The sequence below is a fragment of the Miniopterus natalensis genome, chromosome 1, assembly GCF_054644295.1.
Source record: "Miniopterus natalensis isolate mMinNat1 chromosome 1, mMinNat1.hap1, whole genome shotgun sequence".
NCBI lineage: Eukaryota > Metazoa > Chordata > Mammalia > Chiroptera > Miniopteridae > Miniopterus > Miniopterus natalensis.
In genome coordinates, this window is record NC_142081.1 from 87,064,777 (window position 1) to 87,353,134 (window position 288,358).

Sequence of the window (288,358 nt, forward strand, 5' to 3'; positions counted from 1 at the left end):
GGTCTCTTTGGGTCCTTCTTGTTTGGAACCCTCTGTGCTTCCTGAACTTGTGTGGCTTTCTCCTTTGCCAGCCTAGGGAAGTTTTCTATAATTATTTCTTCCACCAAGTTCTCTATCTCCTGCTCTCTTTCCCCCCCCTCTGGGACTCCTATAATGCGAATGTTGTTTCGCTTCATGTTTTCCCAAAGTCCCCTTAGACTGTCCTCATGCTTTTTAATTGTTTTTACTTTTTGCTGCTCTGATTGTGTGATTTTCTCTACTTTGTCTTCTAAGTCACTTATTCTATCCTCTGCTTCATTGAGCCTGCTTTTAATTCCTTCCAGTGCATTCTTGATATCAGATACAGCATTCTTTATCTCTGTCTGAGTTGTATTTATGGTATGTATCTCTTTTTTCATGTTTTCACTAAGGTGCTCGATCTTATCATCTAGAGTCTTCTTAAGTTCCTTGAACATCTTCATCATCAATACTCTGAACTCTGTTTCTGATAACTTGCTCAACTCCATCTCATCAATGTCTTTTTCTGGCGATGTTTCCTCTTCTTTAATTTGGGGATTGTTGCTTTTCATTTCTTAATGTTGTTAGATCAGCAGTTTCTTAATTTTGTGTAGTCCTATGTATCAATTATTATATATGATTTATGTTCTACTTATCCATCATGTTTGTGCTTTTTAAAAGTCATTCCCTACCCTCAAAGCATTAAGGTATTTTCCTATGATTTATTCCATAAGTTTATTGGTTTTACCTTTTACATTTTTTTTATTGTTTAAAATATTTGCCGTTTACATTTAGAGATGCAGTTCACCTAGAACTGATTTTCAACATGATTTCTTTTTCTTTTTTCTTCAGTATTGCATCTTTAACTTAGAAGACCATCCTTTCTCATTGCACATCAGTATCCTTTTTGTCAAAAACCAAATAACTGTATATTTCAGTCCCTGTGTTATTATTTTTCATTTCTTAGTTTGTCTCTCCTTGCGCAAATGGCACACTGACTTTATTATTATAATTCTCTAATTAGTTTTTATGTGATAGTATAAGTTCTTCAAATTAACCTTTCATCAAAATTATCTTTGCTATTTCTAGACATTTTACTTCCATATAAATTTTCACATCAGCTTGTTATTTTCCACCAAAAATGTCTGCTGAAATTTTTACTGAGGTTGTATTTACTCTATAGATTAACTTGAGGAGACTTGATATCTTAATAACATTAGCCTTCTAATCTATGACCATGGTATACATATCCATTTTTTTAGGTAGCTTTAATCTATTTTTTATTTTGATATTTTGTAATTTTCTGCATAGGATTTTTGCACATTTTTGGTTGGATTCATTTCTATTTAATATTTTTGATCCACTTATACAGCTATAATATTTTCATTTTATAACTTGTCAGTATATAGAAATAAAAAAGATTTTTGTCTTGATAGTTTATCTAGTGTCCTAAGTTAAATGATAAATACTTATAGTTTATAAATTATTTTGCATATTCAACATATAATGATAGTTTTATTTCTTCCTTTCTAAACATTCTACTTTATTCTTGCCTTGTTGCACTGGCTAGGATTTCTATTACATTGTTAAATAGAAATGGTGACATTAGGCATCTTTGTCTCATTTCTGATAAAAGGAAGAAAACTTTTAATATACCAAAATGAAGTATGATGTTTGCTCTAAGTTTTTTATAAATATATGTTCATCCAATTAAGGAACTTTTCTTCTATATCTACTTTGCTGAATTGTTTTCTTTTTAATCATCATTGGGGTTTGAATTATCAAATGTTGTTCTGCACCTATTGACATTTTTTTTTCTTTTTTTCAGTTAATATGGTGAATTGTATTTAAAAAATTTTTTTTATGATGTTAACCTTGTATTCCTGGAATAAATCCAAATTTTTGTGATATATGTTTGTTTTTGTTTTTATAAATTGCTGAATTTAATTTGCTAATATTTTGTTTTGTATCATGCACCTATGTTCATGAGAAAAATTGGCCTGTAACTCTCTTTCTTTGTAATGTTCTTGACAGACTTTCATATCAAGACGATGCTATGGACTCATAAAGTGAACTGGGAAGTAGTCTCCCTTTTTCTAATCTTGGGAAGAGCTTTTCTAAGAGTGATGTTATATCTTCCTTGAGGTTTGGAAAAGTTTACAAATGAAATAATCTGGACTTGGAGATTTCTTAGTGGAAAGGTATTTAATTACAGATTTAAGTTTTAAATAGATATTCAGATTTTCCATTTTTCCTTTGGTATCAGTTGTGATAAAATATATTATTATAGGTATTTGTCCATTTCGTAAATTTTGTAAATTTTTTGCCTAAATGTATTTTCAATATCTTTTATGTGATCTGTATTTACAACCTTTTTTTTTTTATTCCTGATATTGGTTATGGGAGCTCTTTTTTTCTTTTTGTCTTCAGAGAACTAACAATCTTTCAGAGAATACAATTTCAGCTTTGTTCATTTTTCTCTATTGTATTTATGCTCCGTTTTATTAATTTCTGCTCTTGTTATTACTTTCTTCCACCTACATTCTTGAATTTTTTTTTGCTGAGAGTTTTTTTTTTCCTTATTTGCTAGGAGGTTTTTTTTCCCCCTAATTTTTTGAGGTAACTAGTGAGATCACTAGTCTTTAAACTTTCTTATTTTTAAACATACAGATTTGATGGTTATGCATTTTTCTCTAAGCACAGCATTAGTGGCATTCAACATATTTTGATATGCCATGCTCTTATTTTTATTTAGTGCAAAGTATCATTTAGTTCCATCAGGACTGCTTTTTTGACCTAAGGTTTATGTATTTATTATTATTATTATTTGCAAACTGTTATCTTTTTTTCATTAAAATTTTTTAATATTGGCGTAATTGCAGGTGTCCTCCTTTTCCCCACCCTTTGCCCACCTCCACTCACCCCTCTTCTCCCCCTCTGTTGGCCTTCACCAAACTATCATCCATGTCCCTGGGCTATGCATACACATTCTTTAGCTAATCCCTTCACCTTCTTTATCCAGTCACCCCCACCCACCTCCCCTCAGGCACCGGCCAGTCTGTTCCATGTATCCACACTTCTGATTCATTTTGTTTGTCATTTTAGTAGATTCCATGAGATCATATGGTATTTGTCTTTCTCTGGCTGGCTTATTTCACTTAGCAAATTACTCTTCAGGTCCATCCATGCTGTTGCAAGGGGTGAAAGTTCCTTTTATTTTTACAGCCACATAGTATTCCATTGTGTAAATGTACCATAGCTATTTTATCCACTCATCTGCTGATGGGCACTTGAGCCGTTTCCAGATCTTGTCTATTGTAAATAATGCTGCTATAAACATAGGGATGCATATATTCTTTCTGATTGGTGTTTCAGGATTCTTAGGATATATTCCTGGAAGTGGGATTGCTGGGTCAATTCCATTTTTAATTTTTGAGAAAACTCCATACTGTTTTCCACAGTGGCTTCACCAGTCTGCATTCCCACCAACAATGCACAAGGGTTCCCTTTTCTCCATAGCCTCAACCAGCACTTGTTTGTTGATTTACTGATGGTAGCCATTCTAACAGGTGTGAGGTGATATTTCATTGCACTTTTAACTTGCATCTCTCTGATGATTAGTGATCTTAAGCAATTTTTCATATGTCTGTTGCCCATCTGTATGTCAAGAACAGGCATATAGACCAATGGAACACAATAGAGTGCCCAGACATCAACCCATGCCATTATGGTCAATATTTGACAAAGGAGGCAAGAGCATAAATTGGAATAAACACAGTCTCTTCAATAAATTGTGTTGGGAAAATTGGACAGGTAGATATAAAAAAAATGAGACTAGACTATCAACTGACACTATACACAAGAATAAACTCAGAATGGATGAAAGATTTAAATGTAAGTCAAAAAACAATAAAAATTCTAGAAGAAAACATAGGGAGTAAAACCTCAGACATCTCTCACAGTAATATTTTTGCCGATATGTCTTTGAGGGCAAGGGAAACTCAGGAAAAGGTAAACAAATGGGACTACATCAAACTAAAAAGCTTCTGGGCAGCAAAAGAAACCAACAACACAGTGAAAAGACAGTGCATTGTATGGGAGAACATATTTGCCAATGATACATCTGATAAGGGGTCAATTTCCAAAATATATAAAGTACTTATACAACTCAACACCAGGAAGACAGACAATGTGATTTAAAAATGGGTAAAGGATCTGAATAGACACTTCTCCAAAGTTTATTTTTAAATGAATTGTTGAGCTTATAAATATTTGAGGATTCTCTAATAGTTATTTTTGTTTGTTTTATTTCTAGTTTAATTCCACTGTGTAAGAGAACACGATTTCAATTTTTTGAAATTTGTTGATGCTTCTTTTATGGCCTAACAAATGACCAATTTTGGTAACATTTAGCAAATATGACCTGAGGCAGGAAAAAACTTCTATTATTGTTAATTGCACTGTTAACTAGATTAATTTTGTTAAACATGTTGTTCATACTTCTGAATCCTCCCTTTAGTTGTTTATAAGTAATTTTAAAGTACATCTATGTACAGATTAATTTACATTATATTTTTCAGTTTTTGAATTTTCGTTTGTTCTATTTTTTAGATTTAGTACTCTGGTTAAATCCTCCATTGTGATTTCAATGTTTTTCTAACACAATAATCTCCATTACTATATACATATAGTATATACTAATTTCAAATTTCTTTTAGAAAGCATATATATGTGTACATATATATATAAATTTTATCCTCACCGGAGGATATTTTTTCCATTGGTTTTCAGAGAAAGTGGAAGAGAGATAGAAATAAATATCGATGTCAGAGACACACATTGATTGGCTGCCTCCCACAAGCACCCCGACTGGGGCCAGGGTGGAGCCTGCAACCCAGGTACATGCCCTTTACTGGAATCAAACCAGAGACCCTTCAGTCCACAGGCCGACGCTCTAACCACTGAACAAAACCAGCCAAGGCATCCATTACTATATTTTTAAGTACACGTCTAACAATTTTAATATCTGAGTTATGTATGGGTTCTGTGTTTTGGTATGCCTTATATTTTATTTAGTGATAGACATTGTGACTAAAAGATTCTAGGGCTTTGGATGGTATTGTTTTTCTCCAGAGGCTTTCCCTTGTGCTCTGTGAGGCATCTAGATAATGGGATCAGATGAGTTCAATTCAATCAGCAACTAAATTGTTCAAAGTGAAGTTATAATCTTTACAAGGCTTGGTTTGCCTACAGGTTTGGAGTAGCCTCCAAGCATTCCCAAGTGAAAGCCTGGGTGTTTATTAGAGCCTTCTCCCCTTTTGGAAGATTATGAAATCCAACTATTGTTTCCCAGGCTCCATGAGACTGAAAAATTCCACTGTTTCAGTTGTTGCCACTTAGTTTCCTAGACTTTGCCTTGCACAGTTTAAGATTCATTGAATGTTTCACAGAAAACAAACTCATGCCAAATGTTGAGCTTTACTCAATATCGCTTTCCTCTGGGATATTGGTCCTTCGAGTTCTGGCCACTTCAGTGGGAGCATTAATCAGCTCTATGGCTTGCAAAGAAAATCCAAAACTTATAGAATGATTTTCCATTCATTAATGCTTTTCCTGTTCCATCACTACAAAGTTCTCCAAACTCAAGGTCCTTTTAATTTAATATCACAAGTTCTAGAACGTAGTTGGTTTAGTTTTTTTTTAGAAAGCTTATTTAGTAGACACTTATATTTTAACCATTATAAATCTCATTGGACTACCTATTGTCAGGGAAACTTTAACTTGGATTTAAAATCACTTTTCTAAATTGTTTTCTTTTTTATTATTTATGGCCAATTTTCTCCCTATTAATCCCCTCTCAGTTACAGGGTTTTACAGGTGCTTGGTCATAAAATTGGAAATGAAAGACTTGGAGTAGCTTTAGATTTTCCTAAAGTCAATTATTTCATGATTGTCATGCGATTTAAACTTATCTTGGAACAAATGTCTTTTTAAATCAAGCTTTAATAACCCTGGGAGAGGGGGGAGGGATGCTGGGGGAATGTTACCATTTTGGCAATCCCTTTGTGTGGATTAAAAACTCAAATCAAACTTTAGAAGTCAATCAGAGGCTGTGACTTTCCACTGGGATAACTGATTACATTTGTTTAAAATTTTAATATATAGAAGATTCAGAATTTTTAAAAAATCTAAAAATTCTGAAATGTAGCCCAGCAGGGAAGAAACACAAGAATCTGAGCTAAGATTTTTTAAACCTTCAAGATAAATATTTTAAAGTTTATTTTAAAGCTCCTTTTTTAAAATGTAAAAATTCCATCGACACTTTCTTTTAATTACTTTCAGTGTATTATTTATCAACTGATAAGTGATGAGCTGTTTTGTTCTGTGTCTTATCATATAAAGTTGTTTTAGAGAGAAATTTAATAAAATCAAATGTGTCTGAGAAACAGATGAATCCATTATATCGAAGGTGAATTCATGTCTTTATTTTCAAATAGATAATTTAAACCAATCATGACACCATGAAAATTAATATTTGTTTTCCCTCAATATTGGCACACAAAGTAGTATTCTCAGGTACAATTTCCAGTTACAATAACATGAATATATATTGATGTAGCCTATTATCTCAGCAATAATGCATATTAAAAGGAGATTATTTATTACCAGTAAAGTGTTTCTCCAGGGCTTAATTTAGATCTCCTGAAATAACAAAATCTCAGTGTTGAAAGTGATCCTCTGTATAGTTATTATTTAGGGAAAAGATTATTGCTCTCCAGCAGTTTGAGATACTAATTGAACAGTTCTTAGATATGAAGGAATATGGTATAATACATAGACCTTGAAGGCTGATATGAATGAACACATGCAGTGTTCTTGGAATGATTGGGAGGTTTTAGCTCAGAAGTTGCAGAGGTCATTTCTCTCATGCTCAGTCATATGCCCAGGACTTTTGGGTATCCTGCTACTTTAGAAGCTTCCACCCATGCCACAGGCTTCCACATGCAGATAGAAATGTTGGGTAGGGATGGGTTAATCCATCTAACTGTACTCGTTCATGATCAGGGAGCAAACATCAGGTCTGGGTGGATGGAACTATGATGGGGTTATGTTGCAAAACTTGGCGGAACCAATGGGTTAAAGCAGGCTGATTTAGAAGATTTCAGCACTGTGCAGGTTAAATCTACTTTAGACTTCACAAGCAACAGAAGAGTTTGATTCCTGCAAGTTCTTGTGACAGCAAGACAAGCTTCTGGTCCTGAAAATGCAGAGGCACAGAGGAGCTCAGGTATGCAGGAGTAAGATAAGGATGCAGGTCTCAAACTTCTGAGTCACAGATTCAGCCTGATCAAAAAGCAGACAGTGATAACCCACTTACCAGATTCAGGAGTGCAATATCACAATGGGCATTAGAGCAAGGCTGACTTGATGCTAAACCCCCAAATGTATCCCTAAAGGCTTCCTACACTCTCCCTGACCAGAAATGGAATTGATCATAGAGCCTGGGGCGGGGAGGGGGCTGAATCTCTAGTAATCACTCAGGTGTCCCAGCTGTGGGACAGTAGGACTCTAAGAGAAAGAAATTGCTTGGTCACTGCATCCATCTTTACTCTAAGGACTTTTTTCTGTAGATTTCTTTCTTTCTTTCCAGGATTCTTAATTTTTGAGATTTCTCAAGGTCTGGAGGGAGTTTTTGCCTTGATTATCAGGTATCATTCTTGTGACACCTAATAGATGCTCAACAGAGTTAGAGCAGGGGTCATGTATCCCCCTTCCTGGAATGGCTGCAGTTGTGCCTAGGTCTTACAGGTGGCCCAGAACCCTGGGTTTTTCCCTCTGAGCTTCCTTTGAATCTGCTGACTGAGGACTGAATAATGACTGGAAGTGTCCATGACTGAACTACAATCTTCATGCTTCCAAACACTAAAATAAATTTCCTTAATGGAACTGCTGGCTAGGGAAAAACACATCTATAGAATTCTTACTTATACTTCTACCCAAATATTTTTTTCTGATTCCAAACTCTAGGCTTTCAGTAGATTGCTTAATTATTTGGAAAGGTGCTGAGCCAGCAGGTGGCCTTGCTCAGCCCAGATCTAGACACATAGCAGCTGAGTGATACCTGGGTCCTATGCAAGTCTATGTCTTAGTAAATCAGCCCCTCAGGACTACTCACACAGCTACACATTTTTATTCAGCCCTCTTAGTCCAGAGTATCAAGATGGTGACTTGGAAAGAAAAGGTACAGATACGCTAGGAGAGCCTGGGACCTGGCAAGTAGGCACACACAACACAGAGAAACACGTTCTTGTGGACATGTGAGGATGAGCTGAAAAGGTTCAGCTGCAAGTGAAGAGAAATCCAGCAAAAATCAGGTTTGATATTCAGATTATAGACCCAAATAGTAGGCAGTTAGGAGGAGCACAGTGTAGGGAGAAAAGAATGGTCTTCAGGTTTTTGCAAACCCTAAATGAATTCTAAAGCTTCCATTGACCATCCACTAATTCATCTATTCAACATTTTCTACAACCTTCTATGTGCTCCAGTGCTGTACTAGACATGTGCCATGCCTAAATACTGTCAGCAAAGTATGGTTTTCTATGCAGGAGTCAGAATATGATGAAATAAGGAAATTATTATCTGTTATGTATTTACAATGTGCCAGGCACTTTCATATTGAGGAATTAACCTTCAAAACAATCCTGTAGATGTTATTATGCCCAATTCTGAAGAATGGCAAAGAAAGCACATTTCATAAAAGTAGGATAAAGAGGGATAAAGCCAGAGTGAAGATGATCATCCATGGGACCTATATGAGGTACAACCTGAGTCTCTGCTTACTTACCTGTAAAACAGATGATCCCTATCTTGGAGGACAGTTGTAAGGAGGAAATTGCATTAAATGGCAAATATGAAAGTCAATAACCCAGGGTTTAACACCTGGCAAGTATTCTGAAGTGTGTCTTCTACATTGCCATCAGAAATCTTACAAGAGGCATATGGCTGAGAGGCTGACAGGACAAGATGGGGCCTGGACAGGATAATATACAATCCCTGTACTGAGAAAAACTGATGTGGATCATTCTGGCCACAGCTAACATGCCTCAGAAATCCCAGGCTCAGCCACCAATCCTGAGGGGCCTGGAAAACAAAGTCAGGAGTGAGTAGAAAGCAGGAGATTAGTCATTAGCACAAAGCAAAAGCCCAGTCACTGGAACTGAGGCACCAGGCTAGGGAAGGACTGGTCAGATGACAAGGGCATTGCTGCACTTGAGCAGGGCCTGTAGCATCAGCCCTGCCAAGAGGAAAGTCATTGTGAAAATTCATACCCCTGTATTCCCATCTCCAGGAGTTATGACTCTCAGTTCTTCCTTCGACCACTCAGCAACTGCTCAGCTGTCTGCCTGTCTCCAGCCTTGTTTCCCAGATCCCATGGACTGACCCTCTGTCTCTGGCACTCCCTTCTCCCAGCTGATGCTAGCTAGGTTCATGGTAAGCTCACTCAAAGCTGAGTCATCCAAAGTTGAGGACCCCTTGAACTGCTCCATGAGTCACCAGACCTATGGAAGGCTGAGCCTGCCAGTGGGAGAAGTGGCTCCAGATGGGGAAGGAAGTGACTGCAGACATAGATAGCAGCAGGCACTTCCTTCAGGGATACTCTACCCATGCCTAGAGGACATGGTTGGTATCCATCTCCATCTCCATCTCCATCTCTCTGTATCTCTCACACATACATGCACACACACTATCTTCTCAAGTCATGGATATGATATTATGGTATCTAGCCATACTGCTCCATAGGAAGATCTCTTCTTGCCCTTGGCTTCTGCATACTATGTTTTCTTCGTATGAATGAATGAAGATGACTCCAGCCTAGAGTTTAAAAATAAAAGTTCCTCACCAGGCCAGGCATAGCTCAATGCTTGAGCATCAACCTAGGATCCAGGAGATCACAGTTTGATTCCCAATCAGGGCACATGCCCTGGTTGCGGGCTCGCAGCCAATCAATGATGACTCTCTCATCATTGATGTTTCAACTCTCTCTCCCCCTCTTCCTTCCTCTCTCTGAAATCAATAAAGATATATTTAAAAAATAAATAAATAAAACTTTCTCTGACTCCTATTCACTAATTGTACCATAAGTCAAGAGTAGGGAAGAGAGTTTGTTTTGTGTCTACCTAATTCATGCAATAGGGTCTGGATTCCATTACAGAATCATCACATTTCTCTCGGTTTGAACTCCTACCCAGAATCTACTCTAGGAAATTTGCTTCCTTGAACACCCACCAAGTTCCCACTAATTTTCTACTTGAACCTATGTCCACAAAGTATCATTAGAAAATGTTTTTAGATATGGAATCAGAAAGGATATGAGAGCAGAGAAGGGTGTGTGTCAATATTTGAGTGGTAGACCCAGAACAGAAATTATGAAAAAGTTATGAAGAATTCCCATCTTTCTTTAGAACACCATTTGCCATACCTCTGAATTCAAATTCTTCCACTTGATCAGGGCTTAGATTAAAACCCTTCCCTGATCATTATTAATAATTTCTTCCTTTTCAGAAGTCCCTTAGTCTTTATATTTTTGTCTTATCAAGCTTATTACTTTGTACAGGGGTGGATCCAGGTTCAATAAGGCCTGAATTTTAAACACTTAAGGGGGACCTCTTTAGGAAAAATAAGGGGAAGTGATTAGTACAAAATTACATATGAAGATGAATGTTTATTTAGAATAAGGAAATCACAACAAAATAAAATTTTTAACAATTTAATGAATACAACAAGCATTACAAAATCTAGAAAAATAACATTTTCATTAAGTAACTACTTGTTGGAATTACTTAATTGTAATATTTTCTATAGAGAAAATGGAAAGATAATTCAGTCTTTACTCTGTAATATTTGGTCACAATTGTTTTATTGTTGATAACTGAAATAAATAAAACATACATCTTTACATATACAAATACTCTTTGTCATACCGCCACCAGATTGTCCCTAGATACCTACACATTCTGTGTTTTTATGCAATTACCAATGATAAGAAAAAAATGTATGGTGTATGTATAATTGTATAACTATTTATGCTGTGTTATTGAGAATATTCCTGACTTCAGATAGTTCTGTTTTGACCAGGCACTGCCAAGAATCAAACCCTCTGTTTACAGTTTTTCATGTCTGATTAGAAGAATTTTCCTCAGACTAGCTTTTGGCTCCACGCACTTCAAACTTTGTGTTCCCTCCAGTAGCCACCTGCTTCCTGTGCTGAGTGCCACAGGGCATGTTTCTGCCATGATAAAGCCTCTGTTCTATACCCTTATGCCATGAACATCCAATGAGTTAGCATAGGGGGTCATGAGACATTTCTAGAAATCACTCCTATACTTGTGCAGCTGGTAATAAGTTTATTCTAAAATGAAGTATTTGTGAGTCCCATAAATATATTTAATAAACTCATCTGTGTTCTCAATATAACTTGTTTTGCTACATCTCAAAAATATCCTTAGCCATGCCAACAGGTAGGAAGTAAGAGAGGAAAGAGACAGTTTAACTAACTGCAGGTTTTTATAAAATCTCACTTTTGCAAATTTTACAAAAATGTATGACCACATAAGTAAGTATGTTCATAGAGTCTCTCCCAACCTAGAAGTGGTCCCCGGAAGTGAGGGGCACTAACACTTGAGCTTCAATCACTTCATGCTAAATCTGCTTCTGCTTTCACTTTGTATTATAATAATTTATGCCCTTATCTAATAGTGCCTTCTATATTTGAGAGCACTTTCACATTTCCAGTTCCTGATACAGTTCTTTTCACACAGAAGAAACTCACTGAATTTTGTTGCATTAACTAAGTAATTCATATACACTAATGGGCAAGTTAGTGTAACCTGATCTCTCTCACAACACAGTTGAGTGTGCAGAGGAATTCCAGGATGCCCAACTAGAGGTTGGGCCTTCTCCTTAGAGAGGGCACCAGTCAGTAGCTTTAGTCTTGAGTTTCTCTGGAACTTAGGTCTTCTTTTCTTCCCCTGGTCTCAACGAGGTCAGACTTTTCTGGGTGAGGATTTCTGTAAGGATCATAATTTATTAATTTAAATAATAAACACGTCACTATAATTTAAAATAATGTTTACACTAAGATATTGCTTAATTAAATTATGACACATCTATAAAATGGAATAGCATGTTAATATGCATGAGATAGAGCTATGACTTTGAAATGGAAAAACATCCAGGGTATATCATTAAGTGGGGAAAAAATGCTCCACTCCAAAATCATTACCAGTTTAAGCCTTTCCAATAGCATTTTGTCCTCCCACCTTGCCTGCTCAGATAACCCCACTACCACTCCCTTTCTGCAATCTCAACTGAACTTTCGGCCCACTGACTTCTCCACTTTCTCCCAATCTTTTGCAACTTCCCTCATATCCATCTTGAAATCCATGACCCATTATTTCAACTATTCTCTTGCCAATATTCTAAGCTCCCTGACGCTTGTACCTTTGTCCCCATTTTTTCAATTGTAGCAAAAAATAAATAAAACTCACCATCTTATCTATTTTTAAATGTACAATTCAATAGCATTAAGTACATTCGTGACATTGTGCAGCCATTACCACCATCCATCTCCAAAACTCTTTTCATCTTGCAAAACTGAAACTCTGAACCCATTAAACACTAACTTTCCATTTCACCCTCCTGCTTGTGCCTGGCAATCACTAGTTTACTTTCCATGTTTATGATGGTGAGTACTCTAGGTATTTTGTGTAAGTATAATCATATACTATTTGTCTTTTTGTGACTGGCTTATTACATTTAGCACAGTTTCCCCCCCCCAGTTATCTTGGAGTTTAAACTATGCAAAAAAGGTTATAATGTTTTCATGCCGTACATATTTGGTTTTTTAAAATACAATTGTGACAAATAATCGAAAGAATTAAGAAATGCTGCACTTGTGATCCATACAAAGCACCAACATTTTGGGTTGTATGTAAGTTAAAGAAATGCCTCAAACACTTTAAAAAATACTGTAGTAGCTAATACAAAGAGGCATGCCTTAGGTGGGAATAGGGATGCAGTTTAGAAAATTAAAAAATCACCCTGAAACTACTCAATTTCTTCAAAAATCACTGAGCAACAAAAGTAATATTGAACTTCCATACTGACAGTAAAGTTCTTCCACAATGTAGCATGTGTCGGAATTGCCTTCTTTTTTAAGACTCAATAACAATCTATGATGTGTATATATCACACTTTGCTTATCTGGACACTTGTGTTGCTTCCATGTGTCATCTAGAATTTCTATTTTCTTTTTTTCCAATATCTATCTATCATCTATCTATCATCTATCTATCTATCTATCTATCTATCTATCTATCTATCTATCTATCTATCTATCTATCATCTATCTATCTATCATCTATCTATCTATCATCTATCTATCATCATCTATCTATCATCTATCATCTATCTATCTATCTATCATCTATCTATCTATCTATCTATCTATCTATCTATCTATCTATCTATCATCTATCTATCATCTATCATCTATCTATCTATCTATCATCTATCTATCTATCTATCTATCTATCTATCTATCTATCTATCTATCATCTATCTATCATCTATCTATCTATCTATCTATCTATCTATCTATCTATCTATCATCTATCATCTATCTATCTATCTATCTATCTATCTATCTATCTATCTATCTATCTATCATCTATCTATCTATCTATCTATCTAGCTAGCTAGCTAGCTAGCTAGCTACCTCTCTAGCTATCTAGCTATCTAGCTATCTAGCTATCTAGCTATCTATCACCTATCATCTATCTATCATCTATCTATCTATCTATCTATCTATCTATCATCTATCTATCTATCTATCTATCTATCTATCTATCTATCTATCTATCTATCATCTATCATCTATCTATCATCATCTATCATCTATCATCATCATCTATCATCTCCATTTAGTTCATACATTGTTTTCTTGACCTTCTCCTTTAGTTCTTTGAACATCTTTAATACAGTTGTTTTAAATCTTTGTCTAGTAAGTCTACCATCTGGTGTTTCTCTGGGACTTTTTTTTTTTTTAATTTTTTTCTTTGAATGATGATACTTTCCTGTTTCTTTGTATGCCTTGTGATTTGTTGTTTAAAACTTGACATTTGAATCTAATGATGTGGTAACTCTGGAAATCAGTTTCTCTCCATAGCCGAGGGGGATCTCACATCTTTTTTGAATCTGCACCTTTTTCTGGGTATGTGTGGTAACTTTCTAAGTGTCCCCATATATTCACAGTCACAGTTGATTTTGAATAATGTCAGGCTCCCAAAGGAGGAAAAAGAGAAAAATAAAATGGGAGGAGGCACTGGCTCTCTAAATGCCCTGAAAATCACTTCAGCCAAAGAGGAAGGGGCTTGCTACAATGGCTTCCTGGTCTCTTTGTTTGCACCTCTGTGATCAGAAGCAGCAAGTAGCAACCAGAACACAGATCCCCAATGTTGATCACCCTGACTCCTGAAAGCTTCTCAAGCTGCTCAAGCTGCTCTAGGATCTCGAGCATATCGGCTTCCCAGGGAGGGCAGGATGTGGGGGGCAGAGAGGTGGAGCAAGGGTAGCTGATACCATGCTATGTGCTAAAATTGATTGAATTTAACCACAATTTACTGTCCAAGCCTTCCCCTGGAAGTTGCTAGATTCCAGAGTTCCAAAATACTTATATTGAACAGATTCTGCCAGTGCAGTTGTCTAGGTAGGGGGACATATTCCTGGTGCTTCCTACTCTGCCATCTTCCCAGAATCCTCTCTGTGCCTTTCCTTTTAATTACTTGGCAAAACTTCAATTTTGGACCAATTCAGTTGCTTCTCTTCTACTTGCTTGCAATCTGGCAGTTGAATCTCACTACAGAAAATCATTTTACTGGATAGATCACTAATCAACTGAAACCTACACAATTCCAACCACTCTTTCTCAAAAAAGTTGTATACACTTCATTTTATTCTTACTCCTTTTTCCATTTAAAATTTTTTTATTTATTATTTTTTAGAGAGAGGGAGAGAGGGAAAAAGAGAAATATTGATTTGTTGTTCCACTTATTTATGCATTCATAGGCTGATTCTTGTATGTGACCTGACCAGCGATCAAAACCCACAACTTTGGCTTCTCAGGATGATGCTCTAACCAACTGAATACCTGGTTAGGCACTTTTTTTCTTTCCTTTTAAAAAATATAAAATATTTTAAACACTCTCTAGAATATAAGTTCTATGAGGCTAAAGATTTTGTTGTTGTTTTTTGTTCAGTGCTCTATCAATAGTTCTTTCTTCTTTAAAGCAACTTAAAAAATTTTTTTTTTATTGTTAAAAGTATTACAGATGTCACCTTTTATTCCCCCATTGACCCCCTCCACCCCACACTCGCCTTAACCTCACTATTGTCTGTGTCCAAATGTTATGCATATATGCATATAAGTTCTTTGGTTAATCTCTTCCCGCCCCTCCCCCCTTCCCTCTTAGATTCACATCCCTAGTTCTTAACACAGCGTGGCACATGCTAGATATTAATTTTGAATAAATAGGCATAGAGAAGTACATAAATTAAAACAGAAAACACTTATATGCTGTATCAAATTTGGACACATTACCATATTTGCTCTGCATTTTTCTTTTAAGAAATTAAATACTGCAGATAAAGTGGGAGCCCCCTATGTAAGCTTCCTGGATCCTATTCACCTCACTCCATCACTAACATAATTTTGTCGGTAATTTGGTGTTTATCTTTCTCATGGAAGTTTTTGTGCTCTACTACATATTTACCCCATAATAATGTATAGGATTGTTTTGAAGTATTATAAACTTTATATAAATAACACTATATTCTACATAATCATCCTACATTTTTTTCCTTCTACATTGTTTTTCAGATTAATCCATGTTCATACCTGTGGTTCCAGTTTAAGTTGTATAATGTTCATTTTTGCTTGCTTGTATCACGATTTGCTTATCCATTTTCCTATTGATGAAAATTCAAGTGACTTTAAGATTAATAGCACTGCTATAATGAACATTCCTGTACAAATGTGCTATGTGACAGTGTCAAAAGTTCCTCTACGAAGGACCTGCATCTAGGGCTGGAATGCTGGGACGTTAAATTAACAGAGTTTGATCTCCACTAGACATTGTCAAATTATTCTCCAAATATTTTGTACAAATTAACATTTCCAACAAAAATATTTAAAAGTTCTCCTTGCTCCACATCCAAGTCACCATTTGGTATTGTCAGGCTGTAAATATTTTTCTAATCTCATGATATGAAATGGCAACTTATTTTTTATTTTGCATTTCTCTGATTACTAGTAAAAGTTGAACAGTTTTTCATTTTTTGTTGGTCATTAGGCAATCCTTTTCTCTAAATTGCCATCTCATATAACTTTGCCTATTTTTAAAAAATGAAGACTTTATTTTTTAGAGTAGTTTAATGTTCATAGCAAAATTGAAGGGAAGGTACAAAGGTTTCTCATATACCACACATTCATTATTAACACCCTACCCCCAGTAAAACTGGTACATTTGTTACAATTGATGAGCCTACACCAATCCTACATTATCATCCAACATCCATAGTTTCCATTATGGTTCACATTTGGTGTTGTATATTCTATGGGTTCGGACAAATGTGTAACAACATGTATCTATCACTAGTCTAAAAATCCTCTGTGCTCCACTTACTCATCTTTCCCTCTCCCCACCAAAGAAAACCCTTTGCCAATTTTTTTTTATTGAACTATTTCTTTCTCTTTCTCTCTTTAATTTTAGACAATCATTATATACTATGAAAACCCCTTGTCAGCTATATGTATTATAAATATTTTCTTTCAGTATGTTTTACCTTAACTTTATTTATAATAACTTTTATAAAGGGGTTTAATATTTTATTTTATTTTATTTATTATTTTTTAAAATATATCTTTATTGATTTCAGAGAGAGGAAGGGAGAGGGACAGAGAGGGATAGAAACATCAATGATGAGCGAGTCACTGATCGGTTGCGAGCCTGCAACTCGGGCATGTGCCCTGACCGGGAATCGAACCTGGATCGCCTGGATCCTAGGTCGACGCTCAACCGCTGAGCCATGCCCGGCCGGGCAAAGGGGTTTAATATTTTAAAGGAGTCAAATTTATCAATTCTTTCCGATTGCTTTTGTATATGTTTAAGAACTCATCTCCTTCAGGTCTTAAGGACATTCTTTTATGCTATCTTCTAAATTTTTTAAAAGCTGCTCTACAAATTTAGTTTTTAATCCAGTCTGGAAAATGAGGTAAGAATTACATTTTATCTTTTTTCATACAGATAACTAATTTTTCCACCACCATTTTAATACCCCACTGATCAGTAATGCAACTCCTGACAAATATTAAGTTTCCCTGTATTCATGGAACTGAGCTCTGTATTCTATCCACTGGATACCTTGTCTATATCTGTGCCCAAATCACACTGTATTAACTATTATAATTTTATAAAAAGTACTGTTCTCTTCCCCACCTTGTTCTTCTTTAAAGGTATTTTGGCTATTCTGTCCTTTACCATATGAATGTTAAGGGCTCTTGTCAAGTTCTATATAAAACTCTGATGATATTTTAAATGGAATGAGATTTTAAATTGAATTTATAAATTAACTTGGAGACAATCACCATCTTTATTATAGTGAGTCTTACAATTCCCAAACATGAGTGTTATTCAGGACTTCTCCATTTACTTGAGACTTCTATTACTTCATTATTGAATGCTTTATTTTTTTCTAATTATCTTGCACATCTTTTTTTTTAGAAAGTTTTTTTGTTTTGTTTTAAATATATCTTTACTGATTTCAGAGAGAGGAAAGGAGAGGGAGACAGAGAGATAGAAACATCAATGGTGAGAGAGACATTGGTCAAGCCCACAACCCGGGCATGTGCCCTGACCAGTAATTGAACCCCGATCGCCTGGATCCTAGGTCGATGCTCAACAGCTGAGCCACGCCCGGCCGGGCATATCTTGCACATCTTTGTTGGATTTATCCTTAGATAAACTATAGATTTTGTAGTCACTGCACAAACTATTTTTTATATTGCTTTTCTAATGGATTATTAGAAATGTTATAGATTATGCTGAGCTCATATCCAAAAATCTAGACTCAACTTTCAAATTAGTTTTAGATTTTTATATTGGTTCATTACTGGAAATACTGTAACTTCTTAGGTTATTAAATATGCCTTTTGTCTTTTTTTCCAATTCTTGTACTTTTATGTTTTTATCCATCTATTAAATTGCCTAGAACCTCTAGTACATTGTTGAATAGAAGTGGTGACATGAAATACATTTAATTTTGTCCCTGACTTTAATGAGAATGCCTCTAAGGCAGGGGTGGGGAACATCTGGCCCAAGGGCAGTATATGGCGTGAGAAATCATTTGGTCTGGCCCTGCCAAGGCAACAGCAGGTCAGACTCAAAATTCAATCAACCTAGGAGCTTTTTTCATAGCTAATTTTTAAGTTGACAATTTTATATGGCCGGTAAATGATGTTATAAATATTCAAATGGCCCTTGGCAGAAAAAAGGTTCCTCATCCCTGCTCCAAAGTCTCATCAATAAAAACATTACTTAGATTTTGAGTATTAGGTAAAGAACCTTCTCTTGTATTCCTAGTTGGCTAAGGTGTTTCAAAATCATGACAGATGTTGATATTTTAATCAAATGATTTTTCTGGAATTACTGAAATAATCATAAAAATTTTCTTAATCTCTTAATGTAGTATATTATATCAAAATATTTTGGAATCCCTTCTAAAACCATCCTTCCATTCCTGAGATGAACCCAACCTGAACATAAACACTGCTGAATTTGATTTGCTATTTTATTTAGAATGTTTTGCCTCTGTGCTCGTAAAATGAGTCTATAGTTTTCTTATATTTTCCCTGGTCTCAAGAGTACACTAGGTTTAAAATTGAGCTTGTGGCTTTTTCCCTTGTCCAATTCCCTGAAATAATGTGTATAAATTGGAGATTATCTGTACCTTAAAGATACACTCAGCTGTAAAATCATCAGTACGTGGTGTCTTCTTCATGGGGAAGAAAGTCCTTTCTGACTACTGCTTTAGTTCATCAATGTATTAGGCTAATTATGCTGTCCAAGTTTTTATTCAGTTAATTTTTGTGATTTTTTAAATATAATTTTTATCTAAATATTTAAATTTTGGACATAAATTTGTTCACAGTAATCATTTATGGTTTAAAAACTATGTGTGCAGGAAGCCCCTTATTTCAATGCTAATAATATAAATCTGTGCCTTTTTTCTTTCTTGAGTCCTCTCATAATTTTTTAAGTTTTTTTCAAGTTATTAGTTTTCGGTTCTGTTTATCTCCTCTACTGTTCCTTTATTTTTTACTTAATTAATTCCTAGTTTTGAAATTATTTCTTTTATTTTACATTTCTTTAATTCATTTTATATTCTTTTTCTAGCTTCTTAATCCAATCACTAGTTTATTTTTAATATACTTTTTCTTAATAAAGGTGTTTCATGCTACAAATTCACCTCTATGCACCAGAACTGTAGCTGATTATGTATTATGTGTTTAGTGCTAAATGTAATCTCTGCTGTGATCTCTTCTTCAACCTTCCTATATTATTTAAGGTTCCAGCTTTATTTTCCAACAATGACGCAAACCCTTGCCTCCAGGTCTGCCAGCTACCTTTCTTTTGGTTAACATATCCATTGTTGTATCTTTCCCCACCCTTTATTATACACCTTTTATGTTTTTTAGACTCTTTTCTGGTAAGAACTGTATAGCTGGCCTAAAAAAATCCAATCTGAATATTTTTGTCTGTTAGAAGTTCAGACCAGAGTATTGACCAACTACTCTACTCTCATAGGCCAAATCTGACCTGAAATTTGTTTTTGTATGGCTTGCATGATAAGAATGGTTTTCAAGTTTTTCAAGGAAAAATGCAGAAACTGTATGTGGCTCACAACACCTAAAATGTTTATCTGATCCTTTAGAGAAAAAAGCTGGCAACTCCTGGTTTAATCCACTTGTGGTTTTTGTGATTATTGATATGTTACAAACATATCAATAATCACAAATTATTGTACTTTTATTGTTAGCATTTGTACTTTTAAATTATTGTTAACATTTGTACTTTTAATTTCCTATTATTTCATTTACAAATTTCTCCTTTTCTGTCTTCTATTGGATTAATAAGGTTTTTGATCCTCTTGTTTTGTCTTTCCACTTGTTTGGAAGCTATAGATTATATTCTTTTGATGATTACCACAGTATATTTTTTTAAGCAAAGTCTAAAGTTGTTCAGAGTTTTAACCTCCTCCCACTGAATACTTCCTATAATTTAGAGCTTCAGCATTATTTTTTATAACACCAAAAACTTTTCTAATAGTCAGTAGCTGATATACCATCTTTTAATTTCTATCAACATCTGTGCTCACTGTTATTGTGTATTCCACACTTTTCCTCTGGGTTCATTTTTTAAAAGTTTACCCTAAATCTTTCTAATTATGAAAACATCTATTTATGCATTTTAATAGTTTTTCTGAGGATAAAATTCTAGACCAAGAATTAATTTCTCTCAGGTCATGAAGACAATACTGTTTTCTCCCATCCACTGTAATAATGACAAGTCTGCTGTCAGTCTTGAGTGCTCCTTTGTATGGAATCTGCCTTCCATCTCTGATAGCCTTTAATATTTTTCTCTTTATTCTTGATATTCTTCAGTTTCTCTATGTTGTACACTTATTTTTATTCATCCTACTTGTGACTAGTGTACGTTTAATCTGAGGACTCATGCTACCCTACAATTCTAGGAAATCTCAGCTCCTCTTTCTTCAAATACTATTCTTCCATTCTCCTTGTTTGTCACTCTTACTAGGCATATATTGGGGAACTTGTGCCACTCCCTATTAAAATCCCTACTACTGGCACAACGTTGTGCTAATATTTCTCCATCATTCTAAATAAAAATTAAGATAAGTATAAATGCTGAAGTGCTTAACTATTATTCTATTAGAGCAAATCCTAGGTCAAAACTATATTGAGGCACATTAATTAAACCAGGAGCATTTAAATGATAAGATTACTGCAAAATCCCACTTATTACACCGTAGGACTAAAAATAAAATCATACATAGATTTTAATAAACTAAAAATCATAAAAATTTTTGAAATCTGAAATATATGTGAAAATAACATTACTATCCAAGACTATGATTTCAAACTAGTTATGAGAATTCCCTACTTTTTGAATCCTGAAGTCATTAAAAAGGGATCAATCCAGCAAAAGGATATATAACCCTAATAAACATATATGCACCCAATACAGAAGCACATAAATTTATAAAAACACTTCTAGAGGACTTTAAGGAAGAAATTGACAGAAAAACAGTCACACTCAGGTACTTTAACACCCCACTGACTTCACTGGATAGGTCTTCCAGACAGAAAAATCAACAAGGAAACAGTGACCTTAAATGACACACAAGATCAGATGGATTTAATCTACATTTACAGAACATTCAACCCCAAAGCTGAAGAATATATTCTTCTCGAGTGCACATGGTACGTTCCCAAAGATAGGCCACATGTTAGGACACAAAATAAGTCTCTATAAGTTCGAGAAGATTGAAATCATATCAAGCATCTTCTCGGATCACAGTGGCTTGAAATTAGAAATCAACTACAATAAAAAAACTAAAGACATTTAAACACCTGGAGACTGAAAAGTGTGTTTTTAAACAATGAATGGGTTACCAAAGAGGTTAAGAAAGAAATAAAAAACTTCCTGGAAACAAATGGAAATGAACACACAACTCCAAATCTATGGGACACGATGAAAGCAGTCCTGAGAAGTTCATAGCACTATAAGCCTACCTCAAAAAAACAGGAAAAACTTCTAATAGACTCTTTAACCCTACAACTTAAAAATTTAGAAAGAGAACAACAAGAAAAGTCCAGAGTAAGTAGAAGAAAAGAAATAATAAAGATCAGAACAGAAATAAATGACATAGAGACTAAAAAAACAATATGAAAGATCAATGAAAACAAGAGCTGTTCTCTGAAAAGATAAACAAGATTGATGAACCTTTTTTAGCCAGACTCATCAAGAAACAAAGAGAGAGGACCCAAATAAACAAAATTAGAGACTAAAGAGGTGAAATAACAATTAAACCAACAGAAATACAAAGGATTGTAAGGCAATACTATGAACAACTATATGACAGGAAGCTGGACAACCTGGATGAAATGGATAAATTCCTAGAGAAATACAAACTTTCAAAACTCAATCAGGAAAATCCAGAAAGTCCAAATACGCCATTAACTGCTGATTAAGTTGAAGCAGTAATCAAAGGGTTCCCAGCAGACAAAAGCCCTGGCCCGGATGGCTTCACAGGGGAGTTTTACTAAACATTCAAAGAAGAATTAACGCCTATCATCCTAAAACTATTTCAAAAAATCCAAGAGGAAAAAATACTTCCAATCTCTTTTTACGAAGCCAGCTTTAAGCCTAATTCCAAAACCAGATAAAGACACTACAAAGAAAGACAATTACAGGTCAAAATCCCTGATAAACATAGATGCTAAAATCCTCAACAAAATATTAGCAAATTGGACCCAGAAATATATTAAAAAGATCATACACCATGACGAAGTGGGATTTATTCCAGGGATGCAAGGCTGGTACAATATTTGCAAATCAATAAATGTGATACATCACATAAAAAAACTGAAAGATTAAAATCACATGATCATATCAATAGAGGCAGAAAAAAGCATTTGATAAAATCCAACACCCATAAAAGCTCTCAGCAAAGTGGAAATAGAGGGATCATACCTCAATATAATAAAGGCCATATATGACAAACCTACAGCAACATCATACTCCATGGGCAAAAACTAAAACCATTTCCTCTAAGAACAGGAACAAGACAGGGGTATCCACTTTCACCACTCTTATTCAACATAATACTGGAAGTCCTAGCCTCAGCGATCAGACAAGAAAAAAGAATAAAAGGCATTTAAACTGGAAAGGAGGAAACAAAACTGTCATTATTTGCAGATGACATGATATAGGACATAGAGAATACTAAAGACTCCACCAAAAAACTACTAGATTTAATAAATGAATTCAGCAAGGTAGCAGGATACAAAATTAACACCCAGAAATCCATGGCATTTTCATACACAAATAATAAACTCTAGGAAACAGAAACTAAAAAAACAATCCCATTTACCACTGCAACTAAAAAAATTAGATACTTAGGAATAAACTTAACCAAAGATGTAAAAGACCTTCACTCGGAAAACTACAGGACACTGGAAAAAGAAATAGAGGAAGATACAAACAAATGAAAAAATATACCATGTTCATGGGTTGGAGGAATTAACCATTAAAATGTTCATACTACCCAAAGCAATCTATAAATTCAATGCAATCTCTATTAAAATATCAACAGCATATTTCACAGATCTAGAACAAACACTTCAAAAATTTATATAGAACCAAAAAACACCTCGAACAGCCATGGCAATCCTGAGAAAGAAGAACAAAGTTGAAGGGATCACAATACCAGATATCAAGTTTTATTACAAAGCTACTGTAATCAAAACAGCCTGGTACTGGCACAAGAACAGACATATTGGTCAGTGGAACAGAGAAGATAACCCAGAAATTGACCCATTCCATTATGGTCAATTAATATTTGATAAAGGAGGCCAGAATATACAATGGAGTAAAGACAGTCTTTTCTGTAAGTGGTGCTGGAAAAATTGGACAGGTACATGCAAAAAAATGAAGCTAGACCACCAACTCACACCATACACAAAAGTAAATTCAAAATGGATAAAAGACTTAAATGTAAGACATGAAACCATAAAAATCCTAGAGGAAAACATAGGCAGTAAAATCTTAGGCCTCTCTCATAGCAATATGTTTGCTAATACATCTCCTAGGGAAAGAGAAACTAAGGAGAAAATAAACAAATGGGACTGCATCAAAATAAAAAGTTTCTGCACAGCAAAAGAAACCATCAACAAAATGAATAGAAAAGGGAGCCTACTGTATGGGAAAACATATTTGCCAAGGACACATCAGATAAAGGGTTAATATCCAAAATATATAAGGAACTTATACAACTTAACAAAAGGAAGACAAACAATCCAATTAAAAAATGGGCAAAGAACCTAAATAGAAAGTCCTCCAAAGAGGACATACAAATGGCTAAGAGACATATGAAAAAACGCTCAATGTTGCTAATCATCAGAGAGATGCAAATTAAAACTACAATGAGGTATCACTTCACACCTGTCAGAATGGCTACCATCAACAAGTCAACAAACTACAAGTGCTGGTGAGGGTGTGGAGAAAAGTGTACCCTAGAACACTGCTGGTGAGTATGCAGACTGGTGCAGTCACTATAGAAAACATTATGGAGTTTCCTCAAAAGATTAAAAATTGACCTGCCATTTGACCCAGTGGTCCCACTTCCAGGAATATATCCTAAGGAACCCCAAACACCAATCACAAAGAACTTATGCACTTCTATGTTTATAGAAGCACAATTTACAATAGCTAAGACTTGGAAACAGCCCAAGTGCCCATCAGTAGATGGGTGGATAAAAAAGCTGTGGCACATTTATACCATGGAATACTATATAGCTATAAAGAGGAAGGACCTTTTAGCCTTTGGCACAGCATGGAGGGAACTAGAAAGTATTATGCTAAGTGAGATAAGCCAGTCAGAGAAAGACAAGTACCACATGATCTCACTTATATGTGGAATATAATAAACAAAATAAACTGATGAACAAAGTGGATCCAGAGACACACAAGCATGGAACAAACTGAGGGGTGTCAGAGAGAAGACGGGGAGAGGTGTGTGGATGAGGAGAGATTAATCAGGGAACTTGTAGGTTTATGGGCATAGCCCATGGATATGGACATTGGTGTGGGGAGGGCCTGGGGGTGGGATGGATGTAGGCTGGAGAGGATCAGTGGGGTTAAAAAGGGGACATCTGTAATGGTCTCAACAATAAAGATAAGGAAACATTAAAAAAAAAAAGAACAACTGTGGTAGTTATAATCAACTCAGTTGAACAAATAAAAAAATATTGTATAAAAAAGCAACAAAAAACTTGACACATACAGTACAGCAGCATGGGCATATATCATTCTATTGTGTATATACATGTATATTACAATCCTACAGTAAAATGTCACCCTCCAGTAGCCCTTATTTGCTTAAGTTTTCAACGATTATCTCATAACAATTTTCTACACAACAATTATCACTATCTGATATATCGTTTGTCTTTTTCCTCTAAAATATCAACTCCAGCCCAGCCGGGCATGGCTCAGCGGTTGAGTGTTGACCTAGGATCCAGGTGATCAGGGTTTGATTCCTGGTCAGGGCACATGCCCGGGTTGCGGGCTAGGCAGCTGATCAATGACTCTCTCATCACTGATGTTTCTCTCTCTCTCTCCCTCTCCTTTCCTCTCTTTGAAATCAATAAAGGTATATTTAAAAAAAAAAAAAAAGTCAACTCCATGAAATTGGAGGTTTAGTCTTTTTTGGTCATTACTGTATCACTGTAACATTGTCTTGCATATAGTACTTAAATATTCACAGTGTGAGCTCACATATTTTCATATGTTCCAGATCTTAATTTGAGTTAAAATAAACAAGACACTTCAATAAAAATATGCCAAATAGGAGCATTGTAGGTCTGATGTGGGTCCAGATGGATAATAGAGATTGAGGAGTGGAGTGTGTTACTAAAGATGGTAACAATGCTACCAGTTAGAGGATGCAAACAGTGCATTTGTTGTGGTCACAGATTTGATTAATTGCAGAAAGATAGAGTAAGAAAGCTAGCCAAAAGGTTGAGAGTTATTAACATATTCAGGATTAAGTCTGGATGCTTAGCTAGAAGCATATGAAAAATCTGGTAGATTGCTACTCTAATGGAACCACAGTACATAGGGTACATCCTTCGACAGATCCCAATTACATCCAAACTCCTTAGTATGGGAAAGTCCTTCATGTTCTGGTCTCTACAGTGAGCCTCTCTATAATCCTTGATTGTTCTACTCCCTCCTCCATCCATCGTGAGCTAGTCATACTTTTCTGAACTAGATCTTATTTCTCACAGGCTTTGGCCTGTTCCTTTTCTCCTGCATGGGCTATTGCTTCCCCTTAAGTCTCCTGCCTCTCTTACTTTTCCTTCAGGTCTTTTCCTAAACCTGAGCACTCATGGGAAGTGTTTTCTCCTCCCCTAGATCAGGTAGAACACTTTTCTGATGTATCCCCATCCTATCCCTGTCTAGTATATATCATACAGTTTTAAAATTGCCACTTTAAAATAAATTATTATTGAAAGTATTACAGATGTTCCTCTTTTTCCCCTATTGATCCCCTCCACCCAGTATCCACCCCAGGCCCCACATCCCCAGGCCACACTATTGTCTGTGTCCATAGGTTATGTATACATGCATATAAGTTCTTTGATTAATCTCTCCCCCACTGCCCACTCCTGCCTTCCCTCTGAAACTTGTTAGGCTGCTATATGGTTCTCTGTCTCTATCTGTTTTGTCCATCTGTTTACTTTGTTCATCAGATTCCAGATATGAGTGAGATCATGTGATATTTTAATTTCTCTGAATGACTTATTTCACTTAGCAAAATGCTCTCTAGGTCCATCCATACTGTCCCAAAGGGTAAGAGATCCTTCTTTCTTAGAGCTGCATAGTATTCCATGATGTAAATGTACCACAGCTTTTTTATCCACTCATCTACTGATGGGCACTTCGACTGTTTCCAGATCTTAGCTATTGTAAATTATGCTGCTATGAACATGGGGATGCATAGATTCTTTATAATTGATGTTTCTGGTTTCTTAGGATATATTCCTAGAAGTGGGATCACTGAATCAAATGGAAGATCCATTTATAATTTCTTGAGGAAACTCCATACTGTTTTCCATTAGTGGCTGCACCAGTCAGCAGTGTACCAGGGTTCTCTTTTCTCCACATCCTCACCAGCACTTGTCATTTGATGATTTGTTGATGGTAGCCATTCAGACAGGTGTGAGATGATATCTCATTGTTGTTTTAATTTGCATCTCTCTGATGATTAAGTGACTTTGAACATTTTTTCATATATTTCTTGGCCATCTCTATTTCTACTTTGGAGGAGTGTCTATTTAGGTCCTTTGCCCATTTTTAAATTAGATTGTCTTCTTTTTGTTAAGTTGTATGAGTTCCTTACATATTTTGGATATTAACCCTTTATCAGATGTATCATTGGCAAATATGTTCTCCCACAGAGTGGGCTCCCTTTTCATTTTGTTGATGGTGTCTTTCGCTATGCAGAAGCTTTTTATTTTGATGTAGTCCCACTTGTTTATTTTCTCCTTTGTTTCTCTTGCCCAAAGAGATGTATCGGCAAACATATTGCTATGAAAGATGTCTGAGATATTGCTGCCTACGTTTTCTTCTAGGATTTTTATGGTTTCACATCTTACATTTAAGTCTTTTATCCATTTCGAGTTTATTTTTGTGTATGGTATGAGTTGGTGTTCTAGCTTCATTTTTTTGCATGTAACTGTCGAATTTTTCCAACACCATTTATTGAAGAGACTGTCTTTATTCCATTGTATGCTCTTGCCTCCTTTGTCAAATATTAATTGAGCATAAAGGCTTAGTTTGATTTCTGGGTACTCTGCTCTGTTCCATTGATCCATATGCCTGTTTTTGTGCCAGTACCAGGCTGTTTTGATTTCAGAGAATTTGTAGTATAACTTGACATTTGGTATTGTGATTCCCCCAACTTTGTACTTCTTTCTCAAGATTGCCATGGTTATTTGGGGTCTTTTTTGGTTCCATGTAAATTTTTGGAGTGTTTATTCTAGATCTGTGACATATGCCATTGGTATTTTAATAGGGATTGCATTGAATTTATAGATTGCTTTGGGTAGTATGTATATTTTAATGGTTATTTCTTCCAGTCCATGAACTCAGTATATTCTTTCACTTGTTTATATTGTCCTCTATTTCTTTTTTCAGTGTCCTGTAGTTTTCTGGGTACAGGTCTTTTAACACCTTGGTTAAGTGTATTTCTAAGTATCCTAATTTTTTTGTTGCAATGGTAAATGGGATTTTTTAGTTTCCCTTTTGTGAGTTAACTATTGGTGTATAAAAATACCATCAACTTCTGGGTGGTAATTTTGTATTCCGCTACATTGCCAAATTCATTTATTAAATCTAGTAGTTTTTTGGTGGTCTTTAGGGTTTTCTATGTATAATAGCATGCCATCTGCAAAGAAGGATAGTTTTACTTCCTCTTTTCCAAGTTGAATGCTTTCACTGTTTCTTCTTGTCTCACTGCTGTGGATTGGACTTCCAGTACTATGTTGAATAAGAGCGGTGACAATTGGACATCTGTCTTTTTCCTTACCTGTTCTTAGGAGAAATTGTTTTAGCTTTTGTCCATTGGGTATGTTGACTGTAGGTTTGTCATATATGGCCTTTATTATGTTGAGGTATGATCCCTCTATTACCACTTTGCTGAGAGTTTTAATCAAAAGTGGGTGTTGGCCGTAGCAGGTTTGGATCAGTGGTTAGAGTATCAGCCTCCTGACTGAAGGGCCCCAAGTGTGATTCCGGCCAAGGGCATCTACCTCCATTGCAGGCTCGATCCCTGGCCCTGGTTGGGGTATGTGCCCGAGGCAACCAATTGATGTCTCTCTTTCACATCGATGTTTCTCTCTCTCTACCTTCTAGTCTCTTTAAAAAGCAATGGAAAAAATATCATTGGTGAGAATTAAAAAGAAGCGGTGTTGGATTTTGTCAAATACCTTTTCTGAATCTATCGATATTATTATGTGATTTTTGTCTTTCAGTTTGTTTATGTGATGTATAACAATTATCGACTTGTGACTATTATACTAGTCTTGCATCCCTGGAATAAATCCCACTTGGTCATGGTGTATGATCTTTTTAATATATTGCTAGATCCAATTTGCTAATATTTTGTAAAGGATTTTAGCATCTATATTCATCAGGGATATTGGCCTGTGATTCTCCTTCTTTGTAGTGTCTTTACCTGCTTTTGGAATTAGGCTTAATGCTGGCCTCGTAAAAAGAGTTTGAAGTGTTCCTTCTTCTCAGAGTTTTTGGAATAATTTGAGGAGGGAAGATGTTAGTTCTCCTTTGACTGTTTGGTAAAACTCCCCTGTGAAGACATCTGGGCCAGGGCTCCTGTGTGCTGGGAGCCTTTTGATTACTGCTTCAACTTCATCAGCAGGTATTGGCCTATTCAGGTATTCTGACTCTTCCTGATTGAGTTTTGGAAGGTTGTATTTTTGTAGGAATTTGTCCATTTCATCCAGGTTGTCCAGCTTGATGGCATATAGTTGTCCGTAGTATTTTCTTAAAGTCCTTTGTATTTATGTAGTGTCAGTCGTTACTTCCTCTCTCATTTCTGACTGTTTATCTGGGCCCTCTGTTTCTTGACAAATCTGGCTAAAGGTTCATCAATCTTGTTTATCTTTTCAAAGAATCCGCTCCTGGTTTCACTGATCTTTTGTAGTGTGTGTTTTTTTAGTCTCTATGTCATTTATTTCCACTCTGATCTTTACTATTTCCTTCCTTCTACTTACTCTGGGCTTTTCATATTCTTTCTAAGTCTTCATGATGAAGAGTTAGATAGTTTATTAGAAGTTTTTGGTTTCTGAGGTAGGCATGTAGTGCTATGAACATCCCTTTCAGGACTGCTTTCATTGTATCCCATAGATTTGGGGTTGTTGTGTGTTCATTTTCTTTTTGTTTCCAAGAATTTTTTATTTTTTCCTTGATCTCTTTGGTAACACATTCATTGTTTAATAACATGATAGTTAGCCTCTATGTGTATGAATGTTTTTCAGTTTTTTATTGTAGTTGATTTCTAATTTCATGTCATTGTGATCCAAGAAGATGCTTGATAAGATTACAATATTCTTGAACTTGCAGAGACTTGTTTTGTGTTCTAACATGTGGTCTACCTTTCAGAATGTCCAATGTGTACTCGTGAAGAATATATCTTCTGCCACTTTGGGATGTAAATGTCAATTATTTCCATCTGATTTAGTGTGTCATTTAGGATCCTTGTGTCCTTGTTGATTTTTTTGTCTATCTGGTCTATCCAGTGATGTCAGTGGGATGTTAAATTTTCCTACTATAATTGTATTGCTGTCAATCTCTCCCTTAAAGTCCTCCAGAAGTTTTTTTATATATTTGGATGTCCTATATTGGGTGCATATATATTCTCCAGGGTTATATCCCCTTGTTGGATCAACCCCTTAGTATTATGTAGTGACTTTCAATGTCTCTTGTTATGGCTTTCATTTTGAAGTCTATTTTGTCAGATATGAGTATTGCTACCCCAGTTTGTTTGTTTCATTTTCATTTGCATGGAAAAATTTTTCAAGCACTTCACTTTCATCCTGTGTGAGTCCTTTGTTCTGAGGATATTCTTCTGTAGACAGCATATATATGGGTCATGTTTTCTTATCCACTCAGCTACCCTATGTCTTTTGATTGGAGCATTTAAGCCATTTACATTAAAGGTTATTATTGATAGGTACTTATTTATTGCCATTCTTCCTTTACGTCTGTGTTACTCTCGGTCTCTATATTTCTTCTTCATCTTAAACCAGCCCCTTTAGCATGTCTTGCAGTGCTGGTTTGGTAGTAATGAACTCCTTTAGCCTTTTTTTGTCTGCAAAGCTCTTTATTTCACCTTCAGTTTTGAATGATAGCCTTGCTGGATAGAGTAGTCTTGGATTCATTCCCTTTTCATTACTTTGAATACTTCATGCCACTCCCTTCTGGCCTGAAGTGTTTCCACTGAGTAATCAGCTGTCAGTCTAATGGGAGTTCCCTTGTAGGTAACTTTCTCTCTGCTTTTAATATTCTTTATCTTTAATGTCTGCCATTTTACTTAGAATGTGTCTAGGTGTGGGTCTTTTAGGGTCCATTTTGATTGGGACTCTCTGTGTTTCCTGAATTCAGTGACTTTTTCCTTCACCAGGTTATGGAAGTTTCCTATCGTTACTTCTTCAAACAAGTTCTCTAATAATGGCTTAGATTCCTCTCCTTTGGCACCCCTATGATGCGGATGTTGTTACATTTCAAGTTGTCCCAAAGATCCCATAAACTCTCCTGCTTTTAAATTATGTTTTTCTAATTGCTGCTCTGATTGGGTGGTGTGTTTTTTTCTACTTCGTCTTCTAATTTGCTGATTTGGTCAGCTTCTTCTAATCTACTGTTGATTCCCTTCAGTGTATTCATTATTTCAGCTATGTCATTCTTCATTTCCAATTGATTCTTATTCAAGCTTATGAAGTTCTCATTAAGTTGCTTGTAATTCTCACTAAGTTGTTTGAGTATCCTTATAACCATTATTTTGAACTATATACCTGATAAATTGCTTGCCTCCATTTCATTTAGTTATTTTTCTGGTGATTTCTGCTTTTCTTTCATTTGGGTGTTGTTTCTTTGCCTTGCCATTTTATTGTTCAGGCTGTCCAGGGGTACCAGGTCAAGGCTGCAGGGCATGAACAGGGCCTTGTTTCCAGTAGTCCTGGGGCACTGGGTCAGGCAACCAGGTCCTGATGGCAGGCCTGTGTGTCTGGGAGGTGTTGGGTCATGATGGCAGGACCAGGTGCACCACGTAAAGGCTGTAGGCCAGGTAGGCAAGCAGGCAGGTTGCACTGTGTCAAGGAATCAGGGAGTTAGGAAGGCAGGCAGGCAGGCTGTGAATGCTCAGTCAGGGAGGTAGGCAAGGCCAGCAGGCAGGTCTTGCACCATGTCCAGGAGGTACAGCAGGCAGGCCAGCAGGCCATTTGGTGCCAGTCAAGGAGGCAGGCAGGCAGGCTGGCTGGCTGTGCAACCCCTTCAAGGAGGCAAGCAGGCATGGAGGCAGGCAGATGGGCCTTGTGTCCGCATCAAGGAGGTAGGCAGGCAGGCTGGCCATGTGTGCCGGATCAATGAAGGGTGCTTTTGTCTGGGGGCACTAGTTCAGGCATGCAGAGTCACCACATCAGGCCAGTTAGGGTAGGGTTGGGTCTTCACCTGCAGGGTCCGTGCCCCCATCCATGACCTCAGGGTGCTGGGTTGGGGCTTGAAATTGCCACTTTTCATGGTCATCTCCCCAACCAAGCAGTATGATCCTCAAAAACAGTCTCGGTTATGTTCACAGATGTATCCCAGCACCTAGCACAACAGCTGACACATAGGGGATATTCAGTAAATGGTTATTGAATAAATGATGAGTAAACAAGTGACAGACGAATGAATGTGAATAGATCCAAGAAGGCAGCTGAGTCATAGGCTGCCTAAAGAGGCATGATTATTCAGTTGGTTAAATTTCCAACCCACAGGGAAGGGTATGTGTTTGATTCAGGAGTTAGGGGAGACCAGAAGGTCTTGGTATCATGGCTTAGTTCTGTTAAGCAATGCTCAGACAAAGGCAGGTTAAGACTATGCCAGGGTAAAACCATCAAGTAGTTGGTCTATGGAAAGTCCAGCTTTCCCTTTCTGATGCTTTCACCAACCCCTGCTGTGGCAGTCCCTTGTTTAATTTGACTCGAGACAACAAATCCTCTCCTACTTTTTCTCCTTTCTACAATACCAGCTCTCTAGACATCTTATATGTGAAATCTTAGGCACTAACTGGTGATAAAGGAGTTATAGATATTTAACTGCAGGGTGTTCTCAGAAACTCTGGCATTATAGCCCACAAGAAGCTACTCACTCTGCAACCAGTTAGATGGTTGTGGGATTCATCAATCATTAAGTGGAGAACCAGAGAGCCTCCTAGGAGGACACACCAGCCTGAGAAAGTCACCGAGGTGTTAAAGAAGTAGTACCTGCTCTAATTTCAATAGGTTGGATCCACTCTTTTAATAAAGCTCAAATCATATGTATACATTTCCCACTAACTGGAATCTATTATTTCTCTTTTGAGCCAGATGGTCTCTGGGCCTTTTTTCCTACAGTGAAAGGGAAACCTTGAAATTATATCTTTTCAATCCTACATCCTCAGAAATCTATATTGATACTTTAATAAAGGGACTCATTTATCCTCGAAGAACCTCTCTGTGAAAAAGTATGTTTGAGTATACTAATGCACTTGTAATAAATATATACAGCTGTACAACAGAGTAAGAGTCTGGTAGCCTGTTATTTACAGTAATTGTAGACTGTGAGTGGACATTTTAAGGAGAAGCTTACAAGTTAGTTATATTTTCTGGTAGTAATTACCTCCCACAAGCATGACTCATGTCAGCAGTTTAAATGAGAGTTGGGTGTCCCAAAATCAATAGTCTCATAAATAAATCTCTGACAAATGCATAAGTGTTTAAATATTTCTCCCAATCTCAAAGACAGCTTTAAATGTGAGACTTTATGCATTAAAACATCTTTGGGATAAAGTAAAAACAAAAAAGCAAAAACAAAGATCATGGAAATCTCTATACACTGGGGGAAGTCACCGTCTCCTGGGAAGACAGACTCCAGCAACTGGAGTGTTAAGTGTGTTCTCTTCAATCAAGGAGGGAAGGCTGCTATTTGCTCTAATGCAGCCCATTTGTTTTGTTTTTTAAATAACACTCATAGGGCAGACTTTTATGGTAACAGAGCAGTATTAATACTCTTGGGTGGGACTGCCTAGGAGTCCTGTAACAGAACATACAACTGAAAAAATGTGACTGTGTCAGCTAGGAATGCTGAAGAAAGAAAAATCCATGCCAGAAAGAGACACTCATTTTTTTTGGAATGCTCACTCAAAGACATTGTGTATCTCAATGAGCTCTGGCCTTTCAATCAGTGGAACATTTTTTTGACATAAAAAGAACCCATTGAAAGTATTAACAAAAATTTAGATGCTGACATCATCCACTCACTAGATTCATATTTTGTGAGTCCTAAAGTTTTATTTGTGTCTGGTTAAAAATGGAAGCATATTAGAAGTCTCTGTTCTCTTCTCATTATATCCATGTATTATATTATATAAATCACCTACCTAAGTTTAAGGGTAAAATCTATAGTTAGAATTCTAATATCTGTATTTAAAATACATACAGTTCTCTATTCCTGTTCAAAATAGCCATTAGTAGCAATTTATCACTGAATCCTATAGAATGTTCAGTGTCAAAAAAGAAATGCTTCTATTGAAAATTCTTTCTCAGTATTTTTCTGAATTTGATATCTATTTTGCTCCTAGTTATTTCCATATCTTCAGCTGCTGCCATTGCATTCCCATCTTTTGAAAGGATCCAGAGGAATACAGGGTTCCTCTGTGGCTAAGGGGAAAAATGCCTGCCAAGCATGTTGAAGTTCTGGTGAAGGTCACTAACTACTACAAAATGGACGAAGTGCAGTAAATAAGAATGTTGGTGAACACAGAAAAATAGCCAATGGCAATGGCATTTTGTGGAGAAATGTGATATTATATAATAACACTAGTACATCTAGACATCGAGGAACATAGTGAAATGCCTCCAAAGGGCATCCAGCAATTCTGTGGTTAGACAAGGACCAATTCAAAGTTTAGTGTCCCAAAATAATCATGACAAAAGCTGATACGGGTTGCATATATTAGAACCCCTGTGTACAGCTCAGAGTCACAGGCTAGAAACTTTCCACCTGGCTCTCATTAAAAATCTTTTGAACAAGAGGGGAACCAGGCCCACACAGTCTATTCTCTTGAATGCAAAATGATCACCTATAACCAACTTTCAGAGTCACAACTTGTCAAAAGATGGGGCAAACTCCCTCCACATATCCACTGAAGGTGCCTACAATGCCCGGGATATTATTTCTGGCCCAGGAAAAGCGTACGTTAAAGAAGGTGGAGAAGAGACAGAGGGGTAGTTTGGAGGAGGTCTGGACATGCCATTCACAAACCTTTTTTTTTTTTTTTTTTTAACAAGAGTAACTTATAGCTAAGGAAGGAGCTCTGAAGAACCTTAATAAGCACCCTGAAGAAGAAAAGGTGCCTGAAGCAGATTAGAAATAACTGGGGCTAGGCTATAGGATGCTAACTGACCCTCCAATCTCCAGGTTTTATGCCAGGAAATGAGAGAGGTCCCTTTTCCAAAGGTGGTAGCAAATCCTTTTGACTTTAAAAATAGAACCAATTTGCCTGTCTTTCCTCTTTAACTAAGGCAGGCTACTACACAGACATGTTAACCAGCTGGCAGCATTTCTTCATTAAGTTGATAGTTCCCTCCCTCTGTGCTTTATAATCTAGCTTTTTGTTACTTTGATACTAGTGGAAGCAAATTAAAAAGAAAAGAAAAACACAGCTTCAGGAATAAATGGGAGAGCTCTCTTTTACAAATATTGCTATGTTCCAGAATAGAAAACTGGGTAACTTATTCCAAAGTTATATCCTCTCGGGATCTCTTCCAGTTCATTTCACCAACTGTCCTGTGCTGTCTTTGCCTGGCTCTGTCCAGGGCTTGTTATACCCGGGCATGACCACCATGGGACCTGCTGGGTGCCACTGAGTCACATTCAAGCCTGAAGTGTGTGGAATGGACTCCCAGTGGGGTGAAACTTTAACCAATGACACAGGAGGTCCATTGGGCAAAATCTTCCCCTTTCCTCCCCTGGACTGACTGGCTTGAAACGCTGTTTATACATCTCAGAGGACAGTAGTGTGGGATCAAACAAGCAGTTGCACAGAGCAGCAGAGAGCTAGGTAACACCTTGTATTGGCTTTCTCTCCGTCCTTGCTTCACTACCCTTGTCCCTCAGAGTGCTTCCTGGGGTTGCACTCCCTAATAAGCTTAAGTCCTTTGTCTTGGTTTTTACTTTTCCTGAGAAGTTGGGGTAAAACACACTTTTCTAGGAAAAATATTCTGTAGTTCCCTTGGAAGAATAAGCCATCACAAATAGTGTTTAATTCTTTTATGAGCATAAAACATGATAAAGAACTAGCCTAATCAAACATTAACACATTATAAATGGCAATGAATAAATTAGTGTATGTTTCATGCAAAGAAAACTAGGCAGAAAATTCAGTTAAACAAAATAATTCAGAATTAGATGCATACCGTGTGTCTGGCACCATACTATGCCCTGTACACGAATTATCTCAATCCTCACAACAACAGCCCGGTTTAGTAGATAGTATCATTTACATCATAATTTTCTAAATTAAACAACCTAAAGCCTAGAAACTTCTCCAGACTCACCCAACTAGTATGTTGCAGAAACAGAATTTGAGCTTTTTGATAATGGGAAAAATAATAGAAAAATATTTAGTAATATTTATTTTAAAAATAAGTATATAAATTATATATACAATCTACAGATGATAAAATGTTAAAATGCATAGAAAAAAAATTAGAAGAAAATAAATAGGTGTTTCCAGATTGAAACTGAGGACAACTTTTTTCTATTTCTCTATAACTTTTTGTACTGTGGCAGAAACCATGCTACATGTTCACTAATCATTTCACTCTTGCTCTGGGTACACAAGAAGGCAACATTTTCAAACACCCTTTCATGTACGGTGGGTCATATGACTCATTCTGGCCATTGGAATATGCGCAATAGTGGGTATGCCACTTCTAGACCTGGCCCTGGCTGACAACAGAGGATCTAGCAGATGACTCCAACATCCCAAAGGGCTCCAAGGCCCCAGACGGCAGTAGAGTCTCTAGATTAGGGATAGGGGACATCTGGGCTGCAGACCGTATACAGCCAGCAAAATTATTTGGTCTGGCCCTGCCAAGGCAATGACAGGGGGGACTCGACATTCAATAAATCTAGGAACTTTTTTCATAGCTAATTTTTAAGTTGATAATTTTGTATGGTCTGTGAGTGATGTTATAAATATCCAAATGGCCCTCCCATGGCAGAAAAAAGGTTCCCCACTCCTGCTCTAGATGAAAGAAAGTAGATCCCTAGTTGCTGCTAGAAGAAGAGCAACCAATAGGTAGGACCATGACATAAGTGAGAAATAAATATTTTGCGTTTATTTTTCAGTGAACCTACTGAGCTTCAGAATTGTTTGTATAACTGTCATTTTAATTATCTTAACAAATATATGTACTTTTCATGTTTTAAAAAAATTAATTCAAACACAATAAAGCTATGTTAGATTTTTGGCTCAACAATTCGAAATTTAGCCAGTGATTTTTTTTCTTAACTCCCTTGAAATTCTATGATCCTCATTCAAGGCATTAATAACAATGGCAGCAATAGCAACAACAATAAAAACTCACTCACTTCAGGTGTAGGTCTTTATGAATTTTGGTATTGTATATAGTCGTGTTACTATGATCAAGATCTAGAACATTTTCATTACCCCAAAAAGTTTCTTTGTGCCATTTTGTGATGATCACCTCCCCAGAACCCTTCCCCAGGCAACCACTAACCTGCTACACTATATTTTGCCTTTCCCAAAGTTTCATAAATATGGAATGACACAATAAGTAATCTTTTGTGATCAACTTCTTTTGCTTAACCTAATGGTTTTGAGATTCATCCATGTTGTTGCACATATCAATATTTTGATCTCTTCAATTGCTGAGTTCCCCATCTTGTCAGTACGGAGTTGTATACCCACTGACCAGTTAGAGGCTACATTCCCCAGGTGTGGCTGCAAAATTAAATTCACTCCAATGAGGTGGGCAGAAATAAAATATGCAAATTCGGAGTTACCTTCTTAACAGCAAGTTATACTGATTTTCTTCTTCGTGATGGCTGGAAAATGTGATGACTACAGCAATCATGGAAGCCACAAGTTTAGGGTGGCAGAACACCCCATTGCCCTGGATATACTCATCTATGGATTGCTACAGGGGAAATTAACACATATCTATCTTATTAGAGCCTCTGAGTTTTGGATCTCTTTGTTACAGCAGCTAAGTAATTAGCCTAACAAATGAACTCCCCAGGAAGCAGGGGTTATTTTTTATTAATTTTTGTAACCTCACCATGACTTAGCTTAGTGGTTTACACTGAATAAACTTTCAGTAGCTATTTACTGGGATGAATACTGAGTAAATGGATGGATGAATTCCATCTGTGTGCAATATAAGCCCTCAAAGAAATATTTTAAAACTTAAAATCCCATGTAATATTAATTTTTTTAATGATATCAAATGAAATATGTTCTGCCAGATTTGGCCTTGATACATCAGAATATGCCTGAAATTAAAGTTGGTAATGTAAAAAACACAGAAAATGGAATTGATACTGTTGTAATAACCTGGTTATTAATTAACATGAAAGGAGTAAAGGGAAGGCCAGATAATATAGGCAGGCCATTTGTGCTAGGAAGCTGCAGTTTAACATTCTCCAGGTCTGTTCCCCACAGATGGCTGGGGAAAGGGACTGGATAATAGATGCATGCCCAGTAAGGTCCGGGTGATGTGGAAAAGTGCTCGTCTATCGGTTACACCTGGAGCAGATCATTGGTCAGAATAGGCATGGCAAATGCAAAGGTGTGAAATCTGAGATACATAAGCTCCTGAACAAAGAGAGTTTCTTCTCTTGGCCCTCTTATCCTCCTGGCTCTCATTGCAGGGGGGATGCTTCCCTGCATTCACCCCCATGGCCCACAGCCATATGGACCCCACATACAATGGACTAATGGATTACAACTAGCCTGATGCTCTGCTGGACTCAACTCCATCATGGAACAAAAACTGTGGACACTGGCTTTGCTTTTAGCTCTGCTGAATCCCCAGCTGCAGATTTTCTAGGACTAGTTTAAGGGAAATGGGACTTTTGAAACCAAAGGATATAGCTCTATGCAAATAAAAATCACTCATTCTCCTGTGTGAGTCTTAGAAAATTCCTTTTCTCAAGATATCATAAGAACCCCACTGTCGCTATCAACAGAGAAATTCCAACCATGCAATTCTCCAATAACAGAATGACTCTTAGAGAAAACACTTATACAATAATGCTTTATTTTTTCAGTTTTTAAAGTACTGTATTATATACAGATTAATCATTTAAAGTAATTTTACATCCAAATTTATATTTTTTCCTTTCCAAGAAAAGTTACAACTTCCAAATCAGATTAAACACTGCTATAACAATTAACTGGAAATACGTGTTTCATAAAAGGCAACCACGATGAATCAAAGAGCTTGATCCCCCACTGAAACAAACCTGATTCCATGCTAACAAAATCTGGTCAAAACAATTCGTAAATATGTCCTACATTCATTGGAAAAATTAGCTGTATGAAAAATATAATTACTTTAAAAATGTAATACCACTCAATAGCAATAGAACAAGTATTCAGATTAAATAATGGGCAGAGAAACGGAATAGATGTTTTTCGAAAGAAGATATACAAATGGCCAACAGATACCTGAAAAGCAGCTCAACATCCCTAATCATCAGGGAAATGCAAATCAAAACCACAGTGAGATACCACCTCACACCTGTCAGGAGGGCTATTATCAAAAGAAAAGTAATGTGTTGACAAGGATGCAGAGGAAAGGGAAGCCTGTGTACTGTTGGTGGTATTGTAAACTGGTGCAGCCACTATGGGGAACAGTACGGAAGTTCCTCAGAAAGTTAAAAATAAAACTATAATATAATCCATTTATTCCACTTCTGGGTGTTTATCCAAAGAAAATGAATACATTAATAATAATAGCCAAAATATGAAAACAACCTAAGTGTCCACTGATGGATAAACAACAACAAAAAAGTGATATATGTGTAAAATGGAGTACTACTCACTCATGAAAAAGAATGAAATCTCACCATTTGAGACAGCATGGATGGACCTAGAGAGTATTTTGCTAAGTGAAATAAGTCAGATAGAAACACAAATATTGTATGATCTCACTTACATGTGTAATCCCCCCACCCCCAAACATCAAGCTCCTAGATACAGAGGACAGATTGGTGATTGCAAGAGGTGGAGGAGTGGGGGTTGGGCAAAGTGGGTGAAAGAGTACAGAGTTCCATTTGTAAAATCAATCAACCAATCAAGAAATGTAATGTACAAGCATGGTGACTATAGTTAATAATATTGTACTGCACATCTGAAAGTTCCTAGGAGACTCAATCTTAAAAGTTTTCATCCCAAGAAAAAAATCTCTATGTAAGGTGATAGATGATAGACTTATTGTGGTGATAATTTAGCAATATATACAAATATCAAATAATTACACCTAAAACTAATATATGTTTATCAATTTTACCTTAATAAAAAATAAATGTGTCAACAAACGTTTTTTAACTCATTGTCTAGTCATTGCAATTAAACACCTAGGTCAGATATTTTTATATGGTAAAAAAAAATCAACAGATATTTTACTAATATAATTTTTAAAAGGTTGTGTTGCTTATTCATAGCTAAACTAACTCTACTTTGATGTCAGTTCTGATGTTAATGCTTTAGTGAAAAGCCTTTTATATGCAAAACCAAAGAAATATAGAGTCTAGATGTCAATATGCAAAAATTGAATTCCAGGGCTTACGCTATTGTGAAGTGTCAATTTCTTGTTTATGCCAGAAGAGCTAAGCATTTGCCAGAGCATGTATCAGGAAATGCTACAAAGGGGTCCCACCACCCCTCACCCCACTCAACTCTAAGGGTACAGTTATTTTTTAAGGTCAAACTAATCCTTAGCAACTATAATTGTGTATTCTTACTACCAATTTATTTATTAAAGTTAAGTATTTGTAGAGTAGATTCTAATTCTAAAGAAATATTTTTGATCTTCACAAGTCAATCTCTTTTCTCAATGAGTGTTGTTTTAAATATAAAGATTCACTAGCATCCTTTTAGTTTAATAAACTATAAATGGTATTCCTGAATTGTATTCACATTGATATGTGATGTCCACTTTTCATTCTTTCATTTAGGATAATAAAAAATCACTTAAAGTCGTTTACATAGCTGGCATGTAAATTTAAAGTAGCTATCCATCACTAAAATATTATATAAAATTATTAAAATGGCATTTTATTGTACTTAAAATAGTTGGTCTAATGTGAATTTCAAGTACAAAGTGAGTTAAATACATTCCCCAGATAATTTCTCCCCCAACGCCTTAACAAACTGTTATTTGCAGAAAAATTTCAACAAATAATGATAATTTGCCCTAGAATTAAAACAAGAATGATTATTTGAAATTTAGAATTTAAAATGGAAATTTCTTTTTATCCCTCCTGTTTACCTTTGGGATTGCATTTTTCCTAGTATTATATTTTCCTGTGAGGGACTCAGCAGCCAGTTTTCCTGAATTTGGGTCACAGAGACTTACAAAACTATTGTGTAATTTAATAAATTATAGTAAAAAGATCTCCCTCTATTTGCCGTTAATTCTACTTACCCCTTTGATGGGAAAGAGGAAGACGAGTAATGGTTGGAAGGGATGGGAATAATGAAGATATGCCAGGAAGGGAGATATAAGGTCAAGATGAAAACATCATCTTCCGTACTCCAGCTGGCTGAGAGGGACAAATTGTCCCGGGGGTACTACACACCACCTGGAACTGACAAAAGGGATTAAGGATGATGATGGGTGGCTGCTGGCTCTCAGACTGTCATCTGTGTATCTTTGTAAAACCAGATGCTTTCTTGGATCTACCAGATTAATTCCAGACCCAAAAAGCAAAAGAATCATAGAACAGAGTCATAGAATGTGAGAAGTGAAAAAAACTACAGATATTACAGCTGTAATATGCTGAGGCCAGATATTTCACATGACTTGCCTGGATCTCACAGAGAGCAAGTGGCTGAGATGGGAATCTGAGTGTTATGACCCGAGTCTATGTCCTTACATCGTGCACAACGTTCATAATATGGTCCCACCTCAGAACCTGTCTTCCTTCTGCATTCAGGCCAAGAGCAGCAGGGCCAGTGGCTCCGGAGGTGACGATGAGACATAATCACTGCATGCTTTGCTCCCTGGCTCAGCCTTCTGAGAAAGGTTGTTTTGGACTTTTAAGCATTTACCTCCCCTTCTCCAAATCTCCTGCCTCCTTGCTTCCTTATTGTCCCTCATTTGGCAAGCAAGGGGATGGGACAGAGAAATCTTGGGGTCTATGAAAAGATGATGTGCAGAAATTACTGTCACCTAGGCATATTATAAAAACTGTGATAACAAAGTAAAAATAATAAATCTAGGGCCTCCCGCGGACTCTTCCGCAAATGGGCTCCGTGGCCTAGCGCTCCTGTTCCCTCCACCCGTGATAGTGCGCTGAGGCCCACGGGGGGTGGCTGCCGAGGTTTCCACCAGTCCGCAAGCAAGAGCATGGCAGCCAGCCCCTTCAGTGGCTTGCTCGTGGCCACCCACGACTACTACCAGAGCCGCCTGGGTTCCACTTCCAGTAACAGCTCCTGTGGAAGTGCTGAGTACCCTGGGCAAGCCATCCCCTACCACCCTGGTCTCCCCAAGGCCCACCGGGGTCACTGGTGGGCAAGCTTCTTTTTTGGGAAGTCCACTCTCCCATTCATGGCCACAGTGTTGTAGTCCCCAGATCACTCAGAATCTCCCCAGGCCTCCAGCACCATGATCACCTGTGACCTGGCTTGGGAAGCCACAAGGAAGCAGCCTGGCGGCCAGCCCGGCAAAGCCATCGCCAGGTCCCCATCCTGAGCGGCCACCACCAGCCACCAGACTTCTAGAGGCGCTAGGCTCTTTTGAGCCTCTCCCCCTCTATCTCCTTCCCCCCTCCTTACCCCACTCCGTCGACTAGGCAGGCTGCAGCAAGCAGAAGCAATGGGTTCTTTTATATCAAAACAGCAAAACACCAAAAAGGAAGTTGAGAGAGCCCTGCTCTTTACTACCCAAGCCACACTCAAACCTGCCTGACACCATGTAACCTTGTGCCTTGCACCAAGTAGAAAATAAATGACAAGCAGTCAGCAAAAATTAAAAAAATAAAAATAATAATAATAATAAATCTAGTGGCATTTCACTCAGATATTTCCTCCAGTTAGGACAGTAAATTCTCAAACCACCGCCATGACAGATACTCATAAACATGGTACTGCAGGAGTCCACTCCCCACCCCCCCAATTGTTACTGCAGTAGTGATGTCTTTGACACCTGCACTGGCCTTACTACCAACAGATCTTTCCACATTTATCAGTTTCAAATCATGAAATGTGTATTTTTATTAATAAACATACATGGTTTATTTTGCTTATGTTTTCCTTGTTCAAGGGGATGTATCCAAAAAGATATTACTCAGACTGATGTAAAATAGTTTATATCTTATGTTTTCTTCTAGGAGTTTTATGATTTCAGGCTTTGTATTTAAGCTTTTAACATATTTTGAGTTTATTTTTGTAAATGGCATAAGAAAGTGGTCCAGTTTAATCTTTTTGCATGTATCTGTCCCTTTTCCCAGCACCACTTGTTGAAGAGAATGTCATTACTCCATTGTATATTTTTACCTCCTTTATCCTAGATTAGCTGACTATAAAAGTGAGGGTTTATTGCTGAGCTCTCTATTCTGTTCCATTGATCTATGTGTCTGTTTTTTTGTTCCAGTACCATGCTGTTTGGATTATTACAGCCCTATAGTATAGTTTGAGATCAGGGAACCTGATACCTCCAACTTTGTTCTTCTTTCTCAAGACTGCTTTTGCTATTTGAGGTCTTCTGTGGTTCCATATAAATTTTAGGATTATTTGTTCTAGTTCTGAGAAGAAGAACATTGGTGTTTTGATAAGAATTGCATTGACTCTGAAAATTGCTTTGGGTAGTATGGTCATTTTAACAATATTAATCCATCCAATTCATGAGCACCGTACATCCTTCCATTTTTTCATGTCCCCCTTCAACTTCTTTCTTAAACATCCTATATTGAGTACAGGTCTCTCACCTTCTTGGTTAAGTTTATTTCGAGGTATTTTATTCTTTCTGATGCAATTGTAAATGGGATGGTTTTCTTCATTTCTTCTTCTCATTGTTCATTATTAGTGTATAGGAAGGTGACACATTTACGTATACTAATTTTGTATCCTGCTGCTTTACTGAATTATTTTACTGTCAGGTGTCAAATAGCATCAAACTTCCCAATAACATGGAAAAGTAGATGGCAATGGAGAAATGTTTTAAAAGTTTGAGGCAAAATTATTTTCAACCTAAAACATTACACCCAGACAGATTACCAATTATTTCTGATATTCAAAGGCTCAAAAATTTTACCTCCTATTTATATTCTTTATCAGGAAACTACTAGAGAATCTGCTCCACGAAAAAGAGGAAGTAAATGAAGAAAAAGGAAGACTTGAGATACAGGAAATAGAGGATTTAGGTAGGAGACTAAGAAAATTCCCAAGAGTTAATGAAAGAATGCTCCAGAATGACAGCTGTGCTTGGATAGCAAGTCCATATTTGAGCAAGAAGATTGAGAGCCATGAGAGAGAAATCTTGAGAGAGAGGAATATGGAGCTGTTTGATTTGCTGTGTTTAGCTTTTGGGAAAGTTATTTTTTAGTTGTTTGATAGATATGCTATAGCATTCAAATATATGTATATATATGATGGATGCACAAATAAAATAATAAACAAGGCAATTATTAATTCTAGAAAGAATAGAAAGTTGTACAACAGAGGAAACAAAGCATACCAGCTGAATGAGCGCAAATAGAAATTTCACTCTATTTGGAAGACGGGAGGAGGGTAGATGGGGTGGGGTAAAACAACTTTAGCCTCATCTACCATAATATCAAGTTGACATTGTCTAGAATTCATAAACCAATAAACTGTATTATAAATATATTACTATGTGAAGAAGCAAATAAATTTAATTTGGCTGCTGCTGAGTCATCAGTTTGGGGGTGAAGAGGAATAGGGAGGTGTGACTTTTAGAGTTTTCTATGGACATGTAATTGACATGTAACATTGTATTAGTTCCAGGTGTATAGACTTTCAGGTTTTTAATTTCAAAATACTTAAATATGCTCATGTACTACCTTATAAATATAAATATAAATAATGGATTTTTAAAAGGCTCATCTCAGGTAGGCAGTTCATCAGATGCTACTAACTTTAAGAAGCTGCTTCTAGAATTATACTAAGTGATTCCAACCTGATGGTTAAAGATTACAATTTGCTCTTTAAAAAAATCCTCAGTTTAGGAAGTTAATTCTAATGCATCAAAAAGATAAAAAAGCAGAAAAATTAAGGATAAGAGATATTCAATAAAAGAAGAAAAGTAAAGAGGGAAAAGTGAAAGAAGAGCATATCAGTTAGGAAAAAAAAATGGAAAAAGATTTAAAGCTCAAGAACTGTGAAAAGTTTCAAATATTCAGTAGAAACTGGCAAAGAAGACAAACTCACAGAGACCTATCTTATCATCCACACACACAAACACAAAGCAATTGAAGGACAAGACTTTATGTAGGCAAATAAAGCAGTTTTTAAATAACTAGCAATTGATTTGAAACTAGTTACTAAAATTTTAAAATATTTTTTTGTTTTGTTTTTTGTTTTGTTTAGAAAAGAGACCCATGAAAATATATACCTAAAAGAGGAATTACAACAAACATTTCCAAAGATGCTAAAAGTTCTTTCTAGGTGTCATGGGGATTCCCATGCTCGGGAATAGGCTTCTTTGGGACAGAGGGGGCATAGGGCAAATGAAGATCTGAGAAAAAAGCTACTCAGAAAGATTCTTTTCCCCCATCATTGGAAACTGGTTTTAACTCTGAATTAATACTCCTTTCCATCTTCTATACTTCAATAACTATTTGCACTACATACATTTCCAAATGTTCTGAGTTTCTGATATTTAAAGCTTCATTTCCATTATGCAATGCATTGTTAGATTTGAAAGCTTGTGCAGCACTAAAGACACGGTAGGACACAGGTAAATCACTGTAAAGTGGAAGTTGCCATTCTGATGCCAACATCATTTATGGTACCAGACTTGAAGACCTTTAATCAGTGAGAAAAAAGAAAATTGCATTATCTTTTTTATAAGACAAGTGTAGGCACTCACTGCTTATTCCACAATTCATACAGTAATTTATTTTTTAATAATTTCTAATTATATTCATAAGAATTCTAGGAATATAGGTAGCCCTGGTCTGGAGTGTTCTTTTTTCCCATAAGTTCTGGGTAAGGGTTACAGTTTCTGTTCTCTAAGAGGAAGAACAAGGCTAGAGTCTTTTTTAGAGTTCCCACCAATTCCCACATCCAGCTTTTATGTTTGCTCTTCACCCACTGACCAGTTGGCTCAGAAAAGCTATCTCTGCCAACAGCCTACTGGGGCCTAATTATTTCAAAAGTTACTATATAAATTAATTCATTTTAATTTAATATGATTAAAAGTAAATATGAATATGAAAAGTATATAAAAATATATTTCCTTTAGATACACACCCACATACACATACTCTGGAATACATTAGAATATCCCTGATTACAAGATAAGAAGTTTGAATTAAATTTTGTGAATTTAGTTTAGGATGTTATCGATAAGGCTGAATTATGACTAAATCCCAGGCTGTGTTCTTGCTGGGAACTAGTTCTTACTAAAATAGCCAATGATCCTCATGTACATAGAGGATGTTCAGGCAATTCAGTTAATTTTATTTTCTCCCCATGGGAATACCTCCCTAATAAAATGATAGAAAAAGTACAGTTATGTCACAAATATCCATTGAGAACCTTCTTCTGGGTGCTGTGGATTTAGTAGTAGACTAAAGCATACAGAAAGTCCCACTCTCATGAAACCTACATTGGGAGGAAGACACCAAGGGAAGGAAAGACAATGTAAAACTGGATTTCTTTTTATAGACATGTGCTTGTGTGCCAATTTTGTAAGATGTTTTTCATAAAATACGAGAAATTTATACAGATATTTGCTATGTAAAATATTTCTGGATTTGGAAAACTTCAGGTTGGACACTGGTTAATTTATGTGGTTAAAATTTCATCAGTGTATAATGAAATTTAGTTATTCAGCAACTCAACTATACTATAGATTTGGTTATGGAGCAAACTCGTGCAGTGCTTAGATTTTACTTCATATACCATGAGAGCCTACACATAAAGAAGTGTTATATCCCAATTCCTATATCATAACATAGTTCTCTACTTAGATGTAGCAAAATCTCTATTTCTGTAATTTTTAAAAATTTGATTTCAATGCTAATGTCTGCAATTAATGAACTATAGTAATTACCCACATAATGACATTACAGTCAATGAACCACATATACGATGGTGTTATACCACATAGCCTAGGTGTGTAACAGTCCATACCATCTTAGGTTTGTGTAAGTGTATTCTGTGATGTTTGCGCATCAGAGAAACTGCCTAATGACGCATTCCTGAAAATGTATCCCCATCATTAAGTGGTGTATCACTGAACTATCAGTCTTAGGAGGAGTCATATGTATTACATAAGAATTCTCTACTTATTCCCAAAGAGCAGCAGCGGCAACAATAACAAAAGAACAATAAACTCAGAGCCTTGGCAATTATTCAGATTTTAAAAAGGGGGATAGAGTGGTGGGAAAGGATGGGCAAAGAATCACTCCATTATTCTAGTTGGCTTATACACAGAATTACTACTCTATTTCCCCTTGCTAGATGCCATAGCCAGCATGGGACAGTGCCCAGCATGGCAACTTCAGGAATTGAGGTTCCTTATAAGTTCCTAATTAACTGAGGATGAAGACAGTTAATGGAATACGGTTAGGCTGTTTCCCTTTTGTTTTTAAACAAGGCAGAGAATAGAAGGAATCACATTTCACTATAATAAAAAACCAGTGTGAGGGACTTCAAAGATGGCTGCACTCTAACAAGAAGCTGAGTGCCCTTGGTCCCTGGCACAGACAAGATTTACAGCTAAAATACTGCACAGCCAGCTTATAAAAATAAGAGAAATGTCGCTAATTGGACATATTTTTATTAAGGAGCACTGAAGAAATATCATAGAGAATGCACTTGTACAACAGCTCACATGACGTGGTAGTGGCTGAGCTTCACAGTTAGCCAGCCTGAGGGGACAGTCCTCCCATGAATGGGACAACAATATAGACCCAATCACAAAAGGAAAACCCAAAGAACCCACAAAAGGGACACGCTTAGAGCATACAAATCAGAAGTACGAGGAAAACACACCTCTGGGTCCCACAGGACATTCACTACAAAAGCCCACCCCACAAGACTGGGAGACAGCAAATATACCTAGTACATAGACAGAAACACAGAGACAACTAATATGGGGAGACAAAGAAACAATCCCCCAAACTAAAGAAAAGGAAAAATTGCCAGAAAAACATCTTGAGTAGATGGAGGTAAGCAAGTTATCAGAAATAGAGTTCAGAGTAATGATTATAAAGATGCTCAAGGAAATAAGTGAGAACCACAGGACACTTAATGGGAACTTCCAGAAACTTAGTGGGAAATACAAAGAATTTAGTGAAAGCTACATCAGCATGAAAAGATGTAGATATTCTAAGAATCAGGCAGAAATGAAGAATACTTCATCTGACATAAGGAGTACACTGGAAGAAATTAAAAGCAGGCTTAATGAAGCAAAGGACTGAATAAGTGAATGAGACGATAAGGTAGAAAAAACCCACTCAATCAGAACAGCAAATAGAAAAGGTACTTAAAAAGCATGAGGACAATTTAAGGGAACTTTGGGACAGCATGAAATGAAACAACATCCACATCATAGGGGTATGTAGTGGAAGGAAAGTGAGCAAAGGATAGAGAACCTGTTGGAATAAATAATGACAGAAAAATTTTCTAACCTAGTGAAGGAGAAATCCACACAAATTCTAGAAGCACGGAGAGTATCAAACAAGAGGAACCCAAAAAGACCCACTCCAAGACACATCATAATTAAGACAAAGAGAGACTATTAAGGGCCACAAGAGAGAGAGAACTAGTGACCAACAAGGGGGCCCTCATAAGGCTGTCAGCGGATTTATCAACAGAAAAACTTCAGGCCAGAGGTATTAACATGAAGTTTTCAAAGTAATGAAAAGCAAGAACCTGCAACCAACACTGCTCTATCCACCAAGACTATTACTTAAAACTGAAGTTGAAGTAAAGTTTCCCAGAGAAAAGAAAACTAAAGGAGTTCAGTACCAACAAACTAGCATTACAAGAAATGCCAAAAGAACTGCTTTAAGATGAAGAAATATAGGGAGAAAGGTACAAAGGCACAAAGGGAAAAAATGGCGTAAATAAGTGCTATATTTTGGATCTTAACCCCTTATCAGATGTATCATTGGCAATTATGTTCTCCCATACGGTGGGCTCCCTTTTCGAATTATGGACAGTTTCTTTCCCTGTGCAGAAGCTTTTTATTTTGATCCAATCCCATATGTTTATTTTCTCTTTTGTTTCCCATGCCCCATGAGATGTATCGGCAAACATATTGCTACAAGAGATGTCTGAGATGTTGCTGCCTATTCTTTTAGGATTTTTATGGTTTCACGTCTTACATTTCAGTCTTTTATCTACTTTTGAGTTTATTTTTGTGTATAGTGTAAGTTGGTGGTCTGGTTTCATTTTTTTGCATCTACCTGTCCAATTTTCCCGATAGTATTTATTGAAGAGACTGTTTTCAGTCCATTGTATGCTCTTGCCTCCTTTGGCAAATATGGAGTGTAATGGCTTGGGTTGATTTCTGGGTTTTCAGTTCTGTTCCAATGATGTATATGCCTGTTTTTGTGCCAGTACTAGGTTCTTCAGATTACAGTGACTTTGGATCAATCAAACAAATTGATTATTGGTATTATGATTCTTCCAATTTTGTTCTTCTTTCTCAAGTTGGCTGCAGCTATTCAGGATCTGTTTTGGTTCCATATAAATTTTTGGGTTATTTATTCTAGATCTGTGAAATATGCCATTTTAATAGGGATTGCATTAAATCTATAGATTGTTATGGGTAATAAAGGTATTTTAATGATGTTAATTCTTCCAACACATGAGCATGGTATATTCTTCCACCTGTTTATATATTCCTCCATCTCTTTTGTCAATGTCCTGTACTTTTCCAAGTACAGGTCTTATAACTCCTTGGTTAAGTTTATTCCTAAGTATCTTAATTTTTTTTGAAATAGTAAATGGAATTGTTTTATTAGTTTCTCTTTTTGGGAGTTCATTATTGGTGTATAAAAATGGCACTTATTTCTGGGTATTAATTTTGTATACTGCTACATTGCCAAATTCATTGCAGTTTTTTGGTGGAATCTTTAAGATTTTCTCTGTACAATATCATGTCATCTGAAAATAATACAAGCTTTAACTCCTCCTTTCCAATTTGGATGCATTTTTTGTTTTCTTGTCTGACCACTGTGTCTTGGACTTTCAGTACTATGTTGTGTAAGAGTGTTGATAGCAGACACCCCTATCTTGTTCCTGTTCTTAGTAGAAGTGCTTTTAGTTTTTGCCCATTGAGAATGATGTTGGCTGTAGTTTGGTCTCACGTGGACTTTATTATGTTGAGGTACGACCCCTCTATTCCCACTTTGCTGACAGTTTTTATCAAAAATGGGTGATGGACTTTGTTGAATGCCTTTTCTGCATCAGTTGATACGATCATGTGACTTTCGTCTTTCAGTTTGTTTATGTGATGTATCACATTTATTGATTTGTGAATGTTGTACCAGTCTTGCATCCCTGGAAAAAATCCCACTTGGTCATGATGTATGATCTTTTTAATATATTGCTGGATCTGATTTGCTAATATTTTGTTGAGGATTTTAGCATCTGTGTTCATTCATGAAAGCTACTAGACTGTAATTCTCTGTCTTTGTAGTGTCTTATCTGGTTTTGGAATTAGGGTAATGGTGGCCTCATAAAAATAGCTTGGAAGTGCTACTTCCTCTTGGATTTCCTGAAATAGTTTGAAGAGGATAGGTGTTAGTTCTTCTTTGAATGCTTGCTAGAATTTCCATGAAGCCATTCGGACCAGGGTTTTTATTTGCTGGGAGTTTTTCTATTACTGAGTCAATTGCATCAGTTGTTATTGGCCCATTAAGGTTCTCGGATTCTTTCCCATTCAAATTTTCAAAATTGTATTTTCTTAGGAATTTTCCCATTTCATCCACTTTGTCCAGCTTGTTGGCATACCGTGGTTCATAGCATTTTCTTACAATCCTTTGTATTTCTATGGTGTCAATAGATACTTTACCTCTTTCAGTTCTGATTTTGTGTCCTCTCATTTTGTTTCTTGATGAGTCTGGCCAAAGGCTCATCAATCTTATTTATCTTTTAAAAGACCAGTTCTTGGTTTCATTAATCTTTTGTTTTCTCAGGCTCTGTGTCATTTATTTCCACTCTGATCTTTACTATTTCCTTCCTTGTACTTGCTCTGAACTTTTCTTGGTGTTCTCTAAGTCTTCACTTAGTTGTAGGGTTAGATAGCTTATTAGAAGTTTCTCTTGTTTTTTCAGTTAGGCCTGTAGTGCTATGAACTTCCCTCTCAGGAGTACTTTCACTGTGACCCATAGATTTTGGTATGATATGTGTTCATTTTCTTTTGTTTCCAAGAAGTTTTTGATTTCTTCCTTGATCTCATTGGTAACCTATTCATTATTTCATAACACGCTATTTAGCCTCCATGTGTTTGTTTTTTAGTGTTTTTACTGTAGTTGATTTCTAATTTCATGCCATTGTGATCTGAGAGTATGCATGAAATGATTTTATTTTTCTTGAATTTGTAGAGACATGTTTTGTATCCAAACATGCGGTCTATCTTTGAGGATGTCCAATGTGCACTTGCAAAGAATGCATATTCTGCTGCTTTGGGGTTAAATGGTCTGTAAATATAAATTAAATCTATCTTAGTGTGTCATTTAGGGCCACTGTTTCCTTGCTGAGTTTTTGTCTAGAAGATCTATCCAGTAAACTCAGTGGGGTGTTAGAATCCTCTACTATGAATGTATTGCTGTTGGTCTCTTCCTTAAAATCATTCAGAAGTTTTTATATATTTAGGTACCCCTATATTGGGTGCATATATGTTTACTAGAGTTTTATCCTCTTTTGGATTGATTCCTTTAGTATTATGTAGTGACCTTTATTGTCTCTTGTCGTGGCTTTCAGTTTGGAGACTATTTTGTCAGATAGGAGTATTGCTATCCCAGCTTTTTTTTCATTCCCATTTGCATGGAAAATTTTTTTCAATCCCTCCACTCTCTTCCAGTGTGAGTCTTTTGTTTTGAGGTGAGTCTCTTGTAGACAGCATATATTTGTATCATGTTTTCTTATCCATTCAGCCACCCTATGTCTTTTTACTGGGGTATTTAATCCACTTACATTTAAGGTTATTTATGATAGGTAATTATATATTTCCATTTTGTTTCTTTAACACTATGTTTCTCTCTCTATTTCTACTTCTTATTACCACAGTCCCTTTAACATTTCTTGTAATCCTGATTTGGTATAAACCCATTTAGCCTTTTTTTGTTGTGGAAGTTCTTTATTTCACCATCTATTTTGAGTAACAGCCTTGTTGGATAGAGTGTTCTTGGTTTTAGATCCTTGTTTTGCTTTACCTTGAATACTTCATGTCATTCCCTTATGGCCTGTAGAGTTTCTGTTGAGAAATCAGCTGACATCCTATGGGAGCTCCATTATAGGTAACAGATTGCTTTTCTCTTGCTAACTTTTGGATTCTTTGTCTCAAATTTTTGGCATTTTCATCATGATGTGTCTGGATGTGGGGGTTCTATGGGTTCTTCTTGCTTGGGACTCTGTGCCTCCTGAACTTCTGTGACTTTTCCTACACCAGGTTAGGGAAGTTCTCATCCATTATTTCTTCAAACAAGTTCTCTATCCTTTGGCTACTTTCTTCTCCTTCTGGTACTCCTATGATGTTAATATTGTTACATTTCATATTGTACCACAGTTCCCTTAAACTGTTCTCCTGTTTTTTAATTGTTTTTTTCTTTTTGGATCTCTGATTGAGTGATGTTTTTTCAACTTTGTCTTCTAATTTGCTGATCCAATCCTCACCTTCCACTCGTCTGTTTATTCTTTCCAATATATTCTTTATTTTTGCTATGTCATTCTAAATTTCCTTCATAGTTTCCATATCATTTTTCATGCTGTTGAGCAGTCTTACAATCTGTATTCTGAACTCTATATCTGATAGATTGCTTATCTCCATTTCTCTTAGCTCTTCTTCTGAGGCAGTATCTTGTTCTTTTATCTGGGGCTTGTTTTTTGTCTCCCCATTTTGGCTGCATATTTAGCCTTGTTTCTATGTATTACATAAGCCTGCTAGGACTCCCAGTCTTTTTGGAGGGGCTCTGGGGAAGGCCAATATCAGATGCTGTTTGAGACTGGCCTTGTGCACCCTGTCAGGAGCTATTATGAATCTACAGTCTGTAGTTCCTTCTGTTGGGGCCAGGTATGTTTGGACAGGACAGATGCAGACCAAAGTCTGCTTTGCCAAGGCCTGGCTCCAGCAGTAGATCAGGCAGACTCAAGGTATCCCATGAACACCCTTTGCCTGCAAGCTGATTAATCTGAGTCTCTTAATGAGCCTCAGGCTGCAGACCACAGCAAAGGCGTAAACTCCTTTGGTGCAGGGAGAGGTTTTGCAATGGGAGGGGCTACTGTTCCCCTCCAACACAGTCTAAGCAAAAGCTGCCTGGATGGCCAAGGTGTGCCTGAGAAAGAAGTCCTCTGCAGTATGGGGGAAAGAATCAGTACAGGAATCCAGATGGTTGCCCTCTAAGGTCTACCCTCAGAGCCAGCATCCCTGGATTCTTCTGGCACAGGTCTAGTCTATGCTGCCTTCCCTCTGCTGGGGCCCAAGATGAGTGACTGCAGATGAAATTTTGTAAATTAGCCTGTAAGAGGATGCCTGCATTTCTAGGGGTGTCTATTTGGCAGACAGAATTCTCAGCTAATTTTCACAGCCAGATGTTATGTGGTCACATTTCTAAGTGCTGTTGCTCTGGGCTGGGGAGTCCAGCTTGGGGTTTAGACCCCAGAGTTTTCAGTGGGAACCCCCCACAGCTGAGATATCTCCCCAGAACTTCAGCTGCTGCCTCTAGGAGCCCAGCCAGCCCCCTCATGCCTAGGCACTTCCCACCAGTCTCTATGGGTTCTCCATGTTAGGTATTTGGTTAAGCGATTTCTCTCGTTATTCTTCAGTAGATTACTCAGGATGTTTTTTCTATATTTTATTTCTAATTCCAGTTTGAATAGGGGAGAGTGTCAGTGTAGCTTCAACTTAATCTACCACCATCTTGGAATCAGCAATACTTATTTCTGACAAAATAAACTTCAAAATAAAGACCATAACAAGAGACAAAAATGTCACTACATAATACTAAAGGGATTGATCCAACAGGAGGATATAACTCTTATGAACATACATACAAGCAATATAGGAGCACAAACATATACACAAAAAAGTTATTGAGTTATCTTAAGGGGGAGATCGACAGGAATACAATCATAATGAGGGGACTTTAACACCCCACTATCATCATTGGATAGATCATCCAGACAAAAAATCAAGAAGGAAAAAGAGACCTTAAATTACACACTAGATCTAATGGATTTAACTGACATTTACAAAACATTTCATCCTAAAGCAGCAGAATATACATTCTTCTCAAGTGCACATGGAACATTCTGAAAAACAGACCACATGTTATGGTGCAAAACAAATCTCTACTAGTTCAAGAAGGTGAAATCATATCAAGCATCTTCTCAGATCACAATGGCTGAAACTGGAAATCAACAACTATTTAAAAAAACCCTAAATATTCAAACACATGGAGGCTAAACAGAATGTTATTAAACACTGAATGAGTTAGCAATGAGATCAAGGAAGGAATAAAAAACTTGGAAACAAATGAAAATGAACACACAACAACCCAAAATCTATGGGACACAGCAAAAGCAGTCCTGAGAGTAAAGTTCATAGCATTAAAAGCATACCTCAAGAAACAAGGAAAAGCTCTTATAATCTATCTAACACTACAACTAAAAGAACTGGAAAGAGAACAGCAAGAAAAGCCAAGAGTAAGTAGAAGGAAGGCTATAATAAAGATCAGAGCAGAAATAAGTGACATAGAGACTAAAAAACAATACAAAAGATCCATGAAACCAAGAGCTGGTTCTTTGAAAAGATAAATAAGATTGATGGACCTTTAGCCAGACACACCAAGAAACACAGAGAGAGTACCAAAATAAGTAAAATCCGAAATGAAAGAGGGGATATAAAAACTGACACCAAAGAAATACAAAGAGTCACGAGAAAATACTACAAGCATCGATGTGCCAAAAAACTGGACAACTGGGTGAAATGAACAAATTCCTAGAAACCTACAATCTTCCAAAACTCAATCAGGAAGAATCAGAAAACCTGAATAGGCCAATAACAACTAATAAAATTGAAGCAGTAATAAAAAAAACTCCCAGCAAATAAAAGGCCAGGACAAGATGTATTTACAGGGAAGTTTTACCAAACATTCATAGAAGAATCAACAGCTATTCTCCTCAAACTATTCCAGAAAATTCAAGAGGAAGGAAGAATTCCAAGCTCTTTTTATGAGGCCAGCATTACCCTAATTCTGAAACCAAATAAAGACACTAAAAAGATATAAAATTACAGACCAATATCTCTGATGACCTCAGGTGCTATAGTCCTCAATAAAATATTGGCAAATTTGATCCAGCAATACATTACAAAGATCATATACCATGACCAAGTGGAATTTATTCCAGGGATGCAAGGCTGGTATAATATTTGCAAATCAATAAATGTGATACATCACATAAACAAAATGAAGGACAAAAATCATATGAGCATATCAATTGATGCAGAAAAAGATTCAACAAAATCCAAGACACGTTTCTGATAAAAATTCACGGCAGAGTGGGAATAGAGGGCTTACACCTCAATATAATAAAGACCACATATGACAAATCTACAATCAACATCCTACTCGCTGGGCAAAAACTATAACCATTTCCCTTAAAAACAGGAACAAGTCAGGGTTGTCCTCTTTCACCACTATTATTCAACACAGTATTGGAAGTCCTTCTTACAGCTATCAGACAAGAAGAAAAAAAAAAAGGTATCCAAATTGGAAAGGAGGAAGTAAAGCTGTCAGTAGTTGCAGATAACATGATATTGTACTTAGGAAACCCTGAAGACTCCACCAAAGTACTACTAGATTTTAAAAATGAATTTGACAAGGTAGTAGGACACAAAATTAATATCCAAAAATTGGGGGCATTTTTATACACCAATAATGAACTCTCAGAAAGAGAAACTTCAAAAACAATACTACTTACCATTGCAACTAAAAAAGTAATATATTTAGGAATAAACTTAACCAAGGATGTAAAAGACCTGTACTCAAAAAACTACGGGACACTGAAAAAAGAAACAGGGGAAGATACGAATAAGTGGAAGAATATGCCATGTTCATGGATTACAGGAATTAGCATCATTAAAATATCGATACTACCCAAAGCAATACACAGTTTCAATGCAATTCGTATTAAAATACCAACAGCATATTTCACAGAACTAGAACAAATATTCTAAAAATGTATATGGAACCAAAAAAGACCCCGAATAGCCACAGCAATCTTGAGAAGGAAGAAGAGAGTTGGGGGGATCATTATACCATGTATCAAACTATACTACAAAGTCATTGTAATCAAAACAGCCTGTTACTGGTACAACAACAGGCATATAGGTCAATGGAACAGGACAGAGACCCCAGATATTGACCCATACTATTATGGTCAACTGACATTTGACAAAGGAGGCAAGAGCATACAATAGAGTGAAGACAATTCAATAAATGGGTTTGAAAAACTGGACTGGTACATACAAGAAAAATGAAACTAGGCCACCAATTTACTCTGTACAGAAGAATAAATTCAAAATGGATAAAAGGCTTAAATATGTAAGTGGAGAGACCATAAAAATCCTAGAAGAACACACAGGCAGTAAAACTCACAGACCTATCATGTGGTGTAATTTTTTACCAATACATCTCCTAGGGCAAGAGAAACAAAGGAACAAGAAACAAATAGGACTACATCAAACTAAAAAGCTTCTAGACAGCAAAATAAGTCATCCTCAAAATGTAAAGGGACCGCATGTAATGGGAGTACATATTCATCAAGGATACATCTGATCAGGGGTTAATTTCCAAAATATACAAAGAACTCATACAACTCAAGAAGATACAACTCAGGAAAATAACAATCCAATTGAAAAATGGGCAAAGGACCTGAATAGTTACGTCTCCAAAGAGGGCATACAGATGGCTAACAGACTTATGAGAAAATGCTCAACATCACTAATCATCAGAGAAATGCAAATTAAAATGACAGTGATGTACCATCTCACACCTGTCAGAATGGCTACCATCAACAAATCAACAAACAAGTGTTGGCAAAGGATGTTGAGAAAAGGGAACCCTAGTACACTGCTGGTGGGAATGCAGACTGGTGTAGCAGCCACTATGGAAAACGGTATGGAGTTTCCTCAAAAAATTAAAAATGAAACTTCCATTTGACCCAGTGGTCCACTTCTAGGAATATATCATAAGAATCCAGAAATACCAATGAGAAAGATTTATGCACCCCCATGTTCATAGCAGTGCAATTTACAATAGCTAAGATCTGGAGACAGCCCAAGTGCCCATCAGTAGAGTGGATAAAAAAGCTGTGGTACATTCTGTGGTACCACAGAATACTACACAGCTGTAAAAAAGAAAGATCTCTAACCATTTGGGACAGGGTGGAGGGACCTGGAGAATATTATGCTAAGTGAAATAAGCCTGTCAGAGGAAGACAGATATCACATGATCACACTTATATGTGGAATCTAAAGAACAAAATTAATTGATAAATTAATTGAAATAAATTAACAAGACAGGACCACAGACATGGAAGTAGGAAACAAACTGACAGATCTCAGAGGAAAGGCGGGAAGGAGGGCAGAAAGAGATTAACTAAAGAACTTATAAGCATATATGAATAGCCCACGGCACTGACAATAGACAGGTGGAGGTGTGGGGTGGGGTGGAAGATGGTTGGTGGAGAGTAAGGGGGGTGAAATGGGGGACATCTGTAATACTCTAACAATAAAATAAAATAAAATTATAAAATAAAAATAAAATAAAATAAATAAAATAAAATATAAAATAAAAAAATAAAATGAAATAAATAAAATAAAATATAAAATAAAATAAAGTAATAAAATGAAACAAATAAAATAAAATAATAAATAAAATATAAAATAAAATAAAATAAATGAAATAAATAAAATAAAATATTGACAAAGAAGAAGAAAAAAGACTAGTGAGAAAGTCAGTGTGAATCAGAATCTCCAGGAGGGCATGTGAAAGCAGATTGTTGGGCCCTCAGCATTTCAAATGCAGTAGGTCCAGGATGGGGCCTGAGAATTTGCATTTCTTACAAGTTCCAAGTGATACTGTTGCTGATTGTCTAGGGATCATACTTTAACAACCACTTGGGTGAGATATACAAAAAAGCTGCCAAAAATGGAGGTGGTATGGTCTAAATGATCTCCTTTATCTTCGTGTCCCTCTTCTTGAGTACAAATATAACCTGCAAATATGAAGGTATATCACTACCACAATTAACTTAATAAACTGAGTAATGATGAAAGATTATCCCAGTGGGTCTTACTTAATCAGGTGAGCCCTTATAGAAAGGTGAGGAGTCAGAGAAACATGCTCTAGCTGGCCAGGAAGAAAACCCTGTTGTGAATTGCCTATGGGGGCCATGTGTCACTGATATTTAGTTATACAAATATTTATTAACTGACTCGTATTTATAAGACCCTAGTGGGTCCTGATGTGGATTTTTAAAAAATCACAGTTCTGTTCCTCAACGGGCTTTCTAACAAAAGGGACAATACAAAAACACTATTTTTCTTCAAGGAAGATTATAATAAAAGTCCTAGGAGATACCTTTTATATGTTTTCTTCCTGTCTGATGGCTGTGGCAAGGACTTTCAGTACTGTGTTGAATAAGAGTGGTGAAAGCAGACAAACTTGTCTTGCTCCTGTTTTAAGGGAAATGATTTTAGTTTTTGACCATTGAGTATGATGTTGGCTGTAGGTTTGTTGTATGTGGCCTTTATTATGTTGAGGTATTTTCCCTTCATTCCCACTTTGCTGCGTTTTCATAAAAAATGGATCTTAGATTTTGTCAAATGCTTTTACTGCATCTATTGACACGGTCATATGATCTTTGTCCTTCATTTTGCTTATGTGATGTATCACATTTATTGATTTGGAAATATTAGATGAGCCTTGCATCCCTGGAATAAATCCTACTTTGTCGTGGTATATGATCTTTTTAATGTACTGCTGGATCTGGTTTGCTAGTATTTTTTGAGGATTTTAGCATCTAGGTTCATTGGGGATATTGGCCTGTAATTTTCTTTCTTTGTAGTGTCTTTATCTGGTTTTGGGATTAGGATGATGCTGGCCTCATAAAAAGAACTCAGGAGTATTCCCTTCTTTTCAATTTTCTGGAATAGTTTGAGTAGAATAAGTGTTAATCCTTCTTTGAATGTTTGGTCAAACTCGCCTGTAAATCCATCTGGTCGAGGACTTTTGTTTGCTGGGAGTGTTTTTGTTACTGCTTAAATTTTGTTAGTTGTAATCAGCCTATTCATGTTTTCTGATTCTTCCTGATTCAGCTTTGGAAGTCTGTATGCTTCTAGGAATTTGTTCTTTTCACCCAAGTTGTCCAGTTTGTTGACATATAGCTGCTCATAATATTTTCTTATGACCCTTTCTATTTCTGTTGGATCAGTTGTTTTATTGCCTCTTTCATTTCTGATTTTGTTTATTTGGGTCCTCTCTCTGTTTCTTGGTGGGTCTGGCAAGGAAGTAAAACTGTCATTATTTGCAGATGACATGATGTTGTACATAGAAAACCGTAAAGACTCCACCAAAGTAATACTAGATTTGATAAATGATTTCGGCAAGGTAGCTGGATACAAAATTAATATCCGGAAATCGACATCATTTTTATACACCAACAATGAAGTCTCAGAAAGAGAAACTAAAAAATAATACCATTTACCATTGCAGCTAAAAAAATAAGATACCTAGGAATAAACTTAACGAAGGATGTAAAAGACCTGTACTCAGAAAGGACACTGAAAAAAGAAATAGAGGAAGATATAAACAAGTGGAAAAATATGCCATGTTCATGGATTGGAAGAATTAACATCATTAAAATGTCCACACTACCCAAAGCAACCTATAGATTCAATGCAATTCTTATTAAAATATCAACAGCATATTTCACAGAACTAGAACAAATGTTCCAAAAATTTAAATGGAACCAAAAAAGACCCTCAATAGCTGCAGCCATCTTGAGAAAAAAGAACAGAGTGGGAGGGATCACTTTACCGGATATCAAACTATACTACAAACCCAATGTAATTAAAACAGCCTCGTATTGGTACAACAGCAGACATATAGATCAATGAAACAGAACAGAGACCCCAGAAATCGACCCATGCCATTATGGTCAATTAATATTTGACAAAAGAAGCAAGAGAATACAATGGAGTAAACACAGTCTCTTCACTAGATGGTGCTGGGAAAATTGGACAGGTACATGCAAAAAAATGAAACGAGATCACCAACTTACACCATACACAAGAATAAATTCAAAATGGATAAGACTTCAATGTAAGTTGCAAAGCCATAAAAATCCTGGAAGAAAACATAAGTAGTAAAGTAACAGACATCACAAGTAGTGGAATTTTCACTGATATAGCTCCTAGGGCAAGAGAAACAAAAGAAAAAATAAACATGGGACTACATCAAACTAAAAAGCTTCTTCACAGCAAAAGAAATCATTCCCCAAATACAAAGGAACCCCATGCTATAAGAGAACATATTTGCCAAGGAAGTACTTGATAACGGGCTAATTTCCCAAGTGTACAAAGAATTCATATAACTCAGCCTGAGGAAGATAAACAATCCAATTAAAAAATGGGCAAAGGACCTGAATAGACACTTCCTCTAAGAGGACATACAGATAGCCAAGAGACATATGAAAAAATGCTCCAGATCACTAATCAGCAGAGAGATGCAAATTAAAACCACAATGAGGTATCACTATATGATCTGATGATTGGACTCAGCAGACAAGGATTTATAAATAATTATGACTAACATGTTCGATGAAATAGAAGTACAACAGTACACTGAAGTACTGAAAAAGGCATGAATTGAAATTAAGAACTCAACATATGGTTTGAACAATAGATTACATACAAAGGATTAATTAAACCCAAAGACAGGTCAGTGTAAAACATCAATACTGAAGAACAGAGTAATACTTGAGTGGGAGATACAAAAATGAATATGAAATACATGTGGGGCATAGTGAAAAGGTCCAACAAACATGTAACTGGATCCTCAGGAGGAGTGAGAAGAGAGAATGAAACTGAAGCAATATTTAAAGAGATAAAGCTGACAAATTCAAAAGAAAAAAAAGACATCAAAATATGTATGAGTGAGCTCTGTAAACCCCAAGAAGGAAAAATACAAAGAAGGATAAATAAATATTCCTGCATACCAAAATAAAAAAGAAAAAAAAAAAATCATAAAAGCAGCCAGAAAAAATTTTGGTTGGTTGGTAACTTCCGAACAGAAATTATGCAAACCAAAACCCAGTTATGATATTCTGAAAGATTGTAACTGCCTATCTAGAATTGTATCCCCAAAAATTCATTTAAAAATGACAGTGATATAAAGACTTTTCAGGTAAACAAAAATTGACATTGAGATGATTTGTTGCCAGTAGACCAGCAGTTTACATAATACATAAGGGAGGAAAAAATAGAAAACAGGTGAATCAAATAAAAAAAAAATAGGAAGATGATAGATTCAAACTCAATAGTGTCACCAATTACAATAAATGTTAAGTGTACCAAATATTTCATGTAAAAGTCTAAGGTTGTCAGACTAGGCAAAAAGAAAGCAAAATTACAAAAGATACATTTTAAATATAAAGACACAGGTTGAAAGTAAAAGTATGGAAGAAGATAGCTGCTTTAGTTACACTAATATCAGATGAATAGACTTAAAGACAAGAAGTATTATTGGAGAAAAAGAGGGACTTTTCATGATGAAACAGTCAATTTTCCAGGAAATATAAGAGCTCTTAATCTGTATGAACTCAAAGAAAGATATTTAAAATATATAAAGCAGATATTAATAGCACTTAAAAAGGAATGGTCCAAATCATCATCATGGGGAGAAATTTTAATACACTCATCATCTAAGTAGCTGACAGAACAAGCAAGCTAAATCTAAGAAAGACTACAGATAATCCAAACAACACAATTAACAATTCACATTCTTTTTAAATGTATATGGAATATTTACCAACTCAACCATATTCTGCATCATATAAAATGTCTCAACAAATTTTAAAAATTGAAATCATTTAGTGTGTGTTTTGACCATAATTGAATTCAGCTAGAAGTGAATATTAATGCCAACTCTCTTCAAACTAACAATAAAAATACACTATGAAGTGATTAATGGGAAAAAGATCATTTAAAAGGAAACAGAAACTATTTTGAATTTAATTATAATAAAGAAATAGCATGTCAAACTCATGGAATGCAGCTAAATCCTTACTTAGTGAGAAACTATGTCCTCAAATGCACTGATGAGAAAAGAAAACATGCTAAAAAGGAGAATTTTAATTTCAGTCTCAAGAAGCTATAAAAAGAAAAGCATATCAAGCTTAAGAAAAGTAAAACAATGGAAATAAAACAAGAGTATAAATCAATTAAATAAAACTGATGAAAACCTATCAAGACAAATCATGGAAAAAAAGAACATACACAAATTACAACATTAGGAATAAAAAATGGACATCACCACAGAGCTTACAGGCATAAAGACTATACTATCAAACTAATCTAAACAACTTTATGCCATGGAATTTGGTAGTTTGGATGCAATAAACAAATTATTTAAAAATATAACTTACTAAAGCTGAAAAAAGAAAAATACAAAATCTGAATAGTTATATTTATGTGTCTATATGTATGTATCTATATATATATATGAATTATATAAATTATTGAAGACCTTCCCATGAAGACAACTTGAAACCCAGATGGCTTCATTGGTGAAGTCTTTCAAAGATTGTAAGGAGGAAATATCACTAATAAACAAATTCTTCTAGAGAACAGAAAAAGAGGGAGCAAACCACAACTCTTTTATGAGACCACAATAATCTTGATTCCAAAATCTGACAAGAACAGTACTAGAAAATTACAAACCAATCTCTCTTTTAAGCATAGTTTACCTCATTAACAGAAAAATGGTATGGTCATTTCAAAAGATACAGGAAAAACATCTGATAATATTTAGTAGTAAGACTCAGATACCAATCCCAAATGAGCATTCCCACTGGAAGATGGTCAAGATCATCACAGTGCCAACTACTAGAAGTAGGGCCCCACAGACCTCAGTCACAGCAACTTTCATGGGCTTGATTAATTTTATCTACTTTTGAATTTTTCATAAATAAAAAAACAATGGTTAGTTCATTTTTATTGTTTGAATGGACATTTTATAATGTTATTTACATATATGATGCTATAAACATTCTTGTACATGTCTTTTGGGGCATGTACACATAATGTATGCATTTCTACTAAGGAATGGGATTACTGGGTCATAAGGTAAAAATCTGCTCAGTTTTAGTAGATAATATAAAATCATCTTCTAAATTACCAGTACCAATTTACAATCCTACCAGCAATATGGGAGTTTCTATTGTCCCACATCATCCTCACATAATACTGTCAGGCTTTTCTCTTTTAGCTATTCTGGTGGATTTGAAGTGGTATTTCTTTGTGGTTTTAATTTCAGTTCCCCTGGAAAGTAATATTGTCATCTCTTCCTGTCTTTATGAGCCATTTGGATACCCTCTTTTGAGAAGTGCCTTTTCAAATCCTGGCTACTTCTCTTTTTATCTATTTTTTTTCTTATTGATCTGTACAAGTTCTTCACATATTCTGGATATGAGCTCTTTTTTGGTTATAGAGGTTGCAAATACTGTCTTTTACTCTGTGGCTTTCATTTCTACTCTCTTAATGATTTGAGTGGAAGAAGTTCTTAATTTTAATATAAACTAATTTATTGTTTTCTATTTAGATAGTGCTCTTTGTCTTCTGTTTAAAAAATCTTTGCTTATCTTAGTGCTCTGAAGATAATCCTTTTATTTTCTGTAAGATTTAATGTTTAACATTTTGTATTTATATCTACAACCTGCTTGTAATAAAATTTTATGTATGGTATGAAGGCTTCAGTTTAATCTTTTACCATATTAGTAAATGGATAGCCAACTGACTCATACCATTTATTGGAAAGATGTCACCTGTCAAAAAACAAGAGTCCACATATATATATGAATCAGATTTGAAATATCTTTTCTGGTCCATTGGTCTTTTTCTCAATCTTTTTGCCAATTCATGTTATTAATTACTTTGATTTATAATAAATCATGATATTTGATAGATAAATTTCTTCATACTTTTTCTTTAAGACTCTGCTATTCTTGGCCCTTTACATTTCTATATAAATTTTAGAATCAGCTTATAAGTTTTCATAAAACCTGCTAGAATTTTTACTGGGTTTGTTTGAATATATTCACTATATAAACTCATTGAATTTTGAGAGAACTAACATCTTTAAAATACCAAGTTTTTCCAAGATAACATATTTATTAAGGTCTCCTATGATTTTGATAATGTTTATGGTTTTCTGTGTAGAAGTGTACATCTTTTATTAAGCTTATTCCTAGGTTATTTGATGCATTTAAAAACTATCCTATATAGTATCTTAATTTTTTCCTACCTATAGCTGGTATAGAGAAATACTATTGATTTTTGTATATTGATTGTGGGCTCAGTCTTATTGCTAATGCTCCTATTAATTCTAAAAATTTACCTGAAGATTCCTTTTTATTTTCTTTGTCCCAATCATATAATCTGGGAACAATGAACTTTATTTTTTACTTTCCAATCCTTATATGTTTCTTGTCTCTTTTTAAAAAATATGTTTTATTGATTTTACAGAGAGGACAGGAGAGGGAGAGGGAGAGAGGAAAACCTCAATGAGAGAGAAACATCAATCAGCTGCTTCCTGCAGGCTCCACACTGGGGATCAAGCCAGAAGCCAGGCATGTGCCCTGATGGGAATGGAACTGGTGACATCCTGGTTCATGGGATGCTCAACCAACTGAGCCACGCTGGCTGGGCCCTTGTCTTTTACTTGCTTATTGCTCTGTCTAGGACCTTCATTACACTATTGATTGAACATGTTCATACTGGGCACCATTATCTCACCCAGATCTTAGTGAGAAGATTTTCATCATTTCACCATTAAATACAATGTTTGATATGTTTTTTATAGGTACTTTTTGTTGGATTAAGTAAATTTCCTTGTATTCTGACTTTCTTAAGAGTATTTTTTAAATCATGAATAAATGTATCAAATGTCTTTTCTGCATCTAGTAAGATACCTTATAGTTTTTCTTCTTTAATCTGTTAATATGATAAACTCATTAACTGATATTATAATGTTCAGTAAGACTTGCATTCCCAGATGCACCTTATAGTTCATTTTGCAAAATAACCTGTGTCTTTTCCAGTTTCTCTCTCTCCTTTTCTGTCTCTGTTTCTGTCAGTTTCTCTTATTCACCACTGCACCCCCCTAACATGGGACCTGACACCCATGAGTTCATTGTAGATGCTAGCACTTATGTAAACATGTGTTGACAATATCTAGATGCTTTTGGTTTTATTAGACAGTCTGTATATATCCTATATCACAGAACTCTGTTAGATCTTTTTCATTTTAGTCTCACAATTGTGTCAGATTTTAGGAAATATCCCAGCAAAATGAAGTAATATGTTTAGAATCCATCTTAATAAGGACATTAAAAATTAGTATATGACTTAGGACCAATGTTTCTATGACAGTATTCTTATTAGGTTTTCTGGAGAGTCTCTGTTAAATTATTTAGAATTAGGGACAGGCTTTGGAATTTGAGATCTTGGTTCCAACCCCTGCTCTAAGACAGGAACATGCATGGCATGTTCAAGGAACATGCAGGAGGCTGATGTGGCCAGATTAGAGTAAAGGGTGAGGGCTGTAGGAGGTAAGATTGGAGAGGTGGGTGTGGGCAGATCATGTAGAATTTGAAGATCACTGTAAAGATTTTGGATTTAATTTATTGAAAGGAGAATCCATTGGAGGGTTTGAGCAAAGACCATGATCTGACTTGTGTTTAAGTTGAGGTTTAACAAAAAGGGGCATCAAGATTAACTCCAAAGTTTTGGCCTGAGCCTTTAGAAGGGTGGAATTACCATTGTGTGAAATAAGAGATTGCGATTGTAGAAGGAGCAGGTTTGGGGAGAGGGGTTAATAAGAAGCTCAGTTTGGGGCAGTTTAAATTTGTAATGTCTATTAGCCATCCAAATGGAGAGGCCAAATAAGGGTGGAGTTTACAGATTAGGTCCAGGCTAGAGATATTTATTTGAGAGCCACTGGCATGAAAATGAGAATTTAAGCCATTGAAAATGGATAAGAGCACTCAGGGAAGGCATGTAGACAGAGGAGGAAAGACATCCATTGACTGGCCCCTGCCACTCCATATTTAGAGATTGGGGAGAGGAGGATGAACAAGTAAGAGAAAGTGAAAAGGAGTAATAGGGAAATGTAATAGGGAAACCAGGCAAGTAATGGTGTCCTAAAGGCCAAGTGCAGGGAGTATTTCAAGGAGGACAGAGGATCAACTATGGGGATTTGCTATCGCAAGGCATATGAGGACTGTGAACTAACATTGGACCTAACAATGTACTGTATTACTGAAGAGAATATCAATGCAGAAGAAGGGAGGTAATTTTAGTTCTTGTGTTAATAGTTTTGGGGATTCAGTATACAAGCAGAGAGGCTCAGTTTGCCTTATTGCCAGGTAAGAAGTAAACCAAAATAAAATCTAAAAATGTGAAAGTAGTAAGCCACCTGAGCAATAAGGAAGAATATCCTAATAAGCCTATAAAAATCCAAAAGGAGGTTGTCTCTTTACCTGGGGAGTTACTTCAGTCTTTAGAGATACTCCATAAGTAATGTAATACTTTTAACCTGGGAGTGGGATAGGGCACTCCTGTTAGATAATGTTAAATTTCATCTCATTATTTGCTATACAATTAAACTTGCTTGCCAATCCCTTAGTAGAATGCACATCTCTCTACATACTCACAAATCCCTCTAAGAATATTTTTGAACTTTAGATTTAAAATATTTTTATTGTCAGTTTCATAAAACAAATTGTGATAGGTCATTCTTTTGCCAGCTTAATGGCCAAGTTGGAAAGAGAGATCCAAAGCAAAGCCTACGGCAGTTAATGTTCAAGACACTAATATAAAGTAAAATGCTAAAATGTTTAGCAATTCTACTTCAGTAATAATATGAGTTCATTGAGACTGGAACATTTCACATATCTGAATTCTAAAAATTTGGCTTGATCTGCCTCTTACATTTAAGTCTTTTATCCATTGTGAGTTTATTTTGTATATGGTGTAAGTTGGTGGTCTAGTTTCATTTTTTTGCATGTACCTGTCCAATTTTTCCAACACCATTTATTGAAGAGACTACCTTTACTCCATTGTAGGTTCTTGCCTCCTTTGTTGAATATTAATTGAGCGTAATGGTTTGGTTCGATTTCTGGGGTCTCTGTTCTGTTCCATTGGCTTATATGTCTGTTTTTCTGTCACTACCAGGCTGTTTTGATTACAGTGGCTTTGCAGTATAACTTGATATCTGGTATTGTGATCCCTCTAACTTTTTTGGTTCCATATAAACTTTTAAAGTATTTGTTCTAGATCTGTGAAATATGGCCTTGGTATTTTAATAGAGATTGCATTAAATTTATAGATTGCTTTGGTAGTATGGTAATTTTAATGATGTTAATTCTTCCAATCCATAAACAGTATACTCTTCCACTTGTTTATATCTTCCTCTACCTCTTTTTGGAACATCCTGTAGTCATCTGAGTACAGGTCTTTTACCTCCTTAAGTTTATTCCTAACACCATACACAAAAATAAACTAAAAATGGATAAAAGACTTAAATGTAAGATGGGAAACCATAAAAATCCTAGAAGAAAACGTAGGCAGCAAAATCTCAGACATCTCTAGTAGCAATGTGTTTGCCGATACATGTCCCACGGCAAGAGAAACAAAGGAAAAAACAAACAAACGGGACTACATCAAAATAAAAGGCTCTGCACAGCAAAATAAACCAGGGATCCTACTGTATGAGAGAACATATTTGCCAAGTATACATCTGGGTAAAGGGTTAATATCCAAAATATATAATAAGGAACTCATACACTTAACAAAAGGAAGACAAAAAACCCAATTAAAAAATGAGCAAAGGACCTAAATAGATACTTCTCCAAAGCGGACATACAGATGGCCAAGAGACATATGAAAACATGCTCAAAGTCACTAATCATCAGAGAGCGGCAAATTAAAACAACAATGAGATATCACCTGATGCCTGTCAGAAAGGCAACCATCAACAAATCAACAAAGAACAAATGCTGGCAAGGATGTGGAGAAAAGGGCACCTAGTACACTGCTGGTGGGAATGCAGACTGGTGCAGCCACTATGGAAAGTAGTATGGAGTTTCCTCAAAAAATTAAAAATGGAACTGCCATTTGACCCAGTGATCCCACTTCTAGGAATATATCCTAAGAAACCCAAAACGCTAATCAGAACTTATTATATGTTATATTATATGTTTATAGCAGTACGATTTATAATAGCTAAGATCTGGAAATAGCCCAAGTACCCATCAGTAGATGAGTGGATTAAAAAGCTGTGGTACATTTATACCATGGAATATTATGCAGCTGTAAAAAAAAAAAATGATTTCTTACCTTTTGGGACAGCATGGATCGAACTAGGGAGTATTATACTAAGCAAAATAAGCCAGTCAGAGAAAGACAAGTTATCACATGATCTCACTCATGTGTGGAATATAATGAACAAAATAAACTGATGAACAAAATAGATCCAGAGACACAGAAGCATGGACAGGACTAAGAAATCTCAGTGGGAAGGCGGGGGTTGGGGAGTGGGTGGGAAGAGCTTAATCAAAGAATTTATATGCATAAATGCATAACCCATGGACACAGACAATAGTATGGGGAAGTCCGGGGGTGGGGTGGCTGCAAGGTTGAGGGGATCAATGGTGGAGGGAAAGGGGGAACATCTGTAATACTTTCAAGAATAAAGATACATTTTTTAAAATTTTGGCTTGATTCATAAGTTACATGCAAAGTAGGAAAAAACTGACTTTGAAATAATTTTTACAGAATCCAGTTTGAGATTTTTTTCAATGTTAAAAAAATAATGAATTATTAAGAATTTACTGTACAAGAGATATTGTTTCACTTTTTAAAAATGAGTTTGTATTTTAAGTGAGCATAATGTTAAAAATCAGCCAACTCAAATTCCTGTACATACTTGGTTGCTTCCTTTATCGAAAGACTACAACAGTTCTCTTCCTACCTTCCTGAGATGAAAAGTAAGGGTGAAATAAGGTGAGCTGAGCTGCTGGCCGGGGCAGAGAAGCTGGAACAATGAAGTGAGAGGAAATATGCTTAGTCATTACATTATATGCACTTACCTAGACTATAGAATATCCAGATCTGGTAAGCTATACTAAATACTTTTCCGGTTTTCACAACAAAATAAAGTCACTTTAACATAAATAACTTAGATGTTTGTTTTTTAAAGGACAGTGTAGTAGTCTTCACGTCCACCCCATACACTGTGGCCTCCATCCCCACCCCTACTAGGGTAGTAATCTTAGTAAAATAACCTCTCTGAGCCTCAGTTTCCATAGAATCTTCCTGACATCATAATGCTATTTTTGAGGATCAAGTGAGACTTTAAGTGGTATACAGCCCAAAGCTTTTTGAATTATTATCATCATTATTATGGTTTGATAATACATTAGTATCCTAATTCTAATATGTTTCAAGGGTTCTGAAAAAGAGGCAGAAGTTTATCTATCTATGTGGACTTCAGTGTCATTGATAATTTAATTGGATAAAATTAAAAGAGGTAATCAAAAGGTACATGAAGCCAAAGTTCACTAGCTTATCCCTAAATTAGTAAATCCCTTCATATTCCTCACACCCCTGTGCAAACAGATGAGCTGTACGTATTCATTTGTGGCAAAGAAATTATCCCTATTTTCTTAAACATAACAAACATACAATTATGTTATCATTAACACTGATGGAAACTGTAAATGTTTTCACTAAAACTGCACATGCATTCAATTATTTTGTTTTAAAACAGCAGTGAAATAGTATTTCACAAAATGAAAAACAAAAGTAAGGTAAGTAAAGAGAACAGGTGTTAGGGATTCAATTAATGGGAGACATCACAGATTTTGTTTATTATAGCATTCATAAAAAAACATACATATGAGAATTTCACAACTTACTTTCTGCTATGGCAACTGCTTTGAACAAAACAAGAATTGCCATGTAGTTAAATTCAAACCACCATTTACTGGACACATCTTATGTGCCTAGCTCCACCAACTTCTTCCTCAATATACTAGCATGCCCTTTCGGAGAACATGTTACAGAGTCCTGGAATTTTGTTTTGTAATTTAGAGTAGGAAACTATGATATCTTTGCATCTTCAACCACTCTTACTCTGTTCTATTTTACATAGCATTTAATACTCTTCTAACATATAACTTGCTTCTCCATATTATTTATCTCTTATTATGTATGTCATTCCACTAGAATGTAAGTTCTGCTAGGCAGGGATCTTTGTCCGTCTGGTTCCTTGATGTATCCCAATAATTTAGAACAGTGCTTGGCAAATAAGAGCAGATCAATAAATATTTGTCAAATAAGTGAGTAAGTGAATTCTTCTGTGTCCCTCTTTAGAAAGATTAGGCACTCTCTCTTGGTTCCACAGGAAGTTTATAAAGTTAAATAACATGTTTTTGACATCTTTGGCTTACTATTGATCTGTTTCATCTTACTTAGGTACATGTCTCTGTCCAGTTTTCTACAAAAAGTCCAGCAATGTTTTCTGTAATGACCTTACCATAATGACCTTCCCTACTACTGAAAGAACAATAATTGTCTTAAACCAATATTTGGCTACATCTTGAAATTCCTTAAATAATTCTCTATTTTACTATGATTTCTTTTGTTCTAAGATCTTTGTTAATGACTAGGATGACTTTTATTACTCTGTATCTTTTTTTTTTTTTTTTTTTTTGAAAGAGAGAGAGGCATTGATGTAAGAGAAACATCAATCATACCCGTTGGGATTGGGGATCAAACCCACAACCTAGGTATGTGCCCTAACAGGGAATTGAGCCTGCCACCTTCTGGTGTATGGGACGATGCTCCAACCAACTGAGCCACACTAGCGAGGACAACTAGGATGACTTTTGAAAGGTATTCTTTCTCTGTGGACATTTATGATAATTCGTTATTCTGTATATCTATTTTACATTCTTTCTAGCTTTTTTCTTGGATAGTGTAACTAGGCCATTATCTTTTTTTATCACTATCATAATTTTCCTCAGATATCCAGTTAATTATTTTTCTCATTTTACTCTTTAAATTTTTCAACCACTGTATCTTATGTGTATGACTGCATCTGTGTAAAACTTTACAACTTTTTTGGTGGGCAACTGGGATTTCTTCCTACCCTGCAGTCACTTGTTTTTGAATATAGTTAGTTTGAAAAACTAGGTTACCATGACGTTGTAATACATCTTTTTGAGATCCTGACCTGCTGCTTAAATTTCCTTTTAACAATTTCATCTTGTGACATCTTAAAATTTCCTTCCCCCATTTCTATTACCACCTTATTTTTTTCCTATCGGCTAATTTAAAATGTGCATATTGAAGGCACAATACTTTGAGTTCTACATATTTTGTATCTGTTTGACAACTTATTTTGGTCCAAAAAGAACTACTATAGTTATATCCTATTAGTTTCATATATTATATTAACATAATAAATTATGTTTCAAAATAACTCTTTTCTTACATTTGTGGGTTATGCTAGAAATAACGTAACATTAGATTTTCTCCAAACTCTTAGTTTTGCCCACTTGAGGTGTTCTCTCTAGAAGACACATCTTGACCTTTTCTGTCTTCATTACTCCAAAGATATACTGTCATGTATCCTCACACTCCTTGACAATCTAATCTAGATCCTTTTATAGTCCAAAGCTAAAAAATACTAATTCAGAACTCAAGTTGTTTTGGATGGTGGATACCTATCAACTCTTTACTGATATTGTCTTTTAATCTCATGTTAAAGACATTTGTGTCAAAAAGCAATGTTTTCTCCCTTGGCTCTCAGAACTCAGGTATACAAATACCATATGTAATGGTACTAAGATGTGAGGGCTAACTCCTTGGATCATATATAAAGGGCTATCATTTTTTCAACTTTTTTGCTTCCTGTCAGGTTAAAGTTCAAGTTATTAAGTACTCATACAAATTGTGATCTCCTTCCATATCAGCTTCTAATCAGGATAGTATTTATTTACCACAGAAGATATTAAAATGTACTTTCTTTCAAGATATGCTCATTACTGTAATAAGAGTTATTATTAGCCAAGTTCTCTATCATAAAAGAGTTTATAATAGAGCATGAGAGATAGGACACTGAACAAATGATTATGAAATAAAGATGATAAAATCTGGGGTTGGGTGGTTAGAAACTAGGGGAATCAATGAAGAATAAAGGGGCAGATAGGGAGGAACTGGAGTGAGGAGAAAAAGGATCTTTTGAAACATGGGAGTAGGAGAGAATATTTTGTGTTTATGGAACTGCTCAACTATAGAAAAGGGACTATAGAAAGAATTATGTCATTCAAAATTTTGTACATTATGAGAAAATTTATAGAAATATTGAACATGTAACAAAATATTCAGTAAAATATTTCTGTTCATAATTCTTTTCCTGAATATTAACATTTTCTTTATGCTTTAGAATTTTGTCCTGCCACAGCCCTGGATATGATTTTATGTTTATCGAATGAGTCAATTAGTACTTAAACACAGGAGTTGTAGTGATGATCCTGGTTTGAGAGTCCCAGTCTAGACTATATATGAACTGTGTGACTGCAACTTCTCTAAATGTTTCTACACATGAGATGGAAATCATAGCTATTTGTGCTATAATGAAGCTCAAGTAAAACCATGTGATAGTAAATTATAAGGCTCAAACAATGGTGCATTCTCTATTAAAAATGGAAAGTGTGCATTAACATACATAGGATAGTTCTGTCCTTCCTTTTACTTCTTTTTTATTTTAGAATCTAAACACAAGGGACACATGATTCACCATTTTATTGTGGAAAGAAGCTTTCATTCTTTATCTGGAACATGGCAGCAATCATTCTCTAGTTAGATCTAAATGACTGAATTGCAAGGTCAATTGTATTGGTGACTGACTCATTTTCCCTCACCTCCAGGACCCTTTTCCCAAGATCAAGCAATTTTCCTGTGAAATGAACTGTATCTGCTATCAAGTGGCCTGAAAATTAAGAGGTCCAAAGCACCTTCCAAGTCCTCATTTTCTATTTGGTCTCATGATGTCCTTTGCTGCTACATCACTGATCTACATTTTCCAAGGCTATAGAAGGCTATGCAAAAATAAATAGAACTGCAACACAATTTTATATCTGGGGGGCCTTCAATCAATTTTGAATTATTCAGGGGATAGTTTTCTAGCTAATGGGTTGTCAAATTTTTTGCATCAAATGCTTCTGTCTGGTTGATAGCCTTTTGGTCAGTTCAGTGCTGACTAGCAATTGGAAGAGGAGCAGATGCAACCAAGAACATACTTTAAAACCAACATCAACCAACAAAAGTGGATTTATGACCATAACATATCCAAAGTCTGGAGAAAGTGAGTTCAAGAGAAGACATATAAAAGGCATCCTTACAGTTGACTGATTATTTCTTAAGAGCAAGCAAAAATTTATACTCACAAAAATTCTAAATACTATTAGGCATTTAAAATATCCAGTGGCAAGCTTAATCAGAATCTAAATGAACCAAAAACTGCTCTTTCACTGATAAGGGAATTTTAAATAAATAAACACACACATATATGTTTTTTGCAATACTGGGCATGAAAGAACTTAAACAGATCTCAAGATCCAGAGCTGGAATGATTATTGGTTTAATCCAGTATGGAATTTATTACATATTTATATATGTTCCTCATTAGTCCATTTAATTGTTTTCCATGTACATAGTCTAAAACTTTGAGCAATTCATGTTTTCAATCAGCGTGAATAAGCTAAAAATTTTCAAAAATTTTTAATCATGGTGAGACAAAAATCTCACTTATTTCTAGTGCATATACAGGGTAGGGCAAAAGTAGATTTACAGTTGTTCATACAGAAAATAACACAAAAATAAATAATACAAGAATAAAATCTGTTTCGAGTACTCACAACTGTAAACCTACTTATGTCCCACTCTGCATGTAAGGTAATCTGAAGGACAGATTAGAATCTGAATAGGGAGTATATCAGTTTTTATGCATTAGGCTGGGGTAAGCATAATAGTGGAAAAAATAGCAAGTATTAAAGAACATATTGGAGATTCTTTTTTGTATTCATTCACTCATCATAATTTTGAGGGCCTGCCATGTACGAAGGCAGTACAAGGACATTGAAAAACCACTACAAGAATGCATAAGCAGAAACAATTTTACTAATATTGTAAACATTGGAAATATTATGTTTTATACTACTTAAGTTTTAACAACAGTATGACACTACTTGTCAATATAATCTGGGAAGGCTGTTCTACATCTGGATAGCTTCATTTGGATAGCCACATCTTTTATCTATATTGCTTTTCCTTGCTGAGTTATTCCTTTATAAATGATTATTCGAGAAAAAAGGTTATCTTAATGTTGTTTTCACTTTTTCTTTTTTGTCACAGAATACTAGCATTTTGCATAATGTGGATTCTCCTGACTTTTAAAAAAACCCTTTCATGGATTACAACTGCTTTCAATATAAGGTCCAAATTCTAAGCATCTTCATATGATTAGGTGCCTACTTCCCTACCTCTGCAGCCTCTAGATTTTAGATCAATTAGGGCAGGGGCCTTCATTCCACAAATAGTTATTGAATAATTACTATATAATAAACTCTGACAAATGTCTAAGTATTTACCAGATTTTGCACATACACACATTAGAACATGAATATATACTTGGTCAATGAATGACATTTACATCACATTTAAACTTTAGTGTTGTAATTAATGGAAGTATATAATTCTTGGTTAATAATAAATATGGTGAAAATACATTTTATTTCTATATGTGTAGTACTCAGGGACCGGACAGGAAATAGATGGCACACTCAAAGGGTAAATTGAGAGTCTGATGAAGAGACTATTTACAGATTTGTATGTAAGTGTTAAGGTAACCAATAAGAGGATAAAGTACCCAAGGACTCACAACAGGAGAAAACCACTACCATTCCTAGGCCTGAATGGAAGGAGGGATGGAAGAAGCGGTTTCTAAAACTTGCCAAGGCTGTAGCCAGGGGACAGGGTTGTCTGACTGGAGTCATGGCCTTAGGTAGAGAAATGAAGTTACTGCCAAAAGCCAGATAAGCAGGAGGGAGTATAGGGGAAGGTGAAATACATATCCTGACCTCTCTCTCTTTCCTTCCTCTGATCATTTGGCAATGCCTCCAAATTGGCTGAAACCAAATAGAAACCAGAGGTTAAAGGAGCCTGGGTGATGTGGTCCAAGAAATCGACCTCCCAGAGCATGGAAAGGCAGAGAATGGACTTTGAAGGAAAGAGAATAACCAGCATACTATGAAAAAGCAAAGCATTTTAAAGAGTTAGAACAACTCAAAAAGCCCAAACAAAAAGAAAAAAGGAATTGGTCCAAACGGAGCTGTGTCAGACCTGGGACAAAGAAAGATGAAGGAAGAGAATGATTAAACAGTAAAACAGTAGAGAGAGGCACAGTGTGTGATCTATTTATGTAAGTAGGATAGAGAGAGCAAAGAAATTTTTAAAAAGACAGAGAGGGGGCAAGAAAAGTATATAATTCTTAGTTAATAATATGGTGAAGGGTCTGGCCAGGGATCTTAAAGTGGATATATTTGAACACAGGGTATATCCTTTTTAGTTGTTGCTGGTAAAGCATAAATTTATTAAAATCCATTTATATAGTGTTTTACAAACAAAAATGTGCGGAGTCCTCAACATTCAGGCAATGAACTCTATTCTCAGAAGTGTTTTGTGAGAAGACCAAATTCTTTGCTCTTCCTCAAAAAGATACTTTTGTTTACACTCTTGAAAATGATACATGACACAAGAGCAATCTTTTGAGATCCCCAAACCTCTGCAGAGAGTGAAAAAAACCTTCTCCAGAATGCAAAGACTTGTCAGAGAGATGTAGTGTAAGAGATACGTTAAATTGTGGCCATTTCAGAGGAGTGTAAGCACACCTGGCTGATGGCCATGAGAAGAGCTTGAGGGCGCAGCTGGGCAGCCCCTGGCTGCAGAGTGTAGCCTCCAGAGCCTCTTCCTCCTCCTCCTCCTCCTCCTCCTCTTCTGAAGTGGCCATCGTTCCTGGAGGTTTAGGCTCTGGGAAGGTGTCAGTCACTTCCCTAGGTTCTTTGTCCAAGGCCCCTGCTGTAATTTCAAACACAATTTTGTCAATTTCCATTTCTGCTGCTTCTTTCATTTACTGGTCATCCATGTTTTTAAGGGTCCTCTAATATCTCTTTGGACAGCCTTCATCTCTTTGGACAGCTCCTGCATAGTGGCCCGGGTTTCTGGGATTTTCACAAGACTCTGCATGGCCTTCATCACTTCTGTGCTTTTCTGCAGGGAACCAGCCACTCACAAAACTGCCAACTGGTTCTTCATCCCCATGAGCACAAAGTTCATGTGAGCTCTGGATGAACAGAGCTTGCTTACAGCCTTCCTTGACCTAACCGTCTCCTTGGCCAGGACCAGAGAGAGGTCTTTCTGACCCTTCTTGGCAGCATCTTTCACAGATCATTTCACTTTTTCTTCTTCTATTTGAATATCTCTTATTTGCCTGTCAACCACTCTCATTTCCTGTCTTATCTTCAATGACCACACATTGACCAGCTCTTTGGGCGGCTTCTCCTGGGTTTTTCCAAATAGTCCTGTGGCTTACTGAACTTGTCTTGCCCCTTCAGGTTTTTTGTTCCCTGCACTCAGGCAGGTCACAGGCAGCTGCCTGGGTGGGGCCAGTGAGAGAAATGCAGGGTATGTCTTGCTACCAACTCTTTATGTGAGTTTAGCACAATGGTGGGACATCTAAAAACTGTTATTCACTGAAATATATATACATACATATATGTGTGTGTGTGTGTGTGTGTATTGTTAATCCTCACCAGAGGATATTTTTTCCATTGATTTTTAGAGAGAGTGGGAGGAATGGAGGGAGGGGGAGGGGAAAAAGGGAGGGAGGGAGAGAGAGCACGAGAAACATGGATGTGAAAGAGACACATCAACTGGATTGACCCTGCAAACCCAGGCACCCCATGTACCTGTCCTCAACCAAGAGTCAAACCCGAGATACTTCGTGCAAGGGCCATAATCTAATCACTGAGCCACACTGGCCAAGGCCACTGAAAATATTTTAAATACATATACTCCGAGGACTGAATATTTGAGGAATACAGAAGGCCAGAACTGTAGGTCAAAGAAACAGACATACTCTGTGAAAGAACCAGTCAGTTGCTAAAAGAAGTTAAAATGCCACAGAAAAGAAATACATGGAGACAAAAGGGGGGGAAAACAGTAGAAATCATACATCAGACCTCTGATATTATAACTCAAAATTCACTCAAATACAAAACATGCATGTTGCTCTCTCAAGTACAAATTACCTACCTATAGCTGTTAAGAAAAATGCTATTCATGTTCATATGTGATATCAATATTAGGAACTATAAACCTATCTTCTGTGGAAGTAGCCTTTGAAAGCAATCTGTTTTATTGTGATTTTATGGAAAAAAATTAGTTTTACTTTTCGGATGTTCATTAACATCCTTCAAACAAACCTCTCTGTTTATACTTACGTTTCTCTACATTAGACATGTTCCTGAAATATTGTACCCAAAATAAGAAGCTCCATTTCATTGACATATTAAAAATAGAAGCCTTGTTCTACAAAAAGGAAAATACCATTTTGTGGTACAATAAATAAAACTGCATGAAGGTCTGGGGAAAACATTTGTCCCTATTATTCCCTCCTGGGATGCTTCATTTGTAGGTCCTAAAGAAAACTGTCAATTCTGCATCACCCTGTAGTCGTGTTTCCATCCTGACTCAGTCACTGTAGAATTTGCTGAAACTGCAGGCAGTGAAATGAGCATTGCTCTGTCTTGTCTCACTGTGAACCACATATCCAGAGTCACTACTGAGCCAAGGACTGAGAAGAAACTTTAGGAAATTCTACATTCTGTACTTTGATAGATAACAGGTTTCAAATGTATTTTTTCTCTTCAAACCTCTAAATATTAAAATCACAGTAATAGAATTAATTTAATTAATGTAATTAATATTTTATCCTTCCATGAAAATAATCAACTTTTTATTCTGATAAAGATTGTAGAAATTATGTTATACTTCTCAAATGGATTCAGGAACTTAGGTACATGGAAATCATAAGCTCCATGTGGAACACCATGAGATACCTATATTTTAAATTTAAAATGATTTTATGTCAAATTTTATCCTCACTTACACATGAATCTTACATGCAAAATAAAAAGTAGGTGCAAAGGGTTCATGAAAAAATTATAAAAAAGAACTCAATATTGAAAATATTTTACCCATTTCTATTTTTTCCTGTAAATTTAGAAATTTTCAACAGAATACCCCTCCTTCAGTATATATTCCCAGTGCTCACTAGAAGCAGTGTGTTAACATTTTGTTGACATTAAAAATAGCATATATTGAATATCTATTGTATAATGGAACTACAATTATTAAAAACCAACAATACAGAATACATGTTAAACTCTTGTTAGTATCCCCATCATGTTTGATTTAATTAAACCTAAATTTTAGTAAATGTATTCCTTTTCTAAACTTATTCTAAAGATTTTTCCAATTCTTTGATTATATTTAAGAGTTAAGAACCATCACATATGCATCAGGTTTAAAGCAGTAATTTATTCTAAGATTTACTTTTGCCTGTTTTCTTCCCAGTCTAGATTTGAATAATTTTGGGAACATTTACAGTAAATAAAATTCATTAATAAAATATTCTGTTTATAATATACATAATTATTACAGAATTTTACAAAATTAAAATTTTGTATTAGAAGAGTTAGGATATCAATATTTCCTGTGCATATTTTAAAAATATGAGTGAGAAGAGTTAATCATTTGGGGACAATGATTGTGGAGCATCTAAAATCAAGAGCAATTGTTTCAAAATAAATCAGGGTATAAATGACAGTAAATGGCTTTTACATCCAGGATTTCAACTGCTCCTAAGAACTAATGTGATGAAGGTAGATAATACTTTATAGCCAAGAACAGATTCAGAGAAGGTCAACAATATTTATTTAAGAAATATTTACTTACTGAGCATCTACTATGTGACTAGGTATCCTGCTAGGTGCCAAGGGCATAGATGTGAACAAGCAGGAAAAAAAAAAAAAAAAAGGTATCTTTCCACATGGAGTTAAATACATCTGGCCCAAGCTAACTAACCAGGAAGCACTAAAGGAAGAAAATGACTTAATCTGTCCTTTCACTTTGTCTCTTATTTCAAGGTGAGGATGAACAATGAAGAAAACTTAGGAGGGAGGTACAGGACAGGCACTTCTTAAAGAGCAAAAGGCATGTGCGATATTTCCTAAGTTTAAGAATAATTAAAATGTGTGCCAGAGTTAGAAATTATTTTTTTCCCCTTTTGGAAATTAGGAATTAGGGTAACTAGAAAATTTATGTGTGTTTGGGTGGGGGGAGCTGTTGACAAAGGATAAAGTCTATAATCTGATTCAGGCGGCAAATGAAGAACATTACACACTCTTAAAAGGGTAGGAAACTTACCATTTGAACCAAGCAAAGCATGGACTTGGTTCTGGTTCTGACACACGTAAGTTCAGTTAACAAGGTGTTGAAGAAAGCGAGAACTGTCTGTACTTAAAATGATTGTTAGTAATAATAATTCTAGTTTTCTCATTGAGGGTGAGAGTAGATATAGACACATAATGCATAGCAAAGCATATTTATAGTCATATTTCACACACCAATAAATAATGCATTCATTTCTCAAAATGCCAAAGTAAATGTGGGAGAGAAAATTTTCATCTATATTCAGGATTAAACTTTCTAATTTTAAATTACAAGACTTCAGCTGTAAATTTATTTCAGTTGAAAGGTTTGAAGGGATTATTAATGAATCTTCTAAAATTCTGGAGGGCGTTTAAAAGATTATTTTAACATAATAAAGAATCCTGCCATAGGTATGACAAAAATTACAGGCATAATTTGTTGAGCACCTACTGTGTGACAGCACTGTACTGGGTGACTATGTTATTTCTAATAATCTACATGTCATGTTTCAGTTTTCTCAATTTCTCTAGCAATAATTCTTATATTGTTAATTTACAACTATGTTATTTGAAATACAGCTCAGCTCATTTATTCCATAAAGTTGGTCCCAAAGACATTTCCTCATTGGAAAGGGAAGTGGGGGAGGGGAAAATTAAATCCTTCTGACAACTTAAGAGGACTTCCTTGGTATTTGTGGTGTATTTATATGGCCTTTCAGAAACTTCCCAAACTTGTACAGAGTCAGGGACTTGAGATAAAATCAGCAATCTGTCTTAGAGACCACATTTGTCAGTTGTGCTTCTTGCCTTAAGGACCTATACAGCAATAACTGCCGATTTAGGTGGTAAATCATGGCCTGCTTACACACTCTGAATCTTGATGCCAATGAACTCAAACTCCTGGGACTACTCTAAGGGAAAAGCTGGGAGGAGCTCAGAGAGGAGGTCAGCTGGGCGGGGCAGGCCGAGGTGACAGCAGGTGAGCCCGCAGCGGATGAGGAAGTGAGACAGGGACAGTGTGGGTATTACTCATTCCGCTTTTCCGCCGAGTTGCCTTTCAAGCGGAACTTCTCGCCTCTCTTTCGATCCAGCGTTAGTTCTATCTAATTGAAGTCACTTCCCATCCCTGTTCGCTGGGGGGAAAACCATGCGTCAGTGTAAGGGAAGAGAATCGGGACGGCAGGGTCAGGTAGCCTCTCATGACGCCGCGTCTCCCGGTCGTCAGAGGCCGAGCTTCTCAAATCAGCCCCTGGCTGTTCCTCAAACCTGCCCTTCCCCTAATCCTGGGAACTCCCCGGGGAGCCCCAAGCACGACCTGCTTCGGGGCCCCAGGGGCACCAAGCGGAAGAACGCTGCGTGGGAGCGGAGCTCAACCTTAAGGAACAGGGAGGACAAGTTGCTCAGGTTACTTTGAGGGCACAGGGTCCCAAGGAGAATTAGCCAGACCCAGAAGTTAGGAGCCGCGGCGGGTGTGGTCAGTTCACACGCAGAAAGCCACGGAGCCTCCTACTTTACCTTTCTCACTCCCACAGCCTGTCGCCCTTCGGACCACATTCCCACATTTACTAATGTCCCCTTCCCCAATCCCAGGACACCTGAGGGAAACTTTTCCCTAGCCCCTCAATTCATTCTCAGCGGTTTCCACGGCGGCCGCAAACCATCCTCACCCTAGCAACAAAGTTCCGGCCGTAGAGCGAGCGGCTCTAGGTGTAAGGAAGGTGATGTCGTAAAGCCTCGAGTGTCGTAAACCAGGTGCGGTGGGGGGGAGGGGTGGAGGCGGAGGGGTGGGGGGGAAGGGGGAAGGGGGAGGGAGGGGGAGGAGGTGACTCGAGCATTTAGACTCAAGCGAGAGGATCATGGCGGATGGCCCCAGGTGTAAGCGCAGAAAGCAGGCGAACCCGCGGCGCAATAACGGTGAGTGGCGGAGAGGACCGGGGAGCGACGGAGTCAGGGGGAGTCGGGCAGCCGGGGCGCCCCGAGGGTAAGGGGGGCGATCTGGGCTGGGGGCGGCCGGGGCAGGGACGGGCAAAGTGGAGTGGGAAAGTAGAAAGTAGTGCTCTCTGCCCCCCTCAGCTGCCGGAGCCGCGCCGCGGCCGCTCGCTCTCCCTGAACCGTTATGTCTCTTACCTGGTCTCTCTCCGCCTAGCGGCTCCTGCCGCCTCTGCCGCCTCCCTGGACCGTTAGCCGCCGCCTCCGCATCCCCGGCTCTGGGCGGGTGGCCGGGACGCGGCGGTCACTTTTCTGGTCTCGGGTGGAGCGGCTGTTGCTTCTTTTCGCACTTTTCCCCACTCTTCTGCTTCTCGCGCCTTCCCGCTCCCCCTCCTTCTCAGCCCCCTGCGCTGTATTTTCCCTCAGCGTCGAGGCTCCCTGGAGCTGGGAACTAACTTGTGCCGGCCCAGAATGTGCAAACTGGCTTCCGCGCGCCGCGGCCCGGGCCCGCACTGTAGCTCGGGGCTCGGAGGCTCCGGCCGGGCGGCGGCGGGACGCGGCAGCCCGGCTGCGTGTCGTCCGTACGCGCGTGTGCGCGGGCGCCGGCGGGGCGCGCCGCGGGCGGACCGGGCTGGGCCGGCGGCGGTAAAGTTATGATCGGCCGGCGCGCTCGCTTAGTGGGGATTAGCGGCGGAGGCGCGGGTCCCTAAACGCCCCTCCTCTCCAGCCCCGCGGCCACAGCGAGCCCCGCGGCCACAGAGAGCCCCGAGAGTGAGGTCCACGTCCTGTGGGGCGCTGGTGGGGCATCGGGCGACTCGGGCAGCAGCAGGCGCCTACTTGCTGCTGGGGCGATATGTGGATGGCCGCAAGCCGGGCAGCGGGTGTGTTTGTAGAGTTGTTACCTGGTTAGAGACGGGGAAGCACCACAGACAGAGCTCCCTCCCCGGGGAAGACTCTTTTTTCCGCGCTGGAATGGGGCAGTGTGCGTACGCGTCTGTTTTTCTCTTTCGGTTTTTGGGGAAGTTGTTACCTGGGCCAGACGCTCGGAGCGCTGAAGCCGGATAATGGAGCTTGGATGGCGCTCACAATCTCGGGTGGAAGGGGGTGGGGGAGGGGGCAGGCGGACCGACGGACGCGTGGGTCGGCTGCTCGCGCTGCCGCTGCAGTGTTTATTGATTTGTGCTAATGTGCTGGGGAAATACACTCGGTCTGGCGAGAGAGTTTAAAATAAATCAATCAGAGTGAGAGAGCGAGACCCGAACATGTGGTTGTTGCACAGTCGCCTTTTCTAGGTTGGAGAGACGTTGTAAGTTGATTTTATTTCTGCTTATTTCAGGGGCGATTCTGTGCTTTCTCTCCCTCCTGTTCAGCAGCGAAATGTCTGCTGATTGTTATTGTCTGGACAGTTCCTGTGGCGAGAGGGGCGATAGTTGTCCGCCCGGGGGCGGCGTGAGCGCGTGCAAAGGCCCCCGCCCGCCAGCCGGGTACCTGTTTGTATAATAATGGGCGGCAACGGCCCTGCTGCCTGCTGCGGCCCAGGCTATATAAGGAATTACACGTACATTTCGGACCGAGGGGCTCCTCTGGGTTCCTGCGTTATTTTTAAAATGAGTTTTTAAGAATAGGGAAATAAATGCGCCTATATTGGGATCCCTGTATCTTCCAAAAAATGAGGAAATATGTGTTTAAGTAAAAACTCTGTCGCGCTTCCCTCGCCCCACCCCCGCGCCTGGGCTCCCTTTCTCCCTCCCCGCTCCGATGCGAAACGCGAGGTTTTGTAACCTTTCCAGGCAATTTTAGATTTTGTGTGGGATTTCCTGTCTAAGAGCAGATACGAAGATTTTAAGCCGTTCCAAGACGTTTCCTTACAATTGTAAACATATTTTTAACATATTTGAGCCGACATTAAAGTCATCGATTTCATGAATTATTTTAGTTATTCAAATAAACATTTTTAAAGCGTCTATCAGTTATGATTAATATTTGGTATCTTCATTATGGAGAGAGGACTTGTTACAGCAAGGAGTGGAACATAGGCTATTGCAATTTTAATTTCCTGTTTTAGCGTCAAATCGTGTGTGTTCTATATTGAACTGTTGCTGCTGTTGCTGATGTGGCTTTATGAAAGGTAAGTTGGTTCCTAAAGGGCTGTTCGCTTTTTACCTTATGTAAAATGTTCATCGCCATAGAAAGGGGCTTTTCTTGTTGCTGACGACATGTGTATGACATGTGAGACTGAACCACCCAGCGTCTGTGCAGCTGCTGTAAACATGTTTACCTGAACAGGAAAGAATGGATTTTTCTCCTAAAGATTCTGTGATATGAATATGACACCCGTAAGGCATATCAACAGATGACTTAAGGGGGAAAAGCTATCCTGAAAGGCACTTGAAATCAGCAGGAAAAAAGAGGTTCTCGTCGCTGCAGCAAATGGCAACTTGTGCAGGTAGAAAAAAGATGGTGTTTAGTTTTCTCCTGCATGTATGTTAGCCCCCTCCGGTCTGCTACTTTCATTCTCAAGGGAGAGATTTATTTACCATGCTTGCTGTCAGTGTTTTTACTTTGTGTTTAATATTAGAAAAACAGATTTGGGGCTGTTTAGCACAAAATATCTTGTCTGCAGTATGCATTACTCTGAGAAAACAAAAGGTGTTTAAGATAGCACTGTACTACTATAAGTATCTTCCATTTTCTTCACTTTTGGCTCTGTCTTTGTATTTCTTTTTGTTCTTAAATATGTCTCATCCATTGCTGATAATTACCACCATGCTATTTGGTTAAGCCTTAAAATTTGCAAATTAAAAATGAAGTTATATGTCATTGTGTGGTGAAACCTCAGGGTAGGTGCTGGTTATTTCTTAGCAACGCAATCCTATTTAAGTTGCAATTGTTTATTGGAGAGAATTGCTTGGAAAAATGTGAACTCTTAAATCTTTTTAAATGAAGAAATAAATGCTGTATCTAGTGGCAGGTAGTCATAGAGATACTTTATGCTGTTATTTATATATAATTTTTTTATTTATTTTAAAATAAGGCATGCATATTTAACTGATGATGAGCTTCCAGTAAAATATTTTAATTTCCTTTCTAGAATATATCTTCAGAGTAGGATATTAATGGGAGAATCAAATAATGTAACCTGATGGGGTAAACCAATTAAGCAAGGTGTGGCCAAAGCATCAAATCTTATGTAGTAACTTTATGGTAATGATGTTAGTCATCTATAAACGAGTGAGATTAGAATTGCTTAAATCCATTTTTATCATTTATAATGTAGTGCTTTGTTGTATTTTAAAAATCTGTCTTCTCATTTTCTATTTCTATTCTCTGTGTGGTTTTCTTATATATTTATTTATTTTTGGAAAAATGTACTCTAGCTACTAATGACCACATGCTGATAGATTCACTTTAGATGGAATTGCAGGTACCTATCTTTCTGTCATTTGCACCACTTGCTGTCTTTGGAAACCACCAGTAGAGGATGCTAACAAAAATGATTATTGGTGTAGTAGTACCATAAGTCTTGTTTATCTCCTGTTGATTGGGACCTCTATGTTGATAGGGACCTTTTGTGTAATTCTGAGTCTGTTATTTCAAACCAGCCCTGAGTAAATTAGGCATAAGCCTGTTTCTAGTCTGCTAAGACTAGAAAGGGGTAGAAATGTTTTAAGTTGAACAATTTTATAAATTTGAGCTTTTTAAAATTTGAAATTGAGATTGCTATCAATTTAGTTTTATTTTAGACCAGTCATATTACTGCTTTAAAAAAGTATCCTATGTTGTTAGGTTTGGAGAAAAACATGTAGTGATAGGCCCATATTTATTTTGCATACTTACTATATTTTTAACCTCCTTTTTTATTCATAGTAAGAGCCCTGAAAAAAAGATATTTTTAGACGTTAAAAGATATTAATGGTAAATATGGTAAGAAAAAGTGCAGTTGATTGATGGATAATACTTTATAATTACTTGCCCATAACTTACGTATACTTAAAGAATGCATGGATTGGCAGACAGAACTACTAACGAAGGCCTTAAGTAGCAGTCACTGAGATGTTAGTGATTTTTAGATTATATCTTTTCCTTTCCCTTTTATTAATCAAAATTAGGTAATGTATAAATTTTAAATTTACCAATTGTAAATTAAGAAATATAAGTTTGTTTAGAGGATTTAAATGCAATGGAAAAGTCTCTATTATTTGTTAATTATTGTATTAAAAGGATTCTTTAAAACAAACTATGTAAATTGATATACTTTTACATATAAATAATTGCACAAGACTTAATGAATTTAGTTATGTCTTTTTGGTTTGTGTCCTTAAATATAGTTTTACATTTCCTGACAGATATTTCTTGAATTTGGTGGTCTCCTAATTCCTAGAGCTCAGTAGTGACTAGGTGTGATTCACTTACTTTTTTTTAATGAACGGAGGAACTTGACCAGTAAAGCCATGACATACATAATTGTAGCACGGAGCAAAATTTAAAGTATCTTACAAATTGAAAGGATCAATCATTGTTAATATGACCCTGATATAAAAGCATATGAAATATTTGGTTAGTACTTTATTTTCTTTCTCTAGTATCCAGTATTTTGGAAATGCCATACCTATGTTTACAATTTTAGTCACTTTGAAGTATGTGGAGAGAAAGTTATATCAAATTGGGAATATTTTAAAAATATTAGCATAATTATTTCTCATAATTGTGTTTTTTTTACCCTTTTTTGCTTTCCCCTGTATAAATCACTTCTAAGCATGTGATTAGAGCCAGATGTAAACACAGATGCAATATCATGTGGAATTATGTTGTTAGCTACTTTAAACTACCTGTATTGAATTGCAGTAAAGAAGAAAAATCATACAGATGTTGGAAGAAGTTATGCATTAGAGTGCAGAAGTACAATGAGAGGTTAGAGGACTTGATGGAATTGTAGAAATAGTATTTATGATTGAAAAGGTTTCTTAATCTTTGTGATTGGATCACTAATTTATGGGGAAATACATGTTCATTTCTAATAGAGATATAAACTAAAATAAAAGTTCAGTGTTGAGAGAAAAAAAATTTGAATTTTGAAATAGAAAAGTGCCCTGATGGGGAAATACAATAAAATGACTGTAAATATTTTTAAAGGTTACATGTTATACATACTACCTGCTAAAATAATCACCAAACTGCTAAAAGTAGAAAATAAATGCATATACATATAGTAGAAAAAGTTTTGTAGTAATCCAAGTTAAAAGTAAATGTGATCTATTATACAGGGGTTGCTATAAGACATTATCTTTCCTTTGGATGGGACAATATTTTGAGAATTGTATTTCTAAAAGGGAGTATTCTTAGGACATAAATGTCCTAAATTTTTTCAGTATGGTATGAGCATGTCTACATTTTAACCTTGATGGGAGGTGGGTTATGCTCTGGTTAGCTTAAGAAACTGAGTTGCTTGAAAATATGGCAATATACAATACTACTTAAATAACAAAATACTCTCTGATAAGTAATATTTGCCTTAAGGTTATTTGCAGAGGAAAATTAATATTTTGGAGTATATCGTTTAGGTGTTGATAAATTGTAAGATTCTAAAAGGGAAGAGCAAAAAAAAAAAAAGCCAACTTCCAAGTTTATACTTGTATTATAGCTATGAAACATTAGCTCTTGATTTTTCATCCTCTAAGAAGTTATTTTTCTCTCATTTCTTCAGTCATCTTCCTGTTGTTTAATGCATGTCCTCTATATTCATAGGGATGACGTTTATCTGTCCATATGCATATTTGGCCTCTTAATCAACTTTATATATTTACTGAAGCTTGATATGTGGAGTTTCAGGTATAAACTATAGCTCTTGGTAGAAGACCTTATAGTATGACAACCTGGGAAAACCTTCATCATCTCTTTTGCAGTAACAAATACATCTGTCCTAGAATTATTAGTAACAGATGTTTTGTGACCTCTTAATTCCCACTCCCCTCCTTCCATATCTTCCTCCAGCCATGTTTAATATTAAATGTGAATGGAAGATAAATATGGGAATGATGTCAGTTTCTTATGTTTATTGTTTTATTCTAAGAATATTGGAAGTCCTCTATTTTCTTTTTTAAAAACTTTTAATTTCAAATTTTTAGATATTTAAAATATTCTAATTTCAGCTTTTTAGGTATTTTAAGTACTTTAAGTTTTGTTTTTGTAAATCATAATACCACTGTTCTTAGATATTTCATTACCATTCATGTGCACTAACCTACAATATATTCTAATTTCCCTTATTCTTAAGGTTTTTATATTTGTTTAATCCACAGTTCTAATTGAATGTTTGGTTTTTTGTTAAATGCCAAGTGTGACTAGTTTGCTAATTTAAAAAATTATCATTGTCTTGGAATACTACATCTTTTAATACAGAAGGGACCTTTAGAGATTATTTTTATCTGAAAACGATAGCGATAAGCTGAAATTTACCACCTTCAAGCAGAAACTAGGCAAGACACTTTAACATGTGTTTTGAGAAGGGGCAATAGCGACATGTAAAATCTTTTAAGGAGTAGATTGTCTGAATCTGGGCTCAAGTTAACCAACTGACTCTGATTCTTGAAACGGTTGTGAAAATCACTGTATCTCTTTAATGTTTTCACCTTTCCACCGTAAAAACTAAGTTGCTATTCACTCCTATTGCTACTTAATTTTTCTAAATCTCTTAATATGCTGCTTTTTTTTTTTTAACTTTTGGGAGTGGGTGCAGGGAGGGAATAGTTGGAGAACAGAGAATATAATTTCATATGAATAAATATGAAACAGAAAATAAATGAAATAATCTTGGAGGTAGAGAATTTGGGAGAATCATCTAAATCCATTTTTGCAGATAAGCAGATTCAAAGAGGTAAAAGGACTTTGCCAAATTCCTATTACTAGTTAGCCTGGGCTAGGTTACAGCTTTTCAGATTCATAGCTCAGTAATCCTTTTGTTAGACCATTTGGATCATACTTATCTGATGGTGACAACCAAGAACTAGATGCCATGAATTTGCAAATTTATCATAGTTAAAACCAAAATGTATTCTGCAGAATGGTCAATGATCTCAAAATAAGGGGTTTTAATCCATTTGCATAAATCTATAAGTGTTGATGTGACTATACCACTTAAACATTTCAGATGAAGAGAGTTAGTTTAGTATTACTTAGAAACATATTCTCAGTTTGGGATTTTAATTTTTTCTTTTCATTTCCAATTTGAACTCCTGTTCACACTATACTTGCCCAACCCTCACTTGTACCCAATCTAATGTGTTTTTATATGTGTACTTGTCTCTATCCTTGTAAAATTATGTAGTTGTGTAGCATCTACATAACTGCTATTTTGCTTTGTGTTTTACTTTCTTCACTCAGCACGTTTGAGACCTGTTCATGTTGCTGTATGTACATGGGAGTTCATTGCTTCTAATTGTACAGTATTTCATGGTTTGCATCCAGCAAAAATTACCTATCAGTTCCCCTAATGATGGATGCCCAGGTTGACTCCACCTTTTGGATACAAATAATTCTGTAATAATGCCTACATATTGCTAAAAGCTGTGGAAGAATTCCTCTGGGGACATATATATACAGGCATGGTATTGCTGAGTTATAGCTTAGTCTCATATTTAATATCACTAAGTTTTGCTAGATTATTTCTAAGAATGGCTACACCAATTTTTACCCTTACCAACAATGTATAAAAATCTCTATTTTCTCACAGTTTTGCAAGTTTGGGGTATTGCACAACATCCTCCATTTTGCTAATTTGACAGTTGTTAAATAGAATCTCATGGTTGCTTTCATGTTTCTCTGTTTGCCAGGGAGGTTGATCATTTCTTCAAAGCCTTGCTAGCCATTTGGGTTTCCCTTTTCATGTCTTGCTTAGCTATATCCTTTGCCCTTCTTTTTAGCTGTGTTTCTGCTTCATGTTGATTTCCCAGAGTGCCTTGTGGATTTGAGAGAGTAATTCCCTGGTGATTTTAGAACGGCAGCCTGGCCGGGCGTGGCTCAGCGGTTGAGCATGGACCTGGGATCCAGGCAATCAGGGTTCGATTCCCGGTTGGGGCACATGCCCAGGTTGAGGGCTTGATCAATGACTCTCTCATCATTGATGTTTCTCTCTCTCTCTCTCCTTCCCTCTCTCTGAAATCAATAAAGATATATTTTTTAAAAAAAAGCAAATATTTTCCCAGTGTGTCATTCATCTGTTGACTTGACTATGGTACAGGAATCCTTAATTGTGAGTATTTAAATATATCAAACTTTTGACTTTTGGGTAGTAAGAAGACCTTCCTAATCCATAAATTGCAAAGATATTCTTCTAATAGTTTTGTAGTTTTACCCTTTATATTTGGTCTTTAATACATCTTGGGTTCACATTTTGAATATAGCATTTCTTGCTTAAGAGAAGCAAACATGGTGGTTAAGAGTTTGGGTTGATCCTGTAATTTACTAGCTGAGTCACTTTGGACAAGTTACTTAGTCTCCCAATGCTTGGATTTCCCCATATATAAAATGGGGATGATAATCTCAGAGTTAAGATTGTTAAATGAGACATATGAAGCACTGTGCCTAGTTGATGTTTTAAGCATTCAATAAATGTTTGTTTAAAATTTTACTTATAAAATTAAATTTGTTTTAAATACATTTTACATCAATTGACACTTAATTTCTTATCATCTTTTTTAATATTAACTCTTATTTAACTGCCATCTAAAAGGATGTTGTAAAATTTGTTCATTGTTTCTGTAGCTTTGACCTTAAATTGCTTAGTTGTTTTAGCCCAAGGGAAAAGGCTGTTTTTATTTTTATTTATTTTTTATTTTTTTAAAAAAATTTTTATATCTTTATTGATTTCAGAGAGAGGAAGGGAGAGGGAGAGAGACAGACAGAAACATCAATGATGAGTCATTGATTGAGCCCACAACCCAGGCATGTGCCCTGACCAGTAATCGAACCCTGATCGCCTGGATCCTAGGTCGACGCTCAACCTCTGAGCCATGCCCAGCTGGGCGAAAAGGCTGTTTTTAAAATCAGTAATAGAATAGTAATATACACTGAAGCTTCATCTTTTTTTTTTTAACTTTTTATAATTTTTATTTTTGTTTAAAGTATTACAGATGTCCCTTTTTCTCCCCAATGACCCGTTCCCCCCTGTTCCTTCCCCCTCCCCAGTCACTCTCCCCACCATTGTTCGTGTCCTTGGGTTGTGCATATATGCATATAAATTCTTTGGTTACTCTCTCCCCCTCCACCCCCTTGCTCCCCTCCATCCCTCTGACATTTTGAAGCTTCATCTTAATGCTGTTTATGATATGTCTTTTAGCTTGAGGAAGGCTGCCTTGGACTCTTTCTTTTTTAATGTTTCTATTGATTTTAGAGAGATAAGATAAGAAGGGAAAGGGGGAGAGAGAGAAACATTGATCAGTTGCCTCCCATACACATCCTGACCCAGACCAGGGATCAAACTCGTAACCTGGGTATGTGTCCTGACTGGGAATCAAACCAGTAACCTTTTGGTGTACAGAGCAATGTTCAACCAGGTGAGCCACACTGGCCAGAGCGCCTTTGACTCTTTTTAGGGGCATTATATTGAGAGACCTCACCACATTACTTTTATGTATAGTATTGACAAGGACTTCAAGGATAATGTCCTAGTGTTATTCTGTTGTATAAAGCAAATAACTCAAGCCCAAGGAAGCTAAACTTCATATTCTGTATTTGAATAACCTAAGGAGTGTAGAGTCCATGGCTTCTCATACACTCATTTGGTTTGGAATATATTTAAGACCATGGTTGTCTTACTGTGTTCTTGTGGTAAAGATTAGGGCAATCCTAAGGCAAAAGTTAAAGTTGTACCCTGTTTGGTGTGTGTGTGTTTTAATAAACTTTATTGAGGTAATATTTATATACACCATTATGGATGTACATTTTGATAAGTTTTGCCATACACTTGTGTAATCACCACCACAATCAAGATATAGGACATTTCCATCATTCTCCAAACCTCCCTCAGTCAATCCTTTCCACCTCTGGCCCAAGCAGCTAATCTGCTTTTGACTACTAGAGATTGGATTTACTATTTCCAGGGTTTTATATAAACAGAATCATAAAGTAGATACTCTTTTGTCTGCTTTCTTTTTGCACAGCATAATGTTTTTGAGATTCATCCATATTATTGCATAAATTAGGACATTCCTTTTGTATCACTGAGTAGTATTCCATTGCATGAATATATCATGATTTGTTTGTCCATTCACCTGCAATGGACTTACTACTTGGGTATCTGGTTCTTTGCTATAGAATAAAGTTTTTATGAGCAGTCACATACAGATTTTTGTATTGATATATGCTTTCATTTCATTTAGATAAATACCCAGTAGTAGTACTATTGAGTCATAATAAGCGTATGCTTAATGTGTAAGAAACTGCCAAATTGGTTTCTAAAGTGCTTATAACATTTCATGTTTCTACCCGTAATGTATGAAAGTTCTAGTTGCTCTAATCCTTATAAACATTTGTCCATATTTTTAATTTTAGCTATTCCAGATGGTGTGTGGTTGTATTCTTTTGTTTTTAATTTAGATTTTATTGATTCTAATGATGTTTGAGTATCTTTGGTGTACTTATAGGCCATTTGTATATTTTCTTTTGTAAAATGTCTGTTGCAATTGTGTCCATTTTTAATTGGGTTGCTTATCTTTTTATTGAATTACAAGAGTTCTTTATATATTATGGATTCAAATTCTTTTTTGGATATAGATATTTAAAATATTTTCTTCTTTCTGTGACTTGTCTTCTAATTTTCTTAATGGTATCTTTGAAGTGCAAAAGTTTTAAATTTTGATGAAGTCCAACTTACAATTTTATTCTTTTAGGCTTTGCTATTTTTGTGTTCTAAGAAATCATTGCCCACACCAAGAAAATGTATTTCTATTTTTTTTTAAAGAGCTGTATAGCTGTAACAGTTAGTTCTATGATCCATTTTTGGTTAATTTTTATCTATACTCTCTTTTGATCTTCATCTACAAGCCTGCCTGAGGTAGCCTTGAGGATTTGCAAAAACTTGTGCTTACTCATCAAAATTCAATATGAGAATTTCTATTTGAGTTTTTAAAAAAATATTTTTCAGGACCTAATTACAAACCAAAGCTCAAGATTGTAGATGAACACAAACCCTACTTTCCTGGTTTTATACTTTTAAAAAATTGAGAGCAATTGCATTGTTCTTAGTGTTTTCAAAATTTTTCACATCCTTGACACATTTTTAATTCATGGAGACATACTTCATTAAGGCTAAAGTTTCAGAGAAAGATGCCCAAAAGGAGTGGCCATAGTTAAGCAGAATGTGAATGTTATCTTCATGGTCTCTTATTTCCTCCATGGTTTTAATTAGTTGAGCAATTTACCAATTCTTTTTCACATTCCATAGCTTTTATCTTTACATGGGGAATTTCTTTAAACCTACCACTTTTTTTAGTTCATTAAGGAACATAATTATATTCTTTTGGTTAATGAAAATTTCTTTAACTATTTCTAAGTTTCTTGCATAAGGATTCCACCCTACTGTTCAGCTGAAACTGCAGTACAAAGGTCTCCAGCTACCTCCAAGCCCTATGAACCTTTCTCAATCTTACTTTATTTAACTTCCTTGTATTTGATATTGTTGACTCTGCTGGAAGGTTTTGCTTCCTTAGCTTCCATATTATTACTCTTATTTTCTCATCTCTTCCTGTTCTTCTCTCTTTGAGCTTCCTCCTTGGTATTTACCAAGGGGTGCTTTTCTTCTCATAGGATGCGCCCTAACCCTAACCCAACCCAACCCTCTTAGTTTTAGCTATTACCTGTATGCAGATGTTTTCAAAATCTCAATCTGTTTTCCAGAACTAGACTGAGCTCCAACTACAGTTGTCTGTGCAACTTCTCTATCTATATGTCTGTCCTGCAGGATTCTCAAACTTCACATGTCCAAAGTGGAACTAATTTCTTTGCTCTCCCACTTGGTCTTGCTTTCCTTCTGCATTCACTGTCTTATTAGTGCCACCATCAATGATTTACCCTCCCAAGTTAAAACTGAAGGTTAACTTTAATCACCAAATCTGTCATTTCTACCTTCTGAATATCTCTCAAATCAGTCTTTCCCTCTTCATTTCTATTTCTGTTGCTTTAGGATCCTCCTTTTCACACAAACTGTTATACTAGACTATTGTTTCTCCCTAGTCTTCTCTATCATGTAGACTGCTGCCAAAATTATCTTTGTAAAAAAAGAAAAATATAATTTAATTCTCCAAATTAAATCCATTTTCTGGTTCTTTATTAACTCACTGGACAAAACTAAGATCTTTAGCATGACACACAGGCTCTGATTATGATCTTGCCCCTGCTGCTACTCCCATTATCTCTGACCACCTCCCACCTACTACCCATAGATTCCTGTATCTACAAGCTTTTTTCCTCCATGCCTTTTGAGTATATTTGTGTTCCCTATACCTGAAATATACTTCCTTTTTCACTACTACATATTTCCCAGCATGTTTTGAAAGATGAACAGGAATTCATCTTAGGTATGTCTTCTTCCTAAATGCTTTCTCTAATCTCTTTTCCATTTGCCCTAGAAAGTTCTCTTCTGTTATACCTGTGAATCTGTCTTTGATGGTTACGTTATTGTACTTATTCTAGTGTGTTATGGTTTGTTCATTTGTCATTTTCCCCAGCTGATTATGGTTTCCTTTAGAATGGAAACTCTCTTACTCATTCTGGCTTGCCATTAGGTGATAGTCACTGTAGTAATAGCATGGCACATGTCTCACCTATTACACTTAATATTACTGTATGCCAGGTACTTCTCTAAGTGCTTTACATTTATTAGCTCATTTGATTCTCACAATAATCCTATTATTATTTTTAAGTACTTTTTACACTTGAGGAAACAGACGAAGAGAGATTAAGTAATATACACAGGGTCACACAGCTAATAAGCAGTAGAACAGGGTTTGAATCTATTTAGTCTGGCTTGTCTTTACTTTTAGCCAGTGCCCTTTATTGCTTCTCAGTGCCCCTGGCACTTCGTCAGCATTCAGTGCTTATTGAATAAATGATTAAAATTTTTACTTCCCTGATTCCCCGTCCCAAAGATAACTTGAAAGACTTAGTAAGACATGGCTAGGCTTCATTTGCTTGTATTTTATGAATATTGAAAAGCATATACATCTCAGTTGGTTATATATTATTTTTATTTGTAAGTTAAGAGTTTTTTCCAGTTCTTCTTAGGTGGGAGATTTTTTAATTTAAATTAAAATGTTACTATTTTTAACTTTTTTTTTCCCATAAAAGGTAACTATGCACCAAATAAAGCTACTTCTACCTTGGCATTAGTTATTATTCTGCCAGTTACCTTGTCATAAATGCTTGATCTTGTTGATTTTTAGCTATGCACTTGACTCCTCATTTTGTTATGACCAAAGAAAAATGTTTTGTTGCTTTGAAGTTGAGTACAGATACATTTGTTTACTTACATTTGTCTTTTTCATGACACACACACACACACACACACACACAGTTACTGGACTAATTCCCATGCAGTTCTTGTTTTTAAAATAGTATTTTTTCTCTCTGACTTTTCTATTTTTATCACCTATTCCCATTCCTTGAAAATTCATTATAACTGTGTCCTATTTTTGTTTTTAAAGCTCTTGCTTTTTTATACTCCATTTAACTCTATGCCTGGCTTGAACATTCTAGATATTAATGCATAATTCCTTCTGGTCTGGTGTCCTTAGGTGCATTTATAGAACTGGGAAATACAAGTCTTACATTCTAATATTAAATCTACCATTAATTGGCCTATGAAATTGGGGAAAGAATTCAGTTTATTTGGGCCTACATCTGTTCATCTGTCGCATGAATAGGATGGATTACTGTGTGCTAGGCAGTGAGACTCTGAAGATGAAAGATGTAGTATCTTGCCCTAGAGAGCTTAGAGTGTAGCAGAAAAGAAAAATATGAAAACAAACCTTTAGAATATAGCTTGGGTAACCTAAGTGATATTCTATTCCACATACATAAGAGGATGAACAAGTCTTAAAGGATGTGTGTGGCTTATCTTAGTAAAATGTGGAAAATAACTTTCCAGACAGTGGAATAGTATGTGCAAAAGCACGAGACACACACAAACATTGTGAGACATGCAAATCCCGTTTGTCTGAACTCTGTAGGAGTGATGGAGGAATGGCTAGAGGTGAGGCTGGAGAATTAGGTAGGAAGCAAGCAAAGAAAAAATGTTTTATATTGCCATCATAGGATTTTATCTTGGAAGTGGTGGAAAATTGCCAAAGATCTTAGAACAGGGAGTGACATAATTATATTTATATAATTCTTATATATTGAATATTAAATGGTTAAAAATTCAAGATTATACCACTTGCTTTACTAAAAGTAGGAAAAGCTATAAAAGTAAAAGCTGATTTGTCCTGTATTCCTGAGTTTTTGCTTATAGGTACTATAATGCTAATAGATACACATAGTATTTGCTCTAAAATGGTACTACCACCACCACCACTGTCACCACTATCGCTTGTACCATCATAATCAGTATCAACATAAAAGGCTTACTTTACCAGAGGCAGAAGTGGCCCTGATTAGAATTGGTTGCTGAAATCTATGTACCAAGTTGACTCTGCACTTCTAAGCTCTTAAGTCTTGTGAGGAATTGTGTATTTTTATTTCTTCTTTCCAAATCAGTAAGTCACAACCCATACAAAAGTGTTGTGGACTTAATAGTCTTAAAGAATAAGATGGTTTTACTGCCATTAATTATGGTTCTCCAAAGGTGTAAAATCCTGTGTTTACTATTACTAAGTAGTTTTCTAGCTTTCTTCTGGCACTTAGTGATGTGCAGAGCTCTGTTATATGTACTTTGATATCAGTTTTCTACTACAGATATTTTATAAAATACAAGTTAGATGATCCTTGCAATTCTTTTGGATGGCATGATTCAGTACCTACTTGCCTATGATAAATGAGGCTAATGAATGAACTGGCTGTTTTATTGTCTACATTGAAATAACTGGGCATTTAAAAACTTGCAGATTACAAATAAAATAAAACTTTACTTATCTGAATGTTTTCTTATTGACTTAAAAAATTCAAGCTTCTTTGGGTAGTTACACTATATGCTGCAAGATAGATGAAAGCCAGTGCCTTTTCTTTTACACCAAGTGCTGAGGAAATACACTTTGCCATGTTTCAACTACTAAGTTAATAATTCTTATGAAAAAAAATAGTCTTATTTATACATCAGATTTCTAAATATTCCTCGTGTGACTTAATTTATACTTTAATTAAGGGTTTTGTGCTCTCTATATTATGTACTGTATGTTTTTATCAAAACTTTAAAACTTAACCTTATTTTACTAGTAATTCATTTATACCTTGTCCTACTTTATTTAAATGCTTAATTTGCCTTATATATCATGTGTGGTAGTAGTAAAAATTGTTATAAAATGCTATATGATGTTAACTTGCCATGTCAAGGTGATTTTTTTGGTGGAGAGCATCCCCCTGGGTTTTTTTTTTTTCACAGATGTCCCCTTTTTCCCCTGTTGACCCCTTCCACCCGGCACCCACTTCTGGCCCCAGGCCTCCATACTATTGTCCTGTTTTTTTCATAATAGATGGGTATGGAGTTTTATTATACCAACTTCACAAATAGTTTAGGGCAGTAAAGGCAGACTTTGACAGTCTATTATTTGGCAATATATTAAGCATGTGGGTAGGGAAGCAAGTTGTTAGCTATTTTAAGGTTTCATAGTCACACTAACCCCTATCTTGTTTATGTTCATCTGAGTTGTGCAGGGCCTGGAGATTGCCACCTGTCCCAGTGTATTTGGTTAAGACAGCAGTCAGGTAGCAGTAGTGGTCACACTTCCACATTATATTCTCTGAGTTTCTGATCACCATAGTCTCACAGGTTAAGTGAGTGGTTGCAGATGGAATGTCTGAGATGTAAGAAAGATAAAGAACACAGGGAATGTAAATATGGTTTTAGACAAACACTAGATAAAACTTGGGAAGAGGGTAAAATTATTGATTAGCTTTGATAAGTTATATATTTATGTTAAAAATTTTGAAATAAGGAATAAAAATCTAGAAATAACGTGTATATCTTTCAAACTACTTGAGAAGGAAATAGAATGAGAAAAAAACCTCAATCTGAAAAAGACAAAAAAGGAAGAAAAACAGAAAAGATAAGTAAATACCACAATAAGATAGTAATAAATGCAAATGTTAGTAATTACAGTGTGTAGAAATTGACAAAATGCTCTAATTAACAGAAACTGTCAAATTGGATAAAGAACAAAATCTAGTTATAAGAAGCATACCTTTAAAAGGGATATAGAAATTTTGAAAATAAAAAGGATAAGAAATTATATGCCTGACAATACTTACTGAAGAAAAGTTGTGTTGTGTGGCTATAGTAATATCATGTAAAGCTGCCTTTGGGGGGGAAAAAACTATCCCAGAGAGTGAGGGTCACTAAATAATGATAAAAGGATAAAAGCGATGATAATTTTATATTTGTATATATCTGATAATATACTTTCAAAATATATTACATAAAAATAAATAGGACCGCAGAAGAAATAAGCAAATCCATCAGCATCGTAAGTTATGTAAAATAATCTCTCTTAATAAATGTTGGAATAAGCAGAGAAAAATCAACAAAAATATAGGCTATTTTAATATGGAGTATTTACAAGCTTGCTGTAATGGACATTTATGGAACAGTGCATCTCAGAATTCTTTTTAAAAATTAAAAAAAATTTTAAGCACACAAGGAACATTTACAAAAAATTATAACATTCTGGTCAAATACAGCTGGTTTTAAAAAATTTCAGTGGATTGGGATTATACTGCATTCTCTGTTTACAATGCCATCAGCTATGTAAGTAACATAATTTCTTTGTATGTCTAGAAATTAAGATGTATTACTTACAAATAACTTATGAGTCAAAGAAACCTATAAGGAATATCAGAAAATATTTATAATTTAATGGTAATAAAATACTATATGTCATAATTTGTGTGATATAGCTTAAGTGATACTTTATGGAAACTTACAGATTTTAATGCTTTCATTATAGGAATAAATGCTGAAAATAACTGCATTCTTAAGAATTAGAAGAAGAATAAAAGAGTACTCCCCAATTAAATTTAAAAGAAAATAAATACAGCTTGGCTGGTGTTGCTCAGTGGTTGAGTATTGACCTATGATCCAGGAGATCTTGGTTCGATTTCTGGTCAGGTCTCATGCCCGGCTTATGGGCTCGATCCCCCGTAGGGTGCGTGCAGGAGGCTGCCGATCAGTGACTCTCATCATTGATGTTTCTCTCTCTCTCCCTCTCCCTTTCTCTCTCTGAAGTAAGTAAAGATATATTTTAAGGAGGAAATAAATATAAATAATGAAATAGAAAACAAAAGTAAATCAGAGGAAGGAGTGTAGCTAAAAATAAATTATATGAAAAGACTAACAATTGAAAACTGCTGGCAAGATTAATCAAGGGAAAGAGATCACAAAGTAGTATCGAATGAAAAAGGGGATGTTACTCTACATGTTCCAAAATTATCATCTTCAAGTTAATATAATTGAAAGCTTAGATAAAATAGGCAACTTCTTAGAAAAATATAGTTCACATTGGCTTAGAAAGGAATAGAAACTTGAATCATCTTAAAATGTAAAGGAAAAATGTTCTCACAAAGAAAAATACCAGCTCCATTCAGGTTCTACATAACAGACAGGTGATAATAGCAAAATCCTCATTAAGGAAACTTGATCTATAATGGCACTGGGGACAGGACGATTCTTTCAGTAATTGGGGTTGTTGGTTAATTAAATGGAAAAAACTGTCTTGGACTACTACCTCTTATCATTTAGAGAAATCTATTGGGCTGGAGTATTGATCTAAATCTATAAGTAAGGTAAGGGTATAGTTAAGGTTAAACTATAACACTTTCTAAAGATAACAGTAGAATATTTTCATGACTTTCAGTAAATGTGATATAAATGTATAAAATCGAGCAAAAGATTGGTATATACAACTACATCAAAGTTAATTTCTTTCACCAACAGATACCATAAAGAAAGCAGGGATTCGTATTTAGCACACACAAAGTTCTGTCACACAGTGAAGAGAATACATGAGTAAGGATCAACTCAAGCTAAGGAAGTCAGTTTTGGATATTTTGAGTCTGAGATAGTAGTGAAATGACCAATGGAGAGGTGTAACAAGGCAGTTGACTTTTCGAATCTGATGCTGTCGCATGTAACTGGGGGGGCTCTGGGCTGGAAAATCAGTATGTGAAAGGTAATTGGAACCATGGGACCATATAGGGAGCCTATGTGGGCTGAGGAGAAAATAAGAGGGTGGAAGACAGGATATTGGGAAGCATCAGTTTTTCAGAGTTAAGCAGAGAAAAAGAAGCCCCACAAGGGAGAGAAGGAGCTAGCCAAGAGCAAATGAAATAATCACTGAGCTGACCTGTGCATTCAACTGAGACTAGAAACTACACATTTTTTAATGAAACAAATTGTTATATGTAGTTGTGATTTCCTTAGATGCCTTCTGTAGCCAAAATGAGTGGTGGAGATTAGAATGTAGCATTAATCTAAGATTTATTATGAGTTTAGGGAAACTAATGTGTTGAAGTTAGAGCAGTTTAAATGATTTTGCATATTATATGCTGTGCATGAATATATATATATACATATATATATATATTTAATTCTCACCACAGAAGATTCTATAATGAGGGCAGGGAGGTATGTTTTGTCTGATGTAGTCTCAGTGCCTAACATAGAATAGGCTCAAATAATTCAATAAATTAGTGAATATGAAGTACATATTTCCATTTTACAGATGTAGAAACTGGTCAAGGAAAGGTTAAGTAACCTATGCTATTTAGTGGCAGAGCTAGTAAGAAAGGAAGTGAGCCTAGGAGAGGGAGCTGGTAGAAAATCGGGGCATTTTAGGACTGGAGATCTCCATGAGGTGAAGTAGAAATGAAAGATACAGAAGAGGAAGAAGTATGGTCAGAGAATAAAATGTTGGAGTTTACAATTTTTTGAGATGGAGTTGTTCTGGATGATGACAAAGGGTTAGGACTTAGGGATGGAGTGGAGCAGAGAATGTTTATGTTGAAGCTCTGTGGGCACCTGTGTAGATAATGAGAGATTCTAAGGTTATTATAGAAGTTTGGGTAGAGAGGAAGACTTTATAATACAGACCTCAGTAAACAAGGAGCTATTATATGGAGGTACATAGATAATGAAATCAATGAATGTCATTATCTTTCTTTGAGTTCCAACTTGAATTTATTGAATTTGGGGGTTTTTAATTGAATTTATTGGGGTGACTGGTTAATAAAACCATACAGGTTTCAAGTGTACAACTCTATAACATATCATCTACCTATTTTAACACAGGTTAAGGTTAAGGTTAGATCTAGTTTGCTGAAAAGACAGGAATAGACTAGGTTTGCTGAATGGTTTATTTTTCCTCCTGAATGTGGCAAATCTTATTGGAAACCTTAAAAAATACTTGGAATATAAATTCAGAAGTTTTAAGTTTTGCCTGATGTTCCAGCCATATTTAACATATGAATTCTAAATGTTACATTTTTTTTTCCTGCAAAAAACTCCACTACACTTTTTTTGTATAATAATAGAGCACAATTTTTATTTGTGTTTGTAACAGCATTGCTCACCTCTCATTTGGTTGCTGTTTGAGTACACACCGCAAGGATATTACAAACAAATTGCGGTTGCTCTTCTGAATCTTCAGCTACCTCCCAGCCCCAGCCCCAACAGGTTGACATTTGTTTCCAGTTCCCTAGCTGACCTTTTATCCTCCCCCTCTCCCAAGTCTCTTTGAATGCTTTTGTTTCAAGAAGCTCTTGAGAACTTTCTACATTACATTGTGGCACAGAAAAAAAGTAAAATTCATTTTAGCACTAAATTATAGTTAACATTTTACGTTGAGTGTTTTGATAACCTCAGTAGTCAATCCTCTTTCATTTTTAAAGGTATTTCTTGTGCGTTGAAAGGCTCTAATTTCTTTTCATATATTTTGATAGTGTTGTAATTTCTGTCCTGAGTATTTCCCTTCAGAAAAAATAAAATTCAGTAATTATAGTATTGTGTTAAACCTAAAATTTCATTATTCATTATCTTTATTTAAAGCATTATAGAATTTTTCATTTTGTGGTTGTATAGTTATGCCCACTTGTTCATTGTGTGTGTGTGTGTTTTCCACAAAGGAGTGTTAGCCTATGAATAGCTCTTAGGAAATTCAAGGTAATCAAATATGTTATAAAATGTGTTTGTATAATGAAAAGGTTGGAGGAGGTGTCTTTTAGAGAAGATATACTCTGCCCACTTTAGATCTTAGTAAGGAGCAGCTGAAATACTGCTAAATGACCTTTGACATAGAATCCATGAAGGCCCCTCCTTTCTTTTAATCCTAACCAGAGGATATTTTTTCCATAGCTTTTTCAGAGAGAGTGGAAGGGGGAGAGAGAGAAACACGTCGATTGGTTCCCTCCCGCACGTGCCTGACCAGGGCTGGAGATGGAGCCTGCAACTGAGGTAAGGGCCCCTGGCTGGAATTGAACTTGGAACCTTTATTTAGCAGGCCAACACTCTAACCACCCGAGTAGGGCTTTCACCTCCTTCTTTGTAAACCTAAATGCTTGTTTGTCAAATCAGTTGTGTGTTTAGATCTTTTTATTGAATGTGCCTTGAGGAGAACAAAACTTGGGGTCAACCAGGAATATTGTTCTACTACAGAGTTTTGTTGGGGAATGGGGTACAGTTCTTTCTGAGAAGAAATTGCAAGCTGAGTGCAGGTGGACTTGCTGTCTTCTCCATACTTTTCCTAGCAGCCTCACTGGGTCCTGATGATTTCCATACATTAAAAGAAAGCAGACTATACAGGTTGCTTGTAGGTATTTGTGGTTGCAACTTGATCCAAGCATCTCTGTTATATAATAAGCACATTAACTGACAAATCAAGGCACTGTATTCAAAATCATCTCACTTTTCCTTTATCAATAAACTAGATTAGATTGTTTCACAGTAGTTAATATCATAGAAGTTTTTCATGTATTCAAGTATATGTATAGTGTATATTAAATTGTTTGTGCCCAGCTGGGTGACTCAGTTGGTTGAGCATCATCCCATCCACCAAAAGAAAAAAAAAGTGGTGGGTTCAATTCCTGAACCAGGTCAGGGCCCATATCTAGGCTGAGAGTTCAGTCCCTGGTCAGAGTGGGTATGGGAGGCAACCCATCAATGTTTTCCTCTCTCTCTGTATTTTTTCTCTCTTTTTCCCTTCCTCTCTCTCTAAATCAGCAAAAATATCCTCTGGTAATGATTTTTAAAACTTAAATTATTTATGTTTTTCTGTGTTAATTTTTGTAAATATGGTAATTTTGCCAATTTGTCAGTTCTTAAGTATAAAATACTTAAATATAAACTACTTTAAGAAGTATTTAATATTTACTGTTTTAACTTTACACTGATGAAAATTGAAAATTCTTGATTTTATTTCTGTAAACCTTCTGATTTAGGTTCTGATAATCTGTTTGAAAATCAGGATTATGTTTAGGCTCATGTGACTTTTAGTAGCAGAAACTGCTATGTCCCTATTGATTAGAAGCTGCAAATAGTCATTAATTGTTAAACTATAAAAATGTTGTAGGGGATCATATGACAGAGTAACTACTTACCTTTACAGTTTGTTTACTGTACCTCATACACGGCTTTAGAAGATTACCTCCTTTTAGACGAGGATTGTGGGAAATTTCTTGTTAACTTGGACATTTCAACTTACCTATTTAGGGTTATTTTGAACATACTGAACTGGAGTCATGGAATAGTTAAGAACTTTATTTTTTCTTGTTTTGCTGAATCAGTAGTTTAGTGATTAAAACTTATGCTCTTAACAGATTTAATAAATACATTAATTTGACACATATATTAATAAAAAGCATTACATAGAGGAGATGTTCAATAATTTGATATAGGAGAACATAGAAAATAGAAATATTTAAAGATTTGTCTAGATGATAAGATATGACTAGAAGAAAGTATATGTTTTCTACCAGAAGAACCTTTTTTGATTTTAACAATTTTGGTAGAGTGAAGGGAATTTGGGAGGTGGTTAAGCCCAGATTAACCACTAACATGCTAAATATCCACGCCCATAGGTATTTCACTAAACCACTTATGTTTTTGGCATTATTGTTGACTAGTCTTTTCATTATAGGGCTTTGAAATCATTCTTTTACCCATAGCTCTTTTTAGCTGAAAATTAAAGCATATGTTGTGATAGATGAAAACAGATTTTTGTATTATGTTATATAATAATTTTTTAAAGCTGTTTAAAATATAAATATTAATTTTACATTTTAGAGTTGTTTTAGTGATAGGAAGGTAGATTGGTAACCTAAAATTACATTTTCCTCTTAGTTTGTCATATCCTTTAGCTAATATAGGGTGTCCCCCCAAAAATGTATACACATTTTGGATGATTATAAAGTCATTATTTATTAACATTCAGTTAATTTTCAAGATTTAAAAGAATCTACAGAAAGGAATACTTTTTTTTGTCAATGCCTGTTTTCAAACTGATGACCGTTCTGGTCCAGGCACTGCTGATAACACAAAGCAGTGGAATTGCAAACATCAAGAATCATTTCGTTTGGTATTTGTGCACCCTCAATTTGTCAACTGTAGCTGGTTTTAAACTATAAACTTTATCTTTTATGAATCCCCATAAAAAAGCCTAGTGGATAAATGTTCTTTGTTCAAAGCTTATTCTGGTTTCACCCATTATTTCAAATCAGTTAAACCTGAAAATAAGTGAAAATTGAGTTATCAGTATGTATGCATCTTTGGGGGGACACCCTGTGAATAATTATAAAAGCAGTGTTTGTACTTCAACTGAATTTTCAAACTTCCAGTAGCATTTTAGGATGAATTTCCTTTGTTCAAAGCTTAGTCTGGCTGAAAAGACAGAAACATTAATTAATTGAGCTATCAGCTGTTAAAGTGTGTATACATGTTTTTAGGACACTCTGTATGGTGATCATAGACCCTATGTGCTGTAAGTGTCCAGTTGCACACAACTACTTTCCAGAACCCTTGATTTTTTTCCATAAAGTTGTAAAGACACAAGAAAACAAAATCCTAACACCTTTTTAGTGGAGAGAAGCCCTGCTGTGGGTTATAAGGCTCATTTTGTCTAAGCAGAACACCTAGGGGACCAGTAGTCTAAAAGGAGGCTGTTAGCAAAGACAACCTTATCTATTCATAGGAATCATCATGTTACAAGGGAAATCAGTTTCTCTATATCTTAGGGAGAGTTTTGAAAATGCTAGCGGAGCCTAGAAAACTTTTCTCTGCAGACTATCATTTTCTTTTACTCTAACTGCCTTATCACTTTTGAAAATGATTTGAGTAAGACTGAGATAAATGAAATATAGATTTTTAAAATGTAAAGGGATGTTAAGAAATCCATCTGATCTGGTTATTTTATAGATAGGAACTGAGAACCTTAAAAAGTTATGTGATTCGGTATAGATCATAGAGCTAGTTTGAAGAAGAAGCCAAAAATTTCCTTACTGGGTTTGGTTGGTTAAAAGTGTGAACAGTCATTATTAAAATGTAAGGACCATATGATGAAAGAACTACTAGCTAACTTTACAATTTATTCGTTGTACCTCATCCACTTTGTTTCAGAAGAAAAAACTTTCTTCAGTGACTTGTGTGAAAGACTGACCTTCCTACAAATACAAATTATGGGACATTTCTTGCTAACTTGCGTATTTCAGCTACTTCAGTTATTTCTAGGAACTGGATAGTTTTTTGGAATGCCAGTTAGAGAGACTTAATAGCATGAGCTGTTAATATATAGAAACCTCGGACCCAAAATAAAGGTAGAACAATGTCAATATAGTGCTTAAAGTTTGAATGAAACAATACCTTTGTGAGATGTTTTAACGTTGCTCTTAACAATTTACCTTAAATTAGATGGGTTTGGGAGTAATATTTCTTTTCGCAAAAAAGTGAATGCATCAATTCTCATTTGAAGTGGATAAGGTATTTTAATGTTCTTATCTATTATGTCTTGATAAGTCAAGAGCATATCACTTGTTGAAGAAAGTAGTGAAATAGTAACTCAAATAGAAAAAAAATCCTGTTAGAAAAAAAATAAACTTTTTTTTTGTTTTTTTCCTCTTCACTTTTTATCAGGGTATTCTTTACTGTGTAGGAGAACTTAATAAATTTTGTCAATTTATGCATAGTTCCTGTTTCTGTCTTAGAGGTATAACCACACATGTTCTCTGATGTTAGTTATCAGATCTTTCACTATAGATTACAAAATAAATGTATCAAACCTTTGAGTCAAATAATATGAATATCATTTGCACTTTTTTTTTCCTGCTCTGCTTGTTTGATGATAGGTGAACAAAATATTTTCCCATCTTCAGACTGTACTTCTGCTAATTCAGCCCTTTCCTTGGGGTTAAGATTAGATAAGATTTACAGATTATTTTAAAATGGTAATTTTGGAAGGCCTTGAACTACTGAGGATCATTTGAAGCTTTGATAAGTGAGATTCAGTGCTTTAAAAAGAGCTTTAAAAAAAAAATCTCTAAAAACACTTGGAAGATACTTACTCTAATTCTCATAAGTAAAATGCTGTTCAGCTTTAGATGAGGAGGGTCCTGAGGGTTTTTTTTGGTGGGGGGTGTCAGGAAACTCAATTCCCACTCTTAATGTGATTGGTCAGGTTTTTGTTCTCTACAAAGTGCTAGAGAAAGAAAATAGTTGTTCAGTACCAATTAAAAAAAAATTAAAGCAGATGTATTTCTTAGAGAAAGATCACTCTCTCTTTTCCCATAACCTCTTATTTAAAATAAGATTCTCCTCTTAGCTGTAAGAATCTTACTCATGGAAGAGCTAACGATTCATCTGATTGAAAACATTTATTTTGCATACATTCATGGGTTTTTTAACTTGCCCCCCCCCCCACGCACACCCCAGTTAACATAGGAAAGTGCCTTTTATAACAGTACTGTAAAACTTTCATAAACATTTCAGATTGCTCCATTATAGTTCATTTAGTGGATATGCCATTTCTTCTTATTGAACATGTGTTATGTTTATTTTTTTTTATTATTATAAATCTTAGATATAAATATTGTCTGACAATTTATCCCTGGATAGAGTCCAAAGAGTGAAATTATTGGGAAAACCCTTTTAAGCTTCACAATACGTATTTCTAAAGTACTTTCCAAAGTACTTTATCAGTTTTTACTCTCGAATGTGAATTCCAGGATCCTTTTGGGAGGTTGGTTAGGACATGCAGCAGAGAGCACCAGATGCTATCTGGAAACATGATTTCTAGTTTCTACAATGCCATACTAATTGTAGGTATCTGGGTTAGTAACGTAACTTGTGAGGACCTCAGTTTCCTTACCATAAACTTAGAAGATGAATTTTAGGTACTCTCCCAGCTCTCTTTCTCATTCTATTAGAAAACAGGTTTAAAGAAGGAGGATCAATGCTGATATCTTACCCGATGATTTGTCTGGAAGGAAAGGAAAAGCAGGGAGAATTATATTTACCTAGAAGAGGGAGGAAACTAGGCCAAATGAACAAGACATTTGTTTTATTTTTTGGGTATTTTATCTGAGGAAGAATAGAGTCCAGTCAAATTATATCATATAACACTTCTGTTGAGACTTAGGGATTTCAAACAATTTTAAATAGAGAATGAAAGTATGCATTCATGTAGCTCTTCAAAAGAAGATGTGTTTTGTGTGAGGTTACAAAATGATCAATCAAAGCCAAAAAAAAGTTTGTTGAAGATTTGGGCATTGACACAAAAGGTAAAATATTTTAATATTTTTAAAGTAAATTATTTTGTGATGAGAAAGGAGACAAAAATTTTGTATCTCAAATACGTAGGAAAAGGTGACCTGGGCATTGATTAAAACTGGTTATTTCTCTTTCCAAAAATCAAGAATCTTATCTGTCTTTATTCCAAGAAGACTTAATCTCTAGTAATAATATATTGCAGCTAAACAGCTTTAATGGTTATGAGAGAAGTCTGACTCTGGCCTTCATCTAGCTCATCAAGAACCAGGACTACCTCCCCAGAGACTTCTGTAAAAAAAAAATCTCAATGGCACTGTCATCAGTGGAGAGAGGTTTTCTTGAACCAGATTAAGGCACTGAATTGTTAAGCAGATACAAATAACAGTAATAATAAAAGATTGATAAGTTAACAGGTTTATAATTAGCTTTCTAAATTAAGACTAACAAAAAGTAGTTTGTTAATTCTCAGTATCCTGTGATGAAAGTTATAAGCTGATATTTTTTGTCTGTTTTGAAAATTGACACTTTTGGTCTGATTATAAAATTTATCAGTTTTAAATGTAAATTATTGTATGAAATATAATTTACAGTGTTAAAATATTTTCAAATGGAAAAAATAAAAAAAGTTTGCTGAACAGTGATAGTTTTAAAACTTCATTAGTCTTTGAGTTTACTATTTGGAGTTCCCTCATTGTTAGAGTTAGAAATAATAGTGAGTTCATTGCTTGACTGAATAAATAATTCACATGGCACAAAAGCAGCTTTTTCTTTCTCCCTAGTTCCTTTCTCCCCCATTATATTCACTTTCTCTCTTTTAAAAGGATTCTTTAGAGCCAAAGAGTAACTTTGTGTGAATGTGCAAGGGCCTGGGCTTAGTTGCAACCTCAGTGTTAGCTGAGTATCTGGGGTCACTGAACAAAGTGAAGAATCTGTCTTAAGTGTATATTCTCCAGTATCAACTGAAATGATACACAGTTGTTATAAATTATTAGGCGCTGCCCTTATTGTAAAGTTGCTCTGGGAATTTCTTTTTGTAAATATGTTTTTATTTTGGATCTAGTATCTTTCATAGTGTCTGCCTCAAAGCAGAGTTTTAAAAGTAAATCATTTAATTTTATTTAGTTTTTCAGAAAGCTTTTTACTGGATTAAGTGATATATTTAGAGTTAGTCTGGTAAAACATGAAAATTTTTTTATTCTTTATGTGATATTTTAGAATTATTTTGTAAGAATTATGGAGATTACGTTAAATATGTGGAATTTCATGTTTTTTACCTTTTATTATAACACCAAAGTAAGAATTCTGCCTGATTATTTTCTCTCTACTATTTAAGTCATAAGAGACTAAGTGTTTTACTGGATCAAAGCAATTGCCTCTCTAGCCCAATAGTCTTTTTGACAATGATACCACTAAAGATGATTATCTTTCATAAATTAACCACATCCTTATTTTTTGTAATAATTTAGTATTTGATATCCTTAAGAGATTATCTAAAAGTATTACTTGAAATTTGTATGCATTCAGCATATTTCATGGTATAACAATACTTATACATTTATGTAACAGACATTTAAAGTAAGACACAAGACTATAATCTAGATTTCTGTTAACTGGAAATATTTATGAATTGATATTTTCTGCTTCTCCATTGTACTGATACTTCACCAAGAAGTTTCTAAATAAGATAAAATGTTATGATTAGTATAATTCAATGTTGCATATTTTATTTTATGCTATTCTTTATATGACAATAATCCATAATACATGGACTAATAAATTTTATCTAAATGCTCTAACCACTATGCTCTATACCTGAAACTAATACAAAATAATATTGAAAGTAAAAATAAAGAAATAAATGAAACTTTAAAAAAAAGACTTAGTGATTCAGTTAGTACTAACTTTATCCATATATAATCATTGTGATTTTTATGGCACATTTTGATTTTAAATGCTGACCCATGTTTTTTTTAACCTAAATTAATTGTAACGCTTAGTAATTATTAAAACAGGCTTTACATAGTCTTTCACAATTACATTTCATTAGTCACAGAAACCAGATATTTTTGGTTTTTATTGGTTGTTTAAGTGCTGCCACTGGTATTACTGATTTATATTTCTAAGGAGGACAGTGAGTATTTCATTTATCACTTGCTGCATAACAAACCATCTTAAGGCTTAGTTGCTTAAAACAACAGTAGTTTATTATCGTCATTCTGAGAATTGACTGTGTGAGTCTTTTGCATGGTGTGGTCTGCTTCAGGTTCTAGGAAGGCAGGGCAATCCAAATGGCCTCAATCATGTGACTGGCAATGAACGTAGGCTGCCAGCTATGTGCACAGCTTGGCCTGGACCCTGGATCCTTGTTTCTCCTTAACTTTGCTTCTCTGTGAAGTTAATTGGGCTTCCTCACAGTATGATAGCTGGATTCCAAGAAGGAATGCAAAGGCAGAAGCTGCATCTCTTTTAAGGTCCAGATTCTGGAGTTACCCAGTGTCACTTCTGCTCATTTTACTGGTCAATACAGGAAGGAGACTTGACTTGGGATGGTGAACACACAATACAATATACAGATGATATATTATAGACTCATACACCAAAACCTATATAGTTTTATTAACCAATGTCACCCCATTAAATTCAATAAAAATAAAATGAAAAGTGATATCTAAAAAGCCAAAACCAAATAAAATTTTACATTAAATTAACAGACAATGGAGGTAGACATAAGGAAGAACTTTTGAACAGTAGTAATAATGGTTAGATATTAGAATAGGTTCCTCAGGAGAATATTTTAAAGAATTTAATGTGTAACAGTATTATAGATTATGTGGGAAGGGCTGAAAGTGAGAACAAGGAAAAGAAGTGGATTCAGTTTATTTAGTCAAGTCTGTTTGTTGAAAGTTAGGGGGAATGTTTTATTTCCTCTAGGAAAAATGAATGAATTAGTATCTGATTCCATCTTATTTTTAAGCATGGACTTCATAAGTTATTTTTGTGAATAACTTTTTTTGTTTTGTTAATACTCACCCGTGGATATTTTTTCCATTGATTTTTAGAGAGGGTGGAAGGGAGGAAGGGAGGGAAAGAGAGGAATAGAGGGAAGGAGGGAGGGAGGAAGAAACATTGATGTAAGAGAGACATTAATTGGTTGCCTCCCGCATACACCCTGACCCTGACCAAGGCAGGGATCAAGCCTGCAACCTAGGTACATGCCCTTGATCAGGTATCAAACCTGTGACCCTTTGGTGCTCTGGCCAACACTCTTAACCACTGAGAAACACCAGCCAGGGCTGGGAGCAGCTTTTAAGTTGTATGTAAAGCGCTTGCTTTTTTTTTTTTTTTTTTGTATACAGCATACAGTGAGAACCTTTAAAATTACCTACTTGTATGGCTCTTAATTTCAGAACATGTTCATGCATATTACTATACTTACTTGATTCTAAGAGGTCATCACTTATAAGACACATCATTTTACTGAATAACTTTCTCTGGGGGAAAATCAAATACATTTCTTGGGGAAGGGAAGAACATTCTGAATTACTTTTAGCCATAGGCATTACAACCACATGCTCCTCTTGTCCTCTGGCACTTTTAGGATTGATAGCATAACTCTGAGGCACACCTAGGAATTATTCTGGCTTGGTTTCCATTTCCTATTAAACTTACTGGTTTTTCTTTTTACTAATTATATTACATATCACTAGAAGCTAACTACTCTTGAAAGTTATCCAGAAGTATTTAACAGACAGATATTTGGTACCTGCTCAGAATTACCACTTAGTAAACCTTTTAAACATAAATGAGCCACATATCACAGGCAATTCTGTATGCATAATAATAACTTTTTATTTCAATGCTGCATTATTAATAGTGATCTTAGTTAAGACATTTCAAGAAATAAGTAGGGATTTAACATTAAGTTAAAACTCAACTGTATATGGTTCTGGCAGTACAGATAACTGAGGTGACAGATGAAAGGCATGTTTTTTTAAGAGATTTTTAAAATTGATTTTTAGAAAGAGCAGAAGGGAGAGGAAGAGAGAAACATCGATGTAAGAGCAGAGCATCAATCAGCTACCTCCTGCACCCCCCACCCCCACACTCGGGACTGAGCCTGAAACCCGGGGCACGTGCCTTGACTGGGAATCGAACCAGCAACCTTTTAGCGCATGGAATGATGCCCAGCCAGCTAAGCCATACTGGCCAGGGTGAAAGGCATATTCTTAGTCGTGTCTAAGTTTATACATAGATAGACAGTGACAAGGTATAACCTGAGTAATGACTTGCAGGATTCTTTTGATATCTACAGTAAGACTTCTCTTGATTTAAAAAATGTTAAGGTGAAAAAATATGCATTTTAGAGTTGAGAAAATAGACTGTTTTTTTATCCCCCTCCCAAAAAATATGTAAAGAAGACAGAGTAGGCAAGGTACTGTGTTCCAGTTAAGGTAAAGAATCTGAGTGTTTGATACTTAACGTCACACAGTAAGTGGTAGGTCGGTGATTATAAACCAGGTCTTCAAGACTTCCAGAAATATGTACTGTGGTATGCTACCCTTTCAACAATAAGTTAGTAATGGATTAACTTCAATTTAATGAGATCTATTTATTCAACATATGTTTGTTTATTAAGTGCTATTTATGTCAAGCATTATGTTAAATGGTACCGTAAGACAGTAAGCAAGATAGATAAAGTCTGTGTCCTCATGTAACCAACAACTTTTGCAAAAGACTGAAACTAAACAAATAATTACAACTAAGATGAATGTTAGGGTAGAAGTCATAGGTAATATGAGAGTATATGAGAAGCTAACCTAACCTGGCCTGGAATGGTGGTCAGTTTTGATGGTCAGTCAGGGAAGGACAAGAGAAATAACTTTTAGGCTGAGATGGAAAGAATCCACATGAGTCAGAGCATTGCAGGTAACAGAAATAGCCTCTGCAAAAGTAAGAGGAAAAACTGAAAGGATTCCAGTGTGGCTGAGGCCTGAGAAGGAGAAATAAAGGTGGAGAGGAATGCAAGAAACCAATTATGTGATCTTGTTCAAAACGATTTTGGCCTTAATCCTAAAGGATATTGGGAAGCTGTGGAAAGGTTTTAAGCAGAGGTGTAATGTGGTTAAATTTTCATTTGAAAAACATGAATCTGGCCCGAGCCATTTGGGCTCAGTGGTTAGAGCGTCAGCCCCGTGGACTAAAGGGTCCCAGATTTGATTCCAGCCAAGGGCATATGCCTCGGTTGCAGGCTCTGCCCAGGTCGGGGCTCATGCAGAAGGCAACCAATTGATGTGTCTCTCTCACACCAATGTCCCTTCCCACCCCCTCTTTCTCCACCTTCTACTCTCTGAAAAACACTGGAAAAAATATGCTCAGGTGAGGATTAAAAAGAAAAACATGAATCTGGCTGCCATGAATGTAAAAGCCTGTTGTTAGAAGCTATTTCTGTAGACCAGGTTGAAGATTATGAATATAGCTGTGGAGTTGGAGAGAAGGGTATGGATTTGAAATGTGGGAGGTAGACAGAGCCTAGGAATTTGACAGAAATATAAAACTACCATTGTTATTGTTCCATCTATAGAATTTGATTGCAAGATCATCTCCAAAATTCTTTCAGTAACTTTTGTGTAATGTTGGGAAGTGACTGAATATAATTTGGGAAGTATTGTTTCTTAAAAAATAATTTGTGAATTGAGCTAATTCCTGTTATATGATAGATTCCATTAAACAGTATAAGGAGAACTTAGTTTCAAAAGAGAACTTGGCATCTTAACTTGTATGATAAAGCATATAAGTAATTTTGTACATATATGATTTGTATATATATAGTGCATTTTGTTCATATCATTTATTAATACCAGATTTGAAAGCTGACCAAGTATTTAGGACTTTTCTGTTCTTAGTGCATTGATCAAAACTTAGATGAGGAACGTAACCCATTTTGTTTCAAATAGCATTCTATTAAGAAACTTTTTCCCCCATAAAAAAGAAAGGAATCGTATCTTTTGCGATGGCTTGGATGGACCTGCAGAATATTATGCTAAGTGAAATAAGCTGGTCAGAGAAAGACAGATACCATATGATCTCACTTATATGTGGCATCTGATGAACAAAATAACTTAGACAAAATAGAAGCAGAAGCATAGATACATAGAACAGACTGACAGCTGTCAGAGGGGAGGGGTTTGGGGGGGCTGTGTGGAAAAAAAGGTGAAGGGATTAAACAAATATACACACCCACACATAATACACATACATACATACACATAGACAGACAACAGTATGGTGATAGCCAGAGGGAAAGGGGAATGGGGAGAGGTAAAAGAGGGCAAAGGGGGGATAAATGGGGACTGGAAGAGACTTGACTGGGCAATGGGTGCACGATGCAGTATGCAGATGATGCTTTGTTGAGTTGTACACTTGAAACCGGTATGGTTTTGTTAACCACTGTCATCCCAATAAAAATTAAAAAGAAACACTTTTATGATAATAATCTATTGCTGGATCATTGGTTCTGGAAATAGGTTTCTCTTTAAAATAGATTCAGGAGGAAAGAGTTTTAGAAGCATACTTTCTTGAATGCCTTATGAACTGCTTTATTTACTTAGCTGACAGATGGCATTATTAGTGTGTTTTATCAGGGGGAGCATAGCCAAATACCTGTAAGGGCTTTGACTGTGAAGAATTAGACCATTTAGGGAAGTAATATGGAGACTGGGGTTCTAGAGAGTTTATGCATGTCTTGGGGGATGGAGATGGGCCCTGCCAGGATTCAGGCTGATTGATGCCAAATTTTTCGATTTTTCAAAATAATCCTGAAATATATATTTACGTGAGTTAGTTGGTAACTAATTCAAATCTTTTCAGAACGCTCCGTCACTACAGTGCTAAATATGCCCATGGAATATATTTGACCCATAGGCCTCCACTTCATAGCCTCTGCTTTATAGAGGAATTTAATCACTATGTGAAGGTAAAAGGTCAAAATTATTGCTAGGCAAGATAAATGTCAAAAGAAGGAAGGAAAGGAGGAAAGGAAAGAGGAAATGAGATTTTTAAAATACAAAGTACAAAACTAGGTTGTATTTTTAGTTTAAACTGAGTTCAAAGAGAAATTCGCTGTTTCTAGAATAATGTTCATATGCTTCGCAGTATACTTCTGGCACCTTCAAGTATCTGAATGTGCATAATTGGGAACTTAGAGTGGGATGGGAATATGTAGGGTGTAGGAAGCAAATGAACTATGTAGATGAGAGTTTAGTGGTTCTCTCTTAAACGGGAATAAAGTATAGCAAAAACAAGAGACAATTGATATCAGAGAGAAATCAGACTATAAGAATATAGCAATCTGAATATATTGAAAGCATTACTATATTAAAAACATAATTTGAGTTTTATATTAATGATCAGGAAGAGGTCAAATTGTTTGGTGTACTCTGACATTTTAAATAATTCCCTCCCCAATAACACATATAATACACAATCATTATAGGCAATTAAAAAAATACAGTAAAGTAATATAACACTTCTCTTTAAAAGCCAAGAATAGATAAAATAGAGTTTATAATTTTCTAAAAGTATTTAAATAGAGCTTGGCACTTATTAATTTTGTAATAACAAATTAGTTTTCAAATTAGTCTAACTTATATTTTAAAAGTACTAATGTATTAATTGGTTCACATAAGAAAGTACCAGAAAGTTAGTCGAGCCAGAGGCTCAGTGATATTTTGAAGGATTCAGGTTGTATTTCTTCTCTAGTCTTTCTACCTAGTATTGCCATTCCCTCAACACTCTAGTTACTAATTGGAATTAGGATTATGTGGTTTTTTTCCTCCTTCAGATTCAAAGAGAGAACTACATTCTCTTAGCTTTCTTATAAGCAGTATAATTTTATTTTTCCCTTAAGCAGTTCCCCTTTACCCCCACCCCCACCCCCACCTTGCTTCTCAGTGGCTTAGATTTGTCTAATTCTAAAATTCCTAAACTAATCATAGGCAAGGAGGAATGGGCTTATCATAATAGATTCGAGTAATTTATGGTCTACCTTTGTACCTCAGGGTCATTCAGCTTCACCTAAGGCACATTGAATTCTGGGAGAGACTAGGATAGAAATCAGATCATGGATCATTATCAAAGAGGAAGCTTTGGATAGGCACTCAACATGGTCCACTTGCAGGTGGCTGAAGAGTTCATATTATATGAAATTTTTACTTGAATGAAATGCCACCTTCCTTTCTCAAGTCCAAAAAGTATAAGATGAGTTCTTGATGAATCTGGTCTCTGTCTTCTGTGTTCTAGCACTCTCATTATTAGCAAAACTTTTATAGCTTCTGAATTAAAGATTTTTTTGTCCAAAAATTCTCTTGTCACTTAACAAACACCTCTCTGTAGAATAAACTATGTGGTCCATAAGTAGAATATAGTTTGTTTAGGCAAATACAGTTCCTTAAATAAGCTTTACTTTTAAATAATATGTATTATTTTTCTCCTCTCAAAAGGATTTGTGTACCCTAATCTCTATATTAGTATAATCCTTATTATCTGATTATAAAGGTGAAATATAATTTATGGGGTCATTTATGAAGCAAAAATAAATATTTTTTTAAATATGTGTAGAAAATGCTAATTACATGTTTATTTATTATTGAATTTATTGGGGTGCAGGTTTCAAGTTTACAACTCAATAAAACATCTGCATATTGCATCGTGTGCCCATTGCCCCAAACAAAGTCTTTTGTCTCCATTTCCTGCCCTTTGCCCACCTCCACTTATACCTCATCCCCCTTTCCCTCTGGCTGTTATCATTGTTATCTGTAGATATATATATCCCTTCACATTGCTTAGTCCCTTCATCTTCTTTCGTCCAATCCCCCAACACACCTTCCCTCTGACAGCTATCAGTCTGTTCCATATATCCATGCCTCTGTTACTGTTTTGTCAGTTTATTTTGTTCATTGGATTCCACATATAAGTGAGATGATTTGGTATTTGTCTTTCTCTGACTGGCTTATTTCACTTAGCATAATAATCTCCATATGCATCCATGCTGTCCCAAAAGGTAAGATATCCTTTTTTTTTCCCAGCTGAGTAGTATTCCATTGTGTAAATGTACCACAGCTTTTTTTTTTAATCCACTCATCTACTGATGTGCACTTGGACTATTTCCAGATCTTGGCTATTGTAAATGCTGCAGTGAACATAGGGGTGCATATATTTTTTTGAATTAGTGTTTCAGGATTCTTAGGATATATTTCTAGAAGTGGGATCACTGGGTCAAAAGGCAGTTTTATTTTTAAGTTTTTGGGAAACTCCATACTGTTTTTCACAGTGGCTATACTAATCTCCTTTCCCACCAGTGGTGCATGAAGGTTCCCTTTTCTCCACATTTTTGCCAGCACTTTTTAAAAATTTTAAATTATTTTTAACTTTATTTTTATTGTTTACACTATCACAAATGTCCCCATTCCCTGCCCCCCCTTTGCCCACCTCCACTCTGCCCCTCCCCCCTTCCCTCTGGCCATCACCACACTGTTGTCTGTGTCTCTGTCATGCATATATGTTCTTTGACTAATCCCTTCCCCTCCTTTCATCCAGTCCCCCATTCTCCCCCCCATAGCTGTCTGTCCCTGTTTCAGTGCCTTTTTCTACTTTGTCAGTTTATTTTGTTCATTAGATTCCACATATGAGATCACATGGTATTTGTCTTTCTCTGACTGGCTTATTTCACTTAGCATAATAATCTCCAGGTCCATCCATGCTGTTGCAAAAGGTAAAATTTCTTCTTTTTTATGGCTGCATTGTATTCCATTGTGTAAATTTACTGCAGTTTCTAATTACATATTACTACTCATCTACTGATGGACACTTGGGCTGTTTCCAGATCTTGGCTGTTGTAAAAAAAAAAAAAAAAAAGGCTGCAATAAGCATAGGGGTGCATATATTCTTTTTGAATTAATATTTAGGGATTCTTAAGATACACTCTCAGAAGTGGGATTGCTAGGTCAAAAGGCAATTTTATTTTTAAATTTTTGAGGTAACTCCATACTGTTTTCTATAGTGGCTGCACCAGTCTGCATTCCCATCAACAGTGCACAAGGGTTCCCTTTTCTCCACATCCTTGCCAGCACTTACTATTTGCTGATTGATTGATTATAGCCATTCTGACAGGTATGAGGTGATATCTCATTATGGTTTTAATTTTGCATCTCTTTGGTGATTAGTGACACTGAACATTTTTTATTATGTCTGTTGGCCATCTGTAGATATTACCTCTTTGGAGAGGTGTCTATTCAGGCCCTTTGCTCATTTTTTAATTGGGTTGTTTGTCTTTCTGGTGTTGAGTTGTATAAGTTCTTTATGTATTTTGGAACTTAATCCCTTATCGGATGTATCACTGGCAAATACATTCTCCCTAATTACATATTTTAAGTACCTCTTATTTTGACTAAAATATTTAACTGGCTGGCCGTATATTTCATTTCTTTCAGTTTTCAGATTTCTAAATGTTAGCCAGATATTTTAGTATCTGGGTCACCAGTCATTACAAACAAATGTAGGCCAAAATGGTTTATCCTTCTCAGTTGCCAGCCTGGTTCTCCATTCGGCCATGCCCTGACTTTTCATTATTTGGTTATCTTTCATCTAAACTTTGTTTCCTTATTTTTGCAAAGTACCATGCTAGTTCTTTGTATGGAACTCATCTTCTTTTGTCTTTATGTCCTAAATCAAGCAAGGTAACAGAGTAAATAAATAACTATGCTGTTGGCTGCTGTGTTTCAGAATTGTTGCTATACAAAGGGTCACACATGTTAAATTATACACTGCAGTGCTAATTATTGTGTGAAACCTTGTTTAAAATGCTAGAGAAATTGTGTTTTGGTGCAAAAACTGTAACATTTTTTAAAGGTTCCTGTACCTGTATGTAATTTGTTATTGAGAGCCTTAGAATTGCTAAAGACCCTCAAAAATTTTAAATGTAAACTTGTTCTACTTTGTCATACTAGATGCTATAGCATTTTTCTTCAAGTAAAATGAGAACTTAAGTGTTATGATATTGAGATAAGGGAAGGGAGAGGGAAAGAAGAGAGGAGTAATTTGGAACAACAGAAATTTTACCTTCACTTTTGAAAGACTGTAAGCTGTAAAATTCTATTTTGAAATACTTCTTTAAAGGGGTGTAGTTTACTGGCAGCTTGTGTTAATACAGCTTACTTTTCTCAAAATTAAGAACTTTTTTACTTTTGAAAGTTTTAATATTTTTTGCTAAATTTAGAATACTTGATTTCATACAACTATATCCTGTTTTGAAAGTATAAAATGATAGCATGTATACTTCTTGAAGGAAATGAATAATGTATTCATTTAGTATTATTGGACATTAAATTTTCCAGATGAACAGTGTTTACCTTGTTTGATTGCTAAAACATTTCATCTCAACCATTCATACTGTAAAATATGTTAGAAAGCTTTATATATTTTAATGACCTTGGATTATTGATGAATATTTGTTAATACATTGTCTTCAGGGGCTACTGAGGTATGTCATAGAGCCATTTGTCCTTACAGTTCTCAGTAGCTATTTTTGCTTTGAGATTTTGTAAGTAGCGATTCTACTTTTCAAAGCTTAATGTTAATTCATATTGCTACTTGCATACAGATAAGGGTATCTTAGTGAAGTAAGAGAAAGAAGTTTCTGATAGGTTTGAAGAGCATCAGTGAGGGAAGTACTGGGACTTTATGATGTTTACTTTTATTTTACTTAGTGCCTACCTTCTGCCCCAGGAGCCTGCCCCCTTATGCCCTCCTAGCCTTAAAAAAAAAAGAGAGAGAGAGAGAGCATGGTATTTGGTAGTGTTCCAGATAGTTATTGTAAGAAAAATAAGCTTAGATTTTGGAGCTCGACAAACAGTGATGGAGATTATAACTGTATCATTCAATAGCTCTGGAATCTCAGGCAAGTACACAACAATAAAATGAGTATGTAATACCTATCACCCAGGTTTGTGAGTAAGGATTAAAAATAATAGATCTTAAATTGAGGTATTTTAACATGTAGTTTCCTTATGTTTTTTTAAAATTAATCTTTATTGTTGAAAGTATTACAGATGTTCCCCTTCCCCCCCTCGATCCCCTCCACCCTGCATCTGTCTCTCCCCCAAGCCTTCTCCACACTTTTGTCTGTGTCCATGGGTTATGCATATATACATATAAGTTATTTATGTTTTAAGATAAGTGACCCACTTAATTTGGAAAGGACATTTGCCTATTTTAGCGTGATTCCATAAGGATTAATCAGTCAATTATCCCTAAAATACTGTAGTTTTAAAAATATCTCTTTATTCAGAAATAGATGGTATATGACAAGATATTGTTGATTAATTTGATAATATAAATGAAATGTAGTGGGGTATTTTTTAAAGCCTGAAAAAATACAAATTCAAATGTGAGAAAAATATTTTTAATAAAATGTGAAAAACATCTTTTTTTCAGCCAGTAAGACTAAATTGTATTTAAATATTTTATTAATATCTCCAAGGAGTTTATAAGCTACTAAGTGCTATTTTTTAATGCAAAGGGAAATGGTAACCTCTATACCCATGTATATAATTTTTTAAAAACCAGAGTTTTCTAGGCCATTTTTCATTTACTAGTGCCACAGCAGTTATGTACCCTGTTGCAGTAAGCTCCAGTAACCTGAAACAGTACTGCATAGACACACGAGTAAATCATATGTTTATTGTTATGAAATTTTGTAATTGTTCTTAGCTTTTATGTTATCCGTTTGCAGATCAAATTATAGAATATCATTTATTTAATAAGTACACCAAATACACATCTAGTGCTATTAGGTTTTAATGATACCAGAGGGAAAAAACAAAACAGCATGGCCTCTACTATTAAGGAGCTGTCTCACAATAATATGAACTACTTGATTGAGAAGATTGACACATATAGTATAATGGAATTCTACAAAAATTGCCTATTAAAAACTTTCCAAACAGGCCAGAGGGGTGGGGAGGTGGGGTGGAGGCGGGGCATGAATGAGAATCAGATATACAATTTAAAATTTTCTCATGTTTAAGAATAATAAGATGAAATTTAAAGGTAAGTCCACTCTAACAAAGCAAGGATTCTCATTTCCAAAGGAGATAAATGAGCTTTGTTTGTTATCGAGATTTATTCACAAGCGCTTGATTACGTTTATTTGTACTGGATATAGCAAAGCTTTATTGTTGATCTGTTTTGTTGGACAAGCTGAAATTGTGAATATTTTACATTGTAAACTGTATTAAAATACATTTGTATTTCCTTCTACATACAGGGAACATAATCATTAAACTCTAGATTATTATCAATAAGAGACATTCCATGTTTTACACTGTTTTGCCTTTTCCTTCATCCTCAGTAACACCTTTAAGGTCTTTTGATGTATTACAAAGAAAATATTGTGAGCTCTTTGGCTCCAGCAAAAGAGAGCTAATTGACCTGAAGATGTTTGTACTTCCCCACTGCCAAGTCTTTGCTCAAATTGCTTTCTATCTTTTCTACTGCAGGTTTACTCCTCATCCTCTACTCTAAGATCTCTAAGACCACTCTCAAGCCCATTTTTCATAGCTTCTGTTGTCTACCATCTCCTTCATCCTGAATTAACAGGGAAGAATAGAAAGTTGCCAGAAAAAACAGGCTTAAAACTTAAATCATCTGATACCTGTTTTGTTCCTCACAGCCAATTGATTAAAATAATCCTTTAGATTCTTGTCCCTGTGTAGGGCTAGACTGTCATAACATACTGCATTATGCATACCATTGCCAGAACAGTCTTTCTGAGTACTAATTAGATTGGGGGGAGGAAGAGAGGAGGATCCTTTCCAGGATGCAGAATATGTACTGTGCAGAATACGTACTATCCTGAAATGCCTGTAGTGCTCCAAGTTTCTTACACTGTTTTCTTTGACCTGAAATCCAGTTTCTTTTTATCTAAAAAAAACAAATCCTAGTTATTATAAGACCTAGCTAAGATCTTATCTTGAAGTCTTGCCTATCAACCCTAACTAAAATCCCTTCTCCAAGCTCCTCGCACCTACCACTCATTGAGCTGGAACAAGACTTCTGTGATACTTGGAAGATAGTGAGAGGTTATTTTTCCAATGAGATTCCAAAAGAGTTTCATATCTTGAGCTTTGCCTTAGCAGAGAGTAGCAAATGTAGTGAGTGTGCGGATATTTGATAATTGAATTTACTCACATGAATTTTTTATAAAATGGCTTGGTACTTTCTACCCAAAGAAGGAATTAGTGTGTCAGCTTCTTTATTTGTTGAACCTAGGACTGCTTACTTCTGAATTCCTAACTACTCTTGAGTACGCAGTTGGGTCACTGGAAAATAACTATTGGAATTTGGGATGGGTTGTGTGAGTTTTGGAAAAGGTAGTAAATCTATTATTGGATGTTTAAAACAGTTTCCTTTTCTGTTTTAAAGTATTATGCTTGTTACAGGTTGTATTGGTACATGCATAGTTAACTTTCCTTCTCTTTAATACAGTATTTAAAACTTTGGTGTGATACTGAATTAGAATCTGGAAGTGTGACCTGGAACTGCATTTTAACTAAGCCTCACTTAAGGTGCTTATGAAGGTGGTGGTGATGGTAGTGGTAGTGATGTTAATAATGGTGGCAATGATGATAATGATTGTGGTATTCTAGTTTTGAAGGCTTTTATGTGCCTGGTGCACTCTTCTAGGCTGTTTACAACTATTAACTTAGCTAATGTTCATAGCAAGCTTATGTGGTAAATTCTGTTATTTTCATTTTTCAGGTAAAGAAACTAAGAGTAAATTAAATAAATTGTTCCCAAAATAATTTTCTTATAAACATGATAAAAATCTATGAAAAGGGTGAGGCATAGTTCTTTGGTTGATTAAAAAATATTTTCTAAAGGATTGCTGTGGATAATGTGAATGAAAATGAATAAACTGGTTTTTATATAATATATTAGCATATCAACATGCTAACTCTGGATAGACTACCTCAAAAGCTAGACCTAAATATACCCTATATTGCTTTTAGGAAGCCAGTCACAATTCTAGGTGAAAAAAGTAAGCACACACATGCAAACTTAGCACATTGAGTAAAACATTAAATTATTATAATTTCTAATAAACTCATGATTTTAAGACAACTGCCCTTATCTTAATGCGTACATACACATATATTATACACATAAAACATATACATACACATATTTATACACATACAACATATGTTTACTATTTATGTATATATGCACATACATATAAACTGTATTGAGATATTTTTAAACAAATGGGATATAAGTAAAATGCCTTAAACATAGAGTTTTCGCTTTACTGGCATAGGATAAATCTTGATTTTTACATGATAAAATATTTTATTCTATTTTTAATAATGAATGTATGAATATTTTATGCCTTTTGGTTCATTGACTGGACGGTAAGATGTCAGGGGAATGTGTGATGTTTGTGATGGTGGTAGGGTAAAACTAATTTTTTAGTGTCATTGTCTATTCAAGAGAGGGATTTTAGGTGTTGCTGATGAGTGCTCTCACTTTTGAGACCAGTAGAACTAAAAGGTATGTTACATTTTATTGGAAACATTCTATGAGTTGACTGAATAGATGATGAAATCTAAATTGAGTTAGTGGCCAACTTTTATCCTTACAACTAAATCAAAACAGTGTTTCAACTTTTAAAAAAATGTATTTCCTACTTACTAATTATCTGAATTTCTCTTGCTGCCTATTTATATATAATTGGGATGAGTGACATCACCTGAAGCAGTCAAGATAAAACCTTTTCTTACTTACACTATTCATGTGGTGTGCTTAAATTGCTAAGTGATCCTATGAAAAATTGGATTAAATAGGATGATAGAAAGTGAAAGAAAAATAGATGTAATGCCATGAGAAGTTCTAGTATATTTCTTTTTTATAGAAAGTTTTGATAACATTTTATATAATTTTCAAGCTCACGTTTTTAGTCTGTAAGAGCTGGGTATAAGACTTAATGCCTGCCTTAAAACTCTAGATTATTATCAATAATCTAGAGTTATTAAAGCTCATAAAGAGGGAGGTATCAGGCTTAAATTAATAACATACCTTTCTTTCCCTACTTCATGAATTGGTGTTTTGCATTTTCTGGGACTGATAATTTGAATGTTTGAGATTAGCATGGAGGTTAATAGGTTGAAATCTTTCTAATAAAATTATATCTCTTTCTGAGGCATAACTATTTATTTCCTTGATTATAGTTAAAAAGCATTTCTTCTTGCCCTGGCAGGTGCTGCTCAGTGGTTAGAGCATTGGCTCTGGCACTGAAGGGTCGAGGGTTCAGTTCCTGGTCAAGGGCAGGTACCTGGGTTGGAGATGTGGGAGGCAATCAATTGATGAGTCTCACATCAATGTCTGTCTGTCTGTCTGTCTCTCTTTCTCTCCCCCCATTTCTTCCTCCCTTCCAGTCTCTCTAAAAATCAATGGAAGAAATATCCTCAAGTGAGGATTAGCAACAAAAAAAAAAAAAAAAAAAAAAAAGCATTTGTTCTTAAGGGGTCTTGATTTTGCTGCTGACTTGCTGTGTGACTTTGGACAAATAATGTCCTATTCCTGGACCTGTTTCTTCGTTTGTACAAACACTTAAACACATTGACAAATCATTTGCTACTCATCTTTGCTCGAATATGAAACTAGTTTTGTGTGTAGGTGCATTCTTATTCACACCAAGATCATCTTATTCACACCAAGAGAATTGCACTATGCTTTTTGATTCATGATTTTGTTAATCTGATAGTGACTTTTCAAGATTATTTTTTGTATTAAAAATTAAATTACTGCCATGATGATTGGAATCATTAGGATGAGTGACACGAACAAATTTAGAATTCTCTTATACTGAAAACTTGATTTATATATATTCATGCTCTTCTGTAATTTCATTTGTCTAAGGAATTTATCTTTGATCTTCTTCCAGAATGAGGACATAAATACTTCATTGCCAAATTTTATATTCAATTAATTTTTGCTTTGTGGATTTCATCAGGCTAAGAATAAAATGGTTGTATATTTTCTGCTTTAAAAATGCTTCTTGATCCATTTTGAAGACCTAAATGTGAGACCTGAAACAATAGGTTACATAGAAGAAAACAGGTGTCAAACTTATGGACCTTGGTCGTAGAGAACATTTTATGAAATTGACCTCAAAGACAAGGGAAGTAAAGGCAAAAATAAATGAATGGGACTGTATCAAACTAAAAAGCTTCTGCACAGCAAAAGAAACTAACAACAAAACAAAGAGGCAGCCAACCAGGTGGGAGATGATATTTGCAAACAGTAGCTCCAACAAAGGTTTAGTTTCCAAAATATATAAAGAGCTCATAAAACTCAACAGCAAACAACCCAATCAAAGAATGGGCAGAGGACCTGGACAGACACGTCTCCCAAGAAGACATACGAACAGCCAATAGGTATATGGAAAGATGTTCAACCTCACTAGCAGTTAGGGAAATGCAAATCAAAACTATAAAGAGATACCATCTCACACCTGTTAAGAGTGGCTGTTATCAATAAGACAAGCAATAACAAGTGTTGGAGAGGTTGTGGAGAAAAGGGAACCCTCATTCACTGCTGTTGGGAATGTAGACTGGTTCAACCACTATGGAAAGCAGTCTGGCGATTCCTCAAAAAATTAAGAATAGAGTCACCATACGACCTAGTAATTCCTCTCCTCGGTATATACCTGAAAAACTCCAAAACGTGTATTCACAAAGATATATGCCCCTTTATGTTCAATGCAGTGTTATTCACGGTGCCAAGACATGGAAGCAACCAAAGTGTATTTCGATAGAGGACTGGATAAAGAAGATGTACATGTACACAATGGAATACTACTCAGCGATAAGGATGAAACACTGCCATTATTAACAACATGGATGGACCTTGAGAATATTATGCTAAGTGAAATAAGTCAGTCAGAAAAAGCTAAGAACCATATGATTTCACTCATATGTGGGATATAAAACTGAAACTCATAGACACAAATAGCAGTGTGGTGGTTGCCAGAGGGAAGGGGGTGTAGGGGTGGGGAGTGAAGGGGGTCTTAATATATGGTGACCAGGAAGATATCACGTTGGGTGGTGGGCATACAGAGCAATATACAGATCTTGTGACATAGAAACCCACACCTGAAACCTATATGTTCATAGTAACCATTGTCACCCCAGTAACTTTTAATAAAGTGTTAAAAAATAAAAAATAAAAGTGCTTCTTGATATCTTTTCAGATCAGCCCCACATGTGACAAATATATTCAAACAATTTAAGCTGCCCCAATGTACTTGTTTCTTTCTTGGAAATCTAACCATTCATATATGTCTTTATGAGCTTTTTACCCCCACATTCCATGTGAAGTTTTAGATTATAAATTCTTTGAGAAAGGAGTACTCAGGAAGGAGCTCTCTTAGTCTTTGAATAGTTTACAAATGTTATAGATATTGAGGATTTGGGATTCACATTATTTGATAGAATGGAATAAGCCTATTTCTAGGATATCAAACTGTGCAGTCAGTGTGATTAACTCAAAGACATAGCAGTTTTGTTAAGCTCTCCGCTTTGTTCTGAAGCCAGCCTCTCTTGATTTAACCATAAGTTGATTGTTTACCTTATATTCTTTCTCATATAATACTGTGGTATCAGGTTATTGATATGGGAAAGTTGGTCGGGTATAGAAGTGCATGTGGATAGAAGACCATGTGTATGGACATAAGTACTCCTGTGTATGTATGAAGAGAGAGCGGGCACACAGAATATATGAGAATTTTGGGTGCATGTTATGTTTAGTATTTTAATTTGAATGTTACATAACTGTGCACTGAATATTGGAGCTATTATAGTTGACATTAAGAAAGTTTTTAATCAGTGGTAAACATGATAGCTTAGGAAGATAAGGACATGTTTTCCGTTCCTTTCATGGTTTCATTTTAGCTTTACTTTGTTGTTTATTTGCCAAAGACTTAAATTGTCAAGGATACATAATTATTGAAATGGACTAACTTATAGCTGGGTAGAAATGATATTGAGGCTCTAAGGTATATCTTAACATTTGGGGAAAAATTTACTGTGCACAATATTTTAAAAGCATCAAAACAGTATTGTAAAAGTCAACTATCATATAAAGCCTAATGGCGAAAAGTCATATATAGTTGACAGATATTACAGAGATTAGCTATAAATAATAATTAAGAGAAAAAGACCCTAAATGGGTACAGAAAAGGAGCTGATCTGTTTTGTGTTATAATTAGAAGTCTCTAATCACAAAGTTTGCCTCAGTACAAAGAATGATCTTTGCAGGCAGGGCATGTCTCTTCAGTGTAACCTTGAACTCTGATGGTGTCTGTTACTATAAGTAGTTGGTGATATAATATTTTATGAATATAGATGATACTGTCAAAGTATATACAAGTATTGCTGTTAGTGTTGTCAGTATTTGACAGAATGTAAATCTGTGACTCTATAATTGATAGTAGATACGTCATTGTATAAATACCATCTTTATCATGTGTTAATTTTGGCTACAGAATAATAGAGTCAACTTTTTTTTGGAAGCTTCAATCAAAGTTTACTTAAAACTGTTCTCTGAAGATATTAGAATTTTAGACGGTTTTTGTTTTTGGTTTTATTTCATCCTAGCATTTCTTCTTAAACATAATATTATGACTGCTTGAAAAGCGGTAAATCAAAATCATTCACTTTGTTTTGAGTTTAGAGTCATTGCTCGTTATCAGTTGGTGGATGTGGAAACAACTTAATAAAGTTTGGGTAATTTAGTTTCAGTCTAAATTCTCAACTGGCAATTGGCCGAAAACTCCTATCTGAAGAAGTGAGCATCCAAATGTCATTTTGTGATTTGTCTACTGTCAGCTTGACATAGCAAGGCCCTATCAAGAAAAACTAATGGAGTGACTAACTATCAAAAGAAAACCAATGGTAAGAGTTTTCACTTAAATTATGTCTCTGTGTGTGTGTGTGTGTGTGTGTGTATAAAGCATACCAATTTATTATATTTGAATTAAGGTTTTAGAACTTTTAAAATTTAGGACATAATTAATGCCAAATGTTTGAATTTATGTCTGTTACTTACATTTGTAATAAAATGTATGCAAAGAATAGTTTTATAGACATATTTTATATGCTTAATGTTGATTAAAAATAGTAATAATGTGAAAAATCAGTTATACAGTTCATGTCTCATTTAAGAACTTCAGTTCTTTGTGGTTCTACTGTAGTTATTTATCTTTAAAAATAGCGTATTATAAATATTGCTTGAGTAAAGTGTAACTTTTAAAAAAAATTTATACCAATCCAAATTTATCTGTTAGTTGCATAGATGCTTCTTACTTAAAGTAAATGTCATAAATTTTGCAGTAGTCTGTTGATTTCTGTTTTGTTTTTACTTCAATTCTAACATGATAGAGGGGAGGAAAAAAGTATATCACATAATAATACCACTTAGTTTAATATTAGCTTTTAAAAAATGTATTATTGCTACTATAACCCTTAGAAAATATTAAATTCTTAAGATTAAATGTTTATACATCCAAAATAAAATGGAATTAGGTATTCATAATATAGCCCAGTATCAAATTTTGGCGGTAAATCAGACAGCTCTCCCCTGCCTTGTACATGTTTGCACTAAAAAGATAATTCAAATTCGGCTACATTTTTATATGCTTCAAGTGACCTTAAACTTAATGTTTTTGTTGTCATTGTATCTGGTTCCTACTTATCCCTTTATGTAGACTATCAGGTCCATTATTAGTTAACTTTGGACAGGAGTGGAAATAGTAGCTTCTAAAGACTGAAATCTAAAATCACTGTTTTTCAGAGCTTTTCCTAGTGTCTCCAGGGACGTAGTAGCTTTGTGAACATGGGTGATGAAAGTCAAATATAAGTAATAGATTGTGATTCTGTTGTCATACTTATAATTTTTGAGAGTGACATAGTTTGAGTAATTTTTCTTGCTCAGTTATAGATGTCTAAATGATGTTAATTGAATGTGACCATGTTCTTAATTGTTTTCTAGAACTAAATAAAAAACACATCAGGAATAGCACATGTGACAGATACCTAACATAGCATCTGTTACCCTGTTAGCATCCAGATGTTGACAGAGAACACAGTATTCTAGATGACAACATCTGTCCTTTAATCCATCTATCTAGTAATTCAAATTTTTATAGATTGTACCATTCATTCAGTTAGGTGCTGAGGATAAAATGGTGCAATTAAAAACAGGTATTTCCTAATTGCTCTTGAACTTACAGTGTAGATGTTAATTATAGTGTAGATAAAATTACACAGACAAATGTAAAATTGTAACTAGGACCAGTACTATGGAAAGGTGTAAATTACTGAGTGTAGAAGTAATATGGTTGATGTGTAAATAAAGCATACAGCCCACACATTTATTTCTTAAAGTGAATTTATAAGTTATTTTTTTGGACTTTTTAAGTTTATACTTCTATTAAATGAATATTTCCTAAGCAAGGCATGCTTAGAAAATAGCATAAAGATATGCTGAAAGACTAAATTCTAACCATGGAGAAATAAAAATTTTTATGCTACTATTCTATTTTCTTAGATTTCTTACAACAAAGCCTTGTCAAAATAACATTCTTATGTGAGAATTTCACTTACAGGAGAGAATTTTTATAGGATACTTTTTAACATTTCAGGACTAAAGGCAATGAATGATAACCTTAATTTTTAAAACTGAATTTAAGTTAATTATAGGATGTTAACCATAAAATAACTGCTATCCTCTCCTTAGCAACTATGTTCCATTCTAGTATCAAGCCATTACAGGAATTTATCACTCATTTTATATTGTTGAGTTGTTACATGCGGACATTTAAAAATTTTTTTAATTGATTTTTTTTTTAGAGAGAGGAAGGGAGGAGAGAGAGAAACATCGATGTGAGAAAGACACATCAATTGGTTGCCTCCCCCACATGCCCCAACTGGGGTTGGAGATTGAACCTGCAGCCCAGGTACATGCCCTTTACCAGGAATCGAACCTGAGACCCTTCGGTTCACAGGTTGATGCTCTAACCATGGAGCACACCAGCCAGGGAGAGAAAGGAAAATTTTAATGAAAGTTATTGTGGATAATTGTGGGAAGTAAAAGAATGTTTTAAGTTTAGTATAACAAAGAAGCTTATAAATATGGAAAATAAAATGGGTTGCCTTCCAAGGTTCATTTTTTTAAGAATCTGTGACAGAAGTTTATCAGGAAGGAATTATTGCTGATAAAAGTCACAGCATTATTTGAAGGAAACTTGTAGCACATCTTAAAAATTAATATATTCATAATAATAATATAAATATATAAAATGTTTTACTATTATGTGAAATAGATATTACTAGAGATATTAAACTACTGCTTATAGTGGAATCTTTACTAGATAAATTTAAGAGATAAAAGAGCAAATCCCATTTAATTCTGTAAATTCTTATTGACAATCTGTTGTATGTTAGGCATTGCACATATTGGGAGCATAGTCACAAATAAGACTGATGTGATAATTATAGTCTGTCAAGGAAGATAGATACTAAATAAGTAACTATAATAAAGTATAGTGGCTTGTGACGTTATAATAACAAAGAAGTCCTTTCTTAAGGATACTTTGAGAATTGCTAATTATTTAATCAGTTTACTTTCCTTGTGAAATGAAGTTATTTTGACATAAAAATTGGACAAAATTCTTTGAGAATGGATCTTAGAAACTAGTAGAGACTGAAATAGTCTTTTTTTTTTTAATAGCTTATTTAAAACAAGAAACTTCTATAGAAAGGTCTTCAAGTTCTGAAGTACCAAGGAATGTGAATATAAGCAGAACAAATTCAAAATGCCTATCATGTATATTATGCATTGTATAGGTCATTTAATAAAATTATATGTAGCAATGTTACATTAATAATTTCTGAGTTGTGGTTAAGAAGTTGGGCTCTAGAGTCAAGCTGGTTGGGTTTGAGTGTTAGCTCTGACACAAGCTTTGCAATCTTAGGAAAGTTATGTAACTCCTCTGTGCTTCAGTTTTCTCATCCTTAAAATTGGGATCATAAGACTACATAACTTATAGAAAAATAAATTATTTGATGCATATAAAATACTTAGACAAGTATCTAGCACACCAAAAGTGCTTATAGAAAGGGCTCTATATATTGTGCGGTTAACAATAACAATCATGATAGTAATTTACTCGTGTCAGAAATGTTCCATCTAATTCACAAAGTTGGACTGACTGAAATATAATTTATATAGGTGTACATATATAAAATACAACAAAGAGCTGTTATCTTTATTACTGCTAAACAACACATCACCAAAATTCTCACTCAAGCTTTGGGACCTTTTTAAGAAGCAATATAGCAGTTACTCAAAGGCCTCCATAGATTGCGTATCTAGGACCAAGGTTATCTCAGCATTTAACCCAAGATTTAGTTTGTCCCAGTCATCATGGAACTGATCCTTCTTGTTTAAGAAAGGAAAGAGCAAAGATCTTCTCTTAGGTACTCCGTGGAAGGTAAGCCCAAACCAGTTTAGAGTAAGTTTGAAAAGGAAATGACTATATCAGTATTAAATACTCTTTTTCATGCATGACACCTCAACAAAGGATTCCTTTCTATTATAGGTCTATTTTATATTTGTAAACTTAACCATAGATAACACTACTTGTTATTTTACTTACCTTATTAGGAAACAACTGTCTCAAGATAGTCATATATTACATTATCTACTTCTATATATAGTTTGTATAAATATTTTTAAATCTGTAAAAAATATTTTTATCTATACTTTTACTATATCCTTTAGTGTGATATCCTAGTAAAATTTTTAAGAATTAAATAATTTTTGCTAAGTAATTCTTGTTGGAAAGCAACTTCAGGATGAAATTATATTTGACTTTTTCTTTGGCCTATAATTCCATGGCATGCATATATATACACACACACACACACACACACACACACGTATATCTATATCTATATATCTATATATATATATGAGAATTTATATATTTGTAGATTAATTTAATTATCACAAGTACAACTTTAATAAATTGTTTTCAGGTGAAATATTTGAATTAAATCTAGAATTAGGTATTTTATAACCTAGTGTGTTTATTTTTGTTTGCAACACAACACTATTTATTTCATTGTAACTTATTAATAATAGTGCCTAAAAGAATTATGCTGTTACTCTACTTAGGCCTTACAAAAACTAGAACCATGGAAATAACACTTAGACCTGAAGCAGAAAATCTGAAATCTAGTTTTTATCCTGTCACTAATAAATGCAGGGATTATGGATACATGAACTTACTAAAATGATGAGGTCATCTTAGCATCTCAGTCTCCTCATTATATATGTGTGTGTGCATTCATGCATATGTGTGTACATATGTATGCACACATATATGTATATATCCCAAATTACTGTTCCAAATTGTAACAAAAAGCTAAAACTTTATTGTTTTTTAATGTCAAAATATAGTAAGTAAAGAATTCTATTCTAAAAAGTATTTTATAGGACGTTTTCAAGTGAAAATACATTATTGATTTTTATATATACTATTTCCAGACTTCTCAAATATTTTTATATAAATTATGTACCATACTTAAACTTCCAAGAGAAATAAAAATTCCTTTAGTCTGTCTAATTTCAAACTGATTTCCTTGTTATAAGATTAACATTTTTAATAAACATTTTCAACAGGTACCAAGTTATATTTTTATATCTTTGGACTAATTTTTTATAAACCAGCTTTAAATAGCTACAGAAGTCTTAGCAACTCTTGTTTGCAACACTATAGAGCATTTCTAGTTTTGCAAATAGTGTCATGAGTTCTCAGATTAATTTACTAATTCATTAAAGAGTGGACTATAGCTTTTTAAGGGAAAAAAACAAAAACAAACATAATTTATGTTTTCTCCTCCACCCTCATTTGCTATAACAAATGATCTTCCTAAATTACTTAAACACCATTTACTCCTACTAAAGAGGAGAGGCATAGTTGGGAGCCACTAGTTGAAGCACCACTATTTTATCCAATTCTGCATTCATGTTGTAGAGGTCTGTGCCCTGATAGGTTTCAAGTCAAGTGAACATTGGGTGGAAAATGCTATATATATCTAACCACAAGAAGTTGGTTGTCTGCCTGTTGAACTATTAGATGCTATTATAGTCTTAACTAGAATAATTTTTCATATAAAAATTAAAGAGTTAAAATAGAAGCCTTTTATAGGCTTAATGGAAGATTTAAGAACACCTGTATTGCGAACTACATTTTAAATGGTAAAGTGTTACAAAGGTATTGAATGCAAACATTTTTTTTGGACATAGATAATAACATTTAAATTTGTGAATTTTTTGGAGGAAATATTAACATGCAACCACATAAAAAAAAGACTGAAATTTATAAGAAATAAAATTAACATAAAGAAAATATTTTTCAGAATTTATGCTGTAAAGTAATTTTTTACAAGGGGGGAATAAGTGATGACTGCTCGTTGGTGGAGGTAGGGGGCATAGGGAAGTGTTCTGGGTTTAAATTTATTTCTGCCATGTACTTATTAGAAATTCATTAAAAATATTAAGAGGAGTATATAAATACAAATTTATCTGTTGATAAACTTTTATCTGTCACTCATTTGAATACCTGAGTACCTACTAAGTATAAAATATTGTACTGTTTTATACTTAGCACAGTAAGGCTGTAGCACACTCTACCTCCTATTAACTTAGCTGAAACCCATCAGTCTTATTCAGAGAAGGGATTATCATTTGGTTAAAGAGGAGTCATTTGAAACATGAGACAATCTTTGAAAATGCAGGCTCAAGTAATATGTACCATTAAAATCAGAAGGCAGCATGAGTTTATTGCGATATGAAGGAGATAAGAAAATATCAAAATAAAATATTTACTTTACATTAGTTCATCCTGATCTACAAACTGTCCTGTCTTTTATTTTCTAGTTTATTTTGGGGGACAGATTATTTTATTTTTATGAAGTTTTGTTTCCTAAAGTACTGTTGGATTAAAATTTTTCTTTACAAATATACATATACACAGTAACAATATGTGCAAGTCAAATTTAATTTTCAAATTAATCATATAGAATGTGGTCACGTATGTGCCAGTCACAGGGCAATCTGTCGTATCTTTTACATCCTTTGTCTAGGTCGTCAGTGTTTGGTATATAAGAGGGTGGTAGGTAACAGCTCTAGTTTTACTTATACTAGTTTATATTTGGATTAATGGATTATGTTCTAGGAGCCTGATTTTTAAAAAATTATATGAAAAATTCAAACATATACAAAAGAAGGGAGACTTGCAGTAAACTCCTTATATCTATGGCCTAAATTTAGCAATTGCCAAAAATTTGCCATATTTGCCTCATCTACTTCCTCCGTTTTTCTCAAGTATTTTAAAACAGATCCCAGACTTCATCTTTTAACACCTACATTCTTCAGTATGCATCTCTTTAAAAAAGACATTTTCTTATATACCCTTACCTTGTCATATCAAACAAAATAAAGAATAATTCTTTATCATCTGATATTGTTTTCTCTATTCTGCTTCCCCTGTTGGATTAAAAATCTTATTGTACATTTGTTCATTCAGAATCCAAACAAGATTCACACAGCATTTGATTGTTAGGACTGTTCTCTAATTAAAATGTCTTTTCTTTCACTTCACCATTCTGCTTTCTTCTCCCTCTCCCACCCCTGCCCTCCTTCCCTTCTCTTCCTTTCTTATACTTCCTGCACATGACTTATTAAGAGAAACTGGGTAAGCTGTCCCATAGAATTTCCCATTCTAGGTTTTTCTGTTGGCTTGCCTCATTAACTTATCTAACCTCTAAATTTCCTGTAAATTAGAAGTTATTAGACTCAAGTTAAGCATTGATTTTGGTGGTGGGGGAGGGTTGACAGGAATAATTCATACATGGGACTATTCTTTTATACTGCATCACATCAGGGAGCATGTAACGTTTACTGTTTCACTCATAGCAGTGCCAAAATTGATCAGTGGTGACAGTGCAGTCTCTCCACTAAGAGTTTTCCATCAACCTTTCCTTCCATAGTTTCATTCATTGCTAATTGTCTCTGAATCAGTTCTGTCATTAGGGTTTGAAAGATAATGAATCAGCCACCCTTTCCACATTTACTAGTGGGAATTCTTCTATAAAGAAGAAGCTTTTCTCATAAACTATGGCCATTTGGTTTCCCTGAAATAGTTCAGTCTAGAAAGAAACCTGGTACTTTTAATATCTCTTAAACACCTAGGTTAATATCCAAGAGTAACTTTGCATACAAGGAGCACATAGCATTGCCCATGTAATTGTAGGATTTTTATAAAATATATTTTTTATTTGATTTTTTAGGATAGCTATATATAGTCAGCATGTACAGGGTTGATCATATAGGAGGTGAACACCTTTTCCTGGTCCTACTTGGTCAAGTATTCTGCTTTGTGATGAGTCATTGATAATGAGTTGAGCTTCAAGGAATAGAATTCTTAGGTCAGCAACTGAACATCACCTAGCAGAGTAAAAGCATTTAGGTGGGGATTATTTTATATTGCTAGAATCATAAACTTAAATTCAGTGATGAACAGTCAACATTTTTATTAGATTTATTAGGATAATTGGTTAATAACATATAAATTTCATGTGTACAACTTTATAACATGACATGTATACACTATTGTGTGCTCATCACCTGAAGTCTAGTCTCCTTCAGATGTCATATATTTGACCACCTTTACCTTCTTTGTCCTCTTCCCAACCCTCTTTCCCTCTGGTAACCACCATTTTGTTGTCTGTACGTAAGAGTTTTGGGTATTTTTTTTAATTCCCTTTTGTTTTATATCCCACGTATGAGTGAAATCATATGGTTCTTGTCTTTCTCTGACATTTCATTTAGCATAATACTCTCAATATCCATCCATGTTGTCACAAATGGTAATATTTCATCTTTTCTATGGCTGAGTAGTATTCCATTACATACTACATGTACCACATCGTTTTATTATTAGTTTATTCAGTAATCACTACTAACTTCGTTTTATTTAATACTGTTAATGAACAAAACCTGAAGAAGAAATAAAACCATAATACTTTTTTAAAATATGTTTTTATTGATTTTAGAGAAGGGAGAGGGAGAGAGAGATAGAAACATTGATGAGAAACATTGATTGGCTGCTTCCTATACACTGCTTACTGGAGAACGAGCCCACAACCTGGGTACATGCCCTGACCGGGAATCGAACCAGGGACCTCCTGGTGCTGGGGTCTATGCTCAACCACTGAGCCACACTGGCCGGGCAATATTTTATTTTTAGATGATATGATTAGTTAAGGAAATCTATGGCAGTCAACTTTAAAACCATTTATAAACAACAAAAATTTAATAACAAAGTGCTGTATATACCACATCTTTAGACAAGCTAAAAAGACATAATGGGAAAAGAACGCACTCAGAATTGTAACAAACAAAATAAGTGCTTAGCAGTGAATTGAGGAAGATGTTAGACCTTTGGGGAAAAACCATTAATATATTGGAAAACATTTTTTAAGATTCAAATAAATGGAGAGAAACTGTTTCTGAATCATGAGAGTATTGGCAAGTTATTTGAATATAAGTAATTTTATGGACATTTAGGTTTACTTCTAACTTTTAAAATTTCTAGTGATTTATTTTATAAGGATTCTATAATGAGGGGTAGTCTCTCCCTACTACATATCAGAAACATTTTTTTTTTAATCCTCACTTGAGGGTATGTGTTTATTGATTTTTAGAGAGAGAGGAAGGGGAAGAAAGAGAGAAAGAGAAACATCGATTGGTAGCTTGCCTTATGCTCCTTGACCAGGGATTGAACCCACAACCTGGGTATGTACCCTGACTAGGAATTGAACCCACAACCTTTTTGGTGCACAGGACAACATTCCAACCAGCTGAGCCACTCAGCCAGGGCACATAGCAGAAACATTTTAAAGCAATGGTGTCTAAACAGTGGTAATGATACAGAAATAGATGTGCAGCCAGGATACTAGAAGGGAACTCTCTACGTTTCAGAGGTTTAAATATAAATTTTCCTTGAAACACAGACTTTTTGGTCAGAGTCAAAAGAAAGGTCCTTCATCCTGTGACTTATGCAAACTCCTGTACCTGACTTAAGACCTTATGTTTTTTTGCCTCTGCTTGCATGCCACCCTGATTTCTGTCAATGTCAAATGCAGATGTGAAATCAGCTCCTTTACTTTTACTAATTTCAAAAATTAATTTAGCATTATATGAGTTTAAAGACTGAGTAGGTGATAAAACCAGCACATTTTTTTTCTTACTCTTTGAGTAAGACATCACTGTCCACATTCATGTTCTTCTTCTACTCACACACTTTCCTAAATTAATACAGTTGCCTTCTTAAGGGGAATTCTGAAAAGAAAACTTACTTTCCATCTTGTAAAAACATGGATTACTGGAGCATTATGAGGAATACAAAATTAATCCCATCTTTATATAAACACCTTAATATGTCATAGAATATTCTTTCCTAAAGGAGAGGCCACTTTCAGGATATTCATTCAGTAGTATTAGATAGTAGCATTCAGTGGTACGACTTCAATACTGATTAGATGAATAAATATTTTCATTCTTCTTTACACAGCTATAGGAATTTTTTTAAAAGTAGAATAGAAAATACTTTTGCATCTCATATTTGAAGCATTAGTAGAACTCACTAAAGTAAACATGTACTTGAATATTAAAAATTTTTGTTGGACCAAAATAGTATAATTAAAAGGATTACAGAAAGTTGTGGAAAATATCTACATCAAATGTTATAAAGAAAATAATACTAGCTATAACATTTTATAGTATTGCAGAATATGCAAATTTAGAATCAAGACCTAATATATAAATAAGAAAAATATAACAGTTAAGATTTGAAAATAAAGAAATATAAATAATAAAAAGTATGAGGGAAAACATTTACTCATGCACTTATTATAAGTTACAAAATAAAATGACTTTGAGAAACAGTTTTTTCATTCCTTTAAAGGAGCAAAATTTTTAGAAAGGAAATCTAACATTGTCAAGATAAGTAGTGATACCAAACTTTTGGAAAGAAATACAGGAATATATGATGAGAGAATAGTAATGTACAAATATTTCACTTGTAGGAGTTTAGGATATAAATATTTTGCTAATTATAAACCATATATGTAGAAAAATGCTCAATTTAGAGACTAATATAGAACATTAATGTAAAATATATTATCTTAAATGATTATTTTTGAAGACTCTAGAGCAATTGTCCAATAGAATTTTCTGTGTTAATGGAAGTATTTTGTAATTTACACTGTCCAATAATGGTAGCTATTAGTCACATGTGGCTACTGAGCACTTGAAATGTGGCTAAGGAAACTGAGGAACTGAATTTTAAATTTTATTTAACATTATTTAAATTTAAATACTCACATGGAGCTAGTGGCCACAGTATTGAACAGTGCAGTTCTTAAAATATGGAGAAATATAAAGTGTAAATGAAAATAAATTCATAAGTTTATGTGCCATGACTATAGTCATATAAATACCTGTATGTACATATAAATGATATAATTAAAATATATGTGTTAATATTGAAGGAAATAGGTGATTTAAAAAAAATACTATTTAAAAGATCAAATGAAAACATGGAACACACTGACAAATCTCAGAGGGAAGGGGGGTGGAGGATGGGAAGAGATTAATCAAAGAACTTATATGTATATACACATAGCCCATGAACACAGATAATAGGGTGGTAAAGGCCTGGGCAGGGCGGGAACCAGGTGGTGGGGGACAATGAGGAGAAAAAAAGGGGGACATCTATAATACTCTCAACAATAAAAATAATAAAATTAAAAAAAAAAAAAAAAAATGAAACAACAACAAAAGATCAAAGTGAAAATAATGCAGCACTCCAGCACTGCACTGTTCAATATGGTGGCCACTAGCTGGATGTGGCAATTTAAATTTAAATTAAGTAAAATTTAAAATCTAGTGCCTCAGAGGGCTAAGAGACAACCTTATCACAAGAGTTAAAGAAATCCAGAGTGGAAAGGTTGTGTAAACAAGCCTTATTAACGCCTTTATTAATTTACTACCCAAGCCCAAACTCTTTAGATTCCTCACTAATGGATACCCAAACCTTGCTTAGATTCCTTTCTAATGAGCATTAACTTTCTTTTGTCCTTTCAGTTTCTTACGTCTTTATTGTTTGTCTAAAAAGTATAAAAAGCTGCCCTGTTCAGTCATCTCTTTGAGCCTCATTTTATGATCCAAGCATCATGTTATGATTCTCCTGTACACACATATTAAATTGTTTTATCTCCTGTTAAAAAAATTTTTATCCAGTCACACTAGCCACATTTCAGGTGTTCAACAGTCACACATGGCTAATGTTCACTCTTTGGACAGTGTCTGCTCTGAACTTTTATACAATCATAAAAATTCTGTTGTACAGTGCTGCAAAAATAACTGATAAAAGGAATATACTGAAACAAATCATTGATAATTTTAGTCGATAATTTTTAAGGACACAAATGAATTAAAACTGGAAATTAGATTCATCAAAAAAGTGTACGGAACAGTACCATAAGACCTTGCACTTGTGACCTAGATTAGAACTTCATAAAGTATGGGCAACAGACTAGTACTGGTTATATCAGTCCATGAATAATGCTTACTCAGTTTCACCATTTGTTTACAAACTCTGTATTTTTATAACAAGGTGATATTTCTGTGTCATCCAAGCACATCACCTATCTTATCTCACTGAGGGATAGACTGGTCTGATTATTAAAAAACTGCTGAGAGAATTCTATGTACTATGAGCAGCAGTCCATGAGCATGGGTCCACAATGGAAATAAAAACAGACCTTCACTACACAGTATGAGAAACATTGGTCACGATGAAAAAGAGAAAATAGATTGCTCAGGACAGTTTTGTAAGGAACTTAAATTAGTTGTTAATATAGCTTAATAATCTGTACTTGCAAGTGAAGTTAAAAATTGAATACTAAATCTCTGAAAGTGGTAAACTTAGCCTTCATCCCTCCTGCTAGTGGAAATGAGGCAAAAGATTCATTATCTACCAATGTGAGTCAGAATTTTAAAGGAGTTCCAGTCAGTGCCTCTATCTGGGGAATTTGTTTCCTTTTTCACCCTCCTGGGCCTGGAAGATTCAACCATCTAGTGGAATCTTTTCCTTTTAGCAAAATTTCCAGTTTTGTGGCTTTCTTTACCCTTTTTAATCTCCTTTGGCATATTGTTGCACTTAGTTCTTTGGAACTGTTTTCATCCCTTACCCCCAAAGTTAGTTTCAGAGGCTTGCAAAATGTCCCAGATAGGAAAATTGTTTTAAATTAAGTGAGCTTCTGAAGTTTTGTCTTAAAATCTCTTCCTTTTTTCACATTTTAAGCCTGATTCCCTGATATAAGATATTAAATTGAATTATTTGTTCAAGTTTTTTACTACTATAATCAGGGCATGATTTATGAGCTAAAGCATTATTTTAATGATATGGGGTAAGCATACATTCTAAATTTACTACTTGTTTTCTTATTGTGATTTTGGCTCTATATTACATGGTTATCTATACTTTGAAATGAAATGCTCCATATACCCAGTGTTCAGGTTTTTTTGAGGACTGATTCTACTTTGTAGAATTTGAGGTCAAATGGAATCAAGTACTTTGTAACAGTTCTGATTTTAGTGGCCATACATTTTTATTAAAATATATTATACATACTCAGTCCTTTATCAATACTATTGATTTATCTGTTACTGATTTCAGCATTTCTTCTTTTTTTCCCTAATTTATCAAATTTGGAAAGAGTTGGAAAACAGTTGGAGGAAATCAATCTCTGTTTTTAGTAATAGTCTGTAAGTTACAGAAAAATAAATGAATAGTATTCAGCATTTCTTGTTAAATTTTGTGTTTTTTAAGATTGAAAAAATGTACATATTTATAAAAAAATAAATATGAAAACCATACTGATAGAATGTTATCTTCTGATTCCAGTTTACTATTATGGTAATGATTTACTTTACTTAGGCAGAATTATAGATATAGATAACCATATTATCACTTGGTTTATGTAGACCTACTTTTCAAAAGATGAGAAATAATTGATACTAAAATATTAAGAAGAAATGTTACATTTTATCTATCTTAAATTCTTATCCTTATATTTGATGTTTGATAATGCATTTGTGTGTGATTTCCTGAGATTAATGTATTTTATTTCTTTTCTGAAATTTGGGTTATAATATTTCTATAGCATTTTCTCATAAATATTTTATGATATAGCATTTTAAAAACATATTATTAAGTTTTTAAATATGTGATTAAAGGTTGATATTGTTAATACTATTTTTATATACTATTTTCAAATTTCTCAAAACATTTATAGGCCTCTAATTTTTTAATTTTTATTTATTGAGTTTTAAAAAGAGAGAGAAACATTGAATTGTTGTTCCACTTATTTATGCGTTCATTGGTTGATTCTTCTGTGTGCCCTGACCCGGGATCAAACCACAACTTTGGTGTATTGAGTTGATGCTCTAACCAACTGAGTTACCTGGCCCAGGGCTAATTGTTTTATTTTATGCAAGTTTTGACCTTGAGAATATTGACTAATTGGTTAATATTCTTTCTATCACTTTTTTTTTAGTGCTTACTATGAGCCAGGAACTAGTTGAGGCTCTGTAAATAAATATTTTTTTAATAAACAAAAATCCATTTCCTCTGGGAGCTTACATTATAGTAGGTTACTTCATATATGATTCTGTGACATTTAACACAACTCAAAGGGCTACTTTTCTTTTGTTAAGAAATGCATATGTCATTATAGTATTTGGAAATTTAGAGATACAGAGAGAGCTGGGATAAAATTTCTCTGAGCTCTGTTTAGCTCATTGCTTTTTAATGAGTTTAGCTTTACTAATTTTTAAATGGAATTTACAACTGTCACAATTTGGCCACCCAAAATTTGTCCATGTTTTTCTTAACTTCCCTGGGGTAGTTAATTCAGTGCTGGGGTAGCAGTTGAACCTAGTCAGTCATTTTAGATTTGGGGTTTAAAAAGTAATATTTGAAGCATACAGCGTTATTTAAGGAAGTTAACTTTTGTTTTGAAAGAAGAGAATGTGATTTTTTTGAATACTCATGATTTTATCTGATTTATTTTCTTCACAACCTACTTTCTGTAATATGGATAGATGAACTTGAACCAAATGGTATAATCTCAGTATAATCTTTTACTCTTCTTTCCTCCTTCAGGAAAATCTTAAACTTCCACCACAAGAGGATTAAAAAGAGGTTCCTCCTGCACCAAGAAAGATCTGCAGATCTTTTTCAGTGTTCTTGGAGGTGTGGGTGTGAGAACTTGATCAGTTTGTGTCAACCACCTTGTTCTCTAAAGGTAAGCACTATGTAGTGAGTGCACACTCATGGGCCCAAGCTCCTAATGCAGGACTGGTTTTGGAATGCTCCATGGAGGGTTTGAGACGATCAGACTTTCTCACAGAAGGGGGCCTAGGCAGCCACTTGTGGGCAGAACATCACATACATCTATCAAGAGATGGTTTTCATTGTTTAGAAGTGAAGCATGTCTTTGAGATGTATGGATGTTTTTGTTTTGTTTTTTTAAATCCCAGTTATAGCAAACCTTGTCTTTTAGTTCATTGTGCATCTTAAATAAGTTTAGTAAATGTTGTGGTTGATCTCTCATCAAGAACTCTCTTGGATATCTTGAAATTTGCATTTAAGAATTTTGAAATAGTGACAGCATTTAAGAAGTCTGGTGACTTACTAGCTTAAACTTATATAACTAGCTTTGAAGAATTGCTTTTCATTATCTTTCTGAAGCTATCAGTCCCCTAAACCATATTTAATCTGTATTAAGCTTCAGAAAGTATAGAAGCAAAGGCTTTTAAAATCTCTGTTAGGTATATTATCATAAAATTTCTTATGCCAGATCCTAATTGAAAAAAATATCACTTAGAATCAGCAGCTTTTTTCCTATCTTACAACTTTTTCATGTCTTCAGGAACTGAAGAATATGTACATTGATTTCACCAGGGAAACCTAATGAATAAATTAATGGCTTAGCTTTACTTTAATCTCTAACATCAGAAAACCTTATGTTCTTTTGTACAGTTTATTGACAGCTCTCAAAATGACCAATTCTAACTTAAATCGTTATTTGATTAGGAGCATGTTGATTTTGAAAATGTCATCAATATTAAAAGTAGGTTAGTATTAGCTAAGACTAACTTTGGCTGTCACCAGGAGACTAAATGTCTAACAAAATGTTTCAGGTTATAATCACCAGAATACTGTGGTATTGACGGAAGGACTTAAATTAAATCTTTCCAGGTGATCTTGGGAACTTTAGTGTTCTACAAGATGTGAAATTCTTATGAAAAATTAAATTTGGGAGAAATCTGCTGATTTTTGTCTGGCAGCCCTATCTTTGTTAATGATTAATTTTATTGTGTTTTCAAAACAATTGTTCTTCCAATATTTGTATAATAAAAGATATTAAGGAGGGAAAAACCCTTTGTGCTTGCATTAGAATGAGAAAAATTACAACCTTTTTTGAAAAAACCTTGAGAATCAGTTTACTTTTTTGTATATTAATAGTTGGGGAGTTAGAACTATTCTTGCTTACTGTAACTGCAGGCAGCGTTAAAATATTTAAATCTTCAAAGTAGAAATGATATAAGTTATATTAGTGAAGAAATAAAGATTACTGGATATTTATAATTTCTCTATGTAATTTTTGAATTATTTGTGAGAGCATGTTAAATATTTTTAATCTTTACAATAGCCTGAAACAGAATGGATGAATGCCTTCACTCTTTCAGCCATCTGAGAAAAAAAATTGAATCAAAAGCTAAACCTACTGAAAATGTAAGGGAGATATAAAAATAAACAGATTATTATTTCTTACCTAAACTAAAGCTTTATTATAACTGAATTTTTAAAATGTAAAAATACTGCCCCTTTTAAAAATGAGCTTTGTCTTAGCATAGTATTGGCAACATAGTTTGTAAAAAGAAAAATTTCACCATTCTAAAAGTAGTGCTGTAATTTAAATCTGTTAGTAGTATGGATATATAAAATGGGGACCACTGGGATCTAAAGTATCAAAAGTTAGATCTTTTCGCACCAATTCTTATTGATAACTTATATCACCTCAACTCATAGTAGTCAACAAAATAAAGTATTGTTCTATGATTTTGATGATATAGAAGAGTGAAAACCCAACACAATGGTACTGAAGGATTCTTCCACTGAAACTAGTATCTGAGAGATTTTTTTAATATATATACCTAGACATACTTAATTATGCACACATATACATACCAGTGCTTGTTTATTTTTAAAGGATCATAGCCAATCCATGGAAACAGTCACTACTTGGAATTTAGTTTCATTGGTATGCTCACGTCCCCTACCTACTCTTAATAGCTAGAGGGAGGTGAGAGAGGCAGCCCTGTTTGCCAATATTAATTTTTTAGGGAAGGAACAAGGAAATTCTAGCTCAACCCTCTCCTTGTAGTCACGTAGACCAGCACTGTCTGTAAAAATATAATGCAAGCTACACATACAAGCTACATATATAATTTTAATGTTATTTTGTAGCCACATTAAAAAAGTAAAAAGAAACAGGCAAAATTAATTTTAATTACATTTTATTTAACCTAGTGTATCTAAATATTATTTCAACATATAATCAGTATAAAAGTTTATGAAATGTGCTTTTTTAAATACTGGGCATTCAAAATCTAGTGTATATTTTAGACTTTGAAAGCATTTCATGTTGGACTAACTAGCCACATTTTAAGTGCTCATAGCCACATGTGACTAGTACCTGTCTTATTAAACAGTGCAAATATAGACCAAGAGTGGAGCTCCCATTTTAGCATCATCCATGCTAAAGTCCACTGGTATCCCTCTGAACCCCCTTGGTTTAGAGGGTCCAGATTTAGCAGAAGACAAACAACAACAACAACAAAAACCCCAGGACACCCAGTTTAATTTGAATTTCAGTGAAATAACAAATAATAGTGTAGTGTAATTATGTTTCATGCTATATTTGGAACATACTTATAAAAATGATTTATCTGAAATGCAAATTTAACTGATTGTCTAGTATTTTATCGGGCAATCCTACCCTGGAAACTTGTAGAACTAGGACATAAAGAATCTCTTCCTCTGTGAGGAGGATTTTGATAACCCTCTGAAAATCAGTATGCAAACCAGAAACTGTGGCCCATTTCTTCCTAAATCTCTAAGATGTTTAAGACAGAAGAAGAGGCTAACAAAACAGAGACTCAATTCTTACATATTTAAACATTTTAAATCTAAATTATTACATTAAGTTGTAAGGCTTATGAAATTTTATAAAATGAATGATTAGTTACTTGAGTTTATAAAAATATGCATTGTCTGGTAGCACAATGCTAGTATCACATCTTCTGAAAAACAATTCACCCTTGATGATAATTTCAGCAGTTTTCAGGATCCTGGCTATTTCAAGTTATTTTTCTACCATTGGTTACCACTGCCATTGTCACATAACTTTCAGGTTGGCAAGCATTACACAAAATATATTGCCGAGTGCCAGGATAAGGCTTACTTTGCAAGTATCTAAGTACTTATATTCTCTGCTCTGGTGTTGACCATGGGATCCTAACCCAGTCATCAACCAAGTCAGTTCTCATACCAGTATCTCTAATTCCTCTTAAGGGCTCTTTCACAGAGAAACAGCTTTCCATTCTTATTTTTTAATGTTCAAATTTTAGTACCATTTTTGAAGCATTTAACTACTTCTTTAGTAGTGGTTCTATCACCTTTAAGCTCTAGAGAAGACACCATTTATAATTCATGTTCTCTAAGGACAGTAATTACACCAGCTCCACACTCCCTCTCCGGGAAAACACTTGCCTTCACCAGGTGAATTACTATAAGTGACAGCTCTGCTTCATTACCACATAGGTAGGTAGATCCAGCTGCCAGTGTGGTTTGGCAGTTTAGCAGTTCAGTTTAAGCCATGGCGCATTCCAAATCCATTCACACTTAGGAGAATGTACCCAAGAGTGTGGATATGTTTATAATTACTGCATTTCCTTCAGAGAACAAGAATTACAGGTAAGTTTTTATTTTTTTGGCAGTGATCCAACAATTATTTTTAAATAAGGAATTTAAGGATCTGAAAGTATTTTGCTTTCCCCAAAACAGTCACCTAAAAGTTCTCAAATAAAGCCTACATTATATTTTTCTCCCTCACTCTCAGAAGGAATTGAACTTGGTGGGGGGCTGGTGGGGTTGGGAAGAGACAATTCACTGTCATTTGTAAGCTCTGAATATCACATACTTTATGTCTATAAGTATCTTAGGTTTATGTAAGAATCTTAATTGCCTAACTTCTAATGTCTACGATATGAATTACTTTGTCAAATTATCACCTATATCTATATATAGATAAGGTGTTCAGCCTTTCCAAGCTTATATCTTTAACTACAATGAGTAAATTAAGGGATTGCTTGGGTTTTCACTTTTATTCTCAAAACTGACTTCCTATTGTTTAAAGGTTTTAAACTTATTTATGAAACCAAAAGTTAAAGCTACAAAGTAGTTTAAATATCCTCTAGCTTATTCTTGTCCAGTGATACTTGGATGAGCTTCAGAGGGTCTGTGAATCCTCTGAAATTATAATCAAATTTTATATGTATGTATTTTTTGCGGCAAAGAGTGCCCGTAATTTTCATCGTATTCTAGAAGGGGTTTATAACAAAAGAGTTGGCAAACCACCACTGATCTAGTCTAATGTCATTATTTTTCTGACAAAGAATCTGAGTTTCAAAGAATATAAGTTACTTGCCTTCATTCATTTGAAATATAAAACTTGTAAACACTATAGTTTATTTCTAAAAAGCACTGTATGTACTCTTAGAAGGAATGGATTTTTAACTTGAATTAATTAAACTTGAAAATACCAGCCTAAGTGGAAGTAGTTAATTTGCTAATAGTTTCTTCTGTTCTACTCTTTGCCAGATGATATGTAAAATAATGGCCCCTCAATAAAGTATGAAACTGATAAATTCTTGTAGATGGATTTAAAAAAAGAATTGTCTATTATAATTTACACCCTATTTTTCTCTTTTTAAATCCCATCTCCAAAAAGAATAACTAAAATCCAAGAAAAAAGGTAAATAATGTTACTTTTGTTATTTTCAGGGTATTAGAAAAGCAGTTAATTGCCCGTTAATAAACATTACACTGAACATTGATGGGATGCCTTCTGGTTCTGAGCCTCTGTTAAAGAAATTCTGTAGTAGATTGTATATGTTTCAAGTTGTTTTTAACGGATAAGTATTTTAAGATCATTCTTTTTTATTATAAGATTCTTTTAATATAACAGTAGTACTTTAGAAATGGTAAGTAAGCAAATTCTATAATTAAGGAAACTAATAATTTCTTTCTCAAAATAAAAGAAATATTATTTCTTTCTTTTTCTTTTCTCTTCCCGGTACTAGCCAGTAAAGTCTGCCTAATTCAAGATTTAATGAATTTATATCATGAATGTTAGAATATAAATAATTTGGAGAATGATACACAAAAAGCAATTATTTCCAAAAAGGAATAGAAAAATGAGACACCTTAGGGCACTACCTATGTTTTTAATTTTAACTTAATTCTTAAAAATTGTAAAATGTGTAGTATAAAGCTCATTATAGAAAATGGCAGTGATTTCCAAAAGAGATTACAGTTTTGTTTCTTTTCTTTCCTTTGGGCATTATCACTCAAGGTGATTATCATTCATGCTCTTCTGCCTTTTAAATAAGCCAGATTTTGTTTTCTATCTATGAAGAACAGTTTGTGAATGCCACTCAGTAGGCCCCTGTATTACTTTCTGGTGGTAATTTTAACAAAAACTTATAATTTTACTATTCATCAAATTATTTTATTTTTTAAATAGAAAAGCTTAAATTCTCAGAAACATTTGCAAATATTTATAAATAGATCTTTTTAAGTTGAGTTAGGCAGATATTAAATGTTCTCTTTGCAAACTGTAACAGTTGACCTACTCATTCAATATACTAAATCAGTGGTAGAGACTTGATTTTCATGGCAGATTAAAAATAATCAAGCATCTTAATGTAGAGACATAGAAATTTATTTGTGATCAAGTTTATTTAAGAATTGTTTAAAATAGAACTTTTAAAATAAAGTTTCAAATAAGAACTATTAAAAAGTGACTTCTCGCTCGGCCAGGCGTGGCTCAGCGGTTGAGTGTCGACCTAGGATCATCCAGGCCATCGGGGTTCGATTCCCGGTCAGGGCACATGCCCGGGTTGTGGGCTCGATCAGTGACTCTCTCATCATTGATATTTCTGTCTCTCTCTCTCCTTCTCCTTTCCTCCCTCTAAAATCAATAAAGATATATTAAAAAAAAAAAAAAAAAAGTGACTTCTCACCCTAGCAGGTTTGGCTCAGTTTGGCCCACAGACTGAAGGGTCCCGGGTTTGATTTTGGCCAAGGGCACATATGTTGCAGGCTCAATCCCCAGCCCCAGTCGGGGCACATGCGAGAGGCACCCAATGAATGTGTCAATCTCACATCAGTGTCTTTCCCCCCACCCCGCCTTCCACTCTCTCTGAAAAGCAATGGAAAAAATATCCTTGGGTGAGGATTAAAAAAAAAAAAGTGACTTTCTGTGCCTGCATGGATGGATGGCTTCTATCTTTCTGGGTATAAACAATTCAGCATTTAACTCTTTATTTCATTTAAGTTCAATTAAGTTCATTTTTTTTAGCAATTTCACTGCTTATATTGCAGAATATAGACTTTGAAACTTTGCCACAGCTACCTTCCATGTTCTAGTATGGGAAATAAATTTATTCAATCAGTCATCAAATTTATAGAGAACTGTACAAATAGAGTGGTAAATAAAACACATTCCCTGACCTCCTAGAATTTGTAGTACATTAAAGATGTGTGATGGAGCAGTACAAAGGAAAGATAGAGGGCATTGCTAACCTAGTCTTGGGGTCAGAGCCAACTTCCCTGTAAAACTGAAAATTTACCTGAACCTGAAGCATTATTAGGAGTTAGTCAAACAAAATGGGAAGGCAGAATAAGCATATATGTAAAAGCTCTGAGGAAGAAAGGCATATTTAGGACAAAAGAGTACGGAGAGATGAAAAGATGAGACTGCATGGTAAAATATTTTTAAGTCATTATGAGATATTTGTCCTTTAGCTTAAGAGCAGTGGAAGACAATGAACATCATATTTGTATTTTTTCTTAAACTTTTTATTAAAGCCTAATATATATACATCTTAAAAAGTGAGCATATCGTAAATATATAGCTCCATGAGTTTTCACAAACTTAATACACCTGTGTGACCATTACCCAGATGAAGAAACAGAACGTTAACTTCCCAAAAGTTTCTTCTCATCTTTCCTTGCAGTCAGTCTTGACCCCTACTGTCTGAGACCTCTTACCTGACTTCTTACTGCATAAGATCATATTGCCCATGTTGTATTTTATGTAAATGGGAGCATCCAGAAGCCAGACACAACATGATTATAAGATTTATCCATATTATTGAGTGTGGTTGCTGATCATTCTCATGGCTGTGTAATGTTCTGTCACATGAATGTATTACGAGATTTGTATTTTTCTGAGATTGCCACATCTGATGTGAAGTCAAACCTCAGAGCAAGCCTGAGAGAGTGATAATGGGGTTTGAGCAAGTGTGATGACAGTGAGGATGAAGAAGTGGGCATATTAGAGATTTATGAGTTAGAATTATAGGTCATGGAGTTAATTTGCTGAGGGGATGAGGAATACAGAAATGGCAGGGATAACTCAGTGGGTTTCTGAATGGGCAGAAGTCAATAGGGTGCCCTTTATTAAGTCAAAACACTGGAGAGGAATAGCTTATTGTTTGAGTTTTAGTGATAGGGATAAATAACTCAGTATATGATATGTTTGAGCTACTTGTGAAACATTGCACAGGTCTGCTTTATACAACTAAATAACTGTTCATTAACTGAATGAATGCATTACTTTACATTCATTAAAAATATATATATGTACACACATACATGCACATGTACGCAGGGTGGGGAAAAATATGTTTATAGTTCATATGGAAAATAATTCAATAATTAATAAATAATACAAGAATATACTCTGTGTTTTGCATACTCACAACTGTAAACCTACATTTGCCCCACCCTGTATAGTGTACTTCCTCTGTAGTAGTACTAGCTTTATATGTAAGCAGAGTTATCATCCCATATACATGATATACCTTCATACTTTAAAAATTATTTCTGTCATTATAGTCTTTCCTTTAGCTAGCAAAATAACCACATCTTAAATGTACTTTATTTATTTGAAATGACTAACCTAGTTACAAGGCAAGACCTAAAGTGACTAAAATAAATGTCCATTACATTTTGGTAGGGAAAAGGAAAGAAAGATAATAATGAGTTAAAACCTGCAGCCTGAGCACAGCCTAGGCAGGATGCCACAGGGAGACCGTGGGTGTCAGAGAGCAGGATGAAAGCACCTCCTGTAAAAGATGCCAGAGGGGAGGTGAAGGGAGTCTTAATATATGGTGATAGGAGAGTTATGATTTTGGGTGGTGGGCACACAGAACAATATACAGATCTTGTAACATAGAAACCCACACCTGAAACCTATATGTTCATATTGACCATTGTCACTTCAATAAATTTAATAAAAATGAATAAATAAATAAATGATGCCAAAGGGTTGGAATTGGAACTGTGAACAAGGAACTTTGCCTGCTTTACAATGCTTCCTTGGGACTGGTGGTGCCCTTGGGAAGTTTTATGGGAAGAGAAATAATAGGTATTGCACTGAATAAAACAAATGTCTAGGACATAGTAGAATACTAAATAGACTCAGCAGTTTACCCAGTTTACACCAATCAGTTATGATTCAGCACTGCATTTAAACTACAAAATTTGAACTGAAGTCAAGGCAGTTGATCGTGTCCATGAAAAAAAAAATGAGCAGTTGTGTTCATGATTTTCAGTTAATTGAGTTTTACACATCTTTGGCTCTGTTAGTTACCAGATAGTACAGTTTTCTTAATTAAATGTTTTATTTTGTTGCATGGAGTGATTTTTCCCCCCAAATTTTTGCCTATAATGGACGTTGACATAGTGAAATCAGACGAGCACTTTCAGAGCCCATTTAAGTTAACTCATTTATTTAACATACACTTAGGAAATATATCTCATATTTATAATAGTGTTATAGCCTAAGGTGATAATGCAAAGAAGTGATTCTGCCTTTTGTTACTCTATAATTGGGAGACTCAGAACATACAAAAACATTGTTATATAATACAAATTATTACAGGAGTAACAAATTCAATTATAGGATTGAATAATGTTGAAAAAGCAGGGAATCCATGGAAAATAAATTATGGGCTATGATATAAGAGAAGAAAATGATGGAGGAGATGGACTTTAATTTGGGTCTTGATGGAGAAGTAGGACTTGAATAAGTGTGCAAAAACACTACAGACAAGGGTAACATGAGAACAAGTGCAGAAAAAAGTATAGCTTATACTGAGCACAGTGAGAAATGGGCCAGACTGCAACAGAAAGCACAACCTGTTATGTGGAGAGAAGTTTCATTAAGGTTTGACCATGTGTAAGCTTTGAATTACTCATTATTTATCAGACATAAGAGCATGGATTGTTATCTCGATTTTTAGATTATCTGTAAGTATAGCTTTACTTTATTTGTCATAATGTAATTATTTAGATTTTTTTCTTTATAAAAACCCTATGTGAAATTACCTGAAGGGGTAAAATGCTTGTGATTTTTAAGTTCATTGACTCTTCACATAGGATCTGTGGGTTAGCCTTAGGGAGCTTGAGTCTCTCTGAAATTAAGGCTAAAGTTTGGATGTATATTTTTTTCTGGAGAAAGAGTCCACTGCCTTTATCATAGTCTTAACGCTCTGACAATCCAAAAGAACTTAATAAAAGCAGCTCTTGCTCTCCTGACCTAAAATACTTTTGATCTAACTCCTTTGTGTATATATTTTTAATACAGGGGATAAAAATATCCCTATATTTTATAATGTTATAACACTTCCCCTTTCCCTCACTAGTACAATATTTAAGAGATAATCCTGAAAAGAGTATCAACTGGATTGATTATGTAACCAGAGATAGTGTCTTTTTACAAAGTCCATTCCATGGCTTTCAGTAAAAGAACACTAAATTGCTTTTTAAGATTCAGGCATGTTGTTGGTTATGCTATTTCAAGTATAAATTTGCTCCTATTTTTGGACAAACATATTACATATCTCCTCCCTACAGAATATAAAACATTTGAAATAAATATCCAACTTCAGTCCTGAAATAGGACTTACCTGAATCATGTTTTATCTTTTACATAACTGTTTAAAGTAGGAGTTAACAAATTATAGCCCATGGGGAAAATCTAGTTCTTTGCCTCTTTTTATATGTCCCATAAGCTAAGAATTGCTTTTACATTTAAAACTGGAAATCGTGAAGAAGAACATGTAATAGACTGTATGTGGCCCTCAAAGCCTAGAATATTTACTTCCTGGCCTTGGAGTTTTCTTGTTTGTTTTTTGCCAACCCTTAGTTTAAAAAAGTTCAGTTTTTAAACCCTCCCAAATACATGCTATTCTACCAGATGATATATTGCTTGTGGATCAATATTTTTTAAGTTGGGCATATATTTGTATAATTCTAGCATACTTGATTAGGTAAGGTAATCTGTTTTCCATACTGAGTATTCAGCTAATAGTTATCTTCTGGAGTTGGAAGTTTATGAGCAAAATGCAAACTTAGTGATCCATTTCAAATATCTATATGAATATAAAAGTACATTTTTGCCTGGCCAGTGTTCCCAGTGGTGAGCGTCGACCCAGGAACCAGGAGGTCACCATTCGATTCCTGGTCAGGGCACATGCCCAGGTTGCAGGCTTGATCCCCAGTAGGGGCTCAAAGTAGGCAGCTGATTGATGTTGTTTCTCTCTCACCGGTGTCTATCACTCTATCCCTCTCCCTTCTTCTCTCTCTAAAAATCAATAAAAACATATTTTAAAAATAGATTTTGTTCTTCATGAATGAATAATGTAGCAACCACAACACAGATCTATTGATGAATATTAAAATATAATCTTTATATTTAATATAAAAATATAATCTTTACTTTTGAAGGTACCACCTACCTAAAACAAGTGTATGATATAAAGGCAGAAGAAAATATACATTTAACTAATAAAGTGCTGGGCAAGGCATTTACTAAAAAGGTGTGCTATTCATTGGTTTGTTCAACATTTATACTTCACTTTTGGAGCTGTTAAATATATTTTTACTTTTTATATTATTAATGCTTAATATACTGTGATTCTAACTTTCAGGTAAATTTTGAAATACATTTATTAATGGAGAATTATGTCATAATTAGTGATTTTCAAAAAAATTGGGCAATTCTCACTTCATTCTTCTGTATCTTTAATTTTTCCTTCACTACTAGATTGTTTCTATCAACACAAATAATAGTTTTTTCTCCCATCTTAAAAAAAAATTCTTGTTCCCAATTATCCCCTTAGTGACTGCCCTACATCTTTCCATTTACAACTAATCTCTGAAAGGGTTGTCTGTACTTTCTAAATTCAGTTCCTGTAAGCCCTGCCACTGCATCAGAATTACCCTTGTTACTGACCCTCAGGCTGGTCACTTCTCAGTCCTCATCTTACTTGACAGCAGCATTGAATACTTTCTTTATTTGGCTTTCAGACACTATACTCTCCTAGTTTTGCCTCCTCCCTCTCTGGCTGCTACTTTTAATCTCCTTTGTTGATTCCTTCTCACTTCTCCAGCCTTTAAATTGGGAATGCTCCAACATTTGGAATTTGGACCACTCTCTGTTCACATTTACTCCCTCATTCACTTTATCCAGTACCATAGCTTTAGGTGTTCATTCATTTGCTGATGAGCATAAGTCATTTAGTGTTCTCAGAATGTAATATAGTAAACTAAACTCCTTATCTTCCCACCCCGCAACTTCCTTCTCAGCTTCCCTCTTCTCAGTAAATAGCAACTGCATTCTTTTGATCAGCCTTCGTGTTACCCTTCATACCTAGAGTTCTTTCTCCCCACATCTGATAATTCCCCACATCTCTGTCACCATATTCTCTTGTCTTATACACTTAAGATATATAAAAAATTCAATCACTGATCACCTTTTCCACTGCTACATCTCTGATCAAGTCACCTTCATGTCTTGTTTGCATTATTGCAAAAGCCTCCTATAATTGGTCTTTCTGTTTCTGCCATTGATTTACTTCAGTCCTTTCTTAATAAAGCAGGTAGAGTAATTATATTAAAAATAAGTCATGTTGACCTCTCATCTCAATCAGAATAAAAGGCAGAGTCCTAGAAATGGCTCTCTCTGGTGAACCTGTTATTCCCACACCTCAACTACTTTTCTCCGCTCATTCATTCTGATCGTCATACTGGTGACTTTGCCATTCTTAGAATATGTCAGGCAAGCTCTTACTTCAGAGCTTCTCCACTGGCTCTTTTGCTGCCTGCAACATTCTTTTCTTATTATCTACATAGCTCATTCCCTCATCAACTTTGGATTTTGACCTAAATGTCAACTTGGGCTTTCCTTAACAACATAATCTAAAATTGCAGATCTCCCACACATGACCCCCATTCTCCTTTTTCCTTTATGTTTCTTTTCCTGTCAGCCTTATTACCATCTACCATCCCACTTATTTTACTTTTCCTATTTATTTTCTGGAATGTAAAGGCAAGAATTTTGCTTGTTTTGTCTATTGCTCTATCCTCAGCACGTAGAAGTACAGTGCCTGGTTCATGTTATACGTGATTTGCTGAATGAATGAATGCAGTTTTTTAAAAAATAGTCAACACAAAAAAATTTAAAAATAGTTCAGGGATTTTGCGAGTTCTTGGATTATTTAATAAGCACTCAAAATACTTTAGTAAACAACATGACTGGAACTAAAACTGTTAGAGATCCTTTTTCCAATAAACTATTGCAACTTTGATTGAAAATAAAACACAAGTTGGCAAGACTTGTGAGACAACAGGCAGACAGCATTCCACTTGCAAGAGCCTCATTCAATTATGTCAAATTTAACATTGTTAGCAGTTCACAGACAACAGGGTAAAAGAATTATATTAGAAAACAAAATACCTGAAAAATATAACAGGAACAAACACCTGACAACACTGGCAGTGTGACCCATGACTCGATGTGTTTTTGTTTAAATCCCATGTTGTTTCACTGTGTCCCCCCTTAGCAACACACACAGTGCCAGGCCCTCCAGACTTCACCCTTTGTGTACCCACCATACATATACCTGCAGACAGTGACTTTTGGTGTAAACTTTGAACAAGTTTTAAAGAATCTAAAGCATATGTTTTAGGACAAATTCTGTCAATCACCACAAAATATTTAAACTTATTTCTGCCAAGTGAACATAAAACTAGGTTTCCTCCACTGATAGTCATTATTGAATCAGATTGCAGAGAAGGAAAGGTGCGGGGTCTACTCAGGAGATGAGGTTCTGAGCATAGACTAATAGCTTAGGCAGCCTGTTTACGGCAAACACAGCAACCAGGGTAAACCTGTTCACCACTGAGAACAATCTGATTGACTCCTCTTTCACTTACCCCTCCTTAAGTGAGCACAACAGTGCATGAACGTAACATGGACATACCATGTCCCCTCTGTACAGATAAAGATGTGAGGATTTTCAAATATACACCCTAAATAACTATAAGAAGAGTACCACACACTGATATAACATGACAACTTGCTGCTTTGAACAAATCCTTGGTTTTTTATCATTTGCTTATTTAATTTTATAAGTGTGTAATACTGAAAAATATTATTTGAAATTAAATTGATTAATGAACATACTAGAATGTGGGTTTTTAAAATAATACTTTTGTCATTGAAAGTGTTGGTCATCATTAGTGCAATAGCAAGAATATTGTTATTATTTTAGTTAAAACTTTGTGTTTTGAAATAACTTTGATTTACAGAAGAGTTGCAAAGCTAATATGAGACTATACCTCTCAGGATCCTTATTTTATGTTTTATAAGTATACAGGCTTCAAAAAGCATAAAATGTACCATAGCCTTTTTATCCACTCATCTACTGATGGGCACTTGGGCTTTTTCTTAGCTATTGTAAATTGTGCTGCTGTGAACATAGGGTGCATATATTCTTTCTGATTAGTGTTTCATGCTTCTTAGGACATATTCCTAGAAGTGGGATCACTGGGTCAAGTGGCAGTTCATATTTAATTTTTGGAGGAAACTCCATACTGTTTTCCATAGTCACTGCATCAGTCTGCATTCCCACCAGCAGTGTAGTAGGGTGCCCTTTTCTCCACATCCTCACCAGCACTCGTCATTTGTTGATTTGTTGATGGTAGCCATTCTGACAGGTGTGAGGTGAATACTATGCAGCTGTAAACAAGAAGGATCTCTTACCCTTCGAGGCAGCATGGAGGGACCTGGGGAACATTAGGCTAAGTGAAATAAGTCATTTAGAGAAAGACAGGTATCATATGATCTCACTCATATGTGGAATCTAAAGAACAAAATAAACTGATGAATAAAATAGATCCAGAGACAAAGAAGCATGGAAAAGACTGATGAATCTCAGAGGGAAGAAGGCAGGGGTAGGTAGGTGGGTGGAAAGAGATTAGCCAAAGAACTTATATGCATATATATGCATAACCCACGGACACAGACAATTGTGTGGTGAAGGCCTGGGGTGGGGGCAGGTGCTGGGTAGAAGGGGTTAATGGGGGGGAAAAAGGGACATCTGTAATACTTTCAACAATAAAGATAATTTTTTAAAAAAACCTTAAAAGAAAAATTTATTCTACCAGTAGATCTTTTGTTGGGTTATTGCTTTTTAAAATATTTTTTGAAAAACCATCACACAACTACTATTTTCAAGTTTTTCTTTTCTGTTTTTTACTTTATTTTTATTGTTGACACTGTTACAGATGTTCCCTATTTCCCTCCCTTTGCTCCCCTCCCCCATTTTCTCTGCCATCACCACATTGTTGCCTGTGTCTAAGTTTCATGCATATATGTTCTTTGACTAATGCCTTCACCTTCTTTTATCCAGTCCCAAATGGCGCTTCCCTTCTGACATCTGTCAGTCTATTCCATGTATCCATGCCTCTATTCCTATTTTGTTCATCAGTTTATTTTTGTTCATTAGATTCCACATATAAGTGAGATCATAATTATTTTCTGTCTTTGACTACATATGTAACTATATGGATTTTTGTTTCCTAATTATGACATCCATTTTTTTCATGTTTCATTATTATCTTTTTATTTTATTTTTTATTGAATTTATTAAGGTAACATTGATTTGAAAACTATACAGATTTCAAGTGTACAACTCAATAAAACATCATCAGCACACTGAATCGTGCACCCATCGCCTCAAGCAAAGTCTCTTTCAGTCCCCATTCCCCCTGTTTTTGCCAGCTTCCTCCTATCCCCACCACCACTTCTCTCTGGCTATCACCACACTTTTGTTTGTGTCTATGTGTTATGTATATATAAATTTTTTGCTTAATCCCTTCACTTCCTTTTATCCAGTCCCCCAAACCCTCTCCCCTCTAACAGCTGTCATTCTTTTCTTCTATGTGTCCTGCCTCTGTTTCTGTTTTGTTGGTCAGTTTATTTTGTTCATTGTATATTCTACATATAAGTGAGATCAAATTAAAATGTCCATACTACCCAAACCAATCTATAGATTAACACAATTCCTATTAAAATACCAATGGCATATTTCAAGGATCTAGAACAAATATTCTAAAACTTTATATGGAATCACAGGAGACCCCGAATTTGTCTTTCTTTGACTGGCTTATTTCACTTAGCATAATAATCTCCAGGTCCATTCATGCTGTCCCAAAAGCTAAGATTTCTTTCTTTTTTTTCCTTTTCTTTTTTTTTTAACAGCTGAGTATTATTTCATTGTGTGAATGTATCACAGCTTTTTTATCCATTCCTCTACCAGTGGGCACTTGGGCTATTTCCAGATCTTGGCTATTGTAAATAATGCTGCAATGAACACAGAGGTGCATATATTCTTTAGAATTAATGTTTAAGTTCTCTTCCGATGTATTTCCAGAAGTGGGATCACTGAGTAAAAAGGCAGTTTCCTTTTTAATTTTTTGAGGAAACTCTATACTGTTTTCCATAGAAGTTGCACCAGTCTGCATTCCCACCAGCGGTGCAGGAGGGTTCCATTTTCTTTACATCCTCGCCAGCACTTGTTTGTTGATTTATTGATTGTAGCCATTCTAGCAGGTGAGAAGTTTTAATTTCTCATTGTGGTTTTGACTTGCATCTCTCTGATGATTAGTGACCTTGAGCATTTTTTCCTTATGTCCTTTGGCCATCTGTATGTCCTCTTAGGAGAGGTGTCTGTTCAGGTTGTTTGCCCATTTTTTAATTGGATTGTTGGTCTTCCTGGTGTTGAGTTGTGTATATATTTTTGGAAATTAACGCTTTATCATATGTATCATTGACAAATATATTCTCCCATACAGTGGGCTCCCTTTTCATTTTGTTGATGGTTTATTTTGCTGTGTAGAAGCTTTTTAGTTTGATGTAGTCTGTGGAGATATATTAGCAAAAATAGTGCTACGAGAAATGTCTGAGATTTTATTGCCTGTTTTTCCCCTAGGATTTTTATGGTTTTGCAGCTTAAGTCATTTATCCATTCTGAGTTTATTCTTGTGTATGGTGTAAGTTGTAGGACTAGTATCACATTTTTGCATGTACTTGTACAATTTTCCCAACACCATTTATTGAAGAGACTGTTTTTACTCCATTGTGTGCTCCTGTGCCCTTTGTCAAATATTAATTAGCCATAAAGGCATGAATTAATTTCTAGGGTTTCTGTTCTGTTCCATTGATCTATATTCTTGTTCTTATGCCAATACCATGCTGTTGTGTTTACTGTAGCCATATAGTTTGACATCAAGTGGCATGATTCCTCTTTGTTCTTTTTCAAGATTACTGAGGATATTCAGGGTCTTTTGTGATTCCATATAAATTTTTGGAATATTTGTTCTAGATCTTTGAAATAGGCCATTGGTATTTTAATAGGAATTGTGTTAATCTATAGATTGGTTTGGGTAGTATGGACATTTTATTGATGTTAATTCTTCCTGTTTGTAAGCAAGGTAAATGCTTCCACTCATTGTATCTTTCTTAATTTCTTTCTTCAGTATCCTATAGTTATCTGAATATAGGTCTTTTACCTCCTTGGTAAAAGTTATTCCTAGGTACCTTACTTTTTTGTTGCAATAGAAAATGGGATTGTTTTCTTAATTGCTCTTTCTGATAGTTAATTATTGGTATATAAAAATGCCACCGATGTTTTCCCTGTACAGTTTGCCCAGTTGGTTGGATCATAGTCCCTTACACCAAATGGTGGCGGGTTCCCTTTCAGGGCACATACCTGGGTTTTGGGTTTGATCCCTGTTCATGGTGTGTACTGAAGGTAATAAGATCAGTGTTTCTCTTTCACATCAATATGTCTCTGTCTGTCTCTCCTTTCTCTCTCAAAATCAATAAAAAGTGTATCTTCCAGTGAGGATTTTTTTAAAAATCCACCAATTTTTGAATATTAATTGTGTATTATGCTATTTTGCAGAATTCACTTATTAGATGTTGTTTTTGGTGGAGTCTTTAGGGTTTCCTTTGTATAATATCATGTGATCTGTGAATAATGACAGTTTTACTTCCTCCTTTTCAATTTTGATGCCTTTTATGTTTTCTTCTTGTGTGATTGCTGTTGCTAGGGCTTCCAATACTATATTGAATAAGTGTTGAAAGTGGACATCTCTGTTTTATTCTTGATCTTAAGGGAAATGCTGTTAGTTTTTGTCCATTAAGTATGATGTTGCCTGTGGGTTTGTCATATATGACTTTATTACGTTGAGGTATGTTCCTTCTTTTCCCACTTTGCTGAGAGTTTTGTCATAAATGGGTACTGGATTTTACCAAATTCTTTTTCTACATCTATTGAAATGATCATGTGATTTTATCCTTTATTTTGCTTAAGTGATATATCAGTCTGTTGATCTGCAAATATTGTACCAACCTTGCAGCCCTGGAATAAATCCTGGTGTATGATCTTTTTATTGTATTATGGGCTCCAGTTTGCTAATATTTTTTTGAGGACTTTTGCATGTATGTTCCTCAGGGATATTGGCTTGTAATTTTCTTTCTTGTAGTATCTTTATCTGGTTTTGGAATTAGGGTAATGCTGGCCACATAAAATGAGCTTGGAAGTTTTCTTCCCTCCTCCTGAATTTTTTGGAATAGTTTGAGAAGAACAGGTGTTGTTTCTTCTTTGAATGTTTGGTAAAATTCACCTGTGAAGCCATCTGGTCCAGGACTTTTGTTTGCTGGGAGTTTTTTTATTTTTTATTACTGCTTCAATTTTATTGGTTTTAATTCGTCTATTCAGGATTTATGATTCTTCCTGATTGAGTTTTGGAACATTGTATGTTTCTAGAAATTTATCTATTTTGTCCAGGTTGTCCAATTTGTTGGCATATAGTTGTTCACAATATTTTTTTTACAATTTTTTGTGTTTCTTTGGTGCCAGTTGTTACTTTTCCTCTTTCATTTCTGATTTTATTTATTTGGTCATCTCTTTATTCATTAATGAGTTTGGTTAAAGGTTCATCAGTCTTGTTTATCTTTTCAAAGAATCTTCTCTTGGTTTCATTGGCCTTTTGTATTGTTGTTTTTTGACTCTATGTCATTTACTTCCACTCTGATCTTTATTATTTCCTTCCTTCTACTTACTCTGGGCTTTGTTTGTTCTTTTTCTAGTTCCTGTAGGTTTAGGTTATTTATTTGAGATTTTTCTTGCTTCTTGGGTTAGGCCTGTAATGCTATGTATTTCCCTCTTAGGACTGCTTCCACTTTGTCCAATAGATTTTGGGTTGATCTGTGTTCATTTTCATTTGTTTTTAGGTAACTTATGATTTCTTCCTTGATCTCATTGTTAACCCACTCACTGTTTAATAACGTGTTATTTAGTCTCCATGTGTTTAAATGTTTTTTAGGTTTTTTATTATAGTTGATTTCTAGTTTCATACCATTGTAGTCAGAGGAGATGCTTGATATTATTTTAATCTTGAATTTATTAAGACATACTTTGTGTCATAATATGTGGTCTGTCTTTGAGGATGGTCCATGTGCATATGAGAAGAATGTATATTCTGCTGCTTTGGTTTGAAATATTCTGTAAATAGAAAATCCATCTGATTCAGTACGTTGTTTAAGATTGCCTTTGCCTTGTTGAGTTTTTGTCTGGAAGATCTATCCATTGATGTCAGTGGGTGTTAAAAATCCCCTACTATGACTGTTGCTGTCAATCTCTTCTTTAATGTCACATTATTATATTTTTAATGGCATAACAATAAGCCATATTGCTGATGCTCATTATTAATAGACTGTGCTCCTCCTGTTGGAGGTTGACATCTAGTGTGGTAGAAATAAGAATGGAAAAGAATGTGTAAATGTGAGCAGTAGGTTTTGTCTTCTGATTAAATGTAGAATAAGGATTTATATAAATATTTTTCCACGATTACAGCACTTATTATCCTGAGTGGCTAAAAGATAATGATCCTAGGAAAAGAACAGAGGATGAAGAAGAAGAACTGTGTGAGTAAAAGGAAGAGGGTATTCTTAAAATGATGAGTTTATAGAACAGCACTATCAGGAGAATTTGATTAATCATGTGGGAAGCCTGGATAGCTGTTTATGTCTCTGATGTAAGTTTTCTCATCTGTCATTTAAGTATTGGACTAGCAGATCATTGCTGAAGTGTCTTTCTAACTGGAATAATTGCTATGTCTTTTGTTTTATTTGAACTTTATTACTGTTTCTTCTGATTTTTTTCTAGTGACCTTTTAGAAAACTTTCAGTTTATAAAATGAAAAGAGAATACAATGCTCAATCCTGAGTGCACTGGAAATTAAACTTTCCTTAATACTGGAACACTTGACTTAACAAACAGGAGTTACAGAAGTACTGTTTCATTTTATCTTTCTCTGACAGAAATAACTCCTCATAGATAAGAATTGGAGCAAGGAAGATGGGATTAAAGCCCAAACTTGGAAAAAACATTCTGGAATTTTCTTTAATACTTTTGTGATTCTTTTATTAACTCCCAGAAATCTCAAAAAAGTTATTCAGAAAAAGTAATACAATACAAATATAATACACTTATGTATATAGGTATATAAAATAAATGTAATAAATATAATCTAGAGGAACAATATCACATAGAAGAAAAGAACAGCCTTAAAAATTACTCAGCTTCCATTCAAATATCAGTTTTACTCCCATAGATGAAAGAAGGTGAAGAGATTAGCCAAAGAACATATATGCATAAACCATAGACACAGATAACAGTGTGGTGATGGCCAGAGCGAGGGGGATGCAAGGGCTGGGTGGAGGTGGACAAAGGGGTTGGAAATGGGAACATTTGTAATAGTGTCAACAATAAAAATAAAGTTTTTTTAAAAAAAGGTTGATAGACCCTTCCCTCATTGTTTTTAATTTAATAGGTCTGGGATAAGGTCCCAGAATTTCCAGTAAATTTCTAACAAGTTACCATGTGGTGCTGATGCTGTTGTTCTGTGGATCGTACCTTGAGAAACTACACCTAACTGAACCGAGTAACTCTACTTCACCCCCCCCAATTAAAAATTAGTAATGTTTGAATTGGATGCATTAAGGGTAATTCTGTGGCTCTTTTTATACCATAAAGACAAATATTGACCAGTTTCAGGTAATTGGAACTAATTTTTTCTGTTATTTAAATACCAAAATCACTCCTTTGTTTAGAGAGGAATTATTTGTGTAAAAGTAGGGTGACTTTCCTTTTTATTTCTTGAATTTAAAAATAGCATTATTTCACCCTAGCTAGGTGGCTCAGTTGGAGCATCGTTCTGTACACCAAAAGGTTACAGGTTCCATTCCAGTCAGGGCACATACTTAGGTTGTGGGTTTGATCCCTGGTCAGAGTGCATGTGAGAAGCAGCTGATGTTTCTCTCTCTCACTGATATTTCTCTCTCTCTCTCCCTTCCTGTCTCTCTGAAAATCAACTTAACAAGTTGCATTATTTCTAACTTTGAGATACATTTCCTCTATTCCCACTTTGCTGAGAGTTTTTATCAGAAATGGGTGCTGGGTTTTATCAAATGCTTTTTCTGCATCTGTTGATAAGATCATGTGGTTGTTATCCTTTTTTCTTTATGTGGCGTGTATCACATTTATTGATTTGTGGATATTGTAGCAATCTTGCATCCCCCGGAATAAATCCCACTTGGTCATGGTTTGTGACCTTTTTAATCTGGAATCTAATGAACAAAACAAAGTAACAAAGTAGAGATAGATTCATGGATACAGAGAACAGATTTATAGCTGTCAGAGGAGAGTGGTTTGGAGGCTGGATGAGAAAGATGAAGGGATTAAGGAAAGAAAAAAAGAAAGATTCCTGGTCCCAAACAGCAGTATGGTGATTGCCAGAGGGAAGGCAGGGTTGGGGAGAGATAGTAAAAGGGGGATAAATGGTGATCAAGGAGACTTGACTTGGGGTGGTAAACACAATACAATATACAGATGATGTAGAATTTTATTTGTCACCCCAATAAATTCAATAAAAAAAAACGCATTATTTCTGAGACTAATATAAAAAATCGTTTTTTAAAGTCTTACTGCAGAATAGTAATCTGCTAGATCTGACAAAGTAATGTAAACAACATGCTATAGAATCTTGCTTACACTACTTTTTTTAAAGGATACTCGATATTGTGGGTACTAAAGATTGTTTACCAGTCATTTATATTACATATTCAACTTTGCTTTTATAAATTTTATTTAAACATTTCAAAAAATACTTTAAAACTAAATACATCTTAACATCTCATGCTTTTGCTTTAAATAAAAACAGATTGATAATGCTAATACCATGGTAAAACTATCATGTTTTTGCATAAATCACATTTTCTATTTTGCAATAATAAGAATACCTTTCAAAAATAGATGGAGAAAATATAAAAGGCAAATTGCTGCTGAAAATTTACATAGTCTTTAAGGAATTCAGTAAGGAAGTGTTCACTGACTATTAACAGACTATTCGATATTATTTTAAATTTCCACTTAAGTTATAAAAGATTCAGCATATTACCCTTTTGGACATTTAAAAATAGTAAAACACCTTCTTTTTAAGAGCAGGAACAATGTGTTTGAAATAAATTCATTTTATGATTGTAGTTATATTTGAAGAGTGTACCTTTTTAAATTTATCTTTATTGCTTAATTTTTTTTAAATTTATCTTTATTGTTGAAAGTTTTACAGATGTCCCCCTTCCTCCCCCCCATTGACTCCCTCCACCCTGTTCCTGACTCCTCCCCAGGCTTTCACCATACTATTATTGCCTGTGTCCATGGGTTATACATATATGCATATAACTTCTTTGGTTAATCTCTTCCTGTCCTCACCCACTCTCCCTCTGCTATATGTCAGTCTTTTGCATGCTTTAATGTCTCTGGGTTTATTTTGTTTATTTTGTTCATTAGATTCCACATATAAATGAGATCATGTGGTGTTTATCTTTCTCTGCCTGGCTTACTTTACTTAGCATAATATTCTGTAGGTCTCGCCATGTTGTCTTAAAGGGTAAGAGATCCTTTATTTTGACAGCCACTCATCTACTGACGGGCACTTGGGCTGTTTCCAAATCTTAGCTATTGTAAATAACACTGCTATGAACATAGGGGTGCATATATTCTTTCTGATTGATGTTTCAGGCTTCTTACGACATATTCCTAGAAGTGGGATCACTGGGTCAAATGAAAGTTCCATTTTTAATTTTTTGAGGAAACTCCCACACTTTCCCAAGTGGTTGTAGCAGTCTTCATTCCCACCAGCGATGTGCTAGGGTTGTTTTCTTCACATCCTTGCCAGTACTTATTGTTTGTTGATTTGTTGATGGTAGCCATTCTGGCAGGTGGGAGGTGGTACCTCATTGTCATTTTAATTTGCATCTCTCACATGATTATTGACATTGAGCTTTTTTTTTCCCCTGTCACTTGGCCATTTGTAAGGCCTCTTTGGAGAAGTGTCTATTTAGGTCCTCTGCCCATGCTTTAATCTGCCCATCCTTTAATTGGATTGTTTGTCTTCCTTTTGTTGAGTTGTATGAGTACTTTATATATTTTTAAAAATCCCATTTACCATTGCACCAAAAATATTAAGATACTTAGGAGTATACTTAACCAACGACGTAAAAGACCTATATTTGGAAAACTATAGAACATTGAAAAAAGAGATAGAAAAAGGTAAAAACAAGTGGAAAAATATACCGTGTTCATGGATTGGTTGAATTGACATCATTAAAATGTCTATACCACCTAAGGCAATCTATAGATTCAATACAATCCCTATTAAAATATCAATGGTGTATTTCACAGATCTAGGATAAATACTCCAAAAATGTATGTAGAACCCAAAAAGACTCTGAACAGCCACAGCAGTCTTGAGAAAGAAGAACAAAGTTGAAGGGATCACAATGCTGGATATCAAGCTATACTACAAAGCCACTTTAATCAAAACAGTCTGTTACTGGCACAAGAACAGGCATACAGATCAGTTGAACAGAACAGAGAACCCAGAAATTGACCCAACCCATTATGGCCAATTCATATTTGACAAAGGATGCAAGAGTGTACAATGGAGTAAAGACAGTCTATTCAATAAATGGTACCGGGAAAATTGGACAGATACATGCAAAAAAATGAAACTAGGCCACCAACTTACACCATACACAAGAATAAATTCAAAATGGATAAAAGACTTCAATGTAAGTCATGAAACCATAACAATCCTAGAAGAAAATGCAGGCAGCAAAATATCAGACATCTCATGTAGCAGAATTTTCACTGGGACAATGCCTAGGGCAAGAGAAACAAAGGAAAAAATAAATAAGTGGGACTACATCAAAATAAAAAGCTTCTGCACAGCCAAAGAAACCAGCATCAAAATGAAAACCCACCATATGAGAGACCATATTTACCAATGGTACATCCGATAAGGGGTTAATTTTTTAAAAGTATTGTGTTAAACATTGGACCTTGCCTTTAATTGTATTCAGATTGCCTCACTTTTTTTATTACTTCATTCTGTAAAAAGTAACAGTATAAGAGAATGAACAAGGGTCTCTGCCAATAAGCCATGTGGTGGCAAAGATAGGTGAAGCCAGAGGTGATTAACATTAGAGGAAATAAGTCTTCAAAAATATACTGGGTGAGGGGTCAAAACAAAGTCAAGGTCACATAGGGAAAAGAGCAGGCTAGCTTCATGGGCATGTGACCTGTGCAGTCAGACACGGCCCAGTACTCTGAAGGGCCCTGTACTTGATGTAATTCTCTGCTGTTTCCATCTTAAAATTAATAATTTGCAAACAGGGGCCCCTGCAATTTCATTTTGCAGATGATGTAGCTGATCCTGAAATAAATAAAAAGGGGAAAGGATGCAGAGATTTCTGCTGTCTCCTTGGTTTTTCATTCCTTTTCCCAAGGTAGGTAGAATGGGAATCTATCAATTTTTTAAATGATTAATTGTAGACAATGAAAACATTGTAGGAGATTAGACTACTTTGAAAGCAATTATATGAGTGTACACTTCAGTCACTTACCAAAGAATTAGGTAAGGAGGTCAGAGTTTGTTTTAAAATGTTTTTATAAAAGTATCAAAGATGGTCAAATTTCCAATAGAGACTTTACTAAGCCAATATATATAATATGCACAGTTTAAGAAGTAAATATTATTGGAAATACAGAATTTTATTCTTGAATTAACCTAGTACATACATGTTTATGCAAACAACAGTAGTGTGTTCTTAATCACAAAGCTTGATGCTTTATATTCAGTGCAGTACTTTATTATTTTTTCATTATCTCCTCCTAATATTGTTATTATCTTTATCATAGTAATTGTTTCTTGCCATTACTGTTTTTGTAAAGTTTATTTTTAAAAGATTTTGCAAATTAAAATTTAGAAATTTAAAATCTCAAACTATTGTTTTTAAAGAGCTTTATTAGTTACTTTTATTTGATAGCTACATAGTACTCACCTATTTAAAATGGAAGGTACTGTCTATAGACTTTTTTTTCTAGATCTCATAGTTTATTAATTTCAGTTATTGCATAGCCAAGCTAAAAAATAAAACCAAACTGGTTTAAATTCTTTCACATGAGTTCTTTTAGTCTAATAAACTGTGGAATAATGAGGGGATGGAGAAATTACCTAACTTCATTAAGGATCCTTGCAAACTTAAGTATGGCAATGTAAGATTTGCTGAAATTTATAATTCCACTTCACAGGTCTCCACCAGAATTAACTGTCTTTAAATCACATGATATAGAATAAGACACTACTATTGTTTTAGGAGCAAAATTGTGAAAAAAGAGTAGGGAGAAATAACTGACAATGCTCCTTGTTTCCCTACAAATTTAGTAAAAGTATGTGCCCACTTTTATAAAAAGTGTCTAGTAATGTAACTGAGAACTAACTTTAAAACTAGAGGAGGGAATACCAAAGTTTTCATTATAAGGTGACTCAGCTATAAGGTGGGATTTCAATTTTAAAATTGATAAAATACATTTCTTTAAGACTCCTTCCTATGTAATTTTTAAGGACTCATTGGCTCAATTTTAGATCTCTTTGTCTTTAGTCCAAAATGTATTAGCCCTTTAGAAAGTGTCTCCTGGGTTCTAAAGTATTCCAAAAGAGCTATCAGGAAGCATCAGGCTGAAGGGTTAAGCAGGGAGTACTGCTATCAGCCTAGTAAAGGTGTTAAAGCTCTTTTATACCTTAGAAGTACAACTAAAAGAGAAAACCCCAACTTAAAGCTAAGTGACGTACCCTACTGTTTCTCCCATTGCAAGAGGACATTTTTAATATGTTTTTATTGATTTTAGAGAGAAAAGAAGGAAGAGGGAAAGAGAGAAAAACATTGACCAGTTGCCTCTGTACATGCCCCGACCAGGGACTGAATCTGCAACCTGGGCATGTGCCCTGACTGGGCATCAATCCAGAGACCTTTCAGTGCATAGGGTGATGCTCAACCAACTGAACCACACTGGCCAGGGCAAGAGGACATTTTTAAAGAGTCATATGGTTAATAATTTTAAAAAGCCATCGAGTCTAAATTATGGACAAGAGTTATTTCATTAATTTTTATCCAGAATTACAAGATTATATATTAAGGTTATATAGAAAATAAACTACATTAGAAGCATTAGTTCTACACCTAGTTTTGCACAACATTGTACAAAGTAATAACCGCAGAAATGAAGCTAAATATGATATCTACTCATCAGAAGCTTAAATCATCCAATATCAGCATACACATGCAGAAGTATCTGCCCCTAAAACAACTCTCTTGGTTGCCTGCTATTGCATCAAACCATGTGCAGTCACACATGCTTTTTCCTGCCATCACCTGACAAAGCACTGACCCCTTTCGAACTTCCCTTTTCTCTTAGTAGCATATCCATGGACCAGCACAGTGATTTTCAACCTTTTTCATTTCATGGCATACATAAACTAATTACTAAAATGCTGTGGCACACCAAAATATATATTGTATTTTTTGTAGATCTGACCAAAAAAAAAAAAAAAAAGGTATAATTTTGATGCATTCACACCAGACGGCTATTGTGTTAGCTGTTGTCATTTTTTATTTGACAATCTAAGGGAAAAGAGGTCAGTGCCCCTGACTAAATAGTCGGCTATTGCATGTTTGAAAAATTCTTGCAGCAAAGTAGTTGAAAATGGTTGAACTAGCAAAGTTGGAGTCATTTTTTATTTTCTCTTTCCACTTTACCCTTTTCGGTCTTAGATAGGATTTTTGCACATTGCTTAATGTCTCTGCGCCTAAGTTTTTTTGTTATTTCATAGGGAAATAGTAAAGCTTTGTTGCCAGTTTAATTAAATGAACTAATGCGTGAAAGCACTCAGCATAATGCTTGGCACATAATAGTTGAGTTTTAGTTCAGCAGATGTTGTTTTGCCTCTTATCAACTGGTAATAAATCTACTGAAAAGGTAATAATTTAGAGAAAAAGTTTAAATGAATTGTGATTTGTGCCAAAATTTTGGTTTGTATTTATACAGTGGATTAGGCATAAAGTAGTTCTCAGAGATGTTATCAAGTGTTTCTTCTTTACCTTGTTTAGTTTTTTAAAGGTTAATTGGAGACTGTCAAAAAGAAGCATCACTGTCCTACAAAGTACCTATCAAATTATAAATTTTAATTATCTTAAAATTAGTCTGAAAATTAGTGAGGGGTTGTTACATGAGACAGGTTATACTTAGTTCTAAATTTAGTTATGAAATTATTTGCTTCTCAAACTAAGGCAAGTCTCTAATTTCATATTTCCATCAATGTTGCAAATTAGTATTTTCATATCCCTACCTATAATAACTCATAGATTACCTGCTCATAATATCCCTGTCCTGTGTGGCATCGTATTGGGCACTCCATAATATTTATACCAAACCATTGCCTATTATAACAATCTCTCTTCTGTCTTTTAAGATCCCTTAGCAAAGTAAAATTCAGTCCTAACCTAGACTTTTTGATACATTGAATAAGAAGAACAGGTCTCAAAGAATGATAAAAGAGTTGTTCATACTTGATAAAGCTTAACCGTTGAGAGATTGGAACTAAAACTTAACATTAGTGGATTAGCTTCATTCAGACAAGGTTATTGAGAAACAGGAATTACAGATTTCCTTCAATCCAGTTTTATCAGATTCACATTGTTCCTCATTCAGAATCATTTTACCTACCTCTTTGCCTACCTTCATCATCCACTTTTCAAAGAACTTTGACCTGGTTGGCATTGTTGATGGTGAAACGCAGTGCCCTGAAGTCATTCCTTTGGATACAAAATCTGTTTTCAATATAATTAGTTGTTGAAGAAGAACATGATTTTTGTGAAAAGATGGTATAGTCCTATAAAAATAGATTGACCTTGCTTATTTAATTTTGGAAAAATGTCAGATTCTTAAGAACCACTGGTGTGATACATGTGTCTAAAAAATTACATTCTTGAGAAATGGTGCGAGGAATATTTAGCCCATGTATAGTAAATTAATTAATCAAGGATGCCTTCATAATCCATGCTGCAGCTACTATTACTGGTACTATTATGACTACTACTGGTATAGAAAAAATATCTCTGGTCATGGAGGTTGGGGAGCAAAGGTATTGGGTTGGTATAGGTAGTGGGATCACATCTCTTTTAAAATCTTTTTGCTTACCTTTAATTTTTCTCAAGTGAAAATTAGAGTCCTCTGTACTTAATTTTTTTTTAATTTAAAAATAACTCATCCTGCCCTGGCCAGTGTGGCTCAGTTGGTTGGAGCATCATCCCATGTACCAAAAGGTTGCCATTTTGATTCCTAGTTGGGGCACATTCTTGGGTTGCAGGTTTGATCCTGGTAGGGGCACATTCGATCCGTGGTGAGAGCACATACGGGAAGCAGCCAATCAGTGTTTCTCTTATACATTGATATGTCTTTCTCTCTCTTTTTCTCTCTCTCTCTTTCTCTCTCCTTTCCCTTAACTCTAAAAAAATAAATAACACATCCCATCTTATTAGACTTGTTTAAGTCATCATTTTTCATTTATGTAATTCATTTCTGACATTTATACTGCCCATTACTCAATACTTTGACATACATTGGCAAATTTAAGATTCTATATATAGAAATGTGAAAAATTCATTTGAATATAAAACCTGTATTTGGAATTTTTTTGCCTTCTCAAGGATAACCTAAAAACACTAATACTGGTTAGTTATTGTGTTTATAAATGGTTATTAACAACAATGTTAATTTCTCTTACATTGTGAACAATAACAAAATTAATCAGATTTACCCAGTGTTTTAAGAGCTACCCAAGTTGACACTCAGAATTTAAAAGGGCTTCAGAATATGAGATATCTAATTGCTAATTAAGGCTGTAACTATTTTTAATAATCTTAGATGTAAATGCTATGTTTTATTGGCTTTCTACTCCACCTTGTCATTGCTATCCTCTATTTAATTAGTTTATATCCAGTGTAGAAGTGTGATTATCTTAGGAGTGATATTTTTTCCCCAGATGTTAAATATGGCATATTATTTTCTATTAACAAAAAGTATCTTGACTAAATATTTTTGTTCTTGATTGGTTATTATTTAATATTTTATATGTTTGGGATATTTAGTTTTAAGTATTTTTATAAGTGGGTTCTTAATCTTTTTATCTTTTTGTGACATAGACTTCTGAGCCAAAATTGGTATAATTAAATATGTTGATTTAATTTTTTTCATTTTTACATTCTACTATTGTAGTACAAAATAAAATAGCCTTTGCTACCACATGCAAGCTAGTCATCAGGTGTGGCCAGCTTTTTTTTTGACTGACAAGAATGTTTATTAACTGGCTCCTACATAAAGTTCCAGTCCTGGAAGCCATCAACAGACTCCATGACCTTCACCAGCCTTAAGGTCACTGACCCTTTTCCTTCTATATCAGAATTATTGGTTTAAGGCAAGGATGGGAGGACATGAGGACATGATGAATCTGGTCTGAGCAGAAAGTATGGCATGGCAGAAGGCTGAGCTGTTCTTCTTGTCCAGCCCTGGGGCGGTCCAAGAACCCTCTAGTCATCTCTGAGCCAATCTAGTTCAAGGGCAGCTGTGATCCTTGTCCTTGAATAGGAAAGATCCAGAACTGGCCAAGCCCAAGTCTGTCCCCACAGATCCATTTCTCACTGGGGCAGTGGCAGAGCTGAAGTCAGTTCCTTATTAGCCTTTGTTCAAAGGGAGATGTCGCCTGTCCTTGCCTGCGTTTCGGCACCTTTTTCGACTCAAGAAGCTGTCTAGCTTCTTACTGCGTTTCAACTCCTTGTACTTCTCTGCTAGGTCCAACTGGTGCTGTTCAGGTTTCTTCAGGAAATATGGACGATGGCCCTGCTGGGCCTGAGCTCGCCGCTCCTGCTTCAGGGCCAGGCGAAGCTCCTGCTGCCGCTTTTGTTCCTGCTGTGCCATTTCTTGCTGCTCCATTCGCTGAAGCAGCTGCTGCAGGTTCTCATGCTCCTCCCATGAATGGTGCTTCTTCAACTGCTTTTTCACAAGTTCTTTCTCTTTGGCTCGGATGCCATCCAGGAATTGATACGTTTTATCGAACACTTCAGGATTATATTCCCCTGACAAATTGTCAAAGCAGGGATCCCGGGCTACCTTCTTACAGATGGGGACAACTTGACGCTACTGCTAGTCTCAGTTTTCACTGCCCTGAGTGCACCAGTGGTCAGCCCCCACAGCTGTGCCACACTTTTGGCTCCACCCCATACAAATGCCTTCAGATGGCCACGACCGCTATATACAGTGGTACCTCGATTTTCGAATGTAAGACCCTTCGAATTCTGAAACATTAGAAAACCAAGGGATCAACAGCTGACAGCTAGGCCTCAGGATGTTGCACTCAGCAGAGGCTGTGTGGCATGTTCGACTTCCAAGGCATGTTCAAAAACCGAAGCATTTACTTCTGGGTTTACGGCATTCATAAACCAAAATGTTCACCAGTGGAGAAGTTTGAAAACCGAGGTACCACTGTACTTCCATCCATGGGTGTATCTGGGCCCTGCAACCCCCTGGCTCCCACTACTGAGTGTGTGCCTAGGGATGGCCCCTGCTGGTTACCCAGGCACACTCATTGCTGGAACTGTAGGCACTGCTAAGGACCACACCAGCCCTCACAGTCACTGCTGATGCCATCAGCTGTCACAATCCAGGACCATGCAGTTGTCAGTGTTACAGATCCCAACTGCCAGGCCATTAGGTTCCCCCAACTTGGGGCTTCCATATGCCTCTAATTTGGTATCCTGTGTACAGTTAGAGCTGGTGCAACAGTACACTCTTTTTCACCCTTCAAGTGGTGCCCAAGCTCCCAGCCTTCACATCTTCTGACAGGTAAAGATCTTTAAGGAAGCGAGTTTGTGAAATCTAGAAAATGTGACTGCTTCTTCAAATGCACAGACATCAATGCAAGGAAACAACACCAAAAATTAGGGGGACATGACACCCCCAAAGGAACTCAATAATCTATCCCAGTAACCTACCCCAAATATATGGAGATCCACAAGTTGACTGAAAAGAATTCAAAATAATTGTCCTAAAGAAACTCATCAAGCTATATGGGGACATTTATAAACAATTCAGTGAAATCAGGAAAATAATACAACAAATTCAAACAAAAGGTAGGAAAAAAAATACAAGGAACCAAACAAATTCTAGAACTGAAGAATACAGTAGCTAAGCTAATAAATAATTGAGTCTTCAAAAACAGGCTCAATCAAGCAGGAGAAAGAATCAGTGCATTCGAAGTCAGGTCATTTGAAATTATTTGATTAGAGGGGAAAAAAGTGAAAAAAGCCTACATGATTTATGGATCACTGTAAATGAACCAATATACTAATTATGAGGATCACAGAAGAAGAATAGAGGAAGGGGCAGAGAGCTTCTTTAATGAAATAATAGTTGAGAATATCTCAAACCTGGGGAAAGAAATAGATATGTAGACACAGGAAGCCCACCTGACTCCAAATAGATTGAACATAAAAACGGTTACACCAAGAAACATTTCAATTAAACTGTCAAAAGTCAAACTGAACTTTGAAAGAAAGAGAAAAGTTATTAATCACATACAAAGGAACCCCCTTAAGACTATATTGGTGGCTTTCTCAACAGAAACCTTTCAGACCAGGAGAGGAGAGGATGATATATCTGAAGGTACTGAACGAAAACAATTGCAAATCAAGAATAATGTACCCCGCAAAAGTGTCCTATAAAATGAAGGGAATAAAGCCTTTCTCAGACACAAACAGAGGGAGTTTGTCACCACTAGACTTGCCATCAAAGAAATCATTAAAGGAGTTCTTCAAATGGAATTAAAACATGTTAAACAGCAACATGAAAGTGTAAATCTCATCGGTAAAAGTAAAAATACAGACAAATACAGAATAATATAACACTGTAAAGGTAGTGTGCAAATTAACTGTAACCATCATATAAAAATTAAAAGACAAATGTATTTAGAATAACTATAACCCTGAAAGTTGGATGACAGATTCACAATATAAAAGAGTAAATTTTGATTTCAAGAACACACAGTCTATGGGTGTAAAAGGAGAGTGTTTATATACAGTTGAACGTAAGTTGTAAGCAAATTAAAATTGATGGTTATAAATACAAGATTTATATGAATCTCAAAGTAACCACAAAGGGAAAACTTTTAGTAGATACACAAAAGGTAAACAAAGGAATCAAACAAAATGATACCAAAACAAGATACCAAAAGAAGACAGCAAGAAAGGAACAAAAAGAACTGCAAAACAAAACAATTAAAAATGGAATAAGTTCTTACCTTTCAATAATTACTTAAAATGTAAATGAATAAACTCAATCAAAAGGCATAGAGTGGCTGCTTGAATTTTTTAAAAATGATCTAGTGATATGTTGACTACAAAAGAGACACACTTTAGATATAAAGACACATTGCCTGAAAGTAAAGGGATAGAAAAAGGTGTTCCATAGCAGTGGTGACCAAAAGAGAGCAGGAGTGGCTGTACTTATATCATAAAAAGTAGACTTTAAATCAGAAGTTGTTACTAGAGACAAGGTCATTGTATAATGATAAAATATCAACTCAACAGAGGGAACAGTTGTAAATATATATGCACCCAACATCAGAACACCTAAATATATAAAACAAATATTGAAAGTCTAAAGAAGAAAAATTGACAATAGAATGATAGTAGGAGACTTTAACATCCCACTTTCAATAATGGGTAGAATATCCAGGCAGAAAATGAAGAAAACAGCTGACTTGAACAACACTATAGATCAAATGGACTTAACAGACATATATACAAAACTTTTCACCAAACTACAGAATGTGCATTTTTCTCAAGCACACATGGAACATTCTCCATAATAGGTCACAGTGGGTCACAAAACATCTTAAAAAATTAAAGAAGATTGAAATAATATCAAGTATCTTCTCAGACCATGGTGGAATGAAACTAAAAATCAGTAACAGAAAGAAAATAGAAAAATTCACAAACAGGTGGAAGCTAAACACCACACTCTTGAAAAACTGTTGAGTGAAAGAGGAACTCAAAATGGAATTTAAAAATACCTTTAGGGGAAAAAAATGAAAATAACAACTTACCAAAACTTATAATATGCAGCAAAAGCAATACTAAGAGGAAAATTTATAGCAATAAATGTTTACATTTAAAAAAGAAAAAAAGATCTCAATTAAACAATCTACATTTATTACTCAAGGACCTAGATAAATAGAACAGTCTGCACCCCAAATTAGCAGAAGGAATGAAATAAGATTAGAGCAGAAATAAATGAAACAGAATAGAAAACCAGTACCAAAAAATCAACAAAAGTAAGTGTTGGTTTTTGAGGATAAACAAAATTGACCCACCTTAAACTAGTTTAAGAAAAAAAATGAAAGAGGAAACATTGCAACAAATGATACAGAAATAAAAACAATTATAAGGGGCTGTTACGAACAGTTATATTTTTAGAGATACACAAACTACGGGGAACTGAATCAAGAAGAAATCAAAAGCCTGAAAAGACTAATAACAAAGAGATTGAATCAGTAATAAAAAACATTCCAACAAAGAAAAGCTAGGAACCAGATGGCTTTATGTGGGGAATTCTACCAAACATTCAAAGAAGAACTAATACCAACCCTTCTTAAGGAATATTCCTAAACAATGAGATCACCTTGATTCAAAGCCAGACCCAAAGACAATACAAGAAAACCAAAGGCCTCATGATGAACATAGGTGCAGAAATCCTCAATAAAATACTAGCAAATGGATTCAACAGCATACTGTCTGGCTTCAAATAATATTTCAAAATTATAATAGAACAGTTTGGAACTAGCATAAATAAGTATAGACCAGTGGAACAGAGAACTCAGAATAAACCTATGCTTTACAGTCAACTGATTTTTGACAGTAGTTTCCAGAACACACCATGGGGAAAGGATAGTCTCTTCAACAAATGGTGCTGGGAAAACTGGATATCTAAATGCAAAGAATTAAAGAGGACCTCTTTCTCACACCATCCACAAAAATCAACTCAAAATAAAAACTTAAATATAAGACCTGAAAATCTAAAACTCCTGGAAGAAAACTTAGGGGAAATACTTCTTTACATTGGGCTTGGCAGTAGTTTTTTTAATATGACACCAAAAGGACAGGCAGCAAAATCAAAAAATACACAAGTGGAATTACATCAAACAAAAAGGCTTTGGCACAGCAAAGAAAAAGAATCAAATGAAATGGCAAGCTGCAGAATAAGAAAAAAATATTAGTAAATCACATACCAATAAAGGTTTAATATCCAAATATATAAAGAATTTATACAACTAAATAACCAAAATACAAGTAACCCATTTAAAAGGACAAAGGACCTATTGGCACTTTGCAGAAGAAGAAAATTCAGACAGCAAAAAGGCATATGTAGAGGTGCTCATCATCTCTAATCACAAGGAAATGCAAATCAAAATCAAGAGATATTACTTTGTCTTGTCAGGATAGTTATATCAAAAAGAGAAATGAAGTGTTGGATAGGATATGGAGAATGTGTACTGTTGGTGGGAATGTAAATTGGTGCGACCATGATGGAAAATAGTATGAATATTGCTCAAAAAATTAAAAACAATTGCCAGATGATCTAGCCATCTCACTTCTGGTTATATACCCAAAGGAAATGAAACTAGGATCTCAAAGATATTCCATGCACTCCTATGATTGGTGCAGCATTATTCACAATAGCTAAGATATGGAAACAACCTAAATGTCCTTCAACAAATGAATGGATAAGTGAAATGTTGAATGTATAGTGTGTGTGTGTGTGTGTGTGTGTGTGTGTGTGTGTGTGTAAGGTGTCCCAAAAAAATGTATACACACTTTAACAGCTGATAACTCACTTCATTTTCACTCCTTTTCAGGTTTACCTGATTTGAAATAATGGGTGAAGCCAGACTAAGCTTTGAACAAAGAAAATTTATCCTAAAGTGCCACTAGACTTTTTTTTTGTGGTGATACATCAACGATAAAGTTTATGGTACAAAACTGGCAACAGTTGATGAATTAAGGTCACACAAATACTGAAAGACATGATCTTGATGTTTGTGATTCCATTGCTTAGTGTTCTCAGAAGTGCCTGGACCTGAACAGTCATCAGTTTGAAAACAGACATTGACCAAAAAAAAAAATTATTCATTTCTGTAGGTTCTTTTAAATTTTGAAAATGAACTGAATGTTAATAAACACTGACTTTATAATCATTCAAAGTGTGTATACATTTTTGGGGGGAACCCTGTATATAAATGTATGCATGTATGTATACAGACAAAAAATTGGATATTATTCAGGCTTCAGAAATAAGCAAATTCTGCCAATATGAGCAGACTGGATAGAGCTGAAGGATATTATGCTAAGTGAAATAAGCAAGATCAAAAAGAAATACTCCATGATCTCACTTCTATGTGGAATCTAAAATAATCAAACACAGAATCAGAGTAGAACCGTGTTTAGGATCTGGGGTGTGAGGATGGGGTCATAGTCAAAGGATACGAAGATTCAGTTGTAAAGACAAATAAGTTCTAGAGATTTAATATACACCATGGTGATGATAGTTAACAGTACTGTATTGTATACTTGAAATTTGCAAAGAGGATAGATCTTAAATCTTCTCAGCACACACACAAGCACAAAAAGGCAACTATGTAGAGGTCATGGATATGCTAACTAGCTTGATTGTGGTTATCTTCTCACAGTATGTACTTATATCAAAACACCAAGTCATACACCTTAAATATATATAAATTTGTGCCAGATATCCCAATAAAGCTGTTAAAAATAAAGGGGGGATAAATGGTGATGAAAGGAAACTTGACTTTGAGTGATGAACACACAATACAATATACAAATGATATAGAATTGTATACTTGAAACCTATATAATTTTATCAGCCACTGTCACACGGATGAGTTCAATAAAAAATTAAAAATAAATACGTATAAATAAAAACAGTTTCAAGAAAAATATTGTTTATTCAAGAAATAAAATATCAAGTTCTTACTCTCAGATGATGGTGCCATAATATGTATTTTCTACTCTTGTTATAAGCTTACATTATCTACTTGATGTTAATGCTCTTAACTAATTAAAAAGGTGAAGGATTAAGAAGTACAAATTTATAATTACAAAATAGTCACAGGGATGTAAACTACAGCATAGGGAATATAGTCAATAATCTTTAGATAACTATGTATGGTGTCGTTGGGTACTGGAGATATCAGGGGGACCACGTTGTACAGTATTTGATTGTCTAACCACTATGCAATACACCTGAAACTAATACAGAATAATATTGAATGTAAAGTGTAATTGAAAAAAATGGAAAACAAGAAATTAAAAATGTTGAATTTAAATCCTCAATCAATTCTTCAGACATTTTTCCTATAAGAAATTTAAAAGTTTATTATTTGGCCCTGGCTAGTTTGAATCAGTTAGAGCGCCAGCCCGTGCACCAAAGGGTTCCAGATTCAATTCCCGTGAAGGGCACATATCTAGGGTTGCAGGTTGGATCCCCGCAGCGTGGGGGGGGGACATCCAACCCATGTGTCTCTGCCACATCTCTCTCTCTCTCCCCCCTCCCTCCTTTCCACTTTCTCTCAAAATCAGTGGAAAAATATCCTTCAGTGAGGATTAACAAGTATGTTATTTGACTAAACATTTAAAGCACCTTATGACATAGATGTTATAGGTGTACCAAGTCTTATTTTTATTTTTTTAAATTTATCTTTATTGTTGAAAGTATTATAGGTATCTCCCCTTTTTCCCCCCATTGACCCCTCCACCCTGCATCTGCACCCCCTAGGCCTTCACCTGTGTTCTTGGGTTATGTATATATGCATATAAGTTCTTTGATTAATCTTTCCCCACCCATTCCCGCACCCCTACCTTCCCATTGAGATTTGTTAGTCTGTTCCATGCTTCTATGTCTCTGGATCTATTTTGTTCCTCAGTCTGTTTTGTTTATTAGAGTCCACATATGAGTGAGATGATGTAAAACTGAATCAGGAAGAATTACAAAACCTGAATAGGCTAATAACAACTGATGAAATCGAAGCAGTAATAAATAAACTCCCAGCAAACAAAAGCTCTTCACAGGGGAGCTTTCTAATTCTTTAAGTTGTAGTGTTAGATACTTTACTAAAAATTTTTCTTGCTTTTTGAGGTACTCCTGTAGTGCTATGAACATCCCTCTTAGGACGGTTTTCACTGTGTCCCATAGATTTTGGGTGGTTATGTGTTCATTTTCATTTGTTTCCAGTAAGTTTTTTATTTTTATTTTTATTTTTAATTTATTTATTTTTTTTACTGTATCTTTATTATTGAGACCATTACAGATGTCCCCCTTTTAACCCTACTGATCCCCTCCACCCCACATCCATCCCACCCTAAGGCCCTCCCCACACCAATGTCCACATCCATGGGTCATTCCCATAAACATACAAGTTCCCTGATTAATCTCTCCCCACCCACACCCCCTTCCCCGCCTTCCCTCTGAGATCCCTCAGTTTGTTCCTAGCTTCTATGTTACTGGATCCACTTTGTTTATCAGTTTATTTTGTTTTTTATATTCCACATACAAGCGAGATCATTTGGTACTTGTCCTTCTCTGACTGGCTCATTTCGCTGAGCATAATACTCGCTAGTTCCCTCCATGCTATGCCAAAGGCCAAAAGGTCCTTCCTCTTCACAGCTGCATAGTACTCCATGGTGTAAATGTTCCACAGCTTTTTTATCCACTCATCTACATCGATAATCATCAGAGAGATGCAAATTAAAACCACAGTGAGGTATCACTTCACACATGTCAGAATGGCTATCATTAACAAGTCAAGGAACGACAAGTGCTGGCGAGGGTGTGGAGAAAAGGGCACCCTAGTACACTGCTGGTGGGAATGCAGACTGATGCAGCCACTATGGAAAGCAGTATGGAGTTTCCTCAAAAGAGTAGAAATTGACCTGCCATTTGACCCAGTGATCCCACTTCTAGGAATATATCCTAAGGAACCCCAAACACCAATTGTGAAGAACTTATGCACCCCTATGTTCATAGCAGCGCAATTCACTATAGCTAAGATTTGGAAACAGCCCAAGTGCCCATCAGTAGATGATTTCTTTCTTGCTCTTATTGGCAACCCATTCATTGTTTAATAACATGTTATTCAGCCTCCATGTGTTTTAATGTTTTTGAGTGTTTTCACTGTAGTTGATTTCTGATTTCAGGCCATTGTGATCTGAGATGCTTGATATAATTTCAGTCTTCTAGAACTTCTAGACACTGGTTTTGTGTCCTAATGTGTGGTCTGTCTTTGAGAATGACCCATGTGCCCTTGAGAGGAATGTATATTCTGCAGCTGTGGGGTGAAATGTTCTATAAATGTCAATAGAATCCATCTGATCTAGTGTGCCATTTAGTCACTGTTTTTGTGTTGACTTTTTGTCTGGAAGATCTATCTGGTGAAGTCAGTGAAGTGTTAAAGCCCACAACTATGACTGTGTTGCTGTTGATCTCTCCCTTAAAGTACTTAAGGTTATTATTGATAGGTCCTTATTTATTGCCATTTTTATTTTTTATTTTTTTAATGTAAAACTTTCTTTTTAATACAGATGTCCCCTTTTTATCCCCATTGATCCCCTCCACCCCACACACCCCACATTTATCCCACCCTCAGGCTTTCTTCTTACCAATGTCTGTGTCCATGGGTTATGCTTACAAACTTATAAGCTCTTTGATTAATCTCCCCCCACCCACTCCTGCCTCCCTGCCTTCCCTCTGAGATCCCTCAGTCTGTTCTATGCTTCTATGTCTCTGGATCCACTTTGTTCATCAGTTTATTTTGTTTCTTATATTCCACATATAAGTGAGATCATGTGGTACTTGTCTTTCTCTGACTGGCTTATTTCACTTAGCATAATACTTTCTAGTTCCCTTCATGCTGTGCCAAAGGATAGAAGATCCTTCTTTTTTAGAGCAGCATAGTATTCTATGGTGTAAATGTGCCACCGCATTTTTATTCACTCCCTTACTGATGGGCACTTGGACTGTTTCCAGATCTTAGCTATTGTAAATTGCACTGCTGTGAACATAGGGGTGCATAAGTTCTTTGTGATGAGTGCTTCAGGTTTCTTAGGATATATTCCTAGAAGTGGGATCACTGGGTCAAATGGCAGGTCAATTTTTAATCTTTTGAGGAAACTCCATAAGGCTTTCCATAGTCTGCATCCCACCAGCAATATACTAGTGTGACCTTTTCTCCACAACCTCGTCAGCTCTTGTTGTTTGTTGATTTGTTGATGGTAGCCATTTTGACATGTGTGAAGTGATACCTCATTGTGGCTTTAATTTGCATCTCTCTGAATATTAGCGATGTTGAACATTTTGTCATGTCTTTTAGCCATTTGTATGTCCTCTTTGAAGAAGTGTCTATTCAGGTCCTTTGCCCATTTCTTAATTGGATTGTTTGTCTTCCTTTTGTTAAGTTGTGTGAGTTCCTTATATATTTTGGAAATTAACACTTTATCAGATGTGTGAGTGGCAAATATGTTCTCCCATACAATGGGCTCCCTTTTCGTTTTGTTGATGATTTCTTTTGCTGTGCAGAAGCTTTTTATTTTGATGCAGTCTCATTTATTTTCTCCTTAGTTTCTCTTGCCCTAGGAGATGTATCAGCAAACATATTGCTACGAGAGATGTCTGAGATTCTGCTGCTTATGTTTTCCTCTAGGATTTTTATGGTTTCACCTCTTACATTTAAGTCCTTTATCCATTTTGAATTTACTTTTGTGTATTGTGTAAGTTGGTGGTCTAGTTTCATTTTTTTTGCATGTACCTGTCCAATTGTCCCAACACCATTTATTGAAGAGACTGTCTTTACTCCATTGTATGTTCTTGCTTCTGTTGTCAAATATTAATTGACCATAATGGAATGGGTCAGTTTCTGGGTTCTCTGTTCTGTTCCATTGATCTATAAATCTCTTGTGCCAGTACCAGGGCTGTTTTGATTACAGTGGCTTTGTAGTATAACTTGATATCTGGTATTGTGATCCCTCCAACTTTGTTCTTCTTTCTCAGGACTGCCATGGCTATTTTGGGTGTTTTTTGATGCCATATATATTTTTGAAGTGTTTGTTCTAGATCTTTGAAATATGCTGTTGGTATTTTAATAGGGATTGTATTGAATTTATAGATTGCTTTGGGTAATATGGACATTTTAATGATGTTAATTGTTCCAATCCATGAACATGGTATATTTTTCCATTTGTTTCTATCTTCCTCTATTTCCTTTTTCAGTGTCCTGTAGTTTTCTGAATAAAAATCTTTTACATCTTTGGTTAAGTTTATTCCTAGGTATCTTATTTTTTTAGTTGCAATGGTAAATGTGGTTGTTTTTTTAGTTTCTCTTTCTGAGAGTTCATTATTGGTGTATAAAAATGCCATGGATTTCTGGGTGTTAATATTGTATCCTGCTACCTTAAATCAAGTAGTTTTCTGGTGGAGTCTTTAGGATTCTCTATGTTCAATACCATATCATCTGCAAATAATGACAGTTTTGTTTCCGCCTTTCCAGTTTGGATGCCTTTTATGTTTTCTCCTTGTCTGATTGTTGTGGCTGGGACTTCCAGTATTATGTTGAATAAGAGTGGTGAAAGTGGACATCCCTGTCTTGTTCCTGTTTTAGGGGAAATGGTTTTAGTTTTTGCCCATTGAGTGTGACAGTCCCTCTATTTCTTGCAATGCTTCTGTTCCTACTTCTAATAACAGCTGTCCCTTTAACATTTCCTACAGTGCTGGGTTGCTGATGATAAACCCCTTTAGCCTTTTTTGTCTGCAAAGCTCTTTATTTCACCATCTATTTTGAATGAGAGTCTTGCTGGGTAGAGTAGTCTTGGTTTCAGATCCTTGTTGTGCATTACCTTGAATACTTCATACCACTCCCTTCTAGCCTATAGAGTTTCTTATGAGAAGTCAGCTGACAGCTTTATGGGACTTTGTAGGTAACAGATTGCTTTTCTCTTGCTGCTTTTAATATTCTCTTTGTCTTGAATTTTTGGTATTTTAATTATGATATGTCTGGTCATAGGCTTCTTTGAATTCTTTTTGCTTGGGACTCTCTGTGCCTCCTGAACTTGCGTGACTTTTTCCTTGACCATGTTAGGGAAGTTTTCTGCCATTATTTCTTCAAACTGGTCTTCTGTAACCCTTTCTTACTTTCAGCCTCTTCTGGCATTCCTATGATGTGAATATTGTCACATTTCTTGTTGTCCCACAGCTCCCTAAAACTGCCCTGTTTTTTGTTTTTTCCTTTTGAATCTGTGATTGAGTGATTTTTTTCTACTCTGTCTTCTAGTTCACTGATCTGATCCTCAACTTCCTTTAATCTGCTGTTTATTCCTTCCAATGTATTCTTTATTTCTACTGTGTCATTCTTAATTTTCTTCATAGCTTCCATATCTTTTTTTATGCTGTTGAGCATCCTTGCAATCAGTATTCTGAACTCTGTATCTGATTGATTGCATATCTCCATTTCATTTAGTTTTTCTTCTGGAGACTTCTCTTGTTCTTTCATTTCAGGCTTGTTTTTGTCTCCCCATTTTGGCTGCCTTTTTGGGTTTGTTTCTATGTATTAGGAAGGCCTGCTTGGACTCCCAGTTTTTTGGGATGGCCTCTGGTGCAGGGCAATGTCAGACGCTGTTTGTGAGTGGCCATGAGTACCCTGTTTGGAGCTATCAGCAACCCACAGCTTGAGGTCCCCTCTTTTGGGACTGAGTGCGTTTGGACAGGACCAAGATGCAGACCAAAGTCTGCTTTGCCAAGGCCTGGGTCCATAAGCAGATCAGGCAAAGACTCAAAGCACTCTAAGGTCTGCCTCTGCCTGCAAACTGATTAATCTGATTCTCTTAATGAGCCTCATGCTGTAGAAACTTATGGGTTCTACGTAAGTTTTGCTGCAGGGTGGGGCAGTTACTTCCCCCTCGGGCAAAGGCTGCTTGGAAGGTAAATGTCTGCCTGTCTAAAATATGCGGGAATGACTTGGCACAGGAATCCAGAGGGGTGCCCTCTGAGCTCTATCTACAGAGCCCACAACCCGAGATTCTCCTCACAAGGCTCCAGTCCCACTCCTCTCTCTCTCTGCTGGAGCCTAAGGTGAGTGACTGCACATGAAACTTTGTGCCTTCGCTCTTTATGAGGGTGCCTGCGTTTCCAGCCATTTTTCTCCCTGGCAGACAGAAACCCAACTGCTTTTCACAGCCAGATGTTATGTGCACACCTTTCTCAGTTCTGGTGCTCTTGACAGGGAAGCCCAGCCTGGGCTTTAGGCCCCAGAGTCCTCTGTGGGAACCCCCCACAGCTGAGATATCCCTCAGGACCTTCAGCTGCTGCCTGAGGGAGCCCAGCCAGCCCTCTCACACCTCTGCACTTCCTGCCAGTCTCTGTGGGGTCTCCACTTTTCCTCCTTGGTTATGAGGGTTCTCTCCAGCTTGTCTTCAGTTGCAGTTGATTATTCAGGATAGTTTTTCTATATTTTAGTTATAATTCCAGTTTGGCCCTGGGACAGTATCAGTGTAGCTTCCAGTCATTCTGCTACCATCTTTAATCTCTCCAAAGTCTTATTTTTAGAGCACCAAAGAGAAGGAACAGAAGTACATAGTGAGAATGACTTCAGTTACACATTTTATAGATAATCCAAGAATTCAACAATGGGGACACATATTTGCCAAATAAAATTATTCTATGAAGCAAACATTTTCTTTTTTTGATTTTGTTTTGTTTTTTTGTTAATCTTCACCTGAACATATTTTTCCATTGATTTTTAGAGAGAGTCGAAGGGAGGAGGGAAGGATTAAGCGGGGGAGAGAGAGAGAAACATTAGTGAGAGAGAGAGACACATCGATTGGTTGCCTCCTACACCTGTCCTGGCTGGGGCCAGAGATCAAACCTGCAATCCAGGTATATGCTGTTGATGGGGAATCAAACCCTCAACACTTCACTGGGGGGGGGGGGGTGCTTCTAACCATTGATCCACACTGGCCTGGGCAGCAAACAGTTTCTTGATTATACCATAGCAGCTTGAAAATTTCTCTTTGTGGCATTTCTCTGATTAATGGAATCAGTTCCAGTGCAAACATTTGGGCTCTTTGAATATTGAAAACCATTATTGTCCACTTCTGCAACTGCTACCATAGTCCTGGCTCTCATCCTTTTACACCTGGTTTATTATATATCTTCCATTCTGGAATCCATGCCTCAGTCCCACCCTGCTTAAATACATTCAGTAATGAATTTATTTGTTGCATAGGCATTTCAGGACCTACCAGGTACCAAGCATTTATTTAAGCAATGTTTCTATATTTTTATATTCCCAGTTAGGAGTTTTAATAGTTTCAAATTGGTTACCAAATCGAAAGGAAAGCCTAGAATTTAACGTTTTTCAAGTCTCATTCTTGCTGTTCAACACACTCTCTTTACGGTAACATTTATACTTAGCATAGTATGTGTCTGTTCCCACTTCTTGTCTTGGTACCTCATCTTTTATTTTACATGGATATACTTCTCTTCCTTACACTTTTTTGAAAACACAGCCAATAGTACCTTGTGAGGTTTGAGGTTTAGGTTGATTTTAGTCATCTAATCTGTATCATTCTTTTATTCTGGATGCTGAAAACATCATCAGGAAATTGAGTATTTAGTTAATTAGTTGCCTATCATGTTAACAATGGTAAGCACTCTTTATTCAGTCAAATTCACATCATAAGAAAATACACTGCAATATATGTAATGCTTCTTTGAAGATGTAGAAGGCATTTCACGTAGAAATGTAGATGGGTAGGAATGCTGGTTAATAGAAGTTTCTAGTTTTTACTATTTCATATTTGTTGATGTTTATCTATTTGAAGCTATTGAGAATATTTTATATGTTTTGTATTTTTAAGTAGGTAGTAACTATATCTCCCACTTTTAACACCTAATATGGTACCTTCTACTTCATAGGTTTTCATGAAATACTTGATTCTTCTTTTCAAAAAAAATATTTTGGTCATCTACTGTGTGCCAGGATGTAGGACTCTAGGAAAACAGCCATGAAAAGATACTTTGCTCTTAGCCTGTATATAGGCTAGTGGAAGTAATAGGTGGGGCAAGCCTAACATAATGTAAGTTCTGTAATAGAAGTAAGTACACTATAGTATATAGTACCTAGTTTGTTCTGAGGGTAGCAAGCAAACTTGTCCAATGAAAGCAGTGACAGCACCAAGAAAAGAACTAGTATATTTTAGTCTCAGATCATCTTCCTCAGTCCCCCAAACTACACTGAATGAACATTTTAATCAAAGTAGCAATGTGTCTTTGTCATGCAGTTCAGCTCTAAGACAAATCCCCAGCATTTTCTCCCTCCAGAATGCCTTCACTAAGCCTTTCCATATAGAAATTCTGGAGCTACCTCTGAAAGGAAGGTATAGCTAAACCAAGGCAAGTAGAAGTCATTCTGAAGGAGACAAGAAGCAAGAGTAGTCCTGTAATGAGGACATGAACAAAGGCCCAGTGGTAAAAAGAGAGCAAGGCACGTTAAGGAAGTAGTTCTCTAAGGCCAGAGCATAAATTTGGTTGGAGGCTATTTATTTGGAGGGGATGGTCATAACAGGAGCTAGGTTGTGAATGGCTTTACAGGCCATGTTAGGAAGTGGAATTCTTATCATGAGGGCAATAGGAAGTCACTGAAAGGATTTAAGCTAAAAATGACATCATCATATTTTATTGTCTGAGCCCAATTTAGATTATTTTTCAAACTTTTTACTAATGAGATTTTTAAAAATGTTATTCTATACTTTCTTACCCTTAAATCGGTGATTAAAATTTTTTTGTTTTCCTAGAAGTAAAATTATTATTTTTTCATTCTGGAATGTAAAGCTCTTTTTAATTAAGGTATAATTGACGTACAAATTAGCTTCAGATGAACAACATAGTAATATGACATCAATATACTTTATGAAATGGTCACCACAAGAAGTCTAGTAACCATCTAATACCATACAAAGTTATTGCAATATTATGAACTGTATTCCCTCTGCTGTACTTTACATCCTTTACTTGTTTATATTATAAGTTTGTACCTTTTAATCCCCATCAACTTTTTGCCCATTTCTCCATTTGCCCAACCCTCTGGCAATTATCAGTTTGTATTCTGTATTTAGGAGTCTGTTAGTTTAGTTTGTTCGTTTGTTTCGTTTTTTAGATTTCACGTATAAGTGTAATGATATAATATTTGTCTTTCTCTGACTTATTTAACTTAGCATAATACCCTCTATGTCCATCATATTGTTGCAAATAGCAAGAGTTCATTCTTTTCCATAGCTGATTTATATACATATATTTACATATGTATATGTGTGTATATACATATATATACACACACACATATATATACATGTTGTATATATGTGTATAAATACATGCATATATACTATGTGTGTGAATGTAGAGGTACATATATCTTCTAGAATTAGTGAAGGGTTTTCCCCTCAGGTAAATGCCCAAAACTGAAATTGCTGAATTGTATGGTAGTTCTATTTTTAATTTTTTGTGTAACCTCCATATTGTTTAATTTTTTGTGTAACCTCCATATTGTTTAATTTTTTGTGTAACCTCCATATTGTTTTCCATAGTAGCTGCACTAATTTATAATCCCACCAATAGAACACAAGGATTTTATTTCATCCACATCTTTGCCAACACTTGTTGTCTCTTGTCTTTTGTATGACAGCCATCTTGACAGGTGTGAGATGATATATTATTGTGGTTTTTACTTGCATTTCTTTGATGTTGAGCATGTTTTCATGTACCTGTTCACCATCTGTATGTCTTTGGAGAAATGTCTATTCAGGCCTTCTGCCCATTTTTATTCCTTTTAAAAATTTTTTTTAATTTATCTTTATTGTTGAAAGTATTTCAGATATCTCCCTTTTTCCCCTCATTGATCCCCTCCATCCTGCATCCAATGCCCCAGGCCCTCACCGCACTGTTGTCTGTGTCCATGGGTTATGCGTATAAGTTTTTTGATTAATCTCTCCCCACCCACTCCTCCACCCCCGCCTTCCTACTGAGATTCATCAGTCTGTTCCATGCTTCTGTGTCTCTGAATTTATTTTGTTCCTCAGAATGTTTTGTTCATTAGATTCCACATGTGATTTTGTTTTTTTGATGCTGAGTTTTATAAGTTCTTTATATGTTTTGGATATCAACCTCCTATCAGATATATCATTTGCAGATACCTTCTATTAAGTAGGTTGCCTTTTTATTTTGTTGATGGTTTCTTTTGCTGTGCAAAATCTTTTTTTAAAGATTTTAGTGTAGTTTCATTTGTTTATTTTTCATTTTGTTGTACTTGCCCAAGGAGGGACATACAAAAATATATATTTAAGATCATGTCAGAGTTTACTGTCTGTGCTTTCTTCTGGTAGTTCTATGGTTTGGGGCTTATATTTAAGTCTTTAATTCATTTTTAGTTTATTTTTATATATTACATAAGAAAGTGAACCAGTGCAATATTTTTGCATTGTAGTTATCCAGTTTTCCCACCATTTATTTATTTATTTATTTACTTACTTATTTTTAGAAATTGGAAAATATTTTTCTCTTTATTGTATGAAGCACAGAAATGAAGGTCTGAGAAGATAAATATAATAATGTATTTTGAGGACCAGGAGTCTATTTAGAACACTCCTGACCTGGTTATGAATTTCTTACTTGTTATTCTATATGAACAAAGGTCACTGTGTAAAAGCAGAATAAACTGATGAACAAAATGGATCCAGAGGCAGAGAAACATGGGACAGTTTGAGGGATCTGAAAGAGAAGGTGGGAATGGGGGTGTGAGTGGGGAGAGATTAATCAAAGAACTTATAAGTTTATAAGCATAACCCATGGACACAGACATTGGTCTGGAGAAGGTCTGGGGATGGCGTGGATGTGGAATAGAGGGAACCAGTGGGGGTAAAAAGGGGACATCTGTAATATTTTCAGCAATAAAGATAAATAAACTTAAATAAATAAATAAATTAAATAAATAAATAAATAAATTTTTAAAAATAATATAGCAATACTGTTATGAGAAGTGGTGCTAGCTTTTATGCTATCATAAATCACAGTGATTTCCTAAGTCTTCTAATGGTTATATTAAGTTATATACAGGGAGACTGGCAATGAGATTTTCAGAAGAATATAGGATAACATTACTTCCATTCAGTGAAAGAGGGATTTTAATGTTTCAAATTATGCCTATTTCCTGAAGACACTTTTCTCTGTCAAGTACTTTCAGGAGATAAGAATATTTCATAATTAATTCCTAGATGTTTCTTGTGTTTCTAGTAACAGATTTATGTACTCTAATGAGTTGGGGATAATACTGCAAAATAAATGTCATCCACGTTTAAAAGAAAAAAAAGAAAAAAAATTGATTTATTCATTTTCTTAACCATTGTTCCTGACATATGACAAATTATCAAAAAATGTTTTAAGTAAGTAGGTGAATTAGCATGAACCCAAATCACAATATTTCCATCCACTTGACTTCAGGTAACCACACTTTATTCCCTCAGATACAAACACTGACACTGATAAATCTATTTTACTTTGCTCCATGGATACATATTTGAACCACTGGCCATTCTTTTTATAGCTAGTTTAGTTATTCTGGCCTAGAAATCTGACTGACCAGCATGTTTTAAAGTCGTAAGATCAGTCTTCCAAAAAGATGTTATGGCTGGGACAAAGCCTTTATCTCTTAAAGCACTGTAAATCACTCCAGAAACTGTAGGAAATGCTAAGTGGTTGGCATAGGTTGCAGCAGTAACTGAGGAAATTCATTATAATTCTTTATATTTGAGTGAGGATATGAAATAGAATATGAACCATCATTCCACAATCTTTAGGTGTCGGGTATTAACCAGAGATCTTCAGAAATTTCCATATTTTGAAATGTACATTTAAGGTTAATGTTATATTCATACTTAGCAGAGAACTAGTATTTTCAGATTATCATCTCCACTGAAGATCCTTATATATTTTTACTGTTGAAAAGCAGCATTAAAGATGGTACAGTAACATCCTTAGAATTGTGGCCTTGGAAGAAATAGCTTCCATATCAGAAATGTACTTTTTAATATGAGAATTAAATCTATAAAATATTTATAACTAGCATAGGAGTATAGAATTAAGGAGTATACAATGCTTTATGTGGCTTTCCTTCTGGAATATGAGCAGAAATTAGTTTCATGGTTTTCTCTGTGGTCAACCATTTTCTGATGGTACTTACCTTGTTAGAAGATATTTAACTGACTACAATTAACTAAAAGTTTCTGTGTAAAAAACTATTTTATGCATGGAAAACAGGATCTAGGAGGTGACATAACTTTTTATTGTGCAAGAAATAATGTTTTTATGCTAACTGTTATAAAACCAGATGAAGGAAATGAATGATTTAGTAAAAGTTGTGATTTTTAATAGACTCTAAAACATGTTAATATCATACATACTTTTCTTTTTTCTGCTTTCAAATTATTCTGATAACAAAGGTTTATACAGTAGGTATACTTCCAAAAAGTTGTGTTTCATATATAATGTAAAGGCATAAGGATCAGTGTTTAAGTATCTAAGTTGGCAGAAACCTCTAACTTATCTCTCCCCCAGATGTTTTTATCTTTTAAGTTATCTATAAGCAGGCACACTTGTAAGATGAAATGGAAAAATGGGGAAGAGTAGGTTATGTAGCAAATATGTACATCCAGAAAACTTCATGATCAAAAATTTCATGAAGTCTGATAACCTCATGGGAAGTCTTAAAATAATTAATTAAAGCAAATCTGATTATAGTTACTTAGTATCAAATGTTCTTCAGGTGTAGTCTTTTGATTCTGTTAGTCTTAAAGTTCTTAAATGAGGAATTCTGATAGTGCGCTGCTCCCATTTCAACAGGTAATGAAGGTTCTACCAGTCTCACAGTATTGTTCTGAGAATAATTGGTAGAGTTTAGATTTTTCTTAGAGATTCCATAAAGATCAGTTGTTATAAAGGACACTTACTTTGTACAAAGCCAAATTGCTACTTTTGTTTGATTATTATTGTTTGTGTTGTGTTTGTTTTATTTTGGTTGGTTGGTTTCAGCTTATTTTAGATCTTTGCCTTCTATGTAGTACTTTATCCCCCTTATTCTCAATTTTAATTTAATTTTTTCTGAAAATTATTCTGCCACTCCATTAAAACATTTTACTACTTATAATACATTTTCATAAATCCATATTGAAGAAATAATTTAGGCTATCAGCTATATGGAATAATTCATAGTCAATAGCATCATTAGTGAGAATATACACTTTCCTTATAGATAGTCGTTTCACCATGACTGTGCATAGTATTGTTCTAGGTAGATCAACAAATTGATCATTATATTTTATTTTTCTTATACCATGAATTATGCTTAAGGTCTCAATAATGTGAGTGGAATTTATTCGGGAAGTTTTTATTTTAAGCTGCTGTGTTTAAATGGCACTGCAATTTAGAGTGTGTGCTCGACATAGTTGATAAAAGGTTTTGTTAGCTTTCTTTATATTGAACATTTGAGCAATACACAGTTCTGTTTGTGTTAGGATTTGAATTTCTTATATACAAGAATATTTACTACCTTCTTTGTTTTATTTCAGAATGACCTTATTGAAAAAATGTATGAGTATCTATAATTGACTCTTTGCCAGTGATTAAAGAGGTGTGAGTAATAGGTTATTGGAACTTGACAACTCCTGGTTTGCTCAGCTAGTGTTAGAACATTATTGCTGCTCAGATGTACTGTATTTTTCTAAGGTGGAAATTGTCGTTTGACATGTGGGTTATTGGTATAATATATCCCATAGGTTTTTCTCTTTAAAGTAGTTTACCAAATCATGGGATTTTGTTGATTTATTTTGTGTTTTAAACGTTCTTTAGCCTAAAGAATCAACATTTTATGCTTACTAACAATAATCTTAGTATAGGTTATCAATTAATCAATATAGACAGAGGATTTGTCCTTAAACACAGCATTTGCTTTCTGTCTGAAGCTTTCATATAAGATGAATGCAGTCAAGTTCATATATATTTAGTCCTCACCCAAGGACATGCTTTTTATTGATTTTCTTTTTCTTTTTTCTTTTTTTTTTTAGAGAGAGAGAGAGAGGAAGGAAGGGGGAGAGAGAGAAATATCAATGTGAGAGTGAAATATTGATCTGTTGCTTCTATACACAGCCCAATCCGGGATCGAACCCACAACCTGGGTATGTGCTCTGCATGGGAATCGAACCTGCGACCTTTCAGTGTATGGGACAACACTCCAACCAACTGATCCACACGGGCCAGGGCTCAAGTTTATATTTTTTATTTGAAAAAATACCTTCCTTACAGAAAAATGTTAAACCTTTGGTAGGCTGATATTCAGTATTCCTGAAGAAATTTGGGATAGCATGATATATAAAAAATGAAGAGCTGTATACTTGGTATGTCAGTAAACCTTTATTAATTTTAGAAACAAAGATCAGAAAAACATGAATTTAAATTAACAAAATTTAAATTAGACAATATTTTTAAGAATAAAAGAAAATGTGCCTGGCTGGCATGGCTCAACGGTTGAGCATTGGCCTATGACCCAGGAGATTGCGGTTCAAATTCTGGTCAGGGCACATGTGCAGGTTGTGGGCTTGATCCCCCGTAGGTGTGCAGGAGGCAGCCAATCAATGATTTTTTTCTCATCATTGATGTTTCTATCTGTCTCTCTTTCTCTCCCCTCCCTCTCTCTGAAATCAAGTAAACCAGTAATTAACTTAATGAGTTTTTCACTGATAGCTATCATAGATTCAGAGCACTCTGTCTTTGGTACCACCCTAAATTCAAGATTTAGTGCTAAGATACATTTTAATATTCCAACTCAATGTCTAAAAAGAATAAGAGCAGAGAAAGTCAGAACTGCAGCAGAGAAAGTCAAGCCTCAGAGAAAACAAAGTTTTTGGAAATAACAATAAATACAATATGTTTATAATCGGCAATAAAGCTGAGAAATTTTTTAATCTAAAAAATTATCCAGAATAAACACATTTCTTAGTATGACAGTCTTTCTCAACATGACAAACTTCCTCCACTCAATAACTCATTGCTTGACTCACTTTCCTCAGTTTTGATCTGTAGCATCAGTCTCCAACAAATTTTGAATTATGACAGTTGTACCTGTTTTTAGAGTTTTTAACCTGTCTGGCTTGAAACTTATTTTTCACTTGATTTTTTTCCTTTGTTTAATTTTTGCAAGTCTAAAAAATTCTTGTGTAACAGCTTGTATTTTGATGGTATTTAAGAGCGTATTTTTCTAGAACTGAATGTCTACCCACATATTGAGAATTTGGAATACAAATGTTTACCAAAGGATGGAATAATCATTTGAAGGTATCAGACAAAATTATATATACATATATGTAAACACTCCAAAGATATTGTGAAATTAAATGTGATAATATATTCAAAACACCCTGCAAGAGACTTGTATTTATTTCTGGGATATCATGATACTTTGGAGAAAATGGCAGAGACATGTTTTTAATTCTTACTCTCCTAATTACTCTCTGTGTGAATTTAAGTAATTTGCTTAACTTCACTAAACTATATATGCCTTTTCCTCAAAAAGTGATGGTGATACCAACTCTACCAGTCTCACAATGTCATTCTGCAGATGTTCTGGTTAAAGTGCTTTCAAATTTGTATATTTCAATAGAATTGTAAAGTTTGGAGATGTTGTTTTACTCCTTGTCAACATGAGGTTTTGAGTTGAATATAAAACGTGACCTAGAGAAAACATGATTCCACTCCCCCAAGGTGACTCAAGGTTGACAGCCATTCTTAGTTAAGAGATGCTTGGGAAAAACAGGAGTTTGGAAAGCTCCCTTTGGATATTCTTTGACTTCTAGTTCAGTTTTGACTTCTGAAACACTTTTCTTTTTTTTCTTTTTTTTAAATATATCTTCATTGATTTCAGAGAGAGGAAAGGAGAGGAAGAGAGAGATAGAAACATCAATGATGAGAGAGTCATTGATGGAGCCCACAACCCGGGCATGTGCCCTGACCAGGAATCAAACCCTGATCGCCTGGATCCTAGGTCAACTCTCAGCCGCTGAGCCACACCCAGACGGGCTGAAACACTTTTCTTGATAGTTTTATGTCTTCATTTCAAAGCCTTTCTTAAGATATTCTGATTATAGAGTCAGTCTAACTCTATAACTCTAGCGTTGGGTAGGTAACTCTCATGTTGTTTCAGTTTTACAACTGGGGATGTCCTGTGATGTTTATAGTACACAAGCTAATCCCACCCATATTCTGTTTATGACTAATTGGATAGATTCCTGGAAATTCTGGTGCCAGAACGGATATCTCAGTGTTTATTTACCTTCTCCTTAAACAAACACCTCTTGTAGGTGAGTCTCTTTGCTGAAAAGGGCAAAATTATTTAGTAAGATAGATCCTTAGTTATATCTCCATAAACATGCTTTGGATAGCACTTCCCATTGATCTGGATAGAAGACATATTTAAAGTACAAATACAGGGCTAACATCTTCCTGTATCACTAAAGAAATAGATTTTGAATTGTACACTTCTTCCTATGACTATAGAAGAGATACTTTGGGGAAAAGAATTTCTTAATTATCTTCTTATCTAAATATTTAAGAATAGGAAAATACAGTTTGCAATGTTGCAGTCTCTGTTGCTCTTCAATTCTCTTTACAGAATCTCAAAACATATGGTTAAAAACAGATACATTAACATGTGTGCAACCTTGTCTTGATTCAGAAAAGAATTCTGTTACATCTCAAGGATATATGTACAGTCATATGTCACTTAATGATGGAGATACATTTTGAGAAATGCATTGTTTGGTGATTTTGTTGTGTGGGAATATCATAGAGTGTGTATGCATTTAAACCTAGAAGGTATAGACTACTACACACCTAGGCTACAGCCTATTGCTCCTAAGCTAAAACCAGTACAGCATGTTACTGTAATGAATACTGTAGGCAGTTGTAACACAAAGTTAAGTATCTGTGTATCCAAACATATTTAAACATAGGAAAGATATAGAAAAAATATGGTATTAAATTTTTTTAAAAAAATGATACAGCCATATAAGGGCACTTACCATGAAGGGAGCTTGCAGAACTGGAAGTTGATCTGAGTGAATCAGTGAGTGAGTGGTGAGTGAATGTAAAGGTCTAGGACATTACTGTACCCTACTCTAGACCTTTTATAAACACTGCCCATCCTACGAGCCCTCCCCCTGCTTTTCCACAGGGTCAGAACCAGAACAGCAAAGCTATCAGTGCTGCTCCATGAACAGGGATGTGGGCTGGGTTGATTCGAAATATCAAGGAGAAAGTGGCTGGCTAAGGTGTATATCACCATAGTAGTAACTGTCAAGAGGAAGTGAAAGGTGGCCTGAGGATCAGTAGGAATAAAAATCAATACAGAGCAATAAAGGAACATCAGGGTTTGTCATGGCAATGTGGTTTTGACTATTGTATGTTGGACCAGTGGTCAGATTAAGGAACTTTGTGGTATTCATTTAAAAGAAGGTATTTAACATGGAGAAAGTATAGAACTAAGCCTTGTATTTTGACTTTGGAAATTTATTTTTCCATTTCATTTTATCTGGCACAAAGAGCTCTCTCTGTAATGGAATTGATGGAAGAAATAAAACTTATCTATACTTTACATCATTACAACCAGAAAGAATTTCCAAAGTACAAGGACATACTTGTTCCGTACTACCACAGAGAGCTTTTACTTAACTGGTGGTGGCACTTAATACTTGCTAAGGTAGTTCCTGTGGACCCTTGTCCTTGTTCAGGATGTTAGATCTTCAAGAAAGAGCTTACAACAATGTGCTCTGAAGACCATTAAGCTAGATCTGGGAGGGCTGTAGCACCATCTGAATATGTAGTTCCGCTGAAACAGTGGCTGGCTGACTAGGATATAACCTGCACTAAAAATTGAGGTACTGTGAGTGAGAGGGAATCTGTTGCCAAGCCGCACAGATTTTGCTCCTGTCAGAGAAAAAAAATTCCTCTTGATCTACATATTCTTCCATTTCTTACAGGAAATTCAGCTTCACTATAATCTTATGGGACCACTGTCATGTATATGATCTATTGACTGAAATGTCATTATGTGGCATGACTGTTATAGTGCTGCCATTTACCAAATCATGTGATTAAGGACACAAGTTCTGGAATCAATATTCTGAGTATAAGTGCTAAATTCATCACTTATTAAAGAATTCTAATGCATGTGGTGGGGAATAAAAAAACAAAACTCCATTCTATCTAATTGCTCTATCCTCACCCATAATTAGTATATTAATAAAGACCATTTTAGTTCTAAGTTTCAGAAGCCCAACTCAGGGGAGGAGGGGAGGGAATGGATTTTATTGGCTTCACGTAACTGAGAAGTACAAGAGGTGATGGCTTCAAATATTGATCTATCCAGGGACTCAGACTATATCATCAAGACTTAATCTTTTTTTTCCTCAAACTCTCTCTCTCTCCCCCCCTTCCTCTCTCTCTGAAATCAATAAAAAAATACATTTTTTAAAAAGTCAGTGAATTTGTCAAGAATATTACAGATAGAATTCTTACTTAAGGGGAGGAGTTTCATTGGATTTTGGGGTTCTATTTTTGATGCTCTTAGTATGCAATTGCATGCAATTTTGGAATCTAAATCTTTTAATTTTCTTATTTAAACTTGTAAATGATATTTGAAATAATAGGCTATTTGAAATTTTTTACTATACATAACTATAATGAGTCAGGTGAAATGCTTATAAACATATGTCTGTCTTGGAGAAATTGTGTGTGTGCGTGTGTGTTCGCGCGCGCACACACGCACGTGCAGTGTAGGGTCATTTATTAATCATTATATATCATTTGCTGTGCTAAACAGTTTACCTAAATTGCCTAATTCAGTCCTTAAAACAGTCTTTTAAGTGGTTATTATTATCATGTTATGTGCAAGAAAACTTAATCAAGAACAACCAACCATCTAGTGTGTGACCCATAATTTGAATTCAAATCAGACTGACTCCAAAGTCTCTTACATTGTTAGGTTATACCTTTATGGCATCTATTAATAAAGCACCTTCTTATTCAAGCCAAATATAACCTTTTAATATAGTATCTTAGATTGCTACTATTTACAGATATGACTTGACTTGAACTTAGTAAAAAGTATCTGTTTTCAGTTTACTAGTTATTTAAATAGCCATATGACTTTTATCTAAATTTCTGAATTTTGCCATGTTAAAGTTTAACAAAACAATTTGAAACATAAAACCTGATTTTTCAAAAATATCTACCCACTGCAGCCTGGCTAGTGTGGCTCAGTTGGCTGAGCAACGTCCCATGCACCAGAAGGTCACCAATTTGATTTCTAGCCAGGGCACATGCCCAGGTTTCAGACTCAATTCCTAGTATGGGGTGTGCAGGAGGCAGCCAATGGATATTTCTCTTTCATCTATGTTTCTATCTCTCTTTCCCTGTCCCTTCTTCTCTCTGAAATCAATAAAAACATTTTAAAATTTCTACAACTACAAATATAGTATAAAACTTACCCTTACCTGTTGGTTAATGTTATTTGAAACATAAATTTCTGCACAGGTACACATGCAATTTACATATAAAATAAAAGTTTATGAAAAGTTAAGAAAATGTTATTTCTTACTTAGATCATAAGCATTTCTAGTTATAAAAACATTGCTTAGAATGAACTTAAGTAACAAGACAAAATTGAAAACAGGCTTTAGAAGCTAGCATAATATAAAGTTTACAGTTCACAAAAATTAATTTATTTAAATAGCAATTCTTTTTATTTGCTTTTATTGAAGAAATAAATTTCTGTGATTCAACTTGTGGTACACATTCTTTGCATGGAGTAAGGGTGATTATGTAAGACCCAAATCAGCACCTACATGATACTGTATAAATAGTATATTAGTTTTATGGATCATGTTTTTACTTCTCTCACCCAAAAAAGCAGATTTAAGAAGAAATATTTTCTTCTTTTTCCAAAAGGAATCTTTAGGGGATGATGCATAATCCTAAATTGGCAGAGGGTTAATACAAGTAGCTAATCTCTCACCTAGTTCCAGGTTACATATCTTTTTCGTTGTTGACCAGAAAACTACCTGTCCAAAAGCCCATATATATCTCCTGTTATTTTCCTATATATGTGGTCTTGCATGCCAGGAAACAAAACTGGAAATAGGAAGCAGCATTCATTATGCTCTAGCTCTCTAACTACTGTATGAAGAATAACAGAGCAAATAGAGCACTACAGGCCAGCCTTAGCTTTTTGGTATCTCAAAGTATTTCTACCTACCGATTATTTTGGTAGGTAAAAATCTTAGAAGTGTCATTAAACAAAATTTATTTTATAGTTTAATTTTAAGCTTCTATAAATTTTATTCATTACTTTTGATAGGATATAAGGATTATCCAATCAAAATAATAGGTGCTAAGCCTTGGTCGGGTGGCTCAGTTTGGTCCCATACACCAAAAGGTTGCATGTTTGATTCATGGTCAGGACACATACCTGGGTTGGAAGTTTGATCCCTAGTCAGGGAGCATAGGGGAGGCAACTGATCAATGTTTCTTTCTCATACTGATGTTTCTCTCCCTCCCTCCCTCTCTCTCTAAAATCAATTAAAAAAAAAAATGTATCACCAGGTGAGGACTAATAAATAAATAAATAAATAATAAATAACTGATGCTAAAATTTTAAAAGGTTAGGAATCCTACAAAGCTATATGGAAATAAAATCATTCTGTAAATCCCAGGTAATATCCATTCAAAACAAACTTAATCATTTTATTTTTTTGATTTAATATAACTTGTAAAACATCAATTTCAACTACATGTACAGAAGTCTTTGGGAAACTTGAAAGTCATAATTAGTAGTCCATGACTGTGAACTATGAAACCTGTTTAGTATGGTTCTAGTTACTTTCGCTGTAGCATCATTGCCATAGACATTTTTGCACAGACATTTTTGCTGCATAACTAACTGGCTGTAAGGTAATTTTGCTGTAAAAGATAAAATAACTGGTTGACAGTTTGAGAGTTTGTTATTTTTTTAGTTTGGTTTCATTTCTCTATTGATGAAACAACTGCCTTGCAGACTTAATGTATTTAAGCTAGGTTTCATTTCTCCATTGATGAAGTTTTCACAGTTACTTCCATTTTTGCATGATATTTAAATCTTAGTCTTCATACTGGTCTACACAGTGGCAAGTAGGTGTGGTGGTGGTGCTGGTCTTAAAACAGTAAGTATTTCTTTCAGATAATGATTTGCCCTAAGGGTTGTTTTCTTATTTTGGAACACAGTATATTGGGAAAAGAAAGAGAGGCTGAAATCCCTCTTTGAGGGTACAGAGTTGAACCCACATCTCAGTGCTTATGTACAGTCCACAAAATAAAAATTCATTGTTTGGGCAGTATTGCCATGAATCTACACACATTGTAAATAGTCTTTTTAATTTCGTTACTCATTTTTCATGTTTCATTATGTCCTTTTTAATGTTCCTCTTTTATTTGTCATGATTTTATCTATTTTACAGCAAAATTGCCTTATGGCCAATTAGCTATGTGGCAAAAATGTTTGCAGTATGAATGCTGTGGTAAAGATGTCTACAGCAAAGATGCTTGTGGTGAAAATAGCAGACACAATTTAGTTTAACCAACAGATAATGAGAGGAAAGATTGTCTTTAAATCCTTATTTATGAAAATGTGAAGTAAAGCAACATAAATTGACTGTTGACAAAGTAGTTTATTATAAATGTATATGAACAGAAAAAGTTGAGATTCAGTGGTTATAAATTTGGATAGGAATATATATATATGGACCATAATAAACATAATCACATGGTATCTGTCATATGTAAAACCCTGAATAAATATTTATTGTTCAATTCAGTAGATTTTTTATTTTCAATGTATTTATTCCTAATAATGTATATATCGGGTATCCCCCAAAATGTATACACACACTTTTGAATTATTATAAAGGCAGTGTTTATTAAAATACATTTCATTTTCAAAATTGAGCTGTTAGCTGTTAAAGAGTGTATACATTTTGGGGGGACACCCTGTATATGTTATTTTATGGGATACAGTAGCATGTCATATATACATAAATAGTTAAAACAGGTATAATAAAGTACTGAAAGAATTATAACAGTGACATTAAGTAAAATGTTAATTCACTTTGCCCCAAGTATTGTATAGATGAATACTTTCCAGAAGAATTTTCTGTGAGGACACAAATGTTCTACATATATATTGTAAGAGCCATAACCACATTTAGTTATTGCGCTCTTGAAATAGGTTTGTATGAATGAGGGCATGAACTTTACACATTATTTATAATTTTAATTATCACAAATGTGAACAGATACATGTAATTAATGGCTACCCTATTAAATAGCACAATTCACAATTTCTTTTATCTCAGCTTCTTTTTACACTTACAAGGCTTGAAGACCCCAAAGTGCTTTTGATCATGTGCGTTATACTTATTAACATTTATTAATATATAAATAAGGTTTACTATTTATTAATAAACACAAGAAAAGTTTAAAATATTTATAAGTTGATTTAAATATATATGTGTGTACAATACACACACACACATATATGTCTTCATTGATTTCAGAGAGAGGAAGGGAGAGGGAGAGAGAGAGATAGAAACATCAATGATGAAAAGTCATTGATCAGCTGCCTCTGCACAGCCCATACTGGGGATTGAGCTCCACAACCCTGGCATGTGCCCCGACCGGGAATTGAACTGAGATCTCCTGGATCATTGGTCGATGCTCAACCCCTGAGCCACGGTAGCTGGGCTTTTAGTTGGTTCTTAATAAAAATAAAGGCATCTGGATTCTCATATCTTCTCTCCATCCAGTCTGTTGAAATATATTAAAACCTAGCCTCATACAAATATATAGTTTGAATTAATTAGCCTTTTCAAATAATTGTGGGTATTTGTTTACTACACCAAGCTGATCAAGTATCAGATTTTACAGTTTAGTTGGAATGTGGAATATGAAATCACATAATGAATTTCATAGTTTGTTACATTAAAATCCGTTGCTGTCTTGAACTTTAAGTGGATCTTTTACCCATTCATGAATTTGTAATATCATACATTAGTCATTTGGAATATATTGGTTCACTGAGTTGTATAGATCTTCCAAATGTTGATGCATTTCATTTTACCATATCAAAAATATCACCAACATTCGCACCAGTCTCTTCAGAAAAGTATTTAAAATTGGAAGGTTGTAAAACTCATAGTGGCAGTTACATGTTGTCCAAAATTCTAATTTACACTTGAAAGCTCAAATATTGCTATTGGCAACAAATTGGTCTTTTGTTTTCCTTGAAGTGACAGGTTTACTTGATTTATTTTTTAGAAAATGTCTACTAAATACTCAGGTCTGAAAAACCATAGTCAGTCAGTTGTTCTTTTAAGTAAAATTGGTGTACCATGAAAAAGGCAGCTAGTTCAGCTAGTAACTCAAGACAATTCCAAGCTTGGATAGCCAGCAGAAGTGTTTTATGTATGCATTCCATTATGTCACACAGAATATTAAAAAGACATGTGTTAATGGGTCAAGATTTAATAAAGTAATTTTTACTACCTTATCAGGGCATTCTTAAGTGAAATTGATAATTTTTAATGGAAATAAGTAGCAATAAAGGATGCCATTGCCTTGAACTGTGCTAAGGCACCAACAGCTTCACCCTTTACTGCCTTTACATCAATACAAATGTCAAAAAGGGAGGAGACAAATTATTGTTAGCTAGAATAAGTAGGTGAAGTCCTCATGATGGAGATCAGCATCACATGCATGCTCTGCTTTCTTTTACCTACTTTTTTCCATAAAAGTAAAAATAGGAAAGTATTTAGCATGCCAAAAATTGTGTAACCATGTTTGTTTGTATTTTACTTTTTTTTATACTACTGGGCATTTATTTCAGAGAAAGTAAGGCATGTTTATACAAAAACCTAAATGCAAATATTTATAACAGCTCTATTTATAACAGTGAAAACCTGGGTATATCCCAGATGTCCTTCAGTGATTAAACAAACTGTGGCATATCAATATCATGGAATAGTACTCACCATGGCTGTAAAAGGATAAAAGGAGGGATCCTTATGGTGATAAAAATGGAAGAGGTGGGAACACTGTTCCCTTTTGACTGTATTAATGTTTAGGATCTTTGACTATAATTTGGTAAAATGTCATTGGGGGAAAACTGAATGAAGGGATTTTGAGCCCTCTATTTCTTTTCTTTTTTAAAAAATTAGTTTTTCATTTATTTTATTGTTGAAACTATTACAGATGTCCCTCATTTTCTCAGCTTTATTCCCCTCCCTCCCTTTTCCAACCCCTCCCCAGTTCTTATCTTGTCTATTGTCTGTGTCCATGAGCTGTGCATATATGCGTATAAGTTCTTTGGTCAATCTCTTCCCGCCCTCCTTCCCTCCTTCCCTCTGAGATCTGTCAGTCTGTTTCATGCTTCCATGTGTGTGGTCCTATTTTATTCGTCAATTTATTTTGTTCTTTATATTCACATATGAGTGAGATCATGTGATACTTGTCTTTTTCAGACTGGCTTATTTCACTTAGCATAATATCCTCCAGGTCCATCCATGCTGTCCCAAAGGGTAAAAGATCCTTCTTTTTTACAGCTGCATAGTATTCCATTGTGTAAATATCCCACAATTTTTTTATCCACTCATCTACTAATGAGCACTTGGGCTGTTTCCAGATCTTCGCTATTATAAATAGTTCTGCTATGAACATAGGGGTGCATATATTCTTTCTGATTGGTGTTTTGGGTTTCTTAGGATATATTGCTAGAATTGGAATCACTGCGTCAAATGACAGTTCCATTTTTAAATTTTTTAAGGAACCTCCATACTGTTTTCCATAGTGACTGCACCAGACTGCATTCCCACCAGCAGTGTACTAGGATTTCCTTTCCTCCATATCCTCACCAGCATGTGTTATTTGATGATTTGTTGATGGACAGGTGTAAAGTGATACCTCATTGTGGTTTTAATTGCATCTCTCTGATTAGTGATGTTGAGCATTTTTTCATGTCTCTTGGCCATCTGTATGTCCTCTTTGGGGAAGTGTCTATTCTTGTCCTTTGCCCATTTTTCAGTTGGATTGTTTGTCTTCCTATTGTTAAGTTGTATGAGTTCTTTATATTTTGGAAATTAAGCCCTTATCAGATATTACATTGGCAATATGTTCTTCTAGACTGTGGGTTCCCTTTGCTTTTTGAAGATGGTTTCTTTTGCTGTGCAGAAACTTTTCAGTTTGATGCAGTCCCATTTGTTTCTTTTTTTCCTTTGTTTCTCTTGCCCTAGGACATGTATTGGTGGAACTCCCCCTATGTGAGATGTCTGTGATTTTACTGCCTATGTTTTCCTCTAGGATTTTTATGGTTTTGCAACTGACATTTAAGTCTTTTATCCATTTTGAATTTATTCTTGTGTATGGTGTAAGTTGGTGGTCTAGTTTCTTTTTTTTTGCACATATCTGACCAGTTTTCCTAACACCATTTATTGAAGAGACTGTTTTTACTCCATTGTATGCTCTTGCCTTCTTTTTCAAATATTAATTGACCATAAAGGCATGGTTCGATTTCTGGGGTTTCTCTTTTGTTCCATTGATCTATATGGCTGTTCTTGTGCCAGTAACAGCCTGTTTTGATTACAGTGGCTTTGTAGTATAATTTGATATCTGGTATAGTGATCCCTCCAACTTTGTTCTTCTTTCCCAAGATTACTGTGGCTATTCAGGGTTACAGTATAAATTCCATATAAATTTTTGGAATATTTGTTCTAGTTCTCTGAAATATGCCATTGGTATTTTAATAGGAATTACATTGAATCCGTAGATTGCTTTGGGTAGTATGGACATTTTAATTATATTAATTCTTCTAATGCATGACCATGGTATATTCTTCCACTTGTTTATATCTTCCTCTGTTTCTTTTTTCAGAGACCTGTAGTTTCCCGAGTATGGGTCTTTTACATCTTTGGTTAAGTTTTTTCCTAAGAATCTTATTTTTTAGTTGCCATTGTAAATGGTATTATTTTTTTAGTTTCTCTTTCTTGAGAGTTCATTATTGGTGTATAAAAATGATGCCAATTTTCAGATGTTAATTTTGTATCCTGTTACCTTGTTGAATTCATTTATTGAATCTAGTAGTACTTTGGTGGAGTCTTTAGGGTTTTCTATATACAGTATCATATCATATTCAAATAATGATAGCTTTACTTCCTCCTTTCCAATTTGGATGCCTTTTATGTTTCCTTCTTGTCTGACTGCTGTGGCAAGGAATTCCAGTACTATGTTGAATAATAGTTGTGAAAGCAGACAACCCTGTCTTTTCCTATTTTTAAGGGAAAAGTTTTTAGTTTTTGACCATTGAGTATGATGTTAGCTGTAGGTTTGTCATATATGGCCTTTATAATGTTGAGGTACGTTCCCTCTATTCCTACTTTGCTGAAAGTTTTTAATAAAAAATGGGTGTTGGATTTTATTGAATACTTTTTCTACATCTGTTGAATATATGGTCATATGATTTTTGTCCTTCATTTCGTTTGTGTGATGTATCACATTTATTGATTTGAGAGTCTTATACCAGCCTTGCATACCTGGAATAAATCCCACTTGATCATGGTGTATGATTTTTTTTTTTTTAATATATTTTTGTTGATTTCAGAGAGAGAGAGAAAGAGAGAGGGAGAGAGATAGAAACATCAATGATGAGAGTCATTGATCAGCTTCCTCCTGCACACCCATGCTGGGCATTGAGCCTGCAACCCAGGCATGTTCCTTGACTGGCAATTGAACTGCAGTCTCCTGGATCATAGGGTCACTGCTCAACCGCTGAGCCATGCCGGCCAGGTGGTGTATGGTCTTTTTAATGTGTTGCTGGATCCTGTTTGCTAGTATTTTGTTGAGGATTTTTGCATCTATGTTCATCAGGGATACTGAACTGTAATTTCCTTCTTTGCAGTGCCTTTATCTTGTTTTAGGATTAGCATAATACTGGCCTCATAAAAAGAGCTTGGGAGTCTTCCCTCCTCTTGAATTTTCTGGAATAGTTTGAGGAGAATAGGTGTTTATTCTTCTTTGAATGTTTGGTAAAACTGGACTATAAATCCATCTGGCCCCAGAATTTTGTTTGCTGGGAGTTTTTTTATTACTGCTTCAATTTCATTAGTTTTTATTGGCCTATTCAGGTTTTCTGACTCTTCCTGATTCGGTTTTGGAAGATTGTATGTGTCTAGGAGTTTGTTCATTTCACCCAGGTTGTCCAGTTTGTTGGCATATAGTTGCTCATAGTATTTTCTTATGATTCTTTATATTTCTTTGGGGTCAGTTGTTATATTGCCTCTTTCATTTCTAATTTTACTTATTTGGGGCCTATCTCTTTGTTTCTTTGTGAGTCTGGCTAAAGGTTCATCAATCTTATTTACCTTTTCAAAGAACCATCTCTTGGTTTCAATGATCTTTTGTATTGTTCTTTTAGTGTTATTTATTTCTGCTTGGATCTTTATTATTTCCTTCCTTGTACTTCCTCTGGGCTTTTCTTGTTGTCCTCTAATTCTTTTAGTTGTTGTATTAGATGGTTTATTAGACCTTTTTCTTGTTTCTTGAGGTGTGCCTGTAATGCTATGAACTTTTCTCTCAGGATTGCTTTTGTTGTGTCCCATAGATATTGGATTGTTGTCTGTTCATTTCCAGGAAGTTTTTGATTTCTTCCTTGATCTCATTAGTAACCCATTAATTGTTTAATAACATGCTATTTAACCTCCATGTGTTTGAATATTTTTGAGATTTATTATAGTGGTTGATTTCTAGTTTCATGTCATTGTGATCTGAGAAGATGCTTGGTATGATTTCAGTCTTCTTGAACTTGTAGAGACTTGTTTTGTGTCCTAACTTGTGGTCTATCTTTGAATGTTCCATGTGCACTTGAAAAGAATGTATATTCTGCTGCTTTGGGATAAAATGTTCTCTAAATGTCAATTGAATCCATTAGATCTAGTGTGTCATTGAAGGTCTCTGTTTCCTTATTTATTCTTTGTCTGGATGATCTATCTAATGATGACAGTGGGGTGTTGAAGTCCCCTACTATGATTGTGTTGCTGTCAATTTCACCCTTTAAGTCTACCAATAATTTTTTTATATATTTAAGTGCTCCTATATTGGGTTTATGTGAACATAATGAAAACATCATGGAATATGGACACTATTGCAGAGGTACAGAAGCACAAAGGTTAGAACAAGAGTCAGGGAAAGTTAAGAGCACCACCGAAGCAGTAGTGTTTTAATCTGTTCATTAATTCAACAAATATCTTAGGTATGTTTGATAGCCCCTATAATGCTCGGAACTTAAATTACTGGAGTGAAAAAGACAATGTTCTTATCCTCACAGAGTTTACTTTTTTTTGACTTTTTAAAATTTTATTGAATTTATTGGAGTGACACTAGTTCGCAAAACCACGCAGGTTTCAAGTGTACAACTCAACAAAACACCATCTGCACACTGCATTGTCTGCCCGGCCCCCAAGCAAAGTATCTGTCTGTCCCCATTTCCCCCCCATTTTCCCTCCTCCACCTAGCCCCCACTCCACTTTCCCTCTGGCTATCACCACACTGTTTTCTGTGTCTATGTGTTATGTATATATTTTTTTATCTAGTCCCTGCTCTGACATCTGTCAGTCTGTCCATGTATGCATGCCTCTGTTTCTATTATGTCAGTTTATTTTGTTCAGTAGACTCCACATATATGAAATCATATGATATTTGTCTGTGTCTGACTAGTTTATTTCACTTAGTATAATAATATCCAGTCTTTCCATGCTGTCTCAAAAGGTTTTAGTGGGAAGTATGGCAGGTAGAATAATGGCTTCCCAAAGATGTCCATGTCCTGATCCCCAGACTTGTGAATATTTTACCTTATGTGACAATGGAAAATTAAAATAGTAGAAGAAATTCAGGTTGCTATTCAGCTGACCTTAAAATAGATTATTTTGGGTTATCCAGTTTGGCCTAGTGTAGGGTCCTTAAAAGTAGAAGTGAGAGGTAAAAGGAGGTCAGTGTCAGTGTAATGTGATGTGAGAAAGTCTAAAGTGGCCATTGCTGACTTTGAAGATGGAACGGGTCATGTGCTAACGAATGCAGTCAGCCGCTAGAAGGTAGAAAATGTAAGAAAATATGTTCCACTAGAGTCTCCAGAAAGAACATAGCTCTGTCCACGCCTTGATTTTAGCTCATTGAGACCTGTTTTAAACTTCTGACCTCAAGAACTGTAAAATAACAACTGTTGAATGACCTTGGAGTGGAGAAAAGGAAAAGAAAGATCCAGTCATGGAAGGATCTGGGAACAGAGGATCCTAGGCAGAGGGAAGAGCTTAGAGTGGAGTAAAGCTTTTCACATACAAAGAACAAAAGACCATTTAGTGAGAATGTATAAGAATAGTGGAGAAGGTGAGGGCCTGAACATGCAGAACCTTGTAGGCCATGAGAGAACATTGGAAAGCTACTGAAAGTTTACAAGAAGGAGAGTGACATATTCTACTTTATGTTTTGAAAAGATCACTGGCTGCTAAGTAGCAAATGGAGACAAGGGACCACTGAGGCAAATATTGTAGTACAGAGGAGCAGAGGTGACAATTTGAAATAGAATAGTGGCATGGAGATAGAGAGGTATAACCCCAGGATTTATTGATGGGTTGGATATGAGTTCTGAAAGATGCATAGAAATTTGGCAGTAGAGGAGAAAGAGCAAAGGGAAAGCATGAAAGTACAGTGATGTCTAAGGAATAGAATATATTGAGCAGAATATATCAATAAAAAGGTAATTGACACCATAATATTCACAGTCTAGAGACCCTCATTTGCCATGCATTGGAGTTTGAAATTCATGGTATATGCAATACAGAGCAACTGGAATTTTAAATCAAGGAAATAAAACAATCTCTGAACTGAGGTTTTGTAGTTATATATGTCCTCTATTGTCATTCTGATGTAAAGATGAATAATAAGGATATTTTAAATTTAAATTGTATTTTCTTAGATTCTGAGTTTAGAAAGATTAAAGTACTTGTCAGTGAAGTGTTTAATAATTTATTCTGAATCTTTTTTGTTTTGTTTGTTTTTTGAGGGGTTTTTACTCATTTGTTGGCTCTAATATTCCACTTGCTTTGGAGAAACAGTATATTTAGAGCATGGTCTCCAGAGCCACATGACTTGGGTTGGAATCCTGGCTCCAATACTAACTGGTTCAACCTTTGGCAAGTTATATAACCTCTCTATATCACAGTTTCCTTTTCTATAAAATGATAATAGTTCTTCATGTGACTCTTCTAAGGATTAAATAATTCATAACTGTACTTCATGTAAAACACTCAATACTTAGCAAGTACCTCATGAGCAAGAGTACAAAACTATATAAGCAGTATTGATTGATTTAACTCTTTACCAACAGTAGAAATTCAATAGATCATTTCTTTAAAATACTTTGAAAATATCCTCTCCTTGTTTCTGTATATGGTATTAAAGTTTACATTTATGTGTGATTTTCCAATAATGTTGACTTCTTTCACCACTAAGGTAAAATTTATATGAAAGTGTAACTGTTGAATTCACATGATCTTCTAGTTTATTGGATACTATTTATTTTCTGAATAAGTTCTGTCCAAAGATGGTTACCATTCCAATTCCTTCTCAAACCTGATTCTTAAATCAAGTAAAACAAAGCACTAGGAATTCTTTGGTACTACAATTCAAATCCATTTAATTTACCAACAAATCACAAATTTAAAAACCCAAAGTATTAAAAATTTTCTTTCTTTGGTGCATTATCGAGACATAAAATAGAAATTAAATACAATGAAGTATGGGATACTATAGCGTTTATTTTCTTCATAACTCTCAATTTAGCATTTAATTACTACCATATTTCTCTATATAATATTTAACATATATATATCACTCATAGTTTATAGATATTGCATGTATCTCAGAAGTTGGTCTAGCTATTAATGTCTTTTATTCTCCTACCTTCTGGAACATTTAGGTCAAAGGAACTAAATTTTTCATTCTAATTTTATAACTCAAGTTTGTAACACATTGTACTGTTTAGAAGGCCTCTGTAAAGCTAAACTCTAGTTTGAATTTATTAATAAATAAATTCAAATTCAAATTCAAATTTTATTAGTATGATTCTTGTTCTTCCATGTCTATACTGAAGGAATTAGTATCCTTGTACTAAAATTTGGCCCTTAGGAAAGCATTGAAAGAGGAGGTCGCCTAGTTAGGTACCATGAGCCATACTTGAATTATTGTATACTGTTCCCCTGGAAACAAAAGAGACCAGTCCTCAGACTACATCCTTGGGGTTCTTGACCTGTTTCTTTTAACTTCTCCTGTGGTTTTTATTTCCCATTGTGAAAACTGATGTCCAGCACATGGCCAACAGTTCCAAATAATCAACACTGTATTTCTAGCTTAAGGAATCTGAAAAACCTAAGTGATTAGAATTAAAATAAAACTTGTGTCCTCTCCAGTTATCTTATTTTTCATAACCAGTTCAGTTATGAATCAGTTTCAAAACCATTCGGGAAAAGTACCCTCTGGGACTGGTAAATGAAAAAATATTTCTTAGAACTTCTTTGTAAGTTGAAAAAAACTTGGAATCATGCCAGCTCCTATAGTAGAGGCTATGAAACATGTGATTGTGAGTATAGGTGTATTGTGCTCTGATCTGTATTTTGGGAGTATTAGTTGCCTTTCACAAGGGAAAGTATATGATAGAGTCTGTGCAGTAAGTGTGCAGTTGCCCTCAGAACTAGTAGGAAGGAGCAGACGTCACTTTTCATTCTAGATAACTTCATACTTTATGTAGCTATGAATAGAAAAGGTGAATGTTACTCATGCTTTAAGAAAAACTGCTGTCTTTCATACATAAGAAAAATACATCTTATTTTTTCCTAATAATTTATTTTATTTCAAAATCTACAAGATGTATACTTACAACGTAGTAAATATTTTCTTCTTAAATGTAATTTTAACCTTTAATTATTATAGAATTTCATTTTGATATATTGATTATTGTTTCTAATTATACCTATCTACTGTTATAGAAATTCAAATAACAAAAATATTAAAATGTTTCTCCTGATTTCAGTTCAGTTTTCTTCAGTTCACCACTAGAAACAGTGTACAGAATATTATTTCAGTCATTTTTCTTGGGCATTTAAAATTTACCTTTTAAAAAATTTGTAAAGTAATATAAACATTTAAACAATATAGAAGGAATAAAATTTTTTAAAGTCTCTTTCATTACCTCATTTCTTCAGCGGCTATCTGGACATTATTTTTTATTATTCAGGTATATATATGTATATGATATGTCTTCATTTTCTGCAAGAATGGGATCAATTATTTTGAAGGACTCGTCCTCTGTATATCAGTACAAAGGACTATATCTTGGATGGTTACTTAGGTGTTTTTAATTAAAAACAAGTTTTCAGATAAATATATGTATATTTGCACACATATGTAAGTTAATTTGTAGGTAAATGCTAAGATATTGCTGGTTCAACAGGTAAACATTTAAAATTTTGACAAATATTGCCATATTAGCACAACAACCTGTAAGAGTGTACTTGTTTCCTTACCCCTTGGATATACCATGTGTTATTGGTATTTTTATGCTTTATATCACTGTGCTTTAATATCATTTTAAATGATACTAAACAAACATAATTTATTAACCAGTTAGTACTTATGGGCAGTGTTCTACATGCACAGCAGTGAATACAACAGGAAAAATTCCTACCCACATGGAGTTTACATTCTAGTGAGAGAAAACAATAAAATATAAAATAAAATGGCAGTTGTTGATATGTATTTTAAAAAGAAATTGATCACAGGAGAGATTGGGGTGTGCTCTTGTGCTAGGGAAGGTCTATAAATTTAAATAGGGTGGTCATAGAAGATATCACTAAGGAGGTGAAATAGAGCCATCCATGAAGAGTATTCTAGGTGGAGTGACATGAAGTACAGAAGCCTTGAGACAAGAGGCCAGTATATCTGGAATGGAGTGAGCAACTATATAGTAGTAAAAGGTGAAGTCAGAGAGAGAATGGATGAACATGAGCCAGCTCATGAAGGGCCTTTCGATTACAGTGAATAATAAAATGGGAAACCATTAGATGGTTTCCTCAGAAGAGTGAAAGGATTCCTCTAATGCTTTAGAGGGATTACTTCAGCGGTTGTATTGAGAACTGGCTGTAGAAAGGTAAAGGTAGAAGAAAGGAGACCTGATAGGAGAATTACAATATTCTGGGTGAGAGATGATGGTGGTTTTAGAGCAGGGAGGTGGTAGTACGAATTAATCATAAGTGGTTAAATTCTGAATAAATTTTAAGGTATTTTTCTCTAGATTGGATGTTGAGTATGAGAGAGAAAAAAGGGGGAGTCAAAACTGGCACCAAGATTTTTGGCCTGAGCAACTGAAAGAGTAGAATTGCCATTTACTGAAATGGAAAAGACTATGAGAGGATCCAGAGTTGACTTTTTGGATGTGGAAGATTTGCCCTTTAGAAATCCAAGTGGAGATGTCACATAGGCAAATTGGGTGTCTGGACTTCAGCAGGGGAGTCACTGAATGGTATTTAGAGCCATGAAAAAGAATGAGGTCCCGGAGATGGGGTGGGGGGGGTGGGGGGGAGCAGCAGCCAGTGAGTTAGAAGGAAAACCTAAAGGAGAGAGTGATTCAGGATTATGTCAAATGCTGCTAGTCAAATAAAATGAGGGCTAATAATTGTCATTGTATTCAACAATATAAAGGCCCTTCCCAAGTCAACAATTTTGTGACTGGAGTGGGTTTAAGAGAGAATAGGAAGAATCAGACTGTAGGCAAGTGTACTTGGAGACAGGTCTGTAGGCAACTTTTTAAAGAAGCTTTGCAGGAAAGTAGTATAGAATTTGGAAAAGCGAGATTTAACCAGGGTTTAATAAGGATTTAATCAGAATAGGGTTTTTGGTATGTGTTTTTTTAAGTTAGAGAAAGGCAAAGGAGAGTTAAGAGTGTATGTAAGATGTAACAAAGTTTTTGTTTTTTTAATTAATGAGGTTAAGCATCTTGTTACATGTTTATTGACCATATTTTTGTGTGTGTGAATGTGTGAATTACCTTTTTGCATATTCTTACTGGGTAGTTCATCATTTTCTCATGGATATTTAAGAATTCTTTGTACAATAAAGAAATCAGTCTTTAGTATCATGTACTACAAATATTTTTCATAGTTTGTCATTTGACTTTGACTTTAATTTTTTTCTGTGTACATCACGGATTTCGTGTCATGCTTAACACCCTTATTACAAGACTATAAAATGATTTTCCTATACTTATATTACTTCCATGGTTTTAGTATTTTTAATTAAAATCTTCCATTCATATAACTTTTATTCTGGTTAAAGCTATGGGGTGGGAATCTGATAAGCAAGATATACTCCTGGATTCTAATCAAGTCCATTGATTGTCTGCCTATCCCTGTTACCACTGTAAATCTGTTCCCATGTGTATAGTTTTGAGATGCATTTTCCATCTGGTATGGCTAGGCCATGTTCTTCTACCACCACATTACCATTATTTTTCTGAATTTTCTTGAATAATTTTGGGTTTGTTTTCCCACAAAATAATAGTAACAATATGTATTGAGCACTGTGTACAGCACTGTCATATAGAATTAAGCTTTTGTCATATAGAATTATTTTTTATTATTATGAAATAGGGACATACTATTATCCCCATTTTAGAGATGAGGAAACTGAGACATGAGAAGATTAAGTAACATGCCCAAGGTGACATAGGTAATAAGTGGTAAAGCTGTGACTTGAAGTAGGCATTCTGGCTTCAGAGATGGTGCTGCTCTTACCTCTCATTATAAACTTTAGAATCATTTTGTCTAAATCATTTAGATTTAGAATCTAAAATATCATATTAGTATTTGGATTAGAATTGCATTAAACTTAAAGATTATTTTAGGTAGATTTGGCATCTTTACAATATGAAATCATTCTAACCAAAAAGAATGTATTTGTTCAAATTCTTTTATGACCCTCAATAGAGTACTAAAGTTTTCTTTATATAGGTCCTCCATGTTTGGGGTGTGTATGTGTGTGTGATTTTTTTGTTTGTTTGCTTGTTTTGTGTGGGGTTTTTGCCTTTATTGAATTATTACTAGCATATTTTTTTCTTCTGTTATTTTTTTAGAAGATTATTGTTGATTTATTGGAAAGCTATTGATTTTTATGTTAAATTCATAATTAGTCATTTACCAGGTTTTCTAATTGCTTATAGTTTTTTAGTGATTTTTCTTGAATTTTCCAGAAACATCATCATATCACTTGCAAATAATAATTTTGCTTTCTCTTTTCCAGTATTTGTGCTTTCTATTTTGTTCTTTTTAAAAATTAGCCTGTTCTTTTAGAATTCTATTAACAAATAATGATGACAGTAGCATTTTATCTTATAAATGCCTAGAAGTCATATTGTTTCTTCTTTTACTGTATTAATATATAGTGCAGTGATTTTTCAACCAATGTGCGACAAAAATCTGTAAAACATGCAATACCTGACTATTTAGTCAGGGGCATTGACCTCTTTTCCTTCAGATTGTCAAATAAAAAAATGACAACAGCCAACACAAAAATAGCCATCCAGTGAGAATGAATCAAAATCATAACCTTTTTTTATCAGAACGGCAAAAAATACACTTTTTGGTGTGCCGCAGAATTTTAGTAATAGTTTATGCATGCCATTAGATTAAAAAGGTTGAAAATTGCTGGTACAGAGAACTCCCTTATGTATTCCCTAATGTTGAATAATGCTTGCTTTATTCTTTTAACGTACTACAGGATTTAATATTTTATTTAGGATTTTTACATTAGTGATTACCAGTGAGACTGAATTCATGAGTGTGTGTGTGCATGTGTGCATGTGTGTGTTCTTTCTCAAATTTACTTTACTGTTATTATGCTGACTTCATAGAAAGAATGTAGGCTCTTTTAATTTTCTTCTCTCTTTAAAAAGCAACAGAATTATCAGTCCTTTGAAGATCTAAAGAAATTCAGCTGGCAAAACATTGCCACTTTTTGAGTGGTTAACTATTTGATAGCTTTCTAAATTTATGCTATGGTTTGTCTACCTTGCTCTGTTTTCTATAATTTTATAAATTCCATAAAATAATAAATGTAGTTATAATCATTTACATTTTCCTAGAAAGTTTTTTCATCCAGGTTTTCAAACTTATTTACTTAGATGGGTGCAAAATATTTATAAAGTAAATCTCTGCATTCTTTGTAGTTACTTCTCTATTTGCACTTTAATATTGAATATTTGTGCCACTCAGTTTTTTTCTGGGATTAAGTGTGATGGTAATGTATCTATTTCATTGATTCTTTAAAGATCTGGTTGTTGGATTGATTATTAATTATATGGTTTCTCTACTTTCTGACTCAGTTTCTGCATTTGTATTTATTTTTAATCTCATCTTCACACTTTTCTTGGGTTTTGTTATACTGCCTGTATTCCATAACTAACAAGTCATATAAATTAAAAAGCATCCTTTTTATAAATGCAGATTGTATCTATGAAGGAAATATTAGTTCTTGGTAATTTAGTGTGAATTATCTCAGCCCAGAAACTTTCCTCCCATACATAAAAGAACCACCTATTCCTAGGACTGTGTTTAGTTTAATCTGCTAAGAATTTTGCTCTTTAATTGCTTCATCTACCTCTCTGTGAGTTATACTAGCACTGGCTGAAGTTAGCTCACTGAGTGAGCTAATTACCAGGGAAAGGGGAAGGTAATTTGGGATGGCTGTTGTTGGGGGGTGTATAGATAGAGGACCTATGGAGAATGGGGAATACGCCAGAACAAGAACTGAGAGAGTCCCAAAGACAAATCCCATAAATACTTAGGAATTTTTGCGTAATGAGACGGGAGAAAATTAGAACTGTGATTCTGTGCGTGATGGCAGCCCTCTCTCCTGCCTTTGCATATCAGTTTTCATTCTTTTAATAGCTTGTATCTGAAGGCATTTAAAAAGAAACCTACCCGTTTGCTGGGGTAAATTTCAGAATCATTGACTTCATTGGAGTTATAATAAGTTAAAATTATTTTGAAAATGTAAAATGAGGCTATGGTTATTGTTCAATATAATAGGCACCCTAGATTAAGAAAGATCTTACCTAGAGGATTAAAAGAACTGCCCCCCAAAATTTGCTAAAGCATTAGTACTTATTAAAACCTAACATGTTCATAGTGCTTGGAGCACTCTAAAAATCATTATGATGCCTATTTTTAAAGGACTTAAATTAAAATTAGATAATATATACATTGAATATTATTATGTGCCATATTAAATATGTATATTATTACATTATAACCTTTATTAGGTAGTGAAATATAGGTAGTAAGTTAATATATATAAATTAGGTCAAAAGGCAGATTAACAAATATTTACAGTAAGTATCCGAGTGTATTACTTATGGACAACATAATCTCCCCTTTCCTGGAGTAATGTTATTTGCAGAAGTTTTCTCTAACCCTATGAATTGTCAAAAGATTTCTTTCCATTTTATGTGTTAATTTACAAGTTGTCTGGTTATCATTGCAGTTTTGTCTTCATTTTTCTGAATTATCAGTAACACTTAAGTATACTGACTTATTTCTTCACTAAGAAAAAAAGAAATTTGGCCCCACATTCAGTTCAACAAATAATTCTATACCTACTGTGTGGAAGCAGTGTGCCAGGGACTCTGTTCAAGATAAGAAAAATATATTAAGTGATGTTATTTTTGTCCCAACTGATGTTAAAGAATAATGGAAATACTTTTTTTGTGTTTCCACCTTTATCTTCATATTTCAGAGCATTTGTGCCTAAGTTGTGTTGTTTTCAGCATAGTATAAACATGTGTCAAATATCTATTCCTTAATCAAACTATAATCCCATTACTCTGGAGAACGTGACTCAAAGTGTATTTGTTTTTCTAAGTGTTTCTTAAATTATGACAGTAGGTTAGTCTGGTGTATATGGAACAATTAGTTAGAAACAGTCTACTAGTTTTTAAGTATTAGTCTTATATCTTTCCCTAAAAGAGATCTTATCTTTCTTTACTGCCATGCAGATAAATGTGTGTTTGGGAATTTGGTAGGAATTAGTAGGACATAGTTAAGCATATATTAATGGCATGATGTAAGCAGAACTTCCTCTTGGAAAGAAAAGCCTTTATACACCCAAAAATTGTTGAAACATGGCCTTATCCTGTAGCTTTAATCAACACTTGCCATAGTTATCACCTGACAGGAATCAAAGGCCTGAGAGTTAAATCTGCCCCCTCTTCCCTCTCTCCCTCAGTCTTCCCTTATGCAGCTTAATTTACTATTGAGAGCTACAGTAAACAGTGTATGGTGGGGTCCCCTATTTATAAAGCATTTAGATGATCTTCCTCTTATCTTAATGACTGAAGGTTGTATTACTCCTTTTTTGAACCATACTCACCTAATTCTTTTATTATAATTGTACATTACTTAGAATCAGATGTTTACAAGTTTAATTTGTGCAGTTGATATGGTGCTCCATGCAATCAAGTGCAAAAAGAATATACTGTGTGAAAGTCTTCTAAAGGTTTATTAACTATAATGATGATGCTACCCCATGGTATACTATTTGTTGTATTATTATGAGATTCTAATGGTTAACTTTCTTTTAAACATTTTCATTTGAAAATGTTTTCAGCAGCAAATTGTTAAGTATAGAATTCTAGGGACCCAGGATAGGCTAGACACAAAAATGCAAATTTAAGAGTATTTAGCAATGATTTTCTGTCAGGGGGCTTTATACATGGTAGTTAAAGAATATGGACTATGGAATCAGGCAGACCAGGATTTGAGTTCCAGCTCTACAACTTAATAGCTGTGAAACCTCAACCAGGTTACTCAGTCTTTCTCTCTCCCTCTCTCCCTCTCTCCCACAACCCTCTCTCTCTCTGTCTCTCTCCCCCCTCTCCCTCCCCCGCCCCCTCCCTCCCCCCCACGACCCCCCCATAAAGATGCATTGAGATGATGATGATGATGATAACAAATACCTGCATAGTCTTTACTGTGTGCAAGACACTGATCTAAGCACGATACACTTTTAAATCATTAGCTCCTTACAACCACTTTATGCAGTTACGCAGTGTGGATACTGTTATATCTGGCATTAACTGTTAGCAAATAATACCAACAAGAACTACCGCCAAGATTGTCCTTAACCGCAACCTGGTGCCAATGAGACTGCATTGAAAATGTTACCATTTTCTATTGAAATGGAAATTCAAATTATGAATGGTAAATTATGCTTAAATATTTTAAAACTATTTACCTTTTCTATTTTCCTTTATCTTTACTCTTGAAATTTTATTATTTTAATTAAAACTCAGGACAGCCCCAGCTGGGTGTCTCAGTTGGTTGGAGCATCGTCCCATGCACCAAAAAGGTCGTGGGTTCGACTTCTGGTCAGGGCACATATCTAGGTTGCAGGTTCAACCCCCAGTTGGGGCGTGGGCAGGAGGCAACCAATTGATCTTTCTCTCTCACATCGATGTTTCCCTCTCTCATCGATGTTTCTCTCTCTCTGTCTCTCTCTCCCTTGCTCCCTCCCTCCCTTCCCCCCTTCCTTTCTTTCTAAAATCCGTAAATATATCCCTGGGTAAGGATTTTTTTTAATTAAAAAAATACCCTCAGGGCCCAAAGTTGATTATCACCTGTGATTAAGAATATACTGCTCTTAGAACAAATTATATTTTGTTATATTTTTTAGCCAAAGGTTAAACAGTATAAAGGGTATTGCATTAGATGACAGGCAATGAAAGTAACTGACACTCTCATTGGCTATTAGAATTTATCAAGGTCCCTGCATTATTCTGTATATTTCTGGGACCCTATTTTTAAAATTAGCTTTGTAGATCCACAGAAGGATAGATTCAGAAACACTAGGAAGCTTTCCTATTACCTAACTTTTGATAATCAATATAAGTGATTTTCACTGCTTTTTCTCTCAGCTAAGTAACTGTGAAGCAAAAGACAGAAGCCTTATAAAATAATTATTGGTCTTTTTTCCATTTTAGCCCATAAAATGTGCTTTTTAAATTTTTTCAAATATTATCCTGTATACTCAGAACATGCTTTGGGAAAATTCACACAATAACTATAAAATATATACAACCTCTGTGGTTTGGGTATTTAACTTATAATCTTACATGCCACAATGGCAGCTTATACTGGGGACAGGAGGGAGTTTTGCTAGAGTTCTAGAAAGTAACAGGTATTCTCAAAGAGTACTTTGAGCTACTGCTGATTCAGGCAGAATAAAACACCTGCAGCTCAAGGTAAAAAGAACTTAGTGAAAACTATGAAGCATCCAAGTTAATATTTGAATCATAATGTATATATTCTGTCTTAAAGCCTAATTATTGGAAAATTTGAAGCCCCAAAATATTCTAAATGTACATGTGTTAAATATACAATCTAGGATAAACCAAACAACATACAACTAATAAAACTGATAATGATAAAGCTAAGTGACAGCATTTTATCATTAAATGCAATAACACCAATGTAAAACCATGGTCAACTCAAAATATTAAAGAAGCACTAAAACCTCCCTTCACAAAATAGTAGGAATTTCAACTATCCATGCATAGTGAAAGCTCTGCAGTGAGCCAATGTGGTGGCTAGATCTCATGGAATACAGAATTGATTGATCCTCAGTAAACACTAAGCATTGTTTAATGCATGTAGCATATAAATGACTACATACCGTAGCATCTTTAAATGACTTTAGTAAAGCATTTAGTAGCTTACTAATAAGGAGCTTTGAAAGTAAAAATGAAATTTAATAGCATGGTGCATTATTTGCCAGTACGATTCCTAAAAAATTATATATTTATATACACATACACACACACACAAACACACACACACATACTTATATGTTTGCATCTTACTCTCAGTTAAAGGCTCATTAAGAAACCCTTGTCCCAACTGTGGGCCATCCTTTGAGAATCATTCCCTTTACCCCCACACACACAATTTCACAATTTGCCCTGCTCATAGTGTGCTTGGAACAAGGATTCCTCATGTTTCCATATCTATCTATCTACTTAATAAGTTTTCTCTTTGACTCAGCAATTCCACCCCTACTGACAAGTGTACTTAAGGAATGGCCAAAGATATATTTGTAAGAAAATTTATTATGACATTCTTGCTAATGCTTAAACACTGGGAAGAAACTAAATTTTATGTATAGGTGATTAGTTAAGTAATAACTGTACAATGAAATGCTGTGTAGCCATCCAAAAAAAAAAAAAAAATGAGAAAGCTCCACATGTACTCACATGGAAAACTAAGTGGCAAAGCGTATAATGTGATGCCATATATGTGTATTACATATGCATTATGTATATTATTTATATTAAATATAAAATATATATATGTGTATAAGGTGAGATCTGTATTACAGTTAAACAGAATAAGATATATAAAGTGGTTAGTGTCATGCCTACTTAGTGTATAAATTAATTTATAAAATTTGCTATCATTGTTACCTTTAAAGAGAGAGTTGTAGGAAAAATTGGGGGGTGGGCTTTTACTAATTTTACATATTATGTATTGTCTGACTTTTTCTCAGTGAACATGTATTACTTTAATAATAATATTAGAGAGAAAATGATATGCTCTTGGGAAAATATCTGGAAAATGTATATCTGAAGTATTAATGACACAAGTCTTTATATTTTTCTGATAACACAAGATTCTGAAGAATTCCTCTTATGGGCAAAAGGGTAACTCCACTAGTCTTTTGGACAGAGGGGTCTTCCCACGGTCTATAAGAGCAAGTTTGGAGATTTTTGGTTATTTTTACTCACCTTGACATATACATTCATACTTTTTATTGTATTTCTTTTTTTACATTCTTGGGTGTGTGTGCGTATGTGTGCATGTGTTTATATGGGAAGGGGGATATATACGCATACCACTTAAGCATTTAGGTGATTATCTTCTATCAAGAATGGTTAGAAAATTGAAGGGAGAAATGGAAAGAACTAGAAGTAATCATTGCTTAGTTATCTAAACAAAGGAAAGCTTCCTTTTTTCTCCCTTCCTCTCAGTCTATCTTAGCGAGTAAGAATCTCCCTGCAAATAGTAGAAAAGAGTTATTCCAGTGACCATGCCCAATGAGGTACTGAATAATTTATCCCATTACAGTGATCATTACAAATAGTCTGAAGAAAAAATACTGACTATACTACATTATTTGTTTTATTTTATTCTCAACTATTACTCATGATTCTGAATGAGCTAGTAGTCATTCAGAATAATTATACATCCTTATAACACTGACATTAAATTTTATTGAAATTCGTTAAAAATATGGGAAGGGTACCCATTTGAAAACCTCTGAATGTCAATTATTTTTTAGAACAACAGACTCACATATAAATGTTACTTAAATAATGCCTTCATTATGTAGAAATTTTGCTAAATTTGTTGATTCTTTCTAAAGCCAATGATGATGATTAATATGGAATGCATGGGCTTAATCGATAACTTGAAAATATTTTCTCTTATGGTAAATTTGATGACATATTGCTATTCATTAGAGGAGGTGAACTCTTTTCTTAAATTGTAATGCTTTAAAGATTTGAAGTCCTAATTTTACACAAGCAGTATCATATAGAATAAGTTCATATGATTGAAGAGGATGGGATGTTTAATGTAATGTTTAAGAGCACAAATTATGAAACCAGATGCTAGGGTTCAAATCCTGGTCTCACCACTTTCTAGTTGGATAATCTTGAATAAGTTACCTACCTTCCCTCTGTCTTGGTTTCCACTTCTGTAAAACACAGATATAAGTAGCAGATGGTAGATAGTTACTCTATTTCATAGGATTGCTGTAAGGTTGTTTTAAGAATTAAATAAGTTACTATTTATAAATCACTTGTACATCCAGTAAGCATTCAGTAAGTGTAGCTACTAAAAGATATATTATTGAATCACAATCTGTTGTAAATACTTTTAAAAATTTATTTTTACTGGTGTAAAAACTGATTTTTACACTAGTTGGTTTTGATTATTTGTTTCTTATTTGTATTACAGTTACAAATTATAATACTGTGGTAGAAACAAATTCAGATTCAGATGATGAAGACAAACTCCATATTGTGGAAGAAGAAAGTATTACAGATGCAGCAGATTGTGAAGGTGGTATGCCCGAAGATGACCTGCCAACAGACCAGACAGTATTACCAGGGAGCAGCGAAAGGGAAGGGAATGCAAAGAGCTGCTGGGAGGATGATGGCAAGTTTAATTTTGTTTTGTAATATTCTATTCTATTGATTCTTTTAAAAAATATGTTAACTGAAAAGGTAAATTGGATGAAAATTTTGAAATGAACAGTAAGTTTATTTGTCTGTTAATCAATAGAAAGTATCCTTCTATTTACCAAAAAATAGATTATGAAGCAGAATAATAAAGTTATTATGACCAAATATACAATGCATATAATACTGACTGAATTCTAGTAGGCTTTTAAAAAGAATCATGCTTTCCATACACTGTTGATATAATCAGACCTATATTTAATTTCATATTGTGACCTCAAATGAAGAATCTACTTAGAAAGCAACAAATTATATTTTGGTGCAATAAAATTATAACAATTTAATGTGCAAAAATCCCAAACACAAATAAATCACTGGAATATTTTTAGTATTTGTAAGCCAGCCTGTCTCCCATCTCCCTCCTTATCTCCCTCCCTCTCTCTCCTCCCTTCTCTCCCTCTCCGTATGTGTGTGTGTATGTGTGTGTGTGTGTGTGTGTGTGTGTGTGTGTGTGTATAAAACATCCAAATTTGGGAGAGGAAAAGAAGTCCTAGAAGAGTTTCTGACTGAAACAGTGGTCTTGAGTTACAAAACATCAGTAGAGATTAATCAGGTAAAGACAAAGAATAGAGGTGCTTCAAGCAGAAGATACAATATAGGTGAAACCATAGAGGTTTGAACAAATGGTGTTTGCAGAAAATGAGATCAAGGAAGTAAATAAGGAAAAGAAGGAAAGAATAGGAAGGGCACTGTGTTCTACATCAAGGAATTTGAACTTAATCCTGGAAGCTTTGGAAATAACATCATTGATATGTACTTTAGAAATAAGTCTAGTAGCAACATGGAAAAGAATTTTAGAGGGAGGGAGTCTAGAGGCAGGAGGTAGTATCTTCAGTAAGGGAGCTATAATGAGCCAGGAATGATAAGGGTTTTTTAACTAAAAAAGTAGTAGCCCTTGGGATTGGAATAAAGGGGAGAGATTTGACAGAAATGTAGGAGATAGAGCATATAAGATTTGGTTAATTTTATGTGGAACGTAACTAAGAGGGAAGGACTGACATAACTCGCAGGTTTCTGGAAAATGAAACCCAGAGAAGTTAACTTGTTTATTTATTATCACAACTGATTAATGGCAGGGATATTAACCTGTTAAACTTTAATATTGAGCTCAAAACTTTTGGGAGCAAGAGTTTTTTATGTATTTCTTGTCTGTGGCCAGAATGATCCATCAGTGTAGTTGATCCAAAGTCTTAATATGGAAGTAATAAGGTTATGATTTCTCTGAAAAAGGGTGAGATAAGGAGAATGCGATAGATGGAGATAAAAAGATGAAAAATCATTGAAGGGGTTCTTTTTCTGAAAATATATTAGGATAGATTATTTGGACTGTCTCGCTGAAAATAATATCAGTCTAATTGCCTGATGTTATATTTAAAAATAAATAAATCTTCTTGAAAGCTTTAAAGAGCTAAATAGACAGTAAAACAACAGATCAAAATCTAAGTGAAGTCAAGAACCCATAGAGGTAAGCAAAGCACAGCATAGGTGGCTATTTGGTCTTAAGGACATTTGCCTAACCAAGGTAATGTAAGATGTGGTTTTCAGGCCTCTGAGAAGAAACAAAGCCTTGGACCACCAAAATGTTTAATTACAGATTCTCCCCTGGTATGGATTACAGTTTGACCATATAATGAACTAAAAGCAAATCGTCTGTCATCCCTACCATTCTCAAGAGTTAGCAGACAAAATTGCCTTAGTTAGGGATTGGGGGAGTGGAGGATTGTCTCTGAGAAGTGGTAACCATGAGGTGTCTTCCATTGATTTACACCTCAATTCACATTACTGGATAGCCTGATAAATCTCAAGCCATGATTGAGTTTAAATTGAAACTGAAATTAATACTCAAGGGCATGAAGAAGAAGTAAATACAAATCTTTTTGGAGGATGCTTTCATCCTAACACTATAAGAAGTCTCCCAAATAACTCAGCAAGAAGGCACCAACATGGAAGAGAATTATCAGAAACAAGAGGGAGCAGAAACTGACCCATAAAGAGGTTAATTACTAGAATTATCTGAGACAGATTACAAAATGACTTCATGTTTAAAGAAAAAATAGACAAATTTGAAATTATCTGCTCTGATAGAATAAAATATAACCAACAGATTTTAAAAGAATCAAATGAAACTTCTAAAAATAAAATAATAGAAATTCAAGTTCAAGGGATGGATTTAACAGCAAGTAAACAGAGTTGAAGAAAGAATTAATGAATTGGAATGTGGGGGAAATTATATTAAAAGCAACTCAGAGAGGCAGAAATATAAAAATAAGACAAACAGAATAGGAGACATGAAGGATAGAGTTAAAAGGTCCAATATATGTCTTAATTCTAGGAAAAGAGAAAATAGGGATGCAGCAATATTTGAAGAGATAATGGCTGAGATTTTTTCAGAATCAGTGAAGGACACCAGACCACAAATTGAGAAGCCCAGCAAATCTCAAGAAGAATAAATAAATCCACCCCCAGTCACGTTATAGTAAAATAGCAGAACATTCAAGACAAAAAGAAAAACTTAAAAGTAAACCCAAAAAGTCAGATTGTGAATGGCAATTAGACTGACAGCCAAATTCTCAATAACAACAGTGGAAACCAGACATAGTAAAATGATGTCTGTCAATACAGATTTTTATATTTAGCAAAAATATTTTTTAAGAAAGGAGGTGAAATAAGGTAATTATTTCAGACAAGTTTCAGGCAATGAAAAGAGAAAATTTGTTATCAATAGACTTTTACTAAAGCAAATTCTAAAGGATATATTTTAGGCATGAGGAAAGAAATCTTTGATAGAAGGTCTGAGCTGTAAGAAGAGCAGAGAAAGTGACAAATATATAGTAAAGATAAATAGTCACATGGTATTTCTCGTGAAAATACTAACCAAAAAGCATGTGTAGCTAAAATTAATTTCAGATGATGTCAACTTTAAGGGAATAAGCATTATTATACATAATAGGATCACTTTATAATGATGAAAGATTAAATTCACTAATAAGATATTATTTTAAATATTTTTGTATTTAATAAAAAGGCCTAAAAATATACAAAGAGAAAAAGACAGATCTATACTGTGGAAGATTTAACATACCATGGTTAGACATTGATAGACAAACCCAATGAGGATATAGAAGATTTGAAAATATCAGTAACATATATAGACATTGTACTTAGAATTGCAAAGAAAATATTTTTTTTCAACTGTGGAGCATTTATAAAAATTGAGCATATATAGGGTAATAAAGCAGATCTCAACAAGTGTTTTTCTTTTTTTAATGTTCAAAATATTATTACAGATGTCCCCTTTTTTCCCCATTGACCCCTTCCACCTAGTACCCACACGCCACCCCAGGCCTCCACCACACTATTGCCTGTGTCCCTGGGTTATGCATATGTGCATATAAATTCTTTGGTTAATCTCTCCCCACGCACCCACCCCCACCTTTCCTCTGAGATTTGTCAGTTTGTTCCATGCTTCTATGTCACTGAATCTATTTTGTTCATTAGTTTATTATGTTCTTTAGATTCCACATATAAGTGAGATCATATAATATTTGTCTTTCTCTGCCTGGCTTATTTCACATAGCACAGAGCATGTTCCTTGAGCACAATACAGTTAAGCTAGAAAATAATAAAATAGAAAATTAAGTTTGGAAATTTTAAGAAACACTTCTGAATTTATGTTCATGGGTGAGTGCAGAAATGAAAATGAAGAAATATTTTGTGCTGAATGATAAAAATATTGCATTTCAAAATTTGTATGATATGGTTGAAGCAGTTTTATGGGTTTATTTAAATTTATGGGGGTGATATTGGTTAATAAGATTATATAGGTTTCAAGTGTACATTTCTATGATACATGATCTGTGTGTTGCATTGTGTGCCTACCACTCAAAGTTAAATCATCTTCCATCACCATATATTTCACCCCCTTTACCGCTCCCCATCTTCCTTCTCTCCGGTAACCAAGATACTGTTGTCTGTGTCTATGATTTTTTTCAGTTTTATATCCCACATATGAGTGAAATTATATGGTTCTTAGCTTTTTCTGATGGACTTATTTCACTTAGCATAATTTTTTCAAGGTTCATCCATATTGTTGTAAATGGCAGTATTTCATCTTTTCTTATGGCTGAGTAATATTCCATTGAATATATGTACCACATCTTCTTTATCCAGTCCTCTGTCAAAGGACACTTCAGTTATTTGTGTCTTGGCCACTGTGAATAATGCTGCAATGAACATAGGGTACATATATCTGTAAAAAGCAGTTTTTAGAGGAAATTTAAGTACACATTTTAGAAAAGGTTCTGGCTAAAAGTTAATGAGCTAAGCACCTGTCTCAAGAATTTAGAAAATGAACAGAAAACTGAGCTGTTTATAAGTAAAAAATTTAAGTAATATAAAATTGAAAATAAACCTACAATACAAAAGATCAACATTGGTAAAACTTTATTATTTTAAAGTTTAACAAGAACAGCCCTCACCAGGTAGCTCAGTTGGTTAGAGCATCATCCTGACAAGCCAAGGGTGTGGGTTCAGTCCCTGGTCAGGGCACATACAAGAATCAACCAATGAATGCATGAGTGGAACAACAGATCATGTTTCTCTCTCTCTCTCTAATCAATCAATAAATAAAAACTTAGCCTCACACAGAAAATTGTACACCTATGTTTAAAGATCTGTTCATAGTTGCCCCAAACTGGAAACAACCTTTTGCCCTTCAGGTGAAAGGAAAAGGAAAACATAGTACATTCATGCAGTGGAATACTACTCATCAATAAAAAGGAACAAAAGCAGCAACGTGGATGAATCTCAAAGGCATTATGCTGAGTGATAGAAGCCAGTCTTAAAAGGTTATATACTGTATGATTACATGTATATGATATGATAAAAAGACAAACTATGCGCTAGATAACAAATAGTTGTTGCCAGGGTCTTAGAGTGGGAGAGTGTGACTATAAAGGGATAGACTGGGGAGTTTGGGGGGATGACGTAACTGTTCTGAGTCCTGATTTTGGTAGTGGTTACATGAATGTATAATTGTATTAAAATTTATAGAATGTACACCAAAAGAAAAACACAGTAACACTTTCTGTATGAAAACTTATATATGTATCTATGTGTGTATGTATGTATTTTTTCTCTCCTACAAAGAAAACTCTAGCCCAGATGACACCACTGCTAAGTTCTACACATTCAAGAAGCTAATAATTCCAACTTTACACAGCTCTTCCAAAGATAAATATAGGAGGGAATATTCCTCAACTTTTTAAATGAGGCTGCCGTAATCTTAATACCAAACCAGATAAACATAAGAAAGGAAAATTACAGACTCGTTCAGAACACAGACACAAAAATCTCAAACAAGATATTAGCTATACATTATACAGAGGTGGGCAAAAGTAACTTTACAATTATAATACAAACAATATATTAATAAATAATAATACAAAAGTAAACTGTTTCATGTACTCTCCGCTGTAAAGCTACTTTTGCCCACCCCATATATATATATATATATATATATATATATATATATATATATATATATATATGTATATGTATATGTGTGGAATGCAAGATCAGGATAACATTTAAAAAATTTTTAAATACACTTTAACAAACTTAAGGAAAACAATCAAATATTCATCTCAGCAGACAGAAAAAACTTTTAGTAAAATTTAATACCTAGGAATGGATAATATAAAAGCTAGCAAATTAGAAACAGAAGGTACTTCCTTAATCTAATGAAGTGTGTCTATGTAAAATCTATCACAGACATCATACTTAATGATAAAAATGCTGACAACTTTTTTTGTGTGATCAGGAACAAAGTATTTGTAAAGAAAAGGAAATGATAAAAGAAGGAATCTTGGAACATCAGGAAAGAAGAAAAGAACTCTCCATTTAAAGATACATTTCTTTCATAAATAAACTACATTTCTAAAGCTATATAAAAGACTAATTTTAGACTTTCCCTCACCTACTTTAAAAATAAAATTAAAGGTTCATATGTGTCACATCATGTTCAAACAATCTTGCCTGACCAAGTAGAACAAACCAATAAACACAAAACTCTTTGATAAACAGTTTTGACCCAAGTAAAAACTCAGTCTCAGCCACTGAAAACCACAAATCAAGATAATTCTGGCATTCCACTAGGTAAAAATTATCCTTTTTCATTGCTGGAGTTTAAAATATCTTTGTGAAAGTGTGCACAGAAGTTCAGCACCATTGCTCAGTAACGCAAGGCAATCAAGTAGAATATTGGACTAGAGTCCTCAGTAAATTAATTTAAATTTATAAATATCAAGGTTAGTAATTCAAATTTACTGATTGATTTTTAGAGAGAGAGAGAGAGAGAGAGAAGACATCGATTTGTTGTTCCACTTATTTATACACTCATTGGTTGATTCTTGTGTGTGCCCTGACTAGGGATCAAATCCTCAACCTTAGTGTGTCAGGACAACACTCTAACCAGCTGAGCTACCCAACCAGGGCTAAAATTAGTAATTCTTAATAGTTCACTTAGTTGGTTACCATTAAGTGGTCCATAGTTATGCATTTAAATGAAAGTTGATGGCTTCAGATCCCAACAGAGAACTTCTGTGCTTTATGGCTCCTCAAGGTGATCCTTGTGGCTGAATTTGAAAAATTATCTGTGAAATCAGACACGATTGACCAAACCAAGCTGATTCTGAAGCAGAAGCAGAAAACTTGAATTACCACAAGAGGTGCTTTCTCTAAGGAGCAGTCAACCTACTGGGTAGAGCTTCACTCTGTTCACAGTTACTTTCAAGTTCTGTTCTTGCATGAGAATTATCTCCACTGCTGTTCTTGTGTTCTTTGCTTTTTTGCGTGTCCTATTAAACTACTACCCAATGTAAAAAAAAAAAAAAAAAGGAAAAAAAAACCCTGTAGGGTATCTTGATCATGTCACTATTATAACTGATAACTACAAGAAGATATAAATATGTAAAATTCCCTGCTATTGAATACAAGAGATTAGCAATGTTTGGTTAGAAAGTAGAGTAGCTGCAGCTTAGTTTTTCAGAAGGAAGTTTAGATGGCCAGTTGTTCAATAAAGAGTTTCTTGTTACTTGAGGATGAGCAGGGAGTAGTGAAGCAAAGACCATTTACCATTGCTGAGCTAAAGGAAGTAACACTATCTTTGACAATTATTTTATTTTAAAGACTTTTAAGGGGAAACAATAAAGATGGAAGGGGTCAGTGGCATTTAGCTGTGCTAGAGACCAGCACATGAAACTGACATTTATATATCTGTAGCATAGTGTGAATCAAGAGTCTAAAGTATATTGAAAAATGTAATATGCCATTGGAATGTTATGCTTTAAAAAGTTAGAATGTGTAAATGACATCTCAAGTTAGAATGAAGTTCTTAGAAAAAGGATTATATAGAACAACATTTTTATTGTAGATATTAAATAAACTAGGACATGTTCACATCCAAAAATAAACAAAATTTTTAGGTAAATTCAGTTCTATTGTCTTAAAATACTTTCAACTTTAAATTTTCTTTGTAGGGAAGATAGTATAAATTGGGAGGGTTCAACCAAAAAACTCTCATGCCTGTTCAGTTAAACATTTTTATTTATATGCACCCTTGCTTTTGGGAAAACTTGTTTTATAGGCCCCTCATATTTTAGTTTTTAAAAATAGAACTAGTCCAATAAGATAAATATTGTTTTAACATGTTAGGTATTTCTTAATGTTTTTAAGTTGATGAATTTAAGAAATGATCCCAAGTAATAGTGACTTAAATATTTTTTTGACTTCAAGTTTAAGTCTATAGAAATTTACATATTTACAAAAATGCAATGAAAATGTCTTTATGATAAAAATATTTAAAATTTGAATTTTTAAAAATTTACCAAACATGTTATTCTTACTCAAAAATATACAACTTTTTAATTGAAATATTTTCTTAGAAATACAGTGAATTTCTCCATTCTGATAAAATGTATCTACACTGCAATTTCCAGCTGTGACCTTAATTTAACACTAGTGGGATTTGCCAGTTATGCAGCACTAACAAGTTCTTATCTTGTAGTTTATGGAAATAAGGCTTTTGGGGGCACAAGTTATAATAAAACACTAAATAACCTATTCAAAAAATACATCATTTACTGTATAATTCAGCAATGAGCCAAATTATAACATCTCTCAAGATTCAGTTTAACATATTCTTTGGAACCTTTTCAACCAAAGGTGTTGTGTAATGTAGAAAAAGCTCAGGATAGGTTTCTAGTCTTCCCTATACCACTATGTCTCGTTTTTTTAATTTTTCAATTACAGGTTGCATTCACTATTATTTTGTAATAGTTTTAGGTGTATAGCATAGTGGTTAGAAATCAGGTACTTTACAAAGCATTTCCCCCAATATTTCCAGTACCCACCTGACACCATACATAGTTATTACATTGTTATTGACTATATTCCCTATGCTGTATTTTACATCCTGTTTTTTGGAACTACCAATCTGTACTTCTTAATTCCTTCACCTTTGAGTTCCACTTTTGCCTTTATAAAGTGAAAAGACTAGGCCAGATGACTGCAGAGCTATTTTTTAGCTCTACTTATAAGGGGGCCCAATTCCATCCGTACTAAATATACAACACTAATATTTAAGTACCTCTCAATATCTCAGTATTAAGAGGTAGCACTAATGAAGGAGTTTGGGCTTTCTCCACACATCTGAACCTCAGTTGTATACTCTTCCCTTTTTAAAATCTTAATAAAATCTGCTACTTAGAGTACAGTGTATACAGTTCTTTTTGTCATTATCCTTACAGTACATATTCAAAATACTGTTTTCAAAGTTACTTAGTTTATTTTTTGTCTTCCCCACTTCTTCAATATGTTATATAATTCATTTATAATGCAGTTACATGTATTTGTTATAGTTTTTATTTCATTTTTCATTCTCCCTGTCTGCTGAGTGATTTAAATTACTTGTGTGTGTATATGGAAAACATTGCATAGGTAAGCTATACAAAAAAGGTCTGGTCAGGGAAGTATCACATACCCCCATGATTACTACCCTATCCCATTTTATCTCTAATTAATACATTTTTCTCACAGAGATATGGGTTATTTTGAAACTACTTTATGTACATACAGGAGTTGAACAAATGAGTAAATATTTTGAGGATAATGAGACCCAGATTTATCATTAACAGAGAAAGAAGAAACAAATAAAGGAAAGGGAGAAGGCTGGAATAAACTTTGGTGTTCAGATGGATTCAGAGGTATCAATATGAACTCATGGTTCTTAGTCTATACATAGGCACATAGGTAACAAAAAATATAGATGGGATATATATAGTGTACATACATATATTTCCTAGCTCTGCCAGCTGACAAGGCATGGAAGCAGTGACACCCAGTAGGAATAAGCATACCGAGTGCCCAGATCTGGGATTCAAATACGATTTTCCAAAAGAATACCAAAGTTTCTTGCATAAATAGCAGATTCTAGAACAGAGGTAGGGAAAATATTAGCTAAGGCTGGAACACAGGAAGCACAGAGTCCCAAATAAGATGAACCCAAAAAGGCCGACACCATATAATTAAAATGCCAGAAGTAAAAACAGAGAATCTTAAAAGCAAGAGAAAAGCAGCTAGTTACCTACGAGAGATCTCCCATAGATCTGTCAGATGATTTCTCAACAGAAACTTTGCAGGCCAGAAGGGATTGGCAAGAAATATTCAAAGTGATGAAAAGCAAGGACCTATAATCAAGATTATTCTACCCAGCAAAGTTGTCATTTAGAATTGAAAGACACATGAAGAGCTTCCCAGACAAGAAAAAGCTAAAGGAATTCATTGCCTTCAAGCCAGTATTACAAGATATGTTAAAGGGATTTCTTGAAGAAGGAAAGAAAGATCAAAAATATGAACAATAAAATGGCAATAATTTACATACTTATCAATAATTACTTTAAATGTGAATAGATTAAATATTCCAATCAAAATACATAGGGTGACCAAGTGGATAAGAAAATAAGACCCATATATATGCTGCCTACAAGAGGTCCACTTCAAATTGAAAGACAAAGTAAAAGGATGAAAAAAATATTTCATGCAAATGGAAATAAAAAAGTAAAGTTGGGGTAACAATACTTACATTAGACAAAATAGAAGTTAAAACAAAGGCTAAAATAAGAAACAGAGAAAGACCCAGCAACACCACTTCTGGGTATTTATCCAAAGAAACCCAAAACACTAATTTGAAAAGGCATACACATTTCCTATGTTCATTGCAACATTATTTACAGTAGTCAAGATATTGAAGCAACCTAAGTGTACATTGATACATGAATTGAAGAAGTGACATATATATACTATGGAGCATGACTCAGCCATAAAAAAGAAAGAAATTTTGCCATCTGCAACATATGGATGGACGTAGAGGGTATTATGCTAAGGGAAGTTAAGTCAGACAAAGACAAATACCATGATTTCACAGATGACGACTTTGGGTCATGGGCACAGAATGCAATATACAGATCATGTATCATAGAAATGTACACTTAAAACCTATAGGGTCCCATTAGCCAATGTCACCCCAATAAATTTAATAAATGAAAATTAAAGTTTATTGAAAAAATAAAAGACAAAATAAATGAACAAATAAACTCCTAGATAAAGAGAACATTTTGATGATTGCCAGATGCAAAGGGAGTTTGAATGATGGGCGTAAGAGGGGAAGGGATTAATATGTACAAATAGCCTGGCTGGCATGGCTCAGTGGTTGAGCATCAACCTATGATCCAGGAGATCGTGGTTTGATTTCTGGTCAAGGCACATGCCCAGGCTGTGGGCTCAATCTCCAGGGGGGATTGTGCAGGAGGCAGCCAGACAATGACTCTCTCATCATTGATGTTTCTATCTCTCTCTCTCCCTCTCCCTTCCTCTCTCTCAAATCAATAAAGACATGTTTAAATAGAAAAAAAAAAGATGTACAAATAGCCAGTTACAAAAACAGTCACAGGAATGTGAAGTACTGCATAGGAAATATAGTCAATAGTATTATAATAACTATGTATGGTGTCAGATGGGTACTAAATTCATCAGGATGATCACGTTGTAAGTTATATGTCTTAATCAGTATGTTGTACACCTGAAACTAATGTAATATTGTATGTCAGATATAACCGAAAAATAATATTTAAAAAAAATAAGAAAAGCCTAGAACAATAAGTAAGAAAGTGCTAAAAAAAAATTATAATAGCATATCAAAAGAGGCAACTTGAAGGAGCTCCCAATGGCTAACGCTGGAGCAAGTTTAACAGCAAAATAATAATAGTATTGGAGTATAATCTATGGAATAAAATAAATCTCTATACATCCATATTAATATAAACAAATAAATATAAGGGGAGACAGGATAGTTCTTATAGTAAAATTCCAATTATAACTTAAGAAGTAATAGGGATATGGAAAATCACCACTCAGCAAACACCATAGTAATAATTATAGGCAAGAACCATCAATGGGTGCTAAAATTAGTAGGTGAAAGTATAATGAGAAAAAAGGATATTTACATAATCTCAAAGTATTTCCCCACCAGATAATTATTAATTATAAAGACATAATTAGTATAATGAAACTTGACAGACACTACTTTACCAGGTGATCAAGGTTAAATGTCATCAGTAGTAAGACAGTAACATCATATATCACTGGTGCGATGATTTTTTTTGTTGTTGAATTTACTGGAATGACATTGGTTAATAAAATTATATAGGTCTCAGATATACAGTTCTACAATACATCATCTGTATATTGCATTGTGTGTTTATCACCCCAAATCAAGTCTCCTTCTATCACCATTTATCCCCTTACCTGGCCTCTTCAACATCCCCCAACCCCCTTTCCTCTGTCAATCAACATTGTTGTCTGTGTCCATGAGTCTTTCTTTTCTTTGTTTGCATAATTCCTACACCCTTATCACCCAATGCCCAACCCCATCTTTTCTGACAGATCTCAGTCTGTTGTATGTATCTGTGTGTCTCCACTTTGTTAATTTTATTCACTGGATTCCACATATAAGTGAAATTATATGGTACTTGTGTTTCTCTCACTGGCTTATTTCACTTAGCATAATACTCTTCAAGTCCACCCATGCTGTTGCAAAAGGTAAGATTTTATTTTATTTTATGGCTGAGTAGTGTACCATTGTGTAAATATACCATAGCTTTTTTATCCACTCATCTACTGATGGGCACTTGGGCTGCTTCCAAATCATGGCTATTGTAAATAATGCTGCAATGAATGTAGGGGTGCATATATTCTTTCAAATTAATGTTTCAGGTTTCTTTGGATATATTCCAAGAAGTAGAATTACTGGGTCATAAGGCAGTTCCATTTATAATAGTTTGAAATTCCATACTGCTTTCCACATTGGCTGCACCAGTCTGCATTCCCACCAATAGTGCACAAGGGTTCTCTTTTCTCTAAATCCTAGTCAACACTTGTTTGCTGATTTATTCATGGTAGCTATTCTGACAGGTGCAAGATGATATCTCATTGTGGTTTTAATTTTCATTTCTCTAATTATTACCTTTCATATATCTATTGGCCATCTGTATGTACTCTTTGGAGAAGTGTCTATATAGGTCCTTTACCCATTTTTTAATTAGATTGTTTGTTTTTTTGCTGTTGTTTTATAAGTTCCTCATAAGTTTTGGATACTAAGCCCTTATCAAATGAAGGGGAAACCTGTAATACTTTCAATAGTAAAGATAATTAAAAAAAAAAAAAAAGGGGGGGGGGAAGACAAATACAACAACCCTGAAACAAAACAAAACAAAAAATGTATTGGGGAATATGTTCCCCCATTCAGTGGGTTGTCTTTTCATTTTATTGATGGTTTCCTTTGCTATGCAAAAACTTTTTAGTTTGATGTAGTTCTATTTGTTTGCTTTTTTGTTTGTTTCTTTTGCCAAAGGTGATATATCAGAAAAAAACATTGCTTCAATTAGAAAAAAAATATGACTACAAGAAATGCCCAAAATTTTACTGCCTGTATTTTATTCCAGGGTTTTTATGGTTTCAAGTCTAACATTGAAGTTTTTAATCCATTTTGAGTTTATTCTTGTGTATGGTATAAGAAGGTGGTCTACTTTCAATTTTTTGCATGTATCTGTTCAATTTTCCCAACACCATTTATTGAATAGACTTATCTTTACACCATTATATGTTTTTGCCTCCTTTGTCAAATATTAATTGACTATAAATGTGTGAGTTTATTTCTGGGTTCTCTATTCTGTTCCATTGATGTCTATGTCTGTTTTTATGCCAGTACCAGCTGTTTGGATTACTATGGCATAGTAGTATAGTTTGATATCAGGTAGTGTGATTCTTCCAACTTTGTTCTTTCTCAAGATTGCTGTGGCTAGTCAGGGTCTTTTCTGGTTCCAGATAAATTTCTGAAATATTTGTTTTGGTTTTGTGAGACACCCCATTGGTATCTTAATAAGAATTGTGTTGAACCTATAGATTGCTTTGGGCAGTATGGACACTTTAATGATGTTAATTCTTCCAATCCATGAACATGGTATATGCTTCCACTTATTTGTATCTTCAGTTTTTTTTCTTCATTGTCATAATTTTCAAGGACAGATCTTTTATATCCTTGGTTAAATTTATATCTACATATTTCATCTTTTTGAAGCAACTGTAAATGGGATTGTTTTCTCAGTTTTCTTTTTTCATGTTCATTATTGGCGTATAAAAATGCAACTAATTTCTGGATATTTAATTTGCGTCTTGCTACTCTACCGACTTCATTTATCAGTTCTAGTAGTTTTTTGATGGAATCTTTAAGGTTCTCTATATACTGTATCATGTCATATGCATATAATGACAGTTTAACTTCTTTCTTACCAATTTGAATGCATTTCATATCTTCCGATCTGATTGCTGTTGCTATGGCTTCCAGTACTATGTTGAACAAAAGTGGTGAAAGTGGCCATCCCTTTCTTGTTCCTGATCTTAGGGGAAATGCTTTCAGCTTTTGCCCATTAAGTATGATGTGGCCTGTGGGTATGTCACACATGGATGGCCTTTATTACACTGAGGTATGTTCCCTCTCTTCCTGCTTTGCTGAGAGTTTTTATCATAAATGGGTGCTGTATTTTATCAAATACTTTTTCTGCATCTATTGATACGCTCATGTGGTTTATATCCTTCATTTTATTTATGTGTTTTTATCATGTTTATTGATTTACAGACATTGTACCAACCTTGCTTCCCCAGAAAAAATCCCATTTGATGAGGGTGTATGACCTTTTTAATGTATTGTTGAATCCAGTTTGCTAAGACTTTGTTGAGGATTTTAATGTCTATGCTTCATCATAGATATTGGCCTAAAACTTACTTTGTTTTCATGCCTTTCTCTGGTTTTAGAATAGGATAATGCTGGCCTCATAAAATGAGCTAGGGAGTCTTCCCTCCTCTTGAATTTTTTAGAATAGTTTGAGAAGGATAGGTGTTAGTTCTTCTGTGAATGTTTGGTAAAATTCACCTCTGAAGCCCCTGGTTCAAGACTTTTGTTTGTTGGGAGTTTTTTGGGGTTTTTTTGTTTTTTATTACTGCTTGAGTTTCACTAGTTGTACTGTCTATTCTGATTCTGATTCTTCCTGATTCAGTTTTGTGAGATTGTATGTTTCTAGGAATTTATCTGTTTTGTTTTGATTGTACAATTGCTGGCATGTAGTTGTTCATAATATTTTCTTATAATCCTTTGTATTTTTTTGGTGTCAGTTGTTACTTCTCCTCTTTTATTTCTGATTTTATTTATTTGGGTCCTCTCTCTATTTTCTTGATGAGTCTGATTGAAGTTTTGTCTATCTTATCTCTTCAGAGAACTAGCTGTTGGTTTAATTGATCTTTTGTTTTATTTTTTAGATTTTATTTCATTTATTTCTGCCCTGATCTTCAGTATTTCCTTCCCTCTACCCACTTTGGGCTTTGTTTGTTATTTTTTGTCCAGTACCTTTAAGTGTAGTGTTAGATTGTTTATTTGAAACTGTTCTTGTTTCTTGAGGTAGGCATGTAATGCTATGAATTTCCCTCATCAGACTGCTTTCACTGTGTACCATAGATTCTGGGTTGTTGTGTTCTCATTTTCATTTATGCAAGGTATCTTTTGATTTCTTCCTTGATCTCATTGTTAACCCATTCATTATCTAGTAATATGTTACTTAGCCTCCATGTCTTTGTGTGTTTGTCAGTTTTCTTCTTGTGATTGATTTCAAGTTTCATAGCATTATGGTCAGAAAAGATGCTTGATATTATTTCTCTTAAATTTATTGAGACTTGTTTTGTGTTCTAACATGTGGTCTGTCCTAGAAAATGTGCTATGTGCACTTGAAAAGAATGTGTATTCTGCTGCTTTTGGGTGAAATATTCTGAATATGTCAATTAAATTCATCTGATCTAATGCGTCATTTAAGACCACCATTTCCTAATTGATTTTCTGTCTGGAAGATTTATGCATTGATGTCAATGAGATTTAAAGTCCCCTACTATGCCTGTATTACTGTCAGTCTCTCACTTTATGTCCATAAATATTTGCTTTACATGTTTCGGTTCTCCTATGTTGGGTCCATAAATGTTTACAAGGGTTATAGTCTCTTGTTGGATTGCTCCCTTTGTCATTATGTAGTGTCCATTTTTTGTCTCTTACTATAACGTTTGTTTTAAAGTCTATTTTTTCTACCCCAGCTTTTTTTCCCTTTCTATTTGTATGAAATATCTTTTTCTTTCCTTTTATTTTTAGTATGTGTGTATCCTTCATTCTGAATTGGGTCTTTTGTAGACAGCATATATATGGATCTTGTTTTCTTATACATTCACCTTTCCTATGTCTTTTGATTGGAGTATTTAAGCCTGTTACATTTAAAGTGATTATTGAGAGGTACAAACTTATTGCCATTCTATTTTTTAAAAATATATCTTTATTTCAGAGAGAGGAAGGAAGAGGGAGAGAAAGAGAAACATCAATGATGAGAAAGTCCTCATTGATCGGCTGCCTCCTGCATGCCCCCAACTGGAGATCAAGCCCACATCCTGGGCATGTGCCCTGACTGGGAATCAAACCACTATCTCCTGGATCCTAGGTCAATGCTCAAACCCTGAGCCTACCCAGCCAGGCGCCAGTCTGTTTTTTAACTATGTTGCTGCTGCTGCTGTTCCTCTTCTTCTTTTCTTCTTCTTCTTCCTCTTCCTCTTCTTTTTTTCTTCTCCTCTTCCTCCTCCTCCTTCTTTTCTTGTCCTCCTCCTCCTCCTTCTCCTCTTCTCCTCCTCCTTCCCCTCCTCCTCCCACTCTTCCTCCCCCTCTTCCTTCTCCTCCTCCTCCTCCTCCTCCCTTTAACATTTCTTATAGTACTGGTTTGGTGGTAACAAATCCCTTTAGCTTTTTCTGTCTGGGAAGATCTTTATTTCTTCTTCAATTTTAAATGATAGTCTTTCTGTTAAAGGAGTCTTGGTTGTAGGCCCGTGCTTTTCATCACTTTGAATATTTCATGCCAGTACCTTCCATCCTGAAATGGTTCTGTTGAGAAATCAGCTGACAGACTTATGGGAGCTCCCTTGTAGGTAACTAACTGTGTTCCTTTGTGGCTTTTAAGAGTCTCTCTTTGTCTTTAACCTTTCCCATTTTAATTATGTGTCTTGGTGTGGGCCTCTTTGAGTTCATCTTCTTTGGGGCTCTCTGTGCTTCCTATACTTGTTTGTGTCTTTTCCTTCACCAGGTTAGGGAACTTTTGGTCATTATTTTTTCAAAAAGGTTCTTGATCCCCCCTGCTCTCCCTCTTCTCCTGCTGGTGCTCCTATGGTGTGCATGTTGTTATGTTTCATGTTGTCCCAAAGGTCCCTTAAACTATCCTCAACTTTAAAAATTATTTTCTCTTTTTGGGCTCTGACTGGGTATGTTTTTTTAACCTTGTCTTCCAAATTGCTGTTTTTATCCTCTGTTTCATCCAACCTACTTTTAATTCCTTCCAGTGTATTCTTGATGTCAGATATTGTATAGTCTTCGTTTATGACTGGTCCTTTTTAATGTTTTCTGTGTCCTTTTTCATGCTGTTGTAGTTCTCACTAAGTTTCTTGAGCATCCTTATACCCATTACTTTGAACTCTATATCTGATACATTTCTTGTCTCCATTTCATTTAACTTTTTTCTGGAGAGGTCTCCTGTTCTTTTATTTGGTGCCTGTTTCTTTGACTCCCCATTTTGGCTGTCTTTTTGTGTTTGTTTTTATGTATTATATAAATCTGCTATGACTCTCAGTCTTTGTAAGGTGGCCTTATGTAGTAGGAGTCCTGTGAGAACTAGTCACACAGTCTTCTTGATCACCTGAGCTGTGTGCTCTAGGAATGTCCCTGTGTGGGTTATGTGGGTTATGTCCTGTTGTAATTGAGTCTTGATTGCTATTAGCCTGTTCGTGCATTGGATCACCCCTCAGCTTTGCTGTGAGGTTCAACCCTGACCACAGTGTACAAGCTGCTGTGCAGGTGCTTACCACATGAAGTGGAATTTGCCTCAGCAGGGTTTGGTGCCTGCCAAGATCTTCCTTTGAATATGCTGCTTGTGGAGCTTATTAGATTCTGCTCTGATGTTATCTGAAGCTTGCCATTGTATTTGTTGGTTCTAAGCCTCTTGGGATGGACTCTGGTGCAGGCCAGTGTCAGATGCTGTCAGTGCCTGACCCTGTTTGGAGCTACAAGCAATCCAGAGTCTGTCACTGCTTCTGCTGGTATGTAGTACACATGGCAATGTTCAAGCTGCTACCAAGGCCAGCTTTTTCCAGCACCAGACCTGGGAACAGGTTAGCAAGGTGCACCCCGAAATCCATCTCCTTCTGCTGGCTTCCTGTTAGGCTCAGTCACTGAAAGAGCCTCTGGCAGAGTTGGGAGGATGGGGCTAGTAGATCTGCTGTGAGGGTGAGGTGGCAGTCAGGCTCCATAGAAGGTGGTGGGCATGATCCACACCCCAGTGCCACAAGAGTCAGTCTGTCCTAGATTTTGCTCCAACTTCAGCAGAGTGGAACCACTATTAGTCAGACAGGTGGGGCCTGTAGAGCCCAGAGGTTGGGTCTGCCGGAAGCTGGGAGGGTGGTTCTATAAGGTCTTCTGTGAGGGGAAGGCACCAGTCACGTTCACTAGGAAGTGGGGTAATGGCCCCCCACCTGAAAGCCCAACAACTCAGTCACCAACACCCCCTGAGTCTACCCAGACCTCTTCACCTTGGCCAGGTCAGCTGCCTCTTTGGGGCCTAAGCTCCAAAGGGTCGGGTGAGAAGGGAGTCCAGAGCGTGGGGCAGTTGCTTTTCCCCAGGCTATTGCCACATGTAGGGGATTGCTCCACCCAAGAAAGATGGTGCTTGCTGTATCAGAATGACTCAGTGCAGGGATCCTGGCAACTCCCCCCGAGCTCCCTCCCTAGAGCCACAAACCCCAGACTCTCCTCAGGCCATTCCAGTTTGCCTCGCCCCTCCTTTCCAGAGCCCAGTGTGAGTGGCCACAAATTAAATTTTGTGTGTTGGCCCTTTAAGGGGGTGCCATGTCTCCAGCACACTCTGTCTCTCCCTTGTGGGCAGAAACCTCACTGTTTTTCACAGCCAGATGTTATGTGGGCACCTCTTCCCAGCTCTCATACTCTGGGCTGGGGAGCTGGCTTGGGGCTTAAGCCCCATGCTTCCCAGGGGGAATACATTGCCCCACCCCCCACAGCTGAGATATCCTCCAGAACCTCAACCACCACCCCACCACCTGTGGGAACAAAGCCAGCCCTTTTCATGTCACCGCCCTCCCTACCAGTCTCAATGTGACTTCTACAAATCTTTGGTTATGAGACTTTTCTTCAGCTAGTCTTCAGTTGGTTATTCAGGGTGATTGTTCCTTAATTTAGTTGTGATTCCAGTTTGGTCCTGGGAGGAGGTGAGTGTAGTAGCTTCAAACTACTTTGCTACCATCTTGAAATCCCTGGTGTGATAGATTTACAAAGGCACATCACTTCAGTGATGTTCTTGCTCAAAATGCATTTTCTCAATCCAGTCATTAGACAGTATTAGAAAAATCAAATTGAGGGAATCCTACGAAATAAGTACTCTTCAAAAGTGTCATTCTCAAATTTTGGGAAAGATTGTGGAGACATGACAACTAAATAAGCCATGGGATCCAGAAGAAAATAAACAGTGGGAAAACTGGCAAAGTCAACTATACTTGTTATAGTATTGTATTAATGTTACTATAATGGTTTCCATAATAGTACTGTGATTAAGTCAGATGTTCTCATTATGGAAACCTAGTTGAAGGGTATACAGGAATTCTGTACTATGTTTACAACCTTTCTGTAAGTCTAAAAATTTTTTTTAATTAAAAAGTTTTAAAAACCTAATTGAAATGAAGCAAAACCCTCTTTTGTTGGGTTTCATTAGTATATCTGAAAAAAACATTGGGGTTTTTAAAAATATTGTCTTTGACCAATAGTAATGGAACAAAAGGATGAATGTTGAAACAATTATTTAGTTTACAAAGTGCATATGCTATCAGGTCTCTGACTAGGTCTCTGGCCTTCTTCCCATTCTTTAGCCTGTCTAACAGAATGTCTGACATCTGTTCCACAGGGGACTCTCACAGGGTCTCAGGGTCCTCTTGATCTCCCTCCACACTGCTTACTTCTCCACCATTGCTGAGCTGATCTCAATAATTGAACTTTGGGTGTAAGGATTAATCAGGCTAATTCTGCCTTTCATTAGGACTTTTCTAGTCAGGTCTAATTTAGTTTTGAGAGACATGCCTCTTTTCTGAAAAACTGGAGAACTGGGAAAGCTGGCACAATAAATGAACATTCATTTGCAGTTTAACTTTTACATACTAGCTAAGATAAATAATACTGAGTAAATGTACCTGTAGAGGCCTAGAGCTAATTGCTTTCCCCATACAACTTTTTTTTCATTTTTTATAACAACTTTGTGTGATAGATGTTCGCTCCATTTTATAAATAAGGATACTGAGGCTCATAAAGGTTAAATATCTTTCCAAGATGACACATTAAATATGGAAGTCCAAGATTCAAACCCAAATCTCTTTGACTTCAAAACATACTATTATTTTCTTTTACTTACAGGTTCAACAGAAATATATATAATTTATACATGCACACAAACACAATGAATATAACATTGTTACATGAAGTACATATATAAAGCAATAAAGAAGTACTTTATCACAGCATGAGCACCCATCCACATAGATCTCTTTTTTGGTGCTTCTGTTAGTGCTGAACTCTTCTCTATTTCATGTTCCCCTCCACATTTTAATTTTATTTTAAATTTCCATTTTTATATTTTATATTTCCTTTTGATATTTCTGTTTATATTTCTTTTTTATCCTCACCCAAGGATATGTTTATTGATTTGAGAGAGAGAGAGAAGCATCATTGTGAGAGAGAAACATTGACAGCTTGCCTCCCTTCTGTGCCCTTACTAGGGATCGAACCCAAATCTTAAGTATGTGCCCTGACCTGGAATCAAACCTACAACCTTTTAGTGTATGGGACAACACTCCAACCAGCTGAGCACACCTGGCCAGGGCTGTTTATATTTCATTTTTATATTTCAAATTTAAAAGCCTCAAATTCCTTATTTCACGGGCAAGTTATATATCCCTCTAGATTGTAAACATCTTAAGAGCAGTTACCATGTCCCATACTCCTTTTGAATTTTTATGGCCCCCAGCAAGGCTGTAATTAATAGAAGATTAGTGGTTTTTTATTTATAGTATCTGATAAGTCTGAAACAACAAAAAGGAAACAATATTGAACACTTCTTAGTTAGCCAGAAAATGGCAGTTATTCTCATTTTTCTCCTTGCTCTAAACTTATTTAACCACTTTACTGGTTTTCTGTTGCTGCCATAACAAATTAGTACAACACTTAATAACTTAATAACTTAAACAACACTTAATAACTTAAACAACAGATTTATTTTTACACAGTCATTGTAGGTCATAAGTCCTTCACAGATCTCACTGGATGAAAAATCTTAAGTATCATTTCTTTCTGGAGATTGTAGGAGAGGATCTACTTCCTTGTTCATTTTGTCATTGGCAAAATTCAGTTTCTTTTGGTTATAGTACCAATGACCCTACAGACAATTCCAACACCAAGGAGCTCCTCCATACTACCCCTTTTTAGTCATACCTTCCTCCCACTACAAACCCTGGCAACCATGATCTATTCTGTCACTATAGCTTGTCTTTTTGAGAATGTCATATGAACAAAATCATACAGTATGAAACATTTGTGTCTGGCTTCTTTCACAGAGCATGTCTTTGAAATTTATTCAAGTTGTTGCATCAGTAGTTTGACTCTTTATGGCTGAGTATTATTCCATTTTATGAATACACCACAGTTTATTTAGCCATTCATCCACTGAAGAACATTTGGGTTATTTCCAGTTTATGGAGATTATGAATAGAACTGCTATTAACATTTGCGTATATGTGGGGGTTTTTTTTTAATGTGGTTTTCATTTCTCTAGGGTAAATACCTAGAAATGGTATTGTTGAGTAATATGTTAAGTGTATATTTAATGTTTTAAGAAAATACCAAACTGTTTTCCAGGGTGGCTGTACCATCCCACTAGTAGTGTATGAAAGATCCACTTTCTCCACATCCTCACCAGTATTTGATTTTAACAGTTGTTTTTTACTTCAGCCATTCTAATAGGTGTTTTTTTATACTGGGTGTTGTTTTCACTTGCATTTCCCTAATGACTGGTGAATTTGAACATCTTTTCATGGGCTTATTTGCCATCTGTATATCTTCTTCAGTGAAGTGTCTACCATGTCTTTTGTGCATTTTCTAATCAGGTTATTTGTTTTACTATTGATTTTATTATTGTTTTTAGCATTCCCTATAGTTGTAGTAAATATTTTCTCCCAGTCTGTAGATTGTCTTTTCATTCTCTTATCCTAGTCTTTCACAGAGAAAAACTTTTAGATTTTTATTAGGTCTATTTTATCTAATTTTCCTTTTAGTTATTATGCTTTTGGTGTGATGTTCAAGAACTCTTTGCTTAACCCCAGATCACCAGAATTTTCTCCTTTGTGTCCTTCACTTTTTTATTAGATCTATGATCCATTTTGAGTTAATTTTTTATAAATAGAAGATTGAGGTGAGGTTCACTTTTTTTAATATGGATGTCCAGTTGTTTCCACACTGTTGAAAAGACTATCCTTTCTTTATTGAATTGCCATTGTACCTTTGTCAGAAATTGTCCATATTTGGGGGGGATCTGTTTCTGCACTCTGTTCTGTTGATCTGTGTGTCTTTCCTTTTGCCCATACCACATCTTATTACTTTAACTTAATAGTAAGTCTTAAAATTAGATAATGTTATACCTTCAATATTTTCTTAAAAAATTGTTTTGACTATTGTAGTTCCTTTATCTTTCCATGTGAATTTTAGAATAATCTTATCTATATAAAAATCCTGTTGGTATTGATTTAAATTTTGTTAAATCTATAGATCATTTTGGGAAGAACTAACATCTTTATTATGTTGAGGACTTGTCTAATTAATGGATGTGGTATGTCTCTCTTTATTTAGAGCTTTGATTTTTTGTGTGTGCATATGAGAAAATTTCCAGTTTTATTGAGATATATTTGACATATAATATTGTGTAAGTTTAATAATACAATGTGATTTAATGTATGATTGTACAATGAAATGATTACCACAGTAAGGTCAATTAACACATTCACTGCCTCACATAGTTACCAATTTTTGTGTGTGTAGTGAGAACATTAAAATCTACTCTCTCAGAACTTCCAAGTATACAAATATAGTATTGTTATCTGCATTCACTATGCTGTACATTAGCTTCCCAGGACTTATCATTTTATAACTGGAAGTTTGTACCCTTTGATTGCCATTTTTCCCACCTCAGGACCTGACAATCAATGATCTACTTTCTGTTTCTATGAGTTAAGTTTTTAGGATTCTGCCTATAAGGAGATGATACATTATTTGTCTTTCTCTGTCTAACTTATTTTACCTACCATAAGGCCCTCAAGGTTCATCCATGTTGTTGCAAATTGCAAGATTTGCTTCTTTTTGGTGACTGAAAAATATTTCATTTTACATATATATATTTATATATATGCCACATTTTTTATCTGTTTATCATTGATGGACACTTTGGTAGTTTTTATGTCTTGGCTATTGTGAATAATGCCTCAATGAACATGGAAGTGCAGATATTTCAGATAATCATTTCTTTTCCTTCAGAAATATACCCAGAAGTATGATTGCTGGATCGTATGGTAGTTCTATTTTTTAATTTATTTTTTAATTACAGTTGACATACAATGTATTAATTTTAGGTGTACAGTATAGTGATTAGACATTATATCCATGCATCCATATTGATATAAATACTTAAATAAATATATGTGAAGAACTAATTAAAGTGATAGTTCTATTTTTAATTTTTTGAGGAACTTCCATACTGTTTTTCATAGTGGCTGCACCACTTCGCAATCCCACCAACAGTGCATGATGATTCCCTTTTCTCCACATCTTCACCAGCATTTGTAAGCTCTTGTCTTTTAACAATAGCCATTTTGACAGGTGGGAGGTAATATTTCAATGTGGTTTTGATTTGCATTTTCCTAATGATAAGTAATACTGAACACCTTTTCATGTACGTGTTTGCCATTTGTATATCTTCTTTGGAAAAATGTCTATTCATGTCCTTTGCCCATTTTCAAATTGATTATTTGGGTTTTTTTGCTATCAAGTTGTATGACTTCTTTATATATTTTGAATATTAACCCCATTTTCAGATTTTTGTTTTCCAGGCATTTTCTTCTGTTTCATAGATTGCCTTTTCACTTTGTTGATTATTTCTTTTGCTATGTAGAAGCTTTTTAGTTTGTAGTCCCACTTGTTTATTTTTATTTTGTTGCCTGTGCTTTTGACATCATATCCAAAAAACACAATGCTGAAGCCAGTGTCAGGGAACTTTTTCCCCCATGTTTCCTTCTAGGATTTTTATTGTTTCATATTATATTGAAATCTACAGTCCATTTCAAGTTAATTTTTGTGAGTTGTATGAGATAGGAGTTCAATTTTATTTTTTTGCATGTGAATATTCAGTTTCCAACACAATTTATTGAAGAGACTATCTTTTCCCCCATTCTTGGCTCCTCTGTCCAATATTTGTTGACCAATATTTGCAGGAGTTTATTTCTGGGCTCTCTATTCTTTTCCATTAGTCTGTGTGTCTGTTTTTATGCCAGCACCATACTGTTGTGATTACTATAGCCATGTGGTACAGTTTGAAATCAGGAAGTATGATACCTCCTACGTTGTTCTTATTTCTTAAGATTGCTTTGGCTTTTGGGGGTCTTTTGTGATGCTCTATAAATTTAAGATTTTTTCTATTTCTGTAAAAAAATACCACTGGAATTTTTATAAGATTGCATTGAATCTATAGATGGCTATGGGTAGTATGGATATTTTAACAATGTGAATCCTTCCAAAATTCATGAACAAAAGATATCTTTATATGTATTTGTGTCTTCTTCAGTTTTTTTCATCAGTGTCTTACAGTTCTTAATGTACAAATCTTTTGCCTCGTTAAATTTAAGTATTTTATAGTTTTTGATGCTATTGTAAATGAGACTGTTTTATTTCCCTTTCAGGTAGTTCATTAGTGTGTAAAAATGCAGTGGATGCCCTGGCCAGTGTTGCTCAGTGGTAGAGCATTGGACTGAGCACTGAAGGGTCTCTGGTTTGATTCCTGGTCAAGGGGCACATACCTGGGCAGTTGGGGCACGTGCAGGAGGCAACCAATCAATGTGTCTCTCTCACATCAATATCTGTCTATGTCTGTCTGTCTCTCAGTCTTTCTCACTCCTGCCTCCTCCCTTCTACTCTCTCTAAAAATCAATGGAAAAAATATCCTCTGGTGAGGATTAACAACAACAAAAAAATGCAGCTGGTTTTCGTATGTTGATTTTTTTTTTAATCTTGCTGTAGGTCTTTGTTCAGTGTTTTGTATTTTCAAAATACGGATCATGAACACATTTTGTGAGATTTACACCTATGTATTTGTTTTTTGGAAGGAGAAACTGTTTCAGATGTTTTGTTTTTAATTTAGTTTCCATTTGTTCGTTGCTATTATATAGTAAGCAATGTGATTGATTTTTGTGTGTTGACCTTAGGTCCTGTGGACTTGGTAATTCTAAGAATTTTTTGTAGATTTCCTTGGGAATTCTGTGAATACAGTCTTCTCAAATACAGACAGTTTGATTTCTTCCTTTCTAATCTTTATATTTTTATTAACTTATTAAAATTATATTTTTATTAACTTATGTCAATAAGGAGTGATGAGAGTGGAGATTTTTCTTTTTCCCAATTTCAGAGGGTAAGTATTCAGTCTTTGACCTTTAAGAATAATGTTAACTATAGGTTTGTTGTAGATTCCCCTTATCAAAGTTTCTATTCCTAGTTTGCTGAGAGTTTTCATCCTGAACAGATGTTGAAGTGTTTTCAAATTTAAATGTTTTTTCTCCTCACTTGATATTATCATGTGGTTTTGCTTCTTTAGCCTATTAATACAGTGAAATTCATTAATGGATTTTCAAATATTGAACCACCCTTGGATTCCCTGGAAAGCCCCACTTAGTCTTTTTGTTTCCTATATTGCTGAATTTGACTTGGCAATATTTTGTTGAAGATTTTTGTATCAATGTTCATGAGAGATACTGGCCTATAATTTTCTCTCTTTTTTGTATTGTTGTTACATGGTTTTGGTATCAGGGTAATCCTCACCTCATAAAATGAATTGGAAAGTGTTCCTTTTTCTCTATTTTCTTGAAAAGATTGTTTAAATTTAGTACTATTTCTTCTTTAAGTGTCTAGGCTTGGAGTTTTGTTTGGTTCAGTTTGGGTTTAAGGGAAGGTTTTAAACTTCAAATTCAGTTTTTAAAATAGTTAATAGGAATATTTAGGTTAGCTGATTTATCTTGGATAACTTTTATTCATTTCTAGTTTTTGAGGAATTGGTCCATTTTGAAGTTTTCAAATTTATGTTTGTAAAGATGTGAACCTTACAAGTCTGCTTTAGGAAAATAGCTAACAATTATATAGCCCTTGCTATGTGCCTGGTACAAGACTACAGACATACTATATTAATTAATTTAATCCTCACAACCTACCCTAAGAGGTACTGTTATTAATTCTCCTGATTTATATTTTGTAAACTGATTATGTACTGACTCACAGGTTGCTTGGTGGACATAAAAAATTTTTCATTTTAAGTGTAAGTAGTTACAAACAATGTAATTTCTGATGTATCGAAAACATTGTGACTTTTATTTTTATTTCTATTTATTTTTCTTTTTTATTAAATTTATTGGGGTAACATCGGTTAATGAGATTAGGTTTCGAGTGTTCATTTCTATCACACATGATCTATATATAGGGTAATAATAAAGGATAAAAGGTATCAAATATATGGTGATGGACAATGAGTTGACTTTGGGTGATGGGCATACATTGACATTTTAAGCATCATTCTCATATTTGAAATCCATAGTTTAATACCTGCTGACAGTCGTTTTAAAAAATATGAATAAACTCTTCTTTACAAGTCAGATATGTGTATTATAATGTTTACTATTTGAACTCATAGTAATCCCTTATTATTTTTTTAATATCTGCTGGCTCTGTAGTGATATTCCCTTTTCATTTCTAATATTAGTAATTTGTGTCATCCCTCTTTTTTTTCAGTCTTGCTACATGTTTGTCAATTTTACTGATCTTTTCAAAGAATCGGCTTTTTTTTTCATTATTTTGTCCTCTATTTTATGTTTTTAATTTTATTGTTTTCTGCTCTTTATTACTTCCTTTTGTTTGTGCTGGGTTTATTTTGCTCTTCTTTAATGTTTTAACATAGAAGCTTAGAATTTTGTTTTGAGACTTTCTTTTATACCATAAGCGTTTAATACTATAAATTGCCCTTTAAGCACTGCTTTTGGTACATCCCACAAATTTTGATATGTTGTTTTTTTCATTTTCCTCTTTGACCCAGGGATTCTTTAGAAGTGTATTAATTTCCATAGTAGAGATTTTCTTACCTTTATGCTATTGATATCTACTTTAAATTCATTATGGTGAGAGAGCATACTTTGTATGATTTCATTTATTTTAAATTTTTAAGTTTTGTTGTATGATTCTAGATATGATCTGTCTTCATGAATGTGCTATGTGCATTTCAAAAGAATGTGTATTCTGCGCTTGTAGGATAGAATGTGTTCTCTACACGTCAATTGGATATAATACTTGTTAGTGTTATCTAATTCTTTTTCTATACTTTTGCTAACTTTCTGTTTGCTTGTTTTGCCAATTAATGTGAAAGGAGTATTGAAGTCTCCAGTTATAAACATGGATTTGCCTCTACACTGTTATGTCAGTCATGTATTTTGAAGCTCTGTTACTGGACGCATACACCCTTAAGATTATGTGTTCTTGGTGAATTGCCCTCTATCACTATGTCATGTTTCTCTATATCTCTGGTAATTTTCTTAGCCCCAAAGTCTACTTTGATATTAAAATAATCACCCTAGCTTTCTTTTAATTAATGTTTCATTGGTATATACTTTACATCCTTTTACTTTTAATCTACCCATATTATTAGATATGAAATAACTTTTGTGTAGAGAGCTATAGATGGAGCTTGGTTTTTTAAATTTATTCTAAAAACCTGTCCCTAATTGGCTTTATTAGACTATTTACATTTAATGTAACTTTTGATGTTTGGATTTAGGTTTACCATTGTATTTGTTTTCTCTTCATTCCCTCTGCTTTTTTGTTCTTCTCTTTCTCTTTTCCTGCCCTATTTTGGATCATTTGAATATGTTTTAGTATTCCGTTTTTATTTCTTTGATTTTTTTACTCTGTCTCTTCATATAGATTTTTTAGTAGTTGCTCTATAGATTAGAATGCACATACTTAACTTGAATTTTCAGTCTACTTAGAACTAATATTTTACCACTGCAGGTGAAATATAGAAACCTTACCCCCATATGAGTCCCATTACCCTCCTTCCTTTATGTTGTACTTGTCACATGGACTATATAATTTCTCTTGTTCTCTTTCATTCCTGACATTTCAAGCTTCCATTGAATATAGTTTTCCCCTCTTTCCCTCCCATAAGTGCCCAACCAGGGAATCAAACCAGTAACCTAGGTATGTGCCCTGATCAGGAATCAAACCCACAACTTTTTGGAGTAGGAGACCACATTCCAACCGAGCCACCCAGCCAGAAGTATTTTGTTTGTTTGTTTGTGTGTTTACACTATTACAGATGTCCCCATTTTCTGCCTCTTTGCTCACCTCCATCCAGCCCTCTCCCTCTCTTCCATCTGGCCAACACCACACTGTTGTCTATGTCTGCTGTCTTTTAAATCATTGTCCCTTTATAGTTATGTATGATTTTCTCTGGCTCTTTCCAGGATTTTTTTACTTTAGCTTTCAGAGTTTGAATGATGGTTTCGACCTGGATTTGGGATGCTTTATCCTGTTTGAGATTCAGTTAACTTCTTGAATCTGTTGGTTTGTATCTTTTATTAAATTTGGGAAATTTGGTTTTTGTATAGTATTTCTATAGCAGGGACAGTAGGGTGGGAGGAGCAGGGGGCAGGGTCAAAGAAGACACAAAATGAGAGATGTGAACTGATCTTTAAAGAACTAGAGGCATAGACGTTATTCAAATGGAAAGGGTAATGGATCCTAAACAGAGGGAACAACTTGAGGAAAGGCAGGTACAAATATGTATGTCATATGTGGATGTGTGTTATAGAGGAAGAAATGAAAGCAAGAAAGGAAAATCTGATTCAGTTAGCCACTTACTTTGCCTTATTAGAGATGGCTGTAAAATATTCCCATAAACACATGGTTAGAAATGGTTAGAAACACATTGGTATGAATTTCAAAATTGCAAGTTTTAGAATTTACTACATGTGCTGTAATAAGTAATCAGTCTTGTATTTTGGGGTGTTCTATCCTGCCATTGAATGTAAGTCTTCTAGATTTTTAATTAAAATGAATTGCATTTGCCACCTTTGTTTTTACTTCCTAGGAATTTCATCTTAATGCAAAGTGAACAAGTGCTACCTCTTTTGATCTAAATTTGTGACATTTTTCCTTGACTTTTTAAATGAAACTTTTAATTTTGAGATAATTATAGAATCACAAATAATTCACAAGTAGTTTTAGAGTCACATGTAATACAGATATATGTACTTTAACCTAGTTTCCCCGAATGGTAACATCTTGCAAAACTATAGTACAGTATTACAACCAGAATATTGACATTGATAGAAGTAATATACAGAACAATTCCATCACCATAGGGCCCCCTAGTTCCCTTTTATACACCCACCCTCCCAGATTCTGCTCCATCCCTAACCCCTGACAACCACTAATCTGTTCTCTATTTTTATAATTTTGTTGTTTCAAGAATATACTATATAAATGCAATAATCCAGTATGTAACATTTTTTGGGTTGGCCTATTTTTACTTTCCACAATTTATTGGAGAGTCATCTAAGTTGTATGTATGAGTAGTTTGTTCCTTTTTACTGCTGACTAGTATTTCATGACTTATTTTCAGCTGTATTTTGCCATCATTTGAAAAAGTAGTCAGGGGTTTTTCTCATCTATATATTTGCTTTGGAATTTAGACTAAAAGCAAAACCTTAGGAGCATCCTAATTTTCCTTTCTAAATTGCATGTAAGTTAGTCATTCATAATGTGTTGACATTATTAAGTCTTACAGGAGAGAAAATCATATGTACAAGTATACTCCACTACTTTTCTCCTCTTCTATATATATTTTTTTGGAGGGGGGGGAGGGGTCCTATTGTCATTTTTTTATTTGACAATCTAAGGGAAAAAAGGTCAGTGCCTCAGACTAGTCAGGTATTGCATGTTGTTGTTTTTGTTTTGTTTATTTAATTTTTTATTTTTTACTTATCTTTACTGTTGAAAGTATTACAGATGTCCCCCTTTTCTCCCCATTGATCCCTTCTACCCCTCATGAGAGAGAATGCTGCTTGAAAAATATTTAGAACAGCCTCTGTTCCAGAATGTCTTCATGCTAGTCTGTGGATGGAGCAGGAAAGAGCCTATTCCTGGGCAGCACTCAGCAGTGAGAGATGTATATTCGCATTACAGGCGAGCATTAGGATCTTTCTGTTTTCATTAGTCAACATGGTTTTAGTTGTTGAACCAAAATTCTAGCCTCAGTAATGAGAGAAAAAATGGAGACTTCCAGTTTTTAAACTTTGGTAAATAAGTCTGGGACCAGATTCTGAACTATGTTAAATGTTCATCTAAGGAAGGAGCCTAGATTTATTCCAAGCAGAAATGAAGAAATGACGAAGTGAATAAATAATTGTATTCCAGACGATGTTTAAAAGCTGTAATATAACTGTAAGTAAAAAAAGTAGTAATTTCCAAAATACCATTTTAACCCTTAATGTCAGTGTTACCTTCCACTTTAACAAGTAACTCTCATGGTTTTGATTTTTACTTAAGGAAAAATAGAGGGCATAGATATATAATAATATATTACTATCATATAATTACCCAATTATCATACTATTTATTATTTTAGCTTCAGTAGATGCATTGGAGAGAGGGAAAAGGATGTTAGAGATTTTCAAACACTTAGCAAACACTGGTACTTATCTAACAGTATTGGAAACACTTTACCACCAGGGATTTGTAAATTGTAGTTTTGCTTATGGCAAATATAAAAGGAGAATTCTTCAGCATAATTTGATATTATTATTATATACTTTATATAATGTGTTTTTTTTTATGCTGGTTTAAAGAAATTTGCACATTTCCATTATTTTTCACACAGTGATCATCTTTAAGTACTAATATAAAAGTTAATGAGTGCCCTACCTGGGTAGTTCAGTTGGTTAGAGCATTGTCCAATATGCCAAGGTTGTGGGTTTGATCCCCAGTCAGGGCACACAGAAGAATCAACCAATGAGTGCATAAATAAGTAGAACAACAAATTGATCTCCCTCTCTCCCTCTCCCCTTCTCTCTCCCTCTCTCTCCATCTCTCTTCCTCTTTCCCTCCCTCCCCTTCTCTCTAAAAAAAAATCAATAAAATATATGTTTTAAAGTTAATGATTAAAGAAAATATGCTGAATAAGTCCACCGGATAATCCAAGGCTCTTAAAGAAATACATGCTTTGATGTGAGCAAAGATTATACTTGATTAGTGTTCTATTTCTCTCAATTCAATTATCACACTTAGGGGAAATCTAAATCAAGGTTTTTGACTGGCATATTCAGTGGGATGTGATTGGGGTGCAGATGACTACACAGTGTTTTAGTATGACTTCATAAGTATTCTGATAATAATTATGATATATACTCTGCTACTTGTTTTCAGAAAAGCAGGGGGTTTTTGTTTGTTTTTAAATATATCTTTTTTATTGATTTCAGAGAGATGAAGAAAGAGGGAGAGAGAGAAATAGAAACATCAGTGATAGGAGAGTCATTGGTTGACTGCCTCCTGCAGGCCCCCGACTGGGGATCGAGCTGCAGTCCCGGCCCTGCACTCCTGGATCCTAGGTCAAAGCTTAACCACTGAGCCATGCCTGGCTGGGCCAGAAAAGCAGTTTTTAACTCCTTCATGTCTTTCTTATCTACACATGTTCTTAATAAATCATTTTAATTAATAAAATGTACCTGAATATATAAAATATACTTTTTGCTTGCCAAAACAATGTGCTTATTAACTCTTTCTGATCTTAATCTGTATAAAAGACTAGAATCAGCCTACTTGGTTTGCTTTGATAGCTCTAACCAAGTAAACATCAGTGGCAGAGGATAATAGACAACTAGAAATGTTTATCAGTACTGTTATTTACTACTATTTGTAAGTAGTTAGAATAATGAGTAGAGTGAAAGAAAAAATATAGTACCTTATATGTTTACTCTGGGAACAATGAAATTTGGTCCAGTCTTCTTTCTAGTTGTCTGGTAATCTAGATAGACAAGCAAGGGTGTAGTGAAAGGAGGTTTTAAAGTCATTCAGGCCTTTATTCAGATTGCACTTCTACCACCTAAAGCTGCATATCCTTGGGCAAGTTATTTAACCTCCTCAAGCCTCAAGTTTTGTTTTGTTTTTTAACATATAAAATAGGTAGTTATGAAAGTTAAAGGAAATAAGTTTAGAGCACCTAGCACAGTGCCTAGAACATAGAAATCTGTGCTTTGGGGAAGAAATGTAAAAAGGAATCTTACTGCCTATAGGTAGAGCCCCTCTTCTAAAAAATACTAACATCCCACTGTGCTTACAATTCTAATATATTTATAATTTCAGGATTATATATAAATCTTTACTAGTTTTATTTCTCTAAAAATTTTTGTGAGTTTGGTAAAACTCTCTGGTTAATTTCTTCTAAAGCTTATTTTTTTCTAAAAGCTTTACTTTTCAAGGACAAATTACTATATTTATAAAAGGAAAAATCCAAATTTAAATATAATCTAAAAGTTTCCTTTTCAGATTTCTAAAAGTTAAAGTGTTTGTGACATATTGATCTATTTTAATCCTTTTCTCTTTGATTTTAGCAGGAAAGGAAGGACAAGAAATCCTGGGGCCTGAAGCTCGGGCAGATGAAGCAGGATGTACAGGTACTCTCTTGCCAGCTCCTTTCACACAATAGTTTTTGAACAAGGTCTTTTGTGCCACTGGTTTTTGAATTTGTGAGTCCTGAATTTAGTCTTTTTCCTCCTCTTTTATCTTTACCCTCCTTAAATATTTAAGTACCTGGGCATATGGGGTACTACATAAAAAGTTAGAAGTTTGTATTCTTTAAATACAATTGTAAACTTATAGATTCATATAATAGAGCAGATTTTCATATATAAGGATGACAAGTAATCTACAGATAATCAAAAAATAAATGTTTGAATGATGATTTAAACTTCAATCACATTTTTTAACAAGGTTATAAAAATGCATATCTAACTATTTTGAGTTTCATTATTAGTTATCAGGATCTGTTTACTCCTTGAACTCACATTTGCATTCTACACAGCCTATAGAATTTGACACCAACATAGTATATATTTACTTTTTGAAGTTTTTGATTAACTGCCATTTCTTTACAACAAAACATGTATATAAATTGAAATTTAAGTTTCTCTTTAATTTAGGAACCGGAAAGCTCGTAAACTATTTTTTAAATTAAAGATTGATTTATTATATAATTATCAGTACCACACAGCTGATCATAACATAAATACAGTACAAATTTTAATAAGCAATTATTAAAGAAAAATGTTACTCAAAATGAAATGAAAGGAACTGAAGTATTCTTCAGTTCATATATCAATAGTTTAATGATACTTATTTCTAGAAGAAGACATGTTTAGCATTAACTCTATTTCTGCTTTTTGTTTAGCACTGAGATAACTTTATTCTCCTAAATAAAAATATGAAATATGTTTTTGTCAGAACTGATTTACTCAATTCCTCACACATCTTGAGAATTATATGCAATGTTATGGTTATCTATCAATAAAAATATTTCTAATGTCTAAAATTCAAAGTCACCTAACTTGCTAAAGGATTTGTTTCCCAGTCATTATAATCATTCATGCCTTCATTTTCTGGGAGATATACCAAAAAGGCTTTACTGGTACTTTTATCAAAGGAGTAATGATATCTGGTTTTAGATTTTGTTACTCTTTTTTTCTCCTCACTTAGAGGGGCCTTGTTTGATATATTCAGAAATGATTGGGAAAATTAAAATATTGTTAACTCTAGTACTTTTTCCAATACTTTTTTTTTTTTTTTCAAAAATATATCTTTATTGATTTCAGAGAGAGGAAAGGAGAGGGAGAGAGAGAGATAGAAACATCAATGATGAGAGAGTCATTGATCGGCTGCCTCCTGCACGCCCCTGACTGGGGATCGAGCCTGCAACCCAGGCATGTGCCCTGACCGGGAATGGAACCCCATCGCCTGGATCCTAGATCGACGCTCAACCGCTGAGCCATACCTGGCCGGACTCCAATACATTTTTATAATTCTTTTTATCTTACCACATGGACTAACTCTATTTTGATCAATGCTTTATAACTAGAAACTTCATTCAATATCTGGAATTCTGTCAGGAGAGAAAAAAAAAGCCTCTTTATTTTTCTAATTCAAATAAATGTGTCAATATACATTTTATGGATGAACCTGAAGGGTATTATGCTAAGTGAAATAAGTCAGTCAGAGAAAGATAAATACCATATGGTTTCACTTACATAGAAAATCTAATGAACAAAATAAACAGGCTTATAGATACAGAGAACAGACGGACAACTATCAGAGGGGAGGGATGTTGGGGGGCTGCGTGAAATAAGTGGAGGGATTAAGCAAAAAAAATAAAAAAGAGCAATTCAGAAACAGACAATAGCATGGTGATTACCAGAGGGAAAAGGGGGTAGGGGCAGGTAAAAGATAGTAAAGTGGGATAAATGGGACAGAAGGAGGCTTGACTCTGGGTGGTGAACACACAGTACAGTATACAGATGATGTAGAATTGTACACTTGAAACCTATATAATTTTATCAACTACTGTCACCCCAATAAATTCAGTAATTTTAAAATTTTCTCTATGAGGAATATATAAATTATAAATAATGAGGACTATATAATATATAAATAAATGTATCTTTAAATATAGATTATTCAAATAGTGAGGTTAACATTATTTAGATCTAATCTAAATTTATAAATTATAAAAATATTTGTCTCTAAATGAGAACATTTAGAACCAGTCTGTGCATTTACTTATTAAAGATGCAAGGTTCATGATTAAAATATAGATTGTATAATTCTGAAAAGTGTATACTATTTTAAAACTCATTATTCCAACATATGTATGTGTGTGTTTGTGTGCATGTATGTATGCATATATAGTTACTAGGATATAGAAAATAAAAACATTTTATAAGTAAAGACTTTAATTGAAAGAAATATTTTATAATTTGATGAAAATTTTAAGTATCTTGTTAAGTCTACATGAATTTGTAAGAAATTACATAAAATACAAATTTCATTATGAGTTTTTCTTGTTTAACTTGAAAATTTAAAGGTACATTGAAGAGACACGATGACACTGACTTTACTGCTTTAGCTATTCAAGAATGCTTATTGTTGTCCTGGCCAGCGTGGCTAAGTGGTTACAGTGTCGGCCCACACACTAAAGGGTCACCAGTTAGATTCCTAGTCGGGGCACATACCCAGGTTGCAAATTCAATCTCCAACCCTAGTCAGGGCATGTGCGGGAGACAGCCCATTGATGTGTCTCTCTCACATCGATGTTTCTCTCTCTCTTCCCCTCCCTCCCTTCCACTCTTTCTAAAAATCAATGGAAAAAATATCCTTGGGTGAGGATTAACAGAATAAAATAAAATAAAAGAATTCCTATTTCAGCTAATGACAGATGTTAAGAATGGTTTCTGAGAATACTCTTTGCTTTGCTCTCACCAGACTCCTGAAAAGCAATGAATTTTTTAATAATATGGAATGGAACAGGTGAGGTCATTAAAGGAAAATTACTCTCACTCTCTCTGGCTGTATTATTACACAGTTGATTTCAGATGTTCCTAACTAGGACTACAATATCCCCATTTCAGTTGCCGTGCTTTACTCTGATAGATATCCATGTAAACAGGAAAAACTGGAAGGCTTATCTTGGTTTTATGTTGTGTTTATTAAGCAGTAAAGAAGGTTTTCCCCAATTACTGTTTTGAATTTTTTTTCTTTGGCAACCTGGAGGTTTTTATGCTCTGAAGCAGTGCATCATATTATGTATTGGATCAATGGAGGGATATGCCTTTTTTTTCTGTGAAAAGGGGAAGATAGAAAAATGAACCTTCAGGATTCTAAGAAAGAGCAATGTGAAAGTTGAGTATCTGAAAATAGATTCCCTTAAAACCAGCAGTACCAGCTTACCTCTTAATGAGTTTTCACTTACCCCTGGATTCAGTAAGCCCAGTTGGTGACAACTGGCAGTATATAGCAGATGCTAAATAATTGATAGCTATTGGCTGTATTAAAATGTGGGGGCGGGGGCAGGGAATGATGTGTCACCATTATTACTATGTTATTGCTCTAAGGTTTTAAACAGCAGCCACCCTAAGGAGTTCAGTTACTATACTGTCCAGAAAATTTAGCAAGATTGTTTTAATGACTGCTGAATAAAAAAGATGTCCGCAGATCACTATTTTAATTTGGCCCAATTTTAGCCTGCTGGGAAGTGCTGTTTTACAAATTTAGAATTGACAGTTCAGTCAGAAGTGCATAAAGAAGTCAGCCAGGAGACATTTGGGAGCCATCCTAACCCATTACAGTCACCACCAGTGCGGAGCAGACAGACTCACTCTCTCCTCTGGAGCCAGTGGGGAGAATGGAGGAAAACCCTAGTGCAGCAGTACTGTTTTAGAAACTAAGCAGCACTCTGGGCCACCTTCTCAGGTTGAAAACATTCTATTTCTTCTTTTTTTAATCCTCACCTGAGGACATGCTTATTGATTTTATAGAGGGTGGGAGGGAGAGGAGAAAGAGAGAAACATCAATTGGTTGCTTTCTTGTACATGACCTGACTGGAGATTGAACCTGTAACCTAGGCATATGCCTTGACCAGGAATCGAACCTGCAACCTTTTGGTGTACAGATGATGCTCCAACCAACTGAGCCACCTTACCAGGGCCATTGTATTATCTCTTGAACCTTTTTAACTCAGGAAAAATGCTTCTGCCTTATTGCCACGGTTAAACATCTATTTAGGCAGAAACAGTGCAAGAATAGCCCTGTTTGTATCTGTTTATATATAAATACTAGAGAAGATAAGCAATTTTATCAATATGGTGCTTTGACTCTTATTAGAACTCTCTCTAACTATAGATAACTATTAAAGCTATTTTCTAAGAAATCACATAACTGAACTATACTTCAGAGTGGCTTGTATTGAGAATGATTCAGATTTAAAGTACAACTCTGAGTAAATGATACAGTAGGTTGCTAGGAAAAAATAAGGTTTGAGAACTGAGGTTTTCTTTTTTCCTCTTTTCCTTGCTTTAACATTGACTGAGAAACCAGGAATTCAGCCAACTGTATTAACCTTCTCCATATGTTGCTCATCAGTAAAATGGAATAGAAGTATAACTCTGAAACTTAAAGGGAATATTGTGAAAATTTCAAGACTTTTGTAACACTTAAAGTTTATTTTTTAAATGACTTCTCAATTATAACAGAATGAGCGAATTTTGTTTTTAATATTCAGTAAATATCTCCTACAAATTTAAGGACAATCTCATATTCTCTCAAGATAAAGAATTCCTCAATTAGAAACACTTTTTAACAATGTGGTGGTGAAGTTGCTATTTATAAAGTATGCATTTCTTTTAGTAAAAGATGATGAATGTGACTCAGATGCAGAAAATGAACAAAACCATGATCCTAATGTTGAAGAGTTCCTGCAACAGCAAGACACTGCTGTCATTTACCCCGAGGCACCCGAAGAGGACCAGAGGCAGGGCACACCAGAAGCCAGTGGTCATGATGAAAATGGTAAATGGAGCTTCACAGTTGTTTTTGTTTTCATCTTTAAAGGATTATTTCTATTACTTTACTGTAGGAACCTACTATCCTAATATAGGAAACATTTTTGAAAACCAAAATTGATTGCAGGTTGCTGTAGAGATTAATCCCTTTAATTAATGGAACATTGTCTATGATAACAGTATAGTATTATAGTAGTGGCATCTAATATATATAGTGGTAATGCCACTGCATTTGAAGTGCTTAGAACAGTGCCTGGACATTGATTTCCATTCACTAACATGGCAGCAAGTAGTGGAAATAGAAACTAGCATGACCCCTACTACCCACTGATTCTTTTCCACTATTCTTCTAGCAAACAAAACATGGTTGTCTGGTTCAAAACATACTAATTTGGAGACAAATGGTTTTTCTCTTTCTGATTTAGTCTACTCTGGTATAAACAGCCACTGTATAAAGAGTAACTAAATGCAATAATAAAGTGTTTGTAATCTCCTAAAAAAATTAGGCTGTCATTCTGTCCTTCCATGCACTAGAAACAGATGAAGATAGCTTGCTAAGAAATTTTATGCAAGATCTGTACCAAATACTAGGAAATTACTTAGCATGTTTAAGGATACGTCAGGTTTTAAGATACTAATCTGATTTGATTTTTCCAGGGTCCCAGTTTAATGCATATATTTAGCTTAAATGCAAATAATCAACATTTTTAAAGCTCTTTTTTTTTTAGAGCAGTTGTGTGTTTACAACAAAACTGAGACATAGATACAGAAATGTCCCATATATCCTTTTCCCCCACACATGCATAGGCCTTTTCCATTATCAACATAACTCACTAGAATGGTACTTTTTTTTTTTAACCAAGGACAAACCTATATTGGCATATCATAATCATTCCAAGTACGTAGTTTACCGTAGGGTTTACTCTTGGTGGTGTACATTCTGTGGGTTTGGACAAATATATAATGACATATATCTATCATTATAACATCATTACAGAGTAGTTTCACTGCCATAAAAATTTTCTGCTCTGCCTATTCATCTTTCCCCCTTTCCCTACCCCTGACAACCACTGATCTTTATGTCTCCATAGTCTCATCCTTTCCATAATGTCATAGTTAGAATCATATAGTATGTAGCCTTTTCAGATTGACTTTTTTCACTTAGAAATCTGCATTTAAGGTTCTTCCATGTCTTTTCATGGCTTGATAGCTCATTTCTTTTGTGTTAAATAAAATTCCATTGCCTGGATGCACCACGATTTATTAATTCATTCACCTACTGAAGGACACCTTCCAAATTTTGGCAACTATGAATAAAACTGCTGTAAACATCTGTGTACAGATTTTTATGTGGACAGAAGTTTTCAGTTCCTTTTGGTAAATAACAAGGAGCACAATTGATAGATTTGTATGGTAAGAGTATGTTTGGTTTTATAAGAAACTGCCAAATTGTCTTCCAAACTGGCTGTACCAGTTTTCATTCCTACCAACAACGAATGAGAGTTCCTGCTGCTTCACATCCTTGCCAGTATTTGGTATTGTCAGTGTTCTGAATTTTTGAGGTCCTAATAGGTGTGCAGTGGTTTCTTATGGTTTTAATTTGTATTCCCCTGATGACATATGATATGGAGCATCTTTTCATACTTATCTGCCATCTGTATGTCTTCTTTGGTAAGCTGTCTGTTAAGGTCTTTGGCCCATTTTTAATTGAGTTATTTGATTTTTTTATTGATTTTTTAAGTTATTTGCATATTTTAGAAAACAATCCTTTATTGGATGTACTTTTTGCAAATATTTTTCCCAATCTGTGGCTCGTCTTCTAATTCTCTTGATATTTTCTTTCTCAGAGCAGTACTTAATTTTAATGCAATGTAGCTTATCAGTTACTTCTCATGAATTGTGCCTTTGATGTTGTATCTAAAAAGGCATCAAACATACCCAAGATCATATAGGTTTTCTCCTGTTATCTTCTAAGACTCATAGTTTTACATTTTACAGTTAGGCCTGTTAATCCATTTAGAGTTCAATCTTGTGAATGGTGTAAAGGTCTGTGTCTAGATTTTTTTTTTTTTTTTTTGCATGAGCATGTTCAGTTGTTCTATTACTATTTGTTGGAAAAACTGTTTCTGCTCTATTGTATTGCCTTTGCTCCTTTGTCAAATATCAGTTGACTATATTTATGGGTATCTATTCCTGGGCTCTGTTCTATTTCATTGATCCATTTGTTTATACCACACTGTCTTGATTATTATAGCTTTATAGTAAGTCTTGAAGTTGAGTAGTGTCAGTCCTATGACTGTTCTTCTTCAATATTGTGTTTCAATATTCTGGATCTTTGGGCTCTCCACATAAACTTTAGAATGTTTGTAAATATCCATAGAACAACTCTCTAGGATATATATTGGGATTGCATTGAATCTTTAGATCAAGTTGGGAAGAACCGACATCTTGACAATATTGAATCCCCTTATCCATGAAGTTGGAATATCTCTCCATTCATTTAGTCCTTTGATTTTGTTCATTAGAGTTATACCCAAGTATTTCAACTTTTTTGGTGCTAGTGTAAATGGTATTGTATCAATCAACTTTTAAATTTTTGAAGGAAATTGAGAAAGATGGTACAGAAAACAAAATAGATTATATTGCAAAGAGTCAACTGTACCTTCCTTAAATCAGGAATAAGCTATGAAAAAGAGAAGAAACAGAAGTTTCACTCCAGAATAGATTTTCTGTAACTAAATTGGTGATAGAGGAATTAGAGGTAGGGTACTCCAGAACTGTTTTCTCCAGTGTGCCAAAAGTTCACATTTGTGAACACTGTAGATTATTGCCCCTGGGGACACTGCATTTCAGCTTAATGATTAGTGTTCTGATGATCAGTATTTGTATATTTGGAGAATCTGTAGTTATTTGCGTTACAATTCTATAAGGCCCTACTGTTTCTATTTTCATTTCTTGGTATTTTTTTCTCTTAAAGAAAATGTATACCATTTCACTGGTAGAAGCAGTAGGTTAAAATAAATATGAAAGGGAAATAGAAAAATTTTAAATTCATATGTATATATGTAAAATTTTTATGTAACAAAATAGTTTTCAAAAAGCTTCAATGAAAGAAAGCAATTAAAACTCAAGAAATATTCCATTGCATAAATCAAATAAGGTTAAACCTTATAAATTTCAGTGTTACAAATCAACACAGTAAAATCCCATAAAAATTGGGGTCTAACCATTCTGGTTTAGTACAATGTTTGAATTATAGAATGTTTTTAATTCTATAAAGTATTCCTTACTTTCAGGTATATAATATAATTTATATACTGCTAATGAAGTATTTCACAGTAGATAGTCTATCACACCAGTAGCATCTGTTTAAATATAAAAAGTTATTATCTTCAGAAACTCCTAAGTTTTTGAAATTTTAGCAGATTAAACATGCCCTCCCTGTACTTCCTAAGTTGCAAACAGGCAAACTTCATTCCAGTAGGTTATCACAAATTTTGAATTAGTGGGGAGCAAATCAAGATTTTTCAAAGATTTTTACATCAAGTAATGCTATCAATTTGAAATGTTATGCTACCTACCAAAGAAAGAGGAAGATACAAAAAAAAAATTTAATTTTTTAAATAAGTATATTTATGGTCACAGATGCATAAAGAAATCATTGAGCCCGGCCGAGTGTGGCTCAGCGGTTGAGCGTCGACCTAAGATCCAGGCAATAGGGGTTTGATTCCCAGTCAGGGCACATGCCCAGTTGCGGGCTCAATCAATGACCATCTCATCATTGATGTTTCTATCTCTCTCTCTCCCTCTCCTTTCCTCTCTCTGAAATCAATAAAGATATATTTAAAAAAAAAAAAAAATCATTGAAAGTTAAAAAATGATCAGATTGGTTATCTTTTTAGGAGTATTCAATTGCTACTGTAAGTTTATTATAGGAATTCTAAAAAATATATTTTCCTTACATGACAAGTCTTTCTTGCTAAAAGAACGATTTTTTAAAAAACAATACAGTATTTTCAAAAATAGAAACAAAAGTTTCACTTAACTTTTAAACTTGCATTCGATAACTTGCTTATTATGTCAAATATTCAGATTTACTTTTCATTGTTTCATGCCAGTGACCTAAAAGAATAAATTCAAATTTTATATGTGTGAAAAAAATTCAACAAATATAGATTTATAAAAGTAATTACTTACTGTTAAAATACAGGGTTTCCCAAGTATTCACACTTTAATAGCTGATAGCTCAATTTTGAAAATGAAATGTATTTTAATAAACACTGCCTTTATAATTATTCAAAATTTGTGTATACATTTTTTGGAACCCCTGTCATTTTACAAAATATTAGTATTTTGTTTATTAATTGGTGGAAATAATCATGAAGGCAAGGCAAAAATAAAATTAAAAATAATGAGAGCAGACAGCTCTCTTACACTGTGGCGTATAAGCAGATTGAGTTTGAGAGATGGAAATCATTGTGATTGTGGTGCCAATAATGAACACATACAGTGGTGGACTCTGACTTTTGCAGTTGTAAATAGGATGGACTAGGCAGTCTGGCAAGGAGAATGTGTCAAATGTTGGCTTCCCACTTGCCTGTACAAATAAGAAATTCATACTAGACAAAGCACAATATGATTTCTGAAGAATTTCCTCATGTGGCTAATCTAGTCCCCAAAGAAGTGGGTCCCGTTAGAGTCATAACCAACAGAAAACTCTCTAGTTCCAGTTGCCTTGCTAACAAAAGATGTCCTCCTAAAGTTTGGGGGTTTGTTTGATTTTTAATATTTTAAATAAAATGTTCATATTCATATTTTGATACATATTTTAGCATATTTACCTAGCTTTGTCCAGTTAGGTGCTCAGTCTTTTATTTGCAGGTTGGTCCTTGAGCAAGATATTTATATAAACTTGAATTTCAATAAAGATAATATGTTTATGAAGCATTTGGATTTTATGAAATTTTCTTTGGTGGTCTGTTTTTCTATAAGAAAATCAAAATGAAGACATAGATGACATTTACAATAAGATGTCACTTAGGAACTTATTTCTTTGAAGAAATAAATCAAATATGGAAAACTGCTCTCAGTTAAATAATATTAATTGGCAAAGTAGTATTACATTTTAGGGTTGTCAGGTTAGATGGTTCCAAAATTACATAGAGTTCACTTAGTGAACCCGAATTTATGCATAATGCCTTTATTTTCTGAAAGCTATCCTATATTTATTCATCCATATAAAATTATACAGAAAATTTGTCAATGTATTTCAGTAGGAGAAAGAACATGAATAATCGTGCGTGAGAGGTCTTTATGAACCAAGCCTAGATCTGGCTCCCACTGATGCTCCCCCCAGCCAATATACATGCATTCTTTTGGTCTAAACTTGGTCATATGGCCACCTAATTGCAATGAATCTTAGAAAGATAGTCTAGCTATGTACTACTTACTCTCTGATGACAGCAAGTGTCATTTTCAAATTTGAAAGAATGAACATTAAATAAATAATGATGACATTGTTACCTGTAGAAAGATTCTGTTATGGTATACAAGTCCATTAATATGTATACATTTACAAATGTAGCCTACATTCTAATTGTACTTTTGTCTCTTGTTTTTGTCTAATTGACTATACAAAAAAAGAAAAGAATTGGGGTTTAGTGAAAAAATATGGAATCTTAAAGTCAGCACACACTTGAATCCTGACTTCGTCATTTACAGCTGTGTGACTTTTAAGTTATTTAATCTTTCTGAGCCTCATTCATGTTTTCATTTTTTTTAAAACAGAGATGAGTATCATTGCATTGTTTTGAGGATCAAATATAAAATGGGTAGCATAATATCTGGCACATAGCACAGGAAGACTCAGTGGTAGTTTGGTAATACTTTATTTTATTTTTCAATTACAGTTGGTATTCACTATTACTTTATATGAGTTTCAGGTGTACAGCATAGTGGTTAGACAGTTATGTAATTTACCAATATTTTTTTTAATTTTTTTAATTTAAAATATCTTTCTTTTACAGGAACACCAGATGCATTTTCCCAATTACTCACCTGCCCATATTGTGACAGAGGCTATAAACGCTTTACCTCTCTGAAAGAGCACATTAAATATCGCCATGAAAAGAATGAAGATAACTTTAGTTGCTCCCTGTGCAGTTACACCTTTGCATACAGAACCCAACTTGAACGTCACATGACATCACATAAATCAGGAAGAGATCAAGTAAGTGAAATGACTGAGCTCACTAGCTCTTCAAATTTTGAGAATCCATCTCTCCATAAAAGCCAAGGATTTTAATATACTTAAAAGTTAAAAAGATGTATTAGACAGTGTCTTGTCTGCAGCCTTATAAAAATGAAAGTGATTATTTATTGGAATTATCTGGTGATTTCTGAGTTAAAAATCACATATAAACATGATTTTAGAGGTAACTAAGTTTTTTCTTTTTCAGATAAGATCCCTTTCATCTCAATTTAATTTATTTTGCTTATGCTATAACAAGTATTTCTCTTAAATTTAGAACTGGATTTCATAACGCATTGTACCAAAATTTTCAGTGTAGGAAAATAAATATTGGTTACATAAACCACATGACTTACTACTGACAAAATTTAAAAGAAAATCAAATAATAATAAAGTTTTATTTTTTGTGGACCAATAACTTTTCAGCATAAGCTGCAATGAATAAGGGAAGTTGCTTCCTCTAAGAATCTAAAGTTTACATTCTAATGCGTTTTTGTTCTGAAGACTCAATTTTCATATGGTTTATTCTACTTCTATGTCACTTTACCTCAATTTCTAGAGGTATAAACCAAGACTACTCTGTAAGTATAAGTTACTTGTAAACTGTTGGCTATATACTTAAGGATTAAAGTCAAAGAATCTTGCCAGTTGGCCTTCTTTTATAAGGTCTTGATAACTGACAACTGGAAACAATCAACTGAATATCTCATTAAATCTAACTTCAAAAATCAAATAAATATTCAACTGCACAGGGTATATCAAGGCTATATGTTGTGGTTGGGGCACATGTCCATTTTCTTATATCAAAAAAGATATCTATATACGAGTCTCTATGAACTTTGCCCTAGGAATGTACCTAATATATGTCCCATAAAGAACAAATTAGACACTTTGCTAAGATGATGGCCAAACCAGAACACCAAACAAAAAACTATGGAAAAAGGATGATTGAGCACAGTCAGCCTATCTTCTCAGGACTTTAGCAACAGTACTCATGAAATAAGATTGGGGGTTGGGGACTGGTAAGTCAGGAACTATAGGACCAAGATTGTCTTAGATAGGTTAATGGTTAAGTCTGTGAAGAAGCACTTGAAATGGGAGAGAAAGCCAAAAGAAGGAGCAAACAGATGCAAAGAAGTAACTACTATAGACAAACACCATCTGTTTACCATCTGCCCCTATTATAGTCTTATTAGGGACAATACAGACGAGTGCTCTTTTTATGTTAAGAGCCCTGACCTAACCACAGTATAGATGGGCCTTGGGAAAGGAGTCTATTTGCATGACATTTGGGGGGCAGGTCCATCCTGCAACTGCTGCCCCCATATACTCTTTATATCAGGGGCTTTTGTCAAAGGAAAGGATTTCCAAAGGACAGATAGAGCTGGTGGTGAAAGCAGGAGATGCCATTATAAAAGCAACTTGTAAGATCTCTGATGAGCATGGAACCCTCTTTTTGATGATTTTTCTAACAGGTGCAAAGGTAGTAGGCGTTATATATAAAGTGTGAGGTTTGACTGAAGTCAGAAAGGAGTTGTAATAAATGTGGGGACAAATAAAGTGAGGTAATATAATTGGGAGGTCTTGGAAACAATTTAGATTATGAGGCAGCAAACTAAAAGGGTAGAATGTCTAGCATTTTGGCCTTTGAAAATCATGCCACAACTTAAAGGTAAGCATTTCCATGTCTTATTCACTTATTCATTCAACAAATATTTGAGTTTCTATTATGTGTTAGGCCCTGTTCTAGGTGTTTCACAAAAGTGAAAAAGATGAGCAATGTCTCAGACAGTAGGGGATGTATACAGGGTGGGACAAAAGTAGGTTTACAGTTGTGAGTATGCAAAACACAGTTTATGCTTGTATTATTATTTATTAATTATTGTATTTTCCAGATGAACAACTGAAAACCTACTTTTGCACCACCCTGTATTATTAATAGGTGATATAAAACAGATATAAAATATAAAAGCAGGTAGTATTAAGAAAAATAGAGTTAAGAGGATGGAAAGTGATGAAAGCTGCTTTTTAGAGAGTAGTGAGACCTTTCTGAGAACGTGCCATCTGAACTAAGACCTGAGTGAAATGAAGAAGCCAATCATGGAATTATTGGGGAAGGACATGCCACTCATAGGGAACAGACTGAAGCATGAATAGGCCTTGAGGCAGAAACCTGCCAGACATCACCAAAGAACAGTCAGGAGACCAGTGTTAACAAAGGGTGAGAAAGAAGGTGAGGCCAGGGAGGTATGGGGAGACATGGGGAGGCAGATGATGTAGCTCCTTGGATAGGCCATGATAAAAGACTTTTGATTTTATTCCAAAATGTGATAGGGAAGCCTTTGAAGGATATTGAATTTTAACTTTTTTTTTTTTTTTTTTTTTAAGGGAACACTGGCTGTTGGGTAGAGAATAGGTCAAGAGAGACAAAAATGGAAGCAGGGAGATGCTATTGCTATAATCTAGGCCAGGGGTGGTTGGTGGCTTTAAACTCAGTGGTAGTGACAAACATCACCTAATGAGGAATATTGAATTCAGGATGTATTCATTTGGCTTGCTGATGAAAAGGGAAAGGATATAAGAAAAAGAGAGGGTTCAAGGATTATTCCGAAGTTCAGGGCCTAAGCAACAATCAAATAAATGAGGGTGTTATTCACAAAGATATGAAACACTAGAGGAGGAGCTCATTTTCAGGAGAGAAATTAAAAGTTTAGTATTATTCATATTAATAGATGCCTATCACTTTCCAATGTCAAGGAATATCAAGGAAGGAATTAGTGATAAGAGTCTGGAGTTGAAGAGAGAGATCTAAAGATATAAATTTGGAAACTGCCACCATATATTCTGTATTTAAAGCCATGGGTTTGAGTGAAGTAGGGCCTGATAGATAGTAAGTACATATTTTCTTTCCTTCCTACGTGGAAGACAAAAGAAAGGAGATTCCAGTTAGGGTGAGCAAGTAGTACGAGTTAAACCTTTGAAAGATAGGTGGAATCTTAAAAGTCATAATTAAAGAGAAACATAGCCTAGAAATAGTATAAATCAAAGCAAGGAGAGAGAGAAGAGCAATATACGTGCAGAAAACAGACTCAGTAAATGACTGAGGCAGGAACTTTTAGAGAACTGGTAAAGAATAAGCCTGTAAACTCAGGGCCCATGAACTTGGAATCTGTAGACTCAGAATCTGAATTCAAGGCTTGATGGGAATCCTTTGGAGGTTTATGAGAGAATTCGATTCAATTCAAGCAGTGTTTGTTTGGGGTTTTTTGAGGGTGGGAGTGTTGTTGTTTTTTACTTAGAAGAGTTTTATAACACAAAGTAAGATATGGGAGATAGTTTAAGAAGAGGTTGCCGTTTTGAAACAAGAAGTCTGTACAGTTCCTCCAGACAGCGACTGTGAAGGAAATAGCTGTGTCTCAGAAACTTGTTTCCATAAGTTCTTAACACTTTTGTATCCTGGGCCCCCATATTCACAGAGTTAGGTATTTTCAAGCTCAGAGTGTTTTTCTAAGATTAAGGGTATTGAATATATTTGAAATATATAAAATGGAGATTTGATAAATGAAACAGAAAGCTATTATAATAATCCTTATTTGTCTGGAAAAGATGGACATATTTAAATCATCAAATTAAAGTACAATTTAGAAATATCAAACATATAAGAGCCAGGATAAAATACTGAAAAACACCTGACCTTATCTCCTGTTCAGGAGACCTTGTTCTTCTATCGAGTAACTGCTTTAGACAGATTACTGAATGTTCTTGACCTCGATTTCTTTATCTATAAATTAGAGTGCAAACTAGATTATCTCTCCAGTTCCTAGTAAAGTATATATTATTTTTGCTAAATACTATATTGCTTAATAACATATGATTCTGATACTTTAAATTAGAAGTGGAGATTTTTCTCTATGTCAAAATTCTGTTCCCACTATCACTCTCCTTTTGGTAGTATTTCAAGTGTTAGGTTTTTGTGACTGCTATAATTTGAGGCATTTAAGAAACAAAATAATCACCAGAACATTACTTTTAGCAGATTGGATGTTCTTTATGTCTAAAGCTTTTTTTTTTTTTGCTTTAAAATTCCAATTTTTTCTTTCAGAGACATGTGACGCAGTCTGGAGGTAATCGTAAATTCAAGTGCACTGAATGTGGAAAAGCTTTCAAATACAAACACCATCTAAAAGAGCACTTAAGAATCCACAGTGGTAAATATTTATTATCTTTCTACACCTTGAATATTATAGCAAACATGGAAATAAATATTATAACATGTAATGTACACATATGATTAGAAACTCCTTGCTTTTCTTGTACGATACAGATGAATCCGGAAAAATTTTCTGTTTATAAATGGTACTTTATTAGAGTTTTAATCTTTGACTAAAGTATATCAAGTTGCCCTGGACAGTGTGGCTCAGTGTTTAGAACTTCGGCCCATGCACCGAAGGATCACAAGTTTAATTCCCGATCAAGGGCATGTACCTGGGTTGCAGGTTCACTCCCTGCCCTGGTCCAGGCATGTGCAGGAGGCAAGCAGTCGATGTATCTCTCTCACATTGATGTTTCTCTCCCTTCCTCCCTTCCTCCCTTCCTCCCTTCCTCCCTTCCTCCCTTCCTCCCTCCCTCCCTTCCTCCCTCTCTCCCTCTCTCTTTCTCTCTCTCTCTCTCCTCTCTCTCCTCTCCTCTTCCCCCTCCCTCCCTTCCATGCTCTCTGAAAAGCAATAGGGGAAAAATATTCTCAGATGAGAATTAACAAAAAAATCAATAATATTAAAGTATATCAAGTTAATATTATATGACCCACACAAAATTTCCTTTTCAAAATACATGTCTTAACAAGAAGCACAACCTAAACACACGTCAGCTTTCTGATGAATGCTAATTTTATGGCCCCTTTTGCACAGTTAACAAGATAATGATAAAGGGTATAGAGGTACAATTTGCGAAAGGAAATGAGGAGATGAAGTTGTTTACAAGAGAGAAGTAGAAGTGGAACTCCAGATAGGAAATGCTGAAAGGTGACGTGCAGTCAGCAAGGGAGGGCAGCATGAGGGGAGAGGGAACTGAAGTATTAATGAGAACTGAAAAGAAAAATGGGTCTCCCCATCATTTCACCTTCCTATTTCACATCATTTTCTAAATATTTACAGAATGAATATTATTATATGGTAAAAGTGTTATGTCTCTTTTAGAATCATAAAAACAAAGATAGCTATATTTGCATTTCTTCAGAGGCTCTCCTTGAACAAAAGCTATACAAAAAACTTAGCACCCCACATTGCACTGTGAAATATTAGTCTCCTGATTAATTTTGATACACAATTTTAGATTTAAGTAATTTTAATGAAAAAATTATTAGCTAACAAATCACATTGCTTATTTTGTGAAAATTATTGTATTAACATTTACATTTTACAAACATCATCCTACAAAAAGAATACAGTTGGGTAGCTTTCTGAGGGGTGGTTTGTGATACCAGTATTTTATTTTGGAACTTCAAAAGTTCTGGAAGTTTTACTACATTGCTCATTGGAGGCTAAATAAGTTATCACTTAAAAATCCTCAAACCAAGATTCTTACAAAAATATTTATTTTCACACAGTTTCTGGAAAGTAGAGGTTGTCTTTATGCAGCCTGCCACAGGATCCTATTTCTTAACACTTGTTTTCATATCAATAATATATTTTTAATAAACCTCCCTTACTACCAGAGGCGATTTGAAGTTGTTGATAGACATACAACTAATTTGGGAGAGCTTTTTTAAATATTGAAATTGAGTAAAGGAAGGAAAATAAAGCTTAGAGTAAGATTCATGTACAAAGTGAATGTCATATGGTCCTATTGCAGTTGTGTATTAGATCTAATTTATCAGATCTATAGATTATCCAAAACTGGGAAGCATGGCTCATACCAAAGATAATAATACAGATCTGGAAGCAAGTTAATATTTAATCACAGGATCCTTCACTGATATTCAGCAGTCAGTCTCAGTCAAGTAATAAATAGGGAGCTATGGTCTATAGTACCTACAGAAAAATTTTAGGAGTTTGGATGGTCAAGAGCTTTATCTCGCTTATACGTGGAATCTAAAGAACTTAATAAACTGATGAACAGAATAGATTCAATGACATGGAAACATAGATGAAACTGATGAATGTCAGGGATGGAGGAGGGCAGGTGGGTGGAGGGGGAAAGAGTAACCAAAGAATTCATATGCATATATGCACAACCCAAGGACATGGACAATGGTGGGGAGAGGTACTGGGGAGGGAGAAGGGACAGGGTGGAACGGGTCATTGGGGAGAAAAAGGGACATCTATAATATTTTAAACAAAAATAAAATTTAAAAAAAAAACAGCTTTATCTAAGCTAACAGTATGCTACTGCTACTTAAAAAGCTATGCAGCTCTGGACGATGTAGCTCAGTTGGTTGGGCCTCATTGCCATGCACCAAAAGGTTCCTGGATTTCAGGTCAGGGCACATGCTGGAGCGATTTGAAGCTCAATTCCACAGCCTGAGAGGAAGCATGATGAATGTCTCGCTCTCACATCAGTATTTCTCTCTCCCCCCTCTCCCTTCCTCTCTCTCTAAAAATTAATTTCAAAATCTTAAAAAAAAAAAAAGCTAATGGAGATTTGGGCCATGTCATGGAACACAGAACTCTGCAGTGTTCATTCTTTACATATTAATATCTGTCTTGTTCTTAAAATTACTTAATATGAGGCTTGTATACCTTTAATACAGCAAAAAATTTTAATTTAAAATATATAAGAAAAATAAAGTTAAGAAAGTAAAATGGTAACCAAGACCATAGTGTCCGTAAGTGAAAGGAATATGTTGCTAGCAAAAGCACACCTTTTCCTGATAATAAGTCTGTTGTTCCTGGAAGCATCATAAAGAAGAAAGAGCAAAATACAATTTATATCATCCTCAGAAATATACTTAATAGGGTGGAGAATTTGAGAGGGTTTTCTTTTTAAAATAAGGTTCTTCAACACAGTCCAGTGATATTTCACCAAAGTGCAATTAGGAAAAAGCATTTCTCCAGGGTGGCTACTTGAACAATCCATGTCTACAGCCCTCTGATGGCTTGTTTTATTCCAAATGTCGAGCAGGTGTATTGTTACCCCAGGACTGGTAGCAATCTGCAAGCTAGTTGTTACCAGTTCTTTAAATAAAGAAATGAGAGGAAGCATTTAGAAATGTTATAGATCAAGACAGTGCTGTGACAATTTCATTCTATTTTACACAGTATTGGTGTACAGTAGTTTGGAAATTGAACACAAAAAATGAAAACAACAACTGGCCCTTCACCATAGGTAGTGTTAAAAGCACTATTTAAAGTATCTAATAATGGATGACTTCTGTATCCTTCAGTAAACTTTTAAAAGGTATTAAGGATCATGGTCCTCAATTATACTCACTAAAATTATTCTGATTGTTCCTGTCTTCTGACACCCATAAAATGAGCCTTCTGCAGAGTCATGTGTCAACCATCATTTGAACTCTGCGTGTGAGAGTTAAGCTGTAACAAGGAGGAGGCCACCACACCTCCACTCGGAGGTGAGACAAAATAGCACGTGCACATGGGCTATGATCCTCCCCAGAAAATAACTTGGGTTTGTTCCATGGCCTTATAGAAATTTTAGCCTGGAAAATTTTTACATTAGATGCAACCAAGCACCCATCTCAGCCATTAAAAAAAAACAAAACAAACCTCAGTATTCATATTCCACCTAACTTTGAGCAGCACAACTTCCTGATGTCACACCCAGGGTTTAGTAGTTACAAATGCTAGCCTAAATTGATAAATTAAGTGATGTACTTTAGCTATACATCATAAAACTATGAAGTTAGAAAGTAGGAGTTTTCTAACAAACATAGTGACTTTGGCTTTAGAATAATTGTTCTACAGACTTTTCTTTCTAACAATAAAATATTAGAGTAATTCCCAACAATAATGATAACTAGCATGTATTAAACACTTAACTATGTACAGCCACATTCTAATTATTTGTATGTATTAACTTATATAGTTCTCACAATAATCCTATGAGGTAGATGCTACTATCTCCTCCTTTTTTACTGGTGAGAAAAATAGTCTCAGAGAGCTTAATTAACTTGTCCATAGTCAACTAATGCATGACAAAGCTGGGGCTCTGATGTAGACATCCTGACTCCGAAGCCATTGCCCTACCCATTGTGCTTCTCTACCTTCCTGTTTGTAAAGATAAGAATAAACTATATTATAGATGCTTATTTTCCTAGTAAGAGAATCAAGAGAGTTAGAGAACAAACATGTAGCTCATCTAAAAGTGCTATCAAATAATTTAAAAATGTTAAATAGAGATATGCTAGACCATATCCCTTGTTTTACCATTCCTGGAAATTTTCATCTGATGCATTTTGAATATTGAATCACATTTCAGGCATCCTATTGGAAAGACATTGATAAACTGTAGAATTTCCAGAGGTGAGTTAACAGGCAGATGGGGATTCTAAAAGCCATGTCCCATGAGTGTTTTAAGGACCTCCATATGTTTAAGCTATGTTTAAGTATGTACATATGACAGCTCTTCATTAGTTTGAAAGTCTGGCTTGTAGAAGAAAAGCCAGGGTTGTTCTATGTGGCATCAGAAGGGCAAACTAGTCCAGGGAAGTAAGTAGGCATTATCTTAAACTGACTGAACCTGTATCTCATTAGAAATGCTTTTTAAAAGAATTGCTACATTTAGTGAGAGCACATTTAGTGAGTTTCACTGTGTTATCTCATATAACTGCTATAACAAGCCAGTGAGGGTATATCTAAATTTATTTACACACCAAAACACCAAGGCTTGGAAAAGTTAAGAAAATAGTATGTGGCAGACCTAGGCTCTGAACTCAAATCCATGGGCCTCAGCAGGACAAAACTAGACTATCTTCATAGAGTAACCTCCTCTTAATAAAGGAGTTTCAACAGAGAAGAGCCAGTGTCAAGGATGATATAAAGTGAACTCTTCATTAAGGAGGAGGCTGTACGAGGGGACTTCTTAGATGCCTTCCAGTCCTGATATCTGATTCTTCAAGGAGTCAAATTTCTGAGAAAACACCTCATTTTTTTAAAACTTGACAACAATGCAGTCACATAACTAGGAGAGCTTACATTGACTTTCTCATTGCTTTTCATTCATTTTAATTCTTAAAAAGAAAGGAGGAGAGGAAGAGCTTTAGTTTGATATTGAGTGGATAAATCAGTATCACTACACTTCATAATTCTGTAGTTAGCCATTCATTGATCTTTAAAAAGTTTTAATATGCGTCTTTGTGACCTGCACTGTAATAGGTGCGAGGGATAAATGGTACACAAAACCCAGAGGTTTCTGTCTTATTTCTGAAACTGGTAGTCTATAACTTTTAACTTATAAATTAATGAACTATAACAACAAATTAATACGTAAAAAATTAGGGTTGTATGACATAGCCCATTTAGCTCAGCGTTTCTCAAAATTTTCTACCCAACTATCCCTAATGGCCAAGAAGCATAAATGCCTTGTACCCCTGGAAAGTCTAGGGAAGCAACTTGAAAGGCAGCCTCTATAAACAAGGAGCTTCTTTAACATTGTGGGTTTTTCCTAACAATTCATAAAAATACTGCATTTGTCCAACATAGTATAATCTGTGTGTTAATATAAAAATATATTAAGTTACTATAACCACTGTCATTAAATTGAAACTCCAAGATGCTTTGCATACCCACAAGAACAATGCCTTGTATGTCTGGGGCTAAGTCAAGTTTAATAATTCAAGGCTTATATAAGTATCTTATATTTATAGTTTTATTCCCATTGAGAAAGGTCTTTTCAAGGAAACCTTATAGATATGGGAAAGAGATATTTATATGATTAATACAATCAGAGATATTCATACTTAAGTTTTATGTGATATTTCACTTACTTTTCTTTCTTCTAATATTAGTTTTTCCTACAGGTGCTTAAGTAGATTGAAATATAGAAAATTACATACACTGGTGAAACAGAATAAGAAAAAAATACTTGGAAGAGTAGGTTGTAATATATTTTGGGTATTTGAGAATGATTTGAAGTTTTAAAGGTTAACAGAAATATTACACACATATGCAGAGAAGATTCCCATATCAGTTAGCACATGCAGTTCAGACTAACGTTTTACTAGTGTTTATAATATTTATGTGGGTTTTGAACTTAAAATGATTCTAAAAAAAACTGTATCACAAGTATTCATGGTAACTCCTTTTTAAATTGATATTGCTTGTTTTAGGAATAATGTTGATACATAAAAATTTATAAATATATATGTATTTTTTTGTTGTTGTTTAGGAGAGAAGCCATATGAATGCCCAAACTGCAAGAAACGTTTTTCCCATTCTGGTTCCTATAGCTCACACATAAGTAGTAAGAAATGTATCAGCTTGATGCCTGTGAATGGGCGACCAAGAACAGGACTCAAGACATCTCAGTGTTCCTCACCATCTCTTTCAGCATCACCAGGCAGTCCCACACGACCACAAATACGGCAAAAGATAGAGAATAAACCCCTTCAAGAACAACTTTCTGTAAACCAAATTAAAACTGAACCTGTGGATTATGAATTCAAACCCATAGTGGTAGCTTCAGGAATCAACTGTTCAACCCCTTTACAAAATGGGGTTTTTAGTGGTGGTGGCCCATTACAGGCAACCAGTTCTCCTCAGGGTGTGGTGCAAGCTGTTGTTCTGCCAACAGTTGGTTTGGTGTCTCCCATAAGTATCAATTTAAGTGATATTCAGAATGTACTTAAAGTGGCAGTAGATGGTAATGTAATAAGGCAGGTTTTGGAGAATAATCAAGCCAATCTTGCATCCAAAGAACAAGAAACAATCAGTGCTTCATCCATACAGCAAGGTGGCCATTCTGTTATTTCAGCCATCAGTCTTCCTTTGGTTGATCAAGATGGAACAACCAAAATTATTATTAACTACAGTCTTGAGCAGCCTAGCCAACTTCAAGTTGTTCCACAAAATTTAAAAAAAGAAAATTCAGTTCCAAACAACAGTTGCAAAAGTGAAAAGTTACCAGAAGATCTTACTGTTAAATCTGAGAAGGACAAAAGCTTCGAAGGAGTGAACGATAGCACTTGCCTTCTGTGTGATGATTGTCCAGGAGATATTAATGCACTTCCAGAATTAAAGCACTATAACCTAAAGCAGCCTGCTCAGCCTCCTCTACTCCCAGCATCGGAAGCTGAGAAGCCTGAATCCTCTGCTTCATCAGGCTCTGGAGATGGCAATTTATCTCCCAGTCAGCCACCGTTAAAGAACCTTTTGTCTCTTCTAAAAGCATATTACGCTTTGAATGCACAACCAAGTGCAGAAGAGCTCTCAAAAATTGCTGATTCAGTAAACCTACCACTGGATGTAGTAAAAAAGTGGTTTGAAAAGATGCAAGCTGGACAGATTTCAGTGCAGTCTTCTGAACCATCTTCTCCCGAACAAGGCAAAATAAATATCTCTTCAAAGAACAATGATCAGCCTCAATCTACAAGTACAAATGAATCCCAGGAGAGCACAATAAATCTGCCAAGTCCTCTGAAGATAACTAACTCTCCAGTTTTACCAGCGGGATCAGCCATCAATGGTTCCAGAAGTATTACATCCTCCCCATCACCTCTAAACCTTTCTTCATCCAGAAATACACAGGGTTACTTGTACACAGCAGAAGGTGCGCAAGAAGAGCCGCAAGTAGAACCTCTTGATCTTTCTCTACCAAAGCAACAGGGAGAATTATTGGAAAGGTCAACTATCACTAGTGTTTACCACAACAGTGTTTATTCTGTCCAGGAAGAACCCTTGAACTTGTCTTGTGCAAAAAAGGAGCCACAAAAGGACAGTTGTATTACAGACTCAGAACCAGTTGTAAATGTAATCCCGCCAAGTGCCAACCCCATAAATATTGCTATACCTACAGTTACTGCCCAGTTACCCACAATCGTGGCCATTGCTGACCAGAACAGTGTTCCATGCTTGCGAGCACTAGCTGCCAATAAGCAGACTATTCTGATTCCCCAGGTGGCTTACACATACTCTACTACAGTCAGCCCTGCAGTCCAGGAACCACCCTTGAAAGTGATCCAGCCAAATGGAAATCAGGTAAAAAAAGGCTCTCATCCCAAACCTGTTTAGTAAAATGCTAGTTTGACTCATTTCTTTTTGTAATTTATTTATCAATATTACAAATTTATTTTAACAAACACCAGTCAGAATTTTTGGAAAATGTGATATTTTTTCTAACATTTAAGTGGAAAATTTTGAGTTTAGAAATATTGTACACTTTGGAAATGAACAAAAAGAAAGTGGAAAGTGAATTTTTCTCTAGAACCAAGCAGGTTGTTACAAACTGTCATTTTAAAAAGTGAAACCCAGAATAAAAATGTGAAGGTAAAGGATGCAGTTAGATATTAGTGATTATTTAACAAACTCATAAGTTAAAATTTTCTGAAACTTACTCATGAAGTAATGAATCACAGGGAGCTAAGTAAATTTTGTTACCACAAATTTTAATTTTTTTCCTTTTGGTGTCCTTTCCTTTCAAGTCCAGTTGACCATATGTTTTTGTTGCAGTTATAACTATATTGTCCTCAACCTCACTTCATCTACATCAGCCCCCACCTCTCCTCTAACCCCACAGTTGAAGCCCATTTGCAGTGATAAGCAGTGTGCTTGCTTTGATCAAGTTGTTGAAAGTATAAATCAAAGTAGTTTTTTAACCTATACTTTTATTTATGTCTCTCATATCTTTTAAATTTAAATTAAATTTTCTTACGCCCTTTTTTTCCCGTTAGGATGAAAGGCAAGACACTAGCTCAGAAGGAGTATCAAATGTAGAGGATCAGAATGACTCTGATTCTACACCACCCAAAAAGAAAATGCGGAAGACAGAAAATGGAATGTATGCTTGTGATTTGTGTGATAAGATATTCCAAAAGAGTAGCTCATTATTGAGACATAAATATGAACACACAGGTATGTTGATGAACCTGACAGTTTTTGAAAAAGGAGCCTATAATTCTTTCCACAATCTGAAGTGCCTTCAAAAGCTTTATTAGGATTTTATTTGCTTAAAACCACCATTTTATTTCATAGCTATCTTCTTCTTTGCAGGTAAAAGACCCCATGAGTGTGGAATCTGTAAAAAGGCATTTAAACACAAACATCATTTGATTGAACACATGCGATTACATTCTGGAGAAAAGCCCTATCAATGTGACAAGTGTGGAAAGCGTTTCTCACACTCTGGGTCTTACTCTCAACACATGAATCACCGCTACTCCTATTGCAAGAGAGAAGCAGAGGAACGTGATAGCACAGAGCAGGAAGAAGCAGGACCCGAGGTCCTCACGAGTGAGCATGTTGGTGCGAGGGCATCTCCCTCACAGGTCGACTCAGATGAGAGAGAGAGTTTGACAAGGGAAGAAGATGAAGACAGTGAAAAAGAGGAAGAGGAGGAGGAGGATAAAGAGATAGAAGAACTGCAGGAAGAAAAAGAATGTGAAAAACCACAAGTGGAGGAGGAGGAGGAGGAGGAGGAGGAGGAGGAAGTAGAGATGGAGGAAGAGGAAGGAGAAAAGGCAGAGAATGAAGGAGAAGGAGCAAAAACTGAAGGTGCCATGAAGGATGATGGAGCTGTGAATCCCGTGAGCAGCTTAGAACAAAAAGTAAGTGAGGATAGTGAGCAAGTGTCTGAAGAAAAAACAAATGAAGCCTAATAGTTTTTCTAGAAGGAAAATAAATTCTAATTGGTAATGAAGTTTGTTCTATATTATACATGCTTTTCATGGAAACACAGTAACCCGTATACTGTGATTTCTGTTCACTACTGTGTAAAGTAAAAATTTAAAAAAATACAAAATACAAAAAAGAAAAAAAAATCCAGGTGTGCCTGAACCTCAGACCCAATAATTTTTCGTGCATTTTTCAAAGTTAGGGACAAGTTTGTAACATGAAGCAGATTAGAAAACTTTAATGACTCAGAAAGCAAAGATTTAACAGGTTAAAGAAAACTGATTAAACATCTGGCATTGTTTCATTTTATCAGTATTAATTTTCACTCTTATGTTGGTTTATTCTTAAGCTGTACAATTGGGAGAAATTTTATAATTTTTTATTGGTAAACATATGCTGAATCCGCTTCAGTATTTTATTATGTTTTTTTAAAGTATGAGAACTTCTGCACTACAAAATTCCCTTCACAGAGAAGTATAATGCAGTTCCAAATCGTGCTAACTACCTTTTATAAATTCAATCTAGAAGGTAGTAATTTCTAATATTTAGATGTCAGAGTAGAGTGTATTCTCGTTTAAAGTGTATTGTTAGCCTTAAGAAAGCAGCCAGTAGAAGAAATGAAGTTTCTTACTCGTGTGGTTTAAAATGGAGTTCAAGAGATTGTCATTGCATTCTGATTGCAGGGACTAACAGTGTTAATACTGGTAAGGACAGCAGAGTCTTCAGAATCAGTGTTTGTAATTGTGTTTGAGTATATGGTAACAAATATGAAGGATATGATATGAAGCTTTGTATCTCCTTTGGCCTTAAGCAAGACCTGTGTGCTGTAAGTGCCATTTATCAGTATTTTCAAGGCTCTAACCAGCCTTCATTCAATGTGTGGCCTACAATAACTAGCATTTGTTGATTTGTTTTATCAAAATTCCAAAATAAAACTTAAAACCACTGACTCTGTCAGAGAAACTGAAACACTGGGACATTTCATATTTTAATTCCTCAGTATTCATTTTGCATTAATTGACTTTCAGAATTTCTCTGCAGAAATGAAAGGGAAATTTCTAATCTACTTTATCCATGTACTTGCATTTCTGTCATGGACATGCCATTGTTATTTGGCTCCTAACTGTTTCCAAATGTTAGTTATTATGGACCCAGTTTATTAACAACATTAGCTGATTTTTACCTATCAGTATTATTTTATTTCTTTTAGTTTATAGATCTGTGCAACATTTTTGTACTGTATGTCTTCAAATCTGGCAGTATTAATACCCTTCTTACTGACATATGTACTTTTAGTTTTAGAAAACTTTTATATTTATGTGTCTTATTTTTATATTTCTTTATTTATTACACTGTAGTGTATAATACTGTAGTTTGTATTAATACAATAATATATTTTAGTATGAAAATTGGGAAAGTTGATAAGATTTAAAGTAGAGATGCAATTGGTTCTCTTGCATTGAGATTTGATTTAACAGTGTTATGTTAACATTTATACTTGCCTTGAGACTGTAGAACAGAATTTAAATGGGAATGTATTAGTTTTACAACTACAATCAAGTCATTTTACCTTTACCCAGTTTTTAATATAAAACTCTTAAATTTTGAAATTCACTGTGTGACTAATAGCATGATGCTCTGCAGTTTTATTAAGAGATAGCCTAACCATAAAACTATCATTTCCTTAGTAAGCCAAATTAGGATAACCTTATATAAACAGTGTTGGGAACAATGTTTAACATTTTGTGCCAATTTGTTCCTGTATTCATGTATGTAAGTTACAAATCTGACTCTTCATTTTTAAGTTCCTTGTTACACCATGATCATTTTCTAGTTTTTTACCAGACTCCCCCATCTCACAATAAAATGCATCAACAAGCCTGACCTGCTGTCATCTTTTAATCCTAACAAGATTTTCTTTGGAAAACTCTCTGTGAAATAAGGTATTACACTGTCATCCTGCACTTGATTTGTCTTGAGCTGAGTTTGGGTAACTAAATGTTTTAGACATTCATCACTGAATTATGGATTTTCTTGGGGCTGTTTCTGAGAAGGTCAGAGGTGACACCTAAAAGCCTCCTCAGAGGTTGCTCCCTCTTCCTGAAATCCTGCACTCTATCCCACAACTTCTCATCCTTCAGATCACTCCAGGGAAGCCTGGGTTTTGGATGCCTTTCCTCTGTGCTCCCACAGCTTCTTGTACCTTTCTTATCATAGCTCTTAGGCAGTTATTCATATTTCTTCCCTACTAGGAACAGAGACCATATCTGCCATAGTTATTCTCACATCCCCTATGCCTCACAGAGTACCTGGCACCAATAGGTGTAACATTGAATGAAAATATAATTTGCACGTAACATAACTCAGCTATGTTTTCACTACTCTTCTGCTTTTAATCTGAGAATATTTAGGCTAAATGATTCCAGCAATTTAATAATTTTCTTACTCAGATCCTATTAAACACTAGCCAAAATACACAAATACTAAATTACGCCTTCTTTTCCTATTGTCATACTGTTCTGATTTGAGAGTTTATTTCTAGGTGTATTTCTGGTGTTTAACTTCATGGTACATGACACAAGCATTCAAGGCCTGTAGATATGACTACCTCCCATAGGAGTGATAGACCAATACTAGTAGACTTTATTTTAGGACTCAGTTCTCTTTTTATAGCCTCACACTACTAGGTGCTCCTTAAAGTTAGGTTGCTTCATTTCTTCTGTCCCTGAGAACACCTATCCAATAAGCAAATTCATTGTACAGGGCTAGGAAATAAGAATAAGTAACCCTTCTTAGGAGGCATTCATACTGTAATCACTGTAATAAGAAGCTCATAGAAGGCAGTGCTTGATACATATGGGAAAATGGCTAATATAGGAATCTAGGCATTATCAGAAAAGTTTTGAAAAGTAAAACGTGAACACTTCTCAGTATTCCCTCAAATTGCATAAAAACAGTGCCATATGTTGTTTACTTGCGCCATGCAGAGGTGCTTCACTGGTATTGTCAAAATTAATTTTCACAAAAGCCTTACAGAACTTAAAGACCATGAACATATACAACTCAAGGATTTGAACACAGGCCTATCTGACTCTAAGATCCATGCTCTTAACTAGCATACCACATCTCATGTAAGAATATCTTACACTATCTACATATAAACTCTAAACTGGACTTAAAGAATATGAGTAGAAAACGTCAACAAGACCAATATAAATTTCATAACATGGTGAAAAAAGAAAAGGGACAGCATGAGATTTTTCAAATCTGTGGGCATACTTAAGATTTGCATTGAAAACATGAAAATTAGGACAATCACAATATGGACTTTGCCGCTAAACTTTAAAAAAGTGGAAGCTGCTCTGCTCTAGTGAACATACATTCCATTCAACATTTTTTTCCCAACAGCACATGGGATGTTCATAAAGAGAAACCATATTATAGGCCATTAACCAACTCTCAAATTCAAAAGAATTGCAAATGAAGTGTTTTGTCTGAATACAAAAGAATTAAACTAGCAGAAACATATCTGGAACCCCCCACAAATTATTTGAAATTGACAACATATTTCTAAGTAAACCATGGGCAAAAATTAAAGTAAGAATCATAAAATATGAACGAAATAAATATGCAACATATCAAAACTTGTATGCACCAAAAGTTGTACATATAAGAAAATTTGTAGCATGAAATGCTTATATTAGAAACAGAGGACTCAATCATCTGAGCTTCCACCTTAAGAAACTAGAAAAAATAAAATTAAACCCAAACCAAGCAGAAAGTAGGCAATAATGAAAGACAAATCAATGACATGGAAAAAAAAAAACAATGGAGTAAAACAATAAAATCAGAACCTAATTCTTTGAAAAGGCTAATAAAATTGATAAGCCTCTAGCCAAATAGATCAAAGAAAAAAGAAAACACATTACTAATATCAGAAATGAGAGAGGAGAGATCCTTATAGATCATATAGAATAAAAGGATTAAAAGAGAATACTATGAATTGTATGCCAATGAATGTGACAACTTTGATGAAAAACACATTTCATGAAAGACCCAAAATACCAAACCTTACTAAAGAAATTGGTAGCCTAAGATATTCCAAGATGGTGGCTGATTGAGTGTAAGCTACACTGACACTCTGCCAGAACCAAACTGGAATTACAACTAAAATATAGAAAATCACCCTGAATAATCAACTAAAGACTAGCTAGAGAGCACCCTCATAACCAAGTATGTAAACTGGAGACTGCATAGAGACTGGTAGGAAGGGCGAGGAGGGCTGGCCAGGCTCCCCCAGGCAGCAGCTGAAGGTCCAGAGGACTGTCTCAGCTGTGGGGCATTCCCACTGAGAACTCTGGGCCTAAACCCCAAGCTGGGCTTCCCAGAACTGAGAAAGGTGCCCACATAGCATCTGGCTGTGAAAAGCAGTAGGGTTTCTGTCTGCCAGGGAGAGATGGCCGATAATACAGGCACCCTCTTAAAGGGCCAATGTACAAAGTTTCATGTGCAGCCACTCACCTTGGGCTCCAGCAGAGGGAGGGCAGAGTGGACTAGAGCTGTGTGAGGAGACTCCAGGGGTTCTAGCTTGAGTGATAGAGTTCAGAGGGCAGCTATCTGGATTCCTGTGCTGAGTTGTTCCCCGATACTGCAGAGGACATCATCTTCAGGCAGATATTTACCATCCAAGCAGCTTTTGCCTGGAGGGAGGCAATTGCCCCAGTCATTGGAAAACCTTTTGTCCCACCCTGGGGAGTTTCTGCAGCCTGAGGCTCATTAAGACACTGAATAACAATCAGCCTTTGGGTACTTTGAGTCTTTGCCTGATTTGCTTCTGGACCCAGAGCTTGGAAAAGCAGACCTTGGTGTGCATCTTGGTTCTTTTCAAACTCACCTAGCCCCAGCAGAGGGAACCACAAGCTGTGGAGTCTGGAAAACTTGAAAGAGGGTATTCAAGGCAGGTCACAAATAGCATCTGACATTGGCCTGCACCAGAGACCATCCAGAAAAACAGGGAGTCCTAGCAGATCTACCCAATACAGAGAAACAAGTCCAAACAGGCAGCCAAAATGGGAAGACAAAAAAACAAGCCCCAAGTGAAAGAACACAAGAATTTTCCAGAAGAAGAGTTAAATGCAGATAAGCAATCTATCAGATATAGAGTTCAGAATACTGATTGTAAGGATGCTCAAAAGCATGAGAAAAGATATGGAAACTATAAAGGAAATTAAGGATGACATGGTAGAAATTCAAAAATACATTGAAAGGAATAAACAGCAGATTAGGGGAAGTTTAGGACCAGATCAGCGAATTAGAAGACAAGGTATGAAAAATAACTCAATCAGAGATCAAAAAAAAAAAATTAAAAACAGGAGGACATTTTGGCTGGCATGGCTCAGCTGTTGAGCATTGACCTATGATCCAGGAGAATGTATTTCGATTCCCGGTCAGGGCACATGCCTGGGTTGAAGGTGCAATCCCCAGTAGGGGGTGTGCAGGAGACACCCAATCAATGACTCTCTCATCATTGATGTTTCTGTCTCCCTCTCCCTTCCTCTCTGAAATCAGTGAAGATATATTTTTAAAAAACGGGGGAAATAAACCAGGACAGTTTAAGGGAGCCATGAAACAACATGAAACAAAAATATTTGCATCATAGGAGTGCCAGAAGAGGTCGAAAGTAAGCAAGGGCTAGAGAACCTGTTTGAAATAATGGCAGAAAACTTCCCTAACCTGGTCAAGGAAAAAGTCACACAAGTTCAGGAGTCACAGTCCCAAGCAAGAAGAATCCAAAGGGGCCCATACCCAGACACATCATAATTAAAATGCCAAAAATTCAAGACAGAATCTTAAAGGCAGCTAGAGAAAAGCAATCTGTTACCTACAAAGGAGCTCCCAGAAGACTGTCAGTTGATTTCTCATCAGAAACTCTACAGGCCAGAAGGGAATGGCATGAAGTATTTAAGGTCATGAAGAGCAAGGATCTGAAACCAAGAATACAATACCCAGCAAGGCCATCATTCAAAACAAATGGTGAAATAAAGAGCTTCCCAGACCCAAAAAAAAAAAAAAGAGTACTAAAGGAGTTTAGTACCACCAAACTACCATTGTGAGAAATGTTAAAAGGACTGCTGTAATAAGAAAGTTAAACAGAAAGAGAAACATAAACATAAAGAAATAAAATGTTAGTAGATAAGTACCTATCAACAATAACCTTAAATATAAATGGATTAAATGCTTCAATCAAAAAACATAGGGTAGCTGAATGTATAAGAAAACATGACTCAAATATATGCTTTCTACAAGAGACCCACCTACACAGGCTGAAAAAAAAAAACTTCTGGAGGACTTTCAAGAAGCGATTGACAGCAATACAGTCATTGTAGGGGACTCTAGCACCCCCATGGGCTTTACTGGATAGTTCTTCCAGATAAAAAATCAACAAGGAAACAGTGACTCTGAACACTAGATCAAATGGATTTAATTGACATTACGGAACATTTCACCCCAAAGCTGTAGAATATGCATTCTCCTCATGTGCACATGGGACATCCTCAAAGATAGACCACACGTTAGGACACAAAACAAGTCTCTGCAATTTCAAGAAGATTGAAATCATATCAAGCATCTTCTTGGACATTTACACCATGGAATACTATGCAGCTGTAAAAAAGGAGGATCTCTTACTCTTTGAGACAGTATGGTGGGAACTGGAGAGTATTGTGCTAAGTGAAATAAGCCAATCAGAGAAAGACAAGTATCATATGATCTTACTTATATGTGGAATCCACTGAACAAAATAAACCGATGAACAAAATAGATCCAGAGACATAGAAGCAAGGAACAGACTGACGAATCTCAGAGGGAAGGCAGGGGTGGGGGGGTGGAGAGAGATTAACCTAAGAACTTATATGCATATATGCATAACTCATGGGCACAGACAATAGTGTGAAGGCCTATGGGGGGATGTGTGGTGGAAGGGATCAAGGGGGTGGAAAGGGGGGACATTTGTAATATTTTCAACAATAAAGATAAATTAAAACATAAAAAAAAAAAAAAATGGGAAACCTGAATAGTTAAATATCAAAGAAAGTAAATTTCTAATTGAAAACTCTCCTCCAAAGAAAACCAGGCTCAGATGGCTTCACTGGTGGACTCTACCAAACATTTAAGGAAGACATGTACCAATTCTACACAAACTCATCCTGAAATTGGAAGAGATACTTCCCACCTTAGTCTGTAAAGCCAGCATTAACCTTATACTAAAACCAGATAATGACGTTACAAGAAACAAAAACACACCAATATTTCTCATGAATACAGATGAAAAATCCTTAACAAAATATTTGGAAATCAATTTGAGAAATGTCTCAAAAGAAAAATACATCATGACTAAGTGAGATTTATCCCAGGATTTCAAGGTTGGTTTCACTTTCAGAAATCAATTAATGCATCATATTTACAGAGCAAAATGATAAACCATATGATTGTCTCAATAGGTATTGAAGCATCTGACAAAATTCAACACCAAGTCATTAAGTTTTCAGCAATCAATGAATAGGGCATTTCCTCATCCTGATAAAGGACATCTACAAAAAAACCTACAATTAATGCATAATTGTGAAAATTAGATGCTTTTTTCCTAAAATTATGAAAAAAGGAATATGTTTGCTCTCACACCTATATTAAACATTGTACTAGAGGTCCCACCAGGTGCAACATGACAAGAAAAAGAAACGAAAGGCATACAGATTGAGGGAAAAAGAAGTAAAACTCTATTTGCAGACAGCTTGGTTATATATGTAGAAAACAAGTAATTTATCCCCCCCAAAAAAAGCAACTAGAAAAGGTGAGAGTAAGGTTACAGGATACAAGGTCATTATACAAAAATCAATCATATTCTATGTAGTAGTGATAAAATATGAAAATTTAAGTATAAAAAACAGTACCATTAAAAAATACAAAATATTTAGGAAAATATAGACAAAACCTGTACACTGAAAAGTACAAAACACTGCTATTAAAGATGCAAAAAATATGAAGAGAGAGTCCATGTTTGTGGATCTGAAGATTTAATATCACTGTGTCAATCTGCCTCAAATTTATTTAATAATTCAATAAAATTCCAATGAAAATTCCAGCCAATGAAATAATTTCCCAATGAAAATTCCAATTTTTTTTGAAATGCAAAAGACTTCAAGTAGGCAAAATAATTTTTAAAAAAAATAAAATTGGAGGACTTGCACTACCTGATTTCTAGAGTCATTGTAAAACTAAGTAGACAATACAGAATTGTATTGGCATGAGGGTAGACATAT

The 288,358-nt window shown here is 34.9% G+C and overlaps 3 protein-coding genes, 1 long non-coding RNA gene and 2 pseudogenes across 8 annotated transcripts; 3 read left to right on the forward strand and 3 right to left on the reverse strand.

Annotated features, from left to right (window-relative positions):
* Nucleotides 1–10,475: 10,475 nt before the first annotated feature.
* On the reverse strand, nt 10,476–69,795 carry LOC107524409 (uncharacterized). Its single transcript, XR_001601971.2, has 3 exons — nt 69,669–69,795; nt 15,953–16,023; nt 10,476–12,065 (listed from the first exon to the last, which is right to left on the reverse strand). It is a non-coding gene; the product is annotated as an uncharacterized LOC107524409 (long non-coding RNA).
* On the forward strand, nt 42,341–42,685 carry LOC148094253 (pancreatic progenitor cell differentiation and proliferation factor pseudogene; annotated as a pseudogene).
* A 6,412-nt stretch (nt 69,796–76,207) lies between the features above and the next one.
* LOC107524418 (charged multivesicular body protein 3 pseudogene) lies at nt 76,208–78,283 on the reverse strand (annotated as a pseudogene).
* Nucleotides 78,284–82,082: 3,799 nt separating this feature from the next.
* Nucleotides 82,083–222,720, forward strand: LOC148094254 (zinc finger E-box-binding homeobox 1-like). Of its 4 annotated transcripts, none has more exons than XR_015715546.1 (3): nt 82,120–82,170; nt 142,554–142,695; nt 222,031–222,116. XR_015715546.1 is itself a non-coding variant. In XM_087823822.1 (2 exons), the coding sequence occupies exons 1-2, from the start codon at nt 82,113–82,115 to the stop codon at nt 222,252–222,254; spliced, it is 282 nt and encodes a 93-aa protein (XP_087679948.1). In that variant the 5' UTR covers nt 82,083–82,112; the 3' UTR covers nt 222,255–222,720. The 4 variants fall into 4 exon arrangements, 1 of the variants encoding a protein (XP_087679948.1); XR_015715548.1 differs by lacking the exon at nt 82,120–82,170 and adding an exon at nt 83,336–84,313; XR_015715545.1 differs by lacking the exon at nt 82,120–82,170 and adding an exon at nt 126,287–128,145.
* RRP36 (ribosomal RNA processing 36) lies at nt 172,294–173,269 on the reverse strand. Its single transcript, XM_087817514.1, has 2 exons — nt 173,195–173,269; nt 172,294–172,759 (listed from the first exon to the last, which is right to left on the reverse strand). Exons 1-2 carry the CDS (start codon nt 173,267–173,269, stop codon nt 172,298–172,300), a joined length of 537 nt encoding a protein of 178 aa, XP_087673640.1. The 3' UTR covers nt 172,294–172,297.
* A 32,264-nt stretch (nt 222,721–254,984) lies between the features above and the next one.
* ZEB1 (zinc finger E-box binding homeobox 1) lies at nt 254,985–281,924 on the forward strand. 2 transcript variants are annotated; one of them, XM_016196322.2, is made up of 7 exons: nt 254,985–255,077; nt 259,855–260,016; nt 266,036–266,238; nt 270,362–270,467; nt 276,601–278,408; nt 279,101–279,281; nt 279,420–281,924. In XM_016196322.2, the coding sequence occupies exons 3-7, from the start codon at nt 266,209–266,211 to the stop codon at nt 280,022–280,024; spliced, it is 2,730 nt and encodes a 909-aa protein (XP_016051808.2). In that variant the 5' UTR covers nt 254,985–255,077; nt 259,855–260,016; nt 266,036–266,208; the 3' UTR covers nt 280,025–281,924. The 2 variants fall into 2 exon arrangements, with proteins under 2 accessions (XP_016051808.2, XP_087679943.1); XM_087823817.1 differs by lacking the exon at nt 259,855–260,016 and having other exon boundaries at nt 255,031–255,077.
* The last annotated feature ends 6,434 nt before the right edge of the window (nt 281,925–288,358 follow it).

Coding starts and splice junctions, on each gene's coding strand:
- LOC148094254 (XM_087823822.1), top strand. CDS start 82,113: ATGGCGGATGGCCCCAGGTGTAAGCGCAGAAAGCAGGCGAACCCGCGG. Junction 82,171..222,030: donor GAACCCGCGGCGCAATAACG/GTGAGTGGCGGA, acceptor TTTGTATTACAG/TTACAAATTATAATACTGTG.
- RRP36 (XM_087817514.1), bottom strand. CDS start 173,269: ATGGCATCAGCAGTGACTGTGAGGGCTGGTGTGGTCCTTAGCAGTGCC. Junction 172,760..173,194: donor CCAGCAATGAGTGTGCCTGG/GTAACCAGCAGG, acceptor GACTAGCAGTAG/CGTCAAGTTGTCCCCATCTG.
- ZEB1 (XM_016196322.2), top strand. CDS start 266,209: ATGACATCACATAAATCAGGAAGAGATCAA. Junction 278,409..279,100: donor TCCAGCCAAATGGAAATCAG/GTAAAAAAAGGC, acceptor TTTTCCCGTTAG/GATGAAAGGCAAGACACTAG. Junction 279,282..279,419: donor ACATAAATATGAACACACAG/GTATGTTGATGA, acceptor TCTTCTTTGCAG/GTAAAAGACCCCATGAGTGT.